Raw genomic sequence first — 247,531 nt, 5'->3', positions numbered from 1 at the left:
TATTAAAAATATTTCATAAACCTAATTGAAACACAATCTCGTAAGGCCGAGTGCACACGAATTTATCTAACTAGATCACGCCGCAATAATCGGAATGAGCGTTTTGTCGGCACGTGTCAGTACACAGCACGCGCCCCGGATGTCTACAGATGGAGTTACCGAGGGTAAGCTTGTAATGTTTCTGCTTTTATTTTAATGTTCTTGTAATTAGTGAGGTCAAAGATTAAATTAGCTGATTTATATCTAAGCAATTAGTGCAGCTGATTTAAAATAATGTGTCTTTACTGAACATGATTTATTTGCTTGAATGACTTCAATGTATAACAATGTAAACTTATTTAACTAAAATTAATAATAATGCATTATGCACTATCAAGCGCTAGAATAGGATTGAAAATTCTTTTATTTGACTCAAAGAACTTATATTATTGATGTCCCTAAAATATTTCCATCAATTTAAAGAAACAAATTCCGCCTGCCAATATCAAATATCACAAGGGGCGTACTGACATTTTTATTTGTCTACATACATTTGTTCTACTAAACAAGTTTAGGACAAATCGTGTGTCGCGTCAATCGTCCCGCTGTCGGTCACGTGTCGGCCGCGTGTCGCCGGTGTGCAGCCGGCCTTAAATCGTATTAGTTGCTAATTATGATTAGTGGCCGGCCCCTTGGTTTGGCCAATAATCTCCGTCGGTAACTTAATGACTTCTTGATTTCTAAGCAGTGTGTATGTAGCTTTACTTTGTGGTTTCTCATATTACAGATTGGTCGAAATCGTAATAACGTGTGAAGTATTATTTAATTGAAAATAAATACGAGAACTTGACCGTGAAATTACATAAAGGAAAAAGATATTAAATTAAAAGTCTGTACTCGTATAATCCTAGATAGGTTCCTAGTGAAAACCTTTTTTCAGTGAAACATCCAGCTGAAAATTTATCTCTCATTGCATCATATTCAAAAAATAGGTCAGCATCACTTTCTAAGAATCTAAGATAATGAATAACAAATCGTTTGTCTACATAAAATTAACAACTAAAAACCCTAAATAATTCTACACTTCATAAACTGTTTCTCTAGATGACATCATACCCTTACGTCATATTACAGCCGTAACAATATCCGACTCTACTCACGTACCGGCACTAATTCAACAAGTGTCCAAAACCTGAATTAAAACGTGTAAGATTTGCGAAAATAAAAAAGGTGGAACGCATAAGGAGCCCCCTAAGGGGTGGGGGTGGGGGCTGACAATAGGTGTACAGATAACTTTCCTTCTATAGAGTCAATACCGACCCTTGGGAGTTTTACCCTCGGGGCTCGGTCGCTTGGGAAAACTAAACCCAACAATATAGAAAAGGACAGACTTATGAGCCGCCCGCGCGACAGAAGAGTGCATCTGTTGTACTTATGTATTAATAATATATAGAGGAAAAATGCTGAGGACGTGAGCAGAGTGATATGTTGCGACTGTTAGCCAGAAAGGGATGGATGACATCAATTTATCGTGTCGTGATGGGGTTTTATTTTGTTCCTAGTTCTGGTGATTTTTTGAGTTTGAATCGGTCAGGGTGGTTTAAATAAATAGAGCTTCTGGGCGTGCATACGATTTGTTACACCAGGATTTTGGGAAAACTGCATCGAATCTCGTAAACTTTTAGTCAAAGAGACGAGTCGGTACGAGCCTAGTTGTTACAATGTAATGGAGTTATGTATTTACACTTTTATATTTAATAATTTATACACTAAAGTCGACCTCTCAGGGTGATTTTAAATATTTTTGTATGTTGTAATTAATAGGTACATATCAGGATCACTCATAAAAAGGTCATCTGCCAAAATAATTTGGCTGTATTCTAGGAGAGCAATGTATGATAGCTACTTTTACTATTTTCAAAAGTTTCATAGCGCTACAACTTAATTGTTATTGTACTTTGTGTTTAAACTCCCTGAACTCGGACCCACAAGCCAACGTGCTATTAAACGGTTACTGCGCGTTATCGCAGCGAGATCGCCGCGTGTCAACGGCAGGCGTTAAGCGAAATTGAGTGAAAGTCGAGTTAAGGTATTAAAAGTTTTCAGCTAGCGATCTTTGCCCGAGAAGCGAGCCGACGACGCGCCGAGGCGGATAGCGTAGGGGCAGTCGATACGTCGATATCGACGAGGATTATTTTATTTTGAGCTTTCTGCGTTTTCGTCTTCGTTTGACCTGAATATTAGAGAAGATATTCCATTCCTGGATTGTAATGGTACAGCACAGTACGTACTTATGATCTTTAAAGTTTGTTATCAAGTTTATAATTAGTTTCATTTTATGCAGTTGATGACACATAAGTAACTAACGGACAAAAATGTTCGCACGCGGTCACAATTATAAAAAAGCTCAGCTGCCCTAAATATATCGCCCACCAATTTTGTTTCATTAATTTCAAAGACATTATTTGTAAATATAATTTTAATAACAGGGGGATTTTTTTAAAACTTTTACATCGATAGCAATATTTCGCCTCCAGGCACATCCCTACTTCCTTAACACGGTGTAAGTTAATAATGTAATAGAATTACGAGGGAAAAACTGTTGAACTCCGCCGGAGCGGGTCGCGCCTTAATTGTAACACTTTGTTTTCGTGTCTGTCTGTCTGACGGGGTAAGTAACGCAGGAAAACAGTACATGTTTTACAACGTAAGCTTAAGTAAGGTTTGCTGAGTGCTTATCTACACTCAAGGACCATAGCACAACAAAGTAGGTGTTTTTTTTAATTTGATAAGCATTTCGTCGTCGTCACGCCGGCCGTTTGGTGCAGTAGTTCCGAATGGACTACTAAGCCGAGAGGTCCCGGGTTCGATTCCTGGCCGGGCAGAAATTGAAATGATGAATTTTAGTTTCTAAACTTTTTTTTAAATAAATTATACCCAAGTACTGACGTTGCCGTTGTGGTATAGTAATGAAAGTAAAATGTAAAAAGAGGTTAGTTACATACTTATCCTTTATTGAGCATTGAATAATTTACACTACGTTAGTACAAGTATGGGTCGACGGCACTGCGTACAATCTGTGTCATTTATAGCGGCCCGACACAAAATAGGTCACATTTCCAAGTATCTATTTAAGGAAAATGTATTTTCTAACGATAGGTACAGAGAGTGGTGTAGCGTGTATAGTTTTTGCAACTCACGAATGCGAGTGTGCTTTACTTACATAACGTAGTGTAGGTAATGTCAATCAAAACTTTTTAAAATCGCACAGTAGCGAGCCACCACACATGTAAAGCTCACTCGCCTTCGTGAATTGCAACAACTATACTAATCAACTCATTCTACAAAGACAAAGTATTTGAATATGCATGCATATGCATTAATACTGCATTCAAATGTTGGAAATTTTCCAGCCGACGCCTCAACGGACGGAAAGTTGCCAAAAATCATGAGTTTAGTTTCAGTTACGAACGTTTTTCAACTCGTTTCGTGTCGGGAATTTCGTGGATTCCAGAAATAGTAATTATTTCGTGCGAAACTACTCGTAATGTCGGACTCAATGAAGTTTTTGCTATTCATTTGTCAAACTTTTGCTTGTATGCCCATTTCAAGTTATTTTAGCGTGGAAAACTCCAAGCTAAAATAAAAGGCAGACATTTTTTTTCCGATACTTAACTTTAATTAATTTCTTTCAGTCTTCAATGCTCAGCATAATAGCTACCGTTGTATTAATTAGATCGATTTATCTACACGTGCTTTGAACGTAACTAAAATGAAATATTAAATTATAAAAAAAAACTTTCCTTGCAAACCATGGTCTGAATTACTCGTAAAAGTATTTGCCAACCTTCCACCGTAAATATCCTGAGCCTTCGTTATTTTAATGACCAGCCAAAAAACATTCACAATTATGCACAGTTCTATGCAATTCACCATTCACTAGTGCTTCCACAAAACGCATAGCAACACCGACTTCGTAGACCCGTAGGCAGTCCATTCGCACCATAAATTTGCCGGTACCTATACATACGAGTATGTGGGCCGTATACGTTTGTCTGTTGTCGATTTTCGCGCGTCCCTTATCAGATCGCACGAGTTTTATGGGTCTAATCGCGGCCACCGCAAATAGGGCCCTGGTGGCTAATTCTCTAACCTGACCGATTATAGGATTACCGGTAATTACCTATTACCGATATAATGTTACGGCCTTAATTTTGGTCTTGGTTCGTTAATGCTTTGCTGCGTTGGAAGCACTTTGTGCTTACTTTGAAAGTTTAATTTCAGGTGTATTTTATAGATTACTACGACTTTTTGAAAGTCGCCTGAATACTACTTACGGTTTGAGGCTAAATAGTTTTCTATTATGAGACAAAAAAGATCATTGGATAATTTATTTATGCAGGTTTCTTGGGATTATATTTAAACAGAGTCACCAAATAACCCCTTGAAGATCCCACCAAGAATAACTTATCAAACTTTTTAAATTAAGCAAGTGGAATTACCACTCAAATGTGTGATTTTTACACAATTAACGTTCTAACTAACCAATAAATCAATCAGGTAATAGTGAAATTGCATCTCTTATAACATGAGAGATGAGATTACTAATTTACATTCACCGACGACGCCAATAACCACCATTTTATTTATGAATTCACAAATCCGAAATCACAAGTTTAATTTGAAATTGTGAGATTGTCTCCATAGCTATAAATACTGTAAGCTTCGCAAATTGATAAGCTACTTACGGAGATCGATACCGTGCGGCGTATTATTTACGACCGTCTTTGCTACGGGCTACGGACTACGGACTACGAAAGCTTCGGCGCTACGAGCTACGCGTCACGAGATCTGCGATATTTTTGAGTAGTGTATTATGATTGTAATATTATTATGTTAAATTATGGTAGTTACGAAAATTATTAATTTAAAGTAGTGACCGAAGAAGGAAAGATAAGAAAAATAATAGAGAACAGAGTGCTTCAAATTATATTCTTTGACCATTTCTTATGGTGCGGATTAATAGAAAAATACTTTCCTATAATAAAAGTCAAGTCCAAAGTTGCTAAAAATTAACCCTGTACACTATCTGTAAAAGTTACATAATAATTCAAAATAAACTTCAAAAATGTTTCAAAGGTCGGAAAATCTCTGTAAGGTAGTAGATACTCACGGTTAAAATCACTCATTAAAGTAGTACCAAAAATAGTTTCAAATAGGTAAATAATAAATATGTACCTATCCTAAATATTGTGTTCATGTTGCGTAATAGGCAATAATATGACCGAGTTAACAACGTAACTACTACAATATGAAAAAGTTGTTACACTGAACTAGAATCCATGAAATCGAAACCTATTGTCCACTATGCTGTATTCAATTTCTAAGAACCACTGGTTTTTTTAATGCTGTCGATTAATTCCTGAATGATTTACAAAATGTAATCGCGCTCGACTTAGCGATAATATTGTATAGCAATATTATATTTTGGTATGTATTACAGATACACGGTTTGTATTTTTGCCTACCTCTCGCATGTACCCTAATAATAACATAATTTGGTAATAATGTTCAGATAAGAAATAGCTGAATGGTTTATTTCATGTCAGATCACGAACTGGTCATTTCAATACCGAATATTTGTTTTGCTGCTCAATTCACTCTCCTAAAACGCTTTTACAAACTTTAAAAATTTCCAATATTGGAACGCTCAAAACTTTCCAGTCAAACTTTAGAAGCTCTCCGCGAGACCACACGCGCCATCCCACTGTAACTCGCGACTACGTAGTCCAACCGTCTCCCGTTAGATGGCGCTCTTCAATCTCACGGGACTACGATACGAACCCTGATTCGCAGAGCTCCGTCTCCAAAGCCAAGAGAAAGGGAAGGATGAATTCTCAAGACTCGGCTATTCCCGCCGCGGCACCAACGACCTGCCGACATCGAGTCATTCCTTTTAACTTCTAAAGAGGGCGTGTTCTAATCTACCAATGGGAGTGTCTTGCGGCCACTCCCACTCAGTTTCTGATGCCTACAGGGACTTGGTCGAAAAATTTTGCGATAGGTAATTTCAGGTTTCGTATGTGACGCTATTATAGCGGTTTATGAGAGGTGAAGGTGACCAACGTTGGACGTAAACCTGATTGAAACGAAATGGTTATGCGTTTGTTATGAGCTGTATCTGTAGAGGTACCCAGTAAAATGCTTGGTAACTTTATATGCGACAAGAAATAAACTTTTAGGTGGGACGTAAATACGGTGGGAGGTTTTATTAGGAAAAAAATGTTGAAAGGATACAAGGAACAATACCTAAGTATGATATGCTAATCCCAACCGTCCGTCGATACTATCAGAGACGAATACCTACTTCTAACACTCTATATTAAAAGAAATATCGTGGAAAATGTTCGCCGTTCGCTCTCTTAGCAATAAATAGGTACAATCACTGTATACCTACTTACAATGAAGTTCTAAATTTAGGTTTCATTGCATTTTATTTTAAACGCAAAGGCACATTTTACTCGTACCTACATAACAGAATTCCAATACCAGGTAAGCTACACATTCCATCTAGTCATCAGAAACTGATGCTGTGAACTGCTACAGATTTTACTCGTACGATGAAGATTAAGATCCGTTCATAATCCGTGATGTCTAAAAATAGGAACTAACCAAAGTTTGGAAGTAGGGAATGGAATGAATACTTGACACCACTAATTCAAGTAGGTACTCACGACTGCAGATTTTCGGTATTCAACGAAATTTACTTATTTCTAAGTAAATGTAAGTAGGTAAACCACTTATTTATAATTTAAAAGGAATTGAGGCTTCTGTACCGACTATTTTACAAAAAATTTGGGCCATGATTTTATTCCTTCGCTATTTAACATTATACCGACATTAACCGACGGGTCCGTTAAAATCCTGAAAAAAATTACTCGCTGTGAACGAGACACGTCCAACTTCCCACCTACCACCTTGTCTCAAAACACATTCTCCAAACTATAAGCGGGACGCTCCGAGCCGGGATATGCAAAGATATTGATGGATCAGGCGCCCTGGGACCGGGTATACACGGCTTAGCACTTTTGAGGGAACTCGATGCCCGTTTTAGCGGAGGCAAGTGCCTCTCAGTTATTTTTTTTTATTTATTTATTTTAATTACAAGGTTAGGCTTATAATCTAACATTTCTTATATCACTAAACATAAAAATGTTTGTTGTGACATTGCACATTCATCGCAATAGCTTATAAGTATAAAAATTAATATTATAGGAAGGCGGTAGGTATCAATAAATTTGCCAGCTGGAGGTGAGTCGCACAACGCGATACTACGTCGACTCGGGTCGAGCGTTCCGCTAGTTATTTTTTGCAACGTACCTACAGGGTGTCTTCATGTTTATGTAATACAAGTTATACTTGTTTCAAAGAAATATTTTATTTTATTTTATTTTAGTTAGTAAACTAGTATGACTGTGTAAGATGTGTAATAAGTGCATAGTTTGGTCAGAGGAAAGTTTTGTTATAGTTTTAGTAATTTATATTAATGTAGTTAAGGGTAAGTTTTATCATTGTGTTATGTTATTTGTAGTTCAATTAATATTTATAGATTAGGTAGATTAATGGGTATTTAGCAACACGACGGTATGTTGATTATAAATTATTATTATAAAAGAACTTCCTAAGTATAATTTTTATATTGTGTGTTATTTTTTTTATAGTGGCTGTTATTTTTGAACCAGACGAAGATCTAGTTTTATGTTTGGCCTAGCTATGTTTTGATGGAATTTGCTACGGCTTATGAACCTACCTAGCTAGCTATTCCAAAATACTTACTTAATTCTTCTTCGATGTCTCGTCATGTATCGTTGCGTCTTTTCGGTTTAATTGGCAGTCAGCAATCATTGTAATTAATCAAAGAAAAGAAAAAAAGTTTATTAGAACTATCGGCTAAGATTTTTTTAAGTTAGAAAAATGCTTAGCTTTTCATACCCTAAAAGCAAGAAAAGCAAGTTAAAGTAATGTTTTTAATATAAACTTTGTGAAACATAGGAAAATTTCACTTCCGACCGAAAGTATAAACATTAATTTCAACTTCACACGTTAGGTTAGTGTCAATAAATGTCAATTTAAAGTGGCACGCATTATACTAAAGTTTGGACTTGTTCCACCCGCTACGCGGTCTCTAGATAAATCATGCCGAGTGATTTAGGTGTTCTTATTTTGGAGAAAAGAAAACTGAAAGATATAGAAAATAACTTTTTGTTTACGCAGTGTCGCGTAAAAAAGGAAAGCTGCTAATGCATTTACATAAAAGTGGACTTTTTATGGTCACATTATTGAATAATATAGTTGAGAGTCACTTTTAACAGTTTCTAGTAGAGTAATCTATGTTAAACAATCAAGAAAGAAAATAAATGTTTTAGACATCATTTCACTTACTATCAGGTGATCCGTCTGCTCGTTTGCCTCCTATCACAAAAAAAAAAATACAAAGTTGATTATAATCTATTAACTCTAATATGTATTTTCTTGAATTAACTACACCTCTACATCAGGCAAAAGTATTCCAGACTGTACTTTAGTCATAAAAAATCTCCACACATTTTCATAAATAGATTTTAAACTATTGAATAGCATCTAACGAGAACGCATTCTGCACTAATATTTCTCATTGTAACCCTTCATAATGCCATGTGTTCTAACTATTACCGCGAATGACCGTCCACAATGAAACGTGGAATTTGACAAGCAATAAATTCGATTTGCTGTTAAATGTTGTTGTTATTGGTGCTCAATGGCCGACGAAATGACTGACGGTTAACGACGGTAGGGTTAGGATTGTCGGGCATGTGTTAAAGGAATTTATACGGTTTAAAATTGGAGTTACGTGGTTTTGGACAAGTAAGTCGTATGCTGTCAATGAGGAAACTTTGCGGTGTTATATTTTAATTTTTTTATGTTCCTGTGTAATAGGATTGTAAGTCTAAAAAATTTAAATACATAAATTATTAAAAAAAATACTTCGTAATATTCTTATTACATTTTTTTTACTATTCACGGACACATTAAAAATGATACCGACCCAAAAATCATACCTCTTTTGGCAGTAGGGTAAAAAATTAGGGGTATTACTTAGTCAGTCGGTATTTTGAAAATATACCGACCATATCTAATAGCATAAGTTTACCTTCAGAAAATCAATGAACATTTGCGCAATAGTACTCAAATTTGTTAAAGATAAAATCAGTTAAAATAAAATCATCATACCTACACATTTATAAAGATTTCAAGTAAAAACCGATTCTTTCAAGAAGTTGAGTAGAAAGGGGAGGATAGGTAAACATCGTTAATATCGGTTGAGGCGTAAAACAAAATGACAGATAAGGCGCGAAATACTTTCGCTTGCTTATAAGATTTGCTTTTGCAGAAATTTCCACGGGCATTTCAATAATTTACTTTTAGCATTCCACGTGTAGAGGTACGAGTATGACAATATTTTGGTAGATATTACTGATATTAACTTGTAGGACATTTTGCGCGAGTTTAGAGAACGAGAAAAATGTCATAAAAAGAAATTTAAGTAGCTAAGTTTTGTAACATACTCGTAATAACCTTAAATTACTTAGTTGTTATGTTTTTCAATACCTTTTTACTTGACCCAAATTATTCAAATGAAAACGTCATATTATTATTTTAAATATTTATCACTACGAAAGAACTTTCAAATAGGAAAAATGTCCCAACTCAAAAAAGTATATTTTGCAACGTTTGCCAGTAACCAAGTTAACACACCTTAAAGTCGAGTTGTCGTTTGAGGAGGTTTACTCGTTTGCATCTTACATCTCGTTGCGAATCTAATTTATTACCAAAATCCGAGCCGACAGGAGGGGTGAGAATATGGAGATTCCATAAGATTATTTCATTTTAACACTTAGGATTTTTATCCTGCTTAATGCTTTGGGATACACGTCTGTTTATGTTTTGTTTTGTGCACATTTTCTGAAACTGGAATCAAAATAACTTCACTGTGGAACTTTTTAACATTTCAGATTTTTCTTAGTGCTAAGTAGATCTTATTAAAAAATGTAGGCACATAATTTTGGTGTAGGCAACCTGTTTTATTGACTACAATTATATGATTTATATCACAGATTATGTTCTAGGATCCTTAACATATGCTTTACTTTAAACAGGTGTAAGTGTTGTCATTGCCAACCACATAAATCTCCAAAGATTGATATCTCTGTCCAAACAGCCAATTAAAATCGTAAATTCGTAGCGACAACTGTTTATTTTGTTAGCAATATTTTTAATTGAGCAGACCCCGCGTATGTCGCTAACAATAGTGGTGGTGGCTATTTTAAAATGGACTTCGGAGTTATTCGATCCTGAACCAATCGTTACGATAAGGGTGAGTTGAATGGGTTGTGTGAGACCAATTTATGCTGGTTCCGAGTTGGGTCATTGTTGACTTAAACCGGGCAAATAATTAAGAATGTTCATTGGTTTGTCAACACAATCTGCGGTCTAACGTGCAACTGAGGGAACATTGTTTGAACTCCTGGTATTGGTTTGAGACTATTGGTTTTTGAAGTTTTGTTTACACCCTTTTTAAGGGTTGATTAAAGTTCGATAAAAGGGACCTCGTGGAATAAAATCGTAATCAATAAATCGACAGAACAAAACGACTACAAATAATAATCTATAGCGACTATGAATATTGTGATTGCCTTGTGTTTTTTGCTGTTCTCTTTTATGATAAAGTCATGTTACATAAATTACTCATACTATACTTTTCTCTTTCTCTCTAGATTAAAGAGCTTTAATGAATATTTGTTTTTGTATATTACAAGTAGGTATTTCATCAATTAACCAAATAAAAAAAGGAAAATGTTTTAACCAAACGAGAATTAACACAAATAAACTCAGCTATAAAAGTAGAGTCGAACAAAAACAAAATTAACTGTTAACCTTTGATTCCCCGTTTTCTTTCTCGTTCCTCAAGATTTTTTACCGAAGCTAGCTTTATTAGATCGTGTTTGCTCTGGTCGCGCCGGGCCCGGGGTCATTACGTGCGGGACACGTGATGCGTGAAATTATTTCGTACTTTACACAATTCGGGTGGTGCGCGTACGACGCGTTTTGAGGGGTGCCGTTGGAATGGTGTGGATACACCTCGAGCTAGATAAATAAATATTACATTTTTTAGTTAGGGATGCTTTTAGTCCTAAACTTACTCTAGCTTGTGTGTATCATGGACACTAGACAATGGAAATGAATATACTTGTTTTTAATATTGTTTAAATATTTTAGCTATAAAATATCATGACCAGAGATATTTCAGGATAAAAACGTTTGTATGGGAATATAAATAACCTACAACTTCAGGCAAATAATAAGATAAGAATAGCCAACGGCATAGAAGAAAAATATAATGTGGAAATAATTCAATACATACATGTTTTGAGTTAGTTAAGTACGTAGTTTAAAAATAGTGTAATTAATTTTTTTTTAATCAATACTTTAAGTATAATTTACAGTCGCTAAATCTGATTCGAAAATTAGAAAGATTTTAATTTATCATTTCTGTAACCACAGATGTTCTCAAAAACGTTCTCTCCTAAAAACGCCAACAGTAGATCCACCCTAACCCAACAAATCCGGGGTCTCCGCGACCCCGGCCGATTACGTATCCTCTAAAATGAAGTTGTAATGTGATACATCTGCTACTCGGCCGGCTTGACACCATGATGCATTGTGCGGGCCTCGAATCGCAATTGCACAATGCTGTTTATTGTACTGCCATTTGAATCTCTTTGTGATCGCCGAAGCGCGAGTAAACATCATTTGTGTCTAACTCCTTTTTGACAAATTAGATCGTCATTTGTCTTTGTCTAAGACAAAAAATGTTACAAAACGACAAGTTATTGTAACTACACATAAATATTTCCCTGAAGTAATTATTCTACCATAATATCTAGCCATTAGTAGAGAACAAAATAGTGTCTAGAGTCTAGACTCTATTAACGCTAACGGATTTAAGACGTTATTACCCGAAAAATGCACACATTCAAAAATAAATAAATTAAGCAAATTCAATGATGTACTTACTCGTGTTTAACATGCATGACTTCTTCTATTAAATTATTTTAGAAAGAAGAAGTTTAGATATTATAAAAAGCAATAATGTTTTAGAAAACTGTTGTGTGTAAAATAAAATACTTTTGTTACATTCAATACAAACCCTTTCGCGAAAGAAAACAAAATAATAAATATACCATTCTAAACTAGATCAATAAATCATTTTAATTATCGCACAAGAGCTTTCTAAATATTTAAATGTCCCATCAGGTCAAAAAACCGAGGGGAGAATATGTGGGGATGTGGGCTTAGTATCGATAAGTAGGACTTACTTTTTGAAAAATATCGATTGTCACTCAATTTGCATTTTCCAATATGCCAGAAGTAAATTTTCAAACTCGTGTTATATGTAGGCCCGTTAAAGCTACAAACAATTGTATTGTGTGTAACACTTTTAATAAGATTAAAAATCCAAAACCAAAGTTACATACAGGCTATAACTGACCTAGCCTAGCAGTGATAAGTAGTTACATAATTATTATTTTTAAACAATGAAAGCCAAGTGCACCATTTTAATAATATTGCACCACTACTTTGATTTTCTTTTTATTTATGTGACAGGAGGCAAACGAGCAGATAGCAGACGGATCACCTGATGGTAAGTGATTACCGTCGCCCATAGACACCCGCAGACCTAGCGGCGTTACAGGTGCGTTGCCGGCCTTTAAGGTGAAGATACGCTCTCTTCTTGAAAGTTTGCAGGTCGTATCCGTCAGGTCGTATGATAAACTTTGGTCAATAATGCGGCCAAGAAATTATAATATTATCGATAACATCCCCTCACGTCACTACGATAATGCTCAGGAGCATGTGGCGTATGGCCACTGAGCCACCGCCCTAATTGAGAGCTACTTCACTCTAAAAAAACTCGTGCCAGTTTGTTTGCTTGTCAGTTTTATTAAAAATCACTTGTATGAGTGTGCCCTTTTCAAATCGTATTTTATAGATATAGAAATAGAAAAACTATATTAATGATTCTTTTAGGTTTCTTTCTAAGATTCGCTGCTCTCTTACATTGGGATGTAGCTTTTTAATTAGATTTAGCATGCATTATCTTTGATCATTTGTCAACTCAAAAACAAACCTTATACCTAAATACTCGATACTAAACATTAATCTTTGGCACATTTATGTAGACCAAATATTCCACATTAACATGATATTAACATCATACAAACATTTACCTCTTAGTTTCATAAATTATCCATTATATCCATAAATTATTGTCTCGCTAAAATCAAGGCCAATTAAAACTCATTTTCACATTCTAAACACTCGGGCAGTTTTATCAGCATGTCGCAGGGCTAGGGTTATCGGGCGTCCATCTTTGGGGCCGTAAATTGGTCAGTTGAGTCTTGGGGCTGCCTGGGGTCCAGCCCCGAGTGTCAAGATGCGGCATAAGAGAAGGGTCGACTAGGGTAATGAGGTGGCGGCCAGACATTATAATACATAGATGGTAAAATGACTGGCTATTAATATGGGAATTCCAACTAAGGTGCGTTATTTGTCAACTTATTAATTTGGCTATCGTAAGATAATACAAATATTAGTTTCAAAACTGTAAAGGAGTTTCTATTCTATCACTGGGTTGTTTGAATTTATTTTAAACGTATACAATGCATTACTTACGCAATGCACACAATAGGTTGTCTGGAAGAGATCGCTTAGAAGAGCAGAGAGCGATAAGACCGCCTAGTTGTACCTTATGTGTTCCTTTTCTTTCTTTTCTGTTCTTTAGTGTGCAATAAAGTGTAATTAATATTATTATTATTAATACTTACACAGTAGGTCCACGTCATACACATTTTTCTTGGCAGGTTGTAACAACTGAGAACCCTGTTTTTAAACTGCATTTGATTTTGAAAATATTTTGAACCTGCCGATGTTGTTTAATAGCCTATCAACCTGGCAATTACAATATACATATTTATTGAACTACTAATGTCTGCTGTCCACTAACAATATCAACAGGACCACGGCATTAGAATCTGACGAAATAGTCGTCATGTGTCTCATAAAAAAGTAAGACAGTTATTCTAACCCCAGCCTATGTGTACCACCAATCTAACGTAAACGGCTCAGTGAGTTCTTACCTACAATCGAATGAGCACGCTCCAAAGGCGCAATATGAAAATGCGTCAATCCGCCAACACGGGCCCACCGCATTGTTTCGCCGTCGGAATGCATAATCAATCAGTAGCGCTGTAACGTCACTGGGGACTGCACTTCCACAAAGCTTCCAGAATCTTTATTTTACTTTGTGACTAGGTGTAGTTTAGGGGACAAAGTGTAATAAGTTCGCTAACGACGATTGTCTATACGTCTCTACAGTTTTCAAATGCTTTCATTTAAACAAAATTAAGTACAGCTAACAATGCATCAAACTTTTCATTCTTGTTGCACAAATTGGACCTACTACAAATACACAAACTGAGTGTTTATCTAGAATCTAGATAGTCGTCTAAAAGAATGTTTTTTACGTAGGTAATTTGTTTTAGTTAGAAGAGATCGCCTGAACAGCCTAGCGTTTTTGCATTAATTTAGCAAATGTATTGTGCTCAATAATTTATTTACATGTAACTGTGTCTGACTGGATATCGTTATCTTGTCTCCTCGACTATTATTTGGCAGTTGTTTTTTTTAAACTCAGTCGGAGGGAGGCGACAAAGAACCAACAATGAATGGGCTGTAATTTTGAAAGCTTTCGCGGCTTTCGGCTTTCGTCTTCGGCCCACGGGGATTCGGCTTCGATTATTGAACTTCTTTTTTATAATAATCGAGATAATTGATTGCTTTGCCATAATGTAAATGTTTGAATTTGATTGCGTAAACTCGTATATTTAAAGATAGATCAAAAAAATATATAACAATCGAAAAAAATTGTAGAGCTATTATTTCGATTGTAAAGCTCAAATCGCTTTTAGTTACCCACACGGGGAGAGTTCTAGTTTTACACATATATATATATTATTTCTGGGCTAAGACTATCAGGCAATGCCTATCTTTAAAAGATTCTTGATTAATTTAATTAGCAATTTTTGTAAATGCCTAGTGTTTCCCTAAAAACAAAAATGCCTGTCCCTAACTACCTACACTTAATGTTGTGTACCTTCTTACTTCTTTTGTAATTGGATATTACAGTTCCTTTAACAAACATGTTAACCTTTCCATGATATAGTGACAAGTTTAATTATTTTATCTCATACGTAGTGAGCGGATGATGAGCAATCCGCCGCCGTGATTGGCTGATCCCCGCGGGACAGACGCGGGACAACTCTTAATTTCTTCCCGCCTTACCCGCTTGTCTCAAAGGGTGGTGTGGGACCTTGTAAGTTTTCCACTTGAGTGACGTAGATTAATACGGGCTGATTGAGGATTCGAGGTAACGTATGAGGTTAGTTAGATGAAGGTAAATTATGATGTGGAGTATTAGAAGCCAATGTTTCAAAATATTTTAGTCAGATCATAGAATTGAGTAGGACTAGGGTGCGTATTTAGTACTCCTACTCAGTTTTTAAGATATTGTGGCACTTGACCATTCCATTACGTCACTCATCACCATCATGTCAAAAATCTGAATAAGCGAACGCCTTACGCCTAGATGAAAAAATATACTACGATAAAAATACGGACATTATGGCGAACACAATAACTTAAAGATCCAAAGATCATAGTGATAGAACTACATTTAATTAGAACGTTACCTAAGCTTCCTTTTAATAAAAAAAGCGACCTTATTTAGAAGTTGTCATCGTCGTCATTATTTATGTGATGAAGTAAACCTAACCATTTCTAGTTGAGTGTAACCATTTTTAAGAACTTCCCTATTAATTTATTATTGGTTTTTGGGCCTTCACTTGCGCCAGCTCGACCAGGTTTGATCTATTGTGGCAGAAGAAGAAGAACTTACCTAACTATTTTGACTGTGTATTGAGTTAAGAACTTACCTAACTCAATGAAATACTCAGTCAAAATATTTTACAACAATATCACCCAAAAATCCAAGGGTGGCCTAATGCGTATTATTCCACCGCATTAAAAGAACCACCATGACTTCTCAAACACAAGGGGGATGATTTGTCAAAATAAATTAGGCATAAGACAGTCTGCGGCGAGTCGTCACACGGCCTCAAATATTTACACCGGGCTGTGCTACCGTACGCATCTTCTGTGGGGTACAAAAATTGTGGCAGTTGTCAAAAGATCCGTAGGTATGAAGTTTTTTATTCAGTAGTTAGATCTTTAATTACTATGGTGGACACCACCAAATAATGATAATATAATGGGGCTATCAAAGGGAAATTTTAATTGGTCATTGACATTACTTATGACATTTTTTGCAGAACCATGTTAACTCAATCGACTTTCATTGCGTTTTCAAGTATAGACTGGTGTTTTAAATAAAGAAATTGTATTATTTATTTATTTATTTTATTTATTTATTTAATAGGACAACCAACAAGACATACACTGGAAGATAATCAATATTTACAACGTATATAACTTATTATTATTTATATTACTATTATTATATATTATATTATTATTATTATATTATTAATAAACAACGTATTAAAATGTTAATAAAATTTGAATTTGAATTTTTAATTATGTCAATCTACCTATGACTGTAAGACACCTGAGTTCAGTATTGATGTGATGATGAACAAAAGATTAGAAAAGGGGAGGGCCAAAACATTAAGTAAGAGAAGACAATCAATTACATGTGCCCTCAGAAAATTAAATTGGTCGAATAACGATTGATCGAAATGATTGTACCCCGAATAATCTTTGACCAAAAATAAACATATACCACGATTCTCGTACCGCGTTGTAAGGGTAGCGAAATCTCCAGCGAATCGGCCCACAATCCATCATCCTCCGCCGGCCGAAATAATGGAGGCTGAATACCAAACAACGGGACCGCCCGCGGAAAACAAACCGAATGTGGCTATTTTCCTTGTTTCTTCATACATTAGATACGAGTACATACATGCTTCTGTAAAATATTAGATACAAATAATTTCAGATAATCCATATTAACTAATGCGGGCAGCGCAGGACCAGTCGTGGAAATCCTTGGCCTTTTTGTCCAGTAGCAGATGTCCTTGCTGAAGATTATAACTACTACGTCTGCAAAAAGTTATTTTTTAAAAGTTCTGTATCACATTCTGCTACGTTTTTGGTCATAAAGATTTGCGGAGCAATGAAATGCTTCAGAAAATATAAAGCAAAAATTGAGGCTTAGGAAAGTAAGACATTAAATTCAAATGTACACACGGCCACACAGTTAACTATCCATTTCCGTTTTTGCTCTCGCTCTCATCAAATGGTGATTCTTTGCGACAGAACGAGATGACATGACTGGCAATGGGCAGTTAACACTGTTGCCGATAGTACAAATTCGACAATTATCCGAATTTGATTTCCGTATCTTGATTATTTCATTTCCTTAATATTTGATAATCGCGGAATAATAAAACTAATGGCGTATTTGTTAACTACCTCAAAGACAAAACCACTTTCTTTTCGACGTGGTGTCTTCTCGTATGTTGTGAGTAATATTCGTCAGTGAGTTTGCTCACTCTTCCGCTTCGCTTGGGATGCGTATGCGGAGAATGCAATGTTGTGATTGTGGTTAGAAATTACGCCGCATGCCTTTTAAATAAATTGGAAGTGGAAAAAGGGCTTTGGTATTAGCAAATTCAACAGGATTCAAAGAACAGGAAGTGCTTCTATATGATTGAAATAGCCTTTACGCCGAGCGAAAGCGAGCGAGCTTTACAAAAATATTTATTGTCCTGAAACAGTGGTAGGGTTAATACTGGGACGTGTAAAAGTGCTTTTTAAAAGCCTACTTGCATAAATAAATGAGTTTTAAGAGATTTTAAGCTCTACCAAAAGGTTTGCGCTATTTTTTACATTTATCATACTGGTATGAACTTTCAGTTATGGAACATAGCACGTCAAGCTACAGGTGCTACTTTGCAACAAAACTTAAATGATGACGAAAACATAATTATCCAGAAAGTACATAAAACCTACCTTAAAAGGAACTGGCTCTACAAAAAAAAAGCGTTCCAAAACTAACAGAGCGTGTTTTAGCCCCGTAAAACTTGTAATTAAACAACATAATTCATTCGTTGTTTAAACTAATACAAGTAATCCAATTACAATTACATCTTATCCATCGACCCACATAACCAACGTAATAACATTCCGCAAACCCACCGTCAAAGCACTCACGGCCATAATAAATAATGTACGTCAACTTATGGCGAGTTAGCGTGGACCGCATGCAAATATTGGACGGGAGATAGTTCGACTTGAAGTTAAATAAGGCCGCGAGCAAACCCCAGAGGTCGCACGACATTCGGAGCCTTTATTTTACCTCCTATCTCCCAGCCGTATACAGGCTGGTAACGTAATGAACAGACAAATTTAAAATTTTAAACACGAACAAAAAAAGTAGAATTAGAGCTTACCTAATCCATAATAATTTATAGTTAACTCAGTTAACGCACTATTCCTAGAGATACAAGTTCAAAGTGAACATCGGCACGAGTTGTTGTTTTTTTTTCAACTATACTAACTAGTAAATTCCTTATCAAATTCACAGATCGCCAGAGGAAAATGCACTTTCTATTACATATGCAAATTTTGAGGTACCTCTGAGAGAGAAAAGAGCTATTGCTATAGATGTGCTATTTTTACTACAATTGAACAATGCAAATCTTTCGGCATTAGATAAATTCTAATTCAGTCTACTACGAGCTAACAGTGTAAATCTCCAATCAAATACTTTCACAACCCATGAACACCCTGTATAAGGTTCTGTGAGATACATTTGACACAGCTTCATAATATATGAGACGAGTTAACAAGCACGTTATGCTGGCTACCTCGGGTCCCGCGGGAATCTGGCAATGGGAATAAGTATAGAATTAACTGGAGCTTAAAAATATGAGAATTTTACGATTGGACGTTATTTACTTTACATTATGAGGTACAAAGGACAGTCGAAACAAAGTAATACCTGCTAAGGAGCATTTGATTTTGATGGTAGACATGCGTATTCTGCAATGTCTATTCCATATAACTTGTCTCGCGATGTTATTGATACATCAGTATTTTATTACTAACATGATAATGCTAAAATGGCTCTGCCTGTTTTCTAAACAAATGATCAGTCTTAAAGAATTTTGGTAAAAATATAGTTTAGGCCATGAAGAGGTTTCAAGAAAGAAATATGCTACTTTTCAAACTAATCTAATAATACACCAATCAATCGTTTGCCTCCTGACACAAGCCTGAAAAGAATATCAGTATGTTACAAGCCTCTAATAATAATTTCTGGAATTCGATTTCCAATTTTAATATCATAGACGTTTATATTCGAACCGTCTTTGATTCGTAAATGGAAATAATATGTCTCTCAATAGCCAAAGGCCAAGGAAAATTTGTAATTTGCAAAATTCACGAAACGATCCAATTTTAAACCTCATTTCGGCGTATCATTTCGTCTGGCCATCTTTCAATGTTAAAGGGCATAAGTATAACTTCAATTATTTACGCATGTTATCGTTGTGGGGTACTTGTTCAATATTAAATGAGGGTAGTGGAAAATTTTGGATGTTCGGTGAATTTCCACTATTAACTTTATGATAATATCTTGACTTTCACCTCCCAACAAATAAATTGGAAATCCAAATCGTTAAAAACAAAATTAAATATTGAAGTGTTATTGTAAAGATACCATCAAATTATTATTGTCGTTTAGGCTGTGGTTTAGAAAAGAGAAAATAAATATACGTAGATACATTTACTACTAACTAAAACAATTGTTTGTCCTATCCTCAATACTTTTTTAGGTTAATATTAATTTATTTACTACTGATATTATAGATCGTTTCCAACCTAAGCATTTCCAGTTTAATATGACTTCTTTGAATAAATAGTAACAAAAACATATTAAGGTGCATACCGTGAATGCCTACTCGTAGATGTCGTAGACTCGTAGCAGTCGTAGCACTCACTCAACCGCATCGATATTTAAACGACCTCAATCTCAGTCCTAGACAGAGCCGTCCGGAAGCTTTTAAGCTCGCCGTAGACAAATCTAGGGACTCGCTCTTATACCTCTACGTGTTCTGATAGGGCAGTTGATATTTGACCGCTGTCTTCAGGGACTAGCCAGACGGACTGAGCCGCCGAAATTGAAGAGTTAATCCGTTTTCGGTTTTGTACTTACGTGTCTTAGGGTCAGCTCTACTGTAATAGTTTTAATTGGCGAGGGTCACTTTGGGATATATGTACCTTTATAACCTTTATAAACAACTTGACATAATATTTACATACTGAGAGTAAGTAAATATTCTTTGTTGAAAACAGTAATTACAGAAAATTACTAAACAAAAAACCACAAAAATATCAGTAAGAGATCTCAGAAGCTTCCAACATAATACCTTACACATTGTAATATGATTTCTAAAATAAGACGAGAAAAAATCAATAACAAAGATTTTTTTTAAATCTTTGCATTAGCAAAGTAAACTTGATGTCGAGTATGTTATGTTTATGTACTTACATTGCATCTAAATAAAATCAAGTCTCAAACTTTTATTAACTTAACGATAACCCCCGAATCCCACCAGCTGCATATCTCAGGCCCGTATAATGAATTTATTTTCCTTATTACCCCCAACACTTAAATATGCACCCGATTTGCGTCGTTATTTCACGCGACAAAATTTTCGTACCAGAAAAATTATGCATGAAGCAATGTTATTCAATGAGGTATACGGAATACGATCCCGCCCTGAATATTTCAGGCTGCAACCGTCTAGGCGGAAATTCATTACGACGCGACGGCGGGCGGGCGGGCGGATGGGCGGAAAAACGCCGCCGCTTTGTTTAAGCGCCCAAACGCTGTAAACCAGCGTTTTTAATGGGCTATGCATTTTGAGGAAGTGAAATGAAGAGGGTGACTTTTTTACTGTAAATATGTGAATAAGTTAGGTACGTGTGCAGCAGGTCTGCAACTGGTAAAAGAAATTTAATGTAACTTCGATTTTTTACTACCTGCCAAGTATCTTCTTATTTCAATTATAGTTTAGGTACGCAGTTTTTGTATCCATCAAAAAATAGAAAGTAAGTAGGTACATACTTGTAATGTACCAACGAGTATATAATATCAGACTCTACCAATCGTAACTACATAAGATGCCACAGTGTTTCTCGATGTGCTAACTTAGCATTTTAATTCTGAAAATATTTTATGCACATCAGCATCTCCAGGCACATTTATTGCTAATACAATATACCATCCCCATAACATATTAATTTCATAGCTCTCTTATTTTTAGGTCAGTCCGTCCCTCCTGAAAGTTTTGCCCTTTATTAGCGATCCAACTATAACTAATCTAATACTGGATCATGCCCAGAGGGAGGGGTGAGGATCAAAGTTGTCAGTAACACTATTAAGGGACAGATTAGTTTTGGAGCCTCCACCTGAAGATTGGTCATAATTGGCCGGTAAGTTTTGATAATTCACCTGCCACAGATTGATGGCAAGATAATTTGGTTAACCTACATCAGTATTTCATGACGAAAAATGACAGAAGAAGTTATTTGGCAGTGGTTGCGATCCTGATATGACAGGCAACGACTAATTGATCCTTTTAAAATTTTATACTTACGTTTAAAATAATATCATTTTGATTCACAACTGGGATTAAAATTCTTCACATAGCTACTGATGAACACGACGTATTATTGTTTACGACATGGTTTATCCATTTAAAAACTAGTGTTAGAATATACAAAAGTTTCCCAACTAGTTTGTTCTATAGTGTAATAATAACGAAGGTCGCCCTCTTCTCATAATAATACCCAACATACATAACCCGTTCACATTTAAACGAAGCGCGAAACATTTCAATTTGTCGCAATTACGTTCAAATCGAGCGAAATTCCCCAATTTGGTGCATTATTGGTGAAATTGAGCGATTATTGGGCAAATTTGCCCATTACTGTACCTGCTCGATAGTTTTAATGCCACTCCGCTGGGAATATTATGCGTAATATTCTATTTAATGACACAAAGTGCGGCCGGACGCTTCGTTAAACAAGCCAAGGGTTGATAAAATTCGGTACGAGCAAGATGCTTTCGAAATGCGATATAATTTTAGTGGGTAAGGGTCAAAATATTTAGACTAAAGAGCTTAAAGTAATATTGTAGATTTATGTTTCACTAACCCAGCTACCTACTCGTAAGTATTATTTATCGGCACGTGCCATGAATTACAAGGAGCATAATATTTTCAAATTATGCTGGAATAATTAGATAACTTAGGTATTCTTTCATCATCATCATTATCTGAGTCCACTGCTGAACATAGACCGCCCCCAATGCTTTCCATGCTGCCCGGTTGCACTTATTATTTATTGTAACAGAATTTTTTTTGCTAATTTTTCTTCTCACAATTTTTTTGCTAATTATTATTTCACATTATGGCGTCTCATTTAAAAAAAACACATTGAATTAAATTGAGAAACATTTATTATTTGGCCACATTTTGCCCGAAAAATCAAAACCGAATCTACACTCGCATATACTCGTAGCATGCATGTGCAGTTACCCACATGGCAGATACCCTCGTCAATCCACAACTAATTTATCTGCCCAACAACCTTTGACCTCACAGATTTACGACTTTTGCTTCAACTTTTTAGTACATTTTCTTGCTAAAGGCATAGGAAAAACAAAGTAGGCCCTCCTTTGAAAAAACAAATAGTATGTATTGAGGTATTTTAGGATAAGATATTATAAATATTAATTTTTTTTTGGAATGTGGATTCGAATGTCAGGGAATGGACATTTCAAGAACATTTTACTTGGCTTTAAAATGAGACTAGTGTACTATTACACAAAATCAGTCATAAATAATAAATATCAAATCGAAATAGCAAACTCATAATGACTTTAAAGCTTTAAAGCGCTTGGTCACCCATTCTTCCAAAATTTCCTTTTTTTCAGCTTCAGTTTCAGTTTATTTATACGTTAATCAAGCCCGATAATTGCCCAGTTAATGGGTAATATAACATTACCAAAAAGCTTGTATTCTTCGCAATTACCCAAAGTGCATTACTGCATAATGAGCCAATAAATAAGGTTGATAAGTTGCCGTTATTATTTGCGACCACGGCCGTTGTCGCGATTGGCGGGAGTTTGTCCGCGATATTTATGACCAGCTTTGCCGTGGAACTGGGAAGGTTTGACTACGGTTTCTATGGCAACTATGAAATTAAAAATTTGTGAACCCCTCTTTGGCCTGGTTTCCTGGAGAGGAGATGTGTGCTGTGTGACCTATCTATCAGCTGTCAGTCTGCGCCGCGCCGCTGCCGTTGTTAATTTCTATAGAAAAATGAGTCCGCGCGACACTTCTCTCTTCTCCACGCGATCCATTTCCACCGAAGCGGAGTGGAGAGGAGAAGTGAAAATAATGAAATCTGATTGCTAATCAGCAAGCTGAAGGTGACTTCATTGCCAAATAGACAGTGGACATAGCACATACTCGTATAACTGACGGCCGATGTAGCAGCAAGGTTCTGAAAATAGAGGCTATGTTACACCGAAAAGACAAGCACAGCGCACTTAACTGCTAAGACGGTATTGCTTTGACAGTCACAGAGTTATTTAAAGAGACATTATTTACTACTGGCTACCCACGTTTTGCTGGTGTAGATTTAGATTTCCAGAATTCAATGATCTTCTTGCCTACGTAATCTAAAAAGATATGTTTCCTTTATAATAATTACATTTTTCAGTCTTCTTTCAAGTCTACTGGCGTGAAGTTAGAAGAGTTTAAGGATATATTGTGACTATTAGTTTCATATGAACATAACATGAAGTAAATTGAGGGTTGTATTTTAAAAGGAAAGAACATCCACAATATCGTAACTTCGTTGCATGTCGATATTTTGCGCTCGTAAACACTCAATATTGCATACAATTTATGCCGGGGTAATTAAACGTATCATGTTAATTTCAGCCATAACGATTCTAGGTACATAATAGCCCATCATTTTTGTTGCAATATCTCAAATATTACTGCTGCTTAATGTACCACAGTGTTTAGCTTGAATTGCTGTCATGCGTACAACATAAAACATAAAACTTACATTATTGTGTAAGTATGTAGATGTTTGAAAGGAATAAATACCTTTAAATCAATTTGATTATTTGACTTGCAATTATAACACAAGGATACATATTTGATTGGATATGAATCGCTGTAGGTAATCAATACAGACAATAAGCCTATATTATGACAGTGATTATGACCTATTATTTCATTGTATTTTGTACAGCAACTAAAGTATTCGGTTTTAGCTCTAACATTAACTCTATCAGATGGTTTGAACATTGGAATAATTAGTATAAATTTCAAATACGAGTACAATTCATCAGTTACGATAATCGGTGATACAATTTATCCAATACTGTATATTATACATGTGCCGTACTAATTACGTCTTGTACTATACGCAGTGCATAATGGTTAGTGCCGGACGCGTGTCACGTCATGTCATACAACCGCGCGACATGGACGCGTAATTAGATTATAGGTTTCAACTGTCGCACTGTGCGGCAATTAGGAAATCTCATAGTGTTAGGGAAAATTAAAAACAAAGTAAGCCTTACTACTTGCTTAGAAACGTGCAGGGTATTTTGTAGGGAATTTGTGACTTATCAGGATTAATCTCCTTTGGACGGAGAGTTCTGGACAAAATGCTGCAGACAGAAATTGCTTGACTATTTAAATAAGAATATCAACATTAAACACTGTTTATTGTAAACACAAATGAAAACGATGTTATTCTAGAAAGAAAAAAGTTCACTGAAAATACTGACTGAACAAAAACTTACTGGCAACGATAAAATTGCGATCTAAATATCGAGAGTTTGTAAATTGATGAATTTTATTATTATTATTGCGTTATTATTATGTTCTCACATAGAAAATCATGATTTAAACCTATTCTTAACCATTCAGTGCTTGCTATTATTACCTACCGCAGCCAAGTTAGTAAATTCATTAAAATTCAACAGAGAATGCGTGCAGGCGCATTAGGCTCTATAAATACATAACCGGCAGTACAATCGGCGACATTGACGTTCTGCCACCGGACAAACGCTTCCCCAAACATTTATTAACGAACAGCGAACGCCGTGGAGTAGCATGAGACTTATTTATTTTTATTACATTGATTACCAAAAAAAATGGCGACCACGGGTTGGAAGACGTAGTGTGGACAGGCCTCCCACTAGGTGGACCGATGATCTGGCGAAGGTCGTGGGAAGCCCATGGATGCAGACAGCACAGGACCGGTCATTGCAAAAATTCTAAAAGATGACCTTTATCCAGCATTTAGTTTAAACAAAAGTACAAACAGTTACAAAGTACCTAAATCATAAATAATAAAATTCAGGCCAATAGATGAAGTATTTTCGGTTAGGACGATGTATGTTAGTTACCTATACACAGTATAGGTATTTTAGGTATAGATAGATTGGACGTTGGAAAACGACAAGCACTACTTCTAAAACATAACGGGGGTAAAATAGAGACTGAAAGTTGGTATGGAGAATCAATATTGTTTTCATATTTTATCTGTTCACTTAAGAACATCCTTCTAATTTAGTGCAGATAATAAGTGAGTCAACCGTACATAACAAATTGTTGAGGCTAATCTCTTAAATTCCAAATGGCTTTACTATCTAGGTACTATATTTTTTTGTCATTTATATAATTTAAGCTATATATTTTTTAATTACAAAGTCGACTCCACAGCCGTCAGTTTCGAAGATACGTCGTGCATACATCACTGGTTGCGGCCCATTATTCTAATTGGTCGCAAATTATGCCCGATCGGGTTAGCTTAGCCGCGCTAGGGCCACGTAATTTAGTTTGGGCTCTATTGTTTTTGATTTCGTACTTAGTGCACTGAAATTTGGTTATGGTATAGGTACAGGTACTTGTTTTGTAAAAAATTGGAATTAAAACAATCCTACTAATATTATAAATGCGAAAGTTTGTGTGGATGTCTGTACATTAAATTAAGGATAACAAGCTTGCAACGGGCTTTCAAATGTTATCTTTATCTTCAAACTTACAGTGTTTAGTAAAATTGTAACTAACTGTAATGAAATCAATTTCCCCCAAAAGGGTCATTCTACGAAGAGGCCGTTTTTTTGTTCAGGTGAAATTACTTGTAAAATAATTTGTCTTCGTTTAGTTATGAACTTCTATAAGCAAAAGTGTACTTAGTAGCTTCAAAAAATATGTGAAGAAACATAAAAGACATTTGTTTTATTAGATTTTTTCTGCCGACAGTATGTGACATATCACGCTCTTTCGACTGTTATGAACACGGCTTTTCATGTTTGCATACCTGCAAAAATAAACCCGTTCATTAAAATCGGGTAATAAGTCGTGATTAGGAAATCAGACATACTCAAGACTATATCTATTAAATATCAATAAATTTCGATCTGAAAATAAGAAATTACCGACGATTCTACAACTGTTATAAGATTTTTGACACACCTGTCGACTGTTGAAGTTTCTACCAAAAGATAAAGAAAATTTAATGGTGGAAATATTAATTTATATTTTATGACAACATCTCAACCCACTTGTTATTGTACAGAGACATTTTTTTCTGCAAAGAGAGTATTGCACCAGTTAATTATATTTTAAGAGTGGTTCTACATCATCTCAAAGTTGAAGTGTCACTTCTAAAAGACATATAATTAAAATATGTTACTTATTAGAGATGTTTTTATCACATGCCCTTGTTCAAATGTGGGATTATTTACTGTGCCCAGATTATTTACAATCTGACCTCAAAATTAAAGCCACAATTTACAAATTACTTGAAATTGTCATTTCTGTCTATGTCACACTTGTCTATAGTTTTGTCGACAGAAATGATATATTGATGCTTTTATTATTGTTTTCAATTCCTGACTCAAACAGAAGGGTGTTTTATTGTGTGCGTGATATGTAGGTATCTGTCTGCTACATCGTGGCACTTACCATTATCCATGTTTCTGTCTAAATTATTAAAGAATTTTAAAATAGCGCTATCAGACAAAAACATGATTATTTAACTTTTTTCTGTCAGTTATGCATATTATTACGGCTTTCGGGCTCGATATTTGGCAAATTCTATCAAGAACGTTTCGTTCTCTGAAAATTATTCAATAATAATATGATTGTTAGTAATGAGCAATTGCAAATGCAATTACTTTTTATAACATGAAACATTAGTGATGCCAAAATAAAAAACAGTAGTTTGTGATTTCTTTTGTGCTATATTATTACATTTTTATAAATTTTATTACAAAATCGGTAGAACGAAACGCATTTGTTGTGATCGTTTTGTTAATATTGCCATGCATAAAGTATTGCATGGAACATTTTTATTTATTTATATGAAACATTTCTAAGACTCAGTTTGAAGAATTTGACGATCTTCCTAATTCGGCAAAACAAAAACGCATTCGTTTAATGTCATCGTCTAGTGATGAGGCTATGTTTTGATTCGTCGACAGAAATGATTTATTTTCTGACGACATTTTTTCTTATTTTTTTAATTTTAAACTTTTGATTACCTTGAATTATTTGAGACTGAGAACTAGTTTTTAACGTTAAAGGCTATATATTACGAGTTGATTTTGTTTTAATTTTTATAATTCTTAAGGCCTACAACACCAAGTGTCACATTTGTCGACTTTAAGGTCACTTCTGTCTATCTCATTATTTAAAAATTGTTCATTTTAAAATTTAATAATTAAGTTTGATCTCTGTCGTTATTTTTTATAAGAGTCTTTATGTTAGACAAATATTGTTGATATCATAAATAATTAAAAAAGTGGATTTTACTTTTTTTTTCTTGTCACCTACCCTATCGTAGAATGACCCAAAAACGACAATAAACATCAACTTAAAAGAACTACAATTCACTTAAATTTAAAGGCCATTTCATTTCCTAAGACAGAGTCCCTAGAGTTTTAAAATGTAAGACCCACCCGGTCTCAAACCGCGTACATTCCGTACGTCGCATTAACATAACATGAAAACGCAATAAACAAGTGACATTTGTTTAACGCCCATTGTAAGCGGCGGATTGTCAAAGTTCCCCTTTGTGACCAAATTCAGTGCACAATAAACATTAATCTACTTTTTTGGGACATACCTAACTCTCTAACTCTACATTTATGGTGTTAACTTTATTGTTAGAATAAATCTGGCAAGTTTGATGGTATTCACTTATCTATTTTGTGAGGTTGACTTTAGGAAAAATATAGTTGGGGGTTTTGTATCTTGGCCTGGTAACTCATATTTTTTTCGCGTTATGTTCAAGAGGAGTTTGACATTGATTCATGTTTTTTTTTCATGATTTAGGCTGAGTTGCACCGCCTTATTTTAACCGTAACTATAACCATAACCGGTGTTCATCATTGTATCGAGTTAGACGTAAGTTCTTTTGACGTTGTTTAAACAGACTTTAGTCCCAACCCAGCCTTACTTTTTTATACCTTGTTATGAACTTATTTTTTTCCATTGTTTTTCTTTCCTTTGGTCCTGACACAATAAATATATTTCACTTATTATTACCAAGTACATAATGTTTGAACTTTTTAGCACTTCAAATAAATTAGCTAAATTGTCCCTACGGATAAACCAGATATTAAAACTGCTTTCTTAAAACAAGAATACTCAAGCAAATTGTTATTAATTACCGTGGTTTGTATTATTTATCTTCTTGAGCACCGTTTTGTGTTACACAAAAGTATAATTAAGAAGCAAGCGAAACAAATGGGTTGGTTAATTAAAGTGAGTTTAGGCAGATTGCTTTGTCAAATGGATTGAAATACTTCTTCAGACCATTTCAGAGTCTTCAGTATTCTCTTTCCCTGAACCGTATTTAAACTGTGAAAAACATGGGTATCATAACATATAAATACAGGCATTTGTATAAGTATACTCGTATAAGATGTCTGTGATACAGTTTTAAAATGCTTATTTAGTTTATTTCGCCTCAAACCCGAGGTCTTTATGGACCTTTTGGACCCTGGTCTACTTTGGTATTTGGTGTACTGTATTTTAGACTACATTCCAGGAATGTAGTGTAAAATAAAGGAATGTCAATCCTTCACGTACGTAATGAAGACAGCTTTAGCTATGTTGAAATGCGCAAAAACTCTACAACCCACGGCGTAGATGAACTCTAAAACCTTACAAGATCTTTATTGTAGGTACTACACGATAAAAATTACCAACGAACCAGTAGGGTAATTCAAGTGCAATCTGTCATTTCAATCTATTCTATTTGTCATTTAGCTTGTTTAATCTGTGCTCAATAAAGTGCACAATATTTAAGCAGGATATGGTTGCACGCGGATTTTTAGAGAGTTAAATCTTTTGGCCAATAGAAAACGTCATAATAGTTATTATATGAACTGGGATTGGTCAATGACTTTTGAAATTAAAATCCGATGGCCTGAAAAAAATCGGTTTTCCAACAAACGTCAGTTACGCGCAAGGAGGTTTAGCTATTTATCCATCGAAGTTAATAAGGGAGAAGACATAAGACTAATTTTATTATTTGCCTGCCGCGACCCGGTTTTTACAAACAATGACGATGACGACCGATGAACCAGTAACGAGGAGCACACTTAGCAATGCTTCCAGGTTGCGCCTCGGTATCAATTAAGTAACATTTTTCGTTAAGTTTACTTTATGGTCAACTAAAGGACTTTTGCCGTCTCCATGGACAAACTCTAAGTATGATAACTACAGTCATTGTCAAAATTTTGCACTGCCATTGCCGCAGGATACCATATATCGCTACTATATTCATAGATAATAGACTTTCAGTTAATCGTCAAAATTGACATTGTTTTTTAAATAACAACAAATGGTATGAATTTTTAAATGTGATATTTTTATAAAGGTAAGTCCCCAAAACAACATTTGATAGCCTATTTTCTTTCGTTGGCATCTAAGTTCCTGTTTTCTACATATATGTTACTACTACCTATTTGATAAGTAACTAAAAACTTTGTCATTTTTTCCGTGTGAACAAAAGCCCTACAATAAATCACCTATTTTTACCTAGTAGGTATACCCTTCATATTTATGCTAGACGTGTTGCAAAGACAACAATAATTATTATTAGCATAGCATGCCATAGGTACTACTCGTACCTATGTACGTGTGGAATGGCTCACATACTACCCGTTCGCGCTAAGTTTGCCGCCCTTCTGACCGACCGCACCAACAAACCACACTACCAGTAGTGTCGTGGGGAATATTTTTTCCCTTCTACGCTACCAAGCCAGTAGTGTCGTGGGTTATTTATAAAGACCATACATCTTCATTCCCATCGACACTACTCCATAACTAAACGCGCGTCCCCTCCCCCAACCGCGATTAAAGGCAATCGGTTAGTGATTAAACGCAATTAATGTGTCTTATTTTATGCAAATACACAATTCTTATCAATATTAATAAATAAAAAACATTCTAAAATTAAATATAGTTTGTTATAGTTATAGACGTTTCCCTTCGAGTGACGTCATATCGCCAGCGGCAAACTTAAAGCGAACGGATAGTACCTAATTAAGCTGTAAATACCTATACCCTTGAGCCATGTGCGTGTGGACTGAGTTACTTAGGGCTGTTATGGATATGTAGTTTCGGTTATGGATACGGTTACGGATATAGGAATAATATTATACCGGTTTCGGTTACGGATATTTCTATTAAATAGTGTAATATACTACATGTAGGTATAATATGTTATTTAAAAGTCAATTACAAAAGTCGAATATAAATTTTAGTGCCAAGTAAAACAAAAAAGAAACTTAAGGTTCTTTATTATGTAAACATATCGACAACAAAACATTTGTTTACGGCGCAGTAGTGCTTTTAGTTTAACTTTTCTTGGAGTCAAAAACAGAATCCAAATCAAAAACATCACCAATACTTGAATTTGATTGCGAGGCAACTCTGGCTGTGTATCCTGAAAGAAAATCAGAGTAAGTATGTAAGCAATAATTAATTACTTAAAATTATTATTAAATATACAAATATTGCTGCTGCTGATCTGTTGATACCAATGCCTTACTTTTGAATAAATGGGAAAGTATGAAATTCACGATAGTAATTTATTATCTCCTCATTATTTAGGGAGTAATATTATAAATTAATTCAAATATTAAAATCAAATCAAAATCAAAAATATTTATTCAGTTTAGACCACAAGTGGCACTTATAATTTAATTAATCAGGTTGTCATCAGTTGTCATGTCATGGATGAAATTACACTAAAAACTAATTAAAACAAAAAGGATGGGGAAAATATTCCATTATTCTGTGGTAACGCTAACAAAATTAACGCGTGAATTTTTTATAGACAAATGTAATTCAATATAAAAAAGTAGGGTAAAATATTCCGTTGACCTGTGGCAACACTTACAAAATACAACCGTGATTTTTTTTGAAAATTATTATTTTATTTAAATGAATTGGAAATGTGCTACTTACGGATAAAACATGATCCCATGCACTTTCTTCGTAATTCCAGTAGCATTCTTACATGTTGGAACGGCACAAGACGGCATAATATAATTATAAAGTGTCAATCTGACGGATATGTAAACAATGCGCGCGCCGGCCATTGACTAATTGCTCTAAAGTCAAATTAGTGCGATTCGGAGTAATTTATATGAATACACATTTAATTTACGCCCGTTGACGGTTTCTGGTTTGTTCCGTATTCTGAGATTTCGTTAGATTTTGTATCAAATAGTAGGATAGGGCTATTTGAAAAATAGCATCTGACAGTTTTGGTGGTAAAAAAAATATGATAGAAATATAACCTTGACATTGGCAGCGGGGCGCCACCGTCAATACTGGATCGCTGGTTCCGATTTTTGCCTTGTTGGAAACTATATAGTTGAACGACGGTAGCGCCCCCTTGTCAATGAGTTTGGTGGGACAGTTCAGTTTAGGCATAGAGTTTAGGTCATCTTTAAGATGTTTTTATATGTCATTGGATTGGAGGGAGGAATGATTGATGAAAGTTTACATTAGAGCTATAAAATAATAATTTAGATAAGTAAAGACAGCCTAATATAAGTCCCTCTGTTAAAATTACATAATATATTTACTTTAATGAAGACATTTTTATATATAGGTATATTTAATAAATAACACTGTGATTAAATCAGGATTTATCTTTAATTTACTATAAAGTGAATTTTAAAAACAAACTAATACAAAAACCATAAAGAAAATCGTATCATTTTCGGTCTTAATTAAAACATTACACTAATTGTCAAAAATGACAAATAAAAAAAACTGTACGAATTCGAGCTAATTATTTTCATTGTAAATGGTTAAATCTTTAAATGGTTTTCAGATTATGCACCAAATCAAATGAACACAGTAAATAATGTCAATAATTTAATCTAGGTGGAGAGATGTGGGTGTGCGAGGGAAGGGGTCAATCTTAATGTTAGATTTTATCAAATACTCAATACTCAATACGTTTATTGCTTCCATAATAGTAATATAGGTGTTACAATGTGATAATACAGTTAAAAACTGTTGTAAAGCCTTTGAAAATGACGAAAAGAGATATTAGCCCAGACCAACATTTATCGTGCCTTTCTAAGCATTAAAAATCATTAAGCTACAAGCACATCAAACAACGGGTTATAATACTTATACTAGCTTTCCGCCCGCGGCTTCGCCCGCGTGGAATTTTGTCTGTCACCGAAATACATTACCGTGCGCGTCCCTGTTTCAAAAACCGGGATAAAAACTATCTATGTCCTTTCCCGGGAGTTAAACTATCTCTATGCCAAATTTCATCAAAATCGGTTGAAAGCAAGACAGACAGAGTTCCTTTTGCATTTATAATATTGGTATGCGTAGTATAAATTTATAGCAGTAAAACTAAGACACAAATCATTTTAGGCACTCTTACACAATTACGACAGCTTCTAGCTGCAACTGCATACTGACAACTGTTTTCTACATACCTACACACATACACGGTACTGCTCGAGCAGTTGTGACTACTTCGGCACGGTGAAATTTCAGTTGCCAGGTATATTTTATACTGACTGCTCGAGCAAATATTACAAAGTAGCAGTGGTTCCTCTTCCTCAAAATCAATGTTGCTACTGATTTGAATGAAAATGAAATTGTGACCTGTTGAGCAGTTTCACTACCAACTACTCCAGCAGTTACCTATCAATGGTAGATTCAAGCTGTTGACTGGCTGCAAAAGCGGTCCGTGCCTTTATGTTGACCACTGGCTATTTGCTCGAACTGTCCGTGTATGGCGGGCCCAAACAGACTAATTTTTGCGCATGATAGGGGAGAGTTCGGTATATTGTACCGCCGGGTAAATTGTACCACCCTCATATTTCGTAAAGTATTTATTGAATGTCTGTAATTGCAACACTCAGCGATACACAACTAAAATCAATTAATATCGGCCATGTGGTTTTTGCCGTGACAACAAACACGTGTGTTTTATTTTGAAAAGTATTTTTTCATTGTTTTCAAGTAACTTTTGACAATACATGTTTAGTTTGTAATTTTGTTAATTTTAATCACAGGGTGTTTCTAATATATTATTTAGAAGCGTAAATTAGTGTGGATTGCAATTATTTGAAACATTTTTCGGTATTTATAAGCTATATTTTTTACCGATTTTTTAAAAGCACTGTCACCTAGTCGGCTAAATTGTACCACATCAAGTTGTATGGAACTTTACCAAAGGATTTTGAATTTTTTTTTAGTAAATCATATTTTGAAGTTATAATAGCGTAGTTATGTTTGCCTAACAATAAATGAAAGCAAAAGACTGGCAAAGTAGATTAGGTACAAGTGTGCGTTACTATAATTGGAATTACAAAACTTGTACTCAAAATCGTGATAACGTCTAAAACAATATCGATTGTCTATGTTATTAACTACTGTTCCTTTTCGTTTCCTAATTTGTTAAGAATGTATCGTATAATATTCTGCCATAGATTTTTTATAGGCTTGAAATTTATTGAAATCCAATTTAGTAACCCTGTGGTACAAATTATCGAACCGGTTGGCTAAATTGGACCGAAGCTCTTAACTCGTACTTTGTTGATTTGTGCCAAATATACAACAATCATGTTAATTAATACTTATGAAATAGTAAGTTGAATAATGTATCTTTTATTATATACCATGGATATTAGCAAAAACGAAAGAAAACTATGTGTAAAATGGGATTGAAAAAAACTGGTCCAAATTAGCGGACTCTCCCTTAATTTATTATATGAAAGTTCTGTAGCTCTACCATAAGTTTAACCTTACCAAGTGCGTACAAAATGTATGGCAGATTGCACAGCGCCCCTAGCGGTGAACGGCAGAAGTTTGTGTAAGTTACAGTTAGTAGCAGCTAGTGGTAAAGTTTTTTTGCAGTTTTACAAAACACTCCATCCACTATGTCATCCACTCCATCCAGTAGGTACCTATCCATATTTCTGCTTACAAATCCAGACATAAGTGTAATAAGTTATATTATGGTAAATTTATGTTCAAATTTAAGCAAAAAGCATTCTGTGTTTATAAAATATGTTTATTTGCACCTAGTTTATCAATCACCATGTTATTTCCATGCTTTCTATCCAGTCGACTGCTCTAACGACAAGGGTGGGCAGTCGTTGAGATGACAGCGCGAAAATCGTCGGCATCCACTAATTATGACCCTTATGTACCACTATATTGACAAAGTTCTCCGTCTTCGTACGCGATATTGGAAATTTGGCATCTACCATCGGCTCAATGACATTAGGCGTAGTCTGGCTTTGATATTCAATTTTCAACTGTATTACCTTGACAATCAGTTCAAAATTGATTACTAGAAAATTATTTGACAGACGATTTCTACTCTCGACAAATGCATTTGAATTAGCCCACAGATTTCCCCGTTTCTCCTTTTTCAAAACAAAAAACTTGTGCGGTTGTACCGTGGGCATGTTTTATTCAAATTTACTTACATTTGTAGTAACGGAACGACCTGTGCCCCGTATTCCCCCGCCACGCCATATATCTTCTTCACGCGGTAAGAAGAACGCCACATCAAGCTTGCCACTGTAGCATCTTATTTAGTTGTAATAGATTCTGTTTTGCAGCAAAAAACGTGAAGTCTGATATGCTGTTGCTCTACACTTATTTATTTCTGCTGCGTTCGAACGTGAATTCTTTTTTCGAATTGTGTTTTAAATTAAGAATTTCTTTTTAAATTGGTTCCAGTCTTGGGCTCCGTAAAGGCCAGAGGTTGAATATAATATTCATTTGCTGTGGGTCTAGACAAAGTGCAAATTATAATCGCAAACCAGTCGCAAAGTGGTCGAAAAGCCCCTTTTTTGTATGGAGTTTTGACGGATACGATTTTCGATTCGATCAAAAAGTGCGTTTTGTCTAAGGGGGCTGAAACTTGCTCAAGTTGTCAGATCTGTCATCTTTGAAACTGTTATGCAGTAACTAATAATTAAATTACACTTTATTGAAAAGCCAAACGATTCCATATTTATATTTTATTTTAACTAAATATTCGTTGTTAGACGAGTCGATCTGGCTCTGGTTTCTCGTAACTTATTTTCTCAGAATACTCACACGTCAAATCTCGCGTTCGCAAAAATTGCGTTACACATAGTCTGAAGTCATAACGCCAATAATAATTATCACTGGCAGCCTTATAAAAAAGCTAAAACTAACTTCAGAACTAATATTTTTAGGTTGTCGATCTGGTTGCTCGTAACTGAAGCTTGTCTCAGAACACTCACACCTCATCTCTCGCGCTCGCAAAAATTGCGTTACACATAGTCTGACGTCATAACGCTAATAATAAATAACACTGGTAGCCTTATAAAAAATCTAAAACTAATTTTAGAACTAATATTTGTAGGTAGCTTATCAATCTGGTTGCTCATAACTGAAGCTCGTCTCAGAACACTCACACCTCATCTCTCGCGCTCGCAAAAATTGCGTTACACATAGTCTGACGTCATAACGCTAATAATAAATAACACTGGCAGCCTTATAAATTATGATCGCGTTGGCTCGCTCCTCATTTGCTGACGAAGTTCAATCCCCCAGGGAGTCGAGCCAATCACGGCGAGATGTGAACTTATTATGGGAAAAAGTACACAGCCTCCGTGCGAGTGGGTGGATTGAATTAGTTTTTTTTACGGAAAATTGGTTTAACTGCAGCAGGGTACAACCCTGAGCAGAGAAATTAAAAAATTGTAATTATTTGTAAAAAGTTTAAGGTTGCTCAGATTTTTGGCCAACCGTTGACTTTCACTTACTCGTAACAACATGCAGAAACATTGTCAATTTGTAAAAAAAAAGCCAAAAAATGACCATTTAACTGTACCTAAATAAACAAAACAAAAGTTTTATAAAGTGAAAAAAAAACTTCTGTTAAATGCAACAACAACCGTACATTGGTTGTAGATGGACAACGAAGTGATTTATAAGGGTTCTTTTTTATTTCGTAAAACAGAACCCTCATCTAAATAAACATGTCATTACCCTTTACGTCACGCAGTCGTGTAAAAATAAGTTAGCGTTTTCTAAATTGTATTTTGATTTATAAATACGACGTCACGTCACAGTATTATTAGTCTTAATAACACCTACACATCGAATATTCTATTATACAAATATCAACAAAAAAAACGAAAAAATAGCTAGTCTTATTTCTCAGCAGCAAATTCTAAATTTAAAATGATATAAAGCGCGAAGTTTCCGCGCGATGCATCACAGTTATTAGAGCGTCGCGCTGATGGCGACGATTCTTCATGCGGCGGGAACAGAACAATGTCTGATTAATCCGCCGTGAGACTATTGAATGAGATCATCAGAAGGACCCAACGATCTTGATACTTGATACAAAAAAACGTACCTATGGTACACCACATGAGATCTTGTTTTATACTCTGCTGATAAAGAAAGGCTCATTTGCGAAAGGTTATCGAATAAGAAAATGATCTAAAGCGCGAAGTTTATGATTAATCCATTGAGTGTGATAATCGAATATCGAATATTTGATTAAAAAATTAATTAATGAAGGCTGACAGTCCTGACAGCTACGAACAGCTCGCACATCTCCTTTCGTCTCAGCTCTGCTCCGCCATGGAGGAAACCGTTTGTAAAAAAGAGGGCTAAAAATCTTTGTTTAAGCATCAAGATTATGAGAGCGCGCTAAATATTCGCGCCAATACTTACCTTTGCGCTATGCATTAATATTTTGGTTGAGTTTTTCGCCGCCAATTCCCTCCGCGGGACAAGGGGGGTGTCGGAGGTGCTCCGTCTCAATAAATTACCGAAGATGAGCTGGAACATTAACTAATTACCGACACCGATACCTGGAGGTATTCGGAATATTCAATATTGGATCTATTTTGTGAGATAATAATAGATAGGAAGGAGATCGGTATTTTTGTTTGGAAAATTCCGTGAGCCTTTTAATTAATATTTTAGGAAAACTAGGGTTATACTCGTACATTGAGCAGTAAAAACTACCTGCAAGACCATGGTTTTTAAAGTACCACTTAAAATGTTTAATAGAAAAGACGTCTCTATGTCGTTTGTATCCCATACTTTTCTTTCACGATCATTTTAAAACAAGAAAAGTTTCAAATATAACTAAAAGAACATTTAAACAATGAAAAGCATAAAAGTCCTAAACAGCTACATTGTGCCGTAGAGCCGCATAATTTAGCGTTTTTTTTCTCCCAACTCGAACACAAAGGCCAATCCGCGCTCATTGTTGCAGCGAAATGCAAATCCAGACGTCCTACCCTTTGCCCGGCGATATTTAATTCAGCAGATTCAGGTAACAATCGAGCGGAACACCGGTAACTGTTGTAAGTGTAAACGAAGAGAACTACGAAAAATTTTCCCCGGCACGGGAAAAAACAACAAAGTGAAAGTTGCCTCCTTATTTCCCCAGGCGCCGGGCGCTCCCGGTTTCCGCGGAAATGGAAAATATTGCGATAAGGCGCATTATAGATTAAACACGTCCCGGATCTAATGTTGCTCGGTGATTAAGTGAACAGATATCATGTGTGCGCGCCCTTAAAAAGTTGCAAACACAAATAACGGGACTTTTAAATTGTGTATGCGAATAATGGACTGATACGGCACTCGATTATGCAAAGTGGCCTATAGAGATATTTCTTACAAGAACACAATGACGCTTTTGATGCCTGAGGGGATGTTTTGCATAGAGTTACATTATATGTACCTAAAACATTAAATCTTACTTGAAAACTTCAACTGCCGTAAATGGAACTTGAACCGATCGCTTTTAGCTTCCCAGGTGACTGATATTATTACGAAGCTACAGAAGAAATTGGTTATTTAATATTATACCTACACATATTTACCTACACACCTACATATTTTTATTACTGTACGAGTAATTGGTGCTTGAAAAGGCAATTCCTCGCTCTCAGCAAAAGTGTATAATAAATGTTTTTAAGACAATGTTTATTATTATTCACCAGCTAATCATTCCCAAGTACCCTAATGGCCTATCCCGATTAGAACACATCAAAACCAAAACACTATCTGTGAAAGTGCTGTTAATCTCCTTTCGATTCGCAGTGGCCATGAGGCAGACTCGATGGGCGCCGCTAATCGCTATTAGATTAGGGTTTAAGCCGCACGCACATGCTACGAGCTCGGATTACCGGTAGCTTTCGTTTGTGGTTTTACCCCATGCGTATACGTTGCACTGGTGTAGTTAGGGTAGGAAAGAAATTATTTTAGTATGACGTATTATTTTTGCGAAATTGGTAGAGCGAAGTAAGTACCCAATAAACTGAATTTCGTATTTTACACCTCAAGATTTTGAATTTTGGTTTGCAGACACCATAACTTTAACAACTTTTGATCTCTTTTCATCACATCAAAATACAGATAGCATGAAATATCTAGTTTTTGTGATATAATAGCACTGTATAATTGTATGATGGTAATTGTAAAATTTGAATTATCGTTTTTTATGAAACAACTAGTTATTACTTTCATAGAGATTCTGATAATAATACTTAAACTTAAAATAATGAAGTCATAAAGGGCTCTAAACAAAACACCCATAATCAAAAAGAACAGTCAGTGCCAAGTGTAACATAAGTACCCGCGCATATGGTAAGACTAATTCACTGCCCTAGTTGGGGTGAAGTAAAATAAAAACCAAATTAGGGGAAGATGATGCAACACACCCCTTCGATTTTTGATAAATTCCATTATACCCTCATATGACGCATTAGCTGATGTATGTTGCTGATCAGTTATTTATGAACTGAATTTGCAAACATTATTTTTAGATTATAGCATCTGAAGGATTATGCGTTTACATCTCATGTCAATATTAATAATGTGGTGCACGAAAACGTATAAAAAAATAAAATGTTATGTAGAACTTACATGGTCTCTCTATGTAGCAATTTTAACATTGTTAACAAATATAATTTACTCGTACTACATTGTTATTGCTAAATAAGAAATACTATGTTTTTAATTATAACATAGTAAGTAATATCTAAAAATAATCTTCAAATCATACAACATAGTTGGTCGGTGCGGTCGGGCATAGTAATCCATAGTAAAATTAACACACAGTCATTTAGCATCAAGCTATAAGACGTGTTTTGGAAACTATACATACTTTTAGTAACAGATAGATATGGGAATGTTTGTTTTTAGATCGTGCAGTAGAGAAAACATGTGGGTTTGTATCCTTCAATAAAACCACTGCAAACCTTTAGGAATGTGTGTTCAAAATCCCACATAAAAATTGATAAAAGAATATCGAAGACAGGACTGCGTGGCGAGAATTGACAGCTCGTTGGTTGGTAGGGCTGTGCGAGTGCCGTAGTGATGTAAGAATCTGCCACACCACACTGAGACCAAGTGAATGAAAGAGCTTGCTAGACTCTACAAAAAGCTCAGAACTTTTTGTAAAGATTTTGAGTTGGCATAGCAGTCATTGATATTAACTAGCATTACAAAAGTATACCTCTTCACGCCACTTGTTCCTGCAATTACCATCTGCAATAAACATAAACATAAACGAACTTGTATAATAAGCTGCATGATTATCAGTGCTTGTTATGAAATGATTGTGAGGGGCGTTATGCAAGTAATAATTCATAGCGCAGCGGGTGATCTGTGCACTACAAATTGCTTAACATGTGGCCTTCAGATCGATAGCGGGGTTTGAAGATTTTCATATTTATACTTTTTTTTTCATTAGTCATACGTATCATTGATAATGAGAAGGTACAGTCACGGAATGAAAAGGTTCGTCAGTTTTCAAATTGATTCCTTCAACGAATTGCGAGCACATATTACCTTTTGAAACTATGTTACAGAATAATCTCGAGTTAGAGAAAATAATCTTTAACTGTTCGTCAGTAAAGTTCAAAATTATTCAGATCAAAGTTGTTTGACGATTTATCTTGTCAAGAAGATTATTATGATTGATAAACTAAAACCTTCTTGTTGGTTCAAACTGCCATTATTATTTCTTTTAAATAAAAAAAAAATATTGTCAATTGGTCAATGTCATCATTGCATTGCACTGATGGGATAGAAAAATAAACAAGCAAAACCTTATTCGTTAGCAAACGTCATATTTATTTAAATGTTAGCAGCACTGTTTCTTGCACTGTTATGTTGGCAGGTTTGACTCTCACAGTACCTAGTGCAAGCGAAAACCGACACTAAGGTGACGAACCTTTTCATTCCGCGACTGTACATAGATTATTTTTAGCAATAATACCTACTGTGTTTTTACTTCACAAATCTAAAATTGATGATTACGTTATTTTTTACTACAAAATATTTGTATCTTTTGTATGTAGGTAATTCACACATTAGAAACAGAAATAAAATTACTTTGATTTTGATTTTGTAGGAATAGCACTTCATAAAAACGTAAAATGATTTTTACTTTAAATTCAAAATACCTACGATAAGCCTGATAACTGTTAAGAATCTTTTTATCGCTGATATTTTATTAATTTTTTTTCAAAATACCAGATGAATCTGATGAATGAATGGTGCAATAGTGTACTCTATACTAGGAGTAAGATTTATAAGTATTGTAGCTAGATCTACAATCCTATCCTATACAACCACCAAATACAACATTCCATAGAGCTGTCCGACAATCAGTCCCGGCGTCCCGGTAATGAATCCCGGAGGAATGATCCGCTACAATCGTGACTTAACTCCTGATCAATTCCCAATAGCTCCCTGATTTATCGGGATGCTGTCTGGACATGTGTAAAGAAAGACGAAGGTTCTGGACCGGTTTGTTGTGACATGTATTTATATTGTTAGGTTTTAACAGGAACAGCATCGTAATTTATGTTTTTAAGTAAGTCAAAAAAGGACAGAATGTTTGAGAATTTGCCAGTGCTGGAGTAATTGCATTGCTCAGAAAAAAAATGTTTAATGGGTGAATGATGTATCATGGATCAAAGGTATGCTCATTTTTGCAAAACAGTAAGTATCTATTACAACTGCACATACTCGTGTGAAGCTTGATTATGTGCTATATTTTGTACCCACAAATTAGATTTTCGCGCATTATTTTGTCAGTCTAGAAGAGTAATAAACGAACATGTGAGACACCTGCTAAATAGTAATCATAACACAAGAAGAAAGTGATGAAATCATTTTATGGGCATTCACAATACGAGATGAGAGTTCCAGCTCAGCATATTTAGAAAACGAGCCATTTTTTAAATAGATAGGTATAAGTATCAAATATGAAATAAATCCAACTATGTCGAATGTCAGATGGTACACACAGAGACCCCAAGATTAAAATGGACATACCTAGCTTTTTCTCTACCCTTAACTCGGTGTATCTGTTTTTTAATGCTCTTAACCCTTTCACGGCGATTCTCAGCCGAAATCCTTTTATCTCTTCTGTAATTAATAAAAAAGCTCCATTAAGGATATCGATTTTGTTCTTGTAGCTGTAAGGATCCAACAACCCCCCTGTGTATTAAGCCAATAACGCAAAAAAGAGGGGCAGTGGTCCTAAATGAGCCGTCTCGTGTAACTTGTGAATATTTATGAGAGGCGATCAGTTCCGCCGAAATGGTTTTGTTAATGTACTTAGAGGTTATACCTATAGAATAAGATGTAGGAGAACCAAAGTTCGTTCCGTTCGTTCGTTTCTGCCGAATGACGTCCACTGCTGGACAAAGGCCTCCCCCAAGGATTTCTGTAACGACCTGCGCTGCCCGCATCCAGGTTCTTCCCGCGACCTTCACCATATCGTCGGTCCACCTAGTGTGAGGCCTGCCCACGCTACGTCTTCCGGCCCGTGGTTGCCACTCGAGAATTTCTCTGAACTAACCAAAAAGGCAAGCCGTATTGCCAAACATTCAGGACCAAAGTCACTGATATAGCCCGCAGAATTACCTACCATAATATGTGGCATCGCAGTTAGCACCTTGACTTACTTGAGTTGACTTAAGGTCCTATGTCGCCTAGATGGGGCAGAGGGCGTCCACAATAGTCCTCCATCGCGTTCGGTCTTGAGCTTCGCGTTTGATCACCTTGAGCACCTATATACAGGGTGTTAGGTAAATGGGTATATGAGCCGACACTAGCCCATGTTAACATGGGCTACTAAATGGTATAGTGAAGTCAGAAAATTGATATCTTCATTTTAATTATTTTAATTTTCATACAAATCTGATTTTATAAAATTAATTTTGTATGAAAATTAAAAAAATTAAAATGATGATATCAAATTTCTAACTTCACCATACCATTTATATGACCATGTTAACATGGGCTAGTGTCGGCTCATATACCCATTTACCTAACACCCTGTATAGGTAAAGCAGGACCGATCGTTGTGGAAAGCCATAGAGGAGAACTTTGTCCAGCAGTGGACATCGTTTTGTTGAAAGGAACGAACGGGAAGATGGTGTCACGGCTGGAAAACACGTGCTCCGACCGCTATTTCTATAACTGTAACTATAGCTTGAAGCGGTGTTTTGTATTGAGTTTGACAGACTTAACGTTTGTTGTAGTTAAAGTAAAATGGTGTAATTCAGGGTTAAACTTAAGTCCAGGGTTACACATAGGTACTCGTATATACTTTTAAAACGCTCGTATTCTCTTAGTTCGTATATTCTCCATAGCAAGTTCCATCGAAACTTGACACCAAATATCACATGCGGATCTACAGTCCCAGCACAATAAAGCAATTATAACTGTCATATTTCACCGGCCTGTATTTACATTTATATTGGAGCGGCGTCCGCACGGATTGACTTTGTAATTTTAGACGTGTTAGAACGATTTTTGATTTGGTGACAATATGGTATTTGAATGGTGCTATAAACATCTTAGATTTTAAGTGGAATTGCTTACTGAGCCAAAAAATCTTTTTTTTTTTCAATAGTTACATACTACTTTTCTTAGTTCACTTATAGCAAGATAAGACAAGATAGATAAGATAAGAAGAGACCAGCAGAATAAGTGACAGTGACAGTTAGATCCTGAACTACAAAATCGTGAGGTCCTGCTGAAGAAAATGAAAACCATAGCTACGACCAAATGCAGTCAAGTAGCTACGTCGTAGCGCGTAGCAGTGTTACTCTACATTAATAAGAGTAGGTGTTTATTTTATTACAATAGGTAGTTTGTATACCCGAAGTTTGTGTGTTAGTGTGTTTGTAAGAACAATGCTACCTGCAATCGAGAGTGGTTCATCATACTTGTAATTGATTACACTATAATAAACGTGAGAGATTATTCCTCGAGATGGTTTCGCTTGCTACGTTAAAAAAACCGGCCAAGTGTGTGTCGGACTCACGCACAAAGGGTTCCGTACCATTGATTTATTAAATTAAAATTATTTTTTTTTTAATTTAAGTTATTTGTATGAAAGATTACGCGGTAATAAGCGGTTTACGATTTACGAGGTATTAAAAAAAACTACTTACTAGATCTCGTTCAAAACAATTTTCGTTGGTAGTTTTTATAGTAATGTACATCATATGTTTTTTTTAGATTTTTCATTTTCTTATTTTAGAAGTTAGAGGGGGGGACCAACTTTTTTCCACTTTGGAAGCGTCTGTCACGCAAACTATTCGGTTTAGAAAAAAAGTATTTTAAAAACCTCGATATCATTTTTGAAGACCTATCCATAGATTTTTTTTTTTTTTTTTTTTTATGCATAACAAGGCAGTTATTTGACCACAATCGCACCTGATGTTAAGTGGGATGCAGTCTAGGATGGTACATATCTGCCCTGTAAGTGCTTATTCACTCTCGCCTTGAAGAGGCCCGGATTATAGTTTTCGGGAAAGACAGCAGCAGGCAACGAATTCCAGTCCCTAGCTGTTCGCATTATAAAAGATCGCCGATACCCCACACGTATGTGTTTGACGAAAAAAAAATTTTGAGTTTCAGTTCTAAGTATGGGGAGCCCCCAATATTTATTATTATTTTTTTATTTTTGCATCAAAATCTTAATGCGGTTCACAGAATACATCTACTTACCAAGTTTCAACAGTATAGCTCTTATAGTTTCGGAAAAAAATGGCTGTGACATACGGACGGACAGACGGACGGACAGACAGACAGACATGACGAATCTATAAGGGTTCCGTTTTTTGCCATTTGGCTACGGAACCCTAAAACAGATGATGTACAGGCACTCGTATGCGACTTTATAGCTTCAAAAGTTGAATGTGCCATGGTGTAGGTATTGTTAATGTTATTTATGAACTAAAAGCATTAGTTATAATTTCTTAGCGCCTCTTCTTTATCTTATGCTTACAATCTCACATATCTCTAAAACGCATTCCATACAGTATTTTACTCACACAGTTTGTCGTAGAAATAGTGACTAAAGCGCGCGACGTATGCGACCCGCGCGCGCACTTCCCTGATTCCATTTGGGAATACTCTGTCGCCGCGAACTCACAAATCAGTACTTTCATTTACAAGTTACGTGGTTTTCAGCCTTAGGCTTAGTTATAATAATATAAGGTTGGAAAAGAAGCTACCCAAATAATAGAAGTAAATCTATAAGCAGTGTAATTTATTGATTTCAGTTACTTCTGTTTATTGGCAAAAGGTTAATTAAGGCCTGCGTTATGAAACTATACTTAAGTAGAAAATCTTACTTTCCAGGAAGGATTCCAAAGTAGGTATGAGATTGCTCCAGGTAAATGAGAAATTGAGATTATCGCCGATAAGTTAATTATTGATATAGTAATTCAAATGAACCCAATCACTCATACCTATGATTTAGCAATTTCTCTTTTCCATTCAAGGCTAGCTGATAAAAGCTTTTTGCCACCCGATTGAAGTTTTAAAAGTTTCAGGTCAATATGCCAAATTAACGATGAGCTATTATAACGATTGCCTAGAGATATTTTTTTACACACACATTGAGTTCCATCAAAGAAAGTTGCTAATAAAAGTTGTTTTAAAATAGCACAAAAAATTCCTACCGCGAATTTCCTAAAAACATCCAAAAAACAAAATTCTGCAACTCGGTCCCAGGTGGCGCTGCAACTTCAGTCCAATAAAACTTGAAATCCCATGATAGAATAAAAATTCACGACATGCGCCTCCAAATAAATAACATTGACAGAGCTATAATGGCTTCGGCGGTCAAGGCGGCACGTACCAAATTATTGTTTCTGAGAAATTGTAACAGTTTTGACGAGTGACCGCCCCGTTTTTCTTGTTGGGAATGAAAAATTTCAAGTTGGTCCCCTGTTCCCTGGAGTGCCGTAAACTCCGTCTGACCGGTGGCCACAATTTGTCATATTCATATGTTAACGGGGCCGTCTTCCGCAAAAACTGGATAACTTAATACCGGGTGAGGCGGGTTATTGGATTGGACATTCAAATTCAAGTCTTGTTATGGTAATGCAGGTGTTGTTTTGCCTCGGGCTTCGGATTGGAGAGCACGGTTTGTTAGACGTGGGTTTGGTTGTTACTTTTTAGGATTTAACAAAAAATACAGCGTGTAAATCAATAACTACATTTCATTCTCTTTATCTCGATGCTGCTGAATGCAGCTAGTATTCAAAATGCTTGAATTATTTTACATTATTATACATCGTAATGTTTTAAATTTTTGAATCAAATTGTCAAACAGAGGACCTTACCCCAAAAAAGTTAATACGCGTTTGACTTTTAGTGGTAAGTAATGCAGAATGTTAATCAGTGGCGGATTTACCAATAGGCCAAGTAGGCCAGTGCCTAGGGCGGCAGATTTAGAGGGGCGGCAAATTTAGCTATTTTTTTTTTACAGAATAAATAATATAATTATACGTATACACAATCCATATACAATAATAAACAAAATTGTACTACGCGCATTTGGCAAGTAACGTCAAAATTTGGCGCATTTTATAAGGATTCCAAAATAGTACATATAACCCTTGGTAAAATCTTGGCTTCTCCACCTCACTTAAGCTGGAAACTTGAATTTTGGGCACATTAGAATAATATTTTTTAACCAAGGTAGATAAAGTTAAAAACGGGATTATTTCCAATAAACAAAAGTTGTCGAAAATTGCAGCAATAATTTACCAAGACGTGTTATACCATTTTGGAATCCTTACTAAATGCGCCAAATTATGACGTTACTTGCCAAAGTCGCGTAGTACAAAATTTATCAGTACAGACAGTTTAAACTAGGCAAAATTTTTATTTTGATATTTTTTTTTGGAAATAATGTATTTTTTTCATCCAAGCTGGAGCAGCTGGTTTTGTAACTTTGATCACAATTTAGAGAAGCATTATTCAGGATTACAAAACAAAAAAATTTTTTGGAAAAAGTGAAGATTTGTGGCAAAAGGAGTAAAAAGACCGTCACCGGGAGTAGATTTTTTTAATTTTTTTTAAATGCCTATTATTTTGAAAATATGCCACATAGATTTTTTTTTATATTTTCTGATAACCAGCACAACTTGCCTCAACACCCAGTTCCAGCTTGATGTTGATTTACGGGACACCTGTATACTTAGGTACTTATGTGATCATGAATTTTAAAATATTCCAATAGGCCAGTAGAATTAAACACAAAAATGAATTAAATCGGAAATAATTCCTACTAAAGATTTTAGTGCTTTAATGGCTTCATTAGTTGCCCATAAAGACTCTCCTAGGTTTTTGACTTCGACGGAGTTGTGCTTAAGTGGTGGGGGCCCCCGAAAGGGGCGCTTTTTCGGTTTTCCGGTTATACCGCGTAAAGGACTTACCCTATCGAAAAGTGGTCTTCCTGACGGTTCAAGGGCATTAAATCTTGCATTAAATAAGACCAAATTCATATGTTTAGAACAAACCGTTCTCGTGCAAATGTTCGGCAAAGTAGAAAATATGTGTATAATTAATGACCCTCTCCACGTCCAATGGCTCGTTACCCGCAGGCTTCCAAGTCTTGAAAAGGAGCGCCTCAACCAGTGTAACCCTATCAAGGCTTACGAGCTTGATGCGCCTATCCTTGTTCGTCCCAGCCGTTCCTTAACTGCGGTTGCTGCACCTCTTCCTGGCACTCACCTGAACGACTCTGTGTTACCTACGGTGGCTGCCCCTCTTCCTTGTATCCTCCTGCACGACTACGTTGCCTAGCCGTATGCCTGGTCTAAGGTTCGACGCCAAAAATCAAAAGCTTAATGCTTTATCTCTTTTGTGCATAGAGTCAGAACTTATGAAAAAGATTTCATACGACGATAATTAATGATTTTGCAAATTTAAAATCTCGCAAGAAAATAATGTAAAACTTATTTGATCTCATTGTCTGTCACCATTAACTGTATTGTTAACATGTTATATTTTAATAGAAATTGTTTGTATTGTTTTTAAACTGTTAAGTGCAATAAAAATTTTTATAAAAAAAAAACCGACTCCAAAAAACCTACACTAAAACGTAGAAAAATAATTACTAATTACCTACTTATTTATTAGGACGAATTATTAATATTTATGTAGGTATACCATGATTGATACTTCTGGAGTCGGTGCCAAGATTATGAAACATGTAAAGTTTGCCTGCACCGACTCCAAAAGTATCAATCATGGTATACCTACATAAATATTAATAATTCGTCCTAATAAATAAGTAGGTAATTAGTAATTATTTTTCTACGTTTTAGTGTAGGTTTTTTGGAGTCGGTTTTATTTTTTTTTATAAAATTTTACTTATATTTTCTTCCTTTTTAGTTAACTAATTATTACCTTGATGTTACCACTGAAGGTAGGCAGTACATTGAGACAAAAAAAAAATGGTTCATAATCGGCGGAGATATTGCGTATAAAAAAGTTCATCCCCAATTTTCCACCCTTGGGGGTTGTTTTTTTATTATTAAATTTAAATGGGACCACCCTTGAGGTATTACCTATACGCCGAAAAAAGATTTGTTCAAATCGGTTCATAATTGGCGGAGTTATCGCGTAACAAACATAGAAAAAAAAAAAAAAAAAAAAAACATACGGGTCGAATTGAGAACCTCCTCCTTTTTTGAAGTCGGTTGAAAATATTTAACAAATAACAATGTTTACTGACCACACATTATTTTGTCTGTGTTCATATTATAGTGTAGGTATTTTTAAGTAATGCCTTTCCCCACCTTATGATTAGTACAATGCTGCTGTTTTTAGGTCAACATTAAACTCTTAAGTACATAGCGGGATGCAATAATAATCTAGTAGGTAACTGACAAAAATATAATTAAGTTCACAATCATACTAATAACGGGCTTAAACTAACGTATTGAATTTCAAAAGTCAGTAGGTAGGGGCGGCAAAAATTGAATGGCCTACTAGCGGCAAATTTGTAAATCCGCCACTGATGTTAATGAGACTGTAGAAAGCACTAGACTTCCTAGAGCAATCGCTATTCACGTGTACTATGTATGCGGTTGCATGTTACAGCTAGATGTTTATTGAAAGTTAAAAAAACATTTTCAAACAAAACAAAAAGTATAGGAAAACTTAGCAATGCTTCTATCGATACTGAAGGTAAGAAAGTAGTGTGTAACTTTCATACACTGCAGACCAAATATTCCCAACTTTCACGAAAATCAGCAAAGGAAAATATAGGAATGATCCCATTGGTACCCACGAGTCGCGCCAATATCAATAACGGGCGGAATTGATGACTCGTCCGATTTGTACCGACCACTCGTTGCTCACTCTTTTTACGACGGACGTGTCCCGCTCTGACGGCCGGCTGGGGGTTAGTATTTATTAACGGTGCACTTATCGGCGATGTTCGGGCCAAAACAATGGAGCTAAGTGGAACCAATCAATGTGATCATTGATTGTAATTACAAAATAATTTTTGACGTAGATTTTGAAATAGATAATGTAGGCAGAATTTAACTAAATTATTGAGCTTTGATTACTATACGACTTAGTACCTTCGGAAAACTTACAGTTTTAATGTGTCGTATAAAGCAATTCAATTAAGACCCAAACTACGATTTATTTATATGAAACATAGCTAAGTATTGATTGATTAAACATCATGTAAAAATAGAAGAAGTCAAGTGTTGCTACTGCTACAGAAAATAAAAACGCCATCCATTTCAGTTCCAAAAATACAGCCAACTCAGCGGGAACCGCTCTAAAGCCCATAACACGGAAACTACTTAATTAACCGCACTTAATTAGCATACTTATCTGTCTGATTACTTAAACGAGATCATGCAGCGACATTTGACGCCATGCCACAAAGTAAACAGAATTTTTGTCACTATGTCCAATGAAATTAACAGCGACGGCAGTAACTTATGACAGGAACGCACGCGACGGTGTCACTGTAATGACAGCATAATAAATTATGTTGTAATAACTTATTATAATGTACACCGAGCCTTATGATACGGCTAATGGACTGGGGTAAGTGGGTTTAATTAGCAAATTGATTAATTAAAAACGTTTTTTGTGAGTAATAAAGGGTTACGGGGAAGTATTACTCGGTTGATAAGGTGCGTTTTAAAGGAAAATGTGCTTTTATTAACAGAATTTTCCATAAACATTTTAAAAACTTAAGTGAGAATGGAATACGAGCATAAGTATTACAGTTGCAGTACAATTGACATGAATAAGTCAATTTTTATCAACATTTCCAGTAAGAAAGAAGAACTTTTGAAATGTCATAATTACGAGTACGTGTATTATCGCCAGAAAACGACTCTTCCCAAAAAGCCTGTGGATTACAATTTTTGAAATCAAATTCTAACATAATCATTATTAATCATATCACACATTAATATAATGTTTCTTGGGATATAATATCACATAACATTTTAAGGATTAAAACATAATAATCCTGCGTTACACATTGTATTTGTAGAATGAATAGGTAGTATTAAATTGTTTTAAGCCTTGTGGCCGCTTTTTCCTAAAATGTAATACCATTACTAACCCAATAAAGCCGCATGTAACACCGTTATAAATTCTGATAGTTTATTTTAGCTAGCAAACAAATGCGTGGCGTTACCTACTTAGTATGCACCCTTGGGGAGGCTCCTTGTATCAAATTGTTAATTTTTAATTACAATTTTATTACCGGCTCGCGTCCCATCCAATTACCGAAAGAAATATTAGTAGACAAGTTGGAAGCAAATTGATTCTAATGCGACTGCGTTCGAACGGCGAAAACAGTAGCAAATATATTCTGAAATTTAATCCAAAATTGATAAGAGTGTTGTTGCTGGCTGTTTGGCCAGCAATCCTCTTTTGATAATTGTTTATGGTTTTTTTACTTTTTTTTAAATATTGCTTTAGGTTTTTGAAGTTGCCTTTTGTACGCTCTTGTGTTCTAATGTATTGAGCAATATACCTACTGTTTTGGCCCCTTTTTGGTGTTTCCTTGCTTCTAGCATACCTATAATCACCGCTGGCAGGCCTATCCATCTAATACAGTCCACTCCATCGTTTTGAACAAGTGTTATTGAATTACTGGTATTGAACTGTAGGTATTTTATACTGAGAAAGGAATAGAAAGAACTTTGAAAGATTTCATGCTTAGGAAAGTTCGTGAAATCGTCGTTCTTGATCAAGTCATCAAAATCGACAAGTAAGTATCATCAGAGATGAAGAAAGAAAGAGGTGCTATGCTTCGAGAGATATTGATTTCAATAGTCACATGTTACATTTTTAAAGGCCTGTGAAAAAACTTCATAAACTTGAGCTGAACTGACCGATATTTAATTTCATTCAGAAGAATATGGCTGAGTTGCACCAGCTAAAGACCGTAACTTTAACGATAACCGGTGTTTTTTGTATGGAGTTTGACAGATTTTTGACGTTTGTCATAAAGTTAAAGTAAGATGGTGCAACCCAGCCTAAGTATCTTTTCACAATTTTCACGAGAGAAAAGAGTAAGTACCTAGTCTGTTTCAATATCAAACTACCACAGAATGTTAAGAGCAAGATTGATAACCCGAAGTCACGGTGAAGCAAACCCATCGATCTTCTCGTCAAGCCAAAATAGGTCGTAAAAAACCCTTTGAAATTCGAGTCTCGACTCAGTACAGGATGGAAATCTGAATTCCCCACGCTTTTACCCGATACGAATACGATATGTTATCTGCTAATGCCACAAGGGATATACTCGAGTAGTGCTTTGTACTCAAAGGCACCTGTTTTTTGTATAAACAGAATCTATTTCGACTGAAAATTCGTATATACAATATTTTAGCGAGTTTTCCTTTTAGTAGGTAATTTTTTGCAATATTTCACTACTAAAAAACAAGATATAGGAACCAAATGAAAAGGCAAAATAATTAATTTATAATTCAAGTACCTATTGATCAATTAATTAGAAGGACGGTACGCTTATAAGATGCAAAAGATCAGGAATACAGGATGCCAAATCTCTGTAAGCACATTCAAAAACGTAATATCAATGTAATCATTTTCGTAAAAAGGAAAAATAAATGAAATTCAAAATAGGAGTAATTCAAAAATTAATGTTAAATAATAAAATTTAGCAAGACACAAGAGCCTTCCTACTACCGTTAATATCTATCAGCCAAAATATTGAAACGGAAAACCTTTTAACGTATTTCTAATGATTTCAGCCTGTATTAATCCCGACAATAACATAACCGTATTTGGAATAACATACAAATGCACTCGGCTGCGTTTACATATATCAGTCAATAAATATGATAAAAAGTGTTATTGGGGCGAGAATGCGCCCTTCGGGAGAGGATCGCCGGATTATTGTTTTGTTTTCACCCTTTGTACGGTAAGCGAATGTATTTTAATAAAATGATATTCGGCATAACGATTTATTGGTTACGTTTAGTTTTGGTAGAGTATAGCAAAAAGGTATTTTCAATTTTCAGCCATGATGCTATTATAGCCTTGTTATTTGTTATAACTCTTGTATAACAAGTTTCCCGCAAGTACCTGAAGGTTTTTGTATGCATAACAAGGCAAGTATTTGACCGGGATCGCACCTGGTGTTAAGTGAGATGCAGTCTAGGTGCTGTGTTACCTTTTTTTGGAAAAGATACGGCTTATAATTTTCAAAACTATAAAATCTCTACCGCTCTTTCTTTAATAACTGAGGTCACCGAGCAATGTCAAAATACCAGTCAGTTAAAAGAAATAGCGTCAAAATATCCGTATAATCCCGCGAATCAAGTGACAGACAGCGGTGCAGGCCATATTCGCTAATTACGGTGACACGGGTCACTCCGGAGGAAAAGGTAAAGTCAATAGCTCATCAGACTATGCATTTTTGTTGCAAATTAGGTCCTATTACAACTACATAAGAAGCCGCAGTGTTTTGCTTCACGTGCTGTTTTCGGCACCTCCCGTGAGCCTGCTAATATAATTTCATAATGTTTTTTTATGAGCGCAAATAAAGACGGATATGATAGGGTCGAGCGGCTTTATTTGATTTTTTATACAAACTAATTTTAATTATACTTACAAACATAAAATAGAACTGCTAAATATACAATAGGACTGCTAAATAAATAATACTTGACATACGACTTCTATTGTTAATCTGGAAATCATTATGGAAGGCCTAAGGTCAGCAGTGGACATCCTCTGACTGAAATGATTATGATCATAATGATGTTGACACGACTTTACGCGCATCAAAATTGCGCAAATAAAGCTTCTTGAATAAACTACACTAACCATTTTCTTTTTTGTTGTCATAATAATGAACTCCATAAGATATAGTAGGTAACTAATTATAACCGATAGTTATCTTGTAGGTATACCTTGAAGGTGGATATTCCCATTTACATAATCTATCAAAACAGTAACTTCACGAATTTCAAAACGTCTGTAAAGCCTGCATTCCAAAAACAAATCAGCGGACCGTCAACAAAGGTTGATTGTTTGTTGAACCACCCCAGCCAATTTTCCGATAACTACCCCGCCTAATAACGGACGCTAATTTTTTGAGCAAACAAACTCCGCATTGTCGCCAGTAGTGAGCCAATAACAGGGTAAACTGGCGGTGGCACGTCCGTATTTACTTATTGTAAACTCACATGACAGGTGCCTTAATAGGCGAAATAACATGGCGGGTGCGGCACTGCTACGGATCAAAGAATATTCGCTAGAAACAGAAGTGGTAAGAGGGCAAAAAATATATTTTAATGAAAAATATAGTGACCCATAACGACAAGAACATAACCTTAGAATCATGTAAAAACTTTAGAATCATGATGTTGTATTACCTGAAATACTTATTCGTAATAAGGCATGTAATGCAAGGGTGCAAACATCTTTGTGTACAAATTGTGGAGTACATGAGCTTGATTCAAAAGAACACAATAAAATACACAAACATTTCGGTAAAAACCTTTTTAGGGTTCCGTAGTGCTGACAAGAAACCCTTAAATTTAATAGTAGCCAGAAAGTGAATATCATTTTGTTAACTTCCAAATATTTTACCAAAAACTGAATACACTACAGTGTAGTTACACATAAGTAACTATGAAGTAGCCTATACTAATTATTTTCAAACGGAAGTAGGCAGAAACTTGCGAAAATTACCGCGTCTACTCTATGGCGAACGGTGAACGCGGACCTCATGGGAAATCGACTGTTGCTCGGTAGTTACGGGTGCCACGACGTAACCGGGCGCGGCTGCCTAACTATAATTAATTAATTAATTATCGATCTCCAGTACTTACAGCTCCGAAATATTAATACTTCATTCAATATTATAATTACTCACATATAGTTTACGTTAAGCTATCTTTTGTTATGCTTTCGATGTGTTAACAGAATAATGCAAATAAATTCTTACACTGCAAATTATTTTCGTTTTAACATAATATTGATTTTGTCATAATTTTATGATTTCCAGCTTTTGAGAAGGATATTTTTACATTAATATTTCTCAAAGCACTTACTATGAAATCAAACACCTATTTTTAACTTTAAATTAAATAAATAACATAAAATTTTCCAGGTTACAAAACATCTCAGATGAATAATAATTCTCGCTTCCAATGACCCCCGTCAATATTCCAAGCAACTTCGTTCACAATACACGTTATTGTTACAGGTAAAGTCCAAGGAAACAATCTAACCCCTAAAGTGTAACCTTTAACAATTCAGAATCTAATCCAGAAAACAATGCAATAGCATGCATGCATTTGGAAGCTGTAAGGTCCAAAACACACGGAAACTGTAACTTCTAGTTACTTGTTACCAGTTTGAAACCGGTTTGAAATGGTCGCGTCATGTGTGGTCTCTCAACGGAATCTATGGCAGAAACTTAGATGCAACTCAAAAGTAACTAGCAGTTGCAGTTTCGTTGCAATTGCGTTTCATCGTGTGTTCTGGGCCTAAGTGTGAGACAGTTACGTATCTCGAGCCGATAATGGCCGTGAACCAAGGTCTCCAGGCGCCGTCTGTCTGGCAACCAGCGACTGTGACCATCACTGTTTGTTTACCTTAAAGCCGGGGCGACTATTCACACGTTTATCTACGTTTGGTGCTGTTTTAGATTTTGTGCAGGTCGATCACGGTAAAAATGCAGTGAACTGTTTGGGTTGAAAAAAATTCGGCTCATTCGGCTTGTTAAATAGTACAAGACGAATGAGCCTTATTGTGATTATACAAAATTATGTATCTGGATTTAATTTAGCTTTGTTTTGACTTTTCTCTTCAATTATTGTAAACAGGAATACAGTCCGCACTAATACCTAGTTTGCCTTGATAACAATCAGGAATGTGACGAGATAAGGCACAGCACAGTAACCATTATTTGACTTTGCTATCAAAGATAGGCTTATTGAAATAACTAAGGCCATAGAAAGTTCAATTCTAATGTTAGTCAGCCTTATTGCTTTACCAAAATCTAGATAGAAGTCGCAGATATCAATAATAAGTTAATGCAATAACGATGTTTACCTAAATAAGTTCTCGTTTACGCTAATCTTCCTTATTTCCCAGGTAAATATTATACAACTACCTCACGTATAGCGACTATCATTACTCTATGTAAAAATGAAGGGGTCGTTACACTAATCCGCAGCAGAGCGGGCCGTCTGCGGCAATTCCCCGCAGTCGTAACGTCTAATTCCCGCCGACTTACACACATCAGCGTTTCCGATACCGTGTTTTGGTACCTTTATGAACAGAGTAAGTTGATCACAGAGTAAACATTTTTGATTAAAAAATTACAGAATTGTTAAAAACAAACAATAGTTTTATATTAGTAATCTTATTTTATGTAAAATTAAATGGTCTTTATTTTTCTATGGTTGAACATCTGAGACCACAAACCTAGCGTCAGACAAAACCGAACTTACTTTAGGCACATGGCTCAATATGTCTAAATGCTTAACGCGCCCTCCGAAACTCTTTAAAATAATATTTAAATAGGTATAATGTACCGTATACCTACCAAACCGGAAATACAACATTATGTGACTAGATAACCTCTTAATTTTTATCTTTAAATGCATTTTTCAAAATTTCTCTTGGGTACGTTCTATTCTTTGAAGTATACAACAGCAAAAGCAAATTCTCTACATCCCCAAACTATTCTGCGCGCTCCTTTTTCCATTTTCACCGGGGTACGAATATTGCAAACTAAACGCGGGCGAGCTGTTTACAATTCGGTCGTTACGCTCCCGTCGGTGGGACACCTTTATATCGCTGGACCGCCTTATTGCCTCACCTCGCATTCTGTTTGGTAAGGCGATGTTTTCACATTATTAAGGCCAGCGATTTTAGTTTGATTTGGAAAAGTCGTGTTTTGCTGTGATAAAATTCGAATCAAGCGAGACTTGTGTTAGACAAAGGCCCTTTTCAGCATGGGACATCCACTAATAAAGGTTGCAGGAAGGTGCTGGATGCAGGCCGCTACCATCCGTGCAAATAGTCATGATAAAATACATAAAATCTCTACAACTCGTTGAAGTTATACGAGTAATTAATAATAACTTCAGATTTACCTTCTTATGAGAACGAGGATTCCAAAGTTCAAATTAATTTTTAATGATTTTAAGACAATTAATTATTTATCAGCTAGTGCGAAAAGAATTGACGTAGCTCTTTTTAATTAATACAACAATTATTACAAAAACTTAGAGTACCTATTAGGGTGGTCCTTATTTTTCGACTTTTGAATTATCCCCGGGGCACTTTCTCATTCGATTATATACCTCTAAATATGAAATTACCTTTTTTTGTTTTTTTTTTGCTAAGATTTAGAGGTCGCTACCAGCTGTCAAAATATTTACAAAAGCTTTGAAGATCTTAAATCATGGTTTCATAAATGTTTTATTTAAGCGTTTATATCACATTTTACGTGCAAATGAACATCGCATAGATAGAATAGACAATCGCTTCTTGTCCCCTTCTCCCCTCAACCCCTCTTCTATACCGACCATGGTACCGACGCGTCGAGATACTAACAAGTAAACTCTTATATCTTAAAAATAATTGATTCAAATATGTACATTGTACATAATATCTTAGTTCATAGCAACAACAATAATTTTGTAATATTTTTATTTAAATAAATAAATAAATAAATATCCTTAGACATTTTACACTGCGCTTCTAGTCCCAAACTAAGCAAAGCTTGTACTATGGGTACTAGACAACGGATATAAACATACTTAAATACTTTTTTTTTTGTAAATACATACTTATTATAGGTACATAGAAAACACCCATTTTTGAACACACATTTGGCTTTGGCTTTAAAAATAAATGAATCTAACAAATACAGATTTTGTGTTTTCTTAAAATTCAAACCTTGGTAGCGACCCCTAAATGTCTTTTAAAAATTAAAAAAATAATAATGTAAGACCTACTTAAGGTATATATTCAAATTACGTGGTGCCCCGCAAAATATAAGAAAAAAAATTTTTTTCGTAGGAATAAGGACCACCCTAGTACCTATTATCAAATTCAATAGGCAATAAACCTGTAAGTGCCCCAAAATGCGTGACATAACTGTGATCGAGTTAAGCGAGTTACACACGGCATGTGTCCAATTAACCCGTCAAACGCGCTCGTTGGCGCGTGACGCGATTAGTCGTGCCGTCTACACACAGCTTTACACCTAGTTAGGATAGGACGTGTCTGCAGATGTAATGGTGATGAATCAATTTGAGGAACTAGACGGTTGAACGCTAGTCAGGATTGTGTGTGATAAGATTTACAAAATATTGAGGCCATTCAAAAGTTAGGAAAATCAATTTTTAATCGAGTTTTACATGTCCTTTCTTATGATTGAGCGTATGCCTAGTTGTTGTTTTCTTGGTCCAAATACTTAAAACTATACCAATCAAAAGTTTTAATCTAGGTATACTTGAGACTTTATCAAGTTTTGAGTGACTTTTCGCGGAGTGTTTTAGATTTTAATAATGTCAAATGCATAATTATACGAGTACCTACATGTGCATGATAATTTGTACGAGTCCATAGAACAATTCACGCCTCAGCCCGTGTCTCATACACATGTCACACAATAAGGGTTTTCTAAATACACTAGCCCATGTTAACATGGACATATAAATGGTATGGTGAAGTCAGAAAATTGATATCTTCATTTTAATTATTTTAATTTTCATACAAATCGGATTTTATAAAATTTATTTTGTATGAAAATAAAAATAAAAAAATGATGACTTCACCATACCATTTATATGCCCATGTTAACATGGGCTAGTGTCGGCTCATATACCCATTTACCTGACACCCTGTATAAAAGGAGAAACTGACTGACTGACTGACATATCAACGCACAGCCTAAACGGCTAAACGTAGGCACTTGAAATTTGGAAGGGACGTAGCTTAGGTAACGTAGAGGTGCACTAAAAAAAGGAATTCCCGAAATTCCCACGGGAACGGGAATTAGCTGGAAAATCCTTTTGTATGAAAAATCTAAACTGCGTAAGATAGATGAAGGGGGTAAAACGGGATCCACGCGTACGAAGTCGCGGGCGGCCGCTAGTCTTCCTATAATAAATTACGTCGACTAACCACTAAACTTACAGCTAATGAGTGAGTAATGTTACATCAAAATGCATCCTTCGCATAGCTTCACTTACATTTCGCTAAAACAAGACTTTTGACGTCATTCCAGTTTTTAAAAATGACTATGCGGCTTTGTTGTAATTCCTCGCAAATACCGATCGGAAAATGTTGCTAACTATTTCAGAGTGTCTGCCACTGAATACAGTGACCAATGCTTATTTTGGTAAGTCTAAATGCGGAAGAGTGCAGTTATTGTGGCCATAGTGAATTTTAGTCGAGAAGCTAGTTGAACTGGCTACAATTAGGCAAAATATACTTAGAAGCGTGACAATTAGTCGTAGCTGAAAATATAGCCCGAAATAAGATTTTAGAAATCACATTTTCATAGACGACTTATTTTTAAATTGTGTTGTGTGTTTATGTAGCAAAGAATAGCACATTTATTATTTTTGAACGCTTTCGTTTTAAAACTATGCAAGAAGGAAATAAATATTCCCACAAAATAAATGTAACGTGTTTTTCTTTACTTGTGCTTTGAATGGTCAAAATTAAAAAAAATCTTACACGTTTACATGAAAATAAATTGAAACACCTGGTTTAGGAATACTTAAATTATAAGAAGTAACGGGATTTCTGAATAGTAATATTATGTGTACCTAATACATTATGCGCCTATTTAGGTAATTTCCTTATAATTAACAATATAGGTAGAAACTCATCGCAAACAGGCAGAAAACACGACATGACCTTTCTGCGTCTTATTCTTTGCTGCCTAAATCGCAAGGGTACAGTAAACCAGGAGCGAGTAATTAACACGACGAGGAATAATTCACGGACCGACAAAACGAGAATTTTAATACGCAAATGAAATAATTCCTCGGATTGATGACGCGGATTTCTCGCGCCATTTTTTTTCCCGCGCTCCTTTTTTCCGAATTGAATTTTTAATTATGTTTTATGGACTTGCGATTCGCAATTTGCCGGATTAACTTCGTTTAATGGAGTACCCCGGTGTTGGGATTTTGATTGGTGTACTATGTTTTAAAATTAATTGGCGACTTAAATTTTTGTGATAAAAAGTAGAATCTAATTAGTCAATACACAATCACATGAAAGATCTAGCATGCATCTAGGTTTAATGCGCAATGTTTCTCTACAAAATGACAGCCGTAAACCAATACATATCCTTGTATTGTAGCACAGAATAATAATGTGAAGTAGCGCGGTTAAAGCGGGGAAAAAACTGTCAAATTGTATGTACTTAGATAAAAAGTTCGTTCGTTTGTTCGTTTCAGCCAAATGACGTCCACTGCTGGACAAAGGCAAAGATAAAAAGTAATAGGTACAAAGATTTTTTACTGGCCATTTTTTGGTGTTTTGGGTTAAACAATTTATTTTGCTAGTCTGCTCTAATTAATATTAGAGTGCCCACTAAATAATTTTTATGACTATAATTTTTCATTTTTCAGCAAAATTTCATAGCTCAAATTAGTCCCTTGGAAGTCCTTACCTTGATGCATCGCTACAAAGTACAAACTAGCGGTGCTAAAGCCTTCTTACAAGCTATGTGCATTAGACTACGGCTCTAGTTCGCTAATGTGTCCATGTTATTACGCTGGGTACACACTGAAGTTGTCCAGAACTCGGCGACCCAACAGTTCGGCTGAATCATTATAATAACCTCAACTTTGCTCGCCGAAATGACGTTACGTGTTGCGGTGGACGTACAGAGTTGGCGGACTTAGTTTCGTGTGTGTTCACAGCCTAATAATTCAAATATACAAAAAAAATATGTTGTGAAAGTTTCATAAAAGTAATTAAGATATTATCGGTAGAGTTTGTATTTGTCTGAAAAGTTTGTGATACATATTATGTTAAAAAAAGATAAAACTTACTGACTGCATAACTCTATATTTCACTCCATATACATAATATAATCTATTTTAAGAACATACATACTACCACAATACTACGCAAACACTAACTAAACCAAAAGTACCTAATAATAAAAAATAGATTCATCTTTTTTATTTTTGGCAATGATTTGATATTGGGTACCACGATTTCGTCAATGTCACGTGTCACTTGAAGGTAAAGTCCGTTAAACTCAAAAACACATTTCGAAAATAAAAACAAAAATACATCATTCTCTTTGAAACTGCGTTTTTTACTCTGTGCCCCATCTCCCTGTAAAGAGGAGCGTACACTGCAGGCTGTTTTAAAATGATATGCGTTACATTTATAAACAGAGAGACGAGCCGACCCGCCACCAGCTCCCTTAGGAGACGAACTTTCCGTCCACCTAGCGACAATATTTGAAAGTTATTTCAGCGTTCACAACCCTCATAGGCGCCGTTAAAATTTTCCCTACACCTTATTCATAATACACACAATCCACCCATCTCTGTCACACACGACTCTTACCAGCAGGTTGGAGGGAGAAGCAAATATTTATAAACTGACATCTCCGAATTAACGGTGGTCGGCTCATGATAATTTACATATTTAGGTGAATTAACCTCGCTGCGTTAAATTGTATTATGAATATTAATAGCGTGCGTGTATGGTGTTACATGGGAAGTGGAGGCCCGTCTTTATGGCCCAGATTTCGGTGAAAATGATGATTGACTTATTTTATGTAGATGTGCGCTTTGTTTGGGCTGACGTGAAGCTTTTCTTCTACCAATAAGAGGAATACATGAAAATATTATACAAAATCTATTTTAAACTAGCTTTCCGCCCGCGGCTTCGCCCGCGTGGAATTTTGTCTGTCACAGAGAAACAATATCGCGCGCATATTTGCTCACCGTTTCGACCTACCCTGGACTACGACAAACATTTTAAAACCAAAATCAGCTCAATCGGCTCAGCCGTTCTCGAGTTTTAATCAGACTAACGAACATCAATTTATTTTTATTTATAAAGAAGATTAAGATGTTATGTGTTTTAGAACTCTACATGATTATAGTCTTACTTGTGTGCTATCAACTGCACAACTTTTTTTTAGTTTCGACCTTCGTATTTCAATCGTGTTAAGAAAATAGTGAAATAGCAGTTAAGGCGTATTATACTGTGGTAAAAATCAAACCATTAATGTTAACGCAAAATTAACTGAATTTTCTTCAACTGGTCATATGAACAAGGCTTTCTAATTTTACTATGACCTAATTGATCAAACCGCGTTGCTTTAAGAAAATCACTATTTCTATAACGCGAATCCAGCACTTTAATAAAAAGAATCTAATATTTTTCCATTATTATTAATATTGAGTACATTTAAATCACCAGCAACAACCCTTACGCATTTTTTAATAAATAGGTTCTTACTACGGAATCCACATCAACTTGCCCAAACCTACTCAAAAATGGTCGCGGGACATTTCCATGCAAAAATGCAAACGTTCGCGAGTTTATTCGGTTATCTAATAAAATATTACGAGCTATGAAACGGCCACGGGCTGGGGACCCGCGTCTTCGTAACGACTTCTGATTTAATATTAAGGACAGGTAAACAGCCGGATATCTTCATCTTTTAGTTTATACTCGCTTACTATTCATAACTTTGAGAGTATAAGATCTGACATTATCTGAAAAAGAAAGTGTTCATCTATGCACTTGCACATAGTAGGCACCTTTACATAAAACTCTTGAATAAAATTGTGTAGAACTTCTCTGTAAAACTTAGTTTTATCATTTTATACCTGTAAAACTATTCAGTTTGCATACTTGAAAAACATCAATCTTTTAAACTGCGATCTCCAACCCGCCTGCCAAGCGTGGGGATTATGACAAAATCATAAGGCTCATAGTCCAACAGTGGACTGTAAAGAACTGTTGATGATTATGATTGCATACTTGACTACATCACCTAAGAATCTAGTATTTTTTGTTACTTTGTAATCAATTTAATAGTGCCAAGTTATTTTGTAAACTAAAATAAATATAAGTTTACCTACCCTTAAATTCATTTATGGATTTTTGTTACAGACTTTCAGGTTAAGTAAAAAAAAAGTGGCAAAAATAACTTACGAAATGTACCAAAGTGACTAGCAGCAGTGACCCCGAGTAAATTAAACACCACGCAGGAAAGTCCTTACGGCCAACAATAATTTCGAGGGCGGAAAAATGTTAGGGGATTTAAATTTAATTTTCGAACCGAAGCGACGTCAAATATCCCCAGTGGTTCCAAGTTCGAAACATCTTGGCGTTTAATGTTAAAAAAGAAAAATAAAATTCAGCAATTTGGGACGCGGAGGTTGCAACCTTGATTATTTTCAGCCAGTTTGTTGTCGTAAGGCTTTTATAGAATTAGAAAACTTTTTTTACAGTACTGTTTGCCTCTTTTTACTGATTTAATAAATACTACAGTGCTGTAAAACGAATTTTCATTCTTAGAACCAAATCCACAAACTTGTGCGTTTTAAAAAAAGTGAGTTCAAGACTTTAAAATGTCAAAAGATTTGTCTCAAAAAATTAAAATAAGGTATTTTTATTTTGTCCGTTATTTAGTCTTTCAGTCTAATGTTTTATCCGACTATTTACCCGCATTAAAATATTAGCTAAAGATAAACAAAACATTAAAAGGTATGCCCCAGGGCGGCTGCGACTTGTACTTGGTAATTAACAGGGCCTCCTGAGGGAGGACCGGGTCCGGCCGACGCAATATATTATATTCGAGATGACATCCTCTGGGGTGGCTTGAAGGATATGTGGTCCGTTGTATTGTCGCGAACTCTCGGACACTGGCCAGTTGGAATTAATTTTGAATATAGAATCCCTTAAACTTTTTTTGTTTTGACTCGTTATTTTGTTTTTATTTAGATTTTTTTAATCTGCAAAGTACGTGTCTGGCCAGTAATATTTACAAGTTTTGCTAAAATATTAAGAATATTGTAATTTCCACAATTTTGTGCGTTTGTAAATACAATCTTCATGCATCTTGTGACTAAGAGGATGGCATAGAATCAAGATAATCTACCATAAGTACAGTACGAGTAGATGTAGAATCGGAGCAGATGCAGTGTAGAGTTCTGTACCTAATTATCACAAACCAAAATAATCATGAGCATGTATCAAAGAAACCATTCTCCTTCCATCAGCCGAGACAATCCTAACTAATATAATTTTCACAGTTACGGCTGAACTTTTTACGATGAACGATATGGCGTCTACGGCGGCCCCGATTAATTCCTAAATGTTTGATGAGGTGTAAACTCTTTGTAACTGACGGGATGTTATACTGGCCCGTAAAAGATGAGTTACTTTTTGTGTTATTGCCCAGTGGGGCGAAGTAGTGGTGGGCTTGTGGTTGTTTAAAATTGACTGAAAAAATGCTTATTTTTATCAGTATTGAAAGAAAAAATGAATAAAACTTTCATTTCATTTTCATGTTTATTTAGTACCAAGTAATAAATACATAATAATATTGGTGTGATTATTTTCATTAGTTATTAGTTATAATCGCAGTATTTTTCACTTAGGGTCCAATGTATGTGTAGAAATGTAGTTCTACGAGTAAAATATTAGCATTCCTTTTCTACCCAACCTACCTAATACTTAAAGCGTTAAGAATCAAATAAAAAATGTCTCTACTTAGTTTTATTACACCATTGTGATTAAAATGCCAAGTAGGCAAGTATGTACTTGTACATATTCATGTAGTCAGGGTAAAAAACAGAAATAAATTCCACAAAACCAGTCCTAATCCAAAGGGAAAGGAAGAACACGGAAGAATGTTGTATTATTTCTCGTATCCCAATACACATGGGTACCTAAATCTTACCCTGACATTTTTATAAGAGCTACTTCACCCCTATTGCTTAGTCCGAATTAGGAATTACTGTACAGTCTGCAAAAAAATCATAAATAAGTATTTTTGTTTTTATTTGTAAAACAAAAACAACTTTCATCAAATTCCTTTTTGTGTAAGTAGGTACCACTTCCTAGACTAACCTTGAAATAAAAAAAGTGTAGAGGCTTATTTACTTAATGAGTAGCTCAGATGGATGAGAGCAGTCGCCCGGAAAGTGAAAGGTTGTGGGTTCGATTCACACCGTATTTCGATTTTTAAAGTTTATTTAAAATAAAATCAAGTTTCTGAAAAATTCTGAAAAACTCTCTAGTTCGTCCCCAAATAAATATGAATTTTCACAGCCCTAACTTGAGAAAAACAACTTTTTCAACACATTTTCTTCGGAACAAGTTAAAAAAAAAACTTTTTCGTTGCACTTTCTTCGGAAAAAATTAAAACAGAATTATTTTCAATGTCTTTCCTAACGGTACCGGTCCGGCGCTCATCCGGCGCGGCCGTAAGATCGTAACTAGTGTTTTTCACGCGAATTTTATGTGCTATTATTTGCGCGAACGCATAAAAGTAATCCCGCCGGTTTACGGCGCCGGACTGTGTGCACACCCCTTTATACGGGCCGGCACTAAAATCTGAGCTTATGTATACTTTATTTACATGAAATAGTTTCGGTTTATGAGATACTTCGCAATTTGTTTCAGGGTTTATTAACTTTGACTGTTGAATTCTTCCTCCAGTGTTTTATGTGTTTTGTACTGGATAAGAATTAGGTACAAACAATGCACTAATTACTCGTACCAAGCCCCAAGTTAAAAATGCAACTGCTCTATTACTATAGCAGGTGTAGCAGAAAATCTACCGAAATGAAATACTTATATTACTAGGATGATTTTAACAATAATGGATTACTACAAAATATTTATTAAAACAAACTTAAGACATCTAGGTATATTCTAGAGGTTATTCTTAAAAAATGGTTCAGTCAAAATAATGATAAATACCAAATAGCTCTTTTAATTAATGAAAAAGCATTTGTTAATAAAGAAAAATGTTCACCTGAACTTTACTTGAAAGTTAGGTCATACCTTTACTTAGTAAAATAGCTACAATTGTTTTTTTACACTATGACAGCACAGTCATATAAATGGTCTTACTCTAACTACCTTACAAGGTACTCTACAAAATAAAAATAAAAAACAATGCATAAATATAAGTTACCACTCCGTCTGCCATTTATTCCTAGCAATCCAAAAGCCATTTTCCACCATAAATAAAACTGGTCTCACATGCCCCATACCTTTCAATTTCTGAAACACCTTGCACAAGCCCTCCTTATTCTAATGTGGATAGGGTTGAGAATTGGACAAGAAATATAATGTCTTGTTGAGTAATATTCCCGGGTCTATAGTAAACAAGTGTCATTTTATTTTATCACCTGGCTTCCGTAAAGTCGCCTTGTGATAAATTTTAATGCGCTCGAAATACTGGCGCATATTTAATGCTTAGGCAAGAGTCGCTGTTACTTACAATCTTATAGGAAGGAATGTCATAGTAGTACATAATAAGTACATAGTCCTTTAAAGAATAGCTAATACCTACAGATTATGTGTATGGGATAAGTATTTGGGAAATTAAGATATTAGTAGTTATCAGGCGAAAAGACACACCCCCAGTGTTTATAACATGCATAATTTTATGATAACTGATTGTTTCTAATTACCTAGATGCTACTACTGAATAAATTCTTCTATTCTTATTATTTTCCTATGATATTCCAGAAAACTTATTCGTTTTAGAACTAGGATACGGTACTTTATTAAAATTCAATGTGAGTTGATCTTGCTTGTGTATTTTAAAAAACGCGTTAGTTACTGCGTAGCTTTATCCTCGAAGGGGGGACTATAAAATTATTCAAGACGTTTTCCAGTTTTATGTTACCTATTGTAAAAGAGTCCTTTTAACAAACTCCAAGAACTGGCAAACTCAAATCGTGGATCGGTCTCAGGAGATGTTCCGTGAAAAATTAAGGCCCAAGAAAAGCTAAAAAATAAAAGTTAAAATGTCCCCTCTTTGGTTAAAGTAAACATTTTACGTTCGCTAAGGATTGGGAGGTTGTGAATTAAAGAGGCCTTTGTTGGGCCTGCCGGGCCTGTTCAGACTTGGAGGTTAATTTGGTAAGTTTTCTTTGGCAAGTACACAATTCAAGTTTTTATAATTACTTCTAAGTACTGACATTCGTAGTAGGAAAGAAAGAAAAAATATTTATTTGGCACAAAAATACCAAAAAGATAGAGTATTTATAACGTTATCTAGCTAGATCACCATTCTTGGCCTAAAAGATTTTCTATCGTCTACTTATGTAGGTAGTACCCTCAAGTTTTGACTCAAAAACCAGTTTTGGATCTACTTTGTTATACTTAAGCAGTGAAAGTTGGTGATGGTTTTCTTGATTAACCATACTTTACATTGTTAACTACTTATCTTCTTAGGTTGAGTTACACCACCTAACTTTAAATGTAACTATAACCATAACCGGTGTTTTTTGACGTTTGTTATAATGTTAAAGTAAGATCTTGCAACTCAGACTTAATATCTCAATAAACGCCTATTTCCTATGGGCATTATAGTCCACCAACAATCACAACTTCCTATAAATAAATTACCTTTATGCTATAAAACACTCACGTTTCCCGTCTTCGGTACCCAAGTCGGTACATACAAAACGCTGCGATTACGCTGCGGTTAATTCATGTTGAATTCATTAAGTTTGAAGCCGGCTAACTAGGTGTCTTGATAATTTAATCCTTACAGGATTGCCCAATTAAAGCGTTCCAACGACTTTTTAAATATTCACGAGGATGGGTTAAAACTCGCCAAAAACAGCCCAAAATTTATCACACCGGGGAGAATTTGTTCCGATATAATGACATTTTAGGTGTCGATTAAGAAAAGTTGCGAAGTTGTGGGCGAAAAGGATTACAGTTGGCAGAAGGGGGTTTGAAAGGTATAAATTGATTGGTGGATGTGTTAGCGCAGTCGTGTTTTGTTTTGAAATATAGAAAATACTTTATTTTGTTGACATTATAGGCAGACATGACGTTAGGTAGGTATGTTTGATTAATGTGATGAGGGCTTACCATGAGTTTACGTTAGGTGTGCTCGCTAGCGACTGCTTAAAAAAATACATTAAATGTATGACATATTGTGCAGCGCCCCTAGCGGCTACTTTCAAGAAATAAAATGTTCATAGATTTTTTGGCGTACTCGCTAGCGAGCACACCTACACACACTGTACTATAAAACTTAATTAGAAAATGATGTCCTCTATTTTTACAGTAAGTTACAACACGATTTTACATACATAAGCTCGTATAATTTCACAGTAGGTAGGTATACATAGATTAATAGGCATCACAAACAGATGTAGAGAGGAGATATCCTCCAAAGTATCGTTTAACTCTATCAAAACTCTGCGGACAACTCAAAATATAATTTAGATCCGATGGACGCACAGAAAAGGCATGGAGTTAACTCGTCTCAATGTTTGATTTGTTTCAAATATAAAGTATTACCTACCTACTAATTATCTTTCCCAAGATCTGCTGACAATCTTCACTAAGTCTAGGAACCTTTCCCACTAGCTAGCTCATACTTTGACTGGTAGAGAATGAAGGTTTAATGCACGTCAATACACTTTAGCATTCACATGAATATTTAATTGAGCAGAGTATTAACTGTAGCACTGAATGGGTATATCTATGATATTAATTTTATCAGTTTTAAGTAAGTAATTTGATTTCATCATTGCCGATTTACAAAATTACTCACTTTATTTTATAAAGTCTTTGTTAGGCAAATAAAACTAGCAAATCATAAAATTACCAAAAAACATTCAATTTATTTTCATACAAAAATTTTGTATTGCACTGATGTCTCCATTATTTTTGTTCTATATCTATTCCGCAATGGCCAAGGGACAGACGTGGACAGACAGACGAACCAACTAGTAATATTATTTTCATTAGATTTCCAACCCCCTTGATGTCCAAGACTCCAAGAGAGTTGTGTAGGAGAAATAATAGTATTATTATGGCACTTACTTTCAGGTTAACTTTTTTAAAATGATAATGCCCTATTAGAGATGAGACGTATTTACTAGAACAGATCCACACACTAGGTATTTTACAGTACTAAGTGGCACCTATTCCAATTTTTAAAATACTTGATCCACGTAGTATTTTTTAAATTACACGATTTCCGACCCTACCATCAAAGTAATAGAGGTTATTATTGCATAATCCGTAGTCGTGTATTACGCACACCGCGTATTTCTCACTAAGTATTTTTTAAATTACACGATTTCCGACCCTACCCTCAAAGTAATAGAGGTTATTATTGCATAATCCGTAGTCGTGTATTACGCACACCGCGTATTTCTCACTAAGTATTTTTTAAATTACACGATTTCCGACCCTACCCTCAAAGTAATAGAGGTTATTATTGCATAATCCGTAGTCGTGTATTACGCGCACCGCGTATTTCTCGCTAAGCTTATGTGCGAACGTAGAGATTCACTCCGTCTCTGTCTGACAAACAAATTTGAGCGCAGGCAGGTGTGAGATAGGAATAGGTGTTTGATGTATTACGTAATTTAAACTCTATTTGTACACAGGTAAGGTTTTGAATATTTTAATTTTTGTTCTCTCTCATCCAGCTCACTCCTTGTTGACTAGCCGGTAAAAAACCAGTTTTTATTCTTCCGACAGGTTTGTTTTGGTTTGTTGTCACGCGTCCGTGATAATTGCATAAATAAAAAATAGAAAAAATTATGTAAATATTTTTATGAAATTGATATCTTTTAAATACGCCAACTTTTAAGTTGACAGTCCTAAGCCTGTTGAAGTATGAAGGGAGGATATCAATCAATCAACAACCAGCAAAAACATTATTATTCAATTTCAAATTGCATTATTAATACTACGACTACGAGTGGATCTTTTCAAAGAAAATTGTATTTTAAAGTCATAATACGTGGATTAGTCCGCACTAGTCGCGTCAAGTATGGTAAATTACTACGTACTAAGTGGAACAGGTATTTGGATCACGTATTAATAAATACTTGGAATAGGTGCACCTAGTATCAAATTTACCTAGTATAACCCATCTCTATGCCCTATTAATGTACCTAACAAATGTGTAATTTAATATGGACTGTGTTTTAGTAAGTAAAGTAAGTTTAAAAAAAGTCTTACTTCTCTTTAAAAATCCTACGATCAATAAATTATTATTGTGCATTATAATAAAAATACTGATTTAATTGTTATACTTACATATACTTACAAGCATTTACTTGAGAAATGATCTAAATAAAAATATTTTTGTAATTTTACGTGAAAACATGAAAAAGAATAAATTTTGTGAAAAACGACTTTAAAGTGTGATAAAACTACTAAATTCAATGTCTTGCGCAAGGCCTCGGTAGCGCAGTAGGCAGCGCGTAAGTCTCATAATCTTAAGGTCGTGAGTTCGATCCTCACCCGGGGCAAACTTTTTTGACTTTTTAATTTATCAATTTTAATTTTTCACAAGCAATAATTTTAAGACGTTGAAGAAAAAAGCGTAATTAATTAATTAGATGTTTTATAAACTTATCAATAGAGCTCATATTATTTTATTGAACGTAAATCATTTTTTTTATTTCATAATGTAAGTAGCAACATACATGGTTTTCCAATATTATTAAATAATTATACATAGTAGGTAGGTACAATGAATGTTGAATTTGAAATATTGTAGCGACATCTATCAGCAGCAGTCGTACTATCTTAATGTCAAAAATGAACCTGCTTTTGACTGATACAAGCTTCGTATTTTTAGATATAGATGGCGCTTTTTCGGTTTACCAGCGCCATCTACTTTCTATGTTAGTACTTAAACGAAAAGCATTGTCAAACAGTGCTTTTATAAGCATGCTGTAAACTGTTTCTAATAGAGCGTGTCAGGTCTGCTAGATGTCGCTTTATAGAACCGTTTTAGAAAAATTCTAAAATAGGTTGAATAAAATTTAATTTTATTAAAATCGATTTTTAAAAGTCAGAATATGTTATTTTGTACATATATTTTAACTGTTATACATTAGTAACGCCTACCTACACACTTTGAAGTAACATTTACAAATGTTTAGTAATCGGTGTTAGGTTACCGACTATAAAAGACAATTTATTAACGTTCCACGTTAATAATTATTTACGCCAACGATTAACAATAAAATAAATTATCTTCGATTTTTAACAAGGTCGATCGATGGCGCCAGTGTTTAAAATTCTTTTGTTTTTGTGTTAGAAAATAGTAGGACCACTTATTGTGTTAGCTATGGGTCGGGTTTTTACAAAACGCAATTTGTATCTTAATAATTTAGTAAGTGATGCCACTATGGACTGGTAAAAAATACACATTTCTTACGCAATACATTGTTTATAGAATTTAGATACTTAGGGGCCGTTCAAGTATTACGTAAGCAGATTTCTTACCATTTTTTACCCCCCCCGCCCCCCTTGTCATCAAAAGTAAGCAAAGCACTTACCCCCTCCCCCTATGCTTACGTAAACAATTTTAGTTATAAATGTTTTTTATATTGTCATTTTTAAAATAGGAAAATTCATGAAAATATTTGGTTTAACTGATACACATAGAGTAAGGGATAATCAGAAATAAAGAACATAACAAACATAATTGCATCAATTATGCATGAACATAAACACAAATGATAACTTTCAATGCTTACAATACGTTTAGTATCCAAACAAAATACGCGCGCGGGAGGCCGGCCTCGCGTATAATAATATGCGGACTGCGACTCTCAAACTTCAATGGGCAGTGTCGGCACGAGAGTTAATTATTAGACAAGTGAATAGCGCACGGTAATTTCCCTAATGTGCGGTAATTCCCCTAATCAGTTCTCAAAGCGAGTGCCTACGCATATGTATTATTTGCGGAAATCCCCGAAAAAACGTAAATAACTAACGATGACGTAATCATCATCTAGACCCCCCTACCCCCCATGTCATCCAAAATAAGCAAAACAGAGACCCCCCCACCCCCCCTTGGTGCTTACGTAATACTTGAACGGCCCCTTAGAACGAAACTAAACATTTACCATAGGTCCATATTCCAGTACTCTGACAGATTAAAACTGAATTTTGTTAATACCTAAACAATATTTTTATACGATACTAGCACTTATGTAAGTATGAGTGTTTAGAATAACTTTATCAGAAGAAGTTCTCCTTCAGAGGTAGAATAAAAGACATCTCAAAATAGAAAAAAGTTTCGTTTATGTTTGCATTAGGAAAATGTTATAGGGTAAGTGCGCTAGTTTTCGTCCAATTATCGGAGTTGCCAACTTTGTGATGCGAAATGAATATCTTAAAATACCCTTACTCATATGTATCATATGTCATTTTAGTCCTTATATAGTCTATTTTACGTTAATATTATATGACAATAAGTAAATACCACGGGTTTTTTTATAAAAAATATTTTATGCAAAAGAGGCGATTTCACTAGTTTTCGTCCAAAAAAATCAGTTTTCGTCCTAGTGTACGCTAGTTTTCGACCACTGTGTAGAAAAAAGGGTGCAGTTGAATTATTAACTTAAAACCATTTCTACAATACAGTAACCATGGATTGTGGTATATCATTTGAAAGGTAATTTTGTTAGCTTTCAAATGATATCAAAAAGATTTAAATAAGTTTCTTACCTAAATTTAGGAAAATATTTCAATAGGTCGAAGGACAAATGGACGAAAACTAATCTACAGGAATAGCTAATTTTGGTTTTCGTCCACCCCAGTGCTTGCTCATGACGTCATGGACGAAAACACAACAACGTTTAAAGCTATTTTTTGTTTTCGTCCACATCTTTTTAACGGTTTTTATGGGTTTCTCACTGTTAAAAAGTGGACGTAAACTAAAATGTTTAATGTAATAGCAATAAAGATCATATTGGAAGAAAAAACATTGTATTTTGTAGGTCCATTGAAGTAAAATGATTATTAAAAATATTAACTAGGTGTCAGGGTTTCCGTCCACGTGGACGAAAACCAAAATCTTGCAAAATTGTTATGCTAGTATTAGTCCACTTAATTATCTAAGATTTCTGTACAAAAACTTTATTAAACCCTTAAAATAGTGTTTATTATGCTAATAATTAGACATACGTGCCAAAAACATTACGTAAAGTAGCTAAAACAGTAATTAAACATACCATGAAAGTTCCCTACCGGCACGTTTTTTTTCTAACTTGACGACGTTTTCCATTCACCTGTGTGCAGCAGCAACTTCCGTAGATTTTTTTGGAGTTATTACTTGTCAAATTACATTTTCATGCAGGCAGAACTGTTACTTAGATATTATAGATTGTAACAAGTCCAAACTTGCACGGAAAGTTAGGTTTGTATTCTAATTTTCCGTATTTGTTTGTGGCAAGTCGGTCAAATGGACGAAAACAGGAGCTGGACGGAAAACCGGCGCAATTACCCTACATTTTCTTATTTCACTGGTCGGCATCACCAGTAATAGTCCAGTAGAATTAGCTTTTAAATCGGAAATAATTCCTACAAAAGATTTTATTGCTTTAATGGCTTCATTGGTTGCCCATTAAGACTCTCCTAAGTTTTCGACTTCGACGGAGTTGTGCTTAAGTGGTGGGGGCCCCCGAAAGGGGCGCTTTTTCGGTTTTCCAGTTATACCGCGTAAAGGACTTACCCTATCGAAAAGTGGTCTTCCTGATGGTTGAAGGGCATTTAATTCTGCATTAAATAAGACCAAATTCATATGTTTTGAACAAACCGTTCTCGTGCAAATGTTCGGCAAAGTAGAAAATATGTGTATAATTAATGACCCTCTCCACGTCCAATGGCTCGTTACCCGCAGGCTTCCAAGTCTTGAAAAGGAGCGCCTCAACCAGTGTAACCCTATCAAGGCATACGAGCTGGATTCGCCGATCCTTGTTCGTCCCAGCCGTTCCTTAACTGCGGTTGCTGATCCTCTTCCTGGCACTCACCTGAACGACTCTGTGTTACCTACTGTGGCTGCCCCTCTTCCTTGTATCCTCCTGCACGACTACGTTGCCTAGCCGTATGCCTGGTCTAAGGTTTGACGCCAAAAATCAACAACAACAAGTTCATATTAAAACGCTGAAGAGTTTTTTGATTGTTTGTTTGAACGCGCTAATCTCAAGAATTACTAGTTTTATTGAAATAATAATGTTTGTGTTAAATAGCTCATAAATTGAGGAAGGCTATAGGATATATACAATCAATCTACGACTAATAGAGCCGAAGCAGTAAAGAAAAATGTTGCAAGCACGGAAAATAGTATTTAAACTATTTTCACGCGTGCGAAGTTGATTTTGTGGCGTCGAACCTTGGACCAGGCATACGGCTAGGCAACGTAGTCGTGCAGGAGCCTGCAAGGAAGAGGGACAGCCACAGTAGGTAACACAGGGTCGTTCAGGAGAGTGCAAGCAAGAGGTGCACCAACCGCAGTTAAGGAACGGCTGGGACGCACAAGGATAGGCGCATCAAGCTCGTAAGCCTTGATAGGGTTACACTGGTTGAGGTGGCCCTTTTCAAGACTTGGAAGCCTGTGGGTAACAAGCCATTGGACGTGGAGAGGGTCATTAATAATACGTATATTTTCTACTTTTCCGAACTTTAGCGCGGGAACGGTTTATCCAAAACATTTGAATTTGGTCTTATTCAATGCAGGATTAAGTGCCCTTCAACCGTCATGAAGACCACTTTTCGATAGGGTAAGTCCTTTACGCGGTATAACCGGAAAACCGAAAAAAACGCCCCTTTCGGGGGCCCCCGCCACTTAAGCACACCTCCGTCGAAGTCGAAAACTTAGGAGAGTCTTAATGGGCAACCAATGAAGCCATTAAAGCAAAAAAATCTTTTGTAGGAATTATTTCCGATTTAATCAATTTTTGTGTTTAATTCTACTGGCCTATAAGTAATCGTGCAATTTGATCTCAAATCTGTGATTTCCGATTTTGAATCATTCCTTCCAAAATTAGGTCTAATAATCCTCCCTTTCCCAGGTAACTAAATTAAAGAGGCTTCCTTATGGAGGCTTTAATGACCTGATGAGAAAGCCCTTTAACTTCCAAGGCAAAACATCACTCTGCCTATTTACCTACAACTATTCTTACTTACAAATCTAATCATACAAATCGGATTTTATAAAATTTATTTTGTATGAAAATTAAAAAAAATAAAATGATGATATCAAATTTCTGACTTCACCATACCATTTATATGCCCATGTTAACATGGGCTAGTGTCGGCTCATATACCCATTACCTAACACCCTGTATAAGTCCAGGCTTACCAAAGCCACAAAGTATGTGCGTACAACTCCTGTGTCCAGAAGTCCGGTAACCTGCGGTCTGAGCGCGCATTGTTGCGAATTCCTTCACGCGTGCGCCCGCGCACACCCGGGTTAAGGCCACCAGGTCACAGCTGGTCATTTCCATGGTAATCTATTGTGAACTGAACTTACAAATCAAATAAAATGAACTAAAAGTTAGCTGGCAGATAATAATCCTTTATGCGATTAAGTTCGCCCTATTTGATAATGTCACTTCTGAGTCAAAACAAGGATTTCATGATACCTACTTAGTTGCAACCAACTTGCAGATAAATATTTTAAGCTAAAACCTTTATTTGTCTCCAAAACTTCAATTTTCCTTATTAACATTGATAATTTAACAGTCATCTGAATCTGAACTCTACCAACTCTGATGTCCGATTTTATAAAGTGTCCTATGAAATGCGATTTTTGGACAGTTGATTCAAGATTACTCTAACACTCCGAGGTCATAAATTAATTAAATTAATGAAATAGGTACATAAAGTAGGTAGTACTGGTATGGTACTACCATAATATTTATAACAAGGAAGGAATCTAGGCATACCACAAATAATTATAAACACATGATTGCAAAACCTTCAGCTTGACATGCACGGTCAAGTTAAGAAACCAAAACATCTTGAATATAAATAAACAAGCAGTAATTATGTAAAATTAATATCATTGATGAATCAAGTTATCAAAAGTCTTCAATAATGAGACCAAATAGGAGATTTCAATTTCTTAAAATAGAGAGAAAAAGAGTGCGGTATCAAAAAAGTCTCACCTATGCAAACGAATACGAATTTAAATACCTATGTGAGCGCGGTCCCAAAAAAAAAACTACAAGTCTGAATGATACATTGTAAAATTATTTTTGCATACTTAATTAATGACAAAAATAAGTATTACGGTAAGTAGGTAGGTACTGACATCACAGAATAAAATAATTGATTACCTAACATTCGTCTTCTTTTTTACTCACCGTGGAAATAGTTGAAATCCTATTGTATTATTATGTCTAATGACTTCTTATAATTTTCTGATTAGGGGTCATCCATAAAGTACGTCACACGTAAAGGGGGGGGGGAGGGGGTCGACAAAGTGTGACATGGTGTGACAAGGGGTGGGAGGGGTCCTAAGTTTCGTGACATCACATTTCAATTGTTTAATATAATGTTGATTTCATAAAAAAGTACTTAATTTAAATGGAAATAAAACTAATTTCGGAACTGCTGTTTTAATTTGATAATTTTTTGATGTGAAATTGCAAAACATGTGACGTCACACTAGGGAGGGGGGGGGGGGTCTCAGAAATGTGACCACCTGTGACAAGGACGGGGGGGGGGGCTCAAAAAATCATGAAATTCGTGTGACGTACTTTATGGATGGCCCCTTATACCTACTGAAGCAACCACGTGCGGTATGAAATAATGATTTCCTGTGAACGACCTTCACGAGCAATATGATTTAGCAATCACTAGGCCAAGGTGCCGACAGTTAAATTGTTATAATGAAATTGATAATAACATGGTATTAATAATAACTGATGCTCACTTCCACAATTCCAATAAATGAAAGTTCATTACGTTGAAAATATTATTGTCATTCTATGGTTAAAGTTTTATTATGAACCGGTGAAGCCCGTAGTTTCTTAAATCCTCATTAGTTTCTTAAATTTTTAGATCCCTTTAATCTTCTGTACCTAAAATTACATGGAGGCTTCTTTCATTAGAGGTCTTGATTGACTAGAGTTCCACGCGTATGAAATAGCTGGCCTACATTTACAAATACAAATTTAATACATAGTTATTTCTTTTTATTTTCCAATATTCAGTTTCTAATACAGAATTGTTAAACGCCTCTATCAAACCAAATTCCGCGCTAACCTGCTTCATCATCGTTACTATAGAACAAAACAAATTGGTGTTTAGTAACGTTTTTATCTTTGATACGCCGCCCAGTCCCACCCCTAAGGACAAGGGCTGGCTGTAAATAAATCACATTATTAAAACGGTGCTGACCCCACATCTTAGTTTTGAGGGCACTTAAAAGGAGGCCTATGCTCCACCAGTTCCAAAAAAGAAAATTAAAATTCCAGCCAGTTCCAAAAAATCAAAGTTGGCTGTGACCAAGATTTTTTTTAAAGTAGGATTTATAACTTCACACATTGAAATTATGCATGCATTTTCTATCAAGCTAGAGTTTGTAGTCTTGAAGAATTTCCTCGGGTTGAAAATTTTGCACGTTTTTTTTAAGGTATGATGGGAATACTAAGGTATTTTTTGTTATTTTTGCGCATAAGTATACATTAGTCTTAACTTGAAAGCTTTAAAATCTTTAAGTTGTAGGCCTATATTAATAAATCATGCTCAAAAATTAATTTATGATATTAAGGAATTCGTATTCCTGTATTATACGAGCTTTGAGCATCGTTGCGAAAATACGAGCCTTTGATTTTTTACTATTTATTTAGTTCTAGATATAAATATAGCTTCCCCTTAACAACAGTGAGTATGCTCTCAGCTGAGAGAGCCCTAAAATCACCCAATTAAACCCCTTTTAGTAGCGCTACCCTATTAACTGCTAAACTATCGATTTATAACCGGTCATTAGGGGCTCTTTTGATTAGCAACATTTGTTGATTATCTTAAAAAATAGAGCGTTAAGCTAACTTGATCAATATTAATGAGGTACGTTAATGAATGACGCGTTTTTGACTATTTTAAACAAAAGGTGCCTGAATTTTTTGATGAAGACAATATTTTGGGTTTGATTATTCTTTCCTAAGTCAGACTAAGTGCTGGTTATTGTCAAATACACACATCCACAGTACCCAATTATAAGGCAAATGAGATTATTACAGAAATAGTTGAATTAATAGGCCCCTATAATTTTTCAAACCATTTCATGTTTACCAAAATGTCTGTTCTTACAGTTTTCTTAATTACTTTAATTTAGGTACATTTTTCATCGCAAGTAGCCCGAAGCAAGATCTGAATAATTGTTAATTTGTCCGTGATTCCTCGCAGAACGTCCTTTTTTATATTAATATTATTCTTGTCACTATCAATATTCATCTTGCGTCCTTTTCAAAGACACCGACATCATAGAACAGGGAAACTGTAGACTCGCATCCATTAGAAAATAAATAAAACTAATTGGTTTAATATTAATTTTAATATTGTCCAGCATCGATTAAGAAGTATTAATATTGATAACTTACATGTGTCAATAGGATTAGATTAAAGAAATATGTTAATTCATGATATTTATTATCGATTAATTAATTGTGATATTTCCGTCTGCAGTTAGATTGGCAGCTTAGTATTCATAAATTAATGCTATTTATTTTAATGCATTTTAAGTACGTAATTTAACTCGTTCAATAACTTATATTTAGATGTTTTTCTAGTTATAATTCAACGCAAACAACCGATCTCAAGTCCATTACTTGCTGAAGTAATTAATGCACATATTGGTTTTTATTTTATTTATAAATAAATTCTGTTTTCTACTACGTTGCTCTAGGTACTTGAATTGCAAAATTTGAATTTAAAAACTGTATTGTTTCTTTTCATTATAGTTCATCTGAAAAAAGTTTTCTATTGGAATAAGATCATTTTTGTAGTAAATATTGAAAATTTAAATACACAAGGTTCTGGCTATACATTAAAATAAAATGACAAAAACGACTCCTTTCCACTCCTGTTCCTTATTTAACAGCCGCTCAAAATTGAGTTATCAACTTTCGTGAAATTCATTGTTTTTAAGCTTTTATGCTTTTTTGTGCCGATACGTGTTTAATAGTCAATTAATGGCTACCTGCGGCTCTTTTATCCCAAATTGATCGCTAAGGGTAGTGGCCATAGCCTTACGGGGAATTCTGGCGGTGACCACAGGGCTGCCATGCTGGTTTTCTTATTATTAATTATACAAGCAGATGAGTAAGTAATGAATGAGTAAAGACACTTTATTTGCCTCAAATCTGATATTTTTAATTCATTAGCAAATCTATGAAAGCTCTACAAAAGTTATAAAATTCATGATGAGAATGTCAAAATTGAGAATCTCGTTACAATCATACCCAATACTACCTACTACCGTGATTTAAACCCGAAACCTTATAGAAAATCTCTACCTACTTAAAATATTTAGAAATATTAACATCTTATTTTACAACTACTCAATTGATATAATTTGTGTTATAATAACTCAAAAACTTTAATTTATTTATCAATGTTACCTTGAAATAAAATAGGCAACCCTACATCCTGCCTAAGTGCCGCAGGGTTATGTAAGTTTTAAAGTGAATCGTCTTAATCGAAGGGTTAAATTGAATTTACACTAATGCTCTGGTTCCGTGGGTGGTTTGCCATTTCGTTCGGCCAGTGTAGATGGGCCCTTGAACAATGCATAATAATATTTATAGAATTATTATCACAGAGACGGCACTGGAATGTTGAGAGGCTCTCCGGCCAAGTGCACTTTAGAGAGCAGCGTTTAAAGCTGAATTTATAATTAAAATAAAATAATATCTAAAGATAAATGTTTAAAAATAGATTTACGAATCAATACCTATAGAGATATATTAAGATGGCTCAAAAAAAATTAAACCACCTGTAATGTAAGTAATTCTCATAAATACTTAATTATGAAATTTGTTTTCATCAAACGGTTTGCTGAAACGAACGATGAAGCTTGTAATAAAAATAATTTCCTACAAACTTTACGTCTCTTGAGAAAGAACATTTCACTACTGATTATTTATTTTTTTACTTGCTGGAAACATCTTATCAATAATTCCAGAGATTTCCATCCTAGAAGTTGCCTAGTTAGGTATCATAATATATTTTAAGAAATTGTGTAATACATGACATTTACACGCTTCGGGAACTCTGGGAAAGGAAAACTGATTCGGTATTCTTAAAATTACGGCTGTTATTAATGGCGCCCTGTAATGTTGGGGCGTGGAGTATCGCCAGTAATGGGCCTATTAACATTTTATGCCTATGATCGTGATGAAAATGGGTGGTTAGCTGAATGAGGAGCTAGACGAATTTCGAGTTTTTTGGTTAGTTTTTCCCGTTACGGTCATTCTGTTGTGGCTGACCAAACATTTTTTAACAAGCGCATTTTTGACATGAAAATAATTAAGTTAAGTTCTACTGACTGTAATTACTTTGTGTTTTTAACTTTAAATTATGTTTTTACATCGAAGTGGTCAAAATTGTTATAAAATTACGTAATCATGGTAAAAATAGTAATATAATCGTCGGTGTCTGACCGTCAGAATCGTCGGTTTTTTATCAGTTTACTATAAAAATAAACCACAAACTAGATACCAATTATTATCCAGATAATGACACGGCTATAAATTCTGTATCGAATGTACAGTCCGTAACAAGAGTGCCTCAGATCAAAACGTTCTGAGAGGTAGCGTCAGTGGGTGTTTATGGATCGACCTGTGTGTTCTGTGTTCCCATAACGTTTTGCCTTTTTGTTCTGAATTGCCACCCGACAAAATTATTGAATGGATTGGGGATCGAATAACTGCTAAGTGCACTCACTATAAAAATGTATGAAATCAATTTAATGTTAGTAGTTCAATTCAGTTTTGTTGTTGTTACTATTTACTCATAAAATTTATTTATTTATTTTTAGAACGGATAGTAGAAATAATCTATAAAATTAAAACAAAAAACATATTTAACACAAAAAAAATATTCTTGCCGAAACCCGGGATTGAACCGGGGACCTTTAGATCTTCAGTCTAACGCTCTCCCAACTGAGCTATTTCGGCTTGTGTGGGTGATGACGAAATTATGCGGTACTTTCCGATATCTTATTTTTAGTTTTTTTATCACATTTTTATTTTACTGGCGTGTTTGGTGTTACTTTAGCGCAATTTATTTTATTTTTTATCGGTAATTTTTTTAATGTATTGACTGCAAATTACTAATGAATTAAGTAAAATGACAAAATACTCTTGTCTGAATATTGTGCACATAAAATCGCGATTTTTTTGTATTTAAAAAAGTTGTACTTTTCCTGTAATTTATGCTTTGTACAAATATTTTTTATTCAACTTTAAAAATATAATCTCTGATTAACACTACCTTTATAAGCATCTTCGGGTATAAGTGCTCGTTTTTTTACGTTTACCTTTGCCCTCTCTGAGATTCAAACCCACAACCGCAAGTTAAGTACTTTTTAATTCAGTTTGTACACCACCGGTCCAGCTGACCATGAAATAAATTATTTACGTACCTAAATGCTAAATAAAATACGAAAATATGCCAACACTCGACAGTAAAACTAAAGTGAATTATTACGTAAATAAGTACTTAAAACACAAAACAATGTGACATTAATAGCCCAATATGTGTTTGTTGTATCCGTTTTAAATTACTTTACATTATTTATTTCTATTGTAATTAATAATGACTCCAAGAAGAATTAAAACGGGACTTTTTTACCCGTAAACCACAGAACATTTATAAACATTGTGGCATCTTATGTCATAGACTAGTATAGTTCTTGCAACTCACAACTTTGAAAAACGAACAGTAGCGAACCACCACACGTCTTTTTTAAAGCTCACTCGCCTTCGTGAATTGCAACAACTGCAGGAAACTTCGTGTAGAGTCACCCGTATTTATCCTAGTACAGCAATTTTTGATACACTTAGGTTGGGTTGCACCATCTTACTTTGACTTTAACAAACGTCAAAAATCTGTCTAACTCCATACAAACAAAAACCGGTTACCGTTATAGTTACAGTCAAAGTTAGGTGGTGCAACTCAGTCTAAGTTAACTAAACAAAAACAAACGAATAACGTAAGTATAGAACGTTTTAGAATGACGTAAACTTGAATTTAGGCAAGTAACATACCGTATCAAATCGGCAGCTATTTTTAAAACATATTAATGTTATTTGAAACGGAATCTTGCCTGGTTGTTACTGCCGCGGATTTCTTCTCAATAGTATATTTATGGCTGATATCAATTACTTACAATTTTCACACACACGCCCTATCATTAAACATTAATACATCGCAATTTTACAAGAGGATTCGATAAATGAAAGTGATGCTGTAAATGGTGGGTACTCCGCTTAATAACGGGGAATCTTATCCTAGATTTATTGTTACGGGTATTAAGTATTCCTGATTATGTGTGAAATAGAAAATATTGGCATAAAACAGATTATACTACTATGGGAATTATCGAAACAAGAGGTGACTTGCAACGACTGACTTTTTAGGAAATGTCTTATGTATAGACATTATTTATGGCCAGTGATATTACGAGTATACAATGAGTTTAATATGTAATATTTTAATACTATTCTAACAAAATAACTAACTAAAGAACCACAGAAATTAGTTTATAATTATATTAACTGACTCTACAATCGTATAGACTTAAAATGCCCTTAGTTTGTTTAAAATGTTTTATTGCGTTTTCCAAAATCTTGAAGGGCACAAGGGGGAACTTAGTTCTTACTTGGCTATTACTACAATTTCTCACAATAACGATGGCTTAGGATGGTAAATCTAACGGAAATCAAACTGCAGCAAGCCGGTTTTTTACCCGACTGCTTCAAAAGGAGAGTTATGTCTTTTACTACCTACATTGTTACGTCATTATTTTCAAAATGGCGTCCCTAACTGTCGGCCATTACTGATATAAATAGCTACTCCTGTAATATTATTCCGACTAATTGCAACGCTTGCCATTCGCATAGTACATAACTCATAATGTACGAGTATGTACAATTAATTATATTCACCTATTATATGTGGAGGTGGAGTCCAACGCTTTACTAATTTTTTTTAGGTATGATACCACTATTAAAAAACTTTTTGATGAAATTGAAATCTTTATGTGTATCATAGTTTTTAATATACACATAAATGTGCAAGCAGCATGAAGCCATATTTTTTAAAAACCTAGCGTCATGTTTGGTGTGTTGGAATCACATTTGTTTTTTAACAAAAAAATATGGATAATAGCGAAAAACCTTTTTATACTTTTTCTTCTACATGTCATTTTTTAAAATAGTTTTACAACCAGCAAGCAAATAAAAGAATTACTTACCACTTCGCAGCAAAGCAGGATTTTTTCCCGAATATTACTGACCTAGAAACAAAAAATTTGTATTTTAAACATTGTTTGAAAAATATTTTAAAAAATTAGTCAAAGCTCGAAATATCGCGTTTTTAAATTAATTGGTCTACGTAAGCATTGACTTTTATATTAGCATCCTAGTGTCACATAGCTAATTGTCACTATATTAAACATCATTAAATTCAATGTTTCGACAGTGTCACATCAAATTAATAGGCGCTCAAAACCCGGATTTGTATGGATTTGTATGATTGCCGCAATAAACATTTAGCATGCGAATAAATCTTCACAGAAAACATATTTTTTCGCATATTGACGAAATAACAGTATGTGCGAATTTTATACGTAAAGCTTTGTTCACACTAGGTAGTTCTAAAAGGGGTTCAAGAGTAGAGTAATATTACGAGTGAAAATACTATGGCGTAAATAATCTATCTATCCAAATCTATCAATATTTCACAATGAAAATACTAATGATATAAAAATAAAAAAATCACTAAAATTCCTTATTTTATGTTAATTTAAGTACATAAAAAATAACTAACCTTGGTTTGCTCGAGCAGTGTTTCCACCTTCCACCACTAAACACTAAAACACTTCACAAACTTTCCTCGAAACGTCCGTTCACGGCAAAGGTTAGATAGCGACTGACTGTCCGGTGCTCGAATTACAATAAAGTGAACTACCGAGAGAGTAATCGAACTTGAATGAGTGAGTGAATCGACGGAGCGAGTTACCGGATCTGACGTCAGTTGATATCCCATACTTATAGAAATTTTAATCAATTTTAATTATTATTGAAATAATTTATTAAATTGTTAATGAAATACGAGCAATTAAATTAATTCTATCACTTCTTTTTTTTTGAAGATTTGGTCAGCGATATTCGGGCATAATAATATCGTTTTTTTATAGCTCAAAAAAATTTCGCAAGAGAAAATGCATTTCCGCAGTCGCACTTAATTTTTTTTTATAGATTACATTTTTTAATTATTCCAAATACAGGTCAAGCCTCAGTGTGAAATCGCTCTTACTCCTGGTATTCATAAACAATTAATTACAGCCAAAATTTACAACCTAATTCTTTATGCTAATAGAACTTTATCACACCAAGTAACACCATAATTCCTTTGAACATCTCACTAAGAGATGATACACAACTATTTTGACAAAGTCCTTACTTATTTTAGGATGCGCGTAGGCGTGACCGGCGCCACCAACTTGTTAGGTATATTGTATGCAAATATTACGATGAATAACAATTAAGTAATAGAAAAAAGGTAGCTAACAGAAGATTAACTGGTTTTAGATTACGGATTAACCTTTTAAGATAAAAAAGTGTATTGTGTTTAATTAATTATTATGACGTCAAATTTTATGTTTTGATTTACGCAAATCGAAAATATTTATTTAAATTCCTAGAAGCCGGTTCATAGTAAAGAGTAAATCAATCAAACACTTAAATCCATAATTTAAAAAATATAATAAATGTCTGTTACTTTTTCACAGGAGTAAAACCAAATAAATATTTAAGGTATGTTTGTAACCCGTCTGGCCAGCGTGGGGAGTGTAGGCCATATCTTCCATTTTCGTCGTCGTCGTTTCGCTTCGTCCACTGCTGGACAAAGGCCTCCCCCAAGGTTTTCCACAACGACCGATCCTGCGCCACCCGCATCCAGCAAGGCACCTAGCGCGACCTTCACCAGATCGTCGGTCCACCTCTACTATTGGCCTCTGGTAAATTGGAAAGCCGGTGTCAAAAGCTAGTTCTTTAAAGACATGACTGAGACTGACTTATGGTCCTATGTCCCCTAGATGGGGCAGAGGGCGTCCACAACAGTCCTCCATCTCGTTCGGTCTTGAGCTTCTCGCTTGATCTCGCTCCAGGTCTTGCCGATCTTTAAAGACATACTTACATTAAAAGCTAACCAATTTTTTTTTCTATATTAGGAAAACATACAGCTCATATTATAATGCAAGTAGCATAAAAATAAATAATTAAATGTTAATTATTTAATGTATTAAACTACATTATTTTAACGGAAATATTATTTTCTTAATATCGGCGTACCTTTTTATCTGTAAAGAAATAACATTTCTAAAAAACATACCATTAATACTCGTAGTACTTACTTAAAGTAATTAGATAATTTTTGGTGTTCCGTCGACTGTACTTCAAAAGTCCAGGTGCGTCAAACCGAAAAATGTTTAATTAATTAAATATTAAACACAAGATGTTAGGCCTTCGGCGCCGGCGGCGTAAGCGCCGTGTCCAATTGAACGATTACATCTCCTCTCGGCTAATCAATAACCGCGTTTCTTGACGAATATAAGGGCAAGCTGTCGAATTGGGCGAAATATTTGCCAATATTTTCAAATATATTTCAAACTAGCTTTCCGCCCGCGCCGCGGCTTCGCCCGTGTGGAATTTTGTCTGTCACAGAAAAACTTTATCGCGGCGTCCCTGTCTCAAAAACTGGGATCAAAACTATCCTATGTCCTTTCCCGGGAAAAAAATATATCTAGACGGACAGAGTTACTTTCGCATTTATAATATTAGTATACCATTTGTGCAAATGGCGTAAAACTGAAAAGCACTCCCTGAAAATATGAACATCACTGTCTACTGTCATTCAGAAACTACACATCTCTAGAGATTTTTACCCAAAATCCATGTTCCACTTAGTTCCACCTGGACCGACGATCTGGTGAAGGTCGCGGGAGGCGCCTGGATGCGAGCGGCGCAGGACCGGTATTTGTGGAAATCCTTGGGGGAGGCCTTTGTCCAGCAGTGGACGTCTTTCGGCTGAAACGAACGAACGAACGTATCTACTGCATGTTACATTCCTAGCACACCAGCTCTCCAGCTCTACCTAAGTGAATTTCTGTGAAAGTCCAAATCATTCGACTCGTGATCAAAGCTGATCTTTCCTACCAATTTCCTACTAAAGGCATAGTTCATTTAACCAAATGTTCTATTGAAGAGGGTTTTGTTCTAGACGTTACCTAACATTAACTAGAAAATCCTTTCTACACATGTAACTGCGCAGTGTTAATTACCAACTAATTATGCGTTCACGTTTTTGACGTCACTCGAGGAGCAGGATCTGTGCTATGGAACTTAAATAATGCATATAGATACCATTAAAAGGCAGTCTTTTGTATAAAATATTGAATGAATATCAGAATTAACTAATCATAGAATAGATCGCAAAAAAGTTGTAAATAAGATCGCGATATATTTTGGTATACCTTATTTTCAAGTGAAAGATCATAATGTAAATCTTTTTTTTTTAGGTTGTCATCGCATGTTCATAAGTTTTTTTTTTACTTTAGTTACTAGTAGATTAATTAATAAAGAATCGTTTTGATATACCTAGTAGAAATCTATAACGAACATTACAATGTCTAGAGGCACTGATCAGTCTACACAGACCCAGCGTGCTACAATTACATGTAATTTGCCCCATTCTGTAATAGTGCGTAATAGGAGATAATTACACGCTCCCATACAGATTCGCCTTAAGAGTTCATCCCATAAATTATTTTTAAATAATGTACGCTAAATATGCTCATTACATCGGAACGCCTACCGAAACTGTCGATGCATATTTTAGTAGCGCCTTTGAGTACAGTTAGCAGCAAAGACTAAGTATGTCGCAGAAAGGCAGCTGAACTAATATGGAACCTAAATAATACTGGATAATAATCCTTTTAAGTATAGAATTTTCTCGCAATTAATATGTTTAAAAAGTAAATAAAATTTAAAAAGTGCTTAATTAAGACCTAATCTTGACCTTAAATCAACAAGGATGCAGTTACTTACCTTTTTTTTTCTTATTTCTTTTTTGTAGTGTGTAACTGATTAAATCCGGTTTCAATAAGAAACGTAGAAGATTTTCCCATTATAATAATATCTAGTCAAACATAGCAGTCAATAAAATAAACTATAATTCAGTAAAACGTTAACTTGATAACTCATAAATGTCTTTAGCTTGCTTTGTATTCAGTCGTCTTAAGTTTCATCATTTTAAGAGTCATAATATGTCTCACTCAGATGCCATTCAGTTTTCCTACCTTAACAATCTGATTCTAAATGAAATAAAAATAAATAAAGAAATAATAATCGATCTTAAGAACATTATATTCCAACCAAGCATGTCAATAGCAAGTTACTTAACGCAGAACGGAAAATAGTTAACCAAAGCTATAGGTACTCGAAGACATGGCATCTCAGTGTAACAAAAACCTTTGTATTTTGAAACCTATAGATAATAAATTATAATCGACGTTGACTCGTTATAGAAACTTTATGTCAGTTCTTTTTAGTCTGATTTAATGATGTAAGTCATGATCATCGTGACCATTCTGTTAGACACTTAAATTATTTTTGCTATAAAAGGCATGGAATAAAAATATATTAGAAAATATGTAAATTGCCATTTTTTGTTTTGAAAGTTCTTTTCATATTGCTGTCACAGATTTTAAGATTTTTTATTCTTTGAACACTGATTTCAGGATAGGCAGAATACGCGCTTAAAATGTTCTACATCTTCGTAAGTTATCTATGTTAATAAAGATCGTGCAAGTTTATGCAAAAAATAATTTGGAAAAAAACGTATTTTACAACCATTAGCGCCTCATATCGTATGCAAATTGGCCCTCGGTTCAGCTTACAATTATAAGGCAGTGCCGGCTTTTACCTTTCGTCTCTCATTTCCCATCATATTCTCTCTTATCTATCAAGTTTATGATAGCCTGGTACATTGTTTGTACGGAAAGTATCCGACCTTTGGATACTTAATCTGCTTACCGAATTAATTAGGTTAAAATGTTAATTAAAATTAAAAGTGTTGATTCTGAAGCTAATATTTTGACATAAATTCCTATTCAAATTAAAATGTAAGTAAACGAAGATATCAAAGATGATGAGCATAAAGTAAGTAAAGATGACGAAACAGAGATGACGCGTTGAAAAATAGTCCTACCTAATACAAATAATGTTGAATTATTCGTGAAAAATATTGTATCATATCATTCACACCTATTTGACGCACTTAAAAGTTTGATGCGCACGCGTCACAAAACTCAACTAAATCTCCTATAGTACTCGATTTGATGCTGTAGGTAGCATTTACAATTCAGTTTTGCAAGATCTAGTAATACAGAAGATAAATCAAACATAATGTGTGCCATGGGAATTCGTATCACAAAATCGAACGGATCGGTTTTTCGCGGGACACTGCAATCGGGGTCCTGTAAAAAACGCGATGTCTCCATAGGAACCAGCCCTAAAATTTTTAAACTGGCCGGATACTTTTTGGACAAGCCCCGTATTTATAACAGAGGTGTAGATTTTGGGTGGTCCATGCTTAAGTAATGATGTTATTATTTATACGGGGTTATTAATGGAGTGTCTTCCTTCAAATGTCTCATCAAGATAAGTTTGTTTTCAACGAGCACTCTTTAACGTTATCGGATGAACGATTGACTTTACCATTTGCCTTACATGATTATTTGATTGTTTTGAAGAGCTGCCGGTGTTCAGACATTTCTGACGACCTTGGTTGGCTTATGTTTATTCATATTCGTTTCTAGAACAATTAATGATTAAGCTGGTATTTCAAAATCACGTGTAAATAGTTCAGGTTATGTACCTTTTGATTTGACAGCTGTCCACCTATGCATGTCTAGTATATTTCCAATTGAATTCATGGAATTATGTTTTACATAATGATAACAAAAAACTATTTTCGTTTTTAATTTTTTGCATCATTTTTTTACCAAGAACCATAAGTTTTGCCATATTCATGAAATACATCGTAATGTACGGATGACGGCATTTATAATGGGATCACTGTGGCATCTTATACGTACTACTAGAAAGAGTCTGCTGTAGGTACTAACGACTCTAAGACCATCAACATTTTTTTAAAGGTAAACCCTTGTGGTAAGCTAAATGTGCTTATACTACACACTGGCCAGTCGGCGAGTCGGCCATTTTGACACCTTCACCGTTTGGCTATCGTCGCTTTATAATTCAGGTAATTAAATAGGTACTCAGTAGGCATTCCCTTCTGAACAATCCATAACAAGTACATTATCATTATCGTGGTCATGAAGTAGAATACCACTTCTAAATACTCCTTCCTCAGAACTACCGACACTGGCTACTGAAACAAAATTCAACTAATCATCTTCCATAGACTCCAAAAGGAGGTTTTCTTATCACCCAACCCCAAAATCAGCGCCAGGTCACACCAGGTCAGCCGACTCGTGGGAACATCCCGTATTTGTCCAGCCCGTTTGCTCGCCACTCGGGGCCGGCCAAACACTTGAGTCTTTTGTCAAAAGTGTAATGGGGATAGACAAATAAAAATACAGTTTGAGGACCGGCGCTCCGCTGGTCGTGGCTTATTGAATAAATAGCTGGGGAGACTTCAAATCGATGTCTATCATCTTCAACTTCTCTTGCCAAAAGACATCTTTGCAAAAGATCTGAAATCTCAAGTTAATCTGGACTATTTTCACCTTTACAATGCTAGGCTATATTAATATAATTCAACCAATGATGGCTAAGTTGGTTGGAAAAGATGTACTCTTTTGAAACCTGAGGCAAATGTTAGGGCTATAAATTTTACTAAAGCTACTGGAGGTTAGTGGATACTGATTCTTCAAGGTTATATGAGTGTGAACTGCAATTCAAGTTAGATTAAGTATCGTCTTTTGGTAATTATGACTTTAATTACTATACTCTCTTTATCAAATTGTTTTTAATTATGTAAACAAAAACAAGATAAGTAATAATTTTAATTCATTAAAGAGGCGCAGACGGTGTGTCACAAGACTATTCAGTTACAGAAGATTTTAATCAGTTTAATGAGGAAATGATAAGAGTGAATTACCGGCAAATTTAGCAAAACTATGTAGCTATCAATGAATATATCGACAATGGTCAATATCAGTTAGATTGCGATCAGTCAAAATAGATACTTACTTATGCTAGGCAAAAATTCTTGAAACAAAATAAACGATCATAAATCAGACTAGTGAATAGGCTTTGTTTTTGAGAAATCAAGGGTTTTGTAGGTATTAGATTCATGAGGTCATTGGATTATAATTTGTTAGAGCTTAGGTAGGTACAACACCTATTGAAAAAGCCGTACTATTAGTGTACTCTTAAATTTGATCTCTCTTTTATGAAATTACGAGCTAAATCATTTGCATGCAACAATTTCATTTCACCAATATACTGTTTCACTTCATAACTTATATTAGTGAGAAGTTTCAGTCTATTATTAGGTACTACGTGCAAAAACGGTTAACGAATAAACATAAAGTTAATATAACATGCTTACTTCTCGTTAGTCGGACAAATCGCCTCGTTAACAGCCAGTCTTTATCTCTAGTTAATAAACTTATTACGGACTCCAGGTGGTTAGTGTTCGTGATATTTCATACTTATTTGTTAATTTCATGATTACACACATTTAATGTTATAATAAATGCTTCCAAGTAGATTTTGTTGCGGTTCTGTACGTTTGATAGTATTTGACAAAAATTGGCGTGGTAGGTCTAAAATTTTGACTAAAATACTTAAATAGAAAAGATTAGGCATCAAATTTTGTACTAACAGATTATCATCTACTTTGATTCGATGATAAGGGACTTTACATAACTGTGGAATAATTTGCCTCTTACGAAAACTTTGCTAACTAATTCAATCGGAATAAACATTTGCGGTTCGTTACTAAGCGAACAAGTAAGTGTGACCATGAATAGGGCAGAAGTGACAATACAAACCTGAATTTTAATGGATCATCTCAAGTAAGGACCCAAGACACATTATGAACATTTTGGTAACTAATTCAAAAGAGGTCTCTCGCTAAAGGCCCAAGTAAGTGTGACCATGAATAGGGCAGAGGTGACAATACAAACCTGAATTTTAATGGGTCATCTCAAGTAAGGGCCCAGGACATATCCGCAAGTGAAGCTAATGGACTGGTAATACCCGTCGAGTCCAAACACCAGAGTGGCGTTAAAAGGGCCACGGGCCTGTACAATACGATCTTATAATGTGGTGCAAGATATAAACTACAAGAGGACATTGTCGAACGTCAGAAACATTTTTGATCTTACTTGGAATAACAACTGCCGAGGTGCTGGCATAAAGTTGGAAAATGGAAAAAGAATTGGAAGCGAATTTTGTAACCATTGGCTTCCTTAAATTTTCTGGAGAGTTTTTTTTTTTTTTTTTTTTTTTTTATCCACAACGAGGAAGCTCTTGGCCTGTATCTCACCTGATGGTAAGTGACGATCAGGCCGAAGGTGGAAGCGAGCTTCACCCGGAATCCTCAACCACGGAGGAACTGGCTATCTTACCTCTACTGTCGGAACACAATAATGCTGTTAACATTGTTGTTATGGCGACAGACTTAGGTAAGATGGTGGTAGCTAGCCAGGCGGACTTAGAACAAGCCCTACCACCAACCAAACCGAACAGAAAAATCTGCCCCCACTGGGAATCGAACCCGGGACCTCTGCGTCTGAAGCAGGTGGTCTAACCACTAGACCACAGAGGCGGTTATTAGAGTATTTTCTTAAAGCACTTAGGACATTACAAGCTTAAATCTGATTTTGAATCAGATAGGTACTTCGACTCTCATAAAGGGCACTTGATTTTTTCAAGATTTGATTTGGTACTCACTAGATTTCAAGAGAAAGAAGAGAACTTAAAGTAGTAAAAAGTCTTAATTTAATGACTTATCACGGAAACGAAAGCTGAGAAAGTTTGTTTTATAAACCCGCTTTTCTTCTCAATTTGGACCACTCGTCTAGACGCTGGCCGTCCAATATTTACAAAGTGGAGTATTTTTTGTCAAGCCCGAGTGGTAGGGTTGAATGGCGCGTGTTTGGAGAGGCCTCGGAGGAGGAATCTGGAAATTATACCGAAGATGTAATAATAGATCCTTTGTTGTAATGACATCAGCTCAGTTTGGACAGAATACAAAATGCGGCCACTTTGAACTAATCCTTTTGTGGTCAAGTGTTTTTGATTGGGACGAAAGGGAAATAAAAATGGGGTACAATAGAATATTTATAAAGAAACACCAGTCGAAATTGAAAACTATGATTGTTTTCATAAAATTGGTTTCATAATGGACTGTCACTCAAGTTAAATGTATTCAAATATTAAAACTGAGCTAAATAAAAAACAACTTGTCATTCATAAAAACTACACCTTAAATTATTACTGTACTGTCTTCTACATATTAGAAAAATAATATGCTAAATCCGTATCACACAGTTCAGGTTCAAATAATCCATTATTTGCCAATGATCTTAAGCCCTTTTGTAAGTACTCAGAAAGGGTGGATTCAAGAATGGTTCTTTTTACTTTTTACTTAACCCTAAAGGCTAATATGGGGGACATGCTATTCTTATTTTCACATTCGCTTAATGCTTGGTAGGAGGACTAAAGTGTAGTACTGCAATTTAGGTTATTCTTTTAGGTTTTTTTATAACTGCAGATTTATTGTTGCCTAAGTTTTAGAAAGTAGCAAGAAGACAATTTGAGTCATTTTCAAATCGACTCCATCGTAGGTACTTCTTAAACAGTTATTTGTCATTTCCAACATACTTCTTAATCGGTTCTTGTACATGAGTGATGAGGATTTCTGAAAATATACAACGTGTCCCAAAATTCAAGGATAAGCCGACGCCACAGGATGGACATAGTCATGACTACCTTAGGAAAAATAAGGAAAAAAATCTATCTCAATTATTTTTTAACTTACACAATAAATTATGAAATTCGACGAAAATTGACACCCCTTATGATATTTTACATTACCACGACCACAATTTTTCAAATATTCCTGTTTTTCTGTTTATATCGGCAACTTAAGTAGTGCTGCTGTTCACCCTAACTCTTAAAACCCCCAGAATCCTTGCAGTTTTTACACAAAAGTTAATCAAAATATGTCATTTCCTTAAAATTCTCAACGATTTTTACTTTCACTCCACTTTGACTCATCGTTTTGTAAAAAAAAAGTATGAACACTACTGCGGCAAGTTTTTTATAAAGTTGACGCAACTATCTAAGATTCCAAAATGGTATAATACTCTAAGAAACCTAGTCGCAAAAAAGATATGCGTACCATTTTTACAAGCACTTCGCTTGTTAGTTAGTATGGGATAAATCTTGCAACTGAATTTAAAACCAGTTCTCCTTAACCAATTGAGCTGAAATTTGGTATACTTGTGTAAGTACGATGATTATGCAATATTATGGTACCATTGAGCTGGATGGAGTCTGGAGGTGGCAATAGGAACTCTTAACGAAACGGCGGAATTGCATCTAGTTTGGGTTCGTTGGACTTGTCTTTTCGAGCACTTTAGTGCTAGATGATGTCCAGGGTCCTGATGATGAAGTCAAGAGGTGGCAGGAGCTGGCCATAGGAACTCCTAAACGAAACGGCGGAAGCTTATCGAGTTTGGGTTCGTTGGATTTGTTTTCCCGAGCACTTGTGCCATGAGATTGAGAAACAACTAAAAAGTTTAAAATAAAGTTGTAATAAAAAAAAAACTTTTTTAAAAACAAGCTTGACTTCATTTGAAAATTATAATTGACTTCATCATCAGGACCCTGGACATCATCTAGCACTAAAGTGCTCGAAAAGACAAATCCAACGAACCCAAACTAGATGCAATTCCGCCGTTTCGTTTAGAAGTTCCTATGGCCACCTCCAGTCTCCATTCAGCTCAATGGTACCATAATATTGCATTTTCATCGTACTTACATAAGTATACAAAATTTCAGCTCAATTGGTTAAGGAGAACTGGTTTTAAATTCAGTTGCAAGATTTATCCCATACTAACTAACAAGCGAAGTGCTTGTAAAAATGGTACGCATATCTTTTTTTCGACTAGGTTTCTTAGAGTATTATACCATTTTGGAATCTTGGATAGTTGCGTCAACTTTATAAAAAACTTGCCGCAGTAGTGTTCATACTTTTTTTTTACAAAACGATGAGTCAAAGTGGAGTGAAAGTAAAAATCGTTGAAAATTTTAAGGAAATAACATATTTTGATTAACTTTTGTGTAAAAACTGCAAGGATTCTGGGGGTTTTAAGAGTTGGGGTGGACAGCAGCACTACTTAAGTTGCCGATACAAACAAAAAAACAGAAATATTTGAAAAATGGTGGTCGTGGTAATGTAAAATATCATAAGGGGTGTCAATTTTCGAAGAATTTCGTAATTTATTGCGTAACTTAAAAAATAATTGAGATAGATTTTTTTCCTTATTTTTCCTAAAGTAGTCATGACTATGTCCATCCTGCGACGCCGGCTTATCCTTGAATTTTGGGACACGTTGTATACTACTAGCTTTCCGCCCGCGGCTTCGCCCGCGTGGAATTTTGTCTGTCACAGAAAAACTTTATCGCGCGCGTCCCTGTTTCAAAAACCGGGATAAAAACTATCCTATGTTCTTTCCCGGGACTCAAACTATCTCTATGCCAAATTTCATCAAAATCGGTTGCGAGGTTCAAGCGGGAAAGCGTAACAGACAGACAGACAGACAGAGTTACTTTCGCATTTATAATATTAGTTGGGATTCCTAAATGCAGTTACTTCAATTCCATCCATGGTTTACCAGGTAGGATGGACCGGGCTGGTGTGTGGGCAAGCAATTAGCACGTGACCCAACTAGTTGGAAGCATCATAGAACGATTAACGTTTTCAGTTAGTTCTTAGATGCTCTTTGAGAACTTTTTCTATCGCTTTGCATGTGATAGTTCTAACTTATATGGAACAAATTTGTTGATGCTGCTGTTTCTATTTAGTTTTTGTCTAAAGAAACTTTGACCAACTAATATGATTTACCAATTATTGATTTGATTAATGTTTTATGTTAGAGTCTTCCTCTCTTCTTCATTCATCATCATATTACTTCTTTCCCATACAATTTACAAACGATTTACAAAGTAACTTACCTATCTTTCATGTATGAAATTTGGACATGGTGCACGTGGCTGAATATCAAGCTGTTCTCTGGAGCATCATAAGCAGTAATGGTTGTTATTTTACAACAAAAAAAAATAGTCCAATATGCTGTTAACTATACATTGAGCATACCTAATAATTATCTTAACAAAATGCAGGTCCATCAAATGCATTCAAAAGTGGTCAATTCATGGCTGCACCAAAGGCCGGCTTAGCCAATGTTTGGTCAAATGGTTATCGCATAGCCGGTTGGCCAACTAGTTGGAACTTGGAAGCATCAGCATCGATTAACGTTTGGACCAGTTTTTTGTGGTTCCATTCAACGGACTTTGAAGAATGGACATTCTTGGGATGAGATGAGTTTAATACTTACATTCATACCATTTGTTCCAAAAATTGCAAAATTTCATGTTTTTGACTTATATGCACTTTTACTTCTAATATTTACACACATCTATGTACATACATACATACCTACTTCGTTTGATCAACATTCATAATAATATTCAGATTACTTACCTAGTTCAATGCGTGGTCCGTCTGTTTCAGCCAAATGACGTTCAATGCTGGACAAAAGCGGGAGGCTTTTGTCCAGCATTAAACGTCAAGTATTTCCATTGCCAAGTATTTCCACGACGACCGGTCTTACCAATGGTGTTTTACCTCATGTCTTACCAATCTTGTAAAGAAACATTAATTTGAACACAATAATAATATGATCAATTTATGATTTTTATTCATTGACAATGTGGCGCCATAGATATTTTTGTGTAAGCGAGGGTCTCAGTTCTGTTTATGATGCTATAAATTATGTTTATGGCGCCTATCTGATAGGTTTTGGCACATTGACGCATTTTGAATAAATTATGATAAGTAAATATAGGCATCTTTAAAATCGTTTGTCCTTATTTATGACAACATCAACGTACTGCAAAACTACTGCAATTTTGGTAGATATCTATGAACATCAATTAAGGATTTTTCTAAATTTTCCTAAATTAATCTTTGTAAGGAGTGTAGGAAAGGAACTTGAACTCATTTTCAGATGTAAAGCAGTGCTCTCATAATATCACAACTAAATACGAGAGATGAAAATCCGTCTAGTACACTTACTAATTAACATTTTATCCGACCTTGTCCTAATAAACCAACAGCCAAATAAAAATCACAAACGCTGCGGTGGGTCCACAAACGACACAATAAAGACACACCAACTTATAACATATTTTGTCCATCCAAAATATTTCCAATTTGCTAATACCACATACCAATCGTATCAAGTTTCAAGTAGCTATAGTAGCCAAGTAATAAACTATTTGAGTTATTGATTAATAGGAAAATGGAAATGATATAAAGTGTAGGTAATATTTTGAGTATTCAATTCGATCACGTTTTGATGCGTTCACGTGTCATCTATCGATTATTAATCACAATCGATAGTGCACATTCTTGGCCATAATTGTAAAGACTAGTCTAGACGAGCTGAACGGCGATAAATATCAGAAGTTATGTGTCAATTAAATCGGTCTTGTTTTGTTCGATAGAGGCTTTTCCGTAGCTGCCGTGGCGTCATAGAATCATCTTCCTTATAGTCACTCACCTATGTAGTTTGATTCTGGGTTTTGACTTCACTGGGTTAGTGTAGTCTAAAGACTGTCTACCGGGGGATTTGACATTTGGCACAATATTTGAGGGTCTACTCTACATTTTAATGTAGCTTTTCGTTCGGGTGTTCGATTACTCCGATAATTTTTATGTTCGTTTTCTTGTTTTTATCATGCCCTTGTATATCTCGTTGGGTTAGTAAATACGCTTAATTATATTCGCTACGCTTTATTATTTATATAAAGATAAGTGTTTTTTTAGTCACTGATATTGAACTGAAAGTAAATCATTTACAGAAAAATATGTCAATCCAAAGAAGTAAATAAGCACACTATGATCAGTGAGAGCTGGCGATTGCCAACCACATCCGCAACCACAACCTTTGGTCGAACACACTAAAACTGTTACAGGGTTGACATTATGTAAATACCAAGTTGTCCGTTACAGAATGTTGTATTTAAACTTGTTCGTAAGCAGGAACATTTGCCTCCATGTCTAATTAACGGAATTGTAATCACATGCGTATTAAAATTTGTGTTCTTACCCAATATTTGTGAACATTCCGAAGTCCCAAACACCTGCGGCGCGCATGCGGCGGCGCTCTGTGCCCGCTAGTTAGCACTTACATCATGTGCCTTAGTGTGTTTAAATACGAGAGTGTGTACCCCGCCTTAGTCGCTTAGATGGATGGATACAGACAGTGTACCTATGTACAATCTTGATAAAAAAATATACGTTTTAATGGATTTGACATTGCCTGCTTCAATTAAATAAGGTATAGGTACTTATTAAATAATAATATAAGTATTATCATTTGTCTAAATTTTGTTTTGGCGAATTCACGCACAGAAATAAAGTGGCACTAACCTTAGCGAATATCTAAACAAACAAAAATCATAATAACGTGCTCTTCAGTACGTTATGACCTCATACTGAGCAGAGACCAATTTGGTACAATGTATTTTGCTTTTTAAGTTGATTGTACTTATTGTTTAATTTTTTGGTACCAAATAAATGTTTTTTTCTTTTTTCTTCTTTCTTTCTTCTTTAATATTGACTTGGATTAAGGAAAACTTATATTCAAGTTATGTTTTTTTAACAAAGACCTACGCAATGTCATTAGGTGCGTCATTTTACTAAAAGTCCCGTACACAATTATTTTTTCCATTAACCTAAGTTTTATAAAATCAGTATGACAATATTCAACAATTTGATTGATTTTTATAATGGAAAGTTTACTGATTAATTTTCACCTGAAAAAAAAAACTACTTACCAACAGCTGAATCGAACACTTCTCTTTGCTGAGCGTCTCATTATGTTAGTAGATTTTGATAAGGGTCGGATTTATTATATCACTGAAACTCAGTGGCTCAATGAAGCAAAAAACCTAAAGCACTAAAGTTAAGCTCTAGTAAAGTTCTTTTCCTGCGTGATCGAATCAGAAATGAGGAGATCCGCAGGAGAACAAAAGTGACCGACATAGCTCGCAGAATAATAATAATAATAATAATAATAAATAAATTTATTTCAACAACAAAGTGTGACTTACAGAATAGTCGTATACTTGTAAAGTAAGTAGGTAGTTATACAAAAAAGAAACTATAAATCTAAAATGCAATTTAAGTAATCTAAGTAATTAAAAATAATAAATACAGTCCTTTAAGATTAAAAACTATGATGGAATACATTAATAATATGTGGGTATACGGCTAAAATCCTTTACCTCCCGTACTAGTTAAAACTGTGTTACGGCAAGGTAGTGATTCTCGCTCCATACAGATAAGAACCATATTAGCGAGCGTGCGTGTTGACTCGGCCGAGAAACCGGTCGCTGCGTTGAGCATGATGACGTGAACTAGCGAAATACAGTATACGCGCGGAATACAGATAAATTTTATTTCGCTATTTAGATCATAATCTGTATGGCTAGAATGTATATAGTTCTGTTACTTGACATCAGACTTTTATTTAAAGATATGAATTAGTATGTAGATGTAGAAACATTTTTTTTTTTTATAAGTAAACAAATAACAATTATGTAAATCTAAAATACTGAGATCATGCCTTTTAAAAAGAGAAACATTAATTCAATATATTCAACCAGTGTATAATTATTTATTTAAAACATTAAAAATAAAGATAAATAAATTTAATAGATTAAAAAATATAAATATATGATAAAGTTCGAATTGTGTGTACGTATATTGTATTAATAGGAAAGATAATATAACATGCTTTGTAAATATAAATATAAAGTATAATTATAAATTCGGTAATGTTTAAACAACAATAGATAATATATTTTCAGTGTCATCGTAGTCCATTTTAAGAAGGAACTCTTCTACTGCCTTTCCACACAGGTATTTCGTTTTGTCATTCAGTGTAACTTCTTTGCCTAGACGATTGTATAGAAATGGCCCAAGATAGTGTGAAAAACATCGGGTAAAATTTGTATTACAAATGGGAACATTGTAAATTTTGTGCGGTCTTCGTCGAGATATGTCAGTCGTGGTTGGAGTAGAGTGCTGTCTTGTGACAATATATTTTATAAAAATTTGCCTGACAGTTAGAACCAGCAACTCCCGATATAGATCTTTTGTGGGGTATCTAAATGGTTTGAAATTAGCCACTTTCAAAATAGAGCGCTGGGCACGCTCCAAATTTATTAAAATTGTTTTTTTGGCTCCTCCCCAAGCAGAAATACCATATGAAATTATAGACTGACATAAAGTAGTATAAACAAGTTTATTTGTTTTATCATCATTGAGATATCGTATCCTCTTGAAAATTGGCATGAGTCTACGTATACGGGTCTTAAGAGTATCAATGTGATGCTTCCAATTGAGGTTTTTGTCGATGATTATGCCAAGATACTTGATACTATCCGTGGCTGATAGAGTATAGCAGTCGCATGGAACGTCATGGCTTGAACATGTGTGAGCTTTTAGTGTGAAATCTGGACCTGGTTGTCTATTTTTATATATGGAAAATGTTACATACTTTGTTTTATTCAAATTGAGCGTGAGCAGGTTGTTTCTAAGCCAATCCATGACCACGCGCATACCATTCTCAGCTGAGAGGCGTGCATCCTCCCAAGATGAACCAGTGAATACGATAACAGTATCATCGGCAAAAGTTAAAATTTTGGCATTGGGTATATCAGTGTTACAGAGGCTGTTGATATATGTTAAAAATAATGTAGGTCCAAGGACGGAACCCTGGGGAACTCCAAAACTAACAGAGCGCTCTTCACTAAGTTCCTCACCCAATTCTACAACCTGAGATCTGTCACGCAGATAGTCTGTAAAAAGTTCTAGCGGCACACCTCGAACTCCCAAAGCCTCCAACTTACGTAATAACAGAGGAACAGAAACAGTGTCGAACGCTTTGGCCAAGTCCAAAAAGACTCCGATACATTTCTGATTATTGTCCAAATTAATAGCTACATGATTAACAAGGTTTTCGATGGCATCAACAGTAGATATTTTTTCTCGAAAGCCAAATTGATTATTGGACAAAAAGTTGTGAGTCTCCAGATAATTTACAAGACGTCGATTTATCAGTTTCTCCAGGATCTTCGCCAGCGTAGGTAGAAGAGATATAGGCCGATAGTTCGATACGCTGCTTCTGTCCCCTGACTTGAAAACAGGAATCACTATAGATTTCTTTAGTAATTTCGGGAAGACACCTTTAGATAGACAAAGGTTGCATAAATGGACGATGGGGTAGCCTAAGTAGTCAATGTACTTTTTTATGAATACCGAGGAAATACCGTCCCAACCACAGGAAGATGTGTTTTTTAGAGAGCTGGTTATCTTAGTTATTTCCAGTAGGTCAGTTTCCAAGAGCATGAATGATTGAGGATGTGTGTAATCGGGCTTATACTGTAAGGCTAATTGTTCTTCCGATGAATTAATATTCTGCAAAATATCTGCAGCGAGATTGCTGCCTACGTTTACAAAAAAGTCATTTATTGAGTCAATAGATTCCCGTGGGGTTGACTTAAGTGTTAGTAGCTCAGTTGGTGTGTGTGATTTATTAGGTTTAGTTAAATTACACACACGTTTAATGGTATCCCAGGTTTTTTTAATGTCTTTTTTATTTTTCTGTAGTTCCTTTCTATTATAGTCATTTTTAAGATTGTGAAGGATGCTGTTGCAGTGGTTACGATAACGCTTATAAGTGAGTGCTAGATCTAGGTTATCAGGCGACCTTTTGTGTCGCCTGTGCAGTGTATCTCGAAAACGCATACATCTTAAAAGGCCAGGTGTGACCCAGGGCTGGCGTGTTAGTTTTCTATTAGAGATCTTATACGTTACCGTTGATTTTTCTATAATGTTAGATAGTATTTTAGTGAACAGTTCAGTAGCATTGTTGGGGTTCTCTGTCGCAAAGAATTCGTCCCAGTTTGTATCTTGAAGCATACTACAGACCTTATGATAATTTATTTTACTATTTATCTTTTCCACTTTTTTATATTGATAGTTATCAGAAAGTGGTATAGCAACACAAACACAGCTATGGTCAGTCACAGAGGAGTTACAGATAACAGTACGTATTTTAGTTTTAGATTTTGCTATGCAGTGATCTAGACATTTTGCATCTCTAGTATATATTGTATGGCTTGGTATAAGTCCATGAGATGCAAGTAAGTTTAGGTATTCATCCGATCGTGGATCATAATTATCAATACTGATATCAATGTTCAAGTCACCGATGATATAAATGTTAGGTATGTGTTTAAGTTTTGTCAGTAGATCATCTAAAGATTGGAAAAAATTAGAACATGATGCAAATGATGGAGATCTATAGACACAGACAAAGGCATGATGGCTTCCAAACTTAACGACAAGGCAATCAGCGTCCTTTATTAAGGCAGGCTGATATACATTTACATCAGATATATTATCACGTACGAAGGCAACCACGCCACTGTTTTGATTTATAAGTTTCGAGGTATGGTAGCTGGTATAATGATCCATATTCGGTATATTATCGCAATGTTGCAACCAACATTCTGACAACACGATGAGGTCAAAATCAATATTACACATTTGCAAGAATATACTAAAGTTATCAAAGTTTTTGTTGATACTTCTAATGTTTTGGGCAATAACCTTGACAGAACTTCCAGGTTCAGAATCCAACTTGCAGATATTACAAGCATCATCAACCAGAAGTGATTCCCCAGCGTTGACCTCGTGATCAACGTCGGTGGAAACTAAGATTAGATCATTAACCATTTTCGGAGTTTAGATTCAATATAAAAAAAAGGTGATGGTTCTTCGGTTGATGCATGATGCTGCAAGCACAGAAATGACAGATGCAAGGGCAGTTGTGGAAATGTGATGCACTGAGTGAATATAATACAATAGATAAATTTGTGTTAACATAAAAATTATGAGTAAAGATAATATTATTGTATAAAAATATAACAGTTGCGATATATAGTACTATAAGAGTGTTACATTTATGTATATTTATGTGTGGCATGATATCAGTTAAATAAATTGATGGTATATAATATGTAAACAAAAAATAGACAAAAAAATGTCCAACTAACTTAAGAGTATGAACAAGACTTAGTAGTAATACATTTAGTAGTCATGTGGAGCGTAGTTCATCCACTTGATTAAGTGATTTGACTAACACGGCTGGTAGACCTTCATCCTTACGAACCAAAACGTTACCACGAGATATCCAGCAATACTTAAAGTAACCACCCCTCACAAGTTCACGAGCAGCTGCATATAATCTCCTGGTCGTGAAAGTAATTGCCTCTGAGACATAGACTCTTTTCTCTTCGCCTTTTAGACCTAAGTGCTTAGTATTCAATTTTTCAACTTCCTTCCCGTTGAATTTTTTAACGGCGTTTATAAGTTCATTTCTTTTGTTGGAATCCTGGAACTCAATCACGATAGGAGATGTGTTGTTCTTGCCTTTTCGATATATGAGCGGAACAGTGACCTCAGGTTGTATGTTTAGGCTAGTATACAGCTGATTGTATATGTCCCTAAGATTTTCATTATCATCTCTCACGACGTTTCTGACTTCCACAGTGTTCTTGATTTGCTGTTTCTGCACTTCATGCAGTTGTGATTCAAGTTCACTAACTCTTTCCAAAGCCGCAGTATGCGCTGATTCGAGAGCCGCTATCTTTTCATTTGCTTGTATCAGGCTAGCGGAGTTACTTTGTAGTAGTTTTATGATTTCAGCATTTGATTGTAGTATTTGTATGTTTTGTTGTTTCATTTCAGAAACTTCTTTGTTAAGCATCTCTTTAAAGGATTGCATTAAAGTGTCCTGGAGGTCATTTATATCTATGCTCATTTCCGGATTTTTGCGCTTCCTGAGATTAATATTTCTCACGATGTCATTCAATTCACTCCCAGAACTGAGATCAGGCTGAGAGGAGAATATGTTTTGATAACTAGCCTTTGGAGTACGCTGCATGTTTTGTCTGCAGATTTTGGTTATACTATATTTGGCTTAGAATGACTTTGCGTGCAAATATAAGAAGTGGGTAGCTTGCCTGTTGTTTCGCCGTGCTGTGCCGCGATGAACGTAGTAAGCGACAGGAGGTTTCCACTTTAAAATCAACTTTGTATGCACCGAGTAGAAGTCAAAATTGAGTGATAGGTTTTAGCAGCACTAGTCAAGCCCGGGTGTACGTCTTGCTCGCTCAGTGACTTGGACGAGAATGAATTAAAGAATTGCTAAAACCAAGTGGCAGTGGGCGGGGCACATAGCTCGTAGAGACGATGGCCGTTAGGGCAGAAAAGTTCTCGAGTGGCGACCACGGGCTGGAAGACGTAGCGTAGGCAGGCCTCCTACTTGGTGGACCGACGATCTCGTAAAGGTGATCGCGGGAAGAGCCTGGATGCGGGCAGCGCAGGACCGTGCATTGTGGACAACCTTGGAGGAGGCCTTTGTCCAGCAGTGGACGTCATTTGGCTGAAACGAACGAACGAACGAAAGTTCTTTAGTTGGCTCCATTAATGCCAATAGTGCTAATACTTAACGATTAAATATAGTTAAATCTCGTACTTTGACTGGTTACTATATCATACAGTCTTTATCTCTGATGTAAAATAAAATATTGTTTATTATATTTTAATTTTCCATAGTCACGTGCGTGTACGACGTACAGATTGTGATGCAATTTGTCAGTCCACCGTGTCAATTGAAAGTCCTAAAGAAATTCAACACACAATTTTAGACAGTGTAATTTATTAAGTAGTAATGATTCTCCCTGTAGTTTTTAAAATAAACAGTTTTCAATTGTTTTCCGGAAGTATAGACAAACGATAAGAAATAAATGCCAAAATATTATGGACCTTTTGTTTATTGTGTTATCGAATGTTGATAATAAAGCTGATTTAAAGTTACAAAAAATACTAGGCATGCTTTATGAATGAAACTCAAAACTCTCGCTGTCAGCATTTTGAAATTGTTCTCATACGGTAGCATGATGCAATTTATGCATTTTTAAACGTGTGCATTAGAATGATGCAATATCACTGTTTGTTTCCAAATGAAGTTATCTGAAATGTGTCTAAAAAGTATGGACTATAAACCTAGTTTTATGCTCAATCTAGGTACTTAAAACAAACCTTATTATGTCGACTCGACCTACCTATTTTTGGATTTCTGGAATATAAATTGTGTTTAACACACAAAACCAAAACATATTCTACAATTAAATAAAAAAAAATACAAATTAGTTTTCTTGTAGTTTTCCAAAAAAAAAATTTTTTTTGTTAAATCCTGGAATATTGCACACGATATTCAACCTCACTATGAATTAAAACTTCGAAATTAAAAAGGATCCTCTTTAATTTTTTGAACTAAATATAATATCTGTCTCGCTCTAGTCCAGGACGTGGATCAGGTGCTAAATAAGCTGCGCACGCGCGTCGCCGCGCTAGTTAGCCTCACTTACCCTGTTTGCTCTAAACGTTACTTTTCACTCACTCTTCCGGCCGATCATTGGAAATTTACCCTTTTTTGTGCCCGCTACTAGGGTAAACAATGTTGAATGCCTCTTAGTATTCTATTAGCTTGAAAGCGTGTTTCATATTGTTATAACTATAGTCGTACTTCAATATGATTAAAATTCTTCCAAGTTATAAATTTTAATATCACACTATATTGGTAATTAATTATAAGATTTATTGCACAGAAATAAAACCAAAAACAGCGAGTTAAATATTTAATTTCGTAATTTTTCTTAGCAATTATACGATTTCGTTCAGCATCTGATAACTTATAATAAGACACAGTAATATAAAGACAGTGTCACACTATTTAACAAATTCATTAAGTTTTTAAGCGCATATTTTGTAATTGTTTTTACATTGTGGAATGTGGTGTCATCGACTGGAATCCATGGGTATTTTATTACATAAATACATGGAATAATGGGGGAATGTAAAGCATCGAATTTCACTTCGAATGACAGCAGCGACATCTATTCAATTGTTTTGTCAAAATATAAAATGAATTCTTCGAATCACTGCAAAGTAAGACGACACAATATTTAGTATAGTGTCTAATTTCTTTTCGAATAATACATGACATAAAAATATATTACATATTTATAATTTACTACATCTGCGAATCCCAACTAATATTATAAATGCGAAAGTAACTCTGTCTGTCTGTCTGTCTGTCTGTCTGTCTGTCTGTCTGTCTGTCTGTCTGTTACGCTTTCCCGCTTAAACCTCGCAACCGATTTTGATGAAATTTGGCATAGAGATAGTTTGAGTCCCGGGAAAGAACATAGGATAGTTTTTATCCCGGTTTTTGAAACAGGGACGCGCGCGATAAAGTTTTTCTGTGACAGACAAAATTCCACGCGGGCGAAGCCGCGGGCGGAAAGCTAGTACTTATATAAAAAGGGAAAACGGTGACATTAATTTATTTTCCAAAGTGTATTTACGATAACATTTCGGGAAATTTTTATTCAAATGCGTATTGCAAGCAAAGCTTTACGTAACCGAATCCAACCTGATCACCGTCGCTTCCCTCATTGCAACATCTTTACAACGAAAATTAATTCAGTTATTTCCTTATGTTAAACATCGGTTATCTACCCATAGTTTACTGACATAAACTTAACTCTAGTAGTTACAATGTGAACTCAAGTCGTACCGCCACGACGCTATGGCACAGATCTCGATACTATAAGATTAACATGTTCTATTATTTAGGAATGCATTAGAAACATCACGCCTTCACACATCATCGGGTCGTTCGGGTTAAAATGAATACAGGAATCTCAAGGCATTTTGATGAAAGCGAGAAATCAGACTAAAGACTTACAGAGATTCAATGACCATCACTCTCATGCTAAACCTTAAAATAATATTTACAAAACGCTCAAACCATACAATCAATATAAAAACAGAATAATATTAATGAACATTAATTGAAATTTTCAGTACGCGAAGTAAGAAAATCTAGGTTACGAACTGCGGCTAATCAGAGAGAGCGGTCGGTCGGATTAAATACCCATAATTAAATACAAAAACATTTTAATACAACTTCTACGTTTACAAATTTTCTGATTAACTTTTTTGATAAATAAGTAAACACAAATAGGTTTTTTATAATATTTACAAGCATAACACGATCCGTACTTAATTTAAGAGTAAAGCGTTTTAAATAATAACACACTGAGAATTGACGTAAAGGCATTTTTGCTACACTTATGGCAAGCCAGCCGGACCGTGCGAGCCGAGGTGGCGGCGCGGCCTCAAACACTCGTCCAGCGGTGGTCTGTCGGCCTCGTGACCAGCGACTACTATTTGCTCATTCTACAGAAACCTTTTTTCCTTTTAGAGCACGAGCCCGACCGCAGGCAAGAGCAAACGAGCGCTCCGATGTTACACGACCTTAAGGAATTTCACAGCTCCGGACGTCGTCCCGGCGTGGCTCTTTCTCCCCATTCAAATGTTTACTCGTCCGCTTCAGCTACCATTCATGCGGCCACCGAGCTAACCTAACGCTATCCAGTCCTCGTCACTGTAATAATACTGCGATAGTTGACTAATACTCTGTCCACTCACAATGTCCAACAGCTGGCAACGGTACGCGCGAAGCGTTTAAGCGTGAAGCTGCTAAGTTTTGGGGGGTTGGTCTACGTTCCGTCGCAGTTTCTCCGCCTCTGATACCTGCCGTGGTGGTGGCGGATGCCGTGGCAGGGGGCTTTGATGGCGTTGGGTGAGGAGGCGCGGTGCCTACGCTGCGGACGGTCCCCTGCGAGCACATTGTTGTGCCTGGTTATGTCGAAGTCGTGCGCCACCTTCATGAAGGACAGGCACTTGTGAAACCGCTCGGAGAGACGGCTTTTGCCGCGCCGCAGCTGCATCCCCCGCCGGTTGAACCCTATGTAGCGGTCTTCGTTCTTCGTCAAACGGTATCTGTTGTAGCCGTCCACAAACTCTTCTTTGAAAAGACAGTTGGGCTGTCTCTCCGCTTGGAATCGTGTCTGTGGGCAAAACAGAAAAAACATTTTAGTCTATAGATCCAGATAATCAAGTAGCTACAACAATGTCATGTACATTAGACGTGCTCCAGATAATATGGACGAAACAACGTCCCAAATAAAGCACCAGCTTCAGTAAGTTTCTTGTTTTACCATTCACAATCAGAACTAAATCGAAATCATTTACGCCAACTACTTGTGTTTAAGAGATAATGCGAAGCGTAAACTATTCTTGTCCGAGCATTAGAAGCTATTTACTTAGAGCCTCTAAAGCATGGCGGACATTTTATCGCTAAACGCAAGATTAACATAGGAATGTTTGTGGCTATCTTCTATTAACATTGAGACTATCAATTTCAAATAAGTTATTTGTTAATTTATTACTTTTAGAATAAACAAACTAAGGGCTGATTTTTCAATCGTTGGATATCTTTTAATTTAAGAATAAAATTGACATTGTAAATTAGAGAGGACATGATCCAGTGGAGTGCAGTGGAGCAGTGGTGACCTTAATGACATAATGATAGTTGATGGTGATTGTGGTAGTTATGATGCTAATGCTGATGATGATGGTGATGAGGATGATGATAGTGATGAGGATGATGATGATAAATGAATAGTAGGCTCTTACCAGTCGTCTGCCAACCAGCCTGGATCGGTTGAAGCATAGATACAGGTCGTGCACGGGCGAGTGGATGAGCAGCTCGAGGCTGAAACCGCGGGTGCTGATGGTGAGATTCGCTGTAACAAACAAAAATACATATCAATTATGTAGGTGAACATAACGTAAACAATACACGTAATAATGTAAATAGTATATGGATCAAATTAAAAGACCGACGTGTCGCGACGATGTGGAAAAGGTCATAGGAAACGTCTAGTGGGTCTAGACAAAGTGCACATTATAATCGCAAACCAGTCGAAAAGTGGGGGAAAGGCCTTTTTTTGCAACTTGTCTAGGGGGGCTGATCAGGGCACGTAGTGGTCATTGTAAAAATACTGCGAGAAGTGTATATGAAACGTACATACATACTTTCAATCAAAAGCACAGACTACATAATTAATTACCTACCATGTAAAAACTAACAAAAAAGCAGTCCCGTAATGTTAACGTTTAACTGCGGTGATTAAATCATTAAAACGTTGAATCATTAGCGGATTCGTCAAATTAATGCATAAGTAGCAGCAATTATGGCTCACTAAATACTGATAGATTGTTTAATTGTTGGGAATGAGAATAAAGTTTCGCTTAAACTTTCAATAACTAACTTGCAAAAAATTTTACACAATATTTAACAACTTAATGATAGACGATCAATAAAAATTAAATACAGCCCTGTTGATGACTAATGAGTATCAAAATTCTTAATTCATTATAATTACAATAACATGAATATATATTATTGGTATAATATTAATAAAATAAACTAAAAATAATATCTATAAATATTAAACACGGTAGGTGTACCAAAACCCAATATTTCTTGAACTAATTGAACATGAAACTTTCTTCGACCGCCCGGACCCATACGAATTAATTAACTCATAAGTACAAGTACTAATAAATATAATGTAAATATTCGAGGAATTTTCAATAGCATCAAAACAGGCGCGCGCGCATACGCTCACTATGAACACGTGATAAATTCAATTACTAATGTGATAGAGTGAGAGACATTAATACACTCCACTAATATCCGTAGAGAGAGATAGAGAGCGCGACAAACTAATCGTTAATGATATTTGAAGACTAATAAAGTATAAAAATAAAATGACCATAGATATTAACCTACAGCTACAGGCTAGATATTCAATACTTGAAGAATAAGGAGCGGTTTACATGAGGATTAATTCGTGTTATTCATTCGATTGTACGCAGCTCTACATTTCATGGTAAAAGGGTTATTGAGTTTTTCCTATGATACGGTGTCTTCTACCTTAAATTATCTACTTTAAAAACAAACATAGCATGACGTATTCTTAGTCACGTTTAGTCAAATATTGTTCTGTGATAAAAAAAGACAAAATAATATTGAATTAAATCGCTGTTTTAGGCTTAGGCCTAAGGTTAGGCTTTTTTGCTATAATATTGTGAGCATGAATACTAAAAATCTCTTATTAACATTAGATGTAAGAAAATGGCGTCATGTAAACCAACCATGTCTGTCCATCGATAGGAAACATAAAAGTGGAAAGTTCGAATATGGAATCCGATGATCGAAAGCGATGGGACTCGAATAATAAGAATTAATATAACGAACCTGCTTCCTTTACAATCTCTACTTTAGTCCCCTGTGATAGAGTGTTGAATTGGAGAGAAGTACACGTTATGGTCTGCGACACCAGTCATGTCGTTTCAATTAACATTAGTTGAAATAAAAATGCGTCGTGTCGGAGCGTGCTGGCTGCACCAGGAACATAAATTCGTTATAATTTCGAATTACACAGAAAGGTGAAAGTGATATAATTATTTTATGATGTAGTATCGAGATAACAATTGAAAGAAGGGATCAGTTACTGTGTAAGTCATTGAAGAATAAAATTATTAAGGTAATGTTTCATTGGATTTAGATAAGAAAGTATTTTTAAAAATTTGTATTTTATAAACTGAACAGATACAAAAAACTATAAAGGCCCAAGTAGAGTTACGATGGTATAATTCATAAAAAAATCTATTTTATCCGACGCTAGATATTTATTGGTTTTAAATATTTCAAATTTTTATTGTTTTCTTCATAATTTATCACCCAAATAAATACATAAAAATATTCATTATCCTTTTTTGATGAAAGATTATCCGAAGTATAATTAAAACAATTTCGCCGATCAATCAAGCATAATGGGCCAATTTGTTTGCTGAATTATCAGTACATTTATACTTCGATTACTTACATAATAATCAGCTATCGCAGACGCGTCAAATTATCACACTACGGGGAGCTGACGCTGATAGAGTCCGATATAATTTTTTGAAGATAGCTTTAGATTATATATTATTTGAATATCAATATAGTGTACACGACTATATTGGGTAATCAATATGTATAGTGTAATTCGAAATTAGAAACGTTTTGTTAAGTTTATCTCCATTTATTATACCTAGATTTAGATAATATTTGAATATCAATATCGTGTGTGTTCGAATATATTGAGTAATCAATATAGTGTATTTACAAATTATAGACGATCTCCGTTTATTTACTTTTTTAATTTGTTTAATTACATTAAAATGTTAAGTGCTCTTTTCCATCAAGAAAAAGTCAGAAAATTCGTTACTAAAGCTTTACTTTTAAAGCGCTTTTACAAATGCAACAATAGAAAGAAAATTTAATTTTCTACGAAAGGAATATATTTAGTCAACGAAGATAATTATGAAGCATTTTGTTAATTAGGTATCTACTTACCTACCTAAGGTTGAGTTGCACCACCTAACTTTGACCGTAACTTTGACGATAACCGGTGTTTTTTGTATGGAGTTTGACAGACTTTTGACGTTTCTCAAAGTTAAAGTAAGATGGTGTAACCCAGCCTTAGTTTATACAGTCTACCGCTTGTGAAACAAGTAAGTGTTTGTGTGGCCTTAGTATCAGTGACTACACTAAGCTCAGCGCTTAGTTCAGCTTTTTCAGTAGATCCACTGCTAAGCTCTGCGCTTAACGCGGACTTGGCCACGCTTTGTGTGGCCATAAAGTTAGTGCAGTGAGTTAATGTTAGATAAAGATTTAAAGATAAAGAGGTAAAGATTAACATTTATAATGTATGTTTGATGTGCAGTAATTGCCTATGAGTGAATTTCAACAAGTTCTTTTTTGCCTCATTCCGGTGGCGAATTTTCATTTCCACTTTCCAAAACTTTTTTGTGGCAGAAATAATAGTAAATGATAAGATACGAGTAGGTAGCAGTCACTTTTGCTTTCAATAATATAACCTGTGTACCTTCATAACTAGATCCGTCACAGGCTTACAAAAAGGGTCTTACGAGACAATTTTCTGTTTTATACATAAATAGGTCTACAATGTAAGTAAATATATAAAAGTAAGAGCTATTGCGATAGATGCTGAGTAAGTGAGTACCCAATAAATAAACAAGAAAGATGGAGTGATATGTCAATGAAACAATAGAAAACTACCTGCCTATCTACCTACAGCCGTTATAGCGTTATAGCTACCTCACTAGAAGTACAGTCCCACACAAAATACCTTATCCAATTTGTTTGAACTTTCTTCAGGACCACACATCTTACGTCAACGTCATTTCGAAACTGTCCAGCCAACATTGCTCAACGCCGTAATAGGCGAAGGCTAATTTTGTAAAGACAACATAATCTCGCGCAACGCAAACTCCCTTTGAGGAGCCGACATTTCACTTGTGTTTGTCATTGTACTTTATACGAGTACAGTTTTCGATTTTGAAAAAGATTTTCCGTAACGAAAATTTTAAAGTGATAATTTGGCTGTCACTAATTTGGTGTCAACTGTCAGACTTTATGAACTTGAGTTGTTTCAAGGCCTAGGCGCAGACCACCGACTTTAAGTTGGTCGATAGTTGGACCCGATTCTAATTTGTATGAAGAATCTGCCGATTCCAAATCGGTGTAATGTGCGCACTCTCGTTCATGTCCATGCTGATAGCCCGAACCGACTAACGAAACTGTGATCCTGTAAGTAAAGTGTTTTGTTTTTCTTATTTCCTTAACCGGGAATTTTCCTATTAAGACTATTTAACTTCTAGACTACGACAACAATATTGACAATACCTATATTATTTTATTTTGCGTTTCAAATGAAAGTTAATCAGTGTAAGTAAGTATTTGATTGCCATACTTTACGAATGACTGTAATTCCCAGAATGAAAGGCAGACAGTTTTCCAATTGTTTTGATACGCTGAACTGACGCCTAATTGTAATCAAATTACTTGCGTATTTTCTAAGTATTCAATTTAGTAAGTAACCTGACACCCTGCCTGCCACCCACAAACAAATTATACAGAGTGAAGATGAGAAACATTATTTACAATGGGAATTAATATTATTATTATTACAGGTAGTTTAGAAACTAAATAGACACAAAAAAATCATTTCGGATATTTTATACTATTATCACTGAAACTTCAGACCCCTTGTAGTCAAGCACCTAGTATATTTCTTGCAACTCACGAAGCCGAGTGAGTTTTACTTGTGTGTGTACGTGTACATGCACATAACGATAGTGTAATGTCTATCAAAACTTTTGAAAAGCGAACAGTAACGATCCACCACACATGTAAAGGCAGGACACACGCAGGCGAGTGACTTCATGAATTGCAACAACTATACCCACAACGAATTCTGTAAAAATTAATTTCTAAATTAACCCGACTAGGCATCTAACCTAGGACTCACGACAGTGGTCAAGTCTAAACTACACTGACGTACGTCTAAGTGCGAAGTAGTACGGACCGAATGTGCCTGAGTGACCAGCCGATGCGGGGTCACTGACCGATTATCGCTACTGATAGTGACTCCATCGGCGTAATCTACGCACGAGTCGCCTTAATTTTATTCCAACACTGTAATTACAACTAGAATACACTACTAAGGCTGGTGCAGACCATCTTACTTTGACTTTGACAAACGTCAAAAATCTGTCAAACTCCATACAAAATTCACCGGTTATCGTTATAGTTACGGTCAAAGTTAGGTGGTGCAACTCAACCTAAGGCTGGGTTACACTATCTTACTTTAACTTTGACAAACGTTAAAAATCTGTCAAACTCCATACAAAATACACCGGTTATCGTTATAGTTACGGTCCAAGTTAGGTGGTGCAACTAAGCCTAAGTGTTGTTTGTTTCAGATAGCTCTCTCAGGAAAGCCTTGGGTTTTGTTTGCATCAGCAAAACACCAAGGTAAGGTTAGGTACAGAGTGGAAAAAATATGTCAACGCTCAATCTACCTACGTGACGTTGCAACATTGTATATTATCCCACAACATGCTGCGCATCATTTTGTTCCAAAACTCTTACGATTATCCGATCCCAGCGCAAATGAAATTAGCTTTTAAAGTTGTTGGACAACAAGTTCGTCCATTTACGTGTACTAATGTACAAGGGCCTGAAACTTTCTATAAAAACATAAATGTTCATGCTAAACTAGATATAAGGATGAGACGACATTATAATAAAAGATTTAAGATAACGCTTACACAGTCATTGTTACTGTTATGGAAAATTGTAGTCTTAATACATACCTAGGCCTATATTGTGAGTTTGTATCTACCTACTCTTAAGATTTAAATAAATAGTTTTAGAATTTAGTCTTATTTTTTTTTACCGCAATGAAATTAAAACTTTTATTTATCACAAAGTATTCATTTCGATAGCTTGTGCTAATCGAATTCTTTTATTATAAAATCTTCAGCATGTTTGATATTGATAGTTGATACGCATTTATTTATAGTTATTTTATCTAAATATCAAAATATATTACCTACGAATTTCCGTTCACTGTAAATTAAAAGATAACCTTTTGATAATCATTTGCTATATTTATTGTTTATTAATCTATCTGGCTTTATTTATTCAAGAATTTAATCTATTTATTATCACTTTAATCAATATGATAATAAACTACATAATTTAAGTGACGTTTACTTTCAGGAAAAACTAATACGTATACTTTTCAACTATTGTACCTGATAATTGCAAAATATAAAGGATGAATAAACCCACATAAAAAGACCCACATTACTAAGCATATTTTTTCTTAACTATTACATAAGTAATCAACATAAGTAAGACAAATATAATGATAACACTTCTCACGTTTAAATCCCACGAGAAGGTCGCAAAAGAACAAATAAACACAACAAAAAATCCTCTCGTTTGTCATCATGTAAAATATAATAGTGATTTTCAACGGACAATAATAATAGGTACTACTTTGTATTAAACTAGCGGCCGCCCGCGATTTCGTACGCGTGGATCCCGTTTTACCCCCATATGGGCGGAGTTTCGTAAAATCCTTTCTTAGCGGATGCCTTCGTCATCCATCCAGTGGTTTGGGCTGTGCGTTGATAGATCACTATATCAGTCAGTCAGTTAGTCAGTCACCTTTGAGTTATATATTTAGATATCTGACATCACCGTAATAATAACCACACCCGAATTACCCACAAAACCCACATTATCGAGTCGCACCGTCAAATACATGTGTCATTATAATAAAAATCTAACACCCGGTAGGGTTGCCAGGTGGCTGGGAAATCCGGGATTGTCCCGGAATTTTCCGTCTTGTCCCTTGTCCAGTAAGTAGTTAGATTTTACTAGATTCCGAAAACCTAATAGTTTTGTGAGAAAATAAACTAACAACGAATGACACGGCTGACCTATGTGAATCCTACTATGTGAATCTTACATATCTATGTAATAAAGGTATGTATTTGAAAATAAATTGCATTTTCTTTTTCAAATACAAATATAATCCGTTGAAAATAAAAATCCAGAAAAAAAATAAAAAGAAACATACAAACAGAATTGAGAACCTTTGTTGAAGTCGGTTAAAAACAGGATTTTTTACTATAGCCTCAACCCGACACCGTTGTCCTAGTAGAATGGTCCCGGATTTGATAAATTTGAATCTGGCAACCCTCGTAGAGTGATAGACTAACATGTTTCTCGTCATTAAAAGCAAATACAAGATGGACTAGCATCTTCACAATGGTGAGTTAGTTTTATGGCCCGTTTTATGGACGTTGGACACTCCCAACTTCAAATTGCTACTACAATAATACTTGTTGTAATAAAGAAGTAGTTGTAGTAAAGAGCGCACCAATTTGGAAAATACATTTGCTTACAGATATGAGTGTGTTTGCATAATATTATGTGGATCAGGAAATATTGCTGGCTTTTCAGGCAACTGCTTCTAACCGATCTCTACTCATATACAATTTTATTACTAGCGGCCACGACTTCGTACGGTGGACCCCGTTTTACCCCTATAAGGTTTGAATTTTGCAAAATCCCGTCTTAGCAAGCACCATGATCTAAAAGGAACCATGCAAAATTTGAGACTCCTAGCACTTTTAATTTCGGAGATTTCGTGATGAGTTAGTCAGTCAGTGACCTTACGATTTTATATGTATGTATATAGATGTACCAGTATGTATTGTACAGTTTGGATAACACAGCACAGTAGTAAATCTACAACTATATGGTTACCTAGGTCCCGTAGCCTATTAGAAGCTTTTTTCAGTATTTTTTAGTTTTTCTCACTAGAAAAATACGAGAACGGTCCTGAAACTATCAAAACCATATTTCATAACAAAACAGCGTAGTTGTACGTAATTTGCGTCACAGTCAAAGTTAACATCGTAAAACTACTAAATTCTACAGACGATGTTTGACGACGGATTAGTGAAATTTACTTGGACGTGTGACTTTATTATACGTAACACGTGCCATGAAAAATATTTACATTATTAATGTCTCTCGAGCAGTTTATGTAAAATTTCAAATGGATAATGTTCAAAGTATTGGCTCTGTGCACGATTACAGCGCCAACTAGCGTCCACAACTTTGTGGGCTCTGTCACATTGACATTTAGGTCGTATATTTGTGAAAAAATATCGAAATGAAAACATAACAAATATTTTCAACTAATAAATTGTTGTGATACCACGATTTGGGTGGAAAAAAGGTTTTGAAATCATTTTGGTCATTCAAATCAAATGAGGTAAGTCCAAAAAGTGTGTTTAATTTTGATTGTGTCAGGGTTTGTTTACTTCATATAAAATTGTAGTTTTACAGTAAAACAAAAAGAAAAAGGTACTTTAACGGTTTCATTATATAACAGTAAATATATTTAAATGTTCCTGTATCGCTAGTAATAAATTAAATATCGTTTTCAGATCGAAATGAGTATTGTTTTGAAGACCGGGTTTGTGAGTGATACAATATCAAATTCCAACCACAAATCGTATTTAAAGGAAAGTTGTTGGTATTGGCTGGACAAGTTCGAGATGTAGAAGAATTAAGAACAAAACAAGGGCAGAGTTCAATAATTCACGCTCTCATCATAAGGCAAACATCTGTGCACAACAACTACAGTGACTCATTTTTGTACTACCACGTTGTATAGTCTAGTTATTTTCAAATTGTAAACGGCTATTAAACCAGCCCTATCGAAATACAGTCCACTCTTTTATTTAAGTTCCCAGTAGGACCCTTTTCATGCGATTAGTTAATGATATTAAAATGTATTATGTAGAATCGCTTTGCCATTGACAGATAAATCTGATGACAGAGCTTACATTATTTTTACTTTTGACCACCATGAGCGCTGCGATCGATTATGTTACCCCCACCTAGTACTTCGCACCCAGCGAATTGGAGATGTTTACAAAATTCAAGACAATAGTAATACGTTGATCCACGTACGAGATAGAGGCGTCGATAATATCTCATTTTAATCTTTACCTATAGCCACCAATTTCGATTAAGTTGATATTGCTAAATTCAAAGTCAAAGTCAAAATTTCTTTATTTGTATAGACTATTTTATAGTGCTTACTAATCGTCAAATATTTTGCTCTTAAGTCTCATAATCTTTTTACCCTACCAGCGCTTCGAGACTAACACTTGGCAAGTGCTGAGAAGAAGCGCCGCAACAAACTCAGTCACCACTGATTTTTTATATCACCATAGTCATAGAGCGGCGCAGGACCGGTCTTTGTGGAAATCCCTGGGGGAGGTCTTTGTCCAGCAGTGGACGTCTTTCGGCTGAAACGAACGAACACCATAGTCATGAACTATTTCAATCTTAGATTTACCCATAACTTTACATGTCCGACACCCGATGCCTCCTTATTTACTAACAGCTTTTATTTCCTCCTAATCCACATTCGGTCGTTAAGATAAAGTGCAATCAGCATGTAAGTGTAACTTAGGGCTGTCACTCGGAAGTTCTAAATGTTGACCTATTTTGAAAACAAGGACTCATGTTATTTTACTTTCAGAAATGTTAGCGACGCAGGATTTGGATAGAGCTATGAATTTAGTTCGATGTCACGTAACGATGCAAGTAGTATCTAAAGTTGCGTTGAAACCTTTCATAATAACCAACACGAAACACTAACACGTTAATGTCAGACACAACTAATTTTCTGGTACAATATTTTTTCAATAAAAACTTTATCGTGTTTTTATGTATATGATGAGGTAAGATAAACTTTAGACTAAGTATACTTAGTAGGTACTCCACTTTTTTTTATAAAAAAAATGCATTATTAAATGCATTGTTATTAAATGCAAAAATCCTAATCACCTTTCGACTTTATCGAGTCTGTGGAGTGTAGACTCAGTGGCCATCAAAGAAAGTAAAACTTGCGACTGTTCTGCCAACCCTGGCAGTAAGTAAGGCGTCACAGAGCGACAAATGGCTGGAGACGCGGATGAGCGCGTAATCCTCACAAATCCCGCGAGATGGCGCTGCGGTAGGTACCGGGAATCTCAGGATTGCAGCTTCCTTGGTAGCTGGAGGTTGGTGTCCACTGTCCACAAATAAGTTGCACGATAAAAGTCTTGAAGATAATTTATATCTGGGGCACGCGAGTGCGGCCATGCCACATATTTTGACTTAGGTTTAGAGTTAGAAGCTTAGCTCTAAATGAGATCTTATAACTTTTTCAGAGTGCAAGCCGTAGTAATGTATATTTTGGCAACATTTTACATGAAAACGTTTTTGGTCTGAATTAAGTAGAATGAGATTCAACATGGAACATAGTATGCGTCCTAAAACTTAACGGTTTTAATTAATGCTAACATCATGCTGCTTACCTATGATTGGACTTTCAGTAAGCACTCAGTTGCGGTTGAGGAGGAAATTAAAACATATTAAGTAACTCTAGATTTAGAGATTGTCCATCAGGCACTTAAGGTGATTAAATAAGTTCTTGTTTAAAAGAAGCATAGCTAGCTACGAGTATATTGCACTGCTAAGTTTATTTTAAGACAAACTTATCACGAAGATTGCAATCACACGCTTTAATAGGGATGTTTCCTGGGTCAAAAAGCAAGAGTTTTAATTAGTCCGTCAGTTAACTTATCAAAAAATACTCTACACGTATTTTTCACTTTTTCAAACTAATGAAAATTTAAAGAGATAAAGCGCGCCAAAGTTCATAAGAAGAGGCCCGTGACGTCAATGCGTGCATAAAAGTGCCGCACGTTGTGACGTCGTGCGGAACTTCAACGCACCATAACTATGTAATTATTTGTTAGATTGACAAATAAAAATATATGTGTCCAATATTTTTTGATATTAAACATGACGGACTAAAAAAATTTTTTTAGGAAACTCGGCTAAACAATGGAAACCAACCTGCCCCAGGATAAACTTCCCGGCGACGGTCGGCACACAGAAGATTAGAAGCGACGCCGCACTCGGCACGACTCTATCTTAATCGCGGACATGCTTTAACAGCTAATCAAAATAGATATATCTGAACTATTTTCTATTTTTCTCCTTACTACGAGTTTAAGTAAAGACAGCCTCCCCCAGCGTTGAGAGTGAAGGCTAAATACTTTGGTAAATTTTAACTTCGTGCTCCGGCAGTGAAGACTAACGCCCGTACCTATTCACAAACATTACTATGAGATCTTACAGTGCGCGTGGACGCACAGGGTGACACATGAATCAATCATAGAGCTCTATTCAACGCTGTGCGTTGGATTTGCTACTTCACTTAAGCAAGCATCGTTTGTGAATACGGGCGTAAATGATGTAAAAAGAAAGAAAGAGGTCCAAGAAAATTACATTTTTTTTTAGATCCTTACCAACAAGATGAACTGTACTCTGACAGGCTCTACAATAACTAGGCGAAAACATTCACATAGCTTTACTACAAAAGAGGCCAAAGGACATTGTCAGAAACCGCCTAAAAACCGCCCAAAAACATTAACCCATCATAATTATTTTCTATTTTTTTTAATACATTAAGCACCCTTTCATTCTAATGGACACTTAAGCATTGAAAAATTAAATAAATAAGTCTTTTAACGTTTATTCTATAATACTATTACAACTTCCGGACGTTTTGGTGCGTGGCATGGTCTAAAACCTATCAAGTTCCATAATTTTTGCCGATAAAATCTGTACGAGGCATTACCGTACTTTATTGCTGGGAGTCCATGTATAGTGATGTTCCTGCGGCCATCATAGACAATAAAATATCGATTTTGAAAATAAAATAAATCGATTAAACTGACTTGAAGACTAGATTTGCGTTAAAAGCTAAAAAGATATTGACACTATTACAAGAAGCTATCTAAAGTGTCCAACTGGTCGAAGGTCGTAAATAAAATAAAAATAATTAGGACCATAAACTGATATTCATGGTATCATAACTTTAAAAGTGTCAGAATCCGATGTTGAATCCAATGCCAGTTGAAGTGAGAGAAACATATATCAACCTAGTATAGTTGCCAGTATATAATCTATGCCAATGAGGGTTTTCGCGATTGAAAAATCCGCCAGATGACAATACGTGAACGTGAGGTCCAAATGCTGCATGATTGGTTATTTTTGACATGACATTGACAGATATGTCAAAATCCACCAATCATGCAGCATTTGGACCTCGCGTCTACGTATTGCCATCTCGCGGATTTTTCAATCGCGAAAACCCTCATTCATAGCACATGTATAATATTGGCTCCGTGCACGATTACAGCGCCAACTAGCGTCCACAACTTTGTGGGCTCTGTCACATTGACATTTAGGTCGTATATTTGTGAAAAAATATCGAAATGAAAAAATAACAAATATTTTCAACTAATAAATTGTTGTGATACCACGATTTGGGTGGAAAAAAGGTTTTGAAATCATTTTGGTCATTCAAATCAAATGAGGTAAGTCCAAAAAGTGTGTTTAATTTTGATTGTGTCAGGGTTTGTTTACTTCATTTATAGTTGTAGTTTTACAGTAAAACAAAAAGAAAAAGCTACTTTAACGGTTTCATTATTTAACAGTAAATATATTTAAATGTTTCTGTATCGCTAGTAATAAATTAAATATCGTTTTCAGATCGAAATGAGTATCGTTTTGAAGACCGGGTTTGTGAGAGTTACAATATCAAATTCCAACCACAAACCGTATTTAAAGGAAAGTTGTTGGTATTGGCTGGACAAGTCCGAGATGTAGAAGAATTAAGAACAAAACAAGGGCAGAGTTCAATAATTCACGCTCTCATCATAAGGCAAACATCTGTGCACAACAACTACTGTGACTCATTTTTGTACTACCACGTTGTATAGTTTAGTTATTTCCAAATTGTAAACGGCTATTAAAACAGCCCTATCGAAATACAGTCCACTCTTTTATTTAAGTTCCCAGTAGGACCCTTTTCATGCGATTAATTAATGATATTAAAATGTATTATGTAGAATCGCTTTGCCATTGACAGATACATCTGATGACAGAGCTAACATTATTTCTACTTTTGACCACCATGAGCGCTGCGATAGATTATGTCCCCCCCACCTAGTACTTCGCACCCAGCGAATAGACCAAATGAACTTTTATAGATTGTGAAAGAGAAGATAAAGATTTTATTATTTTATTAAAATCTTGCCACGACGTAGTTTTTCAGTAGAAACCAAGATTGGATAATCGCTACAGGCAAGTATCAGAACATTTTATAAATATTTTTAATCGATTATATCCTTGTGAATCGTTTTAATAAATTGTCATTTTACTTTTTCAATTAAAACTTTTTCAATCCCTAGTCTTGTCAAACTGTCATAATGTCAACAAATTATAAATGTCACGTCAGTTGACTCAATTTCAGTCTTCTGTGCGTTTATTGTATAGTTCCAAAATACTGGACTGTCCTGTCGATGACATTGACAGCGGGGCGCCACCGTCAATACCGAATCGCTGGTTCCGATTTTTGCCATGTTGGAAACCATATAGTTGAACGATGGTAGCGCCCCCCTGTCATTGAGTTTGGCGGGACAGTTCAGCGTGGGTCATCTATATTTTTATTTCAATGAAATAGTGCTAAAGGGTTAGTACTAAAAGTGAAAGCCTTTTTTCAGAAAGAAAACCAATGTGGTGCCCTTATTATTCATACTGTTTGAAAGTTACAAGTCAGTGATACAGAGTTGCCGCCATTATAACTCCGTAGTGATACCATACCAAAGAAGAAGTTTTCCTAAACACTTGTGTTATTTTTATATGTGATCAAATAAAAAGGATTAATTCTACTGCTCAAATGGAATAACTTATCCCAAGAGACCGAATATAAAAAAAAACCTCTCCATAGAAATTATCACCATCACGAGGATGTGAATTTTTTTGAGAATTTGATATTGGTCCTGTAAGAAAAGTAGTTGTATTTCAGTAGTAGAATCAACCCTTCTTGTTTCATCAGCAAGAGTAACTATAAAAACGCCCTGTAGGTAGGTATTATTAAGCTGAAGAGTTTGTTTAGTGTCAAAGACTGTCACACAGTGTAACTTAAATTGGCATATTATGATAATGAACATAAAAACTTAAATAAATATTTATGTTAATATTTTTTCTATTTATTTATTTTCCCAAAGCTTCACAGTGACAGCTGAAACAGCAATACTGTTGTATAACTAAACTTAGAACAAACTGTTACAAATATTTTACAAATTAAAATAAAACCGCATGTTGCTTTACTGTCTCGTATAGGTAATAAATGTAATTAATGGCTAGATTATTAATGTTACTTTGTTACCCTCAATAGTGAGGAGATCTTATAAAATGGTAACCCTGATTTTCATTGTCATTCAAGTGCTCTTTCTTCGCATAGGCTTCTGTGATTTGGCCAAGGGCCACACACATTGCGATAACATTATGCGACATTGATTTGACAGCAGCGGAGTGAAGTCTTGCGACTATGCAAAATGATACCCTGTAATCGTAGCGCATATAGACATAGACGGGGCGGGGCACATAGCTCGTAGAGCTGATGGCCGCTGGGGCAGGAAAGTTCTTGAGTGGCGACCACGAGCCGAAAGACGTAGCGTGGGCAGGCCTCCCACTAGGTGGACCGACGATCTGGTGAAGGTCGCGGGAGGTGCCTGTATGCGAGCGGTGCAGGATCGGTCTTCGTGGAAATCCTTGGGGGAGGCCTTTGTCCAGCAGTGGACGTCTTTTCGGCTGAAACGAACGAACGAACGATACGTATTACCACTATTTACCAGACATTACTATTTATTGCATACTCGCCGGATTACACGTAGGAGCACGCCCGTTACAGCTTCGGCCTTGCATTATTATAAGATCTTGTTCCGCCCTTTTTCGAACTTCCTCCGTGAGGATATCCCCGCCGAATTCTATGATGAACCTATCAAAAGTCATATTCTGCAATGTCAACCCACCACAAGGTGGACCGACGACCTGATAAAGGTAGCGGGAAGGCGCTGGATGCAGGCCGCTACCAACCGTGCGATGTGGAAGTCATTGGGGGAGGCCTATGTTCAGTAGTGGACGTCCTGTGGCTGAAATGATGATGATGATGATGAAATGAATGAAAATGACAAATCTTCGAACGTGTGTAATACCGTGCCAAAGTAATCATATAATTTTGGCACCTTAATAACTATTGCCGTTTTTGTTGTAAAGATCATGCAGCGCTACTTGCGGATATTATTGGAAAGAAAACTATGTGGGCTCTAGATCTGAAGCCGCTTTAACGAACACGAAGTGCTCATACAATGCGGCGTATTTTCTTCCAGTCTTTAGTCAGTACTTTAGTCGAATTAAAACCCCGGTTGAACGTTATATAGCCGCACTAGAATACGATGCTTTTTTGCATAATCGCAAGACTTCGTTCCGGTGTCGACCGAATGTTATCATGATGTATGTGGCCCAGGGGTTACTGTAGCCGCTAAGGTTTGAAACTTCTTGCTTAAAATATTGTAGTCTTTGGCATAGACTACGACGGTAGTCATGGAGATAGGAGTTTGTTATCTCGTGTCAGATGTAAATGGTGAAAAGAAAACTCATGATTCGTGTTATTTTTATGCAATATGTAGGTATTTTATAAAAGTGGAACCCCGAGTGATCTCCAAAACCCATTCTATTATTATATACGATTCGGCTTCGATATCTATAATACAATAGAAGTTTATTTCATGTGTCAGATGACAAGGGTGGAAACAACCTACGATTCATGTTGTTTATTTACGTGCAATATGTGGGCATATTATAAAAGTGGAATGCCGAGTTGTATTTCTAAAACTTGTTCTATTATTTTATACTATTTGGCTGCGACTCGGCGTGACGACAATACAAATTTTTCGCGAATCGGTGTTCATACATTCACACAATACATTAAACGCCATGTTGTCATAAACGACATATTATAAAATCGCTGTGATTTAATATTCTTATTCATTAATTTTATGGCAAGTGTCCATCAGGAATCATTGTTCTTACACACAGAATCGTATTATTTCGCTTTCGGGTAGTAATATGTCAAAATTGTTGGTTCTTAGGCGAATAATGTATGGAGAACGAACATTGTCCTTTTATCAAAACTCCTAATATAGTCATTAGGTAAGCAATTCTAGACCAACAAAAGACTAAAACTGTAACTCTAGGACTAACTTTACAATAACGAGACGACGATGATGTTCTTAACTCAATAAGTTAATTAAAATACCAGCAAATTTTGGCAATTTCCAGAGCAACAAAACATGGGTTAGGACCTTAAACTTGTTTAATCTGACGAAGTGAACTGACAAGAGGTCACACATCACAGACGATGTACACAAAGATAATAAATAACGTAATTGAAGTAAAGTCCGTAGACCAAATTATTTCAGTAATCACTTGGACGATTCACTTAAACCCGGGTGACCTACAATCATTATCGGGCGGGGCCCCGTCATTATCGAATTACGATATTAACGTAATTTTATTGATAACAATAGTTTAAATGTTCTGGTAACATAAAAGTAGGAAATAATGCGTTTAACCGGTTTGCACCTATGTTTTCGCTAAATAAACGTAATAGGTAATATATTTTACGACACGTAGCAAATCACAAATTACCGTAAAGTAAAGAAACGTAGCCAAGCGGATTCTCGTGGCAGATGACGTCTTTGGAAGATGTTCTAGCCAAGTACAAACTTTAATATTTTGGGATCGTGCAACTGGTGTTGGGGCCTAATTGGCGCGGTGTGTTAGTAATTAAGGATTTATATCCTTGGTTGTCAATTTTACGAAGAATACAGCAGATAAAGCCACAAAGGATGGGTTAGGTTAGGTTAGAAATATCAAAATTATATCGGAGACGCTGCCAGAAACAAAACTTTAGCAATATACATGTCAACGCGAAATTGTGAACTCCGTCAGTTTATAATATAACCCGTGAGATTGTAAGCTAACAGTGGGTTAGGTTAGGTTAGATTGTGATTTAACTACGTCAGATTATAATCTGACGGAATTCACAATATTACGGTGATATTAGGGTGGTCCTTATTCCTACGAAAAAAATTTTTTTTCTTATGTTTTGCGGGGCACCACGTAATTTGAATATATACCATATGAAAGTCTTTCATTATTATTTTTTTAATTTTTAAAAGACATTTAGGGGTCGCTACCAAGGTTTGAATTTTAAGTAAAAACAAAATCTGTATTTGTTAGATTCATTTATTTTTAAAGCCAAAGCCAAATAAAAATATTACAAAATTATTGTTGTTGTTATGAACTAAGATATTATGTACAATGTACATATTTGAATCAATTATTTTTAAGATATAAGAGTTTACTTGTTAGTATCTCGACGCGTCGGTTACCATGGTCGGTACAGAAGAGGGGTTGAGGGGAGAAGGGGACAAGAAGCGATTGTCTATTCTATCTATGCGATGTTCATTTGCACGTAAAATGTGATATAAATGTTACGGTCAAAGTGATAAATGTGAAAATTATGAATAATCGCCGGTTATTATGAATAATTACCGCATGATTTGGTAAATGTGATTAATATGAGGTCATTTATGTGTGTATAAAACTAAATAGGCGGCTTAGGGGTGGCCCAAGGGCCACCCCCGCCGCACCTTAACCTATTTTTCACTTTAAATCAAAACATTATGTTATAGGCATCATGGAAAAGTAATATTATGCAAGAAACATTCCAAACTCATTATGCCAAATTATATTAATATATGATATCAAAACGTTCAAAAGTTTGGCTGTACACGAGCACGTACACAAGATGTTGTTCTCTTTTATGAAATTTGTTAGTACTAAGGTTGAATTATTAAATAATCACTGTTAAATGTGATTAATTTATCACTTTTACCGCGACTGTCGGTAATTATTCATAATAACCGGTTATTATTAATAATTTTCAATTTATCACATTAACCGTAACATAAACACTTAAATAAAACATTTATGAAACCATGATTTAAGATTTTCAAAGCTTTTGTAAATATTTTGACAGCTGGTAGCGACCTCTAAATCTTAACTAAAAAAAAAAACAAAAAAAGCTAATTTCATATTTAGAGGTATATAATCGAATGAGAAAGTGCCCCGGGGATAATTCAAAAGTCGAAAAATAAGGACCACCCTAGGTGATATATTCTATATACATGTTCAGTATATTTGAGGAATATTTTTGGTTATCATTTAAGACTTCGAATACTCGTATACACTACAATTTATTTCCTTGAACGCACATTCCGTTGAACTTCTCAATACGATACGCAAATTAGAGATACATTGCGTGTCTCGATTATTATCGAGTTACGTCTCGGGTTAGATACGACCACAAATGTTGTGGCAATGACACCAATAGTCCAATACTATTACGATTTGTGTACGATAGCTGAACTTGTGCCATCCAGAAGTCTAATAGTTCTGCGATAGCTTTGACTTTGATTTATCTATCGATCTAATTAAATTGAAGTCCACTTTCAACTCCGAAGTCCAAACAAAGGATAAGAGACTTTGTACAAGTACAAGTAGTTTTAGTATCTGTACCGCTTCAGTGTGTGTCTAATTTATAAGTATGTCTACACTAACTGTCACGAATTTGTATATTTGTATTCCAAATACATTTTATGCCATTATTAAAATATCTACCTTCAGGACAACCAAGTTGTCTGGAGGATGCCCTATAACCATTCAGTTCTCCATTTTCTCGAAATGTGAGCATTTTTAAACATGAATATTTAATTTTAAAGGTTCAACCAAACCAACGCGTGCAGCTTGCGTAAGTAAAACTAACGAGATGCAAACATAATAGACCTGATTATTACCCACTGAAGCATCTTTACGTCAGTCTGGATTTATAGCATTAACGTCTGACATACAGTAAAAGACATCTTGACACACTTAAACATGTCTCGAATACTTACTTTTTAAAAGCAAAATGACCCCTAATACCATGTGCGAAGAACTACGAAACCTTATGTTTACTAATTTTATCACTTCGGTAAAGACTTTTATCGAAATCGAAATCGGGTCAAACTAATTCGTTAACTGATATCCGATATCAAGAAAGCGATAATAGTTGTGATAAACCTAACACAGAAGCACCCAAAAAAGTAGGTCCAATGAAAGAAAAATTACCTACTAAAAATGTATCCAAGAATAAAATTATTTTTCATTTTTTAGGAAAAAGAATCTATAACCCTAAAAAAACTGCAAAGTTTTGAAATAGAATGTGTAAAATATGTAATTTAAATAAAATTATTAAAAAATAGGAATAAACTTCATATTATTATCCTTCAAACGATTTTGTTTGATATGTAATTAATAAATAAATATCCTTGAACATTTTACACTGCGCCTCTAGTCCCAAACTAAGCAAAGCTTGTACTATGGGTACTAGACGACGGATATAAACATACTTAAATACTTTTTTTTGTAAATACATACATATTATACATAGAAAACACCCAGACCCGTCACAGAAATTAAAATTCATCATTTCAATTTCTGCCCGGCCGGGAATCGAACCCGGGACCTCTCGGCATAGTAGTCCGTTCTGAACCACTACACCAACCGGCCGACAACTATCTATCATTATGATGGAATCAATTTGAAGACGCACACATCAATTATTAATTTATCTAGAAAGAATGTGTCTTCTGAAAGAGAATAGAATAGTACGTAGGTACATTCGTTTCAGCAAAATGACTTCCACTGCTGGACAAATAATAATATATTAAAACATAGAGAAGCCGTTTTTCCTACCTAGATCCTCTAAAATTCTATCTAAATATACCTAAAAACGTCTGATTGACACAGAATCGGCTCTAGACATATCGATCCCCATAAAAAGGTAGAACACGAGCGAACATTCTCGATTTCCATCCCACCGTCATTAGCCGATCGAATAAAACAATATACTTCGAACAAAAACAGTGTCAAGTGAAGACGAAACAATCCATTAACTTTGTAACGTTTGCAGAGCTTGCCGGTTAATTTTTTACATTTGCGACATCAACACTGGACCACCCAGATTGTAAAGCACTAGTGAGGTTCCTTGGATTTACTTGTCAATCAATTAATATTTTTGTTACAATCACAATAAATAGACTAAAACCACAGATGTAAACGTATTTTTTTTTATTGTTGTAAAATATACTTCCGAGCAAAAGTATGGAATCACCCCCTTTTGTTTTGTTCCAGTGATCTTAAGAAACTTTTTTTTTTTCATCTTGATATGTCTAATGTGATCACACACCATAATAAGAAGTATTAATTTTTAACTTCTTAAAAAATATGCTATGATTCCATTCAAGAACAATCGCGTGTTTGTTTTTCTTAGCTACAATAATTTTATTAATAATAACAAATAACTTTGGTAATAACTGGCGCATTGGACAGATGTTTTAATTACAGCAATTAAATGAGCAACAATATGATAAGCGTCATATTATTAACTATCAGTTTGTTTAGAAGTTTTCGCTGATAGAGATTTTGTGTCAGTTTGATTTTAAAAATTAAGTGACTTTAAAGAAGATGCTCTATAAAAAAATATGGTGCAAATACATAATATATTTATTTTGTTTTTATATGTATGTATAGAAACTAGCGATTCGCCACTGATTCGCACAGGTACAATGTATAATACTTTCTTGAATCAATCTCTATAAAAATCCGCATCAAACAAAATCCGTTGCGTAGTTTTAAAGATCTTTAAGCATACATAAAGACAGACAGACAGCAAAGCGACTTTGTTTTATATATGTAGTGATAGTGAAGAACTCATTAATAGTGACGATTTGGGTTCAAAAAAACAAGTTTCATGGCTGATAAAATTTAAGCTTCTCTATTGAGAATATCCTTCTTCTTCTGCCTCGCCTTATCCCGTTACATGGGGTCGCTTTCCCGATCATGCGCCGTCTCTACTTAGAATAGAAGTGATATTTTTTAAGCTAACTGTACTCATAGTACTCTTACTACAGCAGGTACAATCTAGTTTGTTATCAGAGAAAGGTCGGATCCAATTGAAATTGTGTCACTATCAGAGGGGTCAACCACACATAACATGTTGGGGCAAAATAACAGTTTTAATGAACTGTGAAATAAAAACTTTAACTTTTTTTTCGTTACACTTATGTAGAGTAAATCATTTGCTAGGTGTCAAAATCAGAATACTTGGCTGATCAGTTTTCATCTTCTATTGCTAGGTAGGCACTGTCTTATTTGCATAGGCATATAGATTTTGCATATAGATGCAAAGCATGCCACTGTTGGGCACTGGTTTCCTTGAAATGTTTTCCTCGGCCAGTAAAAATCTACTTCCTTAATAATCCAGGCAAGATGTGAATAGAAGAAAATTATATTTCATAATTTTTTCAATGTTTTAATTTTTGCTTCGTGTCATTTACTTGAAGCTCAATATTTGTTAACTTATTTTTCCCACTGTTTTAGTTACATAATGTATGAATTATCGTATAAAAACATCTCAACAGTCTCTAATTTATCAAAACAAATAACTTACAATAGAATACAAGTGGTCAAACCTTAATTAGTAGCAAAAACCGTACGATTATACAAATGCAAAAGTTAAAAGGACAAAAATAAAAACTCAAGATCAATTAAAGTGTTATTTTTATAAAATACAAGAATAAACTCTTCAAAACATTAGGTGAAATAAAAAACGGAACTGACTGAAGTGGAATCAAAACTATTTTGTATTTCTTAAGGTCAGGTAGACGATGAAAGAAAAAATAAAGATGTTAAAAATATATAATTTATACTTGTATGAAACAGACTCACAGTCATGTAAGAAGATGCTTTTAAAAAGCATTATTTAATTAGTTAAAACCAAAAACAATATTAACTATAATATGTGCACTTGTTTTGGTTTAAATATTACTCGTGGAGCTCTATCGTTCCAATCGATATAAATAAATTGTAGTTTGGTTATACCTTTCTTTCTATCACATACTCGTAATATAGTCCAGTCAATAAAGCATTATAGATGGAAATCCGAGGAACACAATTTCTGACTTCGGGACTTTATTTAGACTAGTTAGGAGGTGAACATAGCAAAAGTCCCCGCCCTTAGCCCTTGAGCCGGCGGGGAGAGGGGGGTTTAAAGGTACCACTTTTCGGTTTTTCGCTTAATCCTCGGAAACTATGCGTCCTAGTGACATGGCTACTATGAACCAAAAAAAGCTTATTCAATTTGCTACAGGTGAGATAGTCAAGTTTTTCTGTATCTTGTATAGTTTTCGCGGCATCTGCTCTAGAAGGTCTGTAATATTGGAAATTTTATTTTTGTCTTACATGTCCCCATCAGGAGAAAATCGACTAATACAACATTGAGGAAACATTATAGACAAGCGGGAGCATGTTAAGCCTAGTTCCAGGGAGGGGACTGCACCGTGCGTATATTTAGACGAACCACTTGGAGCCACTTTTGACTCCTCTTCACTCAAAAACTACTGTGCATTAACATTTCAAATTTGGCTCATGTGTTGAGACTTGCAAGATAAACATCAGCTTCAAATTTCATAAATATAACTCAAACGGTTCTTTAGGTATTGACGTCCAAAAATCTACATGTTTGACCTATAGACCGAATTCTAACCACTTCCAGATGACCTTGAAGGTTCAAATTTGGCATCCAGATAGGTAGTTGTGTAAGTACAAAGGAACAAATAAAAAACCAGTAAATTTTAACATTTCACAAGTGATAGATAGATTTTAGTGTTCTAAATGTCGATTTTTGGACGTCAATACTTAAATAACCGTTTGAGGTATATTTACGAAATTTGAAGCTGATGTTTATCTTGCATGTCTCAACACATGAGCCAAATTTGAAGTGTTAATGCACAGTAGTTTTTGAGTGAAGAGGAGTCAAAAGTGGCTCCGAGTGGTTCGTCTAAATATACGCACGGTGCAGTCCCCTCCTTGGAACTAGGCTTAACATGCTCCCGCTTGTCTATAATGTTTCCTCAATGTTGATTTAGTCGATTTTCTCCTCATGGGAACATGTAAGACAAAAATAAAATTTCCAATATTACAGACCTTCTAGAGCAGATGCCGCGAAAACTATACAAGATATAGAAAAACTTGACTATCTCACCTGTAGCAAATTGAATAAGCTTTTTTTGGTTCATAGTAGCCATGTCACTAGGACGCATAGTTTCCAAGGATTAAGCGAAAAACCGAAAAATGGTACCTTTAAACCCCCCTCTCCCCGTCGGCTCAAGGGCTAAGGGCGGGGACTTTTGCTATGTTCACCTCCTAACTAGTCTAAATAAAGTCCCGATGTCAGAAATTGTGTTCCACGGATTTCTCTCTACACCGTCGTTAAAGCATTCATTGACTGGACTAATATGAATCTAAATATTATGTATAATGTTATTGCTGGCCCGATTTAATTTGTTTTTTTTTTTTTCATTCCATTTTCAAATTCTAGGAACAAAAGAAAACAGTTCAATTTAGGCAGTGTTCAGATAGTCGCAATCAAGGGCAACCTACCTTAAAACCGAATCGATTATCCGAACGCATACCGATTATTATTCCGTTATTATTAAATAATAGGGCCTTAATGAGGGTGAATGCGTGTGGTATACCGTTTTTTGCAAACGGGAAGCTTTTGAGGTCTTTATTATTATATTTTTATAACAACTCAATTAGGAAGGCGCCGCGCCGCCCAAGTCGATTGATTTAATATAATTTCCGTCCCTCAAAACGCGATTTCGATGGACTCAGGCAAAAAATCAACCACTTATAAGATAACTATGAAGCGTGCTTTAATCGTCTGTCGATAATGTTGTTATTGTAAAATAATAACAAGCAGAGGTTTTCCATTTTAGATTATATTTTTTACATTTCTCTGACCTACTTCGGAGTAGCGTTATAGCCATTTAGCATAAAAACTAGGCCGTTTCATAACCTCACTCGGTACTTCGTCCGTTTTTTTACTGCACGTGATTTAAGCAAAACGCACTGGCAACCTCAGAAATTAAAAAAATGGAGCTTTATCTTTTTCAAAATTTCCATTTTCTTTTTTCTTTTCCGCTGCACTCGCAACGCTACCGTTATTCGGCCAGTCATATTTCTAACTTGTTGTAATTAAATTCGTTTATCAGCGGCTTTAAATCTAATTTTAATTAAAACGCGTCACATATTTCACGCGGTATTCGTCGGTAGGCGGTGCAACTCGCCCAAACTCGCTAACTCACAAACGTAAAAAGACCTGCCATTCATTTTGGAACTGTCTTCGTGAACTTAAGAAGCGCAGATCAGTCGATAGTGGCGATGCAGTATTAAATCGTTAAATTTAATATTGGCCGTGTAGTTTCTTTTATTGCTTCACAACTAAACGCGTATGCTAACACGGGTCAAGTGATTAATTTTTTTCTTCGGCAACAAATAAATGTTTATTCTCACGCGATTATTGTTCTTATTCGATTAATAGCTTCCCGGTCGCCGCTGATTTATTTATGGAAAGTGGGCTGTACTTGGTCTGTGGGCACTTTTGGAGCTAAATCACTTGTAATGGTATTTAGACGTTGGGCTTGTTCGGGAACTTTGTTGATGTGAATGTTGAATTACTAATGAGCAATTAAAAAGCAAAGTGGATTACAGTTCCAGACCGAGACTCGATTTTAAAACTACCCAAGCAAAGTTTTAGTGTGCACGATAGAGCGACGTATAGGAAAAAAAGGTTTGCTAGCAGCTTTAGGGAAGGCCCATACTCAGTGGACTGAGATAAGGTACGATGATATTGGATATGGGAAAATAAATCTTACGTGCGTATTTCCGTACTTACCGACCAAAATTATCGCAAACTTCAATTTAATCGGTTGATGCAATAAACCATCATTGTAGGTCATAATATCTTCGTTATTAATTACGTGTCCAAATGCTGATATGCAACTGTCACCCGTATTAGGTCAAACTAAGCAGTTACAGTGTACCGCAAGAAACTAAACCAATAGCAACCTTACGACATTGAGTTAGGGCCAAAAACGTTGACAGAACCTTTTTCTAGTGCGTTTGTAATGTGAACTTCAAGACTTGGCGCACGTACGCACATCACATTCTAATCCAAGAAACTGCTGACCTAATTAAGACAGTAACGATGTAGGTTTAAAGTTCAAAGTGGCATATCAAGGCACAATACTAAGGACACTTTTTAATTGGTAGCCAATCAATGAACCTGCATAATTCGATTCATCAAAATCTTATAATCGATTTAGGGTTCATAATAATCCCGTCTGCAATTTCATCAGAAGCATCGGATAATATACCCTTAGGTACTTATAAATACGATATTATAAAAAGAGGTGTGTTAACAATGGGGTTTTTTCATTAATGTTGACATTAATAATATCTATTGATTTCAATTAAGTTTCTCTATCATAGAGTACTTCTAGTAAAGTACTAGTTAAATTGGTACATTAGCATTATGGCATTAGTTACTTTATAAGGTGTTTTTATATTTGCAAGTGCTTCTTACATATCATTCGAAATAAAACAAATGCTAAAATTACCTTTTACTTAGAACGATCGTCTTTTGTTTCCTATACATAGTTCATCTGAAATGGTCTTTGAACTCGAAGAATCTGCGATAATTCTTGAACAAACCACAAACGTGCAGACAAAATAAAAGGAGAAAACACGCTTTATTTAGACAAGCGTCGCGCTAAAAGTTGCACACTCTTACGGCAAATATTAAGTAATGCGAGAGAAATAAGTATTACATATTCGCGAATGCTTTCGCCGATAAAAGGAAAAACTAAAAACTAGTCGAGTGACGAGTTAATTGGGGATCCTTGTTGCAAAAGGCAATAAAAAAGAGAAAAGAATAGAGATTTATAGTAGAGACGCCGAAAACTTTTTGCGCTTTTTGTCGTCAAGAATTCAACCTTTTTATCGGAGTGGACATGTTTTACGGCATTCAATAATACATCGAACATTATCACTTGAGACAAGTTTGCGTAATTACCAGCTTTATTGAGATGTGTTGAAAGGACCAACCGACGTTGATGTTTATGTTTGTTTTTTATTTTTTCAATAATAATTACAAGATTAAGCATAAAAGAAAGATTATCTGTTATTTTAAAATAAATGTGTGCACATTATAGCGATTTAAGTTAAGAATTATTTTTTTTGTTCCCCTACATAAAGTGTTCTTATTCATAATAATAGACAAAGCAAACTAATGTGACCTTTACAATAACTTTTCCATTATTTTGAATCGAACGACCTCTGTCCTTCGTCAGTCCATAAATGCTCTAACTAAAGGCCTGAGCTATCCAAACAGACCATTAATAATTCAGAAATCAATAGAAAGTAAGTAGTAGATATTACTATACGTTGAATAAAATGAAATAAGAATACGTAGGCCACCAACTACGCACTTCATACGTCATTTGCGCGTTTCAAAGTAATATGTAATATGGGCGTAAACAAATCACCGGATATTATTGAAACGTCATAATATAGGTAATTTAAAGCAATATAAAATCGCATCAATAATGTGATTAATCCGGCATGACAAATTTTATTTAAACAAATTATTTTAAATATTGTTGAAAAGACAAGAAAGTGCCTTTTACAAAGAAAAATATGTTTCTTTTCTTTTAATATCGCTTCTTTTTTCATACGCAATGCGTGGCATTCCGTCATTTTACTGCTATTATATCACACAATTTGTTTTAAGCACTATAAAAAGGCAAGAAAGTGCATTTTACAAAGAAAATTTTGTTATTTTCTTTGAAGTATTGGTTCTTTTCGTCATTCACAAACGCGTGGCATTCCATCATTTCACTGCTACTATATCGCTGGACCGTACCTGTGGTGACTGGCCGTTGACCCCAGTATTGACATATTCCTATAGTTTCTCACGTCTAGCTAGCCCTAAGCCAATCGCCTTTGTAAAAACACTATTGTTATCCCTGAAAAAGAGTTACTCTAATTTACTGACTAGTTGATTCTAACTCTAATACTTCAGTAGCATCTGTCTGTTAGACAAATTATAGATATTATTATCTAATTTCCCTATCCTACTAATTCTACTAATATTATAAATGCGAAAGTTTGGATGTCTGGATTTTTTATACTCTTTCACGCAAAAACTACTGAACGGATTTTGATGAAACTTTACAGTATTATTGTTTATAACCCAGAATAACATATAGGCTATAATTTATGACGATCTGTGACAAACTAAATTTCACGCGGGTGAAGCCGCGGGCAAAAGCTAGTTATGAAATAAGACTCAAAACTAATTTCAATCTCAATGATGAACTCTGTTCTAAATATCGAAATTCAACCAATAAATTGCCTTAATCTATGCTTGACTTGTTCTGTAATATGCACCTTCTTACATAATATCTTGCAGTAACTGATGCTAATACAATGCACAATAAGTAAACACCTATTGTTTAGTAACAAATAAGCGCTTTCTCAATAAATCAATTGTTGTATCCTGTACCGCAACACTTATCTGCCATAGTATGTCTATCAACGATACTTGATTGATAAGTTAGTTCATTATTTACTCGTTTACTAACTGAAAAAATAATAGTAAACCTTGAGTTCAAACAATGCTAATCGCGTTGTAATCAAAGGAATGTATTGATAAAGGTATTGAGGATGTTAGATTTTAATCTATTTTTCTAATCAGGGACAGTTTCGCCATACTAAATGTCTATCTTATGAATGTTTCGTATAGTAAGGTACCTACGTGATTTACCATTCCCCTATGCAAATAGACATCTCAGGACAAAAAAAAACACTGCTCAGTTGTCAGTGTTAAGAAAACTTTGAAGGACAAAAAACTGGTCAATAATAATATGAAAACTTTGCAAAACTAAAGAACACTGGCCAGTAATAAAACATCTTTAAAAGACAAAAACACCGGCCACTAACATGAAAACTTTAAAACAAAAGAGCACTGACCATTTAAAATTTTGAAAATCGAACGAGCTTTCCAGTAATAAAGGTACTCACACTGGTCGTTTCCATCGGAGTGGGCCATGACGGTGCCGTTTGGGAACACGTTGACGTACCGGTGGGAGCACTGGCTGAAGAGGCGCACTGAACGGACCATCGACGGCACCGCACCGCAGATCACCACCTGGATGTTAAATGAGGTTATTTCACCGAAAATTCAATTAAAAAGTCACAAAGCCTTTAAAAGGCCAAAGCTGACAATAACAATAAATAACCTGTGCTTTTTATATGGAGTTTGAGAGATTTTTGACATTTGTCAAAGTTAAAATAAGATGGTGCAACTCAGCCTAAGACTGAGTCGCACCATTTTAAATTAAGAGTAACAATAACCATAACCGGTGTTTTTGTATAGGTGACAGACTTGTCGTTTGTTATAGTTAAGTAAAATTGTACAACCCATTCAACAATCTCAAAGTAGGTTTTTAAGATAAATTCAAATCGCACAAATCATGTTGGTACTTGATCTTCATGGTGGTGCCATGTATGGTATGCAATTTTCTTTCAGCTGTGTGTTGTTGTGTTTGGAGATATTTTCATTGCTTCGTTGATTGTCTCGATTATTATAACTGTTGAATATTTACTTCCGAAAGCGGATGTGCATATACTCGTAGCTTATAATTTTTGTGAAAAAGTATATTCCAAAAATCACTTTCGTCCTTGACATATGGCTATATTATGAGGATATGTCTTTTTAAAATTCAAATATCTTTTGACCTAGATCATACACTTATCTGAAACATCAAAAACATTAAGTAAACCAGATCAATGCTGAAACATGATGGGCGTGTGTACAAATGCAGCGGGACTAATTCCATTGCCATGTATAGGTCTATCTAAACGTAAGTACAAGCGTACAGCTAATGGTCATGCTAAATCAACTGCGATAACGCAGTGGGCTGTAAAACACTGATTTATGCCAGGGTTACTCACTAGTGCTGAGTCCGAACTGACGCCATAGATGACACAAAGGTGTTACGTTGGATACCTTCCGGACTTTTGAACAAAGGAGGTTATAAAACCACATGCGTCAATTTTTACGATGTAATCTGCATTCTAGGCGATAGACACGCACGGGTGAAGATGATAAGATTTCATTCTCTACTACTTCTCATTCGAGTTCGCACCCTGAGATGTATCAAAGAGTTGCTACTGGCGTCATGGCATGGCAGGAAAAAAATGGGGGCCAATGAAAATAATTATCAATATCTATTTTATTGTTTGTAGTCATAAAAGTACTTAAAGTTATAAATTGATACATTTTTATAGGCATTGTTAGTCAATATTTATACCGTTAACGTCAATAAAAATGATAACTTGCACAATACAAATACTAAAGTCGCTACCAACGAAGTGTGATCGAAATACGTATCAATCACCACACTGAACTCCGCGGTGGTCTGCCTATATCAGTGAAATCCTATCACACTAGCCGCTAGTGTTGATTGGTTTAAATTAGTTTCCTTATACTGTTACTGTGCTTTCTCCGGGTTTTAATGGCGCCTGTTGTACCAACACCTCATTACGCAGATATTGATCAACGGCCTATCTCGTCGACCTCCTGAACTTCACGAACTGAACCACTGAATATTTACCAGTTAACCCTCAAAGCTACCACCCTTTTGAACTTCAATTAAGACCGCTGACAGCTCCCAAACGTTCCCAGGTGCTTAATTAGAAAAATTGAAATTCTATAGTGGTCTCCAACGGCTGTCATATTAATAAATTGTCTGTTAATTTACATAAGATTATTCAATGGTCATCGAAACGTCAAAAGAAACACTTTCACAATCTCTGTGGATTTTGTAATAATTACTAGAACCGACCATTCCAAGCAGTACAATAAGGAAACAATCGATCGTTTTAATGGGTCAACCGCGCTGAGCTAATCCGTCGGGCTGGGGTTCATTCTTTGGGGCACACACAATTTTACATTCTATTTTATTGTCTACAAAAGTTAATTTTTCTTTCTGATCATTTGCTTTTATAAGACCTTCTGTAACTGCTGCTGCGGTGTCATATTCAAGTGGGAAAGCATAGGCTACCGCGACGCGGTCACTATTCAGCCATATTGCGTTTCACGGCGACTTTTTGTAAACAATACCTGGATTTGACTTTTAAGGAATGCTACCCTTAATTTGCTTGAACAGCGTAAAAGGTTCCAATACAGTAAACATTTCAAAATGTTAGGAAACCCATTCGACTAATAAACACAATTATAACACGTCAAAATAAACTATAAAGCTAACGATCATACGTCTAAAATAGTGTTAATAATTATGTAAATAGAGTTACAGAAATATGCATAAAAGCGTAAAGTCCCGTAGCACACATATAAAGCAGTAAATTTTTATGCAGATTTTATATGACTGGTCACGTCGGCTTCGCTACATGTGATTTTAATTATATTTACAACTGTTTGTGAGTAAATAGCAGCATCTTTATCTCAATTAGTTCCAGCAATTAAACTTTGTGCAGATGATTTTGTTGAGACTAATAATTATGCTAGTTGATGAAATAATTACTCTGTCAAAAACAGAAACCAGCGGAATTTGTTGTAAAGATAAATTACGATGGTTTGCTTTAAGGCCGGGTAGCAGAGAAAATGGCGAAAATGAGGTTTTCATTTTTCATTTTTGAGGTACTAAACAGTAAAATTAAAAGCTAAGATTTTTATTGGGCATAGTTGAGGATATTTTCTAGGGCTATTAACGGATGGAAACACGATTTGATGAAGTTGACTCGATAGAATAAATTCCCAAAGTTACCTCTATTCGTTTTCTATTTATGGTTTTATTTTTAAAATAAGCGATTTGAGATTCTAAATCTTTTACTAAACTAAAGTTCAGAAATAACTTGAGGGCTTTTAACGGATGAATTTTTTATATTGCGTCTTATTTAGTTACTATGTTAAAAAATATGGAAAAAATCGTCCATGACGGCTTGGACAATCTCAATCAGTCGCGCGGTGGCGCTTACGGAGGACGGACGCGTGTCAGTTTTTTGGCCGTGACAGTTCGCGTTTTGTCAATATTTTTGACAATGATGACTTTGATGAGTCACAGTATAATAATATCAGTGTTACTGGAGAAAGCTTAAATTTTTGATAATTAAACATTATCAATTTTGTCTACCTATTGAAATTTAAATCGTTCGCATTCTTTTAAACGAAGACTCTACTCATGATACATAGTACATTCCTCAAATATGAGACAAAACCAATGAGTTAAAATTACATTTTAATAGTACCTACATACAATCGTCTTACACTCTTTAGAAGAGCACACTGACACAAATAAATAATAAAAAATACTGTCTAAGGTCTGTAGCTAAAGGTCTAAGCTGTAAGATAGAAGAATCTTCTAGCCAAAAAGATGGCAGATGCAGCAGATGTCAACGGATTTAAAACTGGAGTTCATGTGACTCCTTGTAGACTTGAGTGTCTAGAGCGTCCCTTCCTCCACCATGCGTAAGAATTTTCACAAAAATACTGTCTAAGGTCTGTAGCTAAAGGTCTACGCTGCAAGATGGAAGAATCTTCTAACCAAAAAGATGGCAGATGCAGCAGATGGCAACGGATTTAAAACTGGAGTTCATGTGACTCCTTGTAGACTTGAATGTCTAGAGCGTCCCTTCCTCCACCATGCGTAAGAATTTTCACAAAAATACTGTCTAAGGTCTGTAGCTAAAGGTCTAAGCCGTAAGATAGAAGAATCTTATAGCCAAAAACATGGCAGATGCAGCAGATATCAAAGGATTTAAAACTGGAGTTCATGTGTATCCTTGTAGTTTTGAGTCTCTAGAGCAGTGGTTCTTAACCTTTTAGTCATGAGGGACCATTTTACCAAATTTCTGTCTTGTCAGGGACCACCTCATAATCGGTCAAAACCAGTTTGACTGCAAAAATCAGTTAAAAGTGGTTTTGACCAAGGTGTGCAAGTGCACATCGTGGACCACTTGGAATGCCTCCAGGGACCTCCAGTGGCCCGCGGACCACCGGTTAAGAACCACTGCTCTAGAGCGTCCCTTCCTCCACCATGCGTAAAAGTTTTCCAAAAATACTGTCTGAGGTCTGTAATAAAAGTCTAAACTGCAAGATAGAAGAATCTTTTAGCCAAAAACATGGCAGATGCAGCATATATCAACGGATTTAAGACTGGACTGGCACCACCTTGCAATGTCATCCTCTCATTGTTATCTGTAATGTAAATTATTTTTAAAATTTATATAAAAAATAAAATGTTCGTTTTATTATTTCAATAATCTGACCTCTCAACTCAACTACACTACACAAACACCTTTGTTCGCAACTGTACTGACGAAACCTCGATATTATACCGTTCATTTAAGATGGCAAGCTTTTTGCTGCGGTAATGCACTCCAGGTAACCGTGTGTGATGCTTATTGCTCACAGTGATTTTCGATACAGAGCCCCGTACATACGTTATACATAAATTATGGAAAGAAAACACCCAGACCAATACAAACAAATATGTATGCAATTTTAGTATGATATTTTTATTTATTAATAAACAAAAAGACTGAACAAAATTGATGCGTGTACTGATTAATGTAATTAACCACATGCAAAGCTTTGTGAATTGCAACAACTATAATTTATTATCCAAGCTCTAAATAATCGCTACTACGAGTAACTGATCATAAAATGTTTTTCCAATCGCTCAAGCTCCCGAGGATCTACCGATAGGTCGGGTGACGTAATCTTGAAATTCTTTTAGCCGGCGCGGAACTTCCGGAAGGTCGGGTGACGCCACGCCTCTTTGAACCGTGTTTACTTTGGTAGTTATATTATACAGGGTGTTAGGTAAATGGGTATATGAGCCGACACTAGCCCATGTTAACATGGGCATATAAATGGTATGGTGAAGTCAGAAAATTAATATCTTCATTTTAATTATTTTAATTTTCATACAAATCGGATTTTATGAAATTTATTTTGTATGAAAATAAAATAAAAAAAATGTTGATATCAAAATTCTGACTTCACCATACCATTTATATGCCCATGTTAACATGGGCTAGTGTCGGCTCATATACCCATTTACCTAACACCCTGTATATTTATTCGATTCTAAAATATATTCCCAAAAATTTTGAAAGTTGTTTTAATTTGTATCACTTGGATATGATTTGTATTAGAAAGTGCTGTGAGTGTGACGCTTGAACGGAAGGAAGTCAACCTAACCTAACCAACTGCGTATTTCTAAACTGCGTATTTCTATACTGTGTAGCCGCGAGAGCTCTTTGGCGCGCTGTCTTCGGCGAAGTATTGCGCGCGCAGATTTTGACAGCGCGAAATACCTACTTTAGCAGAAATACCAAGCCTTAAGGTAAATTGGGGATAAACCAAGTTAACGACTCATTATGAGTATGATGCGATGAGATTATGCTCAATGCATTATTTTCGGCTGTTGTTCTGTGTTTTAAGGTGCAATAAAATTTTAACTTAAGTGAATGGTTTGCAAAGTAAATTACCTACCTACTATAAAAAAAATCAGCTCTACATTGTTTAAGCTCAAAATATTATTTTCATTACTTTTCTACGTAACGGTGGTATAATATTATTGAACGACAAAATGTGCTCTGCAAGGCACAGCATAATTTGTTCTTTTTGAACAATTAAGTTGATTGAAGCTTGTAAAATCAGTTATCAAGTTGTAACCCGTAGAAATAGAATGATGGAATCAGCAGTAGGTATTTCGTTCGTTTGTTCGTTTCAGCCGAATGACGTCCACTGCTGGACAAAGGCCTCCTCCAAGGTTTTCCACAATGAACGGTCCTGCGCTGTTCGCATCCAGGCTCTTCCCGCAACCTTCACCAGATCGTCGGTCCACCTAGTAGGAGGCTTGCCCACGCTACGTCTTCCAAGGTATTTACAAGTAATTATCACTTACGATCTGTAAACATTTCCGTACAATCACTATCTCCAAATTAGCAGTTCAGTGCATTATCGGAGGTCACTCCAACATTGTTTATCTCGAGTTAGTGACGCCCGACCGCAGGCTATTCACGACAAGTGTATCGGAAATCTTCACAGCGTGTGAACATCAAACATTTTACTAATCTATTGATTTTGTCTACGAAATTTGAAGGTTCGTTATACTGTTATTAACATCTCAACAAGAGGTACGAGTATGCATGATTTACTTTATTTTTGTTGGAGGTCATGCAAATGCATCCTACGATTTTTGTCATCTCTATGATACTTAAGTTACTAATTATGGTACTGACACTTTAGGTAGGTATGTAGATTTGCTATCCAAAAAAAAAATCTTTCTTTAGCTGTTAGTGGTAGGGTTAATACTGAGACCGTGACTGAGACGTGTAAAAGTGCTTTTTAAAAGCCTACTTGCAAAAATAAATGACTTATGAGTTTTGAAAGTTAAGCTATTTTTACACTAATTCCCTACGATTTTTATGTGATAATTAATAGACTCGATACAAGGATCCCAACGTGAGTGTCATCAAAATAAACGTGCCTAACTTAAACGAGTAAAGTGTCTGAATCTTCATTTGCCTTTTCGATGTGCTAATTGTGAAACCATAAGGGTGGCTTATATTTTATGGTGCTTTTCCTCCTCCAAGCGATTTGACTTCTTAGGTGTTTATTTTTTCACAATATTCACACGTGATTTTTACCTAACAATCGTATCAATCATTATGGCGCTACGAATTTATAATATAATCTAAAATTTCCTTAAATAAGTGCATATTATAAGATAGCTTATCATACTTGCATTTTTTATTTCCTCAGCTCAAGGATTAAATTCGTTACCTTAGCTACAAGATATTATATCATTTCGGTGGTATTTTGTTTATTAAATAATCAAACTAAATAAAATATAAATCATATTAAAGACGGCCTAGATAATTCGTCACTCGATCGATCGTTCGCAAAGTTCTGCTTGCATCCGAATCTCGAACACAATATTCGCGAAACAAACATTTTGGCTGAGTTGCACCACCTAACTTTGACCGTTACTATAACGATAACCGAGTTTGACAGATTTTTGACGTTTGTCAAAGTTAAAGCAAGATGGTGCAACCCAGCCTTAATGACATACCTACAATCTAATGCCAGAGATTTGTAAATATAAACTGTGTTCACGAAAAGAACTCTTGATTCGAGAAAGAACGAATGCTTGCAAAACATTGTTACTCAATGGTTCTTTTAGTCTTTTAAAAAGCACTGTTCCTTAAAATTCTTACGCCAAATCAAAAACATATCTCGTTAGTCCGCATTTTTGACCAAATCCTTTCCTGTCTGATAATACATTTTACGTTCACAATAAAATCAAAATGTAAAGAATGTGCTTATATTTTCATAAAACACCTTTATTCGTGCCATATCGGCCCACTGTTGATTTTTTCGGTCACCATTTGATTGGCTGAACGGACCAAAGCGACATAAAAGTGCGACACCTAAGCAATGTGTCTTTTTATTCTAAAGCTAAACATTCAATGGGCGATAAGGCAAATGAAGTAGAAACTAATTTATGTTCAATATTCAATAAAGGCCAAGGAAAAGATCGAGAATTTATTAAAAACTAGCGGCCGTCCGCGACTTCGTACGCGTGGATCCCATTTTACCCCCTTCATCTATCTTACGCGGTTTAGATTTTTTCATACAAATGTTTTTTCCCGCTAACTCCCGTTCCCGTTGGAATTTTGCAATATCCTGTTGTAACTAAGCTTTAAGTTTACTAAGGTACCTGCATGCCAAATTTCAAGCGTCTAACTTAAGCGGTTTAGATTTTTCATACAAAAGGATTTTCCCGCTAATTCCCGTTCCCGTGGGAATTCCTAAGTATACTATAACCTGCCCAGGAGTATGAAGAATAATTGTACCAAGTTTCGTTAAAATCCGTCGAGTAGTTTTTGTTTCTATAAGGAACATACAGACAGACAGACAGACAGACAAAAATTTTACTGATTGCATTTTTGGCATCAGTATCGATTACTAATCACCCCCTGATAGTTATTTTGAAAATATATTTTATTTTATTTATTTATTTAAAGACTTTATTGCACACACAACAATGTTCTGTACAAAAAGGCGAGCTTAATGCCATACGTCATTCTCTACCAGCTGACCTTGAGCAACTTGACCTTTTTATGTACAGAATTGACCTCTCTACAGATTTATTATAAGTATAGATATCAAGAAAATAATCTTGAACATTAACAACTCTTATGTCTAGTCTAGAGCCTTCTAAAACGACAAAGGATTGGGCTAAATGGCTTGCACCGACATTATGACGAGTAAGTATCCTTTTTAGAACGTAAGGTTTATTTTAAAATCTTTTATTTTCTATTCCTTGAATGTACGTGTAACCTTCTTTCACCAAGTGAGACCTATATCCAGTTGCATACAAAGTTAATGTAATTGTACGTTTAATAACCATATTCAATAAGGAAAATTTCTTCATTGAAGCGTATATTGTGGGGCAATCTCAGCAAATGATAGGGTCTCGCTAAACACCCGCCGGTGATGAGCTTTATTAGATACTTTCATTTACGTATTTATTATGGCCACTCGACTTTTCTTGGAAATATCGTAAGTGCGCTTACTACATTTCTTGATTTTCACGGTCAATATTAAGGTTGGCGTTTGAAATTGGTATTGATGTCTAAAGAAAATTTTAAATCTTGACTCAGTTTAAGAATTAGATACTAATCAAACGTATTCATGGCCACTCGACTTGACTTTTAGAAATATATTACGTGCACTTATTACATTTTCTTGATTTTCACGGTCGTTGTTGGCGTTTGCTACAGACATCGGCGGCTGGAGATTCCTACGGTCTTCTTACCAGGCCTACTCCGTAACGCCGTTTAGGTACGTAGTTTCAGTCCTGTCTGTCACTGTCGCTCATGATGGCATCTCTCTTTGCGTGAGAGGGATGGTAACATTCGAAACTTCGGATATCGTGTTTGAGAGTAGGCCGGCAGCGCATCAGACTATACATAGCTGTGGCAAAATAGTTCTTATTACAACTACATAAGATACCAATGTTCAGTAATATCCGGAATTTATTGTACCTACTTAAATATGATTTACACGATTTTGATTAAATAATCATATTCATAATATAATTATGCGTGTTCGATGTCAATATGATAAAGTTAATTCGTGTCACGATGTTAAAATGTATTTAATAAATATGAAAAATAATGAAAAATAAAACTGAAATGAATATCATGACGATTAAGTGGCAATTTTTGGCAATTTACACAAGTAATGCACAGATTATTTAATTTTATTTTCAAATTGTGTTCTTATTTGTAGGTATAGTGTTAATTAGTGTTATGCATAAAAGGACTATATCGAGTACTAATACTTACCATCAGGAGGCACAATATCTTCGCAGAGACGGCAAGCTGTGGTAACCTGAAACCAAAGAAAAATACATTTAATTGTTGGAAGAACAAGTACTAAGTAAATTAATAGAAAAACTAATAAAATAAATCTGAGAATGGCTATATCATCACTGGCCTCCCGATGGACGGACGACCAAATTCGAGTTCTGAAAAACCATGCTACAATAGATAAAGATTAATATCCTCTGAAATCTAATTCAGATTTTAGATAGTACCTACTGATACTATTGTTGAAAAAACCCTAATTCGATATTTTCCGCTGTCTAAACATTGGCATTTCTATTGCTGGAAAGTTTATCAGGACTATTTCCAAGTAAAGGAACTTTTTCCATCGTCTGTCATAGGTACCGCACTTAAACGACTGGTATCTTCAATTTTCTAAGTAAGCTTGTCTTCTCAGACCTCAACCTCAGATTATATTGAGGGCAAAAGTCATAGCCACATGTAAAACAAAATATTTTCAAAGTACTATCACAAACACAAATGGGAGGCGTACTGATCACTCATTGTCCTATCACTCAAGTCTCGCTTTACACATCAAACATGTAGACTAAGAGCTAGTGAACGCCAGACCTACGTCATTTTATAAAACCTGATACGTTGTCAGCGTATGCTTCCAATATAGGTTAGAATGTTGATACATCATGAAGTTTGGGTCATCGTGGCTTTGGCAGCTTGGTATAATATTTGGGCAATGATTAGAAGTTGTTTCCTCATCAGCCAGATAGTTTTGACCGTACTAACTCCTTGCCAGACAATCTTTTTAAGGTAGCTGCCAAAGCCACGATGACCCAAACTCCATAATGCATCAACATTCTAAGCTATATTGGGAGCATACGCTGACAAACTTTCAGCTTTTATAAAATGACGTAGGTCTGGCATTCACTAGCTCTTGGTCTAGTGCGAAAACACTTTTAACGCGTAATTATGTAGATTTATTTATTGCAACCAAATACATTCTGGCCGAACCACTTGGAAGTGGAAAGCGTAAACATGTCTAAGTGTGTTTGAGCTGTACTAAAACAGTTGAGATGGTGATTCGGAAGAATATGGACTATTGCAACCTTGAGAGTAGATGATTTGCTAAGCTTTGCGGAGAAAAGTTCGTTATTAAGTGAAAGCTTCTTCTCGAATTGTTGAATGGATTTTTTGCTGATTGATCATTACTTTTGTAAAGCTAAAAATGAATACATATTAAAACCACAATTTTCTCCATAAAGATTGCAACAACAAAAGTCAATATTATTACTAAAAAAAACATCTAAACATCTACTTCTTAAATCAGTTGAAGTGACAGCTCACCGTCCTTTCAGAAGCACGAAATATTATTTTTTCAGGTTATGTTTTAATGTCCTAACTAAACTGAAAAAAACTCGAGATTTTTTTCTGTTTCGCCTTGAAACTGAACCTAGGAACTCCGTATCGTGGAAATCTCTACACTAAACCTTTAGTTTTTTCTTACACAATGTTTTTAATGTCAACATTACACCTAACACAATAAACAAACCGCGTGCCAATGATCCAAATAGAAAATCGATAAGTGAGGCGATAACAAAACAGGTTGCAAATGAAATTGTGTTATATCGCTCTATCAATCATATGTAATCATACTGTCATTGTCATGTCACATAATATGATACCTAGGTATCAGTAGACACTACAAAAAGAGGGGGTCACGGGTCATGCAGGTAATCATTGTTAGATCAATGCGGACTATGACACTGGATTTAAACGTGTTATTGTTTGTACTACTAATAGTACAAATTGACAATGACAAAGTGGCGCCTTTTAACGCTAAGAGACAATGACATTTTACTGTTAAATAAAGTTTAAAAAAATCTAGAGCAGGTACAGTTGACAGCATAAATCAGAATACATTTTTTTAAGTACTGAGAAGTCGTTTTATTGAAAACTACAATCAATTTTTGATTACGCAGCGCAGCGTTACATTTAGGGCATGTAATATCGGAAGGTTTTCAATTCCGATATTGTATTCCGATATTAGATCTCAATATCGGAATTCCGATTTAATATCGGACTTGAGTTCATGTGCTATAAAATTAATATTTGGTTATATTCGTAAGAATTCTGGATTGTTTACAATAAAAGAATGATTTTAATAAAATCTTTAATTTCGTACAAAACAGCACTTCATAAAATTGAAGTATTTTAAAACCATTTTTACGTTATGGGTATCCATTGCATTTGTTTTTTTATGTGACAAAAGGCAAACGAGCAGACGGATCACCTGATAATGAAGGGTTACTGATAATGAGCCTATATGGACTAGCAAATAATAAAAGTGTTTTTGTAAAATCACAGGTATCAAACAAACTTTTACTCCTTCATTATATTACCCTGTTTTATGTTGGCGGAACGAATTTTAGAGTCATTCAAATCACGTGTTACAAAAATTGTAGAGAGTGGTAAAAAACTTGAATATGCTTGTAATTTGTTCCTTTGAATATCGATGTTCAACTCACAAAACCACTAGCCAGCCATATGTCAGCCATAAGACGTCCACAGCTGAACACAGGCTCCGATGCTGATTTTCACAATGGCCGGTTGGTGGAGGCCTGTATCCAGCGCCTTCCTGCTACCTTTATGAGGTCGTCGGTTCATTCACCTTGTGGTTATGAGTCCTACGCTGCGCTTTCCGGTACGTGGCCTACACTTCAGAACCTTGCTGCCTCATCGTCTGTCTGTTTTGCGTACTAAGGCAGAACCGTTGGAAGACCTTATCATAATGCTCGAAGACCTTAATCGAGTTTCCCAACAGGTAGGCCTTCGGGTGAATATGGAAAAAACGAAGCTTATGTCGAATGTCCATGTTGCTCCTTACCCAGTTTCGGTTAGGACCTCGATTCTCGAGATTGTTGACAAGTAAGTATGTCTATCTCGGACAAACAATCAGCTAGGTAGTTAGATGCAATTTCGAGAAAGAGGTAAATCGTCGAATACGAAGACGAAAGTCTTCAATCAGTATGTGTTACCAGTGCACAACGTGCTATGGAGAGGGATATGCTTGGTGTTTTTTACGAGATCTAATCAGAAATGAGGAGCTCCGTAAACTAAGGTCGCTGACATAGCTCGACGGATTAGCAAGCTGAAGTGGCAATGGGCAGGACACATAGTACGCAGAACTGACGGTCCATAGTCCAGTAAAATTAATGTTTGAAAGGGAGTTGAGATGTCGTTCTTTGTTGACCAAGTACCTATGTATATGGCAAATGCTAAAATTGATTTAGAACAAGTTAAATTAACCATAAATAGTAAAAATATTAAAATATTTGCAGTGGAACAAAAAGTGATGGTGAGAGACATGAGAAAATCATTGGTCTTTGCCAATCATGTACTTTGGGCTTTGTGGCAGGTTGTGGCGAGTTTAAACGGTTTTTTTAAAACCTCAATTAAAACTTTTATCTGATTCCGATATTACGATATTGGGTCGCTCAATATCGGAATTGAAATATCGGATCTCGCAGTCCGAGATTCCGATATTACGAGATTCCGAGATTCCGATATTCATGCCCTAGTTACATTGTAGTCAAAAAATTAGGAAAATCAATTAAAATGCATACAATTCCAAAACCGCCTAACAACAATACTTAAATAAATTCACCGTTTGCCCAGTTGAAATCAAAAGGCTAATGTAAGAAAAAAAAATTAATAGAAACCCTATTCCATCATAATAAAACATTGATTAAATTACAATTAACTGTTTAACGGTCGTAAGATGCGCAAGAGTCGATGTTTATCTTCACTTGCAACATTAGCCTTTGAAAATATTGTGAAATTAACGGGATGGTCACAATAATCACATTATTAACTATTAAGACATCAAGCCAGATTTATTCGCTCATAATTCAGAGTTAAGACAACGTGTTATCGATTTTTTATGTAAATCAGATCCTAATATTGGTGCAATAAATCAATGATTAAGTTTCAAACTCCAAGACGACAAGAACATCAGTACTCAATAAACTGCTAATATCTATTTTAGTATTTTTTTTCGTTATTAGTTGTTTGTATAAACTAGTTTTATTTTATTTTTTAAGTCCATACATTCAATACCTATTAAAACTAAATAGATTACTGATAATATTACTACAAATTATTTCAGCAATGTTGACTGCATATTATAGTTGTTATTGTGTACCTACTTGTTTAGAACTTAGAAACTATCTCTGTAATACCTATGATCATGATGGCGTTAAGTTTCTTACAAAATAACGTTAGAATAATAACTATGATTGATTTTTATTCTATACGCGATTCTTTACATAGATAGATACGACTATTCCATAAAAGCAGTCAAATTAGTCTGTAGCCCATTACAGCGCGAAAGATTTCATTTTACACATGCTTTTGCACATACGCTCTTTTATTGTAAAATATTGGACATAGTAAAAATGCTTTCAAAAAAATTAATTAATCATAAATATTAGGAGGATAATTATGTTAAACTGAGCCTAAACTGACCCTGAATTTCAGGACCACTAACCACCGACACCTAAAAGTAGGTACTCAAAGAAAAAAATGAGACATAACTTCCATTAAGCTTTGAATTTTATTAAAAGTTAAAATTTCAAATCTTACGTTAAAAAAACAAAGAAACATGGAAATTCAAAGAGGAAGTAGTCAATCGTAATTGTAAATGACGAAGCGTGGTATAAACGTAATTTTACACGCCGTGAAAAATGCATTGAGTATACAATACATAAACAAGTATTTCATTGTGCAATAATGTATTATTTCTTAACTTTGTTCAATGCAATTGCATAGTAATAATGATGTCACAGTTTCATAGAAGTCGGGTTAGGCAAGGACGAAACTAACTTATTATTAAAAGCGATATCCCGTTACAGGCTAAGTGATAACACACGCATTGTGTTATCACGCACTTTTTTTTCTCAGTTGGTTTAGAACTTTCCAACGTGAAACACTTTTTTTACTCTACTAAAGAACCATAATGTGGATGTGGGCCCGTGCTGAAAAGAAGCAGCTCAAGAGAAGAGGTCACTAAGTATCTCAATTGCACATAATATTTTGTTATATTTAAAAATAATCGTCTAACCCAGTCGAATTGATCAGAAACATTAGATACCTATAGTAAAGTTTAAGGGTTTGTACCGTGTGAGATTCGTGAAGTTGTTTTTGATGCCGACTATACTAAAACGCCAGGCACTGAAATTATTTCCCTGAAGGGGTGAAATAAGGGGCTTAAATATTAGACAATTTGACATAAATTAGAAGATTAATTAAAATCTGTAGAAAGAACCTAATATCAATTAACTATTCAAAAATCATGCTGAAAATTAGAACAAAGGTATTTGATGTCATATTTAAATATTCCTTATAGGTATGTAATGAGCAGGTAATTGAGTAAATAGGTAGGTACATTTAAAATAATAATATATCTTCTTTAAAAGCGAAACTATTCAAGTATTTTATTATGAAGGCATGGATGGATACACCTCTATTCTGAAACGTTAGCGGGCCAGACTGAAACCTTTCGCAGACAGTTTTTTTCCCACCCCTGAATTAAAGAGCATGATACCTACCTAATAAATTATTTATACCTACTAGCTGTGCCCTTCATACGCGTGAAAACCCCTTATCACCTAGGGGTTTAAAAAATAATTTACCTATTCTCAGACCTACTGACTTTATAAGAATCGGTCAAGCCGTTTTAGTTGAGTTGTGTTTTGTAACACGAGAATAAATTGGATATGACGTATAGATATTGGCCATTACCACGAGCCGGAAGACGTAGAGTGGGCAGGCCTCCCACTAGGTGGACCGACGATCTGGTGAAGGTCGCGGGAGGTGCCTGGATGCGAACGGCGCAGGATCGGTCTTCGTGGAAATCCTTGGGGGAGGCCTTTGTTCAGCAGTGGACGTCTTTCGGCTGAAAGGACGACAAACGTCGACGTATGGATATTGGATCAAACTACAGGTATCTACTAAACGTAATTTTGTAACACAACAGTTAACACTAGGCACAGAAGTGTTTAAACCTATCAAGGTTACCCAATCATGCAAGCATTAAGTAAGGATTAATCGCAAAAATACTAATTAAACTCGGCCATTTAATTATAAGTTATTAATCTATAATGTCAATTATCGAGTAAGGAATGTCAATAAATCGATAACGCATCGCATTAATATGTTGCTTACCTAATGTACTTAATGAAACACATAAAATAGTACAAACAAACATAAACATTAAACAAACATATCCTTAAAGGTTCTGGCACACAGCTAGCGTTAGTAAGACGGAGACGAGAAAAATATAATTTAGTTTTTATAGCTAGGTATCTCTTCCTGTCAACTTGGGGAAAAGATAGCTCACTGAAAAAAAGGAAGAGTAAACAAGCTTTTTTCAGACATTTTTTGGTCTTGTCTTTTCAAAAATTGTATCTTCACATATTCACAAGGTTAATGCCTATAACCAAGACCAATAATTGCAATTAGGTATCAAGATTTTAAACTGCTAAGATATGAGACAGAAGATTTACTACCTACTTAATATTTATTACCTGCACAGGGAATAGGTACCTAGTTCTAGGAATAAACACAGCTCTATCAATGTAAGTAACAACCAATAAATCGATCTATTTTCATGATCGCTTAGCAGCAAGTGGTATCGAATCGAAATCGATTTTTGCATTTATCTTGAGATACTTTCCAAAGACAATGCTGATTGTGAGATAAAAGTGTTTATTTGTCGTGTAATAATGACATCTACAATAACAAAACTAAAAATAATGATATCTCAATAATAAAACTAAAAATAATAGTAGGTACAATAAACATTTTATACGTCGACTAGCGGCCGCCCGCGACTTCCTATGCGTGGATCCCGTTTTACCCCCTTAGGGGTGGAGTTGCGTAAAATCCTTTCTTAGCGGATGCCTACGTCATAACATCTACCTGCATGCCAAATTTCAGCCCGATCCGTCCAGTGGTTTGGGCTGTACGTTGATAGATCACTATGTCAGTCAGTCAGTCACCTTTGAGTTACATATTATATTAGATTTAATTTTATACGAACGAAGTAAGCATGTTACCAATGCGATAATGATATTCTATCGACCACAATATACTTAATCGAAATCTTCGTTGTTTATATCTTTAAAGCACTATAAATTTCCATTCATAACAAAAGTCTATAAATTATCTGTAACAAACACCACACGACTTAAAATTATCAATTAGCATCATTGGCATCGATAACACAGGCCTGCAAAATGAAGGTCATTACCTCCTCTCTGGGATTTGATAGCTGATTCTAGGGTATTTTGGTGCGCTGATTACGAATATGTACTTAGTTTTTTTCCATCACCTCCAGATTTTTCAAAAAAGGTACAGATTGAAAATAGGAAAAAAATCACAAGTTTTTACATAAAAAAATATATCTTTAAAGAAGTACATTACTTTTAACTTAAAAAACTACTAAAACATAATAACAACTTATTACTAGTCTAAATTACATATAAATTTTATTTGTGGAACCTGGTCCTTTTTTCCTAAGAAGCTTCGGTTGTGCGATTTTTGCTTAAATTTCCGGTTTGGATCATCGCGCTTGAATAACCAGCAATAGTCCGCCATCATGCTAGTATTCCATCTGCCTTGATACCTGACTTCAAGCTCTTTCAAATCTTGGTGAAATTTTTCGCCTTGTTATTCGCTAACGGCTCCTACATTTTTTGGGAAGTAATCAATGCGCGAATTAAGGAAATGAAGTTGAATGCTCATATTACAACCCATTACACCAAAAGTTGTAATCATTTTGGCCACTATTTCTTTACAGTCGGAGCATAGGCATATCTATAGCATAGGCGAAATGATTTTGAAGCAATTTTTCTGTCCTTTTGACCAATTGCGAAGTTCTAATAAACAAGTCGTACAAATTTTATGAGGAGTCCAAGTTTTGTCTTGGTTACTTAAAACGGATCCAAAATAACTTTCGTAAATATTTTTCACAAAGTCTGTAATGCTGTTTCGTTGTATTATCACCATAAATTTCCCGCAAATATTACAAAAACTATTCAGAGAATTTAAACAATGACATTTTAAAGTTTATGTTTCAAGATCTGCAGTTCAACTGTTAATTTTTTAAATCAGTGCGGGTACTTTTACAAAAACCCTTTGGTTTATCGTTATTACACCCTTTTCTAATAATATTTGCAACAATTAAGTAATATTACCTAATCATTATGTATAAATGAGCTCATTACTAAATTAAGCCAAAATACCCCTTTTTCGACATATTTCATGCGAATTACTTATACTCATTATGTAGTAATTAACAAATTACTGATTTGCATTAACTTCTATGTCCCCTTAAACTAATTAAATACAATAAAAATTAAGCTGAAGTAATTTAATGACGTTTTATAAATTTTAAAATGTAGGCGCTCAGACATTTTTGAGCAAAATCTTAAATATTCAATATCAAAAAATCCTGACGTGATGGATTTTTTTTATTATTTTTCTCGTAATCAGCACATCAGAAACTATAGAAAACGTTACTCAGATTTCAAAGAGGAAAACCATTGCAGACCTGTGTAATTGTTAACAACCAATGATCTTATCTGGAACTTATCAGCGACACGGCGCGGCGTCTAAATTACAATGCGAATAAGTACATGAGCGCTGAAAGTATTGCTTTATAATTTCCTGAAAATATTTTAAAATAAATGTAATGACCGAAAACTCATTTATTAACGCACTACTTCGTATACTGTAAATAATCCCTTATAGAACATTGAAAATAACTACTTACGAATTTAACATCATATTATTTCGAAATTGAGAAGAATAATCAATTTTTCCTGTTACTAAAAGATACTTCATGAAAATTCTCGCTTCAACTTTTCATTTTCATTATGCGAAATAAAACCAATTAACGAAACACTTAGCCAACAATAAGTAGGTTAAAAAGTCTACTTACATAGCCGAACTTTGCCGTCATGTTGTGACCCGTTGTATATTATGTGGAACATACATCTAACTGAATTTGCCTGCCGCTTTTCCGTAGCAAAACTGAACAAACCACTTTTATGTAATAATTTTCCAAAACACACCGCATTCAATAGAACAAAACACTGAAAATGTATACTTTTTGCTACTGGCCAAAAACAATCGCTTTTGTGGTCACTAAAAAAGAAAAACTAAACGTTTTCCTCGGAGAAACACGATGTGTCACATCACTTTCATAATTTTCCGAACGTCACTCGCGCAGTTTTGAAAATGGAACACTTTCGTCAAACGCTTTGACAATCGAGGTTGAGTGTTTTTTATTTTCCCGCGCCGGTGGTTGTTTTTTGACGCGCGTAGGCTTCGCCGAGCGACATGCACGCGGTGCGGCGTGCGGGCATCGACTACGAGATAAAAACCTCGCTTGATTATAAACTTATAAGCTAAACTTTTTGTTGGTGTGCGTGCGTTAAGCCGGTGTGCACGCGAGGCTTTGTCGGCGACCTTACAAAGTTTTCACTTGCGTAGACATTTTTATGAGATGTGTTTTGAGAAAAATCTCATATCTGGAACTCCTGACGTCAGTGAATAATACAAGTTAAAATTTACTAGAAATAGAATCGATTAGACGTTCTCGGATTTTGTTAGTCATTATTGAATTTTCAATGCGTTTTGATTTGAAAACAACGGATATGGTTTAATAAGGACTGCATTAATCTAACGCTCATGCATGAGTAATTATGGAATCTGAATTAGAAGCCGTAAAAAGTAATTAAAATCATTGGTTTATGGCAAAAAAAGAAAAAATACCATCGAACTGCACGCTCGTAGCACCTGAGTAAAATGCTCAAGCGTAATCTATGTGCGGGTTTATCGAAATGGGTCAATGTGGTAGAACAGTTGGCAGCGAGCAAATGACCGCTTTTGACCCTTCAGTCAAGGGCTAAAAGGAGAAATGTAGAATGTTAGAACTGCTGTCGATTGTATACTTTACTCCACACTACGAGAAATCGCTCAAGTCGGAGTTATTGTTATTGTTTGAGTGGTTCACACTGAACGCACTCGTGACGTGCGCTTTATAGGTTTGATCGAATCGAAATAAATGAATAGGTTTTACGTCGTAGCATATTTTTGATGTGCATTTGACCCCGCAAGCCTAAAGGTATGAAGGCCAGACATCTTATAGTCGACAAACAAATACGTAGCGTGCACATGCATATACGCACGACGCAATAAACGTGTTGCTGACTTCAGCCACAACTTCAGCAACTAAAATATGGCGTCGACAATATAAATTTACATTGATTCACCTGACAGTATGTTAATGACATTGCTACGTTTTGAACCCCTACTTTAAACCATCGCAAGGAAAACCCACAACTTCGAGGGGAACAAAAATCGATGTAGACTGTACAACCGTATACCTACCTACCACAAAACCGAAACTATACGTCAATAAAGCTAGTGACGTAACCGTGAAATGTTCAAAACCACCGGTATATCGGTTTTGAATATCTTAATGACACATGAAATCGAAATTTCATACGAATTTTATCACACAATTTAGCATATCGAAACCGGATTCAGTAAGAAAACAAATATTTTTGAATGTTTGCTTTCGAAATCACAAAAGGCAGACAAAGATAACAGCAACTGAAGAATAGAAAAATATTTATGGCCGTCAAAAAGAAAATAAAGAAATTTCCAATCGGTCCAAGGCTTTAAAGTTCAAAAGATTTCTACGATCAAGTCACTTGGGTACTTTATTTGACCACTAATTTAATGATAAGTAATAAAGGAATATTTATTATGTTTATTTTCCAAGTTATACATAAACAAACATACCTATTAGATGTTTTCCCGTACTTGTCAGCTAATAACTAAGACATAAAACATTATTGGCAGAAATCAACCTTTACAAAGTTATGCGCCATGCAACCCTACAAATTTTACTATTCAAAAGCAATTCTAGGTACTCATTAGGCCTTAGCCATTTATTCGAAACCCGACTTTATTCATATCTGATAACGATGAAAATTGATTTAAACTGGTTGCACTTTTGCCTTTGACCCACTGTGTAAGTGGGAAATAATTTTCCAAATATATTAACGGCGTTAGAGCATAGAATGTTAATTTACGTTCGTTTTGCCACCAGTTTCACATTAAGTTACCTTGTGGATGTGTTTTTATTTGCATTTTGCATACCAGCCTAACGATGTTTGGATGGCGTGCTCAAAATTATGTCATTGTTGAATTGACACGATCATATTTCTGCTGGCTCTTCACGTTGCGTAGGCATAAGTGTATAACACTTACATTTTGCAATGAGATTCGATTAGTTATTATGACATTAAAAATTAAACGTGTCTAGTGTGTTGACAAGGAAATCAATTAATTTATTCAGACAAGATGAAGTTTAGTTGAAATAGTAATAATCCTTTCGCAAAGTATCATAATTTAAAATACAAAAGAGATTAACTCAAAACAAATACCCGCTACTGCTGAAGAGTAGCAAAACTGAAATTTTATATCAACATTGTCTTATTATAAATGATTTCATTAACTTGATTAACGTTAAACATTCAACATACAGCACCTCACTAAATGCGTCACATTAATCAAGTAAAAGGCCTAGTTCTAAGCGTTCCAGCGCTTAATTTCACGAAAGCTTGAAGTTCCACAAAAGGTGACCTAGGCAGGTTCCCACCTTGACATTTGACCTTTCTTTACGTCTTGGGTAAATGCTGAAATACTGCGTACTAACTGGCAAAGAAAACTTGGGAGTGGAAAATTTTATCGTGAAAAATGTAACGAAATCTCACAGAGTTTGATTGAATAAGTAATAAATGATGTTTTTGGATTACTAATGTTTGGCCAAAAAACGTTTCCCAAATTATCACATCGCAAACAACGTTTCGCAAATTTTCATTTGGCAAATTCTCATTTGGCAAAGCAACTTATTGCAAACTTTTAATTCGCAAATGTTGTTTTTGGCATATTATTGTTTAGCAAATTATTGTTTGGCAAAGTATGGTTTGCCAAATGTTTCATTAGGCAAAAATATTTCACGATAAACTATTTACAAAATAATTTGATTGGTGCATAGAATGGATACAAATTAGCTTGTGGTTATTATTTTGTTTAGTGGGTAGTTAATATAAAATTTGTTCTACATTAATTTCCTTATTTCATTCTTTTTATCGAAATTTCCAAACGATTCATTAACAATAGAGGTGATTCTAGCGCTCGGCGGCCGCTGCCGCGGCACGCTTCGCTCGCCTTCGCGCATTAAGGGTCACTGTTCTAACCTAACCTAACCTACTTTTTTCTGTAATACCTACTTTTTGCAACCATACTATTTCCTGCAATGTTTTACATAAAATTCTTGTGAAAACCATGATCATGTGCCTTATACTTTGATTTGTGGGTAACGGTGGGTAAGTATGTGAAGTGTCAATTTGGCCAAACAAATTATTTGGGATATAATATTTGGCAACATAAAACATTTGCTATATAAACGTTTGCCAAGTAAAATTTGCCCAAATGATAATTTGACCAAATGAATTAGTTGCGAAAAGTACAGTTGCTAAAAGTTGATTTGGGAAATGAAACTTTGGCGATAAGTTGTTTGCGAAGTGAAATTTGGCGAAAAGTAATTTGGCCAAACGGAAGGATACCGATGTTTTTACTTTACTGACTAAATAAAGACCATTTTATATTTAGAAAATAGCATTTATTTGAAGTTGTTTTTTCTTCTTCTTTGCCTATACATTAGTATTATTTAGCTCTAACTCTCAGAGCTTTATTATGAATGAAGTATTCGGCAAAGAAATAATCATCTTCATCGACAGAGAATGTAAGTGATGAATTAAAACGGATCGATTTAATAAAGTCATACCAACCACATACACACTCGTCTACGTCAATTTGTAGATAGAAAATCATAAATGTCAAATCAGAGATAATGTATCCAGGAACTTCCAAGTCTGGAGTCTGGAAGTGTCACTTCCTCGCATATTTGCAAGCGAAATGACTTCCAATTGGTAGAGTGAGGATGTACGGCAGGAAATCTTACACCCGGGAATGCTGATGCAAGACCTGATCAAGGAAGTTGGATGGTAGAGATCACTCGGAGATGACACAGTTTTAATTTTAAACCATTTATGATTAGATGAGAAAAAGAGAGTTTAATTTTTCATGATAATCTTCTCGTCTAATTAACATTCTACCTATTAAACTAATATTACGCCCGTATTCACTAACATTACTATGAGGTCTCACAGTGCGCATGGACGCACAGGGTCACACACGAACCAATCACAGAGTTCTATTCAACGCTGTGCGTTTAATTTGCTGCTTCACTTAAGCAAGTATCGTTTGTGAATGTGTGTTAGTTTCGACGTATTGAATATATATCTATCTATATTATATAAAGCTCGATTCCTACTCACTCACTCACTCACTCACTGATCAGGGGTATTTTTGGGGTATTTAGAGGGGAGGGGGGTAAAATTTTTGGTGTTTGTTTTAAACTAGATTTTTCGACTGCCAGCTTTACCACATTTTTTGAACCAAAAAACAATATGGCGGAAATTTTTGAAACATCAACTTTTTTGTTTTTGGTCCTGAATTTTTTCTTTTTTGAGTGTTAAGTGGGGTTGCCAAGGTGTATTCAAAAATGTGAGAAAAAAACGGAAAAACAAAATGGCCGCGCCGCCATCTTGGATTGAAAATGCGATTTCGAGGTGTTTTTAGGGAGGTGTCACTCCGAGATGCGCAATTGTTTTTGAAAATTTCTTTTGAGTATTTGTGACATGTATAGTCTTCTTAAGAGATACATTCACAGATTATCAAAAAACAAGATGGCGGCTGAGCCGTCGGCCATTTTGTTGCGATCAAAAAATTCCCAAACTTTGGTAGCAATTTTCCGGTAGATGGCGACACCGGAGTGGGTTACAATGTTCCGGGCGATTGTTGGTCTGTTATTCAAGTGTTGCCATGAATCGGAAAAAACTACCATTTTGGTAGAAAATTTTCCACCACGGCCCCGGATAGTAGAAAATGGAAATTTCCAAAAATTCCAAAAACTTGGTATGCAGTCTGGTGACGTTTGGGGACCCAAATGACATTTCACCATTTTTATGAAAAAAGTCTGGCAACACTGAAAGTTATGGGGAAAAGTTTTTTTTGCGACATGGGTGTCTTTAAAGTTAGTGACAGACAGAAGGAGTCGTGGCAGAAAAAAAATAAAAATGACGTTTGGTCGGATATACGACCCAGATTATGGGAAAAATCCGAAATGTCAAAAAATCAAGATGGCGGCGGCGTGGGCGGCCATTTTGTAAAAAGTTGAAAATTTCGAAATTTTGGAATTCATTTTTCGAGTACATGGCAACACTTTGGAAAGTCGAGTTGTATGAGGCGGTTGTGTGTCTTGATGAGAGGTTTCGCTTGGGTTAAGAAATTTCTCCAGTGTTGCCATACCTTAGGAGATTTGGTCCAAAAATGTCGAAAGTAGAAATAACGACTTCCGGTCAAAAATTTGGATGACGCCTCCTGCAAAGGAGTCGTGCAAATGACATTTGACCATTTTCATCTCGATCACCTGGCAACACTGGGAGCTACGGGGAAAAGTATTTTTTTCGACATGGGTGTCTTTAAAGTTAAGGACGGACAGAAGGAGATATGGCAGGGAAAATCTGAAAATGGCGTTTGGTCGGTTATACGACCCAGATTATGGGAAAAATCCGAAATGTCAGAAAATCAAGATGGCGACCGAGTGAGCGGCCATTTTGTAAAAAGTTTAAGATTGCTGATTTTTCAAATGCATTTTTCGGGCAGTTGGCAACATTTGGGAAAGTCGAGTTGTATGGGGCGATTACGTAGTTTGTCAAGGAGTATCGTTTGGGAAAACTAAAATTTCCAGTGTTGCCTTACTTTGAGAGTTTTGGTCCAAAAATGTAAAAAATGGAAATAACGACTTTCGGTCAGAAATTTGGATGACGCCTCCTGCAAATAGGTCAAACTAATGACATTTGACCATTTTCATCTCGATCACCTGGCAACACTGAGAGTTAGGGGATCTCAAAATTTTGGGACTTGGGTGGTTTTAAGGAATTGTTTCACGGGACTGGGTGAAGTTAGAAAAAAAGTAAAAATGGGGTTCGGCGCGGAAAATTGTCCAGATTAAGGAAAAAATGCAAAATTTTGGAAATCCAAGATGGCCGCCAAGCGTTCACCCGTTTTCCTAAAGGGACTAAATTCTCCATACAAATTGTATGCAGGGGGGCTTAGCTAACGTAGAAAAAGGCGAGGCCGAAGGCCGAGCGATAGTTTAAAGCCTGTGAGTCGCCATAGATTTATTTTTAATGCGTCGAAAAAGGACTAGAGCCCAGTGACAGACAGAAAGGCGAGGCCGAAGGCCGAGCGATGGTTCAAATCCCCACAGTACCCATAGATTTACTTGTGTTGCGTCAAAAAAGCACAAGAGCACAGTGACAGACAATAAACACCCGCTGTAATTTTTGCGAGGCCGAAGGCCGAGCTCCGAATGCGAGGCCGCAGGCCGAGCGCCGCGTAGGGCGAAGCCCGGAGCGGCCAGCATCGCAGATCTAGCTTTTGTAGCCCGCGTAGCGGGCGACCAAAGCTAGTCTATAATATATAAAGCTCGATTCCTACTCACTGACTCACTGACTGATCAGGGGTATTTTTGGGGTGTTTAAAGGGGAGAGGGGTAAAATTGTTGGTGTTTGTTTTTAACTAGATTTTTTGACTGACAGCTTTACCACATTTTTTGAACCAAAAAACAAAATGGCGGCACTTTTTGAAACACAAACTTTTCTGTCTTTGGTCCTGAATTTTTTCTTTTTTGGTGGTTGGTTGGGGTTGCCAAAAGGTGTATTTTAATGTGAGAAAAAAATGGAAAAACAAAATGGCCGCGCCGCCATCTTGGATTGAAAATGCGATTTCGAGGTGTTTTTAGGGAGGTGTCACTCCGAGATGCGCAATTGTTTTTGAAAATTTCTTTTGGGTGTTTGTGACATGTATAGTCTTCTTAAGAGCCACATTTACAGATTATCAAAAAACAAGATGGCGGCCGAGCCGTCGGCCATTTTGTTGCGATCAAAAAATTCCCAAACTTTGACACCAAATTTCGAATAGATGGCGACACCGGAGTGGGGTACAATGTTCCGGGCGATTGTTGGTCTATTATTCGAGTGTTGCCATGAATCGGAAAAAACTACTATTTTGGAAGAAAATTTTCCACCACGGCCCCGGATAGTAGAAAATGGAAATTTCCAAAAATTCCATAAACTTGGAATGCAGTCTGGTGACGTTTGGGGACCCGAATGACATTTCACCATTTTTATGAAAAAAGTCTGGCAACACTGAAAGTTATGGGGAAAAGTTTTTTTTGCGACATGGGTGTCTTTAAAGTTAGTGACGGACAAAAAGAATTATGGCAGAAAAAAAATAAAAATGACGTTTGGTTGGATATACGACCCAGATTATGGGAAAAATCCGAAATGTCAAAAAATCAAGATGGCTGCGGCGTGGGCGGCCATTTTGTAAAAAGTGGAAAATTTCGAAATTTTGGAATTCATTTTTCGAGTAGTTGGCAACATTTTGGAAAGTCGAGTTGTATGAGGCGGTTGTGTCTCTTGTCGAGAGGTTTCGCTTGGGTGAAGAAGTTTCCCCAGTGTTGCCACACTTTGGGAGATTTGGTCCAAAAATGTCGAAAGTAGAAATAACGACTTCCGGTCAAAAATTTGGATGACGCCTCCTGCAAAGGGGTCGTGCAAATGACATTTGACCATTTTCGTCTCGATCACCTGGCAACACTGGGAGTTACGGGGAAAAGTATTTTTTTCGACATGGGTGTCTTTAAAGTTAAGGATGGACAGAAGGAGATATGGCAGAATAAACCCAAAAATGTGGTTTGGTCGGTTATACGATCCAGACTATGGGAAAAATCCGAAATGTCAGAAAATCAAGATGGCGACCGAGTGAGCGGCCATTTTGTAAAAAGTTTCAGATTTCTGATTTTTCAAATGCATTTTTCGGGCAGTTGGCAACATTTGGTAAAGTCGAGTTGTATGGGGCGATTACGTAGTTTGTCAAGGAGTATCGTTTGGGAAAACTAAAATTTCCAGTGTTGCCATACTTTGAGAGTTTTGGTCCAAAAATGTAAAAAATGGAAATAACGACTTTCGGTCAGAAATTTGGATGACGCCTCCTGCAAATAGGTCAAACTAATGACATTTGACCATTTTCAACTCGATCACCTGGCAACACTGGGAGTTACAGGAACTCAAAGTTTTGGGACAACGGAGGAATGAGGAATTGTAGAAACAAATGAATTCGGGATTGGGTAAAGTTAGAAAAAAAGTAAAAATGGGGTTCGGCGCGGAAAATGGTCCAGATTAAGGCAAAAATGCAAAATTTTGGAAATCCAAGATGGCCGCCAAGCGTTCACCCGTTTTCCTAAAGGGACTAAATTCTCCATACAAATTGTATGCAGGGGGGCTTAGCTAACGTAAAAAAAGGCGAGGCCGAAGGCCGAGCGATAGTTTGAAGCCCGAGAGCCGCCATAGATTTATTTTTAATGCGTCAAAAAAGGACTAGAGCTCAGTGACAGACAGAAAGGCGAGGCCGAAGGCCGAGCGATGGTTCAAATCCCCACAGTCGCCATAGATTTACTTGTGTTGCGTCAAAAAAGCAAAAGAGCCTTGCGACAAACGATAAACGCCCCGTGTAATTTTTGCGAGGCCGAAGGCCGAGCTCCGAATGCGAGGCCGCAGGCCGAGCGCCGCGTAGGGCGAAGCCCGGAGCGGCCAGCATCGCAGATCTAGCTTTTGTAGCCCGCGTAGCGGGCGACCAAAGCTAGTCTATATTATATAAAGCTCGATTACCACTCACTGACTCACTGACTCACTGATCAGGGGTATTTTTAGGGTATTTAGAGGGGAGAGGGGTAAAATTGTTAGTGTTTGTTTTTTACTAGATTTTTTGACTGACAGCTTTACTAGATTTTTTTTACGAAAAAACAAAATGGCGGCATTTTTTGAGACATCAACTTTTTTATTTTTCATCCTGAATTTTTTCTTTTTTGGTGGTTTGTTGGGGTTGCCAAGGTGTGCTAAAAAATGTGAGAAAAAAACGGAAAAACAAAATGGCCGCGCCGCCATCTTGGATTGAAAACGCGTTTTCAGGGGTGTGTTTGGAGAGGTGTCATTCCGAGATGCGCAATTGTTTTTAAAAATTTCTTTTGGGTACTTGTGACTTTTATAGTCTGCTTCAAGGCCACATTTACAGATTATCAAAAAACAAGATGGCGGCTGAGCCGTCGGCCATTTTGTTGCGAGCATAAAAATTGTCAAAGTTTAACAGCAATTTTCCGGTAGATGGCGACATCGGAGTGGGGTACAATGTTCCGGGCGATTGTTGGTCTGTTATTCGAGTGTTGCCATGAATCGGAAAAAACTACCATTTTGGAAGAAAATTTTCCACCACGGCCCCGGATAGTAGAAAATGGAAATTTCCAGAAATTCCAAAAACTTGGTATGCAGTCTGGTGACATTTGGGGACCCGAATGACATTTCACCATTTTTATCAAAAAAGTCTGGCAACACTGAAAGTTATGGGGAAAAGTTTTTTTTGCGACATGGGTGTCTTTAAAGTTAGTGACAGACAGAAAGAATGATGGCAGAAAAAAAATAAAAATGACGTTTGGTTGGATATACGACCCAGATTATGGGAAAAATCCGAAATGTCAGAAAATCAAGATGGCGGCGGCGTGGGCGGCCATTTTGTAAAAAGTTGAAAATTTCGAAATTTTGGAATTCATTTTTCGAGTACTTGGCAACATTTGGGAAAGTCGAGTTGTATGAGGCGGTTGTGTGTTCTGTCAAGAGGTTTCGCTTGGGTGAAGAAATTTCTCCAGTGTTGCCATACCTTAGGAGATTTGGTCCAAAAATGTCGAAAGTAGAAATAACGACTTCCGGTCAAAAATTTGGACGACGCCTCCTGCAAAGGGGTCGTGCAAATGACATTTGACCATTTTCATCTCGATCACCTGGCAACACTGGGAGCTACGGGGAAAAGTATTTTTTTCGACATGGGTGTCTTTAAAGTTAAGGACGGACAGAAGGAGATATGGCAGAAAAAATCCAAAAATGGGGTTTGGTCGGTTATACGACCCAGACTATGGGAAAAATCCGAAATGTCAGAAAATCAAGATGGCGACCGAGTGAACGGCCATTTTGTAAAAAGTTTCAGATTTCTGATTTTTCAAATGCATTTTTCGGGCAGTTGGCAACATTTGGGAAAGTCGAGTTGTATGGGGCGATTACGTAGTTTGTCAAGGAGTATCGTTTGGGAAAACAAAAATTTCCAGTGTTGCCATACTTTGAGAGTTTTGGTCCAAATTTGTAAAAAATGGAAATAACGACTTTCGGTCAGAAATTTGGATGACGCCTCCTGCAAATAGGTCAAACTAATGACATTTGACTATTTTTATCTCGATCACCGGGCAACACTGGGAGTTAGGGGAACTCAAAGTTTTGGGACAACGGAGGAATGAGGAATTGTAGAAACAAATGAATTCGGGATTGGGTGAAGTTAGAAAAAAAGTAAAAATGGGGTTCGGCGCGGAAAATGGTCCAGATTAAGGAAAAAATGCAAAATTTTGGAAATCCAAGATGGCCGCCAAGCGTTCACCCGTTTTCCTAAAGGGACTGAATTCTCCATACAAATTGTATGCAGGGGGGCTTAGCTAACGTAGAAAAAGGCGAGGCCGAAGGCCGAGCGATAGCTTAAAGCCTGTGAGTCGCCATAGATTTATTTTTAATGCGTCAAAAAAGGACTAGAGCCCAGTGACAGACAGAAAGGCGAGGCCGAAGGCCGAGCGATGGTTCAAATCCCGACAATCGCCATAGATTTACTTGTGTTGCGTCAAAAAAGCACAAGAGCACAGTGACAGACAGTAAACACCCCCTGTAATTTTTGCGAGGCCGAAGGCCGAGCTCCGAATGCGAGGCCGCAGGCCGAGCGCCGCGTAGGGCGAAGCCCGGAGCGGCCAGCATCGCAGATCTAGCTTTTGTAGCCCGCGTAGCGGGCGACCAAAGCTAGTCTATATTATATAAAGCTCGATTCCTACTCACTGACTGACTGACTGATCAGGGGTATTTTTGGGATATTTAGAGGGGAGGGGGGTAAAATTGTTAGTGTTTGTTTTTTACTAGATTTTTTGACACCCAGGTTTTTTAGATTTTTTGAACCAAAAAACAAAATGGCGGCATTTTTTGAGACACCAACTTTTTTGTCTTTGGTCCTGAATTTTTTCTTTTTTGGTGGTTTGTTGGGGTTGCCAAGGTGTGTTAAAAAAATTGAGAAAAAATTAGAAAAACAAAATGGCCGCGCCGCCATCTTGGATTGAAAATGCGATTTCGGGGTGTTTTTGGAGAGGTGTCATTCCGAGATGCGCAATTGTTTTTGAAAATTTCTTTTGGTTATTTTTGACGTATATAGTCTGCTTTAGAGCCCCATTCACAGATTATCAAAAAACAAGATGGCGGCTGAGCCGTCGGCCATTTTGTTGCGATCAAAAAATTTCCAAACTTTGACACGAATTTTCCGGTAGATGGCGACACCGGAGTGGGGCACAATGTTCCGGGCGGTTGTTGGTCAGTTATTCGAGTGTTGCCATGAATAGGAAAAAACTACCATTTTGGTAGAAAATTTTCCACCACGGCCCCGGATAGTAGAAAATGGAAATTTCCAAAAATTCCAAAAACTTGGTATGCAGTCTGGTGACATTTGGGGACCCGAATGACATTTCACCATTTTTATGAAAAAAGTCTGGCAACACTGAAAGTTATGGGGAAAAGTTTTTTTTGCGACATGGGTGTCTTTAAAGTTAGTGACAGACAGAAAGAATTATGGCAGAAAAAAAATAAAAATGACGTTTGGTTGGATATACGACCCAGATTATGGGAAAAATCCGAAATGTCAGAAAATCAAGATGGCGGCGGCGTGGGCGGCCATTTTGTAAAAAGTTGAAAATTTCGAAATTTTGGAATTCATTTTTCCAGTAGTTGGCAACACTTTGGAAAGTCGAGTTGTATGAGGCGGTTGTGTGTCTTGTCGAGAGGTTTCGCTTGGGTGAAGAAATTTCTCCAGTGTTGCCACACTTTGGGAGATTTGGTCCAAAAATGTCGAAAGTAGAAATAACGACTTCCGCTCAGAAATTTAGATGACACCTCCTGCAAAGGGGTCGTGCAAATGACATTTGACCATTTCCGTATCGATCACCTGGCAACACTGGGAGCTACGGGGAAAAGTATTTTTTTCGCCATGGGTGTCTTTAAAGTTAAGGACGGATAGAAGGATATATGGGAGAAAAATTCCAAAAATGAGGTTTAGTCGGTTATACGACCCAGATTATGGGAAAAATCCGAAATGTCAGAAAATCAAGATGGCGGCTGAGCGGGCGGCCATTTTGTAAAAAGTTTCAGATTTCTGATTTTTCAAATGCATTTTTCGGGTAGTTGGCAACATTTGGGAAAGTCGAGTTGTTTGTGGCGATTGTATAGTTTGTCAAGGAGTATCGTTTGGAAAAACAACATTTTCCAGTGTTGCCATACTTTGAGAGATTTGATCCAAAAATGAAAAAAATTGAAATAACGACTTTCGGTCAAAAATTTGGATGACGCCTCCTGCAAATAGGTCAAACTAATGACATTTGACCATTTTTAGCTCGATGACCTGGCAACACTGGGAGTTACGGAAACTCAAAATTTTGGGACATGGGTGGTTTTAAGGAATTGTTTTACGGGATTGGGTGAAGTTAGAAAAAAAGTAAAAATGGGGTTCGGCGCGGAAAATGGTCCAGATTAAGGCAAAAATGCAAAATTTTGGAAATCCAAGATGGCCGCCAAGCGTTCACCCGTTTTCCTAAAGGAACTAAATTCTCCATACAAATTGTATGCAGGGGGGCTTAGCTAACGTAGAAAAAGGCGAGGCCGAAGGCCGAGCTATAGTTCAAGCCCAAGAATTGTCATAGATTAATTTTTATGCGTCAAAAAAGGACTAGAGTCCAGTGACAGACAGAAAGGCGAGGCCGAAGGCCGAGCGATGGTTCAAATCCCGAGAGTTACCACAGTTAAACTTGTGTTGCGTCAAAAAAGCAAAAGAGCCTTGCGACAAACTATAAACGCCCCGTGTAATTTTTGCGAGGCCGAAGGCCGAGCTCCGAATGCGAGGCCGCAGGCCGAGCGCCGCGTAGGGCGAAGCCCGGAGCGGCCAGCATCGCAGATCTAGCTTTTGTAGCCCGCGTAGCGGGCGACCAAAGCTAGTCTATATTATATAAAGCTCGATTCCTACTCACTGACTGACTGACTGATCAGGGGTATTTTTGGGATATTTAGAGGGGAGGGGGGTAAAATTGTTAGTGTTTGTTTTTTACTAGATTTTTTGACACCCAGGTTTTTTAGATTTTTTGAACCAAAAAACAAAATGGCGGCATTTTTTGAGACACCAACTTTTTTGTCTTTGGTCCTGAATTTTTTCTTTTTTGGTGGTTTGTTGGGGTTGCCAAGGTGTGTTAAAAAAATTGAGAAAAAATTAGAAAAACAAAATGGCCGCGCCGCCATCTTGGATTGAAAATGCGATTTCGGGGTGTTTTTGGAGAGGTGTCATTCCGAGATGCGCAATTGTTTTTGAAAATTTCTTTTGGTTATTTTTGACGTATATAGTCTGCTTTAGAGCCCCATTCACAGATTATCAAAAAACAAGATGGCGGCTGAGCCGTCGGCCATTTTGTTGCGATCAAAAAATTTCCAAACTTTGACACGAATTTTCCGGTAGATGGCGACACCGGAGTGGGGCACAATGTTCCGGGCGGTTGTTGGTCAGTTATTCGAGTGTTGCCATGAATAGGAAAAAACTACCATTTTGGTAGAAAATTTTCCACCACGGCCCCGGATAGTAGAAAATGGAAATTTCCAAAAATTCCAAAAACTTGGTATGCAGTCTGGTGACATTTGGGGACCCGAATGACATTTCACCATTTTTATGAAAAAAGTCTGGCAACACTGAAAGTTATGGGGAAAAGTTTTTTTTGCGACATGGGTGTCTTTAAAGTTAGTGACAGACAGAAAGAATTATGGCAGAAAAAAAATAAAAATGACGTTTGGTCGGATATACGACCCAGATTATGGGAAAAATCCGAAATGTCAGAAAATCAAGATGGCGGCGGCGTGGGCGGCCATTTTGTAAAAAGTTGAAAATTTCGAAATTTTGTAATTCATTTTTCGAGTAGTTGGCAACACTTTGGAAAGTCGAGTTGTATGAGGCGGTTGTGTGTCCTGTCGAGAGGTTTCGCTTGGGTGAAGAAATTTCCCCAGTGTTGCCACACTTTGGGAGATTTGGTCCAAAAATGTCGAAAGTAGAAATAACGACTTCCGGTCAAAAATTTGGATAACACCTCCTGCAAAAGGGTCGTGCAAATGACATTTGACCATTTTCATCTCGATCACCTGGCAACACTGGGAGCTACGGGGAAAAGTATTTTTTTCGACATGGGTGTCTTTAAAGTTAAGGACGGACAGAAGGAGTTATGGCAGGGAAAATCTGAAAATGGGGTTTGGTCGGTTATACGATCCAGACTATGGGAAAAATCCGAAATGTCAGAAAATCAAGATGGCGACCGAGTGAGCGGCCATTTTGTAAAAAGTTTCAGATTTCTGATTTTTCAAATGCATTTTTCGGGCAGTTGGCAACATTTGGGAAAGTCGTGTTGTATGGGGCGATTACGTGGTTTGTCAAGGAGTATCGTTTGGGAAAACTAAAATTTCCAGTGTTGCCATACTTTGAGAGTTTTGGTCCAAAAATGTAAAAAATGGAAATAACGACTTTCGGTCAAAAATTTGGATGACGCCTCCTGCAAATAGGTCAAACTAATGACATTTGACCATTTTTAGCTCGATGACCTGGCAACACTGAGAGTTACGGAAACTCAAAATTTTGGGACATGGGTGGTTTTAAGGAATTGTTTTACGGGATTGGGTGAAGTTAGAAAAAAAGTAAAAATGGGGTTCGGCGCGGAAAATGGTCCAGATTAAGGCAAAAATGCAACATTTTGGAAATCCAAGATGGCCGCCAAGCGTTCACCCGTTTTCCTAAAGGGACTAAATTCTCCATACAAATTGTATGCAGGGGGGCTTAGCTAACGTAGAAAAAGGCGAGGCCGAAGGCCGAGCGATAGTTTGAAGCCTGTGAGTCGCCATAGATTTATTTTTAATGCGTCAAAAAAGGACTAGAGGCCAGTGACAGACAGAAAGGCGAGGCCGAAGGCCGAGCGATGGTTCAAATCCCGACAATCGCCATAGATTTACTTGTGTTGCGTCAAAAAAGCAAAAGAGCCTTGCGACGAACGAGAACGCCCCCTGTAATTTTTGCGAGGCCGAAGGCCGAGCTCCGAATGCGAGGCCGCAGGCCGAGCGCCGCGTAGGGCGAAGCCCGGAGCGGCCAGCATCGCAGATCTAGCTTTTGTAGCCCGCGTAGCGGGCGACCAAAGCTAGTTATTCAATATATGATTCTTTGTAGCCCATCATGAAATGAAACTCAAGTATGAATCTACATCTATAAACTAGATTACATACCCCTTTGGTTGGTCCAAATATTGACGTTTAACCAAACAGTTTGAATCTCGATTTCAATACTCAATGGTTTATTGCCTAGCCAGTAGCCACATAAGCACAATTCACATTAGGTCTTACAATCTAAGCAGTTATAAGTACAGTGTTTCAGTCAGATTTCAGTTTGTGTATGGATCTAACTTCATAATACGGGCCTAAAACAACCAAAGATTAGTTGATGTCGCAAGCACCGTAGAGCACGAAGTACACGCAATTTCCCTAATTAAGTAGTTACACTACAGAAACCATGAATCTGTTGTCCAAACTCTGCTTCCTACTTCCTATGACCACAATACTAATTTTCCCGCTTCTTGTTTAGATTGAGGACGATCTCATGACACAGTATAAGATAACCTCGGTAGGCTCAGTAAGAAAGGATAAAGGTATTTTTGGTGTCTTTTCTACGAAAATTCAACATGAATAAAACGATCATCATTGCATAAACGGATATTTTTTGTAAAGTACCTTTAACAGCATATTACACTATACATTTTTATAGAAAATAAATATTATAAACAAGATGCCACGGTGATGATGTTCTGTCGTCTATACAAATTAATCAAGATTGTGTTTCAATGGATCCAAGATTCACCACATCTTTAGCAGCGATAACAAATTGTTAATGTTATAATAACCTCCAAAAACTTAATAGTCAACTTATACGAATGATAGTCAAAGGTCGAACGCCTGAACCAAACAAAAATATTTTCATAGCTGAACTGTTGACCTTAAGCAACTGCGTATTATTTTCGGGGAACGTTACGGCTGTTCAAAGTTGAGTTACTGTTTGACTTCCTTGTGTTGTACCGACTCGCCTTGACCTGGGCTGAGTGACCGTTTGATCGTCTGTCCAATAAACGGCGACCTTTCGTATTGGCCCATTTCCTTTACTTACTGTCATGATAAGTAAGAGCGTAGGGGTTGGAAGGTGTCTGGCGTGACTGGCTGATAGTGTCTGAGATTTAAAAATTGTCTAGAGAAATAAAAAGAATCAAAAGTTATTTAAACTATCACGGATAGATAACGGCGGTTCTTCAATAACGCTTTTTCTCGGGATTTTCAGAAGAACTCTGAATTTTCAAATCTCTCTTAAGATAGAGAAAAAATGGGACTTTAGGGTAAACCGTACAGCTATTGCCCACTTAAAGATTTCAAACACATTGAGATGAAAAATTAAAGAAAGTATTTTAATTATCGACCATTTATGACTTTTTTCTTATAACTCAATAAACTGTTAAACAGAATATTAACAGTTTTAAGTTAAAACTTACGTAACTTAGAAAATATGGAAATAAATTTAAAATCCTCCAAAAAGTACAGTCATTGCCCATTACTCACACTAATTGCCCACATCAAAGCACAGTAATTGCCCAGTATCTTAAAACAAAATAATCAATTTTAAAGTGACAAAATAGGCTTTAAATTAACAAAACAAAACATTAAACTTAAATTCTAGTAGTACAGTCTTCAAAATTTCAAAATAAATTGCGTTTGGCCTTATTAACATATTATCAAATATTTCTTGAGCAGATGTTGATGAGTAAGAATCGGTAGAGACAGAATCATCTAATTCAAAACATAGATGACGCAAAATTTTGAATTTTATATGTAAATTTTATATTATGTATTTATTTTTTTATCTTCTTTGATATCAGTTCAAGTGGTTGCTCAGAATGTTCAATTAGCTGTTGGTTATTCTTCCCTAAAGTTGTATCTATTTCCTTACAATTAACATTTTCACTAGTAGATTTAACGTAGGATTTTCATTTTTTGTATTTGCGTTTGAATTTTTATCAAGTTTTTCAAGCCAAACCATATTTTTCAGCAATTTATCTTGTAGATAAATTGTTGGATACATCTTGTACAGCTTCGATCGCTTTTTGCAAATTTTCTATGCTATATTGAACTTTTGGAGTCTTTGGCATACTGAAAATGAAACATTGAAAGCCATTTCAATATTTATGCCTGTAAATTGCAAAACAATGAGCAACTTAAACACTGCTACTGCATGGTGGCAACACTCTAATAATAATTCCCCTGGGCAATAACTATACATTAACATATGGCAATAACTGAAATGATGGTGGGCAATAACTAAAAATATACAGATTTACGTGCAGTGATTACCCACCGTTAAAATGACCCTTATTAATCAAATTTTATCAGTTATTTTCATTGATAATGGAGAAAACACTTATAATTTCGTCATGACTATACACCATTAGTTGAATATTAAATAACTTGCAAAAAAAAATTAACCTCTAAGCAAGTCATTCCTTAATAAAATTGTTAAAGTCTTTACCTGTCTGAGTAACATTTTCACCCGTCTTGACAAAATCCGCCATAACTGTTTTTTTTAGTGTTTCCTATTGTAAATTTTAAATCTACTGTACATTGATCTCGGAGCCATCTACTTAGTAAATTCAAATCTAACTAGAGTGATTCAAAGTCAGCACCTGACAATATTATTCTTAAAGCGGGCAATCACTACCAGTGGGCAATCACTCTCTGGTTTACCCTACATATTTTCATCCGCTAGACTATCCCGTTTCAGACTTCATTTTCCAAGTTCCAATCTTTCTCTGTACTAACCGTAATTCATCAAAATATATTCAGTTCATTCGTTCCCGCCTAATGTTAACGTAACGTTACAAATAAACTGATAAAATTACATTAGCATAGGTGAGTGAGTACCTACTCATAAAATACTTTAAGCGTAGCCTCCAGTATGTCTACGTACGCGAATAGTCGACCCTTACTAAGGCTGTAATCAGCGCTGTACACGAAAATAAACCTGTCTGAAGGACATTTAGCCGCATACCTCACAAACCTTTACTTAGCACACGCTAATAAAAAGGCAGCCCTTCTAGCTGACGTCTCATTCCCCTTTTACTACCCACTACAAAGTCAACCGGGCGACAACCGACAACTTCGACAATTTATGCGTGAAGTAAAATCCTTAAGGTCTTAAACCTGCGAGTTTAAACCCAATTCCAGACACTAACCGTATTAAAGAACAGTTCGGAAGATAAGAAAATGTCGTTTTATTTTTCATAATCAAATTACACCTCTATAATTTGTAACTCCCCGCAAAAAGGTAATTTACAATAGAACACAGAGGTATGAAAACTAATAGAGGTGGTATCTTTGTCTGTTTTAGCACAATACCTATTGTCATGTCGGACGGCATCATCGTACGGCAAATGTTTCATTATTCAAAATGATTTACCTCTTAATTTCTGTTTGACAATCGCACTCTTTATGGCTATTTATTTATATGACGTTATGAACATTGTGTCATGTTGGATTTAACGTACGTGTATGCACAGTTTAATGAATGTCAAGACATTGTATTAGAAGAGAGAACTGTACAATGAAGTAAAACACACATTATGTCCGTGAAACACTAAGGCTGAGTTGCATCACGTAACTTTGACCGTAACTATAACAACAACCGGTGTTTTTTATATGAAGTTTGGCAGATTTTTGACGTTTGTCAAAGTTAAAGTAAGATGGTGCAACCCAGCCTAAGAGTGCGTAAGTCAGGGGTGCGATGGTGAGGGACCTCCTCGTGGTGCACCCTGGGCAACGTCCGCGTGGTCTGTTCACGCGGGCGGCTAACTTCTCACCTGCGCGGCAGGTCTCGTCAACTCGGCGGGCCTGTCGGGCAACCCGTAACCCACAATTGAGTGGGCCGGGGGCCGTCGAGACATTTGCCCAGGCCACGATGCAGGGGACATCTTTAAAAAACCCCCATAGGTGGGGGCTGGCGGGGCGTTTGCCCGGGCCCATTCTTTGGAGGGCCGCTCTCGGTACTTCTCTGATCAGCAAAGCTGGCGGAGCAGCGGCATAGAGCAGACCGTAACCCGCTACGGCGGGCCGGGGGTCCTGTTGTACCAGGGCCGCGAGGAGAAAACCTCTATAAAAAACAACTGGAGGAGGGGATTGGGGGTTCCCTCGAAGCCAGAGTTCCCTCGCTCGTGAGCGAGCCTCTAGCCTGAGGTGGAGCTGCGGACGAATGTCCAACCAGGACAATAACTCGCGGCTCCGTTTCGTTGGGCTCTGGTGGAAACCGTCGGGTTTTAGTGGGTAGGCGGGGAGAGTCCCACATAACCCACTGGCCGTCCCCATAGACCAGTGGGTATGCGCAAAGCATTTCCCGACGAAAAAATAAATAAAAAAAAAGAGTGCGTAAGTCAAAAATGTGCATTTTGCAGGAGATTGGTCGGCAAAGAACACGCGATCTTTCTTCGTCCAATGCATCAAAACGTTAAAACCGTCAAAATTGACTTACGCACTGTTACAACTTCACTGACGATTAGGTACAGGTATATTTATAGAACTATTATGAAGCATTACAAAAAATATCGACTAATCTATTGTTTCAGCCTTCATACTAGACAGTAGGACCAAATAATTAATTTTCCAATATATTCCGCCTTAAATACGAGAACAAACTCGAGGACTCCACCGAAGTGACATCGATCATGCGTGCACGCGGAAATTCTTGCGTTTTTAATGGCGTTACGTCAATGATGCTCTATGATTGATTTGATCACGCCTTTCCTAGCTCAAGAACGTTCGTAGGAATGAAGGAAAATTTTACTTTGATGTTTGAACTAAAACGTGGAGTGGGTGTTTTTTTTTTAAGATGGTTTAGACTTTGGTGTTTGAGGCTTGCCAGTTAACGTGTTAGGCTTTTAATTTCAATGCGAGTTACTTAGGGGAATAAACATTTAAATATAATTAATTAAGTTCAAATTATGATTATTGTGGCAAATGGAATTATTGTAATTAGAGTTCACAAAGTTTTACAACATTATGTAAGGACTTGTTAACTATAGTTTGACACAAATCAAAGTTTTGTGAACATCTCTCTACAACCTCAAACTTACACTACAAGAAAGTAATTTGTTGTGAAATTTTGTAAGAAATCCAATTGGAGCTTTTTTTCTTAATTTTTAAATGCTTTTCATTTCAATATAAAACAGCCAATAGGAATCAAAAAAACTTGCATCCAAAGTAACGTCATTCTAAAAATAAATCATTACGCTCAATTATTCACTTACATGTTGCATATCTTGCATTATCATCTATGTCGCCAATTAAATTGCGAAGTTTTTCCTTTAAAAGATACATTCTGCGAAACAATTTCGATAAGATTCAGGCGCCGAGTGCGTAACCCCATTACGGAATCGATGACATACTGTATTACACGGAAGATAAAATATATCCTACTTTAAACCAATTATATTGTGATTAGCGTAAGATAAATGTATAGCGAAGTCACTGCTATGAAATAATTTGAGTGAAAAGCAGGCAGGAATGTACCATCATAAATTGCATCTCACTATTCTCACTTAGATAACATCTGGTGTCATTGCAGTCAAATGCTTTGTGCTGCATAAAAAATGATGTTTTGGTGGTCACAAATGAAGCTGTGTAGCTTGTACAACTGTACTTATACAACTGTTTTTTTCTGAAACGTTGATCCGATTTTGATGAGTTTTATTTTTGGCAATTTTGATCTGGAAAAAGCGCATAAATTAAGTACTAAGGTTGAGTTGCACCATTTTAATTTAATTTTAACAGACGTCAAAAGTCTGACAAAGTCCATCAAAAAACGTCGGTTACGGTTATAATAGTCACTAGTGGGTGCCACTCAGCCCTGCTGTAGTGAAATTAAACCTATAATAACTTATACACAATACACGCGAGCAATGCCACCGGCAGAAGTTAGTCTTCATAAAAACCAAAATAGATGACTTATAGTTATTAGAGTTTCTAATAGGTCACACTAACACAAAACCACGTCATATCCACCATTTACCACACACAAAACCAAATCTTTGCTTATAATAAAATTAGGTTTGACATCTAATGAATTAGGATCCGTAAATCTTAAACGCCCAAATTGATAATGTCACCTCCCAATGTGCCCCATTATGTTTGGGTGCTAATCCAGCGCTTGAGTAAGTGCTAAAACTGGATACATTAGTAAATCAGGCTCCGACACTCGGGTGTTTGTGCGAACAATTACACACGAGAGGCGCCATCGCGCCGACGACAAACAACCATGGCAAACTTGAGTGCGGTCTGTCCGGGAAATATCCGGCCAGAGTTTTTGTCAGGCATCAAAAGATATATCAAACAAATTCGATTAAAACTCAAGCATAGATTAAACCCTGTGATTGGTTCAATATCAATATTTAGACCAATCACAAGCTTGAGCATTTTTATTTCAGTTTGAAATTTTCAGTTTTGTAAATCAGTAGTGGCTTTATGAAACATTCTGATATATTAAATTTCGAGTTTTCAGGATACGAACACATTTACCGTAACAGTAATACTAAGGCTGAGTTGCACCATCTTACTTTAACTTTGACAAACGTCAAAAATCTGTCAAAACTCCATACAAAATGCATCGATCATCGTTATAGTTACGGTCAAAGTTAGGTGGTGCAACTCAGCCTAAGTAAACAGTGGTCACAGGTAATTTGATGTATGATGAAAGGAGAGAATTATTACGTTAATAAGGCGCTTACGATAGTATGATTTAAGAGCCTCGTCTAATTAGGTACTAAGAAATAATTAAATTACTTGAAACCTTCTGAAACTGATGACACAACTGATGACTTAAAAAATTAATGTAGTTAGGTCGGATACTTTTTGGATAGACTTCGTATATATTTAATGGAACATATAGATGTTAAGGTTAGAACATACATATGTATTTCTCGTTTGCATGCCACTCAAACAAATTGTATTATCAAAGATGTCGATTACTACAGAAGAATAAATTAAATAAGTATGGCGTATAATTGGGTAAGTACTGAAATCCAAAGGAGGTGCAACGAAAAAAGTTCATGTTATAAGTACCTATTACATGGTTTATTTCACACTACAAACTGTATTTATAAAAGTAGTACTACGTAATAAAAACTAAGAAACTGCTTTTAAAATCTTTGAAAGGTTGAGTAGTTATTTATTTATTTATTTATTAAGGTACAGCAACAGATTGCAAATCATGGCTTAAAAATAAAGTACATTGAACAAAGATTACTCAACCTCAACTATTTCAGAGTGGCTGAAAATATTTTCAGTGTATGTTTGTTGACAGTACAAGTCAGTTATGAGTACAACACTGAACTTGTTTAAATTTTGCGAGTTCCGTTAAGATATTTCAGGGTTAAGTTCGACACGTAAATAAATATTTTACGTGTATTTACGTAAAAATTAACATATTCGTTATATAACAATTCTACCTCCGTGTGACCATGGCCTTACGGATTCTACAGTCAATATGTGTGTAGTGAACTTTAGGTGTAGAAGTGTGGCGAAAGTGTGTTGTCAGTGTATGTAATATTTACTGACATGTGTGGATGCATGCATCAAAAACTTTTAAATAATATGATGTCTCTTATAAAACAAAAAAATAACTACCTATCCTAGATTTCGTTCGTTCGTTCGTTTCAGCCAAATGACGTCCACAGCTGCACAAAGGCCTCCCCCAAGGTTTTTCACAATGAACGGTCCTGCCCTGCCCGCATCCAGGCTCTTCCCACGACCTTTACTAGATCGTCGGTCCACCTAGTAGGAGGCCTGCCCACGCTACGTCTTGCAGCCCGTGGTAGCCACTCGAGAACCTTTCTGCCCCAATGGCCATCGTCTCTACGAGCTATGTGCCTAGATTTATAATGAAACAAAGCAGGCAACGACTGCGGTCTCTTGGGTTAAATACTTCTCTAGTTTCTCTTAAATTAGAAGGTCCTGAAGTTATTATCTAAATAATTTTATCTAATAAATTTCGATCTAAAAATATTTGTTTGCTTTCCTGAAACATAACAAGAAAGTCTATCAACCCTCGAATTAAGATTTAGAAAAGAATGCTAATTCATCACCCAATCACAGTACCTATGCACTGAACATAAAACACCAGAGATATCATTCAGAAATCGATACTTGAATCAATCGATTAAACGACACTCAGCCGTGGCACCACGCCTATCAAGCGCCATGTGTAATATAACAGCTGTTATCAACACACAATTAATGAAAATTAATTCGATTCAGTCATAATTGAGTGAAATTAGATTGAGTCAGACCTCACGTAATAAATGACATAAGCTTTTTCAGGAAAAAATACTTTCTCAGTGTCTAATTAAGTAATTTGTATTTCCCAAAAACTTATAACAAAAGATAACCCATTCTTTTCTATATCGCGTGACCAAACTTATTTTATTTGCTACCAATAAATAAAGTGCTACATTTTTCTATATTTCTAACACGCTCTTTTTATAAGTAGCCTAATGTTTAGTTTTCGAGTTCTATCCTATATTTAATCTAAATGAAAATTGTTTCTGCCAGTTCAGGTAAGTACCTACGCTGCTTAATAATATAAACCTGCGTAAAACAGTTCAGTCTGTCGCAATATCGGAAACCCATACAAAACAAACCACTTAACTCTGAAAGCGCCAATTAAATAACAGATAAGTGAAACGATTGCATAAACAATCTTCCTACTTGCATTTACACACATGGATGACATTATGTCCACAGTCGAAATAATTTCAGTGGGACGATTTTGAGTACTGGTCACATTGGAAGTGCAGTAGACATAGAATTATTACTCTGTGACAGTCTGCAAGGTTAGTTGACGAAATGTGAGCATCGCAGACGCACTGTGACGACATTGACAGTCATATGGTCTATCAATGTGTCAATGAACTTATTAATGTCCCAATTCGATGAAAGACATTCAAGTGTTGTGACGCAAGTGGATGGGAACGAAGTGTCCATTTTGTACGAGCAATATTGGCGATGGGAATGGTGACGCTTAAATAGCTTAATATTTAGCACTTGTCTGAATTTTCAGTAGCTACACTTTTTGGCCTGTAAGAATTTTCCCTCAAATATGTATGAGTACCTACATCCTGTCTTATTCCGAGTAAAGGCAGTACGCAATTTGAAGTCCCACTCTATGCTAAAAATACTAATTATTTTATCCTATGTTTTTTTAGGTAAAACCAACAAATAGAGTAGCAATATAAAAATTATACATCCTTAAATTTTCTTGTCCATAACTTCGATTTTTCTTCTTCTTATTTTTTATTTTTAGGGATATAACATTCATAATGAAAACTAATAAGTAATAATCTCATTTCAAGAGAAAGATGACTAACAATATGAGATCATAAATTATTACATTCAAATAAATTAGATATTATGGGGATTAGGTGACACAATTACCAGTAACAGTCATTCTTAATCTTTTAATGCTTCTTATCATTCTTCAGAACTTATCGAATTTAGAAAGAACCTAGGTGGCCCCTTTTTAGGTAGGTAGGTATGTAAAATACCTAAAATTGAAAGTCCTTTGGTTAAATTTTCAAAAGACTGGTCATATTGAATTTATTGTTCAGATTCACGAAATTTTCTAGATATTATCCTTATGAATTTTAATTAAATATTTTGCTGCTGACTCGAGGTTTAGTAGCTCGATTCCGTTCAACCTAGAAAGGTTATCGTAAACATTAGTATTTAGAAAAAGAGTATTAACCTTCGGAAGGCAACAGGGGTGACCAGTCACCCCACTAGGTCAAAAAAGTCTTCATACGTTTAGTTGCAGTTGTTGTGTCTTTCTGTCGTTTGGTCTATTCTCTAATTGGAGGGAGAGCTATCAGTTGCATGCGTCAACATATCGCGTTAGGTTCATGTTTTTGATATTTTGACACTGCTGGGGTGACTCATCACCCCTGTTGCCTTTTACGTATACTTTATTTTTTCGTGTTGCTAAAGTAAATGGTTGGTTTTGGAGTAAAAATGGCTTTGTTTTCGGATTATCAAATCGAAAAATACTTTCATGGACTTGCTGATGTCAATTCCTATGATAAACGCTGCTCAGATGATAATAAGATTTCTAAAATTGAAGACGATAATCTCAGTTCAGTCGGAGGAGGAATACTTTATTTCCAATAGCGAAAATTGTTACGACGATGACGTTCTACTAGCACAATTCAAACAAAATGTGCTACTATGTAAGAACAGACATGTTTGGTCTTCTTGGTTTCATCACCTTGGAGTTAAACACCTCGACGAAATATAGTAACTCTTGCGAGAGATGTGAGAATTATAGACCAATTACACATGGCATTCTAAATATGAACTAGGGACCTCCTGAGGGTGCACCTTCAGCAAAGTTATTGAAGCAGGCAAGGTGAGTGCTGTGTCAAAGAAAACTGAACAAAAAAGTTATGACATCTCGTATAAAATGTCAACTACCCTCATGCCCTGAAAATCGAAAAGATATTTGCTTTAACTGTGCTTTATGTTAAAAATTAATTTATTAAAAATATATAAACTGTTAAATGAAAGCATTTTTAGTTTTATAACGAAACAAAGTAATAGATCTAATCATTAATAAGTTTGATTTTTCATTACAAAGCTATTTTATTTCAAATTATATTTGTGGGGTGACTGGTCACCCCTGTTGCCTTTTACGTATACAAAAAAAGTGTTGCCTGCCGAAGGTTAAGTGAATATGTTTATTAAATTGTCTGAATATTCACACCAGATTTCATCCCAACTCCATTGTCCACCGGGAGTTCGTTAGTCCCTCAAACAATGAAAATTGAAACGAAGGGCTTATCGCGTCAACCTTTTAGCAAATCCCAAACTGACGGCGTTACTCATTCGTGAAGCTGTTAATCACATTAACAGTTTAGTAATTATATCCACAGAAACTTGTAAACGCCGTTATTGGGTCAAAAACATTGCGGCTGTAAAACAATCGTTAAACTTTTGGCAAGTTCATTAAAACTGTTGCTACGAGTGTTTAATCAACTAGTTAGTACGCTAGATGATTTTATTGGGTGCTGAAATAGTGACAGATGATAATAATTTTAGGACTGTAATAAAACCTCTTTACTTTTATATGTCATTCGTCGTAAACGGAGTTACTATTAAGTATTAGTATTACTAAGTGGATGCCGGGAATCTAAGAGTAGGATGATTTTTAGTAAGAAATGGCAACGACATGAAGATGTATTCCAATTGGAAAATAATAGAAATCAATCAAACTAGTTCATGTGTTTTGGGAACATGACTGACTTTGATGATGAAGACTAGTGTTTCATATCAATTCGCTCGATTTCTGTCAGCTTAAGACAGATTAGCAAATTCCTTAAAAATAGAATTTAGATACTTTTAACCATACTTCAGATTAATCCTTCTTCCTTTAAAGTATTTTTCGCATAAGAAACGTTTCCATCGTGTCCAGAAGGTTTGACGAGCATTATTTGTGGAGTGCATACCTCGCCACCTCGGCCCTGCAGTTGCTCCGCAAACAGCGCTATACAGGGTGGGAACTTATTGTAAGTCATAGTAGAAAATTATTAAAAAGTCCATTGCACTGAAATAAAGTGTGAGCAAGCAACATAAATCCATCCATCTGTCTGTTATCTTTTCACGCTTTGAACCAAAAAACTAATTTATATGAGGTATAGAGATACTTTGAAAATGCGCGATATAATATTTCTGTCACAGACCGAAGGCAAAGCGGAGGTCAAAATGTAGTATTTTATAATGCATCATCTTTTATCTAGGCTCTCATCATGACAATCAATATCCACCCCACATCTGGCATATCCTACTGCTTCAGAATAATAATATTATGTATTTTTGCCCCACACCCATGACTTGTCTTATTCGGAAAATCAAACAGCCTGTATAGTCGCACGCGCAGTCGACCTTACCTGTCGACAGTGTCAAGTAGGAGCCTGCATTATATTATGAGCACATTGTAACCTTCGCATCAGCTTGGGGTCAAAATGCAGCTAACAAGGACTCCTTTAGCATCGAGTGTTTCAGATTCACAATAACCTTTGGATGACAGTTATGGGATAATCTACTATGTGATGTGTAAGTAGATACTCTTCAGATGTAGTATCTGTTATCTGTATAGTCTAATTAAAACGTTACATTCGTATTTTCTCTAATACACGTAAATGGATCTACTTAATAACTTATCACGGCGCTGCGCACGCGTCGATTTTTCGAATAAAGGGCTTAAAGAACTATCTAAACTCCTCAAAATCAATTTAGCGATTTATGAATGAGCCGTAACAAAAAAAAAATTGACAGACGATATTAGAGAAGATTTGTGTTTGCGAAAACACTCATTCTATTTTTACCGCCTTTATTATTATCCGAACTAGGTACACGTTGAAAAAAGCCAAGCCAATCAAAATCAAAAATATTTTTATTCAGTTTAGACCAATATTTTGGCACTTATGAATACAATTTTAGAGCGCGACCGAAAATTTCCTATACTTAACGTTAATGAATATAGTGTGCAAATATTGTCTTGATCCGTGCTGATTTTCCAGTACCGGTCGTGGCTCGTGTGTTTGGGCTTTTAAGCGTCTTCGAACAGCTGCTGGAAACGTGACACGAGGTAATTAACGGATTTATCGTCAAAACAAGGAAGTTCTAAAGCTTTTATTTTTATTGCAAGAAGTTAAAAAAATGTGAGTCGTTCACCTACTTAAGAATCATTGCTTGAAGATTTCAAAATCAAGTAGTCTCTGGCTTGAATCGAGGTTTGAACTGCATTTCTTAGGGTCGGAGTTTTGTTTGTACTTACTTGTATCAAAATTATTGTATGTGTTAAAACTACCTACATAAGGCATGTTAGTATAATTTTCGGGTGCAGAATTCTTAGTAAGTAAAATATTTACTTAAATGGAGTACATCGTATGTTTTATTCAGTAGAATTCTGACCGCAGTGTAAGTTTGAAACACAAATATCAAAGAGACCCAAATCAGCCACACGAATGTGATGATGAGATGAATGTAGAGACATAAGAACAACTTCCATCCATACTCACCTTACAAACTTCCTCATTACCTACAATATTCTACGAAATCTAACATTTCACGCTCTACATTGGTTTTTCTACGTTCGATATGACAACCGCAAACGAATTCTGAGTATCTATGTAAATATTATTAGCAAATAAACAACTCAAAACGCGTAGCACAGATACATACAAAATGGAAGTCAAGCCAATCCAAGTCAATCCAAGTTATTCAAATTTATGTATGCGAGTAATTTCTACTAGTATTTAAGTATCTTAATCTGTAAGTCTAGATATTAGCACGTCACTACCTTGTTTAATATATCACGCAATTTTGTATGCTCATTCTTAAAAGATACACCATACAAGAATGCATGGTAAATTCAGTGAACTGCTCCTGAATCGAATGTACCTTACTACTGCTATTTCTATTTATTTATATTAACCGGCAGACAGTGGTGACTGAGTTTGTTGCGGCGCTTCTTCTCAGCACTTGCCAAATGTTGGTCTCGAAGCGCTGGTAGGGTAAAAATATTATGAGACATGTAGAGGCTCCTTAAGAGCAAAATAACGATTTGTAAGAACTATTTATTAGTCTAAACAAATAAAGAAATTTTGACTTTGACTTTGACTTTGAAGCGTATTTCAAATCAAAACGCACATGCCAATGAAGTTAACTGCAGACATAATGTTAATGTAGTCCGGAATTTTCTCGGCAAATATTTAGTAAAACTTAAGTAAGTCATTAATGCGCGCGCACGCCCCGACACAGGGCTTAGTTTAGTCGAATCTCCAAATTATAATGCAAATAACGCGATCAAACAAAACATATTTATATAAGTACATAGCACTTTATATACCAGTTGAGTAATTAGGTACTTACAAATCTCATTGGGGAATTACAATGTTCCAGTTTCGTTCTAAAATTTTTTACTCCATTCATATTTGCTTACATAAACAACAGATTTTTTACTATGTTAAACGTTGTCAAACAGTGTTTACACATTCGTAGATAAGTATTTACTTTATACTAGAGTTTGCTCGATCCGCACGGGTAATAATACAGTTTGTCTCAAAAAACACTCACGTAAAATTATATTTTTGTTGAGAATTAATTAATTAATCATAATTCAAATTTCCTAATATTACTCTTCTGGTTAATCAATCCATTCTTGATTAAACAATGTTTAAAAACCCATGTATAAAACTCGTTGTCGATTGTAAAAAGTCAGTACTCAATAAATACAAAGCTAAAGGATCATCACGTCTGTGTTTCAATTAACTAGCTACGTAAATAACAACCCTAAATCAAGCTATCGGAAAAGGAACAAACAGAAAAAAAAAGAAAATTTTGTATTTTTTCTATACAGATAATTCCTGCCATTATTATTTTTCTTCACAAAGACTAGGTACTTTTCTTGCTGGTATTTCTCAAATCTCCAAACCATTCAAGCATACAGGTTAATACCGGTCTGGAATGACGCACTCCGCTAACACCCCAAGGCTCAACATATTAGTGCAAGAAAATATGGTTATTAAGATGGCACTGCGCAACCACACGCCAGAACAATTACTTGGGAGTATCTAACGAAACCGCAGCGATAGAGATGCGACCTAAAGCTGCATTCACACTGCTTATTCAATTCTTATGTAACCCTGTATCAAGTACAGGGCTTAGAACATAAGAATTTACAATGTGTGTCTACTGGCAGCTTTGCTAGAATTTATTTTTATTCTTTTTTGTCACCATAAATATTTTTCTTAAATAAAAAAGGCCCAATATGAAAAAAGTTAAATCTTAAAAAATGAGTAGATATTTCAAAAGGAAAGAAGTTTAAATTTTTATTATTATTATTTTATTTATTTATTGATGCAATGATGCTATGAACACTTGTAAACTTACAGAGTAGGTCCAAAGCGCTTACAATAATGTAACTATCTAATAGTTTTCAATGTGTTATGATGACAAAATAAGCAGGTAACATAACATTACTAGGTATACACAAATCCGGGAAAGTATTTATTAATCTTAATCGTTTTCTTATCACACTCATATCAGCATATTGAGTATAAGCCATTGATTTTTTCTGTGATTTATTTAATCCTATTTCCTCTGCAGACAAAATATCATCTATTACGCAAATAGGTACGTAATGTACCTAATTATCAATAGTTGTCAGCACTTTTTGATACAAAATCATGTAATTGATCATAAATCATAATACATACAGGTATTAAATTGTGTATTTTTTAAAAGTTTATGGCATCATTGTCACTATTTTCAGTATAAAATAACATGTTTCCTGCTGACTGATAGACCTGTAATTTCCTGTAACCATAGATCCTAATTGTCGATATGTAACCTTAGTAAATGTTTATCATAGTGTGTACAACGCTTAATAAATCCTACTTATAGGAAAACTTCAACATAACCTTTAAAATATTGTAACGATCGTGCTTCTGCGAACACTCAACAGCATACTTGCCTATCAGAATTGAAATTAATTTACCTATGTTCAGTCATCATAACTCAAGAACATTATTTTAATAAGCTGTGTAGGCTTAATAAATATTTCAATAATGTTACTTTACTATTACCATAAACATCAAACTTGCAAAATTTAAAATACCGAATGATAGGGTCAAAATAAGGGGGAAAGTTTTTGGCTAACTTTTCAAAAGTGTACAATTTTTCAGTGATGCAATTGTTGACAATTTGACTAAACTAACTTGATTTGACTAGACTTAACAAAACTACTAACATTGAAGTAAAATATTTTTTCTGCAATTTAATACGGGTTGTCTATTCATAGATTTGATTCTGACACAGTACCTAATAATTTCAAGAGGTAGCACGTTTCTAACACAGTAATAAATTCAAGAGATCCCACGTAACACTTGGTACTCGTATTGTAACATTGGCCTTCACTGAAGGATTGTGACACGCCCGTTTAACCAAACAAACAACTAGGACGAACGGAAAATTTGCTAGCATCATTGCTGTCAAACATAAGTAACATGAAATACAAACGCTAGCAAAATATTTGTAGGGAAATAGATGGAGTAGCATTAAATATAAGATATCAAGGCCAAAAGTTTTGCTTAAAAACTTCAATGACAAAAGTTTTAAGATTTTAAACAAAGCCTGCCGTTAATAATAATATAATTTATTTATTCAAGTAACATGACTCATTATTTGTTAGTTATAAAGGACTTACCCTATTTTAGTAATAATTGAAAAATCTTATCTATTTATTTATTATTATTTTTTGCACAACTCCTGCGAATGTAGTGCAGCAGTATATAACGGCAGTCCAGTCTACTCGCTATCATAGACAGGATGCTGTTGGGGCTGCCCCGAACTCTGCGCACAAGGGAGGCGCACCTCTTCCGCATGGTCACGTAAAAACAATCTACTCGCTCTCTACAAACATGCCCGATGCGCTGCAGTATCTGGGCAACCCCATCAGCACCCTTAATGAGATCAAACTCATAAATAAACAAAAACTCATTATCATCATCAGTTAATTTAGTAAGTATCCACAGTAAGAGGACGACCCTTTTAAGTTTAGATAGAAACAAATGGAGGAATTGGCACGAACATTTCCATATTTATGTTAACGTTAACATTTTAGGTTTTTCTTAAATCCCTAGTTAGGTAATGAGTTCACAATTTCGTAGGTAATGTAATTACGATACAGTGTTTCGTAGAAACCGTCTCAAACAAAGTTTTTGTATGGAACGATTACAACAATGTCAGATGGACTTGTTCCATCGTATCAATTCGCTGAATTCTATTTTTATAAGTCATTTATCATTTATTAACTTGGTAATTTCCAAATTGTATAACAATCATAAAATGATTAAAAAAGTAACTATGATAATAGTTTAGTTAACTAGTTTAGTTATATTTTAGGATTACGTCTTAATAATTCTGCTGAAAATCTACTTAAAGCGAAAACTTCAAATAATGCTTCATCAGTTTAAGTCAAGATTAATTATTTAATAAGTATTAGAAGACAAAGCCGATTTTCACTCTGAACATCAAAAAGTTGTTCAGTCACAGGGTTAAAAGAATGTCCATGGTCTCTAATATGTAAAAGATGAATTATGTTGACTGAAAAGCTTGGCTAAAAGGCTGATAAAATAATAAGTGTTAATTCCCAGTTTGATTAAAACACCCCTGAATAGTCAAAATGATATTCACTGACCAAAAACTTATTTTTCATAGTCAAAATATTTCATAGACAAAATTCCTGTTATGTGTTACCATAGGGGTCACTTAAAAATTAGGGATTGATGGTGAAAACGGGCATAAGAACCCCAGTTCTGAAGACTTTCCCAAGCATATAGGCGACGCGGCAAAGCAATGATGTTATTTAACTCAACAAATCTGATCTAAAATCAAGTGCCATCGAATCACAAGGTTGTCGCAAGGCAATATAAAATCTAGACTCGATTCAGTTTTCAAAGGCTTCCTACAATCGGATTAATGACTGACCGCAACCCGGATTCAGCGACCCCTATTTCAATCACGCGAACTAGCGTTTTACTGTAATGTTGCTTTTTATGCTTTTCACCACCGTTTTAGTGCCCTTATTAGGCTTAAATATTTTGAGTGTTTAAACATTTTAATTTATGCCTAAGACAGCTTCAAGTGACTACGTGCCAAGAATTTCCAATTCAATATTTTGTACGTTAAGTACTATCAAATTGAATAGTTGATAAAATAATCAAGACATATTTTTTACCCCTTTCCTTCGATATTATAATAAATATGGATTACATTAAGTGTCCAAGTATTACCTACATGAGAAATTGTCCAAGTACATGACAAATAAGAAATTATTATAGCTCAGATTGATCCTGAAAAGCTTACTATGTCCAAATTGCCCAATGCCCATTGCCCATAGCGAGACCTTTTTAATAAACGAATTTAAACAATCCACCGGTAATAAATATAAATCTTAACAAACATTATTTACTGTTAATGAAAATCAAAAGTGCTTTAAAACCTTCATTAACGTGTATGGTTGGAAATAGCAGACAAATAGGCAAGTTGGGCGACATATTTCCTTCATTAGTCATTCTTAACCTATTCATATATTCTACTTAGACGAGCCAACTAATCCATATGGCTTCAGATAATTTTATATGTATCTCTTTAATGGGGCAATATTACGATAATACATTTAATAGAGCCAGTGAGCATTATAATTTTGAATTTAAACACAAATATTTGATTTCGCTAACGTATTAACATACCCAACTGGCTGGAGAATCGTTCCAGTCTTGTACTAAACACTAAAGGTTGTTAACGAACTGATATGAGTATTATAAATTTTGCAATCACATGACCTGTAATTTTCCCTGCAAACCTTATTGAAATAAAGGGATATGGGAGCACACGGCTGTAGCAAACACCACTATCACAACTTTTTATTTTACCATATTATTTTCAAAAGATACAAAAGTATAAACTTATAAATCCAACGCCCGTTAACATATCTTTGTAGTTAAAATTCTCAAACATCTTAATTAGATTCATCCTTCAAGCAGCTTGCTATTGTCTTCAAATAGTTTACTATTAATATCTCATAGCATTCTTTACTATTGACGGATGAATAAATTTGCCATTTGATGTGTTTTGAATCACAATTTGTTCGTCTTTCGGGCAATTTCGATTTGAATTTGTTCATATCTTTCGGGCTGTGTTCGAGAAATTTTAAGCCTAAACGCAGACCATCGACTTTTAGTTGGCCAATAGCTGGGCCCGATTCTAATTTGTATGAAGAATCGGCCGATAACAAATTGGTGTAATGTGCACACTTTCATACGTCTCCATACCGATTAACAGACCGGCGACCCAACTAAGTATTGGCCAACTAAAAATCGGTGGTCTGCGCCTAGGCTAAAAGAGGTGTCTTAGTTCAGTTCACAGCCAACCTTTACTAGATTTGTGCACTATTAGATAAAAGAATCTTGTTGAAGTTGCTTGAATATTCATTAGAACCTTGACCAATACATACGTCTGATGCCAGTCGAGCCGGTGACGTGTAAGACACGGCTATGGTAATTCAATTTCACCCGTAGGACACCGTTTTATACCGTTTTTGACCTACATTCTAAGGGAATGTAATGATTATTATACTTAGAGAGAAAGTACTGAAATAATTTTCATAAAAAGTTGAGAGTGAGAGAGAAGAAAGAGAGAGAGAGAGAGAATTATAAATGTCTGTTTAGATAGAATAAAACTAGGCTAAACTTTTGCTGTCGCGTCTTGAATATTCTAAAACAGGCTAAAATAGAAACATACTCGTATATGAATATACAATCGTGACTGAGTATACAACAACCGAATTGAGAACCATCTCCTTTTGTTGAAGTCGGTTAAAACACTAAAGACTCCAGATAAAAAGCTTCACGTTCTTCAAAAATATACTTCCTTATCTGGTCTCTGGATTTGAACCTGCAATTTGGCGTTGTAGGTATGGAAATCCTTGGGGGAAGCCTTTGTCCAGCAGTGGACGTCATTTGGCTGACACGAACGAAGATAGTTTGATATGTTAAGCACTGTGACAAGCGGCTGTCAGTAAGAAAGAATCAATGTATTTAATTAAGATACATTGGATCAACAAATGCAATCTAAGGCTATATTTCAACAACCGCTTATAAGATATGAAACAATTGATATTAACGCCAAGATAACATATCTCTGTCTGGACCAGATACAATCTACAAAACAATCAACCATAGAAAAATCGATTAAACCAGAATTCCAACGTAAGATTAACTTTAGCCATTAAAACCACGGAATGCCATCGTAAATTGATGCAAATGTCGATTTGTAAATCTACGATGACTACAACGAAGCCAGAAAAATGGTTTCCTCCTCAAAACGCTGCGATGTCACTTTCTATGGCCTCAACCCACAAGGCAATTGTATATTATATGTGTCATTGGACTAGTTTTAGTTCTAAGATAAATATTGAGTGTCAAAATCGCGCGTAGGGACCATCTATAGTTGTAGTTAACAACGTTTGCTCTTAAAAAGTTAAGGTCTTTTGTGAAAGTATAGTTTCCCTTTTGAATACTCACTAATCATATTTTCACTAGCTTTAAATTCCAGGTTAGCGTAGGAGCCGTAGGCAATATTACTATCAAAAGTTTGTTCGTTTAGTTTAGGAACAAAAGAGAGTAATACAGGGTGTTAGGTAAATGGGTATATGAGCCGACACTAGCCCATGTTAACATGGTCATATAAATGGTATGGTGATGTCAGAAATTTGATATCATCATTTTAATTTTTTTAATTTTCATACAAAATAAATTTTATAAAATCCGATTAGTATGAAAATTTAAATAATTAAAATGAAGATATCAATTTTCTGACTTCACCATACCATTTATATGACCATGTTAACATGGGCTAGTGTCGGCTCATATACCCATTTACCTAACACCCTGTATACTGGAATACATTACAATTAGGCACAGAATAAGTAAAAGTATGAATTAGGCCCGTAATATGAAACGTCGCTCTTGATATTGACATACGTAAAAGCCTTCATTAGCTGATAACGTTTGAATCGAGTTTTGTATATCGTTTCGTAATGCGGGCCTTAGAATGTACATTACCTGATGTTATTTCGTTTTTACTTTATCATAAACACCGAGTTTAAATATAGATACTCGCTACGAGAACTTTCTATAAACAAAATCCAACTTCGCATTTCTTTTGATTATGCATTGATGACATTGATAACACTACAGTGGGTCTAGACAAAGTGCAAATTATAATCGCAAACCAGTCGAAAAGTGGTCGAAAAGCCCCTTTTTTGTATGGAGTTTTGACGGATTCGATTTTCGATTCGATCAAAAAGTGCGTTTTGTCTAGGGGGGCAGATATTGATTTATACGTGACAGAGGTTTCGAAGTGAATTGGTGACTTTTACCACTCTTTCAACAACTTTACTTCGCAGTTTCGGTACAACAATAGAAATAGGTTAAGTAGATTAACTCGAAAAAAAGTTAGGGTTTAAATAAGAAGTGAAATAACCATTACTATTATTTTTGGCAAGAAACTTGAAATTATATAAAAGACGTGAGGACGCCGCGCTTACTCATGTTAGATTGTTCATGATGGGATGGGAGACAAAAGTGCTGAAGCTGTGACAGACCAAAATACTGAAGGGCAGAACCGCACGCTGTAGCTTATTCTATGGAGTAACGTAACTGTCTCAGATTCTAAGAGATCGTTTTTTTTAAAGACTTGTCGCGACAAAGAAAAATTTTCGTGTTTTTAACCGGTTTTGTGAAAATATTATTGGCAGGTAGCTAATAGCACATTAGGTCCCCATAATTGTATTGTTGTATTATTGTTCGTTGTGCATATTTTTTCTTAAAGGTTTACTAACGGCCTTGATTTGTCACCTGTCATTCGCTTTGCAATGGAGAGAAGTTGAACCTTAACTTTGAACTCCTCCTATGTCCTTCTGATTAATTTCGTTGCTGGGTTCAATGACAGTTAACTTTCCCCCGGGAAAAACTGGACCTTCACTGGTTGGGTTTTTACCGTAGATCCTGGCTACACAAGAGTTGCAGCGGTGGGAACGAGAGGTGGGAATAGTCCCGTTTTGTAGAGACTGCTGCATCTACGCCTATTGTATCGTTATCAAGAACCGCATCTCCGAGACAACGCTCTAGTCCTCATTAAAATTGCTAATGCTCCAAAGAGACAAAGGCGCGGACAATTAATTAAATTTTATTTGACATATTACTGCAAAATCCGCGATATGTATCTACCTCCGTGTATCTACCCAATAACTATTTGTCGAAACAATAATTTATTGTCCATTTATGCTAATATCAAGACTAGTAGGCGACTGAGCTGGTTTTACGGAATTTTCATCGGTCTCTTTATATTGTTTTATTTCGGAATGTCTGTATATCTAACTCACGATGACAAAAGATAACTTACTGTCCTAAAACGTTACGTGTTCCGATTAATCTGACAATCAGTTCGTTGAAACGGATTAGATTTATTTTATTACTGTTTAGATGATTTTATAATAAAATACCATATTATACTCGTAATGTAGAATGTTATAAACGACGAAAATTTTGTGTAGGTACTGAACCTACATAACATTTTCCATAGAATTTTTAAAAACACCTAAGAGTGGTAGGTACATTGGTATTCTTTCACAAAAACTAGTAGTAACTTTACCTGTGAACCATAATTTAGAATCACCAAAAGCTGTTTTATTATAATGTATTTCGAAGTGTACATTTAATATTTATTGGTTCCTAAATCAAACGGAATTTACGTGCGGTACGGTCTATAGATACATAATATCACCGTCACTTACAACCGTCGTTGAACATAGTATATGATAATGACGTACACAATGACGTTCAAAATGGCCGCCATAAATTATAACTAAGTGGTGGCCAACAAAAACCCGACAATTAAACCAGCAGACGTAATCGTATGTAAATTACCCATTTACAATCAATATTGTGAGCCGTTTCGCCCAATTACTATAATTTTATTAGAATTTTTATCTTGCTATGTGATTTAGAGCTGATGTATTCTACGGAGCTTCTGTGAGCATAGCAACGGACACCGATATATCGATGTATTTATCGTACCATTATCTTTATATCACTGTGATACTGTATTTCTGTTTTAGGATACTGGGGCATGCCTTGTTTGTAGTGCTATTATGTGTCTTGCAACCTAAAATTGTGTTTTGTTTGGGTAAAACAATCGTCGCCAATTGAGGATTCATTTAATGTATCATTTACATGCACGGTTGACTACCTAATACATTTAATAATGCATTTTAAAATAGAATGCAGCTAATAAGTTAGGTTTTCTGAAGCTTTTTTGGATATGTATCTTATGTAGGTAATACCTAAGTGTGAGGCAGACACAGTAAGCTTGGTATCGGTAGCACTTCTTCAACAATAGTGACGTATCCTTAGCAATAGACAATCTTGAAATAATATTGACACTGAACTCCTATGCACTATTAATTTGATACATTTGTACATGCATACATACGTCATATACAAACATGTAAATTAAAACAGAAAATGTTTATATCGCTGAAACATTTCAGCAGATTTCATTCGATTTTCCTTATACACATGTATTTTTACGCACATGTCTACTTTGGAGGCATTATAATACCAATTCACGTGCTAAACTGCACCTACAACAGATACAATACGTGCTATTAATAAATGCTTTGAAACTATATCTCTTCTACTATAGCCTCCAAGTAATAAAACTAATATATGACTTGAAATGAATAACTAAACGAATTAACGCAGTATCGTTCCTGAATAAAGTTCATTTGTATTCAATATGTTCCATACAGCGCCGGTGTCCACATCGGTATGCCTCCAGGGCCTCCCCACCGATTTACAACTGATATCAATTTGTAGTTACGAACGCGTTTTGAATGTTAAACACGTGGGTACGTGTGAAAATGAACGAAATTTGGTATAATTTTAACTGGTATTAGTTGATAACTCTCTCTTGTTAGCGGTGTAGTGATAAGTTATGTATAGTTTATTAGTCCAAACAAATGAAAGCTTCATTGTTAAAAGGATGATTTGTCTATCCGTTATTTAATACATTTTGATATAATTTACGGCAAAGCGGCTTGAATATAATTTTCACCTTTTTTATGCATGACAAAGCAGGTTGATCGCAATCGCACCTGGTGTTAAGTGAGATGCAGTCTAGGAGGGTACATATCTGCCATGTACAGTAGGCGCGCGAGTTCATGTCCATCCTGAGGAATGCGGTAGTGCTGTTACCTAACTAATTATGCTAATGTCGATATCGATAATTATTACCAATTAAGTAGGTGAACCTTATCTACTTATTCCATATTTTTTGCAACTTATAAGTAAGTATAAGTATAAGTAAGTAAGTAAGGCCCCGATGGACATGAACTCGCGCGCCTACAGTAAGTGCCTATTCACTCTCGCCTTGAAAAGGCCCGGACCTTACGCCCCATGTGACGATATCGAAACGGCCGTGCTGTATATTTTGGCTAAGGTGTAGAGTACTGTAGAGTTTGGACAGTTAGGGCTTGTAGAGTTAGAAGCTTGGCTCTATATGAGATCTAAGAACTTTTTCACAATGCGAATATTGGTGTGACTAGGGTTCTTTTTCAAGGGGGCCTGGCCCCTGATATGCCAATGCTAATCATTATGGTCTCAGCAATAGGTTTTTGATGGAATACTTTCAAAGGTCGAAATAATGTCGCATTAAAACCATGTTGTTGTGTCATCTTAATAATTCACGCTATAGGACTCTACATAAAATTATGAACGTAAGCAAAGTAAATACCTAGGTACCTATCTCAAGAATCACGGTTGCAATAAAACCATTAAATGTTCTGTCAAACAGACAACCAATACAGGCAATAATAAGATTAAAGCTATTAAAACAACATCGTAAAAGTCAAGCATTCCTCGCATTATATGCATGCACTTTGTTATTCCTTGATGAAGACGTCCATATTACGCAATATGATCGTCTATTAGCAATATTTTAATATCACGTTACTTGAGGAAGTTATACGAATATACACGGAAGGTATGATGGGTGAGGTATAGTAATCACGAGATGAAATACACGCTAATAAATAAATATACAGGGTGTCCTAAAAAGAGCGTGCCATCGATACAAAAAAATGCACAAATGAGTAGATATTTCTCTTATTCTTCTTCTTATTCGTCTTGAAAAATATTTGCTCATTTGTACACACAGCAACAAGATTTAGGCTAGAAATTGGAAATTTAAAAAAAACGTATCTCTGAAATGGTGATACTTTTACTAAAGTATTTTTTATATTAGAATAGATGGTCAACCATTGGTCTATGATCTCCTTAAGTTTGGCACGCTTTTTTGGGACACCCTGTATATGTTAATCATAAACAATTAGGACGCCGGCGCATGATCACTGCTGGTATGCAAGATAGCAATGTTATTTAACTGAAAGATAAATATCAAATCGTTTAGCTATCTTCAAAATTGCAATCGATATGACATTCGTGTTAGATCGTTGTCATAATATGGTATGTAGATCGGTATCTCTTTGATACACCGCCTACCTCACGTCTGCAATTATATCTTTAGATTTAAGCACGAGTTATTGTATTACTCTACTTCTTCATTAAAAGTTACTCCTGTGGGCTTAGTGTGAGTGTGAGTATGTATGAAAATTTTAGTTTTTGAACTTTTCCCGCTAGGGGCGCTGTACAATCCGTCATACATTTAATGTAATTTTGAGCGCGTTTAATAAAAACTCACACTAGGCCCTCTGAACAATGCGTAACTTACTTACGCCTGTATTCACAAACATTACTATGAGGTCTCACAGTGCATGTGGACGCACAGGGTGGCACACAAACCAATCACAGAGCTTTATTCAACGCTGTGCGTTCGATTTACTGCTTCACTTAAGCAAGCATCGTATGTGAATACGGGTGTTAAAGTTCGCTCTGCAAGAACATAGCTTCGGATTTGGTCTTTTGGACATAGAAAAGCCCAATGTTCTGTCCTTCTTCACCTATCCAACTACTTTTGTGATTTATTTTATCTATTTATTCCATCCAATTACTTTTATAAATTATTAAAATATTTGGACTCATAACACTATAATAATAAACTATGACATTTAACGAAATCTAAAACTTGTTTGTACTACGTTGTTCGCATATCGTAAGACTAAAAATTATGTTGTTTATATACCTATATGATGCATACTTATCCTACTCAAGCGCAAATCAAACCTAACGAAAATTACTCTCGATTGATTTCAAGCCTTATTCCAAAGACTGTAGGCACGAAAACCTTCGGAAATTCATCATTTTAACTTGATGAGCTACCAGTGCTATCCATTATACCTGTATACCTAATTACCTATTACCTAGGTCTTTCAAACTGCGCATGGCGCCACAGTCGCTCGAGTTATCGCGCGACGTTCTTTGATGCGCCGCGGATTCGGCACGGCTGGGGATACACTGGGAGCAACCTATTTGTGAAACAGGATTGTAGATACTAGCTAGTTGACAAACATTTGAGCTGTCAAACGCGACTCTACCATAGATTTAATATGGCAAAGGAAAACCACACGAAACAGCTGATTGCTTTTAAACTTTAATTAAAAGCTTAAAAGCCTCATCACTAGGTAAAGCAGAAATCTACGCGAAAAGTTTTGTTATTTCATGTTCTAGCTCTCTAATGCTAAGTATCTAAACATTAGTCTATTTTTCTTAAGGTAGGCGTTCACTGACGTGCAGATAATATAATAAACGACGTCTTTTGGAAAATTTTCATCTCAATCGAGGAAGTATGCATTTAATGTTTTATAACGACACCAATTAGGTACTTAGAATCAAAGCCGGACAATAATATTATGATCTTCCCACATGCTTACACTTAACAAGAATCCTCGTATTTTCCGGTCGTTCCTTCGAAACACTAATTACTTTACAATACACCTACGAGTACTTCGAGGACTCTTCAGTGACAATTAACATTGGCACAACAACGTTAATCGGAAAATTTCAAGAATTATCCGCAAACGCACGGATACGCCTTAATGCCTACTGTCAACATTGTAATGTAAAGAGACACGGTAGGACCGTTATAAAACCTATTTAGTTATATTTTAGTTTATATCAAGTGACTCTAGCACAACGTAAAGGTAGCCTTTCGAACTAAGCGTCACAGACGCAGCGTTTTTAGCTTTGGTCTTAAAGGTAGCCTTTTGAAGCGTGTTAGTGACGCGGCGTTGGTGGCACAAGACTAAAGCTAAAAGACGCTGCGTCTGTGACACTTAGTTTGAAAGGCTACCTTATGTAACGAACTGCCAATGAGCGGTAATCCTAAACTTATGGGTTGCAGTTATCCTACTCCTAATTACTTGAAATTCAGCAAGGCTATACATGTGTTGTCGGAAATAACATCTAGAATTTAAGTGAGTTAATTTATTAAAAGAAGCCGGTTTCGTCCATAGTAGATCTTCGAGTCTACTGATTCCGCTCTATTTGTGGTTCAACTCTCTAACCTTTGTGGTTTCCTAGTAATGAATTATATTATGCTTAAAGTCACTGATGTCAAAGACATTGTTCAATATTCAGTATACATATTAACATTATTTATATGACACTACGTTTTTGATATAACGACAGTTTAATAAAAAATATACAAAGAGCTTGAGCTGTAGGTTCCACACAAGCAAAATCTGTATGGAACTAAAATTACATATATTATGTCAGTGTATCTCAATCACTGATGCTTTTTAACCTGAAAAATTTTAAATGAAATTAAGTATTCATTTTTATTATAATAACACTTACATCTGTCTTACACGGTATAAATTATTAAGTATGAATTATGTATAGTGTCTGATGGGAAATTCATGTTTTCAAAAGAAAAATTATAAGATATAAGTATCATTTAATTACTGATTGCAGGTACAACAGCATCATTAATGCAAATTGAATTGATTGTCGTCCATATACGTTTTTGTAACGAACTACTTATAATATTTCGTGCTGCAGCATTCAATCGGCTGAATGAAATTAGTTAGAAAAATCTATGCAAATTAAGTATGTTAGTACATTAATCGATAGGTTAAAAGAACTATAAAACAACTTATTTATTTTATCAAAATTACTGGGTTGGTTGCGACAATCGATTTATTATAGAATTTAATCTTCATTTATTACGGATAATTAATGTAAGCCGTTCCCTTACCGTCAGTAATTCAATTAAGTTTGTGTAACTATTCATAACATGACAACGCATTAATTTATGAAATTAAACACACTGTAAATAAGACCATCGATCTGACTAACATGTAATAAATAGGTATATTTCATAACGCTGCAACTGTTACCAAAAGCTACTGCTAGAGTTATTTGCATTCTAGATAAATCATAGTACCCTATTGACCCCATAACTTCTCCGTCCTCTCGGGAGTACCCTAATTAGATTTATTTAAGTTTGTTTATTTAATTTCTTTCTAAACTATAATAATATTTTCTTTTAAAATATTTGATATCCTTAAATTTTGCAACATTGCATGTAGGTAGATCACGTGATGGTAAAGTAAACAATGCATTACACCTTTCTTTTTTAAGAACGTATAAACTTTAAAAGCAAATATGGTAAGGCAAGAAACAGGCGTAGTCCCACTGGACTCTGTCTCTCTCTAGTCACTACTTACTAGAGATGTAGTCCCAGTGGACTATCTCTCTGTGTGCCCACAGCCGATAAGCAATGATTCTCGCGGTATCTCGATTGTTTTGCATATCACGCACCGGCTACGCTGATGCGGAGCAAATTAATGATCAGCCGGATTCCAGCCGGCTCAGACTTCCGACGTCAACAAGTTAGTTTGAAAGATACCAGGTGCATATTGGTTTCTGTTGTTGGGGGTTCCGTATGAAATATTAAATACCTGAACTCAAAGTACTTTGTAGCATCAAACTTCCTTAAATGTCTACTTGGATGAACATTATGTGGATTTCACAAAATTATAAAGTTATAAATTATTTTCACTTTTCATCAGGTAAGATGCACAAGAGCTTCCTCGTTATGAATAAAAAAAACTATAATTTTAATCTTGGGTATTTTAGCAAAGAGATTAAAGTGTAAACTATTTGTAGTTTAAACATAAGTACTTATGTGGGGCAGAGTTGGTACGAGTATTAATTGCAAAGTGTATTTCTGACATTTACAATACTTATGTAGTTTATATTTGGCACTGAACTCTTAAAACTACCTACTCAGTCGGTATCTCAAAAATGTTGACAGGCTTCTAAGTGAAAAAAATAATTTGGCACGTTAATTCAATTACTGCCGTGCTCGCGAACAGGCAGTGCATCAATCACAATTTAACTGTATCAAGATTTTTTAGTCTGTGCTTTGGAGCTCACCGCCTTAGCTGATCATATTATTGTAGGATTGTAACATCTATGGCGTAAATACTCTATTGTTTTAAACTCTTTGGATGGACGAACGAGTGTGAGCGAGACGAATGTACGGAGAGTGAGTGAGAAGGAAGGAAAGGGGTCATGGCGGCAAGACGGTTATGAGTAAAGTGTGGCTCTGTATTTTATAAAAGAAGATTAAACATATTATAGGAAGAAACTGATTTTCCTTGCGAAGTCCCGTCCCTACAAATTTTGGGGGCTCGTCCGGGATAATTATCTTCGCGGTGGACGGTGTACTTCGCGAGAAAATCTCATAAGACGTACGAGCACACGTGTACGACGACGCCATTGTACCGGCCGGCGTGTTTCAAGATTCAGACGGAATCATACGACGGAAACATGCCGAAAGAAAGACGTAAAAGCCGACAAGACGACTATGAAGATTGTGATGACGACAATATCACGCATAACCCGACGCACATGTTGCAAATGACGGCGGAGTTGGTGCCTAGATACAGCGGGAGAGATAATACCTATCCCGTGTCACGCTGGATTGAAGACGTCGAGAGCAACGCGGAAATATTCGGTTGGTCTTCGTTGCAGCAGCTGCTGGTGGCACGAAGGTCACTGACAGACACTGCGCAGCTGTGGCTCAGATCCGAACGTCCGTTTAAGAGCTGGGACGACTTGAAGGCCGCGATATCGAAAGAATTCCCAGACACCGTGGACATCAAAGCCATTCACGAACAAATGAGTGCTAGAAAGAAGCGGTCGGATGAAACATGCCTCGACTATATGCTGATCATGAAGGAGTTAGGCAAGCGTGGCAAGATGCCGGACTACGTTGCGATTAAATACATCGTTGACGGAATCGTGGACGTAGAAACAAACAAGATCATGCTTTACGGTGTTACAACCTATAACGACTTAAAAGAGAAGCTGAAAATCTATGAAACGATATCAAGAAAAATGCAGAGTGCTGTGCAGCAGAGGCGTGCAGTGAGTACAAGCAAGCAGCAGAGTGATCGACGAGGGTCGTGGAAGATTCGGTGCTATAGCTGTGGAGAGACTGGACATGCATCAACTGATTGCCCGCATAAAAGCAAAGGTATGAAGTGCTTTAAGTGCAACCAATTCGGCCATGTTGGATCGGCTTGCACTTCGACTGCGACGGCGAATCGGAAGACTTCGGAGGAGTTCGGTAAATCTCGGCAAGACGACCACAGACAAAAGAAGAGCGCTATGTTCGCGGCTGACATCACTCGAGACTGCGGCGCCTCCAGCGGTGAGCTATGGAACGAACTACAAGACTACCAACATCATGACAAGAAGCGGACGATGTTCACTACGTCAAACTCCATAGAAGGCAGCGCCCCTAGCGGCTCCAGTACGAACGACGACGAACCAAAGATGGCGACATTTGTTTACGACGAGATGTCAACATTGTCAACCTCTCAGATCAACAAAACGGAGGAGAAAAAGCCGGTTATTGTGTTGACAATGAATGAAATACAGCAAAAAGCGTTAGTTGACTCCGGCAGCGACGTGAATATCATATCGGAGGACGTTTACATCGAGTTGGGAAAGCCCAAATGTGAGAAAGATGATTTGGTGCTATCTGGAATTGGACAAGGAACAGTGCGTTCGTTGGGAAAGTGTCTCCTAAACCTGTGCGTAGACGAACAATATTATTTAGACGTAATATTTCATGTAATAAACAAAGAATATGTACCTTACGACGTAATACTAGGACAAGAGTTTTTGAATGACGTAACAGTTGTGATTAAAAAGGGTTGTGTAAAGTTTTATACTAAAGAATGGGAACGACTGGGATGTTATGTGAGTGAGGTATGTTCATCTAATTCTGTGGTAGGTCCCATGAAAGATCCAGCTTTGAGAGAGGAAGTCATCGAGTGTATACAGAAGTACAAACCGGAACAGACGGAGGAAGCACCACTGCAGCTCAAGATTGTGCTTAAGGATGGGGTACCTGTGGCACTACGACCGCGACGACTGGCACTTAAGGAGCAGGAGATTGTGGAGGAACAGATTGCAGAATGGTTAGAAAAGGACATAATACGCGTAAGTCACTCTGAATATAGTAGTCCATTGGTTTTGGTCAAGAAAAAAGATAATTCCATTAGAGTTTGTGTTGACTATAGGATGTTGAACAGAAAGATTATGAAAGACGAGTTTCCATTACCAATAATTGAAGATTTAATAGATAAATTAAAAGATGCCAAAGTGTACAGCGTGTTAGATTTAAAAAACGGGTTCTTTCACCTGAGAGTAAGTGAAGAGTCAATAAAGTATACATCTTTTGTTACGCACAATGGACAATATGAGTTTTTAAGGGCTCCTTTCGGTTTGAGCATTTGTCCGAAGTATTTCATGAGATTTATAACAATAATCTTCCCAGATTATTGCAAAGAAGAGAATATTCAACATGTTACCATCACGACGGGTGTACCAAGAGGAAATGGACTTATAGAAAGACTACATAGGACTATTTTGGCTGTGTTGACCAAGTTGTGTATAGAACATCCATCATTATGGTACAAGCACATCAGCCGAGTGCAGAGGGCTATAAATAGTACCTACCAGCGTAGCATAGACACGACTCCATTTCATCTGATGGTTGGTATAAACATGAGATGTAAAGAAGACCTGGAAATATTGGATTTACTAAGACAAGAAGAGATTGATCAATATGATGAACAAAGAGAAGACATTAGAATGAAAGCTAAGCAGCAAATACTTCAGGTACAGGAGGAAAATAGGAAGACTTTCAATGAGAAGAGGAAACCAAGTTCTCAATACAAAGAAGGAGATTTGGTGGCCATAAAGAGGACTCAGTATGGACCGGGTTTGAAGCTGAAACCTAAGTATCTAGGACCGTACCGGGTGACGAAGGTTAAGCGGAAAGATCGTTACGACGTAGAGAAGATGGATACTGCTGCTGAAGGGCCTAATAAGACGTCCAGCTCAGCTGATCAAATGAAGCCGTGGCCAAATTAGGTAAAGTAACTTGCTATTTAAATAAGAGGTGATGAATGAAAGGATTTGTAAATTAAAAACCATTTTTATTACAATTGTTACGGTCATTCATTATTGTATATTTTATTTCACTAAAATGTAAAGTTTATCATAGTTCATGTTTCACTAACTGATTAATTATAAAGATGAACAATATTTCAGTTTTATAAACATTGGTGTGTTTAGAACTTGAATATCTTAAGACTTGATATTGAGTAACCTGAAATTAAAGATTTCGAATTATTTCTATAAGATTAATAAATAAGATGATATACACTATCTTAGATGTAAAGTGTTTAAGACTAAGTTGAAAGATTGATTTATAATAAGATGATAACTGTAAAATGTGTAAAAGTGTAAAATGAGATGTGTACTATGTAAGGGGTCAAAAATCTAAAATGTTAAGGATTTCATGTAAATTGTATAAGAATAGTAGTTTACCGTTAGATGCTCAATTTAAGTAGTTATTTACAAAGTATGTTTTGTGTAAGAAGTTAAAAGTTAAATGTTTGAGAGGTTGAGTTTTAAACTATTGGATGCTTGAATAAGTTTTTTATTTACAAAGTTAGCTATGTATAAAGTTTAAGATGTTAGGAGATGTAACTAAAGTTTAATGAGTTGAGTATTTACAAAGTTTAATGATGTTTAATGAAAGTTAGTGTTTGTAGCCTAAGATTGTCTGAGGACAGACAAAGACAGGATTGCCGAGAGTGTAGGATTGTAACATCTATGGCGTAAATACTCTATTGTTTTAAACTCTTTGGATGGACGAACGAGTGTGAGCGAGACGAATGTACGGAGAGTGAGTGAGAAGGAAGGAAAGGGGTCATGGCGGCAAGACGGTTATGAGTAAAGTGTGGCTCTGTATTTTATAAAAGAAGATTAAACATATTATAGGAAGAAACTGATTTTCCTTGCGAAGTCCCGTCCCTACATTATTATGCCAGTTTTTTCTTTTCTTAATTGATCACCGTGACTCAAAAACGAGGCAGTGGCATCTCCCATTAACATACCCGATACCCTCATTGTGTAAGTAAGAAGTAAATGTCATTAACTATTCCCGCTGTTTCGAGTGTCCACTCTTCGATGCTGGCATTGTATAAATATTGTTCGACGGGTAGTGATGTTCAGGAATCGGTTGGCAATTCGATAAGTAATCGACAAATTTTAAAAATCAACGTGCAACTATTCGGGTGGCTAAACTACTGGGGCATACAGTTGTTGACTCCAATGATTGCTTGACACAGATGTACAATAAATAAGAGTAATAAAACGAATATCTTCAGTTATCACTGGACGTAACCATCGTTTTAATCGACGTGAAAAGTAATCTAACAAATGCTTAGTAAAAACAAGAAGCCTTTTAGACCACACTAAGTATGCACGTCGTATCGACATCACTCGTCTTGTTTCCTACAGCTCTACCAGATGACGTATTACGCACACGCTGCGCGAGCGCACGTCATCCCATCAACAATTTACTATCAATGCGTTTTATGCAAAGGATCACAATTAAAATTGTTTTATGAATTCATAGTTCGATTAAGATTTAATCTTGATAAGGGTGCATCTTTTGTGGACTATGTAATTAGCCTTATACAGGCATAGGACGAGTCTGGGGCATGATCATAGTCCAAGATTGGCATGAGAAGGAGACATTAAACTTAAGTGGTATGTAACTAAACGGTCCGATGAGTTAATCACCCTGAAACTTACGGCGTTGATTAATGACTGATTTTATATGGAAATGAACCGCCTTTTCAATGCAGCGATTAATTTTGAAGAATTCCCTTCTATATCATGATTGCATAAGTTATGGCACGTGGGTTGTCTGTGAATGCGAATCGGAAAAAGTAAAGTTGGAGGTAGTAAAGTTTCACAAGCGATAAAAAGTGAGTTGAAGGAAGATTTAATGGTACGAAAGCGGGCGAACCACCCCCTACGACTGACAGGGTTGTCGGTACCACCATGGTAACTCAGAGCATTCAACTAATGAAAACGCAATTCGGTATATTATTATGTGCGGGTTTAGGAATTCTGGGCATGCAATTGGGATAATATATTTATTGAATCAAATTAGAATCTCACAACCCAAAAATTCTTTCTGAACCTTTTCATTGATAAGTATATTAATTTATACTAGCATAGTTTTTGTGAAGAAGAAATTTTATTAGGGGACTATGTTGCTTTAATAAAAGAGAAAACACACTGTCGGATTGTCGCCCATCGTTGGCCGTTGTATATTTTATTCAAAGACACTGCCAGCCCTACTGCTGCGTAGATTTACGACAGGCGGTTATAGCGGCACAAAGCTACTTCTAAATACTTCCCCGGACTGTGCCATACTTACATGCCACGCCAGAATTATGTCTCTCACAATTGTCATGGCGTATCGTGTGATATTATGTATTTCTAATACTAATAATATTTAGTTCGTTCGTTCGTTTCAGCCAAATGACGTCCACTGCTGGACAAAGGCCTGCCCCAAGGATATATGATTGTATATTTAGTACTATGAAGTTATTTTATAGCACTGTTAAATGCTAGGAAGGCGTTGAATGCAGGCCGCTACCAATCGGGCGAAGTGGAAAATATTGGGGGAAGCCAATGTTCAACAGTGGACGTCCTGTGTCTGAAATGATGATGATCATTGCTAAATTTACATATTTTTATTATTTCTATGGATATTTTAAAGAAAGTAATATTTATTTCATAAATAAGTTTAGTGCATGGCGTGCCTACCTAAGCCTTTTGTTCATTTATTTAACCGCAGCATTTTCCAGCCCGTATGTCACCGCCTATTCTCAAACATATTCTCGCCCTGTCACCTACATACTGGTATTTTGCATTGTAACTTGTCAATTGTGAGTATAATTTCCATTGAACTGCCGATGGAAAGGACTTCCGAGTTCTTAGGCTTTTGTTGAACTACACAAACGGTTGCTTGAGGTAAGTAGTAACAGTAATGTTAAACACTTATAAAACATTAACATTTTGAGGATAAAATACGATGGATCTGCATAATAACGATAAAAATAAACGATGAGGTTTGTTTTCTCTCGGCTAACAAGATAATTAAGTTCGAACAGCACATTTATCTCCTTACAAAAATATTACAGCAGATATTTTTATAATAAGACAGCATTATTTCTCCGAAGTCCTTTACAGCCACTTCAAAAGTCTTCATTATTGCAAATAAGTCGGTTCGGAAGCAATAAAAGGTGTCGTTTCGCGAAAGGAATAAAAGAGATTTATTGTAAAAGCAAAGCTGCAATAACACCTTATTAAGTTATCCAATCCGCTTTGTGTGGGTTTCGGAATTTTACATGCGCACTTTTGAATTGAGAGATATTATTCACATGCAGCGGGGCGTCCGCGGGGCGTGCGACATAATTTGTATGAGACTCAGGCTGGGTCATAACTGGGTCGTTCTGTGATATCAAAGAAATGTCAAACACACTCCGCACTATAGGCAAAATATCAAGAGTTTACGAATGTATATTTTTCTACACTGTCTACAAGAATTCAAGAAGAAGCTCTTTGAGTCGTACTTAACTCTCTTCATTTTACATTTTCCACCTTCAAGAAAATCCACATATTAAAGGTTAATCAACTTCTCAAAGCAAACTTTGTATAACTTAATTGAAATTCCTAAAAGAAGACATTAATTTAATCCTTACCCAGTCTACAAGATGTCAACTTCCATGTAATTTTCTAACGGAAAACATTAGAGAATTGGAAACCTCTGCCTCGGCGCTCATTATGCCAAACCACCGTTGGGTCTACATTATTAATTATACAGTTTATTATGCCGAGTATACATTGACACATGTCAACTTAGGCCAGGTTTCACCAGTGAAAATTGAGTGATTTGTGAAGTTATCTAAAAAGACCTTAGTTTATTTTGACACTAATCGCGCCTCTGAGAATCAAGGTGAAAAGTGCAATAACAATGATTTACGGATTATTAAAGTTGAAAATATGCAAATATTTACAACTTATTTATGATTGACCAATGATTTGTAAGATTTTAAGGGAGTCCGCTAATTTGGACCAGTTTTTTTCAATCCCATTTTACACATAGTTTTCTTTTGTTTTTGCTAATGTCCATGGTATATAATAAAAGATACATTATTCAACTTACTATTTCATAAGTATTAATTAACATAATTGTTGTATATTTAGCACAAATCAACAAAGTACGAGTTCAGAGCTTCGGTCCAATTTAGCCAACCGGTTCGATAATTTGTACCACAGGGTTACTAAATTGGATTTCAATAAATTTTAAGCCTTTAAAAAAACTATGGCAAAATATTATACGATACATACTTAACAAATTAGGAAACGAAGAGGAACAGTAGTTAATAACATAGACAATCGATATTGTTTTACACGTTATCACGATTTTGAGTACAAGTTTTGTAATTCCAATTATCGTAACGCACACTTGTACCTAATCTACTTTGCCAGTCTTTTGCTTTCATTTATTGTTAGTCAAACATAACTACGCTAGTATAACTTCAAAATATGATTTACTAAAAAAAAATTCAAAATCCTTTGGTAAAGTTCCATACAACTTGATGTGGTACAATTTAGCCGACTAGGTGATAGTTCTTTTAAAAAATCGGTAAAAAATATAGCTTATAAATACCGAAAAATGTTTCAAATAATTGTAATCCACACTAATTTACGCTTCTAAATAATATATTAGAAACACCCTGTGATTAAATTTAACAAAATTACAATCTAAACATGTATTGTCAAAAGTTACTTGAAAACAATGAAAAAATACTTTTCAAAATAAAACACACGTGTTTGTTGTCACGGCAAAAACCACATGGCCGATATTAATTGATTTTAGTTGTGTATCGCTGAGTGTTGCAATTACAGACATTCAATAAATACTTTACGAAATATGAGGGTGGTACAATTTACCCGGCGGTACAATATACCGAACTCTCCCCTATTACATAATAGCTCAATCAATTGATTGAAGATCGATGATATTCAAAGTTAAGGTTGAATTATGTCATCTGTCATCAAAAGAATACTAATATAAACATCCAGATCGTAATTTGTTTTTAATAATAAACATTTATCGTTGCAATCGTCATTTATTAACTGTCATTCGCCTAGGGGATTTCAAATATGGAATATTATGAACTCAAAACAATTAAAAAGTGTATTGCCCAATATTGGCAGCCAACAAAAAGTGATGTACAGTTGTTTATCGACAATAACCTAAGTAGTGTGGTCTGTCTGTCAAATCGTGACCATCGCCGACGGGTGTTAGTGAAACTTATATCATAATAGAGGTGGTAACAGTTGGTTCACCTACTTTACTAACATAGTCTTCAAGGTTTAAGATAAATTAGGCTAAAAAATTGTAGTTGAATAGGCACCTTTTTTTACTACAATTTTATGTCGTCGTCTTAACAATACAGCCCGGTTCGTGGGAATAATACCTAATTAATGTTCTATTTCTGCGCCTACTGTATTAAATCATGTAGGATTAGGCTGAATTGTTAAAATTTAAACTACATACTTAATATAATAAAAAATCTAAGCTTAGCAATCTAAATCTGACAAGTAAAACCGCAGTTTTGTGCAAGAAGAACTTCTCTTAGGTAAGCTTCTTCTGGTATGGATGGACGTGGATCTACTACACCTTACTCCTTTCCGTCCAATATTAGTTTCATAATCATTTGTTTGACGCACGATCATTATATTATATTGAATTCGTATTGATTGTTCTCTTCCGCATTTTTCAAGATCACTAAACTGTTTGTTAATGCTTTGTTATTAAACAATTTGTTAGTCCAGTTGTTATTGCTGTCGGATGAGTTTTTGTTGATTGAAAGCGGATTGATTGGACTGCTTAATATCAAACTATTTATCTTATTTAAATTACTTTCTTGTAAATCTCAAGTAACAAAAGATTTTTATAAGTATAGTTTATTCTTTTTTGTCAAGATCGATGTCATTTATCAGTCAGTCTTTTGTAACAAACTGAATTTTACGCTGTTCAAGTCACAGGCAAAAGCTAGTCTATATCTATAAAAGCGAAAAGTCACTGACTGACTGACTCACTGACTCATAACGAAATTTCAGAAATTACAGGTGCTAGTAGTCTCAATTTTGCATGGGGGTTCCTTTTAGAACGTGGGTGCTCACTAAGACAGGATTTTGCAAAATTCAACTCCAAAGTAGTTGTAACGCTAATAATTAAAGGTAAGGTAGTATTAATTTTATTATGTCATCTTCTGCCCTACATTCTTATCTATTAAGTCAAACATAAAACCTGAGTCAAATGCCATTACACTAGATTTCATTCCAGCTTCCAAACGACATCACTACTAGAATATTCAATAGAACAATTACTTCTACAATGTAAAGAAGCGATCCGAGCCAGGAACCAGTATTGTATTCAATTCGAAATAATAGTCGCGGACAACGACTAAATCGAGTTACGCTACAGATTAAATTTTATTAGGGATATTGCTTTTATTGTAATTTGGAAAATTATAATAATTTATGACGATAGATCTCCTATTGTCTTTATTTTAAAAATATGGCAAACGTCAAATTTAACCCAATGCTGTAGGTACTTTAAAAAAACTGAAAAAATAAACAAGAAAATACTGCAATTGAAAGATTTGATAACAATGGACGAACAGGTAGCCATCTTGGTCATGTGACAAAATATTTTACAGCAGTTTTTTTTTAATCTATCATAGTATTTTTTTAACCACGTTTTGGATCGAATTTATCAAAACATTTTGAATATTGATCTATAAGGGCAGAACACTTAATAGACATATAATTTATCGGGCAGTTTCACACCTTACGCAGTTACGTTTCCAATCAGGAAGCCGTATATTAATTTTATTGCAGTGTAACAGCCATTAGACAATGGATTCGAAACAATTTATATTGTAAACGCTATAATCGCACGCTATTCTTCTTCATTAGGTCTGCCATTTGTAACGCGTGAACCGCCCAGAGAGCTAATATCGTTTTGATGATAACATTTTTTATGTAATGAGAAATTATGCTGTTAGTGGGACCATCACACAAAACGTAATCTGTGTCAATTAGGTACCCATTTCATTATTGTGCACATAATAATTGACGATTTGAAAGGTAAGTAAAGAATTATCAACCAGCTTCTACAGTTCGTACTTGAAAGCAGAAGGATTAGGTATTATTAAGAATAGCTAAGTATTGCCCAAATTACTAATAGTCCCATTAGCCCCTCGTATTAAGCTAAATAAGCTTGTGTTACGAGTTGTGTTAATTTAATAATTTATTTATTAATACTGAATTACATAAAATACATAGCTACAAAAAAGTTCCCCAAACTTATAAAAGTCTATCGAAATAACGAGACAATAACAAAAATCCTACTTCTACACAAAAAAATATACACTTTCTCACAAAAAAATACTAACCTAAAAAACTAAAAAGTAACTACTAACACGCAAAACGTATTAGTTTTCTATTTGCGAAGTAATCGAGCTTACAAAACACGGGCTAAGTCAGCAGGGGCGGCGCTGGGCGGGTTATCAATTTGCCACTGACTCCTCGATATTATCCTCCATACCGGCCTTAATTGAATGTTGTACGGTTAGCAAAAAAGGGACATTTTTATTAACCTTAACAAAAATCTTTCTTTCAATCTTGGCCTCAAAGGAACGACGTAAAAAGTCTAAAAAGCTCTCAATATCAATAGCTATAAGTACTAGTATTGGAATAATTGGTTTGTCTTTTCTATTTTAAAAAGTACTCCTAATCTGAAAGAATAACTTTGAATACTTTCTTTCTCAAAGCAAACAATGTTTAAAAAAGTGAAATTTATTTTTCATCTCGTGGTTCTGTGCTGCTAGTGAAGAAATAAGTATTTACTGTCTTGAATAAAATTACAATTACAATATTTGCGATCTCTTCACGGACTTTCCCAGATTTTCTAGACTTTTTCGCTTATTGTAAAAAAGTAATTTGAACAGCTACATGATCTATTTCTTGTTACAACTTAAACTAATTTGCTGACTCTACAGCCCCGCAATTAATAAACATTATACTTTCGAGCTCAAAAAATGCTTTTTAAGCGATTTTATATATTCAAAAGCTTCCACTACGTGTCCTCTAAACATTCTTAAAACAAGGAAACAAGTTGTTTAAAACCAATTAATATTAAGGTCGAAATATTAATTGCTTAATGCGAACCGACTGCCATCAGTTTTAATTAATTAAACAAAAGAAAACCGCTTTATTCGGTTAATTAAGTTTATTTACACTCATGTCTACATTTAAGTTTTGTGTTTCGCAAAACATATGATAAGGATTATATCTGTAAGATAAAATCGGATCAATAAAAATTCCTTCCCGTTGTAAAGTTTTTACAAGCTCGCCATTATAATTTTAATGTTGCCTGTGGAGATATAAAGTCAGTATTTTATTATCATTAAAAGCGACACTTTTGATCGCCGAAGACATGTCGATTACAAATTGATCGCTACTGAATAAACCAATGGATAAGTAAGTTACGTGGTATTTAAAAGTCTTGCGCTAATTAATAAGTAGGGTTGGGACATGATCAGAGTCAATGGGTTACCTGATGTCATCATGACTAGTAATTTCACTCGGGACTAGTTCTTCTTCGTACTTGACTTCTTAGAACTAAAAACGTAATAAAAACTCAAAATAACTTAAGAATGTTCTTAAGTTAATTAACAGTGGTGTCTTTGTGGTCATGTAACATAGCTACAATGTCGAAAACATAATGTTTCAGCATTTTATTTGTAAAATGCTTCCTGATAATACCTTCTGTTTTCTCTCATTCATCTCAAAGATGCGATGCCTTTTCACACAATGCGAGATGGAATCATGAGGAACAATGATGTTTAAGACAAACCCGAAAATACGAAAATAGCGGGTCACGTCGCAGAAGCTAGAAATAATGGATTTAATAATTTTGGTTTCATAAGTCTTGATATCCAAAGTATGATTTTTAAGATATGCAAGCGTTAAGCCACTCCCTATAAAAGAATTTCATATCGATGCAAGTTTATCACATCATTGGCGCAGGCGCATTTACTAATTAGCAACTAGTCGTACCTGTTGCGACGCCATTTTTTCATGTCGTCTTAATTCGCCTCATTTACATCTGCGATTGATATTGGATTACCATTTAACAAGCTAAGGACAAGCAAGTGTATGTCCCGTGGTGATAATGCTACATAGCACTATCATCAGTACCGGGTTTTGCGTGAGATAGGCGATCTTCATCTGTTTGCATGGCAAAAGAGAACTGTTTCTGAATCAATGGTGTACTACTGTTTCTTCTTTTTCTTTGACCAGTGCAGTGATGAAAGAGTTTGTTACAGTGCTGCAGTTTTTCAGCATTTGCGAAATTTTTCGAAGCGGTGATACAGCAAAACTAAATTAGACTAAAAAAACTGTGATATGTACTATCTTTAAAAAGATTTTTGTTTTTTTTTACGAATCGTACTCGTCTACAAATTAGTATAAACAAACACAGACGTCTATTAAGACATTGACTTTGAAAGGTGACCAAGTAGCCTAGCAAGACACTTGAGTTTATTGATTCAAAAACTTGTCCATTTACTAAACTCATAATACAAGAACAATTTAACTATGTAGCCAATGATTTGATTATGTGAATACAATAACATCTTATGATGTCTCAAACAAAAAATTAATACATATAGCTTCTAGACTTCTCGATTCAATTTGATTCTTGTCTTTATTTTTATGTAACTATTACTATGCTTAAGTGACTAGAAGGAAAGTTTGCTATCAAACTTGGTAGTTTAGCTTACGAATATTAACCCTCCACAACGTATAGTCAAATCAATAGGCTGAACTTGAGGTTACGTAACCCTACAAGATTTGTGGAACGATAAGCGAGCTAGATCTAGGGTCTAGATAGCCCTGCAAGCGGGTCAGGGCTGGCCTTAGAGACTCAGTTTGAATATTCCGATGTGGTAATCGATACTGAAGTGTTTCGATCAGTAGAATCGAAGCTAGCGAAAAATCGAGATCATAAGTAAACAAAATTTGAATTATTGGTTTTTGAAATCGATAGTCAAAACCAATAGCAATTGCAATTTATCGATATTTGTCACTTGTAACACCAACACATATCAAAATTGCTTATAGCGAGTACACCACTACTTACTTGAAAGTCATATTGTCGTAATCGTCTTTTGTTTTCTGTCATAAGTTTGACATTTAAGCAAAATTCTCTCAAAATATCTTTCGCTTACAAAATTCCAATCTGACACGTAAATAACTAAACGACAAGCCGTTTCCCCGTACATTATAATTACTGTTTAATTTAAATTAACAAACTGTTTTACGCCTATGAATACGAGCGGCCATAAAATGCTTGTTTTGCTTATTAAAAGCTTTGCTTATTAAAAGATGTGCTTGCGGCCGTGTTGAAACAATTTTATTACTTGATACGATACAAAATGTCAAAAGAAAGGACACAGATTGCTTGGGATAAATCCCAAATTAAAACCGCAGATTTTCTATCATGAAATTAATAAATCAAATCAAATAAATTTATTTGCTTAAAACATGGTAGTATATAGATGGATAATAATAATAACAGTAGGTACTCATGTTTTACCTTACTATAAATGGCATGCAAATATTTACAATTTAATAATAATGTAGTAATAGTCTATTCATAGTTTTTGTGATAGTTTTTATGATAAAAAGGTACCTTAGAATATTGTTTCTCCGCGCTATAGATTTTCAACATTTAGGTAGATTTCAATAAAATATCAAAATGTAACATCTATTTTTCTGTTTGCAAAATAATATTTAGTAATCATTAAGTCTTTAGGTCAAATGCCTACATCATTTTCTGTTATGTAATAGGTAATTCTACGAGCAATTACGTTTAACTTTCTACGTTTTCTTCATAACCACAATGCTGTTAAAGATAAGGTGTTAATTGTGATGTGATTAATTTATATTTGTGTGAATAGCCATAACAGTTTTTCATTAATAAATTAATTTAACCATTAATTAGCGATTTCACCTGTTCGTTAATTAGAAGGCACAGTATCGTGTTTGCTTTCATTGAAAGCTTCCGACGGCCAATCAATCACTGATAAGATGACGTTATCGATACGAATCGAAAGCGTCTCTACTGGGCTTGTCTATAAAGTGTTAGTTTAATTGCCGTTCTTTCATTTCTGTCTACGAAATTATTTTATTGAATAAGAGGCATATTTCGCAACATAGTTTTGTTATCAGCTCCATCTCTCTCCTTTTTCTCAAATTGAGACAGAATGAATTAGTTCGCTAATATAATTAGTACACTTAGCGGTTTTAAGCTTAGTAATTTTATCTTTTTAATGTCTAATTAGTTCGCAGCCTTATAGATAATGAAATCACGTAGCGAAGTAAGACACAAGAAAAGAGGCAGCGGAACGATCTCAACAAAAAATCTTTAGCGAATGTCACTTTATCTTAAATGAGTTTGCTTGCTATTGGACATTTCGGCTGCCTGCAAAAGCATCTCACTAATTAACTCTTTTCTGATACAAACAGTTATGGTCTGGTCACTGCTACCACTGCTACGAACTACACTTCCTAAGCAAGTATGGTACTGCTTATTTAATAGAATTTAAAAGCTTAAGGAACCTTGTGTCACCACGTATACTTTTTGACGATTGTCAGTTGTCAAGTTTTGGTGTCATCCAAAATACATTGACATCTGCTGTCGAAAAGCAACATTTGTTGACAGCTGCTGTCGCTAAACTAATTAAGACTTTTCTCCCATATCGGAAGTAACACTGTCCCACAAACCATTATTTGTGACTCGTGAATCTGGCTCGAAACTGTATAAATTCTAATTAAACCGAACATTCCCGACGCTACTAGAATAATTGACAACTGTTGATGAATCGCTCCACTCACCTTGTTATAATATAAGTAGAAGCCATCTGTCTTTCTGTGCTCTGAATACAGTTAACCCTTAATATGACCAACGAAAATCAACCTTAGACACTCTACAATAAAAGCTACAAAACAGGTGATCTAATTCGATGGTCACTACCAATTTGATGAGAAATATGCGCACGAGTGATATATTGAAGCGCTATTCGCTTTCTTCTGCATTATTTATGTATCGATGAGAATAAACATCATTTAAATGTGTACCTTTGGGTTGACAACTATATTACTGACGATTTATTTAGCTTTCTATTGCTTAAGTTCGAATAAATTATTTCAACTAAGTAGGCAAATAATTATACATGTGATAGATAGCAAAAATGCATAATTTTAAGTTGTGCTTCTGTGTCAAAGAAGAGTCATTTAGTTATAGGGGAAAAAGATGATGCCGCGGTATCTTCCTACGTATGCATTTATGTGCTTCCTACAAAAATGGGACATTAACAACTAATTCAAACTAACGGTAGTCCTTAGATTAAAATAAATCTTTTTGAATTTTTGGTACAAATCATAAATATCATAATTATTCAGTGTCTACTTATTCAGTCAAAGGAAGGTGATGAGTCATTCACAATTGACAAGGACATTAATAAGCCCGATCTCAATTAATAACTCGTGTAACGGTACACGCGTCTAATGACCACAAAAAGGACCATCCTTCAACTGCAACGGCATAGAAAGTAGCGTTTACACGTTACGATTTTTTAAATAACGTGAGTAAAACCTTTATATAAAAATATTAAGGAAAAACCATTATGTAATATTGTGTGAAATTAATTGGAATGAGTCTAAATGACGTCAATATCATAAGTCACTTTCAGGGCTCCAGTCTAAATAAATTCATCCCAACTTCATCAAATTCTAAATCGGTTCAATGGTTTAAAACTTATTTTACTACATTAAATTTATCGTTTGGATTGGGCTGAGGCTGAGGTTGTAACTTGGTTTACGGATCCAAAAAATAAATCATCAATGTCGTATTGTATAAATGCCATTTTATGGAATAAAAGTATCCTGTATCAATGACGTTTCTTTAGACTGATATTATTCTTTTGCTGTCACGGGATACGACAAGAAACATAGTTTAATACTCGTAATTTATATCCTTTTATTATGAACCTTAATGCCTTATTTGAAGGTCTAAAAACAATGAAAAATATATCTTTCTGTGTCCGTTTAAGGGTTAAGAATGTAACAGGTGATTGTATTAATTCTAAGATTATAAGCTTAAGGTATGAGGTATTTTGTATGTAATTTATGAGGTCAATAATCTAGTTAACATGACGAATAATTTGCTATGGTTTGATTTACACCATACTTACTTTGAATTAAAGCCCTTCAATCAAAATATTAAACATCTTTAATTAAAATAATATCTCAAGTAAAATAATCAGACATTTGAAAAATAATCCTTATTCATACATTAACACGACATAGAGGCAATCTGTCAACTGCCCACGCGCAGATTAAATTATACACGAATTTGAGTTCATTCAGATCCAATGACGATTTTAGATAAGCGACCGTATCTCGATCTCGGAAGACCGATGGGGGAGCTAATTACTGTTTAATTCACTCACGACATAGTTACTAATTAGCCTGTGTATTTAAATTTAATTTTTACGATCAATAAGCTCGTAAAAGCATTGAACAAGTACGCCACTAATTAAAAATGCTCGATGAAACGGTAGAAGTACGAACCGTTACTCAGATGTTATGGTTATGGCCAGGATACAGCTGTGTGACAACTGACAAAACAACAAAATTTGAAAAAAGAATTCCTAATTAAATTAGCATTGGTTGAATCAAAAAACGTCAACTCACGCAGGGAGCCACCACCTCAGGGGCGCCGCGAGCCCGGGTTTATAACCATCAAATCGGCCGATAATTGAAATGAGTTCCTTGTAAAAAGCAGAAAAACGATTATACCCATACCTTTTAAGACGTCCGAGATACACAAATGGACTTTGTATTAGAATTTATGTCACTTAAGAAATGAATAAAAAAGCGCCGACGGGTTTACACGCAATAAAAATATGGGAACGACAGGAATGCCTTCCCGGTTGTCAATCGGAGGGTTTAATAATCGTAAAATGTTTTTGATCTACTCAACGTGTCGTCGGCGAGTGTCGGGAACATTGTAGCACGATACATCGAGCTAACACTGTGGAATCTTATAAACCTTGTATTAAGAGCTGTTTTGAAACTAAAATGTAAAGTCTGATGAGCTTTCAACTGTACATTCGGCTTAAGTGCTTTTAATTTTTACTTACAGTTATTGACATGTCTTAATTTTTGAGGTTCAGTATATTAAGCTGCCAAATTCGTATTAAACCATACTTTTACTTAAGAAGGTATTTAACATTACAGCAATTAAATCCAAGTCAAGAATAACATGACAGTCCCTTTGCTCCAGTTCCAATATGACTTTTAAGGATATTATTATGACGTCTGTGTCAGAATTATTTTTACTATAAATAAAGCTATCAATAACTGTAGAACACTGCTTATTACAGCTAAGTGTGCTTTTTACCATCATTTCTAGGCCAAAGTCAGACAAGAAATTAGTTGAGCTCTTATAGTGTCTTCATATTTGCTAGTTAATTTGCCAATTACCCGGTTTCCCAGTTTAACGGGAACGTTTGACTGAGAAATCTCTAAAGCCACTTCAGTTTGCGCCAGTTGACTACGGCAATTTTGTTAGACATACGAAGCAAAGCGATCACGAAATTAGAACTGTCACAAATGCTACTTTGTCTATTATCTTATTATTTTAAATAACTTTTACTGTGGATCCTGGGCAAAAGAATATTATCCTCTCATTTTTAAAGTCCACAGGATGAAAAATAATGAAATTAAGGGCATAAAATTATGTCTTCGGCCCCTATATTTAAACCATAAGCTTAAACTTATGAAAAGGCAGATAGTTAAAACTGCCAAACAATTCTGAGTCTCGCACTTGGCCAGTCATTACTTTCATTTTTATATAATTCTCGCTTTATAGTTACATAATACACGCATAATTACATTTTATCGAGAGGAACCCATAGACACACACGCTGGGATCTCTATAAGATGACACATAAGTATGCAGATTAAGTATATTTATTTTAAAAGCTAATTATATAATGTTGTTTATCTAAAACATAGTTCCTTTTTATGACCGTAAAAGTAACGAAGTTAATATGGATGGTGGTAATATTCTAAAATACATTGAATTAATTCATGGAGCATTAAGAACGTGTCTTTAAAACTAAAGTACAATTTATGAAAACATAAATACGTAGGTATTTAGTGTTGAAATAAAATAAATATGTAAACAAACCGTATGTTCTGTTCTGTTTACGCAAACCAGTAGAGTCAGGTTTAGGCTTTTAACAACGCTGTAAACTCAATTCTACCTTTTAATTAATGATAGAATAAAACTCGACTCATACTTAAGCACAGATTTGAGTCTGTGATTGGTCTAGATTTCAATACAAGTAGGTATCATATCAAAAGAGGATCAATTAAAGTGCATTACAGTAAAGTAGGTATTAGATGTTTAGAGACTTACACCCGTATTCACAAACGATACTTACCTATGCAAAGCAGCAACGCTATGCGAAATGAGACATTTCTCAATGCGTTCCATATGACAAGCCTTTCAATTCATAAACAATACATAAACGACCCTTGACTATGCAAAATCAGAGTGTTGAATAGAGTTCTGTGATTGGTTCGCTTATGTTACGCACTTCACTTCGCTAACTGACATGACATTCCTGTCATTCAAACGGTGCAACGGTTTTTATGTGGCGTTATTTTGTGGATTTGTAATTAAATAAATATGGATAAAACTACAACTATCAGGTTAGTATGAATACTTCGATTAATAATAATAGTGAAAATCATGTTTCAATCATTATTTTTCAGATAAAAAAGCTGCCGTTTTCTTCTTCCGAAAGAGAGCTGCTAATTGTAGCTTAATAAGAGAAAGGCCTATTATTGAAGACAAGCATATTATTATCCTCTCTAAAATATCGAGTTGACGAAGCAGGCCTGGGAAACTCTAACAGTGGCGTACAATTCTGAACCATATTTTATGTTTCACAAAGGCTCACACATCAACTGAAAAGCTGCTGGAATAATTTAAAGACCCAAAGAATGAAAGAACTTTCTCAGGAATCAATCAAACGTTCTCAACACGCACTAGTAAGTAATGTTTTTAAAATATATAGTACGTAGATTTATGAGGAATAACTAAGCAGAATATACTCAAAGGAATTAAATTCATAATTTGCTTTTCAGGTATCAAGAAATTAAGATTAGTAGTAGCAAGAATGAAGATTAAGACAGAAACAAGAATGAAACGCACCACATTGAATAATATACAACAAGACCAGGCTTTGCACGAGTTGGGGCTACAAAGAGAAAAAATATTGATAGAAAGAGAAAATAATTTGTTAGAACATGACAAAAAGATTTATGATTTACAAATACATAAAATTAAATTAGACATTGAAGATTGATGAAAATAAAACTTCATTAAAAATTTTATGTTTTATTTGCCACTAGCAACTGATACATTATGTAGGTGGCACTGGAAGGCCTCCTCGCAGTTAATTTCCTCAGGTCTTCTTTTATCAGTGGTAAAAGTATGAAAAGTACCCCATCATTGGAAAACCTAAACTAAATTCGTCTGAATTGTAATAATCAAAGGGATTTTGGGAATCCCGTATCACTTTTCTGGTACTTATTCTACTTTGCTCATTGATATAATTATCAAATTCTTCTTCACTACTGTAATCCATTGTAAGATAAAATTAATCGAATACAACCATAAATAAAGCAAACAAACCTCAAAAACGAGAATAACCTAAAAATTTTGACATAAATAGACACTGCGTTGCGTAATACAGCTCCCTGGCTACCTTAGCTTTGCGTTCATTCTAAGGGACGCATAGTGCTTGTCACCACTGAAGTATCGTCTATGAATAGGTTTTTGGGACCCTGTGCATCCACGCGCACTATGAGGCCTCAAAGTAATGTTTGTGAATACGGGTGTAAATTACGTCAAGAAGGTTTCCAAAATGCAGGGGAGAATATAACCTTTAGGGCTCTCTGATAAAGCTTGCTTTATGCCGGTAAAAACCACCTGAAATATGTAATAATATTTCATGGATTTAGTAATTAATCAGTTACAAAGAGCACAATACTACGATAATCATACGTCCGTTTTCTAACAAGAAAGCAGGGTATAGTTAACTAACAGCCTGTAAACTATGCTTTAAATATTCATAATCGTTTCCCACTTTTTAATAACCGTTCCACTAAAGACCCTTTAATTCCTCCCACCGTTTAGACACACTTTAATCCCTCGTTACTAACCCATCAGTTATTCACATTCCTTCGACCGTGTTAAGGATCACTATTAAAAGGATGTTTCCTCTCAATCGGTCGTATTTTTATAAAATTGACAACCCTATTGTGTTTATCAATAAAAAGCAAAATGGGGTAACAAAAGAGAACGGGAAAATTCTAAAAACTTTCTTTTGTTTTAGTTGAGAATGCTACGAAAAACTGAGATGTCAAAGTAAAGGTCACCTTATTACAATTCCCGTAAAGTCCCTTAATCAAAAAACTTAAGTACATAGCCATTACCTTTTTAATGGCAAAATACCAAAATGTTGCATGACATGCATTAAAATATAAGTAAAAAAGTAGGTAATTAAAATCCTTAACGCTGAATATATTTCATGGATAATCGAGGCGCAACATTGATGGCCCTCTGTAATAAGACATCAAGGGTATGTTAAAATCCAGCCTCCAGTTAATGTAATACCTATTTATTAAAAATACTTGCGCTGTATAAAAAACAAGTGCAGTTAGTGGTATACGTCAAAAGATGTAGCGGGCTGTACTCCAATAGTCATAAGCGGTGGCGTAAGTCGAAAGAAAATTTACCTAAGTAAAGGCTTGTGAATTTCATATTTCAATGGCATGGTGTTCTTCATGTTTCATGGAAAAGTAATTAAAGCTATGGAAGATTTGAATTGCCTTCAGATTAAAAGCTGAGCTTCTATTTACATCATTAGTAAATAAAAAGCAATATCTTTCTGTATTATAGACGTACGAAACAATAACCTTTGCTTGCTTATTTTTAAGTCATCTACTAGTCTTCATTTTTGTGTTCAGACAGGTAATCCAAATCAACAGGTAACAAAAATCCAAACTTTGACAAAGATGAAAGAAAATTCCAACTAAATACAACTTTCTTCTTCATCAAGATGATTGCTCTCCCGCTACATCTTATTACTTGAACCAAACAGTTTACCACTAACCCACAATTACGCATATTGGACGACCAGATCAAAGGCGCCGGCGCAGCTATTATGACGTACACCAAATTAAAACGAGCCGCTTAATTTCGCTATTAACCCTGCATTAAGGAAAGTGTTATCGTGAGATATGGAAGATAAGGACTTTCATCACCAAAACGTAATCAATGATGTACCGCTAAATGGGTCTGAAGACTGGAGGTGAAGATTTCTTACCAAAATCGAGATTAATAAAAGACAACATAATAATTCGGGCCTTTTCAAGGCGAGAATGAATAGGCACTTACAGGACAGATATGTACCATCTTAAACTGCATCCCGCTTAACACCAGGTGCTATTGTGGTCAAATACCCTCCTTGTTATGCATAAAAATAAAGTCTTTTACGCCAGCAGAACTGAATCTGAGTTGAACCTCCTAACTTTAACTTTAATGATAGCCGGTGTTATTTGTATGAAGTTTGACATATTTTTTACGTTTGTTAAAGTTAAAGTAAGATGGTGATGTTAGAGATTAAGAACGAGTATATTATTTTTAATTATTAGTTTAACAGTGTGTTCAAATAAGATGAAGGAATTACACAAGATAATCAACCGTTTAATACAAAACACACGTTATAGTAAACCACCCTTTCACTAACACTAATCTGCGAGGTGATTACTACACCCATTACTGTAACGATAACTTAACATTAATGATAGTAAAATGGTAACTCAATCCAGACCATAAACTCTCTATTACTGATGTTTAGGAATGAAAATAATAGTAGGTACAGGTTTATTGAAGGGTTTATTATTTTAAGAAATTACTATTTCTATCAGTCATATTCAATAAGTATTTCAATTCAAACCGTAAAGAGGGCGAGTCTCTATACAAAGTCTCAGTCTTAATTGATTTCTAAAAAAAAATCATCATACTGAAATAACAGAATTAAATCGAAAATGCAAAGGCAGTACATACACAAAGAACTTAGTTAAACCTGTGTGTTCTACCTCTACGATAAACAACCACGTTGGAAACTGAACAAACTATTTTACCATACGTTCCTATGGTAATAAGAACTCCGTTCCAAAGCCGTGTCGCGACCAACGACCCTCTTTCACATTTTGTGAACTGACCCAATTCGAGTGCTATACACTTTGAACGCAATTAATAGCAGTTTAATTACAAATGAACCTTAGCTTTGACGGCCCTTGACGTGTTGCTAAAGCCCGAAACGTTAACCCCGGATTAATTGTGTTTAAACAATGTTTTCACGAATAATAGACGGCTAATTACGCGACTGACTTGGATTTGAGATGGAAACGATTGCTTTGATAATCGAGAGTTAACTTTGATTTAATTGAATATTCAGTAGAAGAGTGCTAATTAGGTACAATTTTGGATTTTTTGACACTTTTTGCGAAGTTAGATTGCGAGACTTCACCTTATTAGGTAGGTAGGTATTAAAAATAGGAGATTACCTTTTTTACTGCTATTGAAAATGGTAGGTATAGGTTCATTGAACTTATGAGGAGTTCAAACTCTACATACCAGTTATTCCTAGAGTTTAAATTCTATACATACGAACTCTTCTACCTGGGACTTCTTCTAACGGGAGTTTGACAGATTCTCGTATTCGTTTGAAGTAAAAGTTCAACGATCAATAATCGTTTCATCTTTTGAACTTTATAATAATACGGAACAGAATACAAAGATGCATAGATAATGGCTTCCTTTTTGTACAGAGGGGACTTAAAATTGGTCCCAAAAAATTCACTTCCCTCTCATTGGTTTGAGTGGGACCACCTGACACAAGGAAGTAAGGAGTGCCCATAGATTTGGGATTATAAATTAACATAAAGGTTAGGACATCAAACATTTTGTGTGTCAAGGGGTTTACTACATTCTCGACAATGTAATGATTGGTGAAACAAAAGAACTCGCATGCGAGTGCGAAAATTTCTCTGAATTTCATTCTTCACAAGGTTAAGGATATAACAACACTTCGATTGTACTCATATAACTTTTCGTATCCACCAACTCTTATCGTATTCGATACTTAAACGTATGGAAAATACCTAATCGATTTAGGTTTTTCAATCTAAAATCCTAAATGTTATTCAAAACCTTTTAGAAAGACCCGCACTTCGGCTTAGCCTTTATTCAAATTTACACTCTCAAATTCACAAGAAGAAACCTTAGGTCGTCGAAAAGTTTCTCTGAAAGCAAAATATGGTTCCAAGAACAAGAGAAATAGATGCAGTAGGTTTAGTTCTTGTTTAAGTATTGCAAGACACTATAATTGCTAAAAGCTTCTTCTTTTTTGCATTTTGCATTTTTTTAAATCTTATGCATGATTTAACAAACTCTTCTTTAAATTGAAATTATGACGTACCTAACATCAAAAAAATAGCACACCTTGTGTTCTCGGCCAAGTAAATTCTTATTATGGCTGGGGTGCACCATCATACTTTCACTTTAACAAACGTCAAAATTCCATACAAAAAACACCGGTCATCGTTATAGTTACGGTTAAAATAAGGTGGTGCAACTTAGCCTAAAAATCACTCGCATAGCTCTTATAGAGAATCGAACCTGCGATTACTTCAAAAGAAACTTACGCCCGTATTCACAAACATTACTATGAGGTCTCACAATGCGCGTGGACGCACAGGGTGACATACGAACCAATCACAGAGCTCTATTCAACGCTGTGCGTTAGATTTGCCGCTTCACTTATGCAAGCATCGTTTGTGAATACTGGCGTTAACCTACTACTTCCATTTTCATTGTGCCCGGACGCTGATCGGAGACGCTAATTAATTTATTGTCACGTTCGGGCCCACGGATGCTTATTGTTTGTACACAAGCCCCGCCGGGGGTCAAACCCTGGACCCGATTATGTACGGTGACCGGCAGATCCGTTGTTATTGAAAAACAAACATCGCTTGCGCATGCCGGATGGTGTTTGTTTTATTGACGGATTTATTAAAACATAAAGTGACTCTGTTTTATCCTTATATCTCCGATTCACAGGGTGATTCAATTTTTATACTTGTTATTAACTTTTAATGAAGCTCTATTAAGTTACAAATGTCAAACATCCTTTAGTTAGATAGATCTCATTTTTTCTTTCCAACAATATCGTAACAATATAAATCCATGGCTTGACAAAATATTTATATCTACTCGGAAATTGATCTTTAAAAAACATATAAATTACCTTCACAAAGGTAGAGAAAACCTGAAATATAATACAGTAACAGTCGTCTTTTATAAAAACACATTTCAAAAACCTAACAAAGAATCAAGCAATCTAGAACGTAACGAATGACAAACTCGATTAAAAACCACAATTACACATCTATTGTGCCTATAAAAAGTGCCAGAAGCAATACATCACAGAAATGGCCATAGAAAAATAAACGCGTCCCAAATGCTGCGCCCACGCACGGTAAAAGTGGCTTTCCAATGCAATTGTACCTGCTCTGTGACAACTTAACAAAGGGCTGTTGCGTCTTGCTTTGGTAATTTATGCGTTATATCCAGTTGCTAGTACTGTACCAGTGTAGAAGTACCGAGCATCCGCATTTTTAAAACTTTGACAGTTAAACAGAAACTGAATTTTGTTGCTCTACATGTCATGCGCTTGAGAACTTATTATACCATTTTTAGCGCTACATAAGATACCTACATACATATTTTGTCTTTTTAGTAACATCCAATTTAATTAGGTACCTTAGTAAGTCAACCTCTGCATCACTACAATTTGTTACGCTTTACTAACATTGACACTGTATTTAATATATTCAGGGATTGTAATTTAGTTTCTGCTTCATTCATATATTGTTAATAAGCATTTAATGCTAAGTGTATTGGCGCAGACGACACAAAAACATTACGAATCTAAAAAACTAGTTTTATTTTGTTAACTAACCAAACATGGTACAAAAAGTTCTACTAACAATTAGTGTCTGCAGCACCATAAAATAATACAGTATAAAAACTCGTCTATAAAGACGTTTGTACTCCCACAAGACCACCTATTAGTAGAACAAATAATTAAATACATTACTGTCGCATAATTAGGGTCCATTATGAATTTCAATGGACTTGGTCGTTTGGTAGCAACAGTTACTTCGCACATCTGTAATACTAATGCAGGATTTGTTTCCATTTGTTGACGGAGATACGATTTGAGAAACTCGTATTGATTTCGATTTAGCTATTAAATATGCCCGAATTGCGGTTTCTTTAGAAAACGAGAAATCGAAGGCCAGACATAATAACAAAATTGAATCAGACCCAGACACAGACTGAAATTCATCTATTTTTTTTTTATGTTTTATTGCAATCAAATAAGAAAACCTACTTTGTAAAATGTTAGAGACTGAAAAATAACTTTTTACTTACACGTGGTACAATGCTTGTCTAAATAAAAATACAGATAGATCCAACTAATCAATTTGTGATTGATAAGTGCTCACACGATGGAAAGACTACCTTTCCGCCAGCGGCTTCGCCCGCGTGGACTCCGAAAAACCCAAATATTTTACGGAACCCTATTTTTTCCAAAATAAAATATAGCCTATGTTGCTCGTGGATAATGTAGCTTTCGAATGGTGAAAGAATTTTTAAAAACGGTCCAGTAGTTTTTGAGCCTATTCATTACAACCAACCAAATAAACAAACAAACAAAGTTTTCCTCTTTATAATATTAGTGTAGATGAGGTTAGACACTCACTATTTGAACGTCTCGTAGAATCTACTTGAGACTTAAGCTACACATACGTAAATATGGATTCATTTTGTACACATAATAACTTAGTCAAAAGCTTAGGCTACGGCTACACAATGGTCGCATGGCGATGGCGAGCTACCACGAGCCGTGTGAACTCGCCCTAATACCTTTTGCGAGTAATAAACATAGACAAATAGTAGGCAGGTGTATTATTGGCATGTTATTCATATTACAATGTATATTTTCTGGCGACGCTTGACGAATTATGAAAGTAACAAGTGTGAAATTCGTGAAATTCTGAAGTTTCGAAACGTGAATAAGACGAGGTGCGAGATTTTTTTAACCTCGTAAGACCGAAGAGTAAATTGTGTCGACTTCTAAGTATCGCCGAATGTGCTTTCAGAAGAACGAATAATTTGAAGTAGTAAACGCCGAGCACTTCGAGTAAAAAAAATTCTATGTTAGAGATTTTCTTTTGCATTCATATTTTCAGGGGCCCTATATAATAGTGCATAGAGCTTATTTTAGGTGAAAAATAATAAAAAAAAATGTTTTCTCTTAAAAGAACATTCGGTATTACAGACTTTACAAAGGAAAAGTGAATAAATTGTATTTTATACTTTAAAGTAAAACATAAATGTAACCTTCTTAATAAATTAATACTACATAAAGATACAATAACGATATTAATAAATGTAACTGAAAAGGAACAACGGTTTTAATTTTACTTAATGTTTCATAATTAGTACTTTTAAAAGTACTATCGGTTTTATAACATACACTAATGATAGGTTAAAATGTACAAGAAGTAAAGTGAATATTCATGTTAATTATAATATTTACTAAACTAAAAATCAGAACGTTCTCATGGTAAATTTTCTCAATCATATCATAATTTTAAAAGTCCAATACTCAATCCCATCTCAATAGAAAAAATATACTAAAATAAAACTTTCACCATCAAGACCGAATGTTCCTTGCAAAGAACTTTTATTTTCAAACGAAAAAAAATCTTACAAAACTACTTCAAATTGGGAAAAATAATTTTTTTGCTTGTTTAGCAGTATTTTAACTTAAATTATACTGGTCAGTTTTGCAATTAAACTACGTTTACGTGAAGAAAAAAAATTAATCGCACATCATGTCTTCTCGGACGAACCACCTTGTCAAAGAAAAATGATAATTTGACAGTGACATTTTGTTTTTTTTATATTAATAAGTTCGGATACCTGATTTTGAATACTTTAAGCCATAGACTATCACTCTTTTTTTCGATAGGCGCGAATTTTTGAACTTAAATTTATCGCTAAAGTTTTAGTTCCTTTGAAGGCACATCCGGCGATACTTCGAAATCACCTCCGAAAATGTCTCGGCGTTACTGACTACAAAGTTTCAGTTCCTTCTGAGGCACATCCGGGCTTACGAGGTAAGGTTTTGTGTGTTTATCAAACAATGCATGACCTAACCGTTTGTTACATCGACCTTGCTGACATCAAATGGTATTCATGAATTCATATTCCAGAGAATAAAGATTCATACCAGGTTTGTAAGGGTGATTCTACTAGTAATATTGAATATTTTCTGAATGTACAAATATTGAGATAGGGCATTGGATAGGGCATTGTTAATTATCTCCAAATTATTCACTGTGAAATGCAATAAAGATTTGAGTATTGAGTATTGAAAAAAAAAATTCACAAAAGTGGTGGTGGAGGGTTTAGCTTTTGCACATTATAAGAAGGCTATAAAATTCACCTCAGCAAAACTTATTTTTAGCCTTACAATATGAAATTATAACATTGTCAAAAGTCAATTGCAACAACGTCTACTATTGAATTTCTCATCAAGTATCAATTGTAGACACAACCGTAATACGACAGACAAACTCGCGTCGATTATGATTAATACGAATAAGGCCGCCCACAGACGCGAGGCAAAACAAAAAAGGGCTCCCAGCGTCTAGACCAGTCTTTCCCAAAGTGGGCGATAACGCCCCCTTGTGGGCGCTGCAGGCTTAAATGGGGGCGGTAAGAGATCCAGAAAAAAAATCGGGACGTTGTGTAGAGGCTTGGGAGGCGTCATTTACTAGGAGGACTCTTAGACACCGACTGAGCTCGACTCTTGACTACAAAAATGGGGGACGCTAAAAATAATTTATTCTCAAAGTGGGCAGTAGACTAAATAAGTTTGGGAACCGCTGGTCTAGACGTTGTCGTAATATCGGTAACTCGACGCCTGGCCTTAGAGTTCAAACAATACTGCCCACATGCATTCGATAATTTCTTAACGTAGGTACAATCGGAATAAATTGTACCATTGTAAATGTAACGATTTAGGTTTTATTTAGTTCGGTATTATTCTATTAGTTCATTCCATTGTTACCCGCACGCAAATAGACTTCTCCGAACACAGAAGGAAAATTGAACTGAAAGGCAATTTGTATAGAAGTCTTCCAGTGACTTGGCCCACTTTTAGCTGGGTCCACGGGCCAAGTCGCTAAATTGAATTAAAAAAAATCTTCCAGTAACTGGGCCCACCTTAAGTGTTTTTATCAACAAAAATCTACTCTAGAATCTAGAGTGGGCCCAGTTGCTGTAAGAAAAAATATTTAAAAGTTCTATCCAGCGACTTGGCCCGTGGACCAAGCTAAGAGTGGGTCATGTCACTGTAAGGCTCTTTTATAGTATAGCTTCTATCATTCATAGAGTAAGTACTTGTCATATATTAAATTAAATCCACAGACATATATTTTGTACTGGACAATTTTTAAGTAAACCTACTATAACTTTATTGGTAGACTAGCGGCCGTCCGCGACTTCGTACGCGTGGATCCCGTTTTACCCCCTTAGAGTTTCGTAAAATCCTTTCTTAGCGGATGGCTACGTCATAACATCTACCTGCATGCCAAATTTTTCAGCCCGATCCGTCCAGTGGTTTGGGCTGTGCGTTGATAGATCACTATGTCAGTCAGTCAGTCACCTTTGAGTTACATATACATACAGTGTGAGTCACGTTAAAGTGTACATATGAAAATAGATGAAACTAGACCTATTTTTACCGACAAAAAACAGGTCAAAAATTTTTTGAGATTTTTTTTTAATTTTTTATAGAATTTTTTTTTTCTTCCAATTACTTATTGTAAAGAAAGCGTAATAACTTTTAAACTAAGCGGTATATCCTGATAAAATAAAAACAGTAATAATGCTAAATAACAGACAATACTAAAAAAATACATAAAATACACAAAAAATGAAACTTTTTGTAAAAAATCTGCTTTTAAATTCGTGTTTTTTTGGTTATTTGATAAATTTCTCCAAAAAATGCCCCTATAACCGATGGTTTTTATTACTTTGTATTATTCTCTATCGTATTACCTTCGTAAAACCAAAAATTGCATGTCTCTATCCCTATCACAACGTTTGCAGTGATCGTTTGAACTAAGCCTCTCCGGGCGCGCCATTCAAAGCTTCGGTAACAACGAAACTGAAAATGGCTCTAGATTTGTAATTTTGATAAAGACAAGTTAGATTTCAAATAAAAACAAAAGATTTCGAAGTAAAATAAGCATTTTAGTTAAAATTAAAATTGTCTCTACCTGTAGCGGAGAATAATGTTGTGGCAGGCCTTTGTTCAAACGATCATAGCAAATGTTGTGATAGGGATAGAGACGTGCAATTTTTGGTTTTACAAAGGTAATACGATAGAGAATAATATAAAGTAATAAAAACTACCGGTTATAGGGGCATTTTTTTTTGAAGTTAATCAAATAACCAAAAAAACACGAATTTAAAAGCAGACTTTTTTCAAAAAGTTTCATTTTTTATTATTTGTTGGCCTTTTTTGTGTATTTTATGTATTTTTTTAGTATCGCCTGTTATTTAGCATTATTACTGTTTTTATTTTATCAGGATATACCGCTTAGTTTAAAAGTTATTACGCTTTTTTTACAATAAGTAATTGGAAGAAAAAAAATTCTATAAAAAATTAAAAAAAAATCTCAAAAAAATTTTGACCTGTTTTTTGTCGATAAGAATAGGTCTAGTTTCATCTATTTTCATATGCACACTTTAACGTGACTCACACTGTATTTAGATAGAAGAAAGAAAATCATAAGATTTGATGTTCCCCCTTTCGAGCTTAAACGGAATGAAAGTGATACCACACTCAAAACAAAGTCACCTACACCTCCAGCTGACATTCAGTTCGGTTAAAAACGGTCAAGTGCGAGTTGGGGTGACACAGAAGTACTTGAAGGGCCCTCACGATCGAGCGGTGAAGGCGTGAAACAGCCTCGACTTAAGAGGAAGTTTGCGTGTATGGTTGAACGAAGAAAATGTTTATAAAGTGTATTTTTTACAGAATGTCATTGTTACACTTGTCCTAGTGCATATAGATGAACTACACTCAACTGTCCCACCATACACATTAACAGGGGAGCGCCACCATCGTTCAACTATACATATACCTAGTTTCCAACGTGGAAAAAATCGGAACCAGCAATCCAGTATTAACGGTGGCGCCCCCTGTCAATATCACGGGTGGAACAGTTCGTTGTAGTTTATCTATACTCGTTATTACCGAGTAAAAGAAAACAGAAGAGAAGATTTTGAAAGAAGCATTGGGCATGACTGAAAATCAGTGTAGCAAGGATCTCTCCTTACAACGAAGACTGAGCCAGGTCCTATTGTCTTCGGTCTACCTTATGTAATTACAAGACTCAACTTCCTGTACCTATGTATAATAAGGTTCGAAGGCAATATATGTATTTTTTTTTATTTAAGATTTATTGAGATGTTTAAAAGAGAACCCAAGAACTCCTTTTAAAAAATCGATTAGTCTTACATTAGAACTAATCACGAGTATTTATTCTGTGCCAGTACTCTGTGGTAGTACTCATATTTCTTACATAATTAGTATTTACCTTGATGCGGTGTTACCTACAATATCAATATTTGCTAGAAATAGTAAGAAGTTCAATGTGCAAAGCGCAGTATCAACTGTATGTCGAAAAATGTACTAACACTGTTGCATTGCGATTTTTACTTGCTAAACATAGACTTGACTATTTGCCTTGCAATTTGCACGATATTACTTTTTACACTGTTGTTATAAATAACATATTAGATACATTTTACATTACGTAGTCAAATAGTGTGAAAACGAAGTTACTCCATGTTATTTTGACATGATTTATTGCAAGGATTCTGTTTCACGATTCTATTTCACACACAGCCTACCTATTTTTCACTAAATGTTGACTTACATGGAACTATTGCTACTGAGCTTCATATAATTTAGAAATTTTGAGAATAAGATCTATCTCAATTATCTGAAATTGATTTAACTTTTAAATAAACAAGAATTAGAAACATTTTTTTGTTTGCAGTACTGCTAAAGCCTATAGGTGCATACGGGACAATTCCCACCTCTCGTTCCCACCACTGCAACTCCTGTGTAGCCAGGATCTACAGCTTGACCGCCAATAAAAACACAACCAATGAAGGTCAAGTTTGTCCAAGGGGGAAAGTTTAACTGTCATTGGACCCGCAATGAAATTAATCAGAAGAACATAGGAGGAGTTCGAAGTTAAGATTCGACTTTCCTCCATTGCAAAGCGGATGACAGGTGACAAACAAAAGTTTTAGTAACCTTTATGAACAATTTTTATTGGTGCGTATTTAGCATGCATAGGCATGTATATGTATAACACCCATGCTTCTGCTACTGTCTTCGCCTGTATCATTTAGCAATGACGGCTATTATTATTAATTAACCATTGTCTCTCAATTTGGTTAACACCTTTGCTGCGGCAGTAACTTTCTAATACTTTCCATTCCTTCGGTACAAGGTCAATAAACCTGGTATTAAAACTTACATTGTGGCGGCACAAGGCTTAAAGACCTTGTAATATTTAAGATATATTAATTTTATTTTTGGCTTCATGTTAATAGATATTGTGTTTTTTTTCTTTGAATATTAATAATAATGCATTTATTGACATACACCTGAAGGCGTTCGTGAATAACTTGTTTAGTATAAAAATTATAGCTATATTCAAAATACAAGGCTTATGCACCCTGTGCCGCACTGAAGTAGGGAAGTCTGGTGGGTATTCTAGGGATGTGAAAAACAAATATCGATAGTTTAAATTAAGTTTTAATAAAAATTTAAAAAAGTAAACAACAAAGATGTTTTAATAATTTAGTCTAAATATTTTACAAATAAGACATATGTGCATAAATACTTAAATAAGCTATATTTAAAGAAAACATAATATTTAATAACATTTAGTTACAACTTCAAATGTTTGTCACGAAAAACATTATTTAAATTAGCAATAAATCGTGTAGCAAATTAAATTATAATCAATTTGCAGTTTTGATTTTGTTTGTTTCTCTTGACGCCATGTCGACATGTGCGTTTCTTACGAACGCGAGGCAACACTGGCTGCACGAAGCTAGCGTGGGGTGCGGTACCAGGTGCGCAGGGTACAAGGTGCTTCGACCTGGTTTCGCATTGTGAAGACATTTTATTACTTCCGTGCGGTACCAGGTCTAAAAACCTGGTATTAAGGTAGGTACATCATTGGATTCTATTTTAAGAATACATCATAGATATATATTCATCACTTTCCTACACCGGACCCAATTGAAGTTATGCCTTTCGCACGACAAGGAAGACTATAATTTTCTTAGCCGCACGGTAAGCGAGACGTACACAAGGTCTATAGACCTGGTTTCGCACTCAACGTGTTAAGTTGAATAATTTTTGTGGGCGGATCGAATCGGTCAAGGCTATTATTTTTGACAAGATATTGTTTATGATCACTATTTTAGATACTAAAGCTTTAAATGGTAAAATCTGAAATTTGTGTTAGGATTTGATGGAAAACTAATTCTTTAAATTGACAAGTCGTGTTCCTAAAGATTTAAAAGAGATATAGGTAAACTAAAAACTTTTTAGAAAATTCGTGACCTACGATTGATCTTGGCAATGATTTTACACTCTTCACCGAAAGTGACGTCTTTTATTGCCGTACATTTTTTGCTGCTAATGCATTTAAGGCAAGTGTTAATGATGATATTAGTGTTACAAACATTGGCACTTTATTATTTTACGATAACGCCCGATTTATTTGATCTGGCAATAAAAGTGGAGCCGCAGATGTGAGTAAGTCTGTATTTGTTTACATGAGACATTATATTTTTATTTCGAATTCGACAGAAACATAAGTGATTCAGAAATAAAATATTTAGGAATCTATTGTTTTGATGTTGTTAATAAAATCAGAAGGCGTTTAAACAAATGACTCCTTTATAATGCTCATCATGAAAAAGCTCAAATTGTATAGTCATCTAATGTAACACAAGTTACCTCTATAGGAGTCTTTTATACAGTCAGCAGCATATTAGACTACACAATATTGTTGCAAAATACCTTCAATTACAGCCACATAAGATATCACAATGCTGATGTGCCGGTCTGTATTAAATAATGTGACATTCCAGCCGACTTAACACTTTGCCGCGAGGTTTTTGACAAACCTTGTCCACAAATATTTAGTGTTGTTGCCAAATATCCAATGTCTGAGTTAGCTCAGCGCGGTTACAGTGAAACAATATTGATAAGTCTAGACCGACTTATTAGGTCAAAAGGAAGACTCGACGAAGTCAACGAACTATTATCTTCATTTATCTAGAAGCACTTACTGCTAATCTGGCAAGAATTTGTAGGCAGGGCCCATATAAAGATTATCTACTAGCGGTCTGTGTGCTTGATCTTCTTCTTTTTTAACCGATTTCAAAAAAGGTGGTTCTCATTCAACCTGTATGTTTGTTAAAACAGAATTCCCTGAACAATCGTGCATTTTTATTATAACAGAAGTTGCAGTATTGACCAAGACGTGAGAATAGAGTACCGTAAATGAAGCGTAAACGTCAGGACAAGTTCAGTGACATTTAAGAACAATATTTTCACAGTTATAACCCTTAAGTACTTTTCCGTAGCTGATGATTATAGGAAAGTGGCGTTTGCCAAAAGCACTTAGAGTTACAAAGGCAGAAACGGGTAATGAAAAGCACGGAGAGTCGTAAATCGAATGGTAACTGGCCACTCCTGCGCAGCCCGAAGAATTTAACGGAACGTATAGACACGTTTTATGCCCTTTACATTGATGACCATGAAGCAGAGGTCGGAGGGCCTTTCGAGTGAAGACATAAGGATCTACACGTTTCTGATTGTGAAGAAGACATAACAAGACTTTTTGTTAGATCACAGTTAAGAGGTATAGTGAGCTTTATCAAAAGGTTTACGTCTTAATAACATAAACAACCGTTGTTAAATACGTATAAATCACTGAATATTCTAACATTCCGAATTCCAATACGAGTATAATATCTAAAAGGCTGCGTATCATCTTTTATGACTCTGGTACATTGGTAATACATTAAATACATTACATCTCCAAAGCTTAATACATTAACTGGAAGAGTCATTAAAGTTGTCGACTAGGAAGGAGTATGATGTTACGCAAATAATACCATCGTAAAATCCTGAATAATATGCGTGACATAAATGTTTTGTATTAATAATCATTTATTAACACCAAAGTTTTATTACTTGATAATAATATGTAATGTAATATGGCTTGTTTCAAAACATTCCCTGTCCCACTGAAGAACGATTACTTGATTGGTTTTCAATTTTCACCAAATAACACAATAATAAAAACATACAATAATAAAAAAGTACTCACGTGTATACAGTTAGTAGCATCCAGCACCGCAGTCGCGCGCCGGGAAGCCACGTGACGTAGCGACCAGTCAGCGCACAGTCGATCCAAGAGGCAATATAAAGCATACCACCGAAGTGGCGTTTCCAGAACCGCGCGCACTATATCTCTGTTCTCTTCCCTACTTCTGCTATTGGTAACTTACTATTGCTATAAACTTGACTAGTTTTGTTTCAGGTTGTGAACTTCAATTTTAGATCTGTTGGCCGAAATTTTTTGGACAGTGCTACCTTTAAAACATCTACTTATCTAGGCATCGGCTGTCGTCAGCCGAGCTGAAGCTAATGTCCTTTGGCGCGAAAGGGAACACTGAAGCAACTCTCCTCAGAGCACACCCCAGCATCTTTGTTTTATAACGGCTGTTTAAAACGCGGGCTTATGTCTAAAGTTATGAATTAACAGTCTTCTCGAAGTGAAGCGGTCAGATGCGTCATTTCCATATTGTTCCTGCAACAAAAGAAACAAAACGTTAATCGGCTATTGGCTTTAATCGGAACACAAACACGGGACGCACAGCCGCCGAGAAATCTTAGAAGCCACCCAAAGTCGGCGAGCAAAGGTTTTAAGGTAAAGTCATAAATAAATCACACCTTCACAAACCTCGAGCCCCTTTTGTTTAAACGCTACCAAGACATACAAAAACTTTTATTTTTCTCGCAAGTTGAAATCGAAAAAATCACGCCGTCGGACGATTGTGCAAGATCACAACAGAAAATCATTAAACAATGCCCGTGCCAGGAATTGAGGTGTTTATTATATCGTCCACGTTCGTTCAGTGATTCTGCAAAAAATCGGGAATCCAGGTAAACGGTGTTTTTTGCGTTCGGCAGGACTTATTATGCGGGATTTATGTCACTTTTTGTTGCGTCCAAGCTAATTATTGTTATCTCCTTTCTGCTTGACCAGCGTTTTCTACGGAGCAATAATGGGCCACTAATTCTTGTGACACCTCCGGAGTTAAAGCGTCAATCGCCTCGACGTGTCGGCCATTGTGCGTGCACACAAAGCCACCCGCAAGCTCTACTGTGCCTTTAACGTTTTTATTATTTGCATTGTCGATATCTCATTCAACTCGGCCGTCTTTAGCTGCTACTTTAACGACTATTCCTAAGGTAACTCTTTAGCGTTAATTAATGACTTCTGCAATTTTCGTTTCGGCCGCTAATCACCATATTGCTGACTCATTCATGACTCTAATGGGCTAGCAGAGGGTCTGCAAATTAAATTTTTCGAAGAAGCATGTATCGGTGTGGCAAAGAAAAAAGTAACAATAAAATATCGAATTTAGAACAGCAATCCGGGCGCTGCGTTATTATTTTAGCCAACAAAGTAGAAAACCATTTACAATAAATCATTTTGAATGCTTTCTTGTGCGCTTGCGCGGAGCGGGCGCGGACGACGCAAAGGGTGATTTCTGTCCAAGTGTACATAAATAAAGGTTAAGGTCCTGAGTGCGGATCCCAGGTACTTTTGAAGACGCAAACGCGCGCATTTTGCAACTAGAAGCGGTTTTGTTGACGTAGGTACTTCATAAAAAGTCGAGATCTCGGAAAAATTCACACAATTCGCAGAAGAGTCCAGATCCAGGCTGACAGTATGTATAGAGTCACATTATTATACTAATGTGACAGGTGTGTTTAGGATTTCAGAGAGCATTCATTTATTGAAGTTCAACTTTCAGATTTTTTTAAATAAACAGAATCAGTGTGCGATGTTTTTGCTTGCAAATACTTGAAAACTAGTTATTTGATAAATCCTAAAGCTTTTTTACAGAAACTTGTGTTATAGATAAAATAGCAAATACGATGTTTATCACTACTAACGTCATGTTGACTTTGTCAAACACGAGGTTCAAAGAAACTCGTGTGGTATTGGAATTCCAGGCATAGAGCGAGCTTGAGTTTTCTGCCACATCCAGCATGTCTTAATCTTCGTAATATTTCTCACACTTGTGGCTGCAGACCACACCGCCAGCGTTCCGTCGCGGTGTTTGCCGAACGATTAGACGCACGCAGTCTTTTGTAGTGATGCCCGAAATCAACTGAGAATCGATATTATCGATCGACACATCGAATATGAAAACGAATATAGAGCAGCAGTTTCAAATGACTGTGGAGAGTCCCATTTTACTGTGATTGCTTTCGACCTCTTCAATTTCTTTACACTGCATCATCATCATCATCATTTCAGCCACAGGACGTCCACTGCTGAACATAGGCCTCCCCCAATGCTTTCCATGTTGATCGATTGGTAGCGGCCTGCATATTACACTATATATATATATATATATATATATATATATATATATATATATATATATATATATATATATATATATATATATATATATATTACACTATATATATTACACTGCATATTTATTCAAAAATTTTAGATTGATGGGTTTCACAATGCCAACTAATTGTGATCGATCATTATTTATTAGGATAATTTTAGATGAATCGATATCAAATGTCTACATCGACAACACTACTCGCATTCTCATCCTATTGTCGCAGGCAACTGTTTGGCTCATTTAAATTTAACTACACATGTCTTTGGGCTAACGTTACCGAGGTGAGCCGTGAAATCGTGGCTCCTCTCTCATTAGCAGCTAATGGAGATTCGTTCCGAAATCAATTAGCGTAAAAAGTTATTCACAGCTGAGTTATTCAATAAATTACAGTTAGGTAGCGACACAGAAAATTGAGTTTGAATTTGATTAAATTAAAAAGTGTATTATTCAAAACGCACTAGCCTTAGTTTAGTTCATTCTCCTCTACCTACTGCATGTAAGGAAAAAAACTCTTTTAGAAGTAAGACCGAAGAAGTTTTTACCGATCTTTGTTTTTCTAATCTTAATATTTATTGTTATTGTAAAATAACGGTTATCTATATTAGTCCGTTAAGTTTCTATAAGCTATTAATAAACTGCAGTATTTTACCAAAACCAGCAACATTGATATTCAATATTATAGGTTATCTGATCTCGCATCTATTTTATCGACAAAATCACGTTGTCACTATACAATCCCTCAAAACTATTAACCTTTTAAAATCGAGTAGGAAGTCCGAGCGACCTTATTTGTTGAGATGAAATTGCAAAAATATGTTATTTTGTATCCGAACAAGGACTTGAAATTTTGAAAGGTGTTGTTTTACTTTTTGAGAGGTTTTTGGCAGTTTTGGATGGTAAACACGAAGCTGCATAACTGTACAATAAATAATATTACAGTTAAATTTTGAACCTTACTAGCTTGTAATACGGTTCTACTTTATCCAAGACACTCCAGCGCAGTTCTGCGATAATTCGCGTAATGTTATTGTTATTTCCGATTCGCAGTTAGTTTGCCTTCACTTTGGTCAAAAGATTTTGGATTTCGAATTTTGTTTCCTTTTAAGCAGTTTTTGAGTTAAAACTACCTGCTGCAATATTCATACTCAATGTTGAATAAATTTTTCAATAAAAGTAAAATTTGCGGTTTGAAACTTCATTTTGACGGTTACGGATACTAACAATCAAATTAATTAGTTTTAAAATACATCGAGATTAGGTATACGTAACTTTTTTTATTGTTTATATTATTTAGGTGCTTGATTAGTTGATAATTAACTCAAACCCCTCAATCCCGCAAGAGAATGAGGCTGGGTTGCACCATCTTACTTTAACTTTGACAAACGTCAAAAATCTGTCAAACTCCATACAAAAAGCACGGGTTATCATTATAGTTACGGTCAAAGTTAGGTGGTACATCTCAGCCTTAGTAAGTTCATATGTTACTACTTAATCAGATGTTTTCTATTAATTTTCCAAATCAATATTTGTCTACAAACAAAATTTTGGCATGCCTAATTTACCTTAAAGTGGCATTTTCATAATTTGATCAAAATTCAATATTGGAAAAATCAAAAAAGGAAATTCAAAAACCCGTTCAAAATATTCCAATAGCCCAGCTGGAAACGCGATCCGATATCGCTACTTAAATTAAATCTTTCGCACTTAAACAAATATACTAAATTAATATGCTAATCGAATTTGCATTGGCATAAAACCGCCCAGTGGGTGGTCCCATCTGGACGGATCAAAACATGTCAATACTACTGACTCATGGTTTAATTAATATTTATACGGTCATAATTCGGTCAGGAACTCATTGAGGCACATTTAAAATCATGAGCTATTTTTGAGTAGGTATTAGATTAGAAGTTACAATTATTATTTTTTATTGACTCCATCCTTCTCTCAAGTTAGTCCCTATAGTTGAGAAGTAAAATCGTAACCCTTTCTTTAAAGTCAATTCCATAATGAATCGCCCCCAGTCAGGCACGCGGCTATTAACTTCTTCATCTAACTTTAGATCTCCATCTACAATATCACTTATTATTGCAAAAATCTTCAAAACAGAAGTGCTACAATTTACCGATCGAAAGTTCTATTGCGAAACACATACATCGTTCTCATCAAACTAGTCAATGCAGCTCTCATTTCTTATTAATCAAACGAAATGCACGCACAAACTACGCTTGCTTAGGGCGGACACACATTTGCGACCAATCTACAGACTACAAGTTGTAAAGCGTCATTTGTCATACAACGACACGCCAATTCGCTGAACGAATGCACTTGCGTCGTCGCAACGAAACGCATAGTGTGCGGACTCTCTATTCCACGGCGCCATCTATACACGGCGAAAAATTTCAAACTTGCCATATATCACTAGTTTAGGAACTGACAGTTGGTCGTAAAAGTTCGAGACGTAACTGCAGTCAACAAGATTAATCGACAAACACGGCGTAACTGATATTTGCAATTGACAGTAACATACAATCTAATGGAAACTGTACAGTGCAATCTTCATATCTTGTGATTGCCGAAAGTAGATCTTATGGGTAGATATGAATTCGACGCATTTTGGACAAATTGGATTAAATTCTTAAGTTTTATGTTTTCTTTTCATATAATCGGATCTTTTCATAAACTTCTCAATAGATACACCACTGTGTTGTTATCTTCGATAACCCTACGTTTCTGCTGTAGCTAGTAAGTAGTAACCAGAATTTTGCGTTGATAGGTATGCAGTTTGATTCTTATCTTTTATCACCCTCAACGAAACGGTTAGGTAAGTGTAAACTAACGTTGCAACATTTTCTACAGTTGCATATTACTACTGAAAACTATGAAAAAGCTAATGATGGATTGAGTGAGCTAAATTATACAAAATATCTTGTACCTATGTTGCTAAGAAAACTGTTCAATATCCATATTATTCATCCACATCATTTATGTCCACATTTTTATACTAATTAAAAATACAGGGCCAATAACTGGGCCCTTTCTGTAACTAATTACGACATAACTAAGAGATCATACTAGATTTTCACATCAGTGGTTCCAGTCCAAAACATAAGAAGAAAACTATTTATATTCCATCAGTCTAGATCTTACACATGAATAAACTTATCTTTAATAAACTAGGAATAGCATGCACATACAATAAATTACCCGTAATGTCTCTCCCCATACATTACAATGGTCTAGCCAAATTTATTGACGAAAAAGGAACCGGGGACTTCAAGTGCTTTATTGGAATTGCGTTTAGTTTGCGTTTCCATTACGAAGACGATGTCTGGGTGCACTTAATGTATGTACCTATGCAATAAGAATTCATGATGCAATGACCTGAAGACTGGAAGTAAATAAACTGGGAAAGTCCAATGAATCTCCTTTCTTTCTATGATATGGGGCAGTTGACACCATACTTTTATTAAAAAAAGTGATATTTGCAATTGACAGTAACATACAATCTAATGGAAACTGTACAGTGCAATCTTCATATCTTGTGATTGCCGAAAGTAGATCTTATGGGTAGATATGAATTCGACGCATTTTGGACAAATTGGATTAAATTCTTAAGTTTTATGTTTTCTTTTCATATAATCGGATCTTTTCATAAACTTCTCAATAGATACACCACTGTGTTGTTATCTTCGATAACCCTACGTTTCTGCTGTAGCTAGTAAGTAGTAACCAGAATTTTGCGTTGATAGGTATGCAGTTTGATTCTTATCTTTCTTCCAATGAATCTCCTTTCTTTCTATGATATGGGGCAGTTGACACCATACTTTTATTAAATAGTACAAATGTCCTAATGCGATTCTCCATAGTTTTTGTATAGTAGGTATTAGAAACCTCAAGCATCACTTTTTTACCAACTCTGTTGTCCGACTATAAATAAAAAAATTTATTGGGTAATCAGACTTTACGACTACAATGATTCACAAAAACTATAGTCGTATCTTTGAAATGTTTGACAAAAATATCGCGTATTTCCGAACGCCAACAAAACTTCCTTCTCAAACCTTTACCTCACTATAATCTAGACTTAAACGGTATTTCAGAGTACAAAAGTCCGAACGTTTTGGCAAAACTGTTGTTTCTTAAAGGTAGTTCGGAGACGTATCTATTTTAAACCGAATGCTTATACTTCCAAAGTTCCCAACTTTACAATGAAGATACGGTGGAACTGCGACTGCGACGGGGTTGTTATTCCAAAAGTTATTTTGTAAAAGTCAATAACACTATTCTTTAGGACATACGAGAAAACAACTTTGATATTATTCTGGAGGTGCATTCTGTGAGACGTAACTTAATAATAATGCATCCTCCCCTACGGATTGCAGCTATAAAATACTATGGTTTTACTCGCCATAACGCGACTTAGTAAACGTAGATGTTCTCAAGATGCCATGTTATAACGTAAAATTTTGTGAGTAGTAAATCTGGTACGTACTATGATATAAACAACTGTTTTCTTCGGGTAGGTAGGAGAGACTGCTTCTAGCTATAAGACCGCCTAAATGGTAAATTTTTATAAGTAAGTAATTTTGTAACAATGAATTGCAATATATGGTAAATTTTTTAGGCCCTTGAAAATCAATATAAACCTACCTACGTGTATCATAAACAGGGTTCGAAAATATCCGATATTTATTATAAATATCAAAATATCGGATATTTATGATATATATCCGATATATATCAACTTTGATATATATCAATTTTGTATGAAAGCCATAGTATTATTTTATTGTATTATTCATGAATACTATTGCATATGTGTTACGTGAACATGTTTTTAATGTTTTTAAATCTTAAAATCAGACAAATAAAGCAAAAACATAAAATATCTTTGAAATACGGCAAAATCAACTAAAAAAATAAAAATCTTATGTCAAAAAGTACAAATACAGTAACAAATTTTAAAAGTTGATATATATCATCAAAACCGGCTTGATATATATCGGATATATATCCGATATATATCTTGATATATATCCCTTGATATATATCCTCGAACCCTGATCATAAATATGTAAAAATACGATTTTTGCATATCTTTGTAATGTTTGTATTCTATACAGGGTGGAATTTTGTAATGCCACCTGGAGGGAAAGTACTCTTAATACTGTAGATAGAAAATTTTACTGAAAGAAAACATTCCTTTATTTTTGAAAAGAAAGAGAACTGCATTCAAATTTTTTCGAAATTTTTTCGAAAATTCACTACCATACCATACAATTTTCTGTATATAAATAAAATAATTTAAGATTTCATGGTTTTCTTTTCATTTCATTTATCAAGTTTGTTAGAGAGATTTCATCCTTATACTTAACCCTAACGATCGATGAAATAAAAATACAGGGTGTAATTTTAAACAGATTTTAGTTGGTTCGATTCCCGGGTGTGGCAAGCAAATTTTTGCAAATTTTTGAATGCAGTTCTATTTCTTTTAAAAAATAAAGGAATGTTTTCTTTGAGAGAAATTTTCTATCTACAATATTAAGAGTACTTTCCCTCCAGGTGGCATTAGAAAATTCCACCCTGTATATTATTATAACTAAAGAGTTTAGATGAGCAAGATGGTAACAGTAACACACGCAAATTCCACAGAATAATACATTTAATAGAATTTCAAAGTCATATTTATAAAAGAAGGAATAAGAACTTGTTATAGAGTGATTTTCAGGGAGATGAAAAATCTTACAGGAACTCTCTTGACTCAGAAGTTCTGAGTCTTATCCCAGTTGAAATACAGGTTAATTTACCGTGTATTTCATCGATTTACTTAGGTTACTTATATGACACAATCATGTTCGAAAAAGGTATGGGTTCATTTTATATTAAAAGTACTATTTATAATAAAAGTAGTTTTTTCAACTTCTCTTACCACTAGCGGGGCGGTTAAAACCAATTTTTCAGTATGCAATATGTAGCTAGTTAAATAGGCAAATATTATATCGTCAGATTTTAAGCGATTTAGTCCTATCATTAATGAAACTTGCTCAGTCCCAACTGTTAAAAAGAATTTCGGAATTTTTGAGACCCAATTAGAATTGAATTAAAAGAAGGTCCATCAAACTAATGGATAAAAATCCTGAATAAATTGGAACCAAATGGGTATCAGTAGTTTCATTAAAATGTACATTTTTACCCCATCAGTGAAACTACTGTTACCCATTTATAAACCCAATTGAATCAGGGTTTTTTGGACCATCATCATCATCCTTTCACCTAAATTTCTACAAAATAAAAGTCTCTAATAACACAAGCAAGTAGGTAGGTTATGTCTAAGCAGAAATTATTGAGTATTGATATTATAATACCTGAATCCTTAAAATGATAAGGGTTTTTATTTTTTGGATTTATCAATAAACCTTAAAAACTTCTTTAATTTTTAACTTTTTATCTTTATATCAAAAACATTATGTAAACTTTAATTGAGTTACTTCTCTCCTACCAATATTATGAAGTTTGTATTACCTAGTTAAAAATATTCTCCTACCAACGACTACCTAGTGTCGACGTGAAAAGTATACTCTGTTACATATTTTAATATTAATTTTATTACGTGAATGAGCACTTCTAACATGTTGCTATTAGAAATTAATCTTTAATGCCCGCCTTCTGGCGCCCGCCGTCAATACATTTATAGCAAAATTTGTGTAGATTGTCTGTACGTTGAAAAATATGATTCTAGAGCTAACTTTTCAGTGATTTATCAATCTTAAAATACTATTTGCAAAAGTCCATTATTTTTGTACTGGTTAATGAAAGTGTCTTACTAGCATGTTTTCTAACAGAAACTTATTCTAGTAATAGTAAATAGCAGTTGGCCGAAGCGTGTATTCGTAGCTAGCAAGAAAATTCTAGATTGGTCCAAACATTTTGTCACTCTAAGATGTGAAATTTACTTTTTAGCAGTTTCAAATTCATTTCCATTAGATTAGTGTTTTTAAGCTTTTGATACAGTTCATTTGGACGACAAAATATTACATTGTATATTTTTTATAAACGGCAGTCTAAAATCTTTTCACTTTTACATTAAACATAAAATGTGTTTTTAAAAACGAGGAATATACCTAAAAGTTTTAAAAAATTAAAGTAGGTAGTGCGATATGACAAATAATTTAAATTTTCACTTTAACGCAATCATAAATTGATTTAATGCAGCAAACTACTTCTTAAATTGGTTTATCAATAAATAAATAAGAATTCTAATACCGAGTTAAATTGATACATTATAAGGCTTATAAATAAATCAAAAATCATAAGCAATTTAAAATTGAATTAGTACCATTACGTATTAAATTACTTTTTCCCATCGAATAATTTTAATATTATGGTCCGAAATCGATCCGATTTTTATTAAAGGATTCAGTATTTTCAAAATTATATTGAATTTAATTTCTATTGCAAGCGAAGCCGCGAGTCCGAACAAGTGTTGCCTAAGTGAGCGCGCGTTAATACAACGCGATCGCATTTGCCGACGCAATGAAATTGATGGACACTGATCACATTAAACTGAAACCGCGCTCAACATTGATTACTCTCGAAAAATTCCAACACATATAAATACAACGTCGCATTTCGTTCTTTTATTCCCAACCTAACAACTTTATCGAGGAAGTAGCGGAACTTTATCAAAGCATATTAACGAAGCGACGATAATCTCTCCCCGTTTTCTTGCCACTTCATTTTCCTCATACATGTAACGTGGACAAAATACCGTTATCCCTACGCTTCAACTCATCGTCAAATAGAAATAAAAAATAAAAAGAAATAAAAAATAACCAACCAAAAATTCCGGAGCAAAATAATCCAAATGAAAATACGAGCACAAAATAAAAATACACTTCACAACAGAATCTTTCGGCACATCGAGATAGCACACAAAAATCTTAGCAAGCTCAACGTCTAAATGCACTTTACACAACACACAACTTTACCGTTTGCCGCCAACTGCAACTTTTCTGACAGTTTCGAAAAAAAATAAAAATGTTCGACGTTTAAAAATTCGTATTCGCGATTCGAGTTTCGCGGTCGCGTCGCACCTTCGCGCGTGGATCCCGGACGAGTGGAATTCGGCTATTATGGGGAGGATGTGCGCATATAGCTGAGGCTTAGATGAGACTGTGGCGTGGTACCGGCGCGGCCCAACTGTATGGCCGGACTCGACTTTCGCCCCGACCGGTCGCCCTACAGCTCGGGCGACGAGTGACGCATCCAGGAACACATAATTCACTGTATTTAGCACTATGAGTAATTTTTCTGGATATTATTTAACAACCCTGTATACTTACGTGTTAATAATTTTTATGGTGTTTATTATAGATTTTTTTTTTGTTGAATAATCGCGGCGATTAGTCTGAATGAGTTAGGGGTGGGAAATAGAGCGACAGCGGATGAATATTGTTGACGTATTTTTTGCGCGATCGCGTTTCCATTGTGGTGCGTACGACATTGTTATTGCGATATTCAAATTCGCACTATCGGAAGTGCGTTGTCATTTTGAAAAATTGGCCCTATTCAATTGCAAATTTTGTACAGGTAAAAATAGTGGGTAACAGAATACTGTATGGTTTATATTGAACAAATTATCAACATTTTGAAAGGGGTTTTTATTTCATTGACAGCAACTGATTTTGCCGCGTGAATTTAAATAGCTAAGAAGTAAAGTTTCAAGAAGAACATTTGTAATTCCTAAATTTTGTTTAACTTCTAGTCATTACCTTATTATTGTTTTTCGAACTGAATTATTTATTAATGAACCAAGTAACTGTTACTCGCCATAAATTGATGGTATCTATCTACCTACCTCCTGAAAGTCAATTAATTAGGCAAATTTAGCTTAAGGAAAACTGATTCATTATTTGTGGAAATTAAATCTGATTCAAGCGAATCAATGAAAAGGAAAACTTTGGTACTTAATTCAGTAATTACTGTCAAATTGTGCTGATGATTAAAGGTTACAATTATGGTTAATTAAAATAACTAAACAAATAAACCACATTTAGGTAGAACAAAATAAATTGGTAGGTGACTAATCCTAATACTCGCAGATACCTCCTCACATACTTTAATATGGATCTAATGCTTGAATTACAAGCGGTATTCAACAATTTTTTTTTTTAAATTTTACTGCATTTTATATTTTATTTCATGTTAGTATTATTGTTCTTTTTTGTGTGATGCCGTACTGTAATATGAGCTATGCTAACTGATATTAATCAAATTAAAAAAATTGCATCGGTTTGTTTACTTGTTACGCTATTGCTCCTGAGTCACTGATAAATATTAGTCCTTATTACATTATTTTATTTAACAAAGCATTCTAACCACCCTGTATGAATTCAAAACAAAATGCAGGACTCGAAGCGTTAACCCAGTTCGCAGCAAAGCCGGTATCTCCACTGAACAGGACGCAGGAAGAGCCAGGACAACGCTTTACAGTCTGTTTACAACTGTGCTGTATTGTCGCTGAACAGTGTACAGTACACCACATTAGACTGTGCAAGTTTGTTGCAAAATAACACCTATTACTATGTGAGATGCTATAATGTGTGTGCCGTCGACTGTACCTCAAACTTTGTATTCAGTGCAGTACACTTGCTGGCAATAAAAATGTTTGTTTTCATTTGCATTTTTAAAAGCTCAGATTTTTTTTATCAAAAATGCTTTTTATGCTCACTGAATGTAATGGATAGTTTGATGAAATTAATAAAAAAATAGGACCATAAAGTGTAGACTCAGTAATTTTAAGTAGAGATTTTTAATTCTAAATCAACATACTTTTACTATAGGTCAACTAACAACGAAAAGATGTGCTATAATACAAACTATGGCTCTTTCTATAATGTTATCTAAAATTGATCATAAGATTTTTATTTTTAAGTCATGTAGGATTTTATTCAAATAACCACCTAACTGATAGCGTACTTTCAATTCATTACACGACTTCACACATCCTACGTTACAATACCTCGGGTGTATACTAACCCAGTTAGAAAGGCAATATCGTAAGGACACAGGGAGCGCAGGAGTGGGACACGCTATGGCGTCGTTTACAACTCGGCGCCCGGATAGGCCGCACTTCAGCGCTGTTACCATATAGAACAATTGTGTACACTTCGGGACAGAGAAAGAGAACACTAAAAGGAGAACAGAAAAATAAAATTACAAGTAAAGCAACTAGGGTGTAAATAATAAGTATTTACTTATTATGAACACAAGATTCCTTATGCTATATTAATGTATATTATAAAACTTACCTTGGTTTTCGCGAGCAGTAATTATTTCCACCACTAAACACTTTAAAACACTTCACAAACTTCTCTCGAAACGTCCGTTCACGGCAAAGGTTGGGTAGCGACTGACTACCCGGTGCTCGAATTGCAATTAAGTGAACGACCAAGTGAGTAATAGAACTTGAATGAGTAAGTGAATCGTAGGCTTATAGATTTTTTTATTATTATTGAAATTATTTATTAATTAAATACGAGCAATTTTATTAATTTATCCTAACAACAAAACTGGACAAAAATCGCCAGAAGTTAGACGCAGTCTAGGATGGTTATCTGCCCTGTAGAGTGCCTATTCACTCTCGCCTCGAAAATGCCCAGATTATAATGTTCGGAAAAGACAGCAGCAGGCAGCAACTAAGTGAACTAGAATAAATATACGGTCACTCTTAAATATCTCTGCATTTTAAAATCGCATAAAAATATAAGAAAAAACCCATGAGGGCACTTTATTTGCACTTAGGTGTAGACATTGTGGCTTTATTCAGGTACTAATGAAGCTGTTACGACCGAGCAGGGTGTACCTCAGTATCATTCGTTTGAAGTAATTTTCACCCACAAATATCGTGCTTACAGCTTTAGGTATCGGTTCGATTTCTAACTGTTCTGGTAATAATATACGAGGACATACATACAATGTATAAATTAAAATATTAGAATTATAGTTATATTTAAAATGTGGGAGGCCTATGTTCAGCAGTAGACGTACTGTAAATGTAGCTGCATGATGCACGATTCAGAAAACTTATAGACATACCTAACATTATAGACGTAAAGTTATTACTCTGTCCTGACCAACATTTTGCTCCCACCAAAATCCGAAAAATCCGGAACCGTAACCATTGATGTCATTACAATCCAGTAGCGCAAACAATCATTTTGTTCTCTTTCAACACCATAACAATCACCCAATGACGTAAACCATTGAAAGATTTAAACAAGTTACAGAAATTATTCCAAACAACGTACACTCGCGAGCAAAACTATGGAATCACTTACATGAAGTTGTTTCCACGCGATCTTGTGTACTAACGAATTAGTTAGTATCAAAAAAAGTGGCACCATTTTAAAGATTAAACTTTTAACTTTAAATTGATACCAAATTTATTTAAATCACATCTGTATTTAAAAAGATATCCCGGTTAATGTGAAGAAGTAAGGAAAAAGACATGTATCAACTCTTTGATACGTCGCGAGTTGCGGCCTATTTACCCCCTATAAAAGCACATGTTTTCGGATTTTGCTTTTACACGTTGATCCTTACACATCTCCGCTTCTTTTGACACTCTACCTGGGATTCTACACCTTCAGAAGCAGCACAAATCGTTGCACTATTGCAAGAAGAGCTCAGCCAGCGGGCTGTCGCACGTCAGCTCCACATAAGCCAGTCCTGGGTTTCGAAAGTTTTAAGACGCTTTCGGGAGACTGGTGGCTTTATCCCGA

General features: G+C 35.4%; 2 protein-coding genes, 3 long non-coding RNA genes and 2 other non-coding genes across 9 annotated transcripts; 4 read left to right on the top strand and 3 right to left on the bottom strand.

Annotated features, from left to right (window-relative positions):
- Positions 1-31,058: 31,058 nt before the first annotated feature.
- Positions 31,059-31,935, bottom strand: LOC135075852 (uncharacterized). The gene is made up of 2 exons (XR_010258129.1): positions 31,746-31,935; positions 31,059-31,221 (listed from the first exon to the last, which is right to left on the bottom strand). It is a non-coding gene; the product is annotated as an uncharacterized LOC135075852 (long non-coding RNA).
- A 38,106-nt stretch (positions 31,936-70,041) lies between these two features.
- Positions 70,042-70,114, top strand: Trnam-cau (transfer RNA methionine (anticodon CAU)). Its single transcript has one exon. It is a non-coding gene; the product is annotated as a tRNA-Met (tRNA).
- A 10,601-nt stretch (positions 70,115-80,715) lies between these two features.
- Trnaf-gaa (transfer RNA phenylalanine (anticodon GAA)) lies at positions 80,716-80,788 on the bottom strand. The gene has a single exon. It is a non-coding gene; the product is annotated as a tRNA-Phe (tRNA).
- A 25,493-nt stretch (positions 80,789-106,281) lies between these two features.
- On the bottom strand, positions 106,282-243,910 carry LOC135076139 (uncharacterized). 3 transcript variants are annotated; one of them, XM_063970607.1, is made up of 6 exons: positions 243,586-243,910; positions 233,414-233,896; positions 145,039-145,084; positions 135,673-135,799; positions 107,853-107,962; positions 106,282-107,224 (listed from the first exon to the last, which is right to left on the bottom strand). In XM_063970607.1, exons 2-6 carry the CDS (start codon positions 233,515-233,517, stop codon positions 106,874-106,876), a joined length of 738 nt encoding a protein of 245 aa, XP_063826677.1. In that variant the 5' UTR covers positions 233,518-233,896; positions 243,586-243,910; the 3' UTR covers positions 106,282-106,873. The 3 variants fall into 3 exon arrangements, with proteins under 3 accessions (XP_063826677.1, XP_063826678.1, XP_063826679.1); XM_063970608.1 differs by having other exon boundaries at positions 243,737-243,910; XM_063970609.1 differs by lacking the exons at positions 233,414-233,896; positions 243,586-243,910 and adding an exon at positions 154,034-154,452.
- Positions 115,731-116,391, top strand: LOC135075851 (uncharacterized). Its single transcript, XR_010258128.1, has 2 exons — positions 115,731-115,933; positions 116,109-116,391. It is a non-coding gene; the product is annotated as an uncharacterized LOC135075851 (long non-coding RNA).
- LOC135075850 (uncharacterized) lies at positions 119,906-120,565 on the top strand. Its single transcript, XR_010258127.1, has 2 exons — positions 119,906-120,107; positions 120,283-120,565. It is a non-coding gene; the product is annotated as an uncharacterized LOC135075850 (long non-coding RNA).
- On the top strand, positions 198,986-200,825 carry LOC135075935 (uncharacterized). The gene is made up of 2 exons (XM_063970383.1): positions 198,986-200,256; positions 200,460-200,825. The coding sequence occupies exons 1-2, from the start codon at positions 198,986-198,988 to the stop codon at positions 200,563-200,565; spliced, it is 1,377 nt and encodes a 458-aa protein (XP_063826453.1). The 3' UTR covers positions 200,566-200,825.
- Positions 243,911-247,531: the final 3,621 nt, after the last annotated feature.

Source organism: Ostrinia nubilalis, chromosome 11 (assembly GCF_963855985.1).
Source record: "Ostrinia nubilalis chromosome 11, ilOstNubi1.1, whole genome shotgun sequence".
NCBI classification, from domain to species: domain Eukaryota; kingdom Metazoa; phylum Arthropoda; class Insecta; order Lepidoptera; family Crambidae; genus Ostrinia; species Ostrinia nubilalis.
Note: the sequence above shows the minus strand (reverse complement) of the source record. Positions and strands in the feature narration are given on the sequence as shown.

What these genes read in the sequence shown, in the direction of transcription:
- LOC135076139 (XM_063970607.1), bottom strand. Translation starts at nt 233,517, where the DNA reads ATGCTTTATATTGCCTCTTGGATCGACTGTGCGCTGACTGGTCGCTAC. An exon ending in ATGCTACTAACTGTATACAC is followed by an intron (nt 145,085 to 233,413) that starts GTGAGTACTTTT and finishes CTTTGGTTTCAG; the next exon opens with GTTACCACAGCTTGCCGTCT. An exon ending in GGCTGGTTGGCAGACGACTG is followed by an intron (nt 107,225 to 107,852) that starts GTAAGAGCCTAC and finishes TTTTGCCCACAG; the next exon opens with ACACGATTCCAAGCGGAGAG.
- LOC135075935 (XM_063970383.1), top strand. Translation starts at nt 198,986, where the DNA reads ATGCCGAAAGAAAGACGTAAAAGCCGACAAGACGACTATGAAGATTGT. An exon ending in GGAAAGTGTCTCCTAAACCT is followed by an intron (nt 200,257 to 200,459) that starts GTGCGTAGACGA and finishes ATTCTGTGGTAG; the next exon opens with GTCCCATGAAAGATCCAGCT.